General features: G+C 42.5%; 1 protein-coding gene across 1 annotated transcript; it reads right to left on the reverse strand.

Annotated features, from left to right (window-relative positions):
* Window positions 1–122722: 122722 nt before the first annotated feature.
* PRDM6 (PR/SET domain 6) lies at window positions 122723–225283 on the reverse strand. The gene is made up of 8 exons (XM_072728673.1): window positions 225211–225283; window positions 224159–224750; window positions 214819–215126; window positions 156971–157098; window positions 153339–153463; window positions 142294–142636; window positions 133677–133853; window positions 122723–126742 (listed from the first exon to the last, which is right to left on the reverse strand). The coding sequence occupies exons 2-8, from the start codon at window positions 224733–224735 to the stop codon at window positions 126628–126630; spliced, it is 1773 nt and encodes a 590-aa protein (XP_072584774.1). The 5' UTR covers window positions 224736–224750; window positions 225211–225283; the 3' UTR covers window positions 122723–126627.
* Window positions 225284–246437: the final 21154 nt, after the last annotated feature.

Below are 246437 nucleotides of genomic sequence, written 5' to 3' on the forward strand. Positions count from 1 at the left end.
TGGTATTTTAAGCTCTTCTTCGGCAAATTCTCTTCTCCGTGAATAAACTGAACAGGATTAAAGCATTAAAGACCTAGTCCCATTGCTAGGACTTCTTTCTATAATCTGAAAAGTCAACATTTGGTTGCTAACATTTCCATCTGTTTTCTTGAAAGAATCGTCAATTGTCAAGCAAGACTGGTACTGTATTACTTGAGTTCAGTTCACATTTTGAGCAAAATGTGATGCTCTGAATAAAGTCTGGCAGATCAGGAACTTGAGGCCAAAATATTGAGCCCCTACCTTTAGTCATGCTGTTGAGAATGAGTGAGCTAGTGTTGCAGACTGGTGTATTCACCTGACTGTTGCCTCAAGGAAAAAAATTTCAGTTCCTTTCTTAACTTCATTGTTGGCAGATGAGATTGATATTCTTGTCTTGGTTACTGACAGATGTTTATTTAGGTAACAAATTTGTAAAATCTTCACAAAGAAAATAAAGGTACGAAAGAGGAAATAGTTTTATGAATAGTCTTCAGAAGTAATTTAGCCCATAGACTCTTTTTGCCAATAAAAATTGTATTTGCCAGCCCACAGTTGGCCTTCCATCAATCCCTCTGCTGTCAGCCTACCTCCCTTATCTCTGTGTGCCTGTGTGTTTACCAGGAACGAATCACACTCAAAATATGTCTTCAAAGGATTCTTTTTAAAACCCACAAAAAAGAACAGAGAAGGAGAAAGAGTAGAAAGAAGAGCTCAAAAATAAATAAATCATAAATAAATAAAATAGTTCATACCCCAGTTTTGTCTTTTGGTTGACCTTTTTCCTTGCTAAAGGTTATAAGGTGTCAGCGCGTTCTGCTATCACCCTTTGCCTCTTATGTTATCATTTGAACCTCAGTGTCACTGTCCAGATCTACACGATGTCTGTGAGTCCAGCAGTGTACATATGCAGGAGTAGCAGATATCAGCCTCATCTGTTGCTGACTGAAGGCCACTTGAAATTTGCCACGTTCATGCATGTCATTGTAATGCTACCTCTGGTATATGCACATACTGAGCAAGGCCTACAGGTGTGTCTTCCTACCAAATGAGAGTATAATCTGCTCATTCTACTGAGATCAGATGAATTGAGGTATTCATCATGACTATATTTATATATTTTTATATTATGTTTATATATTTATAAACTTAAACTCCTTTGTTTAGTATAGAATTCTGTATAGTTGTATATAAATCACTCATACTGTTCTTCCTATTATATTTTTGATATTATATCCTTCATGATTATTAGTGGACTGTATAGGTGACAGTGGGCCTCTCTTCCCCTTACAAATCAACAGCAAAGAATGGACAAGACCCATTTCTGAATTTTTCTTCTCATCCCTTGTCTACATTCACTCTTCTACCTTTCCTGTGATTACTCTGCATCCTAACCATCGAAGTTAACAAAATGTTTCCAATCACAAGATTATTAATAAAAGCTCTAATAATGCTTATTATGTCAAGAGACTCATCTTAAATTGAGAGTATTTTGACACTAAGAGTATTATCAAACCTGTTGAAAACACATGCTTTTCAGCCATAAACTCCAATCAGCTTAACTACTTGTCACACCAAAACAGCAGAGGCTAACTATGGGAGAAGAATGGAAACAACACAATCTGTTTATAAGCCTGTGCTCTGAAAAGTAGGTGGTGGGGGAGAGGAGCTTGGCAAACTAAGAACCTAGGATGGCCTTAAAATCCATGGAGTCCAAAGTTTTGTATAAAACATGGCAATAGGCAGTTTGGGATACAAGTGAGAATGGTCATAAAGTGAGAAAAAGGATTTATCAGAGTATCCAGTATTCATCCAGTATTCATTCTCGATTTTAAAAAGCCCAGGAAACTAAGAAGAGAACTTCCTTACCTTGATAAAGGACATTTACAAAAATACTACAGCTAATATACTTAATGGTAAAAGATGAGGACTTTCTCTAAGATCAAGAACAAAACCACATCTATTCTCAATATCTCTTCGATATTGTATGGAAAGTTCATAACCAGTTAAATAAGGCAGAAAAGAAGATGGTAGCGGAGGTGATCCCAGCCTTCATCCCCCAACACAAAAACAAGTAGACCATGAATGAAAGTAGCCCTGGTAGGACTCAAGAGTCCAATTATGAACCTATGGCAACACTGTTGAGCTGATAAGGAGAATAATCACACACAAAGGATCTCTAGGGAACTCACCATAACTGAGGCATCTAGAGATAGCCAGGAACACAATATTTTATAATTGTAGCAATGGTGTGTAAGTAATTCTAGTATAAAGGTTAAAAGACAAAAGTATTAAACATAATTATAGGTACCATAATTAATGGATACAGCGTACAAAAAGATGTAAATTGTGACAGAAACAAAATGGGGGAGAAAAGGGATAGGGTTTTTGTATATGATCAAAGTCAAGTTATCAGTTTAAAACACTGTTTTAAGATGTTCTATGTAAGCTTTGTGGCAAAGTGAAGCAAAACCCTACAGTACTTAAAAGATAAGGAAAAAGAAATGAAAGCATATCACTACAGAAATCCATCGAATCACAAAGGAAAATGAAGAAGAAAGGAACAAGGAAACTACAAAAACAGCCAAAAGACAACTAACAAGATAGTAATTGTCAGACCTTACTTCTCAGTAATTCAAATGTAAATGAATTAAATTCTATAAAAAGACATAAAATGGCTGAATGGATTTAAAAAATTAAAAAAGACCCAACTATATGCTGCCTTCAAGAGTCTCCCTTCAGTTTTAAGGATACAACCAGGTTAAAAAAAGGATAGAAAAAGGTATTTCATGCAAGTGTCAACCTAAAGAGATCAGGGTATAGTGCTATCAGACAAAATGGACTTTAAGTCAAAAACTAATTAGAGAAAGAAGGTTATTATTAATACAAAAAGGTCAATTCAAGAGGATATACCAATAATAAGTATATATTCAGTCAATATCAGAGCACCTAAATACTCTAAACAAACATTAAAAGATCTAAAGGCATACATAGACAGCAATGCAATAATAAGGGACTGGGCAGCCCGGTGGCTCAGCGGTTTAGTGCCGCCTTCTGCCCAGGGCCTGATCCTGAAGATCCGGGATCAAGTCCCATGTCAGACTCCCTGCATGGAGTCTGCTTCTGTCTCTCTCTCTCTCTCTCTCTCTCTCTTGAATAAATAAAATCTTTTTTAAAAAATTGAAATAAGGGACCTCAATACTCTACCTTCAACCATGGGTGTACCATCTGGACAGAAGATCAGTAAGGAAACATTGTACTTGTACTCCACCAGACCAAATGGAGCAATAGACTTTATTAACTACAGTCCATCCAACAAGAGCAGAAAACACATTCTTCTAAAACACACATGAAATGTTCTCCTCCAACACATGTTCTGTCACAATTTTTTTTTTAAGATTTTATTTATTTATTCATGAGAGACACAAAGAAGTAGAGACAGGCAGAGGGAGAAGGGAGCCTGATGTGGGACTCGATCCCAGGACTCCCAAGATCACGCCCTGAGCCAAAGGCAGTCGCTCAACTGCTGAACCACCCAGGCATCCCTCAAAACAAATCTTAAGACTCAAATCATATCAAGTATCTTTTCCAACCACAACAGTATAAACTAGAAATCACTATCAGGAAGAAAGCTGGAAGATTCACAAATATGTAGATATTAAACACACTCCTGAACTACCTATGGTTCAAAGAAGTCACGAGAAAAATTGAAAATACACATATATGAGACATCAATGGAAATACAACACACCAAAAAAAAAAAAAAAAAACCACACCAAAATGTATGAAATGGAGCTAAAAGTTTTAAAAGGGCAATTTATAGCAGTAGAAGCCTATATTAAATAAAAATAAAGGTCTCAAATAAAAGCGCTAGCTTTAGAACTCAATAGAAAAAAGAAAAAAACTAGCCCAAAGTTAGAAGGCAGAAAATAACAGAGCAGAGAGTAAAAAGACACTAAAAGAAGATCAATGACATTAAGAGTTGGTTTTTTTTTTTTTTTTAAGATAAAATTGACAGACACAAACTATGAGAAATGAGAAAAAACCTGAATAAAATCAGAGGGAACATTACAACTGATCCTGTACAAATGCAGAGAATCACAACAGACTACTAAACAATTGTATGCCAACAAATGGATAACCTAGGAAAGAAGTGGATAAATTTCTAGGAAAAAAATAAAACCAAGACTGAATTATGAGCAAATGGAAAATATGAACAGACCAATTACTTAGTTGTAAAGATACTGAATCAATAATCAAAAACCTCCCGACAGACTAAAGTCTGAGACCAAATGGTTTCACTGGTGAATTCTACAGAACATTTAAAGAATTAATACCAATCTTTATTTTTAAGATTTTATTTATTCATGAGAGACACACAGAGAGGCAGAGACCTAGGCAGAGGGAGAAGCAAGCTCCCTGCAAGGAACCCGATGTGAGACTCGATCCCAGACCCCGGGATCACGCCCTGAGCCAAAGGCAGACGCTCAACTGCTGAGCCACCCAGGCGTCCTAATACCAATCTTTATTAAACTTCCAAAAAATAGAATAAAACACTTTCCAAATTTACTTTATAAAAGGCTAACGTGAACCCTGATATCAAAAACAAAGATACCAAAAGAAAATTGCAAGCCAATATCTCTGATGAACCTGCATGCAAAAATCATCAACAAAAGACTAGCAAACCAATTTCAACACCACATTAAAAGGACTATACACCACAATACAATCAAGTGGGATTTATCCCTGGGATGCTAGGATGGTTCAACAAATGTAAATAAACATGATATACCACATTAACAAATGAAGGACCAAAATTCTATGATTGTTACAAGAGATTTAAAAAATAGATCTACCCTGTGATCCTGCAATCCCACTTCTGGGTGTAGATCAAAAGAGGAAAAAAAAAACAGTATCTCATAGAGATATCTGTACTCTCATGTTCACTGCATCATTATTCACAATATCCAACATGAAACAACCTAAGTGACTGTCAACAAGTGAATGATTAAGGTAAGTGAGATGTATATGTATATGTATATGTATGTATGTGTGTGTGTGTATATATATATACACACACACACACCCTGGCATATTATTCAGCCATAAAAAGTACAAACACTATGGTATCACTTATATGTGGGATCATAAAAAACTTAACTCATAGAAACAATAGAATGATAGGAGGGGCAGAGGGTTAGGACAAAGGTGTTCAAAGGGTCAAATTTTTAATTAAAAGATGAATAATTTCTCAGGATATAATGCACAGCATGGCAACTATAGTTAATACTTTATATTGAAATTTGCTCTCAAATAGTAGATCTTTAGCATTCTTATGATACAAACACACACACGGTAACTGTGAGGTGATGGACATGGTAACTTGATTACGACAATCACAATGTATCTCTCAAACCATTGCACTGTATGCTTTATATACAGTTTTGTCAGTTCTAACTCAATGAAACTGAGAAGAAAAAGTCATTCAAATTACGGAGCTTGGAGTATCTGTTTACAGATGACCTTAATAGATCACCTAAAAAAATCCAATGGAAGCTACAAAAATACTATTAGGGCACGAGGTTGAAAAATCCAACAGGATCAGCATGTAAAATATACAAACATCAGTTGTATTTCTGTGTACTACCGACAACCCCCAAAGCATAAAAACATGCAACACTTAGGAATAAAAGGGACAAAAAATGTCAAAGACCTACACACATAAAACTCTAAAAACACTGCTGAGACCACCTAAATAAATAAACATGATATTCATAGGGCAGAAGAGTTAATATTGCTAAGGTGTCATATTCCCCCAAATTGGTCTATAGGTTTAGTGTAATTCCTATCAAAATCACATCATGTTATTTGTTGTTGACATTGAAAAACTGAATCTAAAATTTATAGAAATGCAAAGGAAGACCTTGAACTCATCTCCACCAATACACCGAATGTATATCTATTTATTATAGAGAAGTTCCTTCTGTAGAACTGAAGGCTGACTGGATAGCTTCTAAACAACAAAAGACCACACAGAACAGCAAGAGAGGTGGAGACATAGTAACGAGAACACTCACCCCTGATGCTGCCAACTGCAGTGGGGAGGAACAGTACAGAGAAACCCTGAGCAGGTTTGGCTGCTGTGGAACACAGCAAAAAAATACCCCTTGGTTTTTGTTTTGTTTTTAAGAAGATTTTATTCATGAAAGACACAGAGAGGCAGAGACATAGGCAGAGGGAGAAGCAGGTTTCCCGCAGGGAGCCTGATGTGGGACTTGATCCCAGAGTCATTGGATCATGACCTGAACCAAAGGCAGACGCTAACCACTGAGCAACCCAGGTGTCCCCAAAGCCCATTTTAAAAGGGCAACTGGAATATAAAGTAAGACCCTACCAGATGGCAGAGGAGCTGTTTGAACTCTCTCTGGATCAGAGGAGCTAGTAAGCAGCACAGTTTACTTGCCCCCTTCCACCTTGACCGTGTGGATGGGAATGGGCTCTGGGTGTCCAGGCTGGCCTGCCACCTGGGTGAGTCCCAAGCCCCTAGCTCCCACGAGCCCAAGCCAGCCCACCAAGGTGACCTCAGCATGGTGCACACTAGAACGCCCCTGGTCAGTGCTCACCACAGCTCTAGCTATCTTGCCAAGGTGACACGGGCACCATGTACTCCAGCACACTCCAGATAACTTACTAGGGTATCCCCAGTACAGAGCACTCCAGGACAGCCCACTTTGGCTGCAGCCCCCTTGCCTGGGTGCTCACTGAACTGAGCATCCTGGGACACACCAGTGTGCACCCACTTTAGCTTCAGCTGTCCCGCCAGAATGTCTTTTGTACAGAGAACCTCAGACAGGCCCTGGCCCATGCCCATCACAGCTCCAACCATCCCACCAGAACAGCCCCAGCATGGAGTGTCCCAAGATCCCCAGTCACACCAGCTGCAGCTCCAACCAGCCAGCTGAAGTCACCAGGCCTACAGTCCACACAGGACCACCAGACACAGGGTCTCTCCTTCAAGCTTAGGAAAAGGACCTGTTTTTCCTAATTCATAGAAATAAGCACACAAAGTCGAGCAAAATGAGACAAGAACGTGGGCCAAATAAGACAAAAGCTAAAAAAGAACTAAAAGGAACAGAGATAACCAATCTACCTAAGACAGTTCAAAGTAATGGTCATAAAGATGCTCACCAGTCTTCTGGAGAGAAGACTGGATAAACTGGAGAGAAGAAGAACTTCAAAGAGATTTAAAAAATATTAAAAAGAACCAATAAAAGCTGAAGAATACATTAACCAAAATGAAAAAATACACTAGAGAGACTCAGCAGTAGATGAGAGGATACAAAAGAATGTATCAACAATCTGGAAGACAGGGTAAGGGAAAGCACCTAAGTTTATAGCAAAGAGGAAAAAAAATTAACAAGGATGGGTTAAGAACCTCTCAGAAAATATCAAGTGAAGAGTCACATTATAGGAATTCCATAAGAAGAGAGAGAAAGGGGCATAAAACTTCTCTTAGGAAATAATAGCCGAAAAATGTATCTAACTTGGGAAAGAAAACAGACATCCATGTATAGGAAGCCTCAGAATACCAAATAAGATGAACCCAAGGAGGCCTACACTGATTCAGATTTAAAGTGTCTAAGATTATTTTTTATTTTTATTTATTTATTCATGAGAGACAGAGAGACGCAGAGACCTAGGCAGAGGGAAAAGCAGGTTCCCTGAGGGGAGCCCGAGGAAGACTCAATCTTAGGACTCCACAACCATGCCCTGAGCCAAAGGCAGACACTCAACCACTGAGCCACCCAGGCATCCCCAAATATCTAAGATTAAAGATAGAGAATTTGAAAAGTAACAGGAGAGAAGCAACTAGTAAAGTACAAGGTATGGGGGGCACCTGGGTGGCTCAATCAGTTAAGTGTCCAACTCTTGATTTCAGCTCAGGTCATGATCTCAGAGTCATGAGATCAAGCCTTGCATTGGGCTCTGTCTTCAGTATGGAAATTGCTTGATATTCTCTCTCTCCTTCTCCCTTTGCCCCTACCCTCTGCTCTTGCACTCTCTCACTCTCTTGCTCTCTCTCTCTCTCTCGGACATGCTCTATCTCTCTCAAAAACAAAACAAAAAAAAAGTGCCAGGGGAACCCCCCAAAACAGCTGATTTTTCAGCAGGAACTTTGCAGGTCAGAATGGAGGGGTATGATATATTAAAGGGCTGAGAGGGAAAAATTAACACCAAGGTTAATATGCCCAACAAAGTTATTCAGAATTGGAGAGAAAGTGTTAGCCAGACAAACAGAAGTAAACAGTTTTTCACAATTAAACTGGTATTAGAATAATTGTTAAAGGAACTTCTTTAACTGTAATAGAATAGGCCCTAATTAAAAAAAAAAAAAAAGAATAGGCCCTAATTATAAGAAAATTACAAAAAGAAAATATCAGTAAAAGCAAATATACAGTAAAAGTAGTGGAACAATCACTTAGCAAGTATAAAGCTTAAAGACAAAAGCAGTAAATCAATTATGTCTAAAAAATTCGTTAAGGGCACTTACAAAATACAAAGATCTAAGTAAAAACAACATATACATAAAACATGGAGAGGGGAATAAAAATGAAGTTCTTTAGAATATGTTCAAACTTAAGTGACCATCAACTTAATATAAACTGCTATGTACTTAGGATGTTATTATGAACCTTGTGGTTACCACAAGTCAAAAACCTGTCACAAATACACACAAAAATTAGAAAGCCAAGCATAACTCTAAAGAAGTTCATTAATCACAAAGAGCAAGAAAATAAACAGAGAAACAATCAGAAAACAATGAGTAAAATAGCAATACCTAACTTTAAATGTGAATGATCTAAATGCTGCAATCAAAAAACATATATGGGGGGACTAAATGGGTTTAAAAAACCCATTAATAGGCTGCCTACAAGAGACTCAGTTCAGACCTGTGGACACATACATACTGAAAATGAAGGGATGGAAAATGATATTCCATGCAAATGGAAGCAAGCAAACAAACAAAAAGCCATGGTAACAACACTTATTTTGTATAAGACATACTTTTAATAAAAGACTATGACAAAAACAAAGGAGTATATTACATAATAATGGGACTGATTAAACCAAAGGGTCTAACAATTGCAATTATCTATGGACTCCAATAAGGAAGCACCCAAATACATAAAGCAAATATGAACAGACATGAAGGGTAAAAATTGGCAGTAGTACACTCACAGTACAGGACTTGAACACCCACTTATATCAATATATTAATGGATAAGTCATCCAGAGAAAATTGGTAAACAGTATTCTTGAACAACTCATTAGACCAAATGTACTTAACAGATACATACAAAATGTTCCATCCAAAAACAACACAATGCACATTCTTTTCGAGTAAACAAAGAACATTCTCTAGGACAGATCGCATGTTAGACCACAGACAGTCTTAATAAATTTAAGAATAATGAAATCATATCATACATGTTTCCTAACCACACAACATTATGAAATTTGAAAGCAATTACAAGAAAAAAAAACCTGGAAAAATACAAACACATGGAGGCTAACCAACATGCTACTAAACCACTAATGGATCAACAAAAAATGCAAAGAGGCAATTAAAAAATGCATGGAATTAAATGAAAATGAAAGCACAAGGGTCCAAAATCTTTGGGATGCAGCAAAAGCTGTTCTAAGTGGGAAATTTATAGTGACACAGAAACAAGAAGTTCCAAGCAAATAATCTAACTTTACACCTCAAGGAACTTGAACAAACAAAATTCAAAGTTAGCAGAAAGAAGGAAATAAAGATCAAAGCACACACACACACACACACACACACACACAAAACCCAGAAACTTAAAAAACAGTAGAAAAGATCAGTGAAACCAAGAACTAGTTCCCTATAAAGATCAACATAACTGATAAATATTTGGCCAGACTCATCAAGAAAAAAAGAGATAATATAATATTAATAAGCAACAAGACCAGCAGTTAAAGACAAGAAGTAATAACCAACACCACAAAAAAGTCTCCCAAGGATTATGAGAGACTATTACAGAAAATTATATGCATACAAATTGGATAACCTAGAGAAAGTGGATAAATCCTAGAAAAAAAATATCATCTTCTAGAACTGAAACAGGAACAAATAGAAAATATGAACAGAGCAAATACAAGTAATGAATGGAGTCAGTAACCAAAAAACTCCCAAGGAACAAAAATCCAGGACCACAGGAGAGTTCTACCAAACATGTAAAGAAAAGTGAATACCCATTCTACTCAAACTATTCCAAAAAACAGAAAATGAAGGAAAGTTTCTAAATATATTCTATGACGTCAGCATGAAGATTATACCAAAAACAGACAAAAACACTACAAAAAAAGAAAACTACTGGCCAATATCCCTGATAAACACAAACATAAAAATCCTCAACAAAATACTAGTAATCTATATTCAAAAATACATTGAAAGGATCATTAACCATGATCAAGTGGGATTTATTTCTGGGATGCAAGAATATTTCAATGTTCAAAAAAGTCTATCAATGTGGTATACCACATTAACAAAATGAAGCACAAAAATAATATGATTTCATGACAAATGCAGGAAATGCATTGAATTAAATTCAAGCTTTTTTCAGAACAAAAATTCTCAACTCAGTTCAGAGTGAACATATGTCAACATAATAAAGGCCATATATGAAAAACCTAGAGCTGACATCACACTCAATGACCAAAAACGGAGAGCTTTTTCTCTAAGATGAGGAATAAGGCAAACAGGTTTACTCTCGCCACTTATATTCAACATTGTCCCAGAAATCCTAGTCACGGCAACCACACAAGAAATAAAAGGCACCCAAATTGGTAGGAAAGAAGTAAAATTGTCAGTATTTGTAGATGACATGATACTATACACAGAAAACCCTAAAGATTCCACCAAAAAACTATTATACTAGATGGACTCAATAAAGTTACAGTATACAAAATTAATGCAGATATCTGTTCTGATGATGTACCCTAATAACAAAGTAGCAGAAAGAGAAATTAAGAAAACAATCTCATTTATAACTGCAACAAAAGTAATTTTAAAAACCTAGGAATAAACTTAACCAAGTAAGTGTAAGACCTGCATGACTCAAATAGAAAGACGCACTATGCTCATGGATTGTAAAACTTAATGTTGTTAAAATATCCATACTACCCAGAACACTTTATAGATTCAATGAAGTCTTTACCTAAACACCAATAGCTTTTTCACAAAACTAGAACAAATAGTAGTAAAATATGTTTGGAATCACATGACTCTAAAGAGCCAAACCAAACTGCAGAAAGAACAACAAAACTAGAGGCATCAAAATCCTGTATTTCAAGATACACTACAAAACTACCACAATTAGAACAGTATGATACTGGCACCAAAATAGACACACAGATCAATGGAAAAGAATAGAGAACCCACAAATAAACCCACAATTTCATGTTCAATTAATCTAAAAATAAGGAGGTGGTAACATGCAATGGGAAAAAGATAGTCTTTTCAACAGTATTAGGAAATTGGACAGCTACATGCAAAAGGATGAAACTGGACCACTTTATTATACTATACACAAAAATAAACTCAAAATGGATTTAAAGACCTAAATATTGATTCCTGACACATAAAACTCCTAGAAAAAAAATCAGGCAGTAATCTGTTTGACATTTATCTTAGTGATGCTTGTCTAGGTATGTCTCCTCCTGCAAGGGAAACAAAGGCAAAAAGAAACAAGTGGGACTACATCAAAATAAAAAGCTTCTGCACAGCAAAGGAAACCATCAACAAAATGAAAAGACAACCTACAAAATGGGGGAAAGTATCTGTAAGATAAAGGGTAACATCCAAAATATATAAAGAAATTATACAGCTCAATAACAAATAATTCAATTTAAAAGAAATAGAGTACATGAATAGAAAATTTTCAAAAAAAAGTCATACATGTGGCCAAGAGACACACGCCAAAAAATGCTCTCTAGTACCTAATTACTAGAGAAATGGAACTCAAAACCACAATGAGATACCATCTTACACCTGTCAGAATGGCTAGAATGAAAAACATAAGAAATAAGTGTTGGTGAGGATGTGGAAGAAATGGAACCCTCTTTGGTTGTTAGTGGGAATGTATACCTGTGAAGGCACTGTGGAAAAAACAGTACGGAGGTTTGTCAAAAAATTAAAATTAGAAATACCATATGATCCAGTAATTCCACTACTGGATATTTACCCAATGAAAACATTAATTTGAAAAGATATATGTATTCCTAACACTTATTGCAGCATTATTTACAATAGCCAAGATAAGGAAGCAACCCAAGTGTCCACCTACATATGAATGAATAAAGATGTCAAGTATAAAACATCGTGATCTCAAGGGGGCACCTGTACTCCAATATTTACAGCAGCAATGTCCACAGTAGCCAAACTACGGAAAGACCCCAAATGTCTAGCAACAGATGAATAAAGAAGATGTGGTATGATATATGCAAGGGAATTTTATTCAGCCATCCAAAAAACGAAATCTTACCATTTGCAATGACATGGATGGAACTAGAAGATATTATGTTATTTAAAATAAGTCAGTCAGAAAGAGATAGTTGTATGATTTCACTCATATGTGTAATTTAAGAGACAAAACAGAGGAGCATAGGGGAAGGGAGGGAAGAATATTATAAGATGAAATCAGAGGGAGACAAACCATAATAGACTCTTAATCATAGGAAACAAACAGGGTCACTGGAGGGGAGGGGGCTGGAGGGCTGGGGAAACTAGGTGATGGACATTAAGGAGGGCACGTGATGTGATGAGCACTGGGTGTTAGACTGATGAATAACTGAACTCTTCCCCTGAAACTAATAATATATTGTGTGTTAATTGAATTTAACTAAAAGTATGTGATGTATATACACACTCTGGAGTATTACCCAGTCATAAAAAAGAATGAGATCTTGCCATTTGCAACAACATGGATGGACCTAGAGGGTATCATGCTAAAGGAAGTAAGTCAAACACAAAGACCCTATGATTCTGCTTATATTTCAAACCTAAAAAATAAATAAGAAACAGAAATAGACCCACAAATACAGAGAAGTGACAGTTGCCAGATGGGTGAGGCAGTGGGAGGAACAAAATGGGTGATGGGGAATGGGAGATAAAGGCTTCTGGTTATGGAATGAATAAGTCACAGGGAGGAAAGGTGCAGCACCAGGAATATAATCAAAGGTATTATAATAGCACTGTATGGTGAGAGATGGTAGCAATGCTTGTGGTGAGCATAACATAAAGTATACAGTTGTTGAATCACTATACATAATTGAATCACTATTAGATAATTTCAGGTATGTATACCTGAAATTAGTTGTGTGTCAACTACACTTTATTCTTTTGGTAAGATCTTATTTATTTATTCATAAGAGACACACAGAGAGAAGCAGAGACATAGGCAGAGGGAGAAGCAGGCTCCCTGCAGGGAGCCCGAAGAGGGACTCGATCCTGGAACCCCAGGATCATGCCCTGGACCGAAGGCAGATGCTCAGCCACTGAGCCACCCAGGTGCCCCATCAACTACACTTAAATAATAATAAAAAAGAAACCAAAATACTAAGGAACACACACAACTCAACAGCAAACAAAACACCAACCCCAAATATTTCAATTTAAAAAACAGCAAAGGACCTGCCTAGATACAGGAACATGCAACAGGTGGCCAGCAGGTACACAAAAAGGTGCTCAGCATCACTCATCATCGGGAAATGTAAATCAAAACCAGTATGAGCTATCACCTCACACCTGTCAGAAAGGCTTATAAAAAAGACAAGAGATAACAAGTGGTGGCAAGGTAATAGAGAAAAGGAGCACTTGTGGTCCGTGGGTGGGAGTGTAAACTGGTGCAGCCACTGTGGTGAACAGTATGGCGGTTCTTAAGAATGTAAAACAGAACTACCCGATGAGCCAGAAATTCCATTTCTAGGTACATGCCTGACAAAAGTGAAATTGCCATCTTGAAGAAGCATCCGCACCCCCATATTCATTGCGGCATTACAAGAGCCAACACACGGAAACCACCTAAAAGTCTGTCAATAGATGAATGGATAAAGGTATTATACACACAATGGAATATTATTTCACCATAAAAGCAATGAAGTCTGCCATTTGCAACAACATGAATGAAACCTGAGGTTATTTTGCTAAGTAAAATGAGTCAGAGAAAGACAAATATTGTAACATCTCATTTATATGTGGAATTTGAAAAAAAAATGATGTCATATAAACAGAGAAGAGATTGGTTTTTGCCAGGGGCAGTGGAATAGGGGAAAGGTGGTCAGAGTACAAACTTCCAGTTACAAGATAAATAAGTCCTGGGGATGTAATGTACAGCATAGGGACTATAGTAAATGATAATGGGTATTTGAATGTTTCTAAGAGGAGATGTGAAGTGTTCTCACAAAACACACATCGTCATAGTATGAAGTGATGGATATGTTAACTAACCCTACCACAGTAAACATTTTGCAATAAATAGACATAGATCAAATCATTATGTCACCCTAAACTTACACAACGTTGTATGTCAATCACATCTCAAGCAGAAGTGAAAAAATTTAACTCAAAATGGTTTTTAGATCTAAAGGTAAAATTTAAGACTATGAAACTTCTAAGATAAAATAGGAGAAAACTTTAGTGGTTTTCTGTTAGACAGATTTTTACATAAAAAACATCAAAACCCAATCCATAAAAGAATAATTTGATAAGAACTTCATCAAAATGAAAAAGTATTTTTCAAAGACACTCATTAGAGAATGAATAATAATAATACAAAAAAAAAAAAACAAGCCACATATGGGGGAAAATACTTGCAACTTACGTACCCAATACAGGATATTTATTTATTTATTTATTTAAAAGGTTTTATTTATTTATTTATGAGAGACAGAGAGAGAGAGAGAGATATGCAGAAACACAGGCAGAGGGAGAAGCAAGCTCCATGCAGGAGACCTGATGTAGGACTCGATCCTGGGTCTCCAGGACCAGGCCCTGGGCTAAAGGCGGTGCTAAACCACTGAGCCACCTGGGCTGCCCAAGGATCTGTATTTAGAATATATAAACAACTCTTGCAACTCGATAGTAAGAAACTCAGTTTTTAGATAGATAAAACATTTGAACAAATGCATCACTAAAAAAGATATACGGATAGCCAGTGAGTGCATAAAAAGATGCTCATTATTATTAAGTAGGAAAATGGAAATTCAAACCATAGTGAGAGGGGCATGTGGATGGCTCAGTCAGTTAAGAGTCTGACTCTTGATTTTGGCTCAGGCTGTGGTCTCAGGATCATGAGATTGAGTCGCATGTCCAGCTCCCCACTCTGCGGGGAGTCTGCATGAGATTCTTTCCCCCTCCCTCTCCCTCTGCCCCTTCTCCTGCTGTCTCTCTCTCTCAAATAAATAAATATTTTAGAAAAAAAATCACAGTGAGATACTACTACACGACAATTAGGCTAAAATTAGACTGAGTAGACTGACAATTCTTCTGGGTAAACAGGTTTCTTCTCCCAGGTGAAATAAAACATACGTCCCTACAAAGACTTGTACACAAATGTTCACAGAATCCTTTTTTGTAGCCACATGGGAAACATTTGGAATGTTCATGAATAGGATCATGGGCAAATGGGCATAGCTACACAGTGGAATACTGCTCCACAATAATGAGTTTCCTGATACATGAAACAAGAGTGAATCTCAAAATAATTATAAAAAGTGTATTCACAGAGTAAAAGTAGTCCAACAAAAAAGGAGCCCACCATTCACCCCTGGATTTATACAGAATTCTGGAAAGCAGAAATTAATCTAAGTCATAGAAAGCTGATTAGTCGTTAATTTGTATTGGGGTCCAAGGGAAAGGAAAGGGAAGAATCAAGGAGGGGTGTCTTGCTGGCTTAGTCACTAGAACATGTGACTCTTGATGTGAGAGGTTGTGAGTTCGAGCTCCACTTTGGGTATGATTACTTAAAAACAAGAACAAAATAAAATGGTACAAGGAAACTTTAGGAGTATTGGATATGATCGTTACTTCAATTGAGGTGATGGCTTCCAAATTTCATATATCAAAACTTTGCAGATTGTTTTTTTTAAAAGATTTTATTTATTCATGAAAGACACACAGAGAGAGCCAGAGACACAGGCAGAGGGAGAAGCAGGCTCCCTGCAGGGAACCTGATGCAGGACTCGATCCTGAAACCCCAGGATCACACCCTGAGCCAAAGGCAGATGTTCAACCACTGAGCCCCCCAGGCATCCCAGATTATATGCTTTAAATATGCACCATTTATTTTGTATCAGTTATGTCTTGATAAAGTTGTACTCTTTAAACTTCTGATATTAAAATAACAGCTGCCAAGGAATTCTTGATTGTTCATATAAATTTTTGAAGTATTCCTTAATATAGTGATAATATATTTGTTCGGCCATATTAGGATATTTCTTTTTCCATGGAAGTAGATTTTCTAAGTGAGGTTTAGTATTTACCATATTGAAAAACACTTATGTGAACCCTTTTTTAAAATAAATTTATTTTTTATTGGTGTTCAATTTGCCAACATATAGAATAACACCCAGTGCTCATCCCATCAAGTGCCCCCCTCAGTGCCTGTCACCCAGTCTATGTGAACCCTTTTAAAGATAAATCTTTATTTAATGTATCACAGCCCCCATTGCTTTTTGTAACACAAAATACAGGAACTGGGAAATCTTTTTCTCTATGTCACAGATGACATGGTGACAGGGGCAGCCCACATGGCAAAGTGCGAATCCGAAGTTAGATACTATGTACAGGTTTATATTTGCTTTTCTGCACAAGCAATTTCAGAGTATTTGCAAAATTACATTCCACTCAAAAAGGAAATACATAATTGAAGTGATCAAAACAGGAGAAAAATACAGACTGGCAAATACTAATCCCAGAGAAAATATTAGTGAGCAACAATTATCATAATCAAGGATTTTCTTGTAAAGTGACAGAAAATCCAGCTTGTTAGCTCCAACTGTTGTGATGGTCATGTTACAACAAATGTAAATCAAACCATCACTCTGGGGGACTTAAACTTACACAGGGATGTATATCTGTTACTTCTCAATGAAACTGTGGGGAAAAAAATCTAGTGCAATGGCCACACAATGCATACATATTAATATTTGGTGACTTTAAACTGAATTGGTAGTACAGGTATAATGCTGGTTAAAGAAACAGGATGATATTTACACTTTTTGCCTAATTTTAATATATTATTAAAACTCAAAATAGGTGTCATGTCAAAATTATGTCTTCAGATATGAGAATAAAGTTCCTTCTGGAAAACTGTATCATTAAATGACATTTTAGAACCTACCAATACCTTGAAAATCATACAATTGAAACCACTTACTTAATTACATTATTTATAAGTAACTCTAAAAGGAAATAATCAGTTATTACTAAAGATTATACAGTGGGTATAGGATTCTTATCCCAGGGGCAATGTCTCGTAACAATTTCTTGGATGTTCTTGGATATTTCAACACACGAGCACACATTTAATCTATTTAACACCATTGGAAGGAAGCTAGAAAATTGTGATGATTTGCAGTAAGTCTCAGAGATTCTTTTCCATTAATACTTAAACACCCATCTCATTTTCTTTTTTAATATGAAATATTTTATTATTTTTTAATATGAAATATTTTAAATAATGGTTACAGATACAAATTCAATAAACACTTTAAAGGCACCACCTAAATTGAACAAGTATTAATATTATTTTTTCATCTTCACTTTTTTTTGTTTTTAAAGATTTTATTTATTCATGAGAGACAGAGAGAGAGAGAGAGAGAGAGAGAGAGAGGGGGGCAGAGACATAAGCAGAGGGAGAAGCAGGCTCCATGCAGGGAGCCTTATGCAGGACTCGATTCCAGGACTCCAGGATCATGCCCTGGGCCAAAGGCAGGCGCTAAACCGCCGAGCCACCCAGGAATCCGTCATCTTCACTTTAAAAAAAAAAAATTAAATTGAAGACTCTTTGATACTGCTTTTCTTTATCCCATCACCTTCCATCCATTCCCCTCTGACCATTCTCCCGAATGTTCCCTTTGCCGTTCACATTCCTGTCTTTTAAAAAAAACTCTTCTCTCTGGCACGTGCTCTCTCTCTCAAATAAATAGAATCTTAAAAACAAAAAACAAAAAACAAAAAAAAAACCCTCATTACCTGCATGTGTTCTGTATGCAACTTGTACCATTTTGTGTGTAACAGAATGTCCATAATGGAACTGTACCTGGTTTCTTGAGCAATGTCTACTCAATAAAATATAAACATGAATCTACTTCATTTTTCTGTACTTCTTTTACTCTGCTAAATCTCTTCTGTACTTTTATCTACATCATGGACAGATGTCAGAACTTTCTAGTCATTTGAGGCTGTTAAAATTGTTTAAAATTCTAATTGCATCTTTTTAAAAAATTTATTTGACAGAGAACACAAATAGAGGGATTGGCAGGCAGAGGGAGGAGAAGCAGGCTCCCCACAGAGCAGGGAGCCAGATGCGGAACTGGATCCCAGGACCCTGGGATCATGACCTGAGCCAAAGGCAGATGCTTAACAGACTGAGCCACCCGAGTGCCCTCTAATTTCATTCTATTTAAATATTAGCTCTTATAATTGTTTGGGACTTCATTAATATATAGTCTATATACAATAAGTTTCACAAGCATTAAGGATGGTATTAAGGATTCCACTATGCAAGGAAATACACAATAAAGTGTGTATTTATATCCCCCCATGTGACCACTACTCAAACCAGGACCTAAAAAACATTCTGATTACTCCCAGAAAGTTCCCTCATGTACCTTTTAAGGCAGTATCCACTGCCTACCTCCCTCCCAACAAAATGGAAATACTATTCTGACTTCTATCATCATAGCTTAGGTTTGCCTATTCTGGTATCTCATATAAATGGAATCTGACCATGTAATATAATGTCTGGCTTCTTTCACTCACATCATGTTTTTGAAATTCATCCATGTTGTTACAGATACCAGCAGTTCATTCTTTTTCTTTTTAGTACCGTTGAATGGTATTTTGTTGTGTGAATATTCACAATTTGTCCATTCTGCTGTTGATGGGTTTGTGTTATTTCTAATTTTCGGCAATCGTGAATAAAGCTGACATGAACGACGTGTACAAGTCCCTTTGTGGACATCTGCATTCAATTTTCTTGAGTAGATGCCATCAGATAAAACTGCTGACTCATAGAATAGTATGTGTTTAACTACAAACTGCCAAACACTTTGAAGGGAGTTGTCACATTTTACACTCTCAACCAATGATATATGAGGATTCCAGTTACCATATTTATGGCAACACTTCATAGGGTCAATATTCACTCTGTTAGGTGAGTAAAAAGTATCTTCTTGTAGTCATTTCCTTTACTTTTAAGTGGAAAACCCAACACGGTTAACAGTTACTGTTCCACATGCATGCATAGAATATCTCTGGAAGGATGCCCAAGAACCTGAGCATGCTGGTTTTTCTTTAGTGAGGACTGATGAGCCTCTATTTCGCTGGGGCACTGGTGTGACTTTTCACCCTGCAACCCCTTAATTCCTTTTGAAAGTTGAATCACGTAATGTATTATATATTGAAAAAAGAATTTTTTAAATCACTACGTTATTCAGTCATGAACCTCCACCCCACTTCTATCCTAGACTAGGCTTGTGAGTGGGGGGATGCTCAGGGTATGGTCAGGTTAGTTTCTAGCAACTTCACCTCCTTCCTCTTCTAGGCTCTACCTCAAGGCAGGAGAGAGGGAGGGAAAAGGACACACTCATCTGTCTGTCTGGGAGTATATCTTCCTCTTTGGGGGGTGCTGCAGCTCCTCTAACATGGCTGGCATTTGACACACTCTTCGTGGCAGATCCAAAGGCAGATCTATTCTGGGTCACATATGTGCGGTTTCCTTATAGGCTGGAGACCAAGGAATTTGCAGACTTTCTGCTGTACCATTCTCTGATATGGAGCATCCAGGTCCAGCCTGGCTTCTTTCAGTCCTTCTCAATTCTGATCCCTGTGGGCATCAGGCTACAACCTGTGGCCTCTCATTTGTGGCCTTGCTATGGGTTCCAGCCAGTTGGCTCAGGCCAGCGCTCCCTTCTGCAGCATCCCCTGACCTATGGGAACCTCACAAATGTGGAAGTGATACAGGTTTCTTGTCTGCGTCTCCACCTGACTCTCTCTCACCACAGCCCTCCCCCTGGCAGCTCAGCAAGTCACGATTGATGAGCCTACAGGTAATTTCGCAAACATTCAGCATGAGAATGAGGTAAGTCTTTCTCCTTGCAGGCACTGTGGAAATTTATAAGTGTCCGAGAATCCTTCACACTTGGATCCCCAGCCAGAAAGGGGAGGAGTGGGGTGAGAAAAGCCAAAGAAAAGGAGAGAAAAGCCTCGGTGCTGTCCTCTAGGAAGATGGCTCAGAGTTTCAGTAATGTTTTCCTCGTGACATCACTGAAGTTCTTACATAAAATGCCCGAGTCAGCTGTTACAGGGCCAGTTCTGCTAAATCTTATTAATCCTTGTCTGTGTGTGTCTAACCGGGTGGAGAGAGCTGCTGCATGTGTGCTGGGGATGGGGTGGAGGTGAGCTACCCCGTGTGGGACGCCTTTCTGGTCCAGGTGCTCCTCAAATTTTAATATGCATACAAAACAATGGGTGATCTTGATAAAATGCAAACTCCGATTCAGGAAGTCCAAGTGGGCTTTAAAATTTTGCATTAAAAATGTTTTTAATTGTGTAGAATACACATAACATTTACCATCCTAGCCGTTTTTAAGCTTACAAGTGAATGGCATGAACTAGGTCACACTGCTGTGCAACCATAATCACCATCCATCTCCTGAACTCTTTTCATCTTGCAAAACTGAAACTCCATACTCAATAAACAATAACTTCCTATTCTCCTGGCAACTAGCGTTCTACTCTCTGTCTCTACGAATTTGAGAATTTGACTATTCTAGCTACCTCACGTAAGTGAAATTAGACATTATTTGTCCTTTTCTGACAGGCCTATTTCACTTAATATAATATCCTCAGGGTTCGTCCATGTTGTGACACATGTCAGAATTTTTTTCCAGCTGAGATTCGTATTTCATTTGGCGGACTCCGTAGAGTACACTGACCTCCCTCAAGTGGGTGGGCTTCATCCAATCCGCTGAGCGCCTGGATACAGCAAAAGGCAGAAGGGAGAGAAGTTCGCCCCTTTTCCCCTGCCTCACTTTGAGCCAGGACAGGTCAGCTCATCTTCTACCCCGACTAGGATTTACATCATGGGCTCTCCTGGGAGCTTCAGACTCAGACCAAAATCTACTATACAAGATTTTATGGGACTCCAGCTTGCAGAGAGCAGATTATGGGATTTGTTAGCCTCCATAATCTAGACTCAATTCCTCATAATAAATCTCCTTTCGTTCTTTTCTCTGAAAACTTCTATTGGTTCTTTCTCTATGGGGAATCCTGACTAATACAGTAGTTATGCTATTTTTCATTTTTTTGAGGAAATGCCATACTGTTTTCCACAGTGACTATTCCATTTAAGATCCCCAAACAGAGCCCAAGTGTTCCAATTCCTCCACATCCCTGCCACAGCCTGTTATTGTAGGTTCTGTTGTTATAGTGGCCATCCTAATTGCATGTGAGGTAGCATCTCACTGTGGTAAAATCACATCAATGATTACTGCTGTTGACCATCTTTTCAAGTGTCCATTGGCCATTCACATATTTTCTTTGGAAAAATATCTGTTCAAGTCCTTTGCCATTTTTAATCGGGTTGTTTGACTTTGTTGTGGTTCCGTTTTTTATACATCTGGGTATTAACTCTTATCAGATATGATTTGCCAGTATTCTCTCTCATTCTGGGGGTTGCCTTTTGTGTTATATTCTTTTCACAGATGTGTTTAGTTTTGATGTACTCCAATTTTATTTTTTCTTTTGTTGCCTTTGCTTTTGGTGTCATATCCTAGAAATCACTGCCAAATCTAACGTTGTGATCATTTTCCCCATGTTTTTTTTTTTTAACATTTTGTTTTCTTCATTTATTTTAGAGAGACAGCATGTGCGTGAGCTGGTGCAGGAGTGGAGGGGAAGGGAGGGGGGGGGGAGAGAGAGAGAGAGAGAGAGAGAGAGAGAGAGAGAGAGAGAGAGAGAGAATCTAGAGCAGACTCTCCACTGACTGTGGAGCCCCAGGTGGGGCTCAATCCCATGACCCTGAGATCATGATCTGAGCCAAAACCAAGAGTTGGAAGCTCAACCCACTGAGCCACCCAGGGGCCCTAGGCTATGTCTTCTTCTAAGAGTTTTATAATTTTAGTGCTTAAATTTAGGTCTTTGATTCCAATTTGACTTAACTTGTATATGCTTTAAGATATGGATCCAGTTTCATTTTACATGTGAAGACCTAGTTTTCTCAGCTGTATATGTTGAAAAGATTGTTATTTTGCCACTAAAGATCTAGATACTGTTGGTGGAAATCAACGGGCTATATGTGAGGGTTTATTTCTAAGCTCTCTATTCTATTCCATTGGTCTATAGGTCTTTCATTGTGCAAGTACTATATTGTTTTGGTTACCATGGGTTTATAATAAGGTTTGAAGGAAGTATGAGAACTCCAACTTTGTTCTTTGTTTTCAAGATTGTTTTGGCTATGCTAGGTCCCTTGATTTCTTATGAATTTTAGGATGGATTTTTCTATTTTAGAAAAAAAATGTCATTGGGATTTTGATAGTGATTGTATTGTAGAGCACTTTTAGTAGTACTGGTATCTTAGGAATACTACATTGCACACATATAAGATGTCTTTGCATTTATTGATGTCACCTCTTCTTGGAGCAACATTTTGTAGTATTGTAGTACAAGTCTTTTGCCTCCTTGGTTAAATTCATTCATAAATATTGTTCTTGTTACTGTAAATGGAACTGTTCTCTTCCTTTTGGATCATTAACTGCTAGTGTATAGTAACACAACTCATTTTTCTTGTATATTTTGTAGACTTTAATTTACTAGTTCTAATAGTTTGGGGGAATTTTTAGAGTGTTCTACATATAAAATCATGTCAAGTATGAACACCAATACTTTTACTTCTGGCAAGAACTCTTCAGGACTACTTTGAAGGGGAGTGGTGAAAGTGGGCATCCTTTCCTTGCACCTGATCTTAGAAGAGCTTTTTTTTTTTTTTTTTTAAGATTTCAATTTATTTATTCATGAAAGACACACAGAGAGAGCGAAAGAGAGGTAGAGACATAGGCAGAGGGACTGGATCCTAGGACCGTATAGATAGCTTCTAATAGTATTGACATTCTAAGAACATTAATTTTTCCAATCCATAAACATGTATACCTTTCCATTTGTCTTCTCCAATTTCTTTCATCATTTTCTTGTTTCTGATCTTAGAATGAAATCTTTCAATCATTTACCAGCTAGTTCAATGTTAGCTGTGGGCTTAGCATACATAGCCTTTGCTGTGTTATGTTCCTGTTAGCCTCATTTGACAAGATTTTTTTCATAAGTGAACATTTGATTTCATCAAATGCTTTCTTAAACCTACTGAGATATTCTCGTGATTCTTTTCGTTCATTCTATTAACGTGATGTAGCACATGGATTGATTTGTTAATGTTAACCATCCTTGCATCCCAGGGATAAATCCCATTTGATCATGGTGAATGATGCTTTTAATATGTTGCTGAATTTGGTTTGCTAGTATTTGAGAATTTTTTCATTTATATTCATCATTACTGATTCAGTCTCTTCACTGGTAACTGGTCCATTCAGATTTTCTTGTTTCATTTTTTTGTGCTCTAAATCTGTATCATTTCTTTCCTTAGTCTAATTCTGACCTTGATTTATTCTAATTTTTTTAGTACCTGAAGGTGTAGAGTTAGATTGCTTATTTGGGATCTTTCTTGTTTCATAATGTTGGTATTACTGCTACCAACTTTCCTCCTAGGACTGCTTTTGCTGCATCTTAAAAATTCTGATATATTCTATTTCCTTCTCAATGTCCTAAGAAGCTTTATTTCCCCTTACATTTCTTCTTTGATTCATTGAATGTTCAGCTAACTTTTGTTTAATTTCCATGGATTAATGAATTTTCCAGGTTTCCTTTTTGTTATTGATTTCTAGTTTCATGCCATTGTGATCAGAGAAGATATTTGGTATGATTTCAATTTTCAAACTTGTTTTGTGGCTTAACATGAGATTTATTTTAGAAAATATTCCATGTATGCTTGACAGTAATGAGTATTTCATTGTTGGATAGAATGTTCTGTATATGCCTGTTAGGTCCATTGGGTCTTTGGTGTTGTTCAAATCAACCGTTTCCTTATTGATTGAATGTTTTATCCATTTTTTGAGTGGTTATGAAAAACCCCAACTATGACTGTATTACTGTTTATTGCTCTTATTAGCTTTGTTAGTTTTTGCTTTATCTATATATGTATCTGATGTCCGGTACATAAGTATTTACAATTGTTTTATCTTGATGGATTGGCCATTTTATTATTATCGAATGATCTTCCTTGCCTCTTTTTATCATTTGTATTTTGTGTGATCTAAGTATAGCTACCTCAGCTTATTTTTATCATTTTCTTGAAATGATGTTTTCTAACCCTTCACTCTCAATCTCTGTGTGTCTTTTAGGGCTCAAGTGATCCTCTTGTAGGGGGAATATAATTGGATTTTTTTTTTAACCCAGTCAGCCATTATATGTGTTTTGACTGGAGAATTTCATCTGTTTAGGTTTGAAGTAATTATTCATAGGTAGGGACTTAGTATGACCATTTGGTCACTTGTTTTCTGGTTGTTTTCTAGATCTACTGTTTCTTGGTTCTTGTCCTACCGTCCTTTTTCATGTTTTGATGTCTTTTGGTAGGAGTATGCTTTGACTTCTTTATCATATTCTTTATGTAATATTTGTTCCCTTGTGCTTACTATGAGATTTACATAAAATCTTAAAATTATAACACTATTTTAATATGACAACCTATCTTCAATGTATCTCCTAGACTTTACACTTTTATTTCTCCTCCCTCTGCATTAGATTTTTGTAGATCAAGTTTTGGCCTTGGTATCAGAGTCTTAAATAATGGTGGAAGATATACATTACTTTGTTTACAGAAATTTTATATAATCTTAAGTGATAAGTCATACTCTATTTCTACCATAACAGATTTAATTTTCTGTTCTATTTAAAGATATTTAAACTGCCCTTTTTATTTTTAACTAAGCTATACTTGCATTCTAAGTTAGTATGCTCCATATGTTAACTATATATCCACCAAACGCTTTCAGTTAGGATTATCCATTTATTTTCTATATTTAAATTTTGATCAACTCTTATTCAATTTGACTTTTTGTATCAAGCAATAGGCTACAGTGAGAAAAAGATAAGGACATGGATCCCAACCCAAAAGGGGTTGTAATCTAAACAAACATGTACACAACTCACTACAAGGTGTACCATAGTTTTAGTGTTACAATACATTGTTAAAAACTATTATAATGGTACTCAGAGAACAGGAATATTTCAGAGCATGAAGGTCACAGAAGAGGTTGCATTTGAACAGGCCATGAAAGATTCAAACAAACCTTAAGAATTCCCTTATGTTAATTATTCCCAGTAAAATTACTGCTCTTTCCTGCAAAATACTCAGAAGTTGTTGTTATTAATGCAGTTATTCCAATTTTTATATATTTCTACATAGGGCAAAGTCATTTTTTTTGTTAAATACATGCAGTACCAAGAAAATGAAGGTAATCATAATGAAATATTAAGGAATCACATCTGTAATGTTTATTAACATTGTATAATCTTGTTTTTGACCTTCAGAAGACACATCAAATGGACAAGTCCAAACAACACATTTCATTCACTACAGAATGAACTAGATGACAGAGCATGCATAATGTTTCATATTCAATACACAAAACAAAGTATAAGTTAGCCTAGATCATACTAATAGTGAGAACTTAAAATACAGCATGTTAGTTGTGGAAAAATTCCATAGTCAGATAATATCAATGACAAAAACCAGTCATAATACTTTGAGGTTTGTATCAAATAAATTCACTGAGAGAAATATCCCAAACTTGCATTGTATAGATCAGAGGAAATCATTGATGACAGAGTTATAAGTCAAAGTTTTCAGTAACAACTCTGTCACTTAACCTTTTAGCACCTCTGGTTTCTCAGTCGTCCAAATGGTCATGACCCCAACCATACGTCCTTCGAAGGAGTTATGCTGTTACCACTAACTCTGTTAGGTAAATATACTTTATAAACTATGATTCACTTATCAAATACAGTTGTTACTGGTCAAGTGTATCTTAAGCCACTTTGAATTTTTCACGCTTATCTTAGAGAACAAAAGTTGGCAACATCACATCATGTATCCAGTTAGGACTTTCCCTGTTTTTATTTTTACTATTGCACTGATTAAATTTTGCGTAGAAAAAAAGTTGAGGGGAGAGCCTGGGTGACTCAGTTTGTTGAGCAGCTGATTTTGGCTCAGGTCATGATATCAGGGTCATGGGATCAAGCGCTGTGTCAGGCTCCTCAATTCAGTGGGTAGTTAGCTTGAGAATCTCTCTCTCACTCTCCCTCTGCTCCTCCCCTTGGCTTTCTCTATTTCAAATAAATAAGTAAAATATTAAAAAAATAAAAAAGGAAAGGAAAAAGTTGGAGTCCTCTCCATAGTCGGCTAGCTGTGGGACCTCAGATATTTTCAACTCTGCTAAGGCTCTGTTTCCTCATCTGGAAAGGAGGGATCCTAACAACATCTCCCTCCTAGAACACTGTGTGGATTAAATAAATACCACATGTGAAGTGCTTGGCACAATGCCTCGCTTGTGGTAACAGTACACTAAATGGCAGCTTGCATTATTACATTCCGGATGTTCTGGGAAAATGAGAGAGTACTCGTTGATACATTCATGGAAGTCCTAATGGAGACACCAACTTTCCAAAGATTGTGAATCTAGTCTGTACAACTCCTAAAGAGCTATAAATGGTGTTTTGAAATACACCATCCTGTTAATATCTTTTTCCCCTGGAATTATTCATTTAGAGCTTTTCCTAGCAAGTCCTGTTAAAATTTTTTAATTCTACCTACTGATTTCTTCTCCTTGAAAGAATTTTTTTTCCTTTTATAATCCATCAGTTCCTGTGCCCAAGGATGTCAATACTTGGAATGTCAATAGAAGCACCACCTTTGCTCCTACATATGGTTTGGAGTATTCAGGTCAGTCCTGACTGACAGGATAACAAAATAAAGAAAAGAAAGGCCTATTGAAGGTTAACCAAGCTAGAACTATTCCAAAAGAAATAAAGTCAGTTCAGTAAATGTCATTCCATAGGCCAAAATAAATCCCACCAGGGAAAAAAGAGTTTAAAAAAAAAACCCCAAAAACCTCAGGGTGCTTAAAGGTCTTTGAAAACATAAAAGAAGAATCCCGTAAGGAAAGGATTGATAGATTTAATTTCTTCAAGTCGAGAAACAACATAAATAAAACTAAAAGGAAAGCAACAAACTAAGGAAAATATTCACAACACAGATGAATGATTTACGTCTTTATTATAGAAGGAAATAATAAGAGTTGTGTGCAAGGATCTATGTGAAAGGATTTTATAATAGTGATAAATGAGACATTTCAGTTTATAAAATGGGGATAGTTTATGCAATGGCCAAACTATGAAGTGTCTACACTTATTACAAAATTATGTCATAAAAGAATACTTTAAAAATAGTAGCTTAAAATATATTTTTAAGTAAAACACTTAAAAACTTTAAAAACATTCAGTTATTTAAATGAAAATAGTAACAGTATGTTTAATAGGATACAAACTAAGTATGTATTTTGATAAAATATGAATGATGGTGAAAGATGTGATCATGGCTATTTCAACTTTTCCTTTGCTTTTTTGTGTTTTCTAAAATTTCAATAATCAATATATAGATTTTAACCAAAATGTCGAAAAATATACTTTAAAAACACATCAACAGATTGAGGGTAAATGGCAGCTGAGGAAATCTTGCAGCATTTAACAAAAAGTTAACATTTTTACCTTAGTGCTGCCTCATCTTTTCTGAGATAAAGCTTACCTTTATATTGTTAATTGCAACATGTGAATAAAGATGTTGCAAATGTTATATTAATAGATACCACTGAAAAAAAATAAACAGCATTGATATAAGGGGTCCAACCATAGGGTTAAATAAAATTATGCTCATTCAAAAGATAGAATAATATGCATCTATGAAATACTCATGTTTAAAAGAGTAACATTATCATCAAAGAAACATGTATAGTTGTCTGACGTGATTCAAATTATATGTTTGTTCAAAGTCAAAATGACACGTTAGATTGGATGAACTTATCAGACATACACACCATTCCATTCAAAAGCATCTGAATACACATTCTTCCCAAACACATGGGATATTCTCCAGTAGAGACCACACATTAGGCCACACACAAAAAATCTCAATAAACCTAGTAACACTGAAATCCTGTGAAGCAATATCAAGCATCTTTCCCGATCATAATGATAAGACACCAGAAATCAATTTAAAGAGCAAAACTGGAAAATTACAAGAATGTGGAGATTAAACAATATGCAACTGAACAACCAAGGTCAAAGAAGAAATCAAGAAGAAAATTAAAAAATAACTTGAGAAAGATGAAAATGGAAACACAAAAGGCTAAAACTTTTGAGATGGAACAAAAGCAGTTGTGAGAGAGAAGGTTGTAGCAGTAAATCACATCAATAAAGAAGAGAAATATCAAATAAACAAACTTTACAACTCCAGGAACTAAAAAAGAAGAATAAGTGAAGTTCAAAGTTAGTAGAACAGAAAACAAATCAAAGATCAGAGTAGAAAAATCTAAATAGACTTAAAAATATATAAAGAAGAACAGTAGAAAAGAACAATGAAACTAAGAACTGGTTCTTTGAAAAGACAAACAAAATTGACAAGCCTTTAGCTAAAACTCATCAAGAAAAAGGAGAAGTCTGACATAAATAAAATCAGAAATCAAAAGGGAGACATTTTAAGTGATACCACAGAAAGAGAAAAAAATCTTAAGAGGCTGCTATGAGCCAATATATACCAACAAATTGGACAACTTAACAGAAATTGATAAATTTCTAGAGACCTATAACCTACCAAAACTGAATCATAAAAAGCCAAACCAAAACAAAACCCCCCAAATCCTGAGCAGAACAACTACCAGTAAAGAGATTCAATCAGTAATCCAAAACCTCCCAACAAATCAAAGTCTAGGACCAGACAACTTCACTGGTGAATTCGCCCACACATTCAAAGAATATCAATACTTCTCAAACTGCTCCAAAAAAAATTAAAAGAAGGAACACCTCAAAACCTTCAGAGGCCAGTATTACCCTGATTCCAAAACCAGACAAGGAAATCACAAGAAAAGAAAATTACAAGGAATCCCTGATGAATATAGATGTAAAAACACTAAAAAATTTAGCAAACCAAATTCAGTAATACATTAAATACATAATACACCATGATCAATAGGATTTATTGCAGGGATGTAAGGATGGTTCAGCCTTTGCAAATTAATCATTGTGACACAACACATTAACAAAATAAAAGGTAAAAGTCACAGGACCATCTCAATAGAGGCAGAAAAACTATTTGACAAAATTCAACATTTTTCATGATAAAAAAAAGTCAACAAAGTGAGTATAGGGGGAATGTACCTCATATAGAGGCAAAGGCCATGTATGACAAGTCCACAGCTAACATCATATTTAAAATGATTAAAAGCTGTAACCTTATCCTTTAACATCAAAAACAAGATAAGGATGCCCCTTGCATTCACCTTTATTCAGTGTAGTATTGGAAGTCCTAGCCAGAACAAGTGGCAAGAAAAAGAAATGAAAGACATCCAAATAGAATAGGAAGAAGTAAAATTATTCCTATATGAAGATCATACTATATAGGGATATGCCTAGTAAAGATTCCACATAAAACCAATGTTAGAAATAGTCAACAAATTCAGTAAAGCTCCAGGATATAAAAATCAATACACAAAAAAATCTGTTGTGTTGTTGTACACTATTAATGAACTATCAGAGAAATCAAGAAAATAATCTCATTCATAATTATATCCAAAAGGATAAAACACTTTGGGAGTAAATTTAATCAAGAAAGTAAAAGACCGGGATCCCTGGGTGGCGCAGCAGTTTGGCGCCTGCCTTTGGCCCAGGGTGCGATCCTGGAGACCTGGGATCGAATCCCACATCGGGCTCCCGGTGCATGGAGCCTCTTCTCCCTCTGCCTATGTCTCTGCCTCTCTCTGTGTGGGTGTGTGTGACTATCATAAATAAATAAAAATTAAAAAAAAAGAAAAAGAAAGTAAAAGACTATATGCTGAAAACTAAGACATTTATTTTAAAAAAATGACAGATACAAGTAAGTGGCAAGGTATTCCAAGCTTATGGAGACACAGAATACTGTTAAAACGTCTATACTACCTAGAGCAATCTACACATTCCAAGCAATCCCTATCGATTCCAATGACACAAAAGAAAAAAAGGGGGAAGTGCCTAGCTGGCTTGATCAGTAGAGCATGTGATTCTTGATGTTAGGGTTTTGAGTTCAAGTGCCACACTGGGCGTAAAGCTTACTTAAAAAAAAAAAATTCCAATTCCATTTTTCACAGAAGCAGACTCAACAATCCTACAATTTGTATGGATCCTCAAATGACCTCTTTCTTGAGAAAGAACAGCAAAGCTGGAAGGATCATTCTCCCTGATTTCAAACTGTAAAGCAAAGCTCTGGTAGACACATAGATCAATGGAAAGGAACAGAGAGACTAGAAATAAACCCACGCATATATGGTCATTTAATTTATGACAAAGGAGTCAATAATATACAAGGAGAAAAGAATGACCTTTTCAATAAACAGTGCTGGGAAAAGTGGACAGACACAAGCGAACGAATCAAACTGGACCACTTTCATACAGCATACAGAAAAATAACTCAAAACGGATTAAAGACTTGAATGTACGCCTGAAACCATAAAACTCCTAAAAGACAACAGGATAAATTCCTTGACATTGGTCCCGGCAATGAATTTTTAAATTTGATACCAAAGTAAAGGCAACAAAAGTCAAATTAAGTAAGCAGGACTACATCCAACTAGAAAGCTTCTACACAGCAAAGGAAATCATCAACAATATGAAAAGGCAACCTACTGAAGGGAGAAGATATTTGCAAATCATGTATCTGGTAAGGGTCTAGTATCCAAAACACAGAAAGACTTAAATAACTCAACAGCCAAAAAAATAAAAATAAAAAACTTCCTAAATAGTCCAATTAAAATAATGGCTGAAAATCTGAACAGCTGTTTTTCCCAAGAAGACAGTTGGCCAACAAGTCAATGAAAAGGTCTTCAACATTACTCACCATCAGAAAAAAACAAATTAAAATCACAATTAGGCATCATCTTACACCTGTTAGAAGGTATGAAAAAGACAGGAAATAACAAGCGTTAGCAAGGATGAAGAAGAGAAACCTGTGCACCTGTGTGGGAATGTCAACTGGTGTAACCACTATGAAAAATGATACAGAGGTTCCTCAAAAAATTGATAATAGAACTACCATATAATGCAGCAATCTGACTTCCAGGTATTTATCCAAAGAAAATGAAAACATTAACTCAAAATGGTATATACACCCCCCACTTTTTTCAGTATTATTTATAATAACTAGAACATGGAACTGCCTATGTGTCCACTGACAGATGAATGGAGAAAGAAGATGTGGTTTAGATACACAACAGGATAGCAGTCAGCCATGAAAAGAATGAAATCTTGCCATTTGCAACAACATGGATGGTCCTTGAGGTCATTATGCTAAGCAAAATCAAGCAGACAAATACCATATTACCTCACTTACATGTGGAATTAAAAAAAAAGGAGATAAAAGTGAATAAAGTTAATGTTATACATCAATGATATCTCAGCAAATTTTTAAAATAAAGGATGATACTGACCATAAAACTATTTCTCTATTCTATTAAAAAAAAATTCAATGCCTTCCTTTCTGTCCCAGCTTCTCTGACCATTTTACTCAAACTGCACTATTCTATGCTCTTAATAACTTTCACTATACAACACTTTCCTTTTATTATGATTGTTTGTCTATTTCTGTAGGCATCTATTGAGAATTTGTTGAATTCATTTTAAAAAAATGTATCTACCAAAAAAAAATGTATATACCCATACACCAAAGAGTATGCTAAAAAACTAGTTGTAGCTCTTGCTAGATGGGGTGAGTATGGTGATTTTTCCCCTTCTTTATCAACCCCTAGGTTGTCCTAATTTTCTGTGATGAATATGAGTAACTTTTTTTTTTAAAGATTTTGTTTATTCATGAGAGAGACAGATGCAGAGACATAGCAGAGGGAGAAGCAGGCTCCCCACGGGGAGCCCGATGCAGGACTCGATCCCAGGACCCCTGGACCATGCCCTGAGCCGAAGGCAGATGCTCAACCACTGAGCCACCCAGACATCCCCATGGGGGAACCGTTTTAACAAGAGAAACGTGTGTGCATGTTTGTTTACAGGATGTTCAACTGGCTCTCTAGTTTTACCCCTTTTACCCCTGAATCCTTCCCAAAGTTCTTGATTTTCAAAGGTCTCCAGGAGAAACACTACCATCTTTCTCATCAATCTGTCTCAGGGTTTAAGATCCTTCAGAGTCAAAAAATCTTCCTGTAAATGACTTCGTTCTGCTTGCCCCTGGCAAGGTTTCATGGTGCCTGCTTGTCTACTGTCAGGCAGGAAGGCAGATGTTGAAGAAAAAAGGAGAGAGATTCATTTTTTAAAGTGATGGAGTGAAGACAACGAAAAGAAAGGTAAGTAGCAGAGAGAAAAAAGGAAGCAGGCAGCGTAATTACCAGCTGCATATACGAATTGATGCTTCCATGTGCTAGTGTCCAGCATCAGGGGTTCGCATAAGGGGGACCGTGACAGAGTCCCTGCCCTCGAGGGTTTGGTCATACAGAAGGGAAAAGCTCCAGGTCCCACGTTTATGCCACATCTCCTCCCCGAACCTCAGCAGGCATTTTTGACTCTAGGTATCCTGCCTCTTAGCAGCTGCGTGAAGTGGGCAGCTGCCAGAGACACACTGGGCAACAGTGTGGTAACTGCACAGAGTGACACTGGATATTGTCAAAAGCATGCGACAACTTTGAATTATCCTTCTATGGATTATCCCCTCTCAGCAGTTTTATTTTATTGGATGGTGTCTCTTTTGAGGGGGAAAAAAACCCACAGAGGGTTCAAACTAAGCATTTAGGAAAATAACTTTTCCCTGCCTTGTAGCTGTAGACACCCTGACCTTCCATTCATTTGAGCTTGCCTCATTATTTGTGGTGTCGAAAATAATCAATATACATTTACCAGAATCCCAGGAACTATGCTAGGCATTTTGGATAATTCATCATTGAACAACTCCAATCTCTTTATTGGAGATACTGGTGGGAAATTATGAAGCGCAAAATATAGCACTGCATCAAACCAAAGCTCCTTGAGCTAAAAACAGAGAGGAGCAGACAAGTTCTATCTACTGGTTGCAGACGGTGGAGAACTTTCAGTCACAGATGAAGGAAAATGGGAAAACTCAAATTATTTGTGTTTCATTTTCCTGCCTCCACCAAGTCCCCCACTTTGTTAATTGGTACAATGGCTGAGTTTTTTTTTTTTTTTACCATGTTCTGTCCTGTATTTACTATTTTTCCCCTAGTGATAATGTTGTAAAGTGTTACAGACAAGTTAATCCAATCAATTCTACAGACTCAGTTTTCTTAGTCTTAACAAAATATCCTAATGATAAATGTAAAAAAATTGCGCACTGAGAAAGTAAAAATTGTGTATTAATTAGTTCATATAAGCTAAATATTTTTTAAAAAATAATTGTATCTTGGGATTCCTGGATGGCTCAGCGGTTGAGCATCTGCCTTCAGCCCGAGGTGTGATCCCGGAATCCTAGGATTGAGTCCTGCATCGGGCTCCCTGCGGGGAGCCTGCTTCTCCCTCTGCCTTTGTCTCTGCCTCTGTGTGTCTCTCATGAAAAAATAAATAAAACTTTTTTTAAAAAAGTAATCATATCTCTATTTCAGGGAAATATAAAAATACTTATTCTGGAAAAGGCCTAACTCTGGCAACAGTTAAAAAAAAAAAAATCAGTAGTTGCCAGGGTTGGGGATGGAAAGAAGTAAACAGGCAGAACACAGAGGATTCTCAGAGCAGGAAAAAATACTTGGCATGATATTATAATGGATATAGGTTACTACATGTTTGCCCATGCCTAGAGACTATCCAACACCAAGAGTGACCCCTAAGGAAAGCGGTGGACTTGGGTGATTATGATCCGTCAGTTCATCTGGCTTGAAAAAAAAAATGCACCGCTCTAGTGGGTGATGCTGATAATGAGGGATACTATGCATGGGTGGGGATGGGAGGTATTATTATGGGGAATGTTATGGGAAATATTCCATCCCCTTCCTCCCTCTTCACTTTGTTGTAAAAGAAGGAGAGGAGGGGAGAGGAGAGGAAAGGAAGGGTGGGAGGGGAGGGGAATTCATGTTTCAAGTTTGTGCTTTAATTATAGTTCAGTTCATCTGGCCAGTTAAGTCCCCTTGGTGAGGAGCTGTCAATCACCAGTGCTAATCAGGTGCTACTACAGCCAATGAACAGCTTTCCTGGGTTGAGCAGATGTTGTGACATGATGATAATTAGCCTGATGTGGTGATCACTGTGTTGTCTAGCCAGTGACCTTGCAGCCCTGTATCTTCCTTGTTAGCAGTGCTCATCTCCTTACAGAGGCCTTGAAGACTCACAAACTAGTTCCCCAACCTTTCTTATAGCTGGAGCACGGGTCCAAGACCCAGGGGCATCTGAGAAGTTGGCTGAGGTGCTTCCCAGGAAGGTTTTCTGACTAACAAATGGTTACTTAATAATGTTATGGTTATTTTTCCCCAAATTTTTATTTAAATTCTAGTTGGTTAACATATAGTGTAATATTGTCATCAGGAATAGAATTTAGTGATCCATTGTGTGTGTGTGTGTGTGTGTGTGTGTGTGTGTGTATAATGCTATTGTTATTAATACACACACTTTTCTGCCTTGTGCTGGATGGATGTGATGTCTGGAGCAATGGCAGCCTTCTTGGGACTGGAAGATAAAAGCCAACATCCAGAACATACTATAGCAGAAAAAATGCAAAGAATCTGGCCTTCTGAGGACATCTCTGAATCCTGCACTGTCCTTTAGAGCATCTATGACAATAAACATCCTTGCTGCTAATGATCTTCCACTGATTATTGTGTTAGAAGAAGTCAAAATGATGTGACCTATTAGTGTCCTTTGGCCATCCATGCTACATGATCAGACATTTTCAACTAAGTAACTTATTTTCAAAATAGGCCCATGTCAATCAGTGACGTTTTTAGAACAGAGCCGTGGCCTGGCCTGTGGGAATTAGGAACTGTGGGTTCCACCGAAGTGGGTAAGTCCACTAGTTAAGTGATTGCTATTGAACAAGTCATAGGACACTTTCTGTGTATAATTTCCTTACCTGTAAAATGAAGCATTGACACAGAGAAAGCACTTTGGTCCTTTTCTCTGACTCTGTGTTGATAGTTTTATCAAGGGCTAGGCTCCTCCAGGAAGCAAAGAGACACTTGGAGGATTATTAGGAAGTGCTCTTGGGAGGGGGTGTGATAGACACAGGATTGGCCAGAGAGAGATCAAGAAATGCAAGGCCTGGGGATCCCTGGGTGGTTCAGCGGTTTAGCGCCTGCCTTCAGCCCAGGGCCTGATCCTGAAGTCCCAGGATCAAGTTCCACATCGGGCTCCCTGCATGGAGCCTGCTTCTCCCTCTGCCTGTGTCTCTGCCTCTCCCTCCCTCCCTTTCTGTGTCTCTCATGAATAAATAAATAAAATCTTTAAAAAAAAAAAAAAAAGCAAGGCCACCTCAATGGAAGCTTTGGCTGGGACATTGGAGTGAGATGCTGAGTCATATTACCCAACATCAGTGTGTCACTTGAAGAGACCACCCCAGAAAGAGCATGCTATTGTGGGTCAAGTGTCTCTCTCTCCACCCCATCTATAGGCTCCTGGTGGAGGATCTGGGAAGGAGCATTCCAGCAGCTGGAGAATATGCTTTCATTCCTGAAGGGGGTCTGAGGAGGACATCAAGGTATCTGACATGGATGGGACCAAAGGTGATTTGTGTTAACAACGTAAGATAGGTCATTATTCTCTGTCCATTTTAACCACTTAATTAAAAAAAAGTTCACTATGGAAAACCTCAAACCTTCCAAGTCGAGAGAACTGTTTAAGAGTTCTTATACAGAACTCTTTTCTATCCATCCCTCCAGTCTTTTAAGCAAACTCAAAATAGTGTATTAACTATGGTTAATTAGGGATCCCTGGGTGGCGCAGCGGTTTGGTGCCTGCCTTTGGCCCAGGGCGCGATCCTGGAGACCCGGGATCGAATCCCACGTCGGGCTCCCGGTGCATGGAGCCTGTTTCTCCCTCTGCCTATGTCTCTGCCTGTCTCTCTCTCTGTGTGTGTGACTATCATATAAAAACAAAACAAAACAAAAAAACAAAAGAAAAAAATAACTTATGGTTAAACTCAACATAATATGGAACATCCATATGTGTCTCTAATCTTAGAGAGTTTTTTTTAATGTATATATAAAGATTTATATGAGAAAGAGTAAGCAAGAGAGCACGAGCAGAGGGAGGAGCAGAGACCGAGGGAGAATCTGACTCCCACTGAGCAGGGAGCCTGAACTGGGGCTTGATCTCCAGACTCCAGGATCATGACCTGAGTGGAAGGCAGACACCCAACCAATCAAGCCACTCAGGCGCCCCTAATCTTACAGATTTTTACTATAATATTTTAAGTCACAGTCTCAGTAACATACAGCCTTCCTCCCTCTGCTGTAAGAGTTCATTTCAAGGGCTTCTCATGGAGCCCTGGAGAGATACCCTCACTCCCAGTGGTTTTCACTTGCCCTGCACCCCCTCATCCTGTAGTAGGAAACCAAGAAGTGTGGACCAGGGGTTTAGACTGGCTGGGAGCAGTGGGTCCCATTACCAGGCAAGCTGACTAGGGGTCCCCAGTGAGCGCTGCATTTATGCCACCAGTGTTCACATGAACAATGGCGAGCCAGGCATGCAGCATTAGTCGGTAAATGATGATTTTGTGGTTCCCAAGGTCAATAGATCCAGGTTTAAAAATAGTGCTTGTTTTAACTATGCTCTCACTTTTCAAAAATTCTTCCACATAATGGCCCTGTTCAATCATTCTCATTTCCAAACAACCATGTCCACTGACACTTCTAATAAAATGAAGGGCCTCAGTCCTACTGCCATAAAAGGGATCCTAGACCTAAAGGGATCACTAACAAAATGAAAGGTTTGATTCCTCTTATAAGTCAAGTGGAGCATGTAGAAAGTGAGACAGTGGGGGCCAGTTCAGAATGAACTGATCTCCTGCCCTACGTGTTATCTCAGGAATTCACGTGAAGGCTGCTACTTCATTTTGTGGAGTATGCATCTTTAGCTCAGTGTTGTTTACTCCCCTGTGCAAAGCTAGACAAATGTTTTTGAATTCTTAAGTGACTGTGGAGAAGCATGAAGGCCTGAGACACTGGCTTTTACCACTGCCCCACACAGCATGTTTATTCAAGACCTCAACCATCAGTCCCTGTTTACGGAGAGCACAGCGCGCTGTGAACTGAACACAGGGCATGCGCACTAGGGCAGACCAGATTAGGACAAGAGGAGCCTGTATGCAGCCACTCCTAAAAAAGCTGAAGATTCGATTGTGAGGAAGAGCTAGGCAAGCATGGTAATCTAATAAGCACAATTACTTGGAAGCACAAAAAATAAACTGGCTGTATGCTTGTAGATACAAAGTCTGGATGCATCTTTATGGCTTAAGTCCATAGGAACCAGGTGCAAATTGTTAGTCTCCAACTATCACCTTCAAGCATCACCTTCAGGTTTAGTTTTCTGTCATGCTGGTTGAAAAGTTGTTCAGATAATGCATTCAGGGTTTAAAAATCAAAGGGCAAAGAATAAATTTGCGGAGTAAAATACCAAGTATATACAGTGATCCTAGGATACTCATGAAAGACTTTTATTTGAGGCATACATTTCCAGGTCACAATGGGGAAAATAGTTTTTCGTTTTGTTTTGTTTTTTAGATAGTCTTCTTACATTCGGTATCACTGAGACTGGGTAAACACTGGTGGGATTATTTTTGCTTCCACGAAATAAAGACTTAAACATTAGACAGAAAAATCCTAAGAAAATTATTAGTGGACCAAACCCAATGATGTAAATAAGTTATATATCATGATCAAGTTGAGTTTTTTCCTTACATTGCAATGTTATTTTAACATTAGAAAATCAACTACAGAAATTCATCACAGTAACAGCTGAAAGCCATGTGATTATCTCAGTAATGAAAAAATGTTGAACAAAATTGGATATATAGTCATAATAAAAACATTTTATCCAAGAAGGAATAGAGCTATACTTACTGACCACTGATAAAGGGTTTCTACAGACAACATTACATATAATGGTGAAATGTTGAGAGCATTCCTTTTAAAGTCAGAAGACAAAGTTGCCTGCTATTATTAATTCTATTCAACCTTTCCAGTTAAGGCAAGAAATTTAAGTATACAAATTGGAAAGTAAGAAAAGTATTTTCCCACAAAAAAACGACTGTGTAAAAGAAAATCTACAGATAAAGAATTCCAAGTTTCTAAATACAAAAACCAAAGGACAAAAAAAAATCCATTGCTTTTCTCTTCTCCACCAGTGAATGCTTCTTTAGCATCATTAATATATCATCAAAAGTTAATATTCTAGGAATAAATTTAAGAAAAGAAGTATGCAATTTATATGCAGAAAATTATAAAGCTTTTTTGAAATACGTTAAAGAAAGCTTACATAAAATCATATACCATGTTCATGGATTGAAAGTTCAACATCATTAAGGTGTCCATGTTCCCCCACAGGATATTTACAGTAAGATTCCAATAAAAATCCCTTAAGTTTTTTTCATGTCACTAACAAGCTGATTTTAATATTTATGTGGAATATCAAGGGATAAAGAGGGAATTTAAGAGATATCACTATTCATGATAAAACTGTAATAGTAGATTCAGTAGTTTATCAAATTAGGGATAGAAAAACTGATCAAAGGAACAGAATAGAGAGCCCAGAATGTGCAGGTGCGTGGGCGTGCATGCGCGTGTGCCTGCGGGCGCGCACCCACACACACAGTTTTTAACATCAGTCATTGCACTGCCAGGATTTTGATAAAAGTTACTGAGACACTGGGTATCCATATGGTCAAGAATGAAACTGAGTCCATACCTTACGCCATGTATGAAAATCAATTCCAGGTGGGCTGGGGACTTAAGTGTACAAAGTCAAGTTATTAAATGGTTAGAAAATATGGGAGATCATCTTTGTAACCTAGGATTAAAAGAGGATTTCCTTAAATAAGACAAAAAAGTTAAAAAACCAACTATACAAAGACTGAGAAAGGAAACTACCTTAAACTAAGAACCTCAGTTCATCAATATTTGCCATGAAGACAGTGAAAGGACATGCCACAAATCAAGAGAAAATATTTGCAAAATACACAACCAGTAAGTGGAAATGGGCAATGGAAAACAGGCCCTTGAAAGAAGAGGAAATCCAGACGGCCAACGAAAAGATATGCAACCTCAGGAGGAACTGGAGAAATGCAAGTTAAAATCACTTTAAGGATCCATTTTTCTTAGCACCCAATTGGCAAAAACAAAAGCAGAAACCTGACAGTAGTCACTATCAGCAAGGCAGCACACACACTGCTAGAGTTAATCTGTGCAGCCAGTATGGAAAACAATTAGGCATTATCAATAAAGAGGCCCATCCCTGTGACCCAGTAATTCCACTCCCAGCTATTGATCCCTAGGCCTCAAAAATTCTAGATGACCTATCAGGACACATGTATACAAAAATTCACAACAGCACTATTGCAATAGAAGCTATGGGGAATATCTCAGATGCGCATCAGCAGCAGAATGGAAGACTGTAACAGTGAACCCCAGTGAATTAGATCTTGCCACATGCAGCAGAACAAAGGTCTCTTAGGGACATAATGTTATTTGAAAACAATCAACAAAGAATAGGTTTTATAGGATTTTATGTATATAAAGTTCCCAAATATGCACAATTCCAAAAAACCAATTTTTACAGATGGAAGCACATGGTAAACTCACTTCACAGTGAGGAGCTACTCATTGGGAATTCCAGGTAGGAGAGGATAGGGATTAGGAAGGGACACTGGATGGTGGGGAGTTCGAAGATATACACTCGCTCTTTACTTACACTCTTTATTCACTCTACATTGTTCTTTATACCTTATGGATCCTCTGATTCTTTGTACCAGCTTAATAAATGCTAAGTTTTTAAAAGGAGAAATACTGATCTGCAGCAATCTTTATATTGATTGCATCTAATTTGTGGTTTTGAAAAGAATACTTTACTATAGTAATCATCTCCTGACAATAATCCTGGAAGAGAAGTCAAGAATAAATCCTTGTTATCCCAATAAACGTGACAGGAAATCTTCAAAGAGGAACTTCAGGCAGAGGAGAGGAGAGAAAATAAAACTACTGCCAGCTTACATGAAGCCAGAAGTCTTCTCTGGAAATGGAGCTACGGAGACACATACCCCCACCCCCTTCCCCAAAACAAGAGTGGCTGAAATTCCATGATAAGGCTGTAAATTCTCTTCCCTGGCCTGGAGTTTAGTGTAAACACTCCAAGAGCCTGAGGGACCCCAGACAGAGAGAAATGGCTGGGCTCTACTAGCTGCTTCTCCTCTAGGGGAATGCTCAGTGTCAACTGTTGAACCGTCAAACCCAAACTCTACCCAGGACAGTGCGCCCCCGCCGTGGGGGGAGTGCTGGGTACAGGGGGCACGTCCTGGGGAGGCAGGTGGAGCAGCTCCAAGGCCAGGGCAAGAAGGAGGAGGGTGGGAGAGCCCCACAGGACAGGGGGCAGCGCGGCCAGTGTGGCCTCCGGATCTGGGACCCAGGGCCAGGCCACAGCAGCTGCACCGACTGCACCCGGCTCAGGCTCCTCCTCGCATCTCCTGCAACTTGCAGACTCCACTTCCTTTTAGGAGCAGGGGCTGACCTTGAGCACCTTCGGGGTCCCACATCAAACTGGCCTCTGTAAACAAAAACACAGAACAACATTCCAGAACTGCTCCCCAACTAGCATTTGGGGAATAAAAAAGAGACATATGCTGGGCCCGAAGTTGCGGGATGCTTATTTCCATGTTCATGGGGGAGCTGAAAGCCCATGGTGCAATGACCTGGGTGCCCGGCCATCCAGGACAGAGAACGAAACACACCCTCGGGGTTCAGTGAGAGCCAGCCTGAAACTTTGCAGATAGCAGCTGGCAAGGACAGCTCAGCCTGTCTACTCTGGCCCTCAAACCTGATGGGGAACCCTCGATTCTACCATTAATGACTCCTTGAGGAGTTCAACCATTTAATATTAAAAATAAAAGAGGATTCAGAAAGGTTTTCCGTGGCTTCTCACTAATGCATCTACATGCAATAAAATGAACTAATTCTAAGTGTACAGTATTGGAGAGAAATTTGTACAACTACTGTGATTAAGAGGTAGAACATTTCCAACAGCCCAGAAGCTCCCCCTGTACACCCCCTCTACCACTCTGGTGTCAGGCGAACTCTCATCCGCAGTCACTATGAATTAGTTTTGCCAATTTCAAACAAATTAAGTCAGCTCATGTATTTTTAATTCAAGGTTTCCCTCATTCTGATAAACTCCTATTTTCTGGGGGTATTTTAAAAAGATTTTATTTATTTAAGAGAGAGAGCATGAGCAGGAGGAGGGGCAAAGGGAGAGGGAGAAGCAGACTCCCTGCTGAGCAGGGAGCCCCACGTGGGGCTCGATCCCAGGACCCCAAGATCATGACCTGAGCCGAAGGCAGACACTTAACCAACTTGAGCCACCCAGGCGCCCCTGCAGTGTTCATGTTAATTTTCATTGCTCAAAAATGGCAAGACATCATCATGTTTCCCCCAGCAGGTTTCTTCAGTTTTAATATATCTCGGTGGACCGAAACGGAACACTTGTGGGCTGGTTTTAAACTTAAAATCCAGAAAAGTTAAAGGTTTCCAAATGGAAGTGAAAACCTATCAGGCTCCTGTAGGGATATTTTCGAACATATCTGCTCCATAGGAGTTAACGGGACAAGGTACCCATCTCGTGACCATGGCTGGCTCCAAGTGTCGGCTTCTGGGGGAACGTGACAAGATCCATTTACAACATCCAAATACAGAAAGAACAAAAAAATGCTGACAGGCCAGCCAATTGGGAAATGGTGAAAAATCTTAAAGCTGTCAATTGCAATCTCCTATGAAAATTTCCTCTCTGTGCCGTTGCCGGCGGGGGCCACAGGAGGTGGGGAGGTCTCTCTCTGAATTTCTAAAATGCCTTCCGAGAGGCAGGATGCTGTGGGCTAGTAACTTAGCCTGTGTCCCACGGATGGCCAGCTGTACCTAAGCCAGGTAGAGCAGGAGTCTCCGCGCCGCGGTGACACCTTCCCCAGCACAAAGCATCCGGGGACTCAGGAACCAGGTGGCCTCCCAGGACAGCTGCGACCTTCCAGGCCATTAGCTTTGCAGGCTTTGACAGTCACATGCAAGTCACATGATCCTGGGACCTGACCCCCCACGGCAGAGAAGGGGAATACAGGCTGTTTTCTTGCCTTCTATTTTTGTTACCCTCCATATCTATTCTAATGGCAATTAAACTCGGGTGCCCTTGCTTATCTCTGCTGGCTAACGCATTTAATTCCACCACTCCCCAAGGGAATAATCCCCAATCTCAAGCCTGTGCTGTATTAAAGACCCACAAATGCTTAATCAGAGCAAACGGAGGATTTGGTTTGTATAAACAGCAAAAGCTCATGTCTTTTATGTCCAGAGAGCAGAACTCAAAGAACGAAATGACGATAAATCATTTCAAGAAACAGCGTAACGTAAATGTTGTATGTTTATTTAAAACTTCATACAATCATTTGTCTAGAGCTACAGCCCAGCTTCGAAAAGGGGCTTTGCCATAATGAGGTTCGGAGGCCAGCAGCGTTCAAGAGCCAAAGACATATCGCCTCCTCCCCCAGAGCTGGCTTATGGGGAAGACGGTAAGCTCTTAAGTACAACACATGCACCCAAGAGGATAATGCACCTTTTACACAGAGCTTTTCTTTCTTTCTTTCTTTCTTTTTTTTTTAAGTAGTTCTTTGTTCAAGTATCAAGTTTCACAAAAATCTAAGATGCTTTTAAAGAGAATAAAAGGATGGGATTTCTCTTTGTCCAAGTTGAAGTGAGAAATCCAAGTTGATAGCACCCTTAATTTCACTTCCAACAAACGTAGAGGAAGGGGAAGAGGCGGAGGAAGAGGAGGAGGAGGAGGAGGAGGAGGAGGAGGAGGAGGAGGAGGATAAAAGTATGGAGGGGGTGCAGTTTGGTTGCCCAGGGAGGACATGTCCACTCTGTGGGTTACCTAGGAAGTAAATGGAGGTGCTCAGGGACTTAGAGCTAGGGCAGGCCCTGGCTTCAGGCTGCCTGGGTTTGAAATTTGATCCTGCCACTTTTCAGCTGATTAGCTGGGGCAAGAGCTCACTTTCCCTCAGTCTCCTCATCTGTAAAATGGGATGATAAGGGCACCAGCCTCACAGAAGTGTTGCCAAGATTCAACACCTATGGAATGCTGAAGGAGTGCCCAGTGCCCAGTGCCCACTGAGTTAGACCTGGCTTTTAGTGGGGGAGAGAGACCTTCCATGTGCCTCTGACCACAGCACGAAGGGAACCTCGATCATGATTTTACTAGAAGGTGGTGATGGGTAAGCAGTGATAAGAAGAGAGTCATTCTGCCCTGTGACCCTGAACACCAGGTTTCCTGGAGAGACAGAGCAAAATTGTTCTCTAATTGTTTCTAAAGTGAAGGGGACACACAATTCTGTCTCCACACTGCCCCCAAACCACTATCTTTGAAGCAAGAGCAAACCCTTATTTTCTAAGTTTGCATTGTCTTTTAAGGCACGCGTTCTGTTCTCTTTCGTGCAGTGCACCACAGAAGCAGCTGCGCCGTTGCGAGCTTAATAGGCTGTGGCTGTCATGATGGCAGCACCCGTGATCACACCTGAGGCTGGATTTCTTTTTTCTTTTTTTCTATTTTTTTGAGGCTGGATTTCTTCAAGAAACACAACACTGCCACGGTTCATGAGCTCAGAGCCTGACTGGTAGCAGCAAAATCTTCAAGTCCGCGTTCATCTGCTTACACTATCCTGTTGATAGTGTATATAGTGGATTTGCTTTCATTCCTCATGGATTTATTTGATTGTGAAGTTGGGGAGGCATTACATAGGGACCCTGATGAACTTTCAACCCTGTGATAACCCAACAGAGAAGGAAATGAGTGGTGGGGACTTAGTTAAATAAATGCTGATACAGAGTCATGTTTTTTGTGGCCACACACTTCCAATAGATACAAACAAACTCAAAGAGGGGGGTGCCTGGGTGGGTCAGTGGTTGAGCACCTGCCTTTGGCCCAGGGCATGATCCCCGGGTCCTGGGATCAAGTCCTGCATCGGGCTCCCCACAGGGAGCCTACTTCTCCCTCTGCCTGTGTCTCAGCTTCTCTCTGTGTCTCTCATGAATTAAAAACAAAAACCAAAAACCCCAAACTCAAAGGACTTGTCCTTAGAAAGACATAAGGCTTATGAGTAGTGGTAAGAAGGGATTCTTGGGAAGGAAACGGCTCTGAAGAATATATAATGCAATGTCAAAACAAAATACTCCAATTCTGCAGTTTGGAAAAATACTAATAAAAATTTCAGCATAACCCAAAGGCAAGTATGGTTTCAGGAGTCTCATGGCCACAAAACACAGCCCTTCTCAATCAGGAAGGAGAGGCTATTACAATGCTAGGCTATGGCACTTGCCTTTAAGAGACTTCACTTTCTCTAGTCTTATGTAGTGTGTACAATGGTGCATTTCTTATCTAGATAAATAGGACTTTTAAAATCAATTATTCAGTTGAGATTAGGTTGCTATTAATGATCAATGTGCTTATGTCATCCAGCACTGTCAAATCCTGTTTTGAGACATGGAAACAGTAAGATAATATGCCTGGTGCCTTAGTTTTCCCACTTCCACTTAATTTACTTCCATTGAAAGATGACACTTGCTGAGGCGCCTGGGTGGCTCTGTCGGTTAAGCAGCTAACCCTCAGTTTCAGCTGAGGTCAGGATCTTGGGGTTGCAACACTGAGCCTAGCATCAGGCTCCATGTGCATGGAGACTGCTTGGGATTCTCTCTCTTCCTCTCCCTCTGCCCTCCCCCTGCTCATCCATGCTCTCTAAAAATAAATAAAATCTTTTAAAAAATGACATTTCCTTATAAAACCCAATCACTAGCTCTATTTATGTTAGAAGCATTAAGGAAGCAAATTTGTGAAGCCCCTACCTTTCTGAGGCTTATAATCCAAATACAGAGAGCTAAGATAAACATGTGAAACATTTTAGGACAGAAGATGACAAGTATTCCAAAAAAAAAAAAAAAAAAAAAAAGATGACAAGTAATTTTCGAACACATTTTGGAATAGATTTTACGGTCTATATTGTGATTAATTCTTCCTAAAATTCACCATGAAAATATTTGCTGGATAGGCAGAGGAGAAATTCACTTCCCAGGCAGAGGGTTGGTGGGAGAGAGAAAGCAAAATTTTGCTTGAAGGATGGGAAGGAGGGTGGGGTGGGAAGAGCCTGAGGAGTATTTTAAGAACTGTACAGTCATCTACCCAACAATTATTTACTGAGATTCTACTACATTCCAGGCATTGGGCTCATTTATGAGGTGCTGGGGGTATAGGCTAAATGAATAGATTTCACTCCTTGCCCTCTCACAGATGTCAAAAACAGGCCCAAATGGAGTCGCTTATGCTAAGTCCTAGGTCACCATCAGACTTAGTTTTTTGGCTCTTCCAGAAATGTAATTTTATTTATTTATTTTTAAGATATTTATTTATTTATTCATGAGAATAAGCAATTAATCAAATTACACAGAAAGGGAGAGGCAGAGACACAGGCAGAGGGAGAAGCAGGCTCCATGCAGGGAGCCCGATGTGGGACTTGATCCCGGGTCTCCAGGATCACACCCCAGGCCGAAGGCAGCCCTAAACCGCCGAGCCCCACAGGCGTCCCCAGAAATGGAATTTTAAACCAGTCAATCTGGAATCCCTTGATCAACTCTAATCTGCCTGATAGACCCTGGCCATGCCCTCAAAGGAAGTGACCTTGCAATAACCACGATGTGCTTTTTTTTTTCTTTTTAACCTAATTTCCTTGTTCCCATTCCCTTCTGCCTATGGACGTCTTTCATTTTGTTCAGTTCCTTGGGGCTCCTTTCTATTTGCTATAGTGGATGTGGTCTGATTCTCAACAGTTTATGCTCAAATAAACTCGTACAATTTTTAACACATCTCTGTTTATCTTGTAACAGCTTACCAAGAGAAACTTTTTAATGAAAGTAATTATTTTTATTTTTGTTACGAGACTTGTTTAAATGACCATTTTAGTTGTGCCAAGTAGAAGGACACCTGCTGATTCATCTTCTTTCCTCTCCTTGCTTTCTGATCCTATCCTCACAGGGAACACAAGTCAAATGCATTCTACCCTTCTCCCTATTAAAAAATTCTTTTCATAGGGGCACCTGGGTGGCCCTCGTTGAGTGTCTACCTTTGATCCCAGGGTCAGGGGATCAAGTCCTGAATCAGGCTCCCCATAGGGAGCCTGCTTCTCCCTCTGCCTATGTCTCTGCCTCTCTCTCATGAATAAATAATCTTTAAAAAATAAAAATTAAAAACATAAAAAAATTCTTTTCATGAACAACTGGATACACTCACATAAAAGACAGAGGACACTAAATGTCTGTCTTCCTCAGGAGAAGTATTTTAATAGGAGATGGGAGTCACCATTAATGGTTTAATTCCAGATATTGGTGAAATTGCCCACAAGGCAATTCTGATGTGACAATATGATGGAGGTGGGGGCGGCGACACGGAGAGCCTTCCTCTCCCCTCACCCTGGCATTCACATCCCCAGGAAAATATAACTACAAGTACTCACTTACTCAGGACTTAACACTTCCTGGAAATTGCTTGAGCTTTTGCAATGTGCCAATGAACTTGTCATCTCAAAGGATTTCTCTTAAGTCATTAAAGTGAATACAAAAATAATGAAAACCTTTGAGTAGATTTATTCTGTTCATATCCCTTGTAGATCTTAGACTTTTCTTCCTACTCTGTGCTTCTCTGAATATTTTAGTATGTTATCCTTTTATTTTGGGTCAATGTTTCCATTAATAATGATCAATAAAAAAAAGATTTTAACTATTTTCCAAAAGGAAGGACCTGTGCTGGACTGATCCTTTGCCAGAGATTCTGAGGAGCAGGGTTGGGAAGGTAAAATCTCAAAGGCAGCAGAGCATGGCAAAGACCTACGGCCTGTGGTTACCATGCCATTGACTGTAAGTAAGTTCTACCACCTAATAAACTGCATGGCTTTGGACACGTTCTTCAGCTTCTTGTTGGCAGCTTTCTAAGATGTGGATAATCCTCTCATCTGTCTTATTAGATTGCTGTAAGAGCCTGGTGAAGACTGCATGGAAAAGGCCTAGCACTGACCAAGGCCGTACTGTAAGCTAGCTGTCATTCTAGTATCTAGCAAGTGGTCATTGCCTCCTATGCGCCAGGCCCTGTTTAAATGAATGTTGGGACACTGCAGTGAAAAAAAGTCCCTGCTCTCACACAGTTCTTTCTTCCTTTCCTTTTTTCCTTTCCTTTTCTTCCTTTCCTTTTCTTCCTTTCCTTTCTTCTTCCTTCCTTTCTTCTTCCTTCCTTTCTTCTTCCTTCCTTTCTTCTTCCTTCCTTTCTTCTTCCTTCCTTTCTTCTTCCTTCCTTTCTTCTTCCTTCCTTTCTTCTTCCTTCCTTTCTTCTTCCTTCCTTTTTTCCTTTCTTTCCTTTTTTCCTTTCTTTCTCTTTCTTTCTTTTCCTTCTTTCCTTCTTTCTTTATCTCTCTTTCTCTCCTCCAAGATTTTAAAAGCAGAGAGGGCAGAGCAGAAGGGTAGGTGGGACAGAGGAAGAGGCAGGCTCCTCGCTGAGCAGGGAGCCTGATGCTCTGGGGCTCTATCCCAGGACCCCAGTCAGGATCACGACCTGAGCCAAAGGCAGATGTTTAACACACTCAGCCACCCAGGTGCCCCCCAAAACACTGTGTTCTAATTGGAGCTCACAAGCAATCAATACTTCAGTATCTAACATACCAGCTGGTGAGAAGAGCTTAGAAGAAAACCCAAGTGGGTTAAGTAGAAAGACAGAAGTCACTGGCTGGGAAGAGGGGTCACCTGCAAAAGCAGATTAGGGCAGGGCTCTCCGTTATTTAGGTAGAGACCTGCCTGAGGGGAGAGTGTGAACCTGGTGGATACCTAGAAGGAAGCTCCTGAGAGAGAGAGAGGTTGGATCAATATCACCCCAGGAGTCCAGGAGCCCTAGAATCTGCTTCCTCTTTGCTGGGGTCAGTTTAGGTTGCTCTGTGTCCTTTGACATGTCTGTTCTCTTCACTGCTCTTCAACTTCCTTGGTTATGAAACACAGACATGGGGATCCCTGGGTGGCTCAGTGGTTTAGTGCCTGCCTTCCGCCCAGGGTGTGATCCTGGAGTCCCGAGATCGAGTCCCATATCAGGCTCCCTGCATGGAGCCTGCGTCTCCCTCTGCCTGTGTCTCTGCCCCTCTCTCTCTCTGTGTCTCTCATGAATAAATAAATAAAATCTTAAAAAAAAAAAAAAAGAAACACAGACATGTTTATGTGCTTCCCTGGAACTGGTGGGAAGGCTGGAGAAAAAGAATCTGGAATAAGCTCAGATGAATAAGTCTCTGTCCCCCGCCCCCTCCCAGAGCCGTGGCCTCCGCAAGGAAGAAGAAGCTGCCATAGGAATGGAGAGGCTCCCCCATTTATGCCAGCCCTGGAGCCAACACCCATCTACAGGAATCTGCAGCAGTGAAATGATCCTTCTGCTGCAGGTGCCTTGGGACCCAGCTCTTGAAGACAGTCAACTTCCCCAGACCCTGAAGTAGAAACTTCTAGGTCATTTTGCATCCCAGGGGGCCTGCATTTTAAGCAGGTATTCTGAATTCCAAAGTGCCTCAGAACAGTCTTGGAGGAGCTCTTCACACATGGACAGGCCATTGCTGGGAAGGATTGACTGACAGAGGTCAATCGCATCAACCCATTCCACAGATAGCCAATGTAGCTCTAATCCAAATCTGATTTGGAGTAATGGAGCCAGAAATGGCCCCAGGAAAACTCATCTGTCTAACTCACAAATATGTCACAACTACCAGGAGCATTTAGTATTAATCTAAGTAGAAATATGTTTAAGCAAGAGGAAGGAGTTTCTCTTGGCCAGAGCATTCCTCAACCCAGCCATCATTTATTGAGCTTCTCTTATGTGCCATAATTCCTGTAATAAAAACCATGTTCTCAAAAGGCACTTGAGGACCAGGAACCTTACCACCTACGAGTGGAGTCAGCAGAAAGCTCTCACGGCTTTGGGAACCCTGGGTGAGGACAGGGATCTGGGATAATCAGCAAAGATGGATGCACTGATCTTGTACACAGTGGTCCTGTCCACAGTACCATGGCCTCATCGATACCCTGCAACCCTGCAAGTTGTCCAGACACATAGTTGTCCATTGCAACCCTGCAAGTTGTCCAGACGCATAGTCTCTCCTCTTGAGGAGGAGATGAAGCAGGAGATCGGCAGAGAGGAAAAGAGCAAAGGATGTTCTGGAATACATGATGAGACCGGAGAACTCTTCCCTGCTACAACCAGCGTGGCAAGCCCCGGTTAAAAGAAACTCTGGATAGACAACAGCCCTCCTGAACTTACCCAAGACCCTCAGAAGCAGCAACCTAATCAAACATGATAGAGGAGACATGGTCACACTTTGAGCTAAGGCTACAGGCGTTCCTTAAACCCCACAGCCTGTTTTATCTTTGCCTGCAATGCTCAGTGTAGCCTCCTGCCACAGCCTTCCCACCTCCTCCCCCAGTGAGCCACCTGCTTCCCCATTTGGTCTTCATTTCTCCTAGGTTTTCATCATTCATTTATTACTCTACATCCCATTGTCACAACTGGATGTGGGAGCCCAGGAGAGGGGTCGCTGTTCCAGAGGGAGGAATCTTTGGAGTCAAGCGATGGTACTCTATTTTCAATGCTCACTTGAGCCTCTGTGGTGGGTTTTACAACTCACAGGGGTGGTGGGTGGTTAAGACGTATATCCATACCCTTCTGGCTCTACAGTACGAGCCTTTAACCACCACACTCTTTGTGAGCTCTTAACATTTTTGTCTCTCCACTGTCAATTCCTTAACCTGAAAGAATCCGTGAGAAAATGGGTCAGATAGTTGGGAATTAACGGGAAGGTTCCCAGGCCCAACCACCTGGATGTTCCCACACTTGGGATGGATATAGAGTGGTGGCAGCTGTTAGGATGAAGGGCTCAATGACATGGAGGGCAGTCCCCCCGAGGAATTCTCAATCCAGAGATTCCAGAAGCTTAGAATGAGGAAGCATCTCCTTCTGCGTGTACACACCCTTGTCACACTGTCAGGTAGCGGGTGGGACACTCATCAATTAAATCTACGGCAACTATTGTTGAAATCGACCTTCCCCCCCCTGCTCTTTAGGATCTGTTCTTACTGACAACACTTTTGATAGCCATTACCTCCACCATCAGGCTTGCCCACAACATGGGAGCTTGAGGGTTAATACAAGCCCTTGGGGACTATTTTCAGATTTGCAAGCACAGTTTTTTGGGACTACGGTATCAAGCTTGGGGGCCGTGACCGAGTTTTCTTGAATGGTTTTTACACTCTGTTTGAAAACATCTTTCCTCACAACATTCCTCACAAATAACAAGTCCTGCTGGCAGGTGTTTTCACTGCTCTAAAATTATAAAGCTAAGAGCTCATTCCTCTATCTTTAAAAATGGCCAGGCCCTATGGGCTCCCATTATTGTTTGAGCACGACTATTAATAGACTCCCTTAGCTGGTACCCTGCAATCTATAGTACATGGCATGTTTTATGGAAACACTAACACAGACTCTATTTTGGAAGTTTCTTTTTCTTTCTTCCAGACTTGACATTTCATGTTTGATCAGAAGTAATCATAATTTATTTTATTTTATTTTATTTTTTTGGGTACAAGCTACTTGTTTTAGTTTCTCCAAGTGGAGAATGTCAGAGCAGAGAAAGGTCTGTTTGTGAGTTAAAACCCTTTGAAACACAGAACACGTTTGATACTTGAAAACTGTTCCAAAAGTCTGTTTGGTTTCCCTCTTCAAAGTGATCAAATGAACCTGAAAAGTGTTTCAAATGAAAGCCCCACCGCTGTCTGTCATCTCCCAGACTTGATCAACACACCCAAGAATGAAAAGCCTCCTGGCTCGGCTCCGGAGCGTCATGGACAACCACGCAGTCTGTTCCCATTGCCAAGGAATGGATTCTGGTTCAAAAAAGTCATTTCTACACATAGCCACACAAACACAAAGGGACTACCATAAAATGCAGACTAGTTTTTACACTAGCCCCCCTGGTCATCCAATTCCCTTGCTTCTCATGTCATCCTGAGGTAACACTCCACTCCGATGACAAGCATCATGTTACACACATCACCTGGTAGCCTACTCTGCATGAGGGTTTGAACCTTGCCTTTCTCACTACACATTCTGGAGATGGGGCCTCATGAGCCCACACAGCCCTCGAGACATATTTTCAGGGGCGCCTGGGTGGCTCAGTGGTTGAGCGTCTGCTTTTGGCTCAGGTCATGATCCCAGGGTCCTGGGATCAAGTCCCGCATCGGGCTTCCACAGGGAGCCTGCTTCTCCCTCTGCCTATGTCTCTGCCTCTCTCTGTGTCTCTCATGAATACATAAACAATTAAAAAAGAAATATTTTTAAAGGCTGCTTAGTATTCTGTCATGTTTTTGACAAGTCCCCTTCTGAAGGATGAGGAGGTCATTTCCAGGCTCGTGCTATTGGAAACAGTGCCTGGGTGAGGCCGGATTCCCAGGGATGGGGAGACCCCTGAAAGCAAGGGGTAAAACACAAGCACAGCAAACCAGCAGGCCTGCTTCCAGTGGCTCCCAGGAAAGGAAGCCCCATAAAGGGAAAGAACAGAGGGAACACACTTCTGTTTGGGTATGGATAGCTATGCACTTGCCACAATAGCACGGTTTAAAAGAAATGAGCAAAATAAAGTAATCGGAGTCTTTGTAACCTCAAAACATATATGGCAATCATTCTTCAAGTCAGCGACCTCCATTCCAGGACAGATTTTTAGTGAACTTGGGGACCCAGACCTAGTCTTCATCTCTTTCTCTCATTCTGTCTTTACTTCATGCTTAATATGCAAAAACTGTCTCTACTTGTTGCCCAAGATGATTTTTATGTATCGTTAGCAGGATTTCCAATACAAAATAAATCATGGATTAGTTGAGCAATTCTAAATTCAAAATTTACCCCCCCCGCCCCCTGCAAAGTAACACAGCTTAAAATGTTGAGCCTGGACCTAAGGAAACCTCTAAATCTAAATACCAAATGATGGGAAGACACGGAGATGATCCAGCTCAAAAACCACCTTCAAGAAGCCATCAGCCACACTGGCAGGTGAAGTGTTCTACAGAACAGATAATCCAGCATTTTCCAAAGAGTTCCACCACGGAAAGGGTAGAGACTGAGGTTTGTTTGACAATAAAAGAGACTTACCAGAAATAACAACCAAATACATGAACTGGATTTGGATTCAGATGATCTGTCAACAAACTAATGCCTCCTTTGAGACAACTGGGAAAACTTCAATAGGCCCTAGACGATAGGTATTAAGAAATTATCATTGGTTTCATTAGGTAAAATAGTGGCCTAGTGAATTCATTTTTGAAAAGTCCTTAAAAAAAAAAAAAGTCCTTAAACAGAGATGCATACTAAACTATCAGGAACTCCTATGATTTCTGGGACTTTTGAATGTTTGAGAAAAAACATTTGAGAAGATAGATAAAATATGAGGAGCACAACTTGGTATTTGTTGAAGCAGTGGGGAGGACACAAGTTTGCTTCTACTCTTCTGCTCGTTTTGAGGTCCCTAAGAGCTTATGAGGGCTTCCATAACAAAGACCACAAGTAGCTCAAATAAGTCAGTGACTTAAAAGAAAATTTTTTGCTTACAGTTTTGGAGGTGGAAATCCAAGGTCAAGTCCCCATTCTGGGGCCTCTCTTCACGGCTTGTAGATGACTGCCTGCTGTCTTTCTCTTCCCATGGTCCTGTCTTCTTCTTCTTCTTCTTTTTTTTTTTAAGATTTTCATTTATTCATGAGAGACAGAGAGAAGCAGGCTCCATGCAAGGAGCCCAATGTGGGACTCAGTCCCGGGACTCTAGAGATCGCATCCTGGGCCGAAGGCAGGCGCTAAACCGCTGAGCCACCTGGGGATCCCCTGTCCTCTCCTTTCTTATAAGCGCTCCGGTCACGTAGGATCAGAGCCCTTGCTAAAGATCTGATTTACCTTTAATTACCTTTAATTACCTCCCGAAAGCCCTGTCTCTGAATACAATCACATTCTGAGATATTCGGGGTTAAGACTTCAACCTATGAGCTCGGCAAGGACACAGTTCAATCTATAATAGGTGTCTATCAGCACTTCCGCACGGAAAAATGTAGTCTAGGTAAAATAACTGTTAGCTCGCACAGGAGGCAGTCAGAAGCAGCTTTTCTGCTGATGTTCAAAACAGTGTCAGGTGAGCCTGCCCTCCTCCTTCTCCCCCAGCACCTGCAACAGAAGCCCTGGGCCACTGACCATAACCCAAATCAGCTGAGCTGTTTCTGTTCTCTGATAAACACTAGACGTCAAACTCTAAGAACCCACTCTCAGAGGATGATGTGGTTTTTTGAGGGGCAAAGAGGACTCCAAGGTCACTGGGAAGCATTTACATTCTGAGAGGGCAGGAGGCAAGCTGTTCCCAAAGAGCCTGGCGTGGGGGGCCGACTGACGTATGAAAGGGTTGGTTGTATCGGGTTGACTCCAACTCCCATTTATTTTCAATATGCCTTATTAGACCTGTTTAGGGACGCCTGGGTGACTCAGTGGTTGAGCATCTGCCTTTAACTCAGGGCATGATCCCGGGATCCTGAGATCAAGTCCCACATCAGGCTCCCAGCACGGGGCCTGCTTCTCCCTCTGCCTCTGTCTCTGCCTCTCTCTCTGTGTCTCTTATGAATAAATAAATAAAATCATAAAAAAAATAGACCTCTTCAACCCTACAGCCCCCACCTCCATTTTTCCCCACTTTTTGCCCACCCCATCCCTCTTATAAGTAAAGCCAAGGACCATCTGTAGAAATGTCAAACTACAAATGAATGTCAGGTATCAATCTTTAAGAAACAGAAAGACTATTTTCTTAGTAATCTCACAGATTACTAAGTTTTCTTTTTTTGGAAACTAACTTATTTTGCCAATGTATTATCAGGAGCCATGATCAAGTACTCCCACTTCAAAAATATATTTTGCCCACAAAATGGAAAAAAAACACAAGCAGGAGATACATGTTTAATGGTATAACTGTTAAATAACACATCCAATTGCTAGAAAATTCTACAACCATTAAGGGAGAATACCATAACTGAAAACCTTGAAATACTTCTGTACCTGAATCTTTTAAATTCTGGTGGGGAGGGGACACATAAAGTCAGAATACAGACTAATCTGGGCAAAATGTTTGTTATCACATTCACAAAACTAATGAATCAACAACAATAACAACAAAACCCCAATAATTCAAGAAAAGAAAAAATGATGGGGGGAGTGGATGCTTGGGTGCCTCGGTTGGATGAGCATCCAACTGTTGGTTTTGGCTCAGGACATGATCTGAGGGTGAAGCCAAGATGAACTCTACACTTAGGTAGAGTCAGCTTGTCCCCCTCTCTTCTCCTCTCTTCCTCCCCCTCCTCAAATAGGTTCTCATTCTCTCTTTCTCTCAAATCAATCAATCTTAAAAAGAGAGAGAACAATGGGGAGAAGAAAGCCACAGAAGATGAAATATAAACGGATAAACATATAACAATGTCAAGTGCACTCAACATTGAAGAAATGCCTATTATAATTACAGCAAGACACTAGGTCTCCCTCATCTGGTGGCAAAGATCCAAGGACTGAGCAGAGGATTTGGAGGGAGAGGAACAGTGGGTGAAAATGTAACTAGAACATTTACAGAGCACGGTTGGACAATTATCTCTCAAATTTTCAAATGCACATTCCCTTCCACTCAGGGATTCTACTGCTAGCGATTTTCAAGATTACCTTTCTGCGCACACAAGGACGTGTGAGTGTGGGCTATTACTGCAGGCTCCTTATGTGAAAAACTACCATTGGCGTCTAGTAGGATAAATTATGGCATGTGTAATTATGGCATGTCTATATGCAGCTATAAATGAAAATGAAATAGGTTTGCTGGCATGAGATAATGTCTGTGATGAAGTAAGGGGAAAAGTTTTCAGAAGATGTCTTTTTGTATAGCAAATATATATATGTATGTATATGTATATATTTATATGCATGTTTGTATGTATATGTATATGTGTTCATTTGTGCCGGCAAATGCTCAGATGTGCGGAAAGATGAGCTGGTTATAGGCACGGGCTCTCTGGGGAATGAGGTGCGGTGAGTGGGCGGAGAGTCAGGTGGTGGAGGTCACCTATGCTTTCTATGATTTTGTACCCTGAGAGCTTCAGACAAGTGTGAATTTGAGTTTATAATACAAAACCTTAAAGTGACAAGTCATCAAAATCTTGGAGGCTCACGGGAAATGTTGGAAATGCTGAGTGATACACAGGGGGTACAACTGAATTTGCAAAACTGTAAAACTTCCCACGTCAAAGAGAAGGGATCAGAATGCTCTCAGACTATCATAGTTTGTGATCTGGTGACGGCATTACACGGGAAATTTTTTGGTCTGTTACCTCAATTTTCTGCAAACTGCTGGCATGGCTTTCCCCATTTTTAAAGTGATGGAAACAAACTGAAACAAGCATATAAGTTTTCTTGATGGACTTCAACTAAAAACCAGAAGTCCACATGGGCATCTTGCAGTGCATCAGTGAGGAGCAGAGCAGAGTTTGAGGAAGCCCATGGCTAACCCAGAAGCCCGAAATGAGGGAGGTTATCCGAGATTGCCCCTTGGCCATCCAGGTCCTGGCTGAACAGAGAGCCAGCTTTATGTCTTGACAATCCTGAGAATGATGTCATTTTTCCTTGCCTCAAATCCATGCTGTCCTTCATGATTTCTCAGGGCAGACCCATAAACCATGGTGCATGCTTCTCTCCTACAGTCCCATTCTCTAGTTCTCTCTGGCCCTTGACTTGGTGCCCACTACCACCCCCCAACAACTTTTCAAATCCTTGCACGTGTTCCACTCTGACCTGAAGCTCTCCTGCATCCTCATGAACCCCATCTGCTTTCCTGCCATCATTGAACCTGGCTGTGTTGCCAGATTTCTCCATCAGGGTTCTCAAAGGGAGGCTGTTCATTCCCTTGGTTGCTCCCCATCAGGCCCAGCCCTGCCTCTCAGGATACTCTCTTCTGAGCTCCAGATCCATGTAGCACAGAGCCCATAACAGATCTCCTGCTGGGATGTCTCACTAGCACATAAATCTGATCCTCCCTCTGCTGTCTACAAGCTGGCTTCTCCTCATCTGCTGCTTTTCCTCCTGGCAAAAGGATCTATTCATACCAGAAGCCTGGGCCTCCTCATCTTCCTTCTCCCCCACTCCCATAACCCAGATATCACCAAATCTCATCTTCATATTCTAAATACCCCTGGAGTCCAGCCCCCACTTTTACCCTCCCAGAGCAAGCCCCTCTCAAACAGACAATGGCTATCGGCTCACCTGGTCTCCCTCGGCCTTCTTGCCTCTTTCCCATCTGGTCTGCACCAAGCACTCCTACACGCATAGCATGGAGATAGGATCAGATCCTCCTCGAGACCCTCAAATACAAGCCTCTGCTCACAGGGTGAAGCCCAAGCTCCTCAGTCAGCTCTGCATGGCTTTTTATGATCTGTCTACACTCCAGCCTCCTTCATCTCCCAACTGTTTAATGAGAAGATGAAAGCAGTACCTGCCCTTGGGGAATGAACAAGTCAACAAAATAACCTTGACCGCAAGTGCGATGACAGGAACGAACCGGTTCAGAGATAGAAACAAATGGGGTGGAAAGAGCTGACCTCCCTGACACGAGGTGATCAGGACGGGTCCCTGGGAAGAGGTCACAGTTAGGCTGCTTGCAGAAGGATGAGGGGGTACCGGGCACAGTGAGACCACGAGGAAGAGTGTCTTCGCACCAGCAAAGCCTGGAGGCTCGCATCAGTGATGAGGGAGGGAAAGACAAGAGCCATGTGGCCGAAGCATTCATAGGTGCAGGAGCACGAGGCGAGGCTGGGGATGCAGGCAGGGCCTCACAGCCACATCAGGCAAGGAGCTGGGATGTTAGTCTAGAGACATACCCTTCCCTGATTACATTCCAGGCTCGCTGGGTCCTTTCATTTCTTTGGATTATTTCATATCGTGCCTGGCGCAGGACGATCCAAACCCAACGTGCTCTGTGTTGGCAGAGCTGGTTTCTTCTTTTGTCATCTGGCTGAGGCCAATACACCTTCAGGTCTCAGCTAACATCCATTTCCTCCCAGTGGCCATGCCTGGCCTCTCGGCTAAGGCCGGGCCCTGTTACAAACTCTCCTGTCTCTCTGCATTTTTCACTGGCGGTGCTTATCACAACAGAGATGGATTGACTACATTTCTGTCTGTCAACTGCTCTATCCCAAGTGCTGGGCACAAGTTAGCTACTTTAAAAATATTCTTTTTTTTTTTTTTAAGGGTGTATTTACTTATTTGAGAGACAGAGAGAGTGAGCAGGAGGGAGAGGGAGAGAGCATCTGGAGCAGACTCCGCACTGAGCACAGAGTCCAATGTGGGCCTCTATCCCACAACCCTGAGATCACAACTTGAGCAGAAACCAAGAGTTGGATGCCTAACTGAGCCACCTAGGAACTCCTAAAAAATATTAAGTAAATGAATAAGTGCACACTTAATAAATTAAGTTGGAGGAGATTTAGAATCCCCTTAAGCCAAGCCAGTTGGTTTATCAACGAAGGATGGGGTCCAGAGAGGAGAAGCCCTACGTCCATAGTCACTGAGCTCACTCACTGAGCTCTGGACCCAGAGACAGGCCTCCACATTTTTTTTTTTTTTTTTTTACTGAACTGTATAGTACTCAAAAAAGGTCCTGGGGGAAGTGAATTCCTTGAGACAAAGTTTTTCTGGCTGCTAATAACTGACTCAGGAAAAGAAAAATGATGTAGACAGCATTAGTATTTCACTGATGGATTTCGTTACATAGATTAAAGTGTCAGCTTGGTAAAGTTCCAGCATGTCTGTGGTCTGACACCAGTTTTAGAAGGAAGGTAAAGACATCCAGGGCCGGCTCCCCAGTGAGCCGGGCAGCAGCATCCCATGGGTCTTTCCATCAAAACCTCGGTTCAGTTTGTCACGGTGGGTCTGGTTGGCCCCAGAGAGACCCACGGCTAGAAAACATAACAGGGGTGTGCACTTGAGGCCCGAGACCTGTTGGCACTGAAGTGTGGGAAAAGTTCTCACAAGGCCGGCCCACAGGCAGCCTGGTCCAGACCGGGGTTATTAATCTTTCATGTCCCCAAGCACTCAAGTCACTGAGTTTTGAGAAGGAAAAATAAAGTGGGATGGCAAGGAGGCAGCGTGGCAGGCTAGAAAGCAGAACAGAAGGTGACCTGAAGTCACGTAACTAAAATCAAGAAGGTTGAACTGTCTGCCAGTCTCACGACTGAGTTCCAAGGCTGTGAAGCCTGTTCAAGTCTGAGAGTCTGAGAGATCTGAACACATTTTCAGGCAGTGGGGAGAGCACCTGTGATATGGGGTCCAACTGCCTTGGTTCCAATCTTGGCTTTGCCATATGGAGCCATGTGCTCTGAATATCTTTCTGCCTCAGTTTTCCTCATCTGTAAGGTGGGTCTCCTGGGGTTGTTCTGAAGATCACAAGGGATACTCTATTAAAGGGGCTGCTAGCGTATAATACGTGCTCAGTAAACGTCAGCTATTACTATTATTCTCTTCTGATATAGGAAGAGTGCCCAGGGAAGACAGCCCAAAGAGAGTGGTCACTTATACACAGTGGATGGACGATAATTGCTCAGCTGCCACCTGTATTTGTTTTTTTTTAATTTTTAATAAATTTATTTTTTATTGGTGTTCCATTTGCCAACATACAGAATAACACCCAGTGCTCATCCCGTCAAGTGCCCACCTCAGTGCCCACCACCCAGTCACCCCCACCCCCCACCCATCTCCCCTTCTACCACCCCTAGTTCGTTTCCCAGAGTTAGGAGTCTCTCATGTTCTGTCTCCCTTTCTGATATTTCCCACTTACTTTTTCTCCCTTCCCCTTTATTCCCTTTCACTATTTTTTTATATTCCCCAAATGAATGAGACCATATAATGTTTGTCCTTCTCTGATTGACTTACTTCACTCAGCATAATACCCTCCAGTTCCATCCACGTTGAAGCAAATGTGCCACCTGTATTTGAATCACATCAAAGGAAAGGATGCTCAGGACATCAATAAATAGGCAAGTTCCCAGACCGTTCATACATCTTGACTTCATGTTTGCAAAATTCCACACAAAAGACTGTTAGTATCCATTATCTCTGGGAGGACACAATAGGACAATCAATGGTTTTTATTTTATTTCTTATTTCTAAATTTATTTGGAAACATGTATTACTGTTGAAACCCTCCCCTCCCCTTTCTTTTTTTCACATTCAGGTCACGGGCAGAGGGTGAAAATAAATCAAATCTTTGTCAATGGCTTTATCATATTTACAGTTTATCCATCGTCTGGGACCCTGACTCATTCTCTTTCCATACCTGTCCATTTGGAAGGTAGTCTTAGAACTGTTTCTGAGCTTCCAGTTGCAAAACAAAACAAAAGAAAACCTGGAGGAGTGAAATGTCAGTGAGACATTGAAACAGGAAAAGGATGCACATGATAATAACTATTTGTTGAGTGACTGAACGAGCCACATAATACTATAGGTAGACTGTCTATGACACTATGGTTTCGTAGACTAAGATCTATGCTTCTTAATGTAACTCACAATATCATTTCAGTTTTGCAGGAAAATACCCCACAAGCCTTACCAGCCTGTAGGTACAGACGGAGCTACATTGTTACATTGACAGTAATAATTCAGGCTCCACTGGTGCTTGTCCCTACCTGCTTAAGGCAGGATCCCTTGAAATTAATGAAGTCGAGGGATAAGGAGAAAGGAGAGACAGATGTTAAAAGAAAATTATGTTCTGTTGTCTTGAAAGTGTTTCTTTCCAGTTGATTTTTAACCAATCAAACTATTAAAATAACTTGCAAAATGCACTCTTTGGAAAAGGCTATCACATATTTTGCTTCTGTGAAACCAGGGGTGTGTGTGAATGTGGGTGCTTATAGGCAGGGGTAAGCTTTCCCAAACAGCCCCTGCCTTCAGCCAGTGTCTTTCGGGAGGAAATGAACGGTCTTAAACGTTTTCCATCTTCCCTGGCACGAGGTCAGTGCTGGGTACGTATCACAGATAAACCACATTTTAAATCTCAGAATAAAGCTTCCAAAGCTCTCCCACTCATTGGCCTAAGAGGGTTTCCTAGACTCTCCAAAACCAGGCAGTCCTTTCGTGGTGAAGCTGGGACTCTTTGTGCTAAGTCTGGTTGGTTCTCTTTTCTCTGTATAAAATACTTACTGATTGAACTGGAACCCAGGAGCACTTGCTAGAAGGCCCCAAATGACTTCTGTCAAAGCCCTCAATCCTCTTCCCCTCAGTAATCCAAGCAGTAGAACAGACCACTCGAATTTAAGGACTTAATGAGTAAAAGAAGAAAAATTCAAAAGCACTTCTGGCTTTCAATACCTCATTCCTTCTGAAATATTTTAAATAGTGGTTTGGGGAAAAGAAAACGTGAGGATGGGTAGATGAAGAGTTGAATTAAGTTCTTTTCCTATTCATCGGAAGCATTTTATTAGCTTGCCGCAGCTTATCCAGAAAAGCCTAGAGACCTCCAGGGCTCACTGTGGGTTCTGAGTTGACCCCCCTACCCTCGCCCCTAAGCATTCCTTTGGACCCTTCCCTGCCTGTTTGCCACCTCTTATCCCTGGGAGACACCTGTCTTAGAGCATTAATGAAATCACTAATGTCTGGACCTGACACCCTAGTACTACTGTTTCTAGAATGACATTTATATTATGCTCTGTGTCCTGTATCTTTCATGAGCGAGTTTTTATGTGTCACTAAAAAATACTGGATAACACTCTTTATTAGCCCCATGGTACGCCAGCCCATCAATACTTGTCCAGGCCTGATGAGATCATGCTATGGTTCTTAATCAGAGTGAAAGAGAGCAAGAAATACCTTTATTAAAAAATCAATTAAAAACCAGTTGCCCCAGGTACACAAAAAGCATCAGCAGGGCATGCATGACAAGAAGGGTAATAATAAAAGGAAGTAGCAGGAGGCCATACTCAGGAGAAGGCCTAGAGATTACTGGTCACGTCCGTTCACTTGGCAATAATCTTTTTGTTTGGCTTTAGGTCACACTCTTTCCTTCAAATATAAAAACGCAGCCACCTACCACTTTCAGGTGCTCCGGATGATTTTTCAGGGAGTGGGGATGGATTTCTGGAGAAACATCGATAGACCCATCTGTTCCTCAACATACCCGGCCACAGGCAGGGAGCCTGACTGATGTACCCTTGCAAGACATTGCACACCTAGGATCTCTGCTTCCAAAGCAGCTGGGCTCATGGTTTACCATGCAGATTTCAGGGTCCCGGTCCCAGAGAGTCCTGGTTAGCCATGCTGGGAAAAGCCACAAATCTGTGTTTTAATCAAGCATTTCAGGTGAGTCTTATGCAAAAATAAAGGCTGAGCGGTGCCTGGGTGGCTCAGTCAGTTATGTGTCCAACTCTCAGTTTTGGCTTCGGTCACGATCTCGGGGTCATGGGACTGGGGCCTGCCCCAGGCTCTCCCCTCAGCACAGAGTCTACCTGAGGTTTTCTCTCTCTGCCCCTCCCACCACACTCTAATAAATAAAATATTTTAAAAATTAATAAAGGCTGAGAACCAGGCTTGTAAGAAATGTGGGATCTTCGAGCAGAAAGTGCACCTTTCTGCTTTGAGTGGATGCTGGATGGTCCACTGAATACATGTGTGTAACCACCTGCCTCGGCCAAGATATGGAACACCCAAATCCCCTACAACAGACCCCTTCGAAGTTCCACTGCAGGCCGGCCTCACTTCCACCCAGGCACCCACCGAACCGATTCTAACCACTACAGGTTAGTTTTGTCTGTTCCAGGCTTTGTAGGAATCATACTCTTTTGCATCTCGCTTCTTTTGCACGATGTCATGGATAGGAGATTTTTAATGAATGTATGGCACTCAGCACAGTGCGGGGCTACATTTACGTAATGCGAGCAGTTCATCATCGTCATCACCAATATTTCAATTATTAAATTGAAATATTTAAGTTATTAAAGTATTTTGGTTTTCTTTGCTATTCAGAAATAAGGGGATACATATGGTGGCCACAGAGCCTAGGGAAATACTTCTTTTGTAGGTTGATAGTCTTCCTGTTGGAAGGTCCGACTTCCTCAGGGAAACCCCAGGATATCTGCCACACCATCAATAGCCAGGGCTCTGTGACTCTGACTACAGCAGTTTATCATGATTTCCCGGAGAACTGAGGCACAATTGTTGGGTATGAATATTCCTGCTTAAGAAATACTGGTTTACAAAGCTTGTGAGTAGTGCAGCCAGATTCTCTCAGATACGGGAAGAAACTTTTACTGAGAGTACCACTCTATTTCCCCAAAGCTGGCCATGGAATGGCCTGTGGTCTTTTTACTTGCTTCCCAGCTATAATTATGACACTTAGAATACAGTTATTTAGAAAAATAGGGAGAATACGACAAGACACAAATATTATTCTTGTGTTCGTTTTTGGCTCAATTGGAGTTCTTTATATGGGAATATAGATAGCACAGCGGCTAGTGTTAGGTTTATTTTCTTACTTATGTATTTATTTTTGTCAAGAAGGCCTTCAACCTGAAGTCCCTCCAGAGCAGATTAGAAATCCCTTCCAGGAAAATGAAATCTAGGCCTGAAAAATATTCAGTCCTAGGGCTCTCTTTAGTAAGGTATTCCCCTGGTACAAAGCCCAATATTAGACATTATGCCCTGCGTGGAAAAAATAACATTCATATGAAATAGTTTGCATTTGGAAGAAAAAAGGGATAGCAAGAAATAAAAAAAAGCAGAAGCAGTTCTTTCTGCTGGTAACAGAACAAAGGGGCTCCCAGGAAAGACATACCATTCATTTCATGGCGACCAAGGCGTCTGACAGTGTTGGGACCTAGATGGTAGAGCAAGGACTCAGAATCCCCTTGTGTGAACTCTTGGAAAAAGCACCCAAGGCCCTACCAGTCCTATTCACTCATGGTTAGTTTGGAAGAATCCCTTCACTTTGCTTTTAGGGTGTAATTTTGTGGGCATTCTTATTCATTAATTTGTTCAATAAATATTTATGCAGTGCCAATTTTGTGTGAGGTACCGGGCAAGCGACAAGCTTCTTTTGGCTATAGCTGAAAAATTTCAAAATAAATTTAAAAGTAAAATTTAAAAGTCCCTCATTTTAATGTGGAAGGGCGGACATGCTAATTCCATGAAAATTTTGTTTGTTGGCTCTATTTAAAAATTTGTAGGATTATTTTTTCTTTCACGCAAAGATGCAGGGTTGGATCTGTCTAGGTCCTATGTGGGCCCCACTACATTATGTTCTGTGTAGCTTATGTGTGTCTTGTCTCCCTTGTGAATTGACCTCTTTGAAGGTGGGGATTGAGTTTTAGTCATCTTTCTCTTTCCACGGCTTACCACAGGACTCAGGATCCAGAAACTACTCAAACAATTTTTTTTCAAATAATTTTGGATTAAGTAAATAAACAGGAGCTTTTCTAATTTGCCTCCAAAAACGTACCTACAGACATAAATACTTAATTTGAAGAGAAAGTAATTAGATGAAGAATCATTCAGAGAGTTGATTTTAAATGCTCATTCCTGGGCCATCCTCGGGGAAAGCTTCATGAGGTCTGGGATGGGTCTCAGGAAAGCAAGCATTTAATAAGCTCCTCAGGTGGTTCTTAACATCAAGCATATTTGGGAACCTCTGCCAAAGTAAAACATAGTAATACAGATGGAAGATGAGCTGAAAAGTAAGGAGTAATGTTTTAGCTGGAGGCCTTATTTATATGGACAATAAGCACTGGAACCTAAACATAACTTAAAAAAAAAAAAAAAAAAGCTGCTGGTAGTATTCATTAGTACCGAAGTTCTATTTCAGAGCCAGTCTTCCTTTCCCTGGAGGCATAATACTAAGTGATTTCAGTCTGTCCTAGTGCTAGGAGGCTTGTGGCCCTACCTTCTGAGGTTGTAGGACCTGAGGGGTCCCATAGCTAGGACATTCATCACCCCATCTCAATTCCATATGTAAATGAGGGCCACTCTGAGGCTGTCTGAGAGGTAAATTTACTACGCATTGATTCTCACAAATCCTGGGAGTCCTGCAAAATCCTCTTAAATAAGTATCAGACACAGAAACAAAACAGGGGAAATTGAATAGGAAACACCATAGCTCAGAGTGAAATGCGAATATTCATCTGTTCTGCTGAAGAACACAGGCCCAGTGTGATCCACCAGAAGCCCAGGCCCATGCTGGTAAACACATATTTTAAAGAAAAGCCTCAGACATGCCCCAATTATTGTATAGACGTCCAGGTTAAAGCAGGACAAATGGAGCGGTCGCACTAATTGGCTGCATGGACAAATTCAAATTTTGAACAAGTCAGAGAAAGGGTGAGATTGTTGCAGCAACACATTGCAATCACTTCTTATAAAAGCATTACTTAAATGGCATCGTGAAACATCATACAGCCCCTTGTAGAACCAGTCACGAAGTGCCACTTGCAAGCTAACGAATCCACAGTGATAAGCAATGATGCTTCCGGCAGTCAAGGGCAGATAACATGAGCCAGTTAGCTTTCCTCCAGTCCAGACTCAAATGTGATAGTCTTGCATGCAAATATGCCTATTTGCATTTTAGTGTCATTGAACACATTGTGTATCTACTTTATTAGGGTCTCCTCGGCTAGGTGCTCGAGATATAAAGCAAAATGAGTCTCGGTCTCAAACCATGCAGTGTTTAAAATCTGCTAGGATAGCTACCGAAAATAAATAATATCATAAGGGTAGACTGGAAAAAAAATCCTTAATCATGATATAGACCAGTGCTTCTCAAACTTTAATGTGCAAACGAATCTGGGGATCTTTTTATAGTGCAGGTTCTGATTCAGTTGGTCGAAGATGGAGCTCAGGATCCTGCGCGGTGACACAATGGTGTTGATGCGAGCATCACACTTTGAGTAACGAGACATTGGGCATCGGAGCAGAGGTATCAAGCCGGCAATCGGGGACATGCCTCTGGAGTCCAGAGAGAGGTCCAGATTCAGTTTGGGGAATCACAGATACATGGATGACGTCAGAACCCCTGAGACCAGCTGAATGAAGCCCCTAAGAGAATGAAAGTGGAAAGAGACCAAGGAGTAGGGGTCGGAGGATGCTTTTCAGCCATGCAAATTCAGCTGAATCAAAAGGTAGTGAGAAAATAGGAGCTCAAAGTCTGGTTGTAAAGGGGCTCAAACGCCACTTCAGAGAATTTGGGCTGAAGAAACCATTCTTGTTCTTGATGGTCTCGGGGGAAATCCAGCAGTTCGCGTAGCCGATGGCAAGATGACATCAGCCTCCACCGTCGCAGCACCCGGTGCTTATACAAATAGACTCAAATTAAACAAGCTGGGCTAATATGCTAGTCTGGGGCTCCAGTAATTCCACAAAACATTTAAGAAAGCAATTGTGAATGACTTTCTCAATGCTGCAAGCCAGTTATTCCCGTAACCGAGGGCAGACTATAAATATGACACATCTCTGTTTAGTAATTGCTTTTTTTTTTCTTTTTTTCTTTTTTTTTTGGATTGAGACTAGCAATTTTCTTGTCAGAGCCAGGCATGCAGTAGAAAGGGAGCGGAGACATTTGGACAGCTCAGGCAGTTTCTGCAATTTGAAAAGCCATCTACAGTTAATTTCTTTTAAATTAACATGGCAGATTCAGCATTAGCACCAAATTTGTTTTCTCTTGTGGTCTCTTCGGTCTGATACTCTTTAGAGCTAAAATCTTTATTAATCCTGTTAAGTACAGACCTGTTGTGGCTTGTTCTTGCCCTCACCCTAGACTTACTTGATTGCTAGAGTTTTTTTGGCAAAAGAGGATGGGAAAATTGGAAAAAGTGGATTTGGGTCACAGGCACACAGGTTTCCCGATCCCATCAGCCTGGTAATGAAACCAACTGTAATGCATTTTCAGAACTGCATAAAGGGGACTTCCTCTTTATCTAGAAAGCTCTATTTTATCTACGTAGAACCGTCTGAGGCAAAAGTGACCGATGTTTAATGTCTGTTAGTTCTGCTGACTACCCTGGTATTTGTTATATTTGTTTTCCCTACCTTTTAAAATATTTAACTTTCTTCACACTAATAATTTAAAGAACTCTCCTGACGACCCAGGGTTAACCAAGCCAGAGGCACAAAAGTCATTTCCCTCTATCCTGTCTTTCTTGTCTCTACTTGCCTCGAATCAGAAACCATGGCAGGAGATTAAAGAAGAAGTTGTAATGAACTTTTGCACCTTGATGTGAACTTAAAACTACTTTTGGTGAGAGTGATTTTTTTTTTAATACTGAATTTTTTTTTCTTCTGATTTACACGCAGTAAAATTCACTCTTCTGGGTGTACAGCTAAGTGGGTTCTGGGAAGCACCCACTCTGCAACCACAAGCACCGTCAAAGTATTTGGAGTCAAGTCACCTTCCCTCACCTCAGTGCCTGGCAACCTCGAATCTGTGTTTGCCCCTATGTGTTTGGTTTTTTGTTTTTTTTTTAAAGATTTTATTTATTTATTTATTTGAGAGAGAGAGAGAGAGCAAGAGAGAACACATGAGAGAGAGCGCATGAGCGGAGGGAGGGATAGAGGGAGAAACAGGCTCCTTGCTGAGCAGGGAGTCCAACACAGGGCTCGATCCCAAGACCCTGAGATCATGGCCTGAGCCAAAGGCAGAAGCTCAACCCACTGAGCAATCCAGGTGCCCCTGCCTCTGTGGTTTTGTCTTGTCCAGAATATCATTATCTTTTCAGGACTGTCACTTCCTTAGATGGGATTTTCAGATGACTTTTATTTCCTCCGCTCTGTGGGCAATTCTTCACAATCAAACACAGTATCATCTTTTATTTTCGGAGCCATTTGGAAGTAAACAGTAACCGTGACATGGTTTCCTGCCCTAAAGCTCTTCCTTCATTTTTCAGGCCCCAAACAGCTAATGCACATCTTCTGAAATTTCTTAGGGATGTACAGATGTTAATGTGCAAGAGGGTTTCACACGCAGCTGCCGGAGAGAGCTAGAAGCAGCTCGCACTTAGTCTTCAGGATCTCACATGCGCTTTCTGTCAACATCCCTGCGAAGGGGTGCAGAAGGAACCAGCACCGAATTTAATTCCACCCTCAAGGGCTCCCCTGCACTTCCTTTCCGGTGTCCATTCTGTGTCAGGGCCCACAGTGAGCCGAGTTGACACAGAGGTGACAGCGTCTCTTTTCTCCTTCTCCACTTAATTATTTTTAGCAGAGACATAAAGAGGTCTCAGAATTGCTTTCAGCGCCTTCTTTTCAAATACGGCATTCCAAGTTCAAGCTCAAACTTAAGCGTAATGAGCCTGTTATCAACACCTGCCAGAAAGGAGCATAATGAATGAATCTGTTCAAACACCCTCTTGACAAGACTGCTTATATCTTTCCTTATGAAAGCACAGTATAGATTTATTCCTGTCTACTTTTTTACGCGGATCATTTTCAGAAACTCTCGGGGTGCCTCAGCCACGGTGGGAGTTTCGGAGGCAAACAGCTTCACTCTACAGACACCGCAGAGAAAAAAATGAAATGAGAGTGGAACCCCCCCACCCCTCTGCCCTTGCTTCGAGAAGTCACGGTGGGTTCCCCCAAAGCGATCAGAGACACGTTGTGACTTGGGAACTGCATGTGCCCTATCCGTGGAAGTCAAGAAGCAAACATGATTATGTTCTTTAGTAATGTAAAGAGAAGACAATTTTATAACCCACATTAGGAAAAACCCCAGAGGCTCAGGGGCCATGTGAAGTAGCAAATAGATCGATGGACAGAAGAACACATGCGACTTCTGAAGGACCTCTCATGATTTTAGCGTGGGCTGTTTTAAGGGGCTTAGTGTACATATTTAGACATTAGTTTTAATTCGCCATAATGTTTTTATGATATCAAATGAACAGAAGCTAATTGTTTTCTTTAGTAAGGCCCAAACCTAACACAGACACATAAAAATTCATTTAAGAACATAAAGTTCCAAAAAGAGTAAAAGAGCCATATGGTCTGTCATCTTTTAATACTTATAGCTGTACATGATTTCTCAACGTGAGAACTGTTTTGTATGTATTCTTTAGATAAAGCAAAGGGCTGCTTAATATATTTGAAAAAGCAGCAGCCAAAATAATCAGCCCCTAATCTACATTCCCATTATAACACTTTGGACATTTTAAATTTACGTGTATGGTCTACTTGAATACGCAAGCAAGTATGCCTCTGCAAAGAAAAGACAAATATTTATGTACAAATAAATAGTGTTTTAGCAAACAGGCACTCAGATGTGAAGGCTGATATTTTACGACTTGACTTTTAACCTCGATAAAACATGCTCACAGGGCAACATTTTTCTTTGTGGATAAGTCATAACTTTGCCAAGCAGGGCTATTAGGGGCCCATTTACTGACATGGGATGGAACCTACAACTACTATGGAGAAACGTTACTTAAAAAGGAAGGCTGATTTTCAGGAAAATCCCCTCAGGAGACTTGAAGTTCCCCAGGTAGTGTCAGACGTGCAATGCAAAATTCCCTATTGGAAATAGGGAATACCACGCGGCAGCAGTATTTGCAAAGCGAGACATGGCAGGAGCACCTAATTTCTCCACAGAAGGTGTCTGCAGGTTTATATTGATGGAACACCCACAGCATGAAATCTCAGGCTGTTTTTAGAATTCTCATGGGCTTGCCCAAGAGCATGTTTATTTCCCTATCTATGTATGGGGAGGCATGCCCTTCGGTGTAAAGTCTAAGAGTATTTCCTGGGAGTGGACTTGCCCAGAGTCTAACGGAATCGAGTTGTGGGAAGCTCTAAATTGATTTCATCACAGAGCCACAACATCTCTAATGCCCCTGAACGGTTATCAAAGTAGCCAAGTTTCTCCACCTTCTGCCAGGTGCTGGAGGTGTGGGGGGAACTTTGCAACACACATTTATCTGCAGGCATCTCCTCCCTCCTACCTCCACTCAGACCTGGACTCAGGCCCTAGGAAGTTTACTTTCCGCCTGATGACCAAAGACTGTGTGGTAATAACTAAGGATTAATTGGACATTGCATTTACTAGGGAATAGAGCAGCTGAAACACTTTGCCTCATGTCTTTGTGTCTTGATCTCGTGGAATTTCTTTTTTGGGCAATGAAAAGGGCCCAAACACAGACAAGCCAAAGAGGAGCATCAATCCTGATGGGCTAAGGCCCATCTTGTACACTCCCTTCTGCTCACCAGGGACCAAGTGAGAATGGGGGGCAGGATCCCCCACAGCCGGCAGAGCAACAGTCTTTCTGGTTTTAATGAAGACGGAGCTAGAGGAAATGAGCTGAAGTCACAGTATGAACATTTGGATTGCACGATCTTCTAGTTGAGTGCAAGATTCAACATTTCAGGTTGCTTCCAAATGATTATCTTGCTATCTCCACCCAGCGATCCATCATCCCAAGATGGGGGCTTCTTATTACTACTCATTTAAAAATAAGGCCACCAGATTCGTGTCTTTCTTCTCAAACAAACAAAATTCCTGGAGAATTTAGCAACACCTATGACCAATGCTCCAGAAACAACAGCCAACATTTGAAGTATTCATGATATGAAAGGTATTCTCCTTAGTATTTTATATTCAATTGTTTAAGTTATTTATTCAAACCTGTGAACTATGCACGTGATGCATTTTATATGCATTATTAAATTTAATAATTATTAAATATTATTAATATTATGCATATTAAATATATATTTATATATTTGCCTTTACCTATTCATCCCCACCTAGGAGATAAACAATGGATGAGAAAAATGGATGTCCTTTAGTGGAACAGCACTGGGATTTAGAGTCTGATTAAAATTTCAGGTGCACTGGTGGTACAGCTTCCAGGTCAACCACAGAAAGGCTTAAACAAGCAGCCCTTCTTCACCTACCAGTTCTCTGGCTTTGGGCCAGTTACTTTGTCATTCTGCCTTCTCTGTCCTCTGAGCTTAAATGAGGATAAAGCCCCCCGGAGTCATGGGTGGATATAAAGAGCTGGTGTGAATAATCTGCCTAGAGTAGTGTCTAACATATAAAAGTACTCCCTGTGTGCTGATTCTCTACATTATTTTGACTTCCTAGCCAAATATCACCAGACAAGCCACTTCTCCCCACACTGAACCCAAGGAAATTCTGATGGTAACACCTGCCTAACTCACAGGCTCCAAAGAGATAATACACATGACAATGAAAATAGTTTTCGTTATAATTCTCCAGAATTACAAAGTTCTAGAGAAATGAGATACCATTTTTAGGACTTCTAAGTGTGTCTCTAACCCTGGCCAGTCCTGAGATCCACTCCTAACTGTCCATTTTTCCATGGAATTAAAAGGTATTAATTCCTTGACTTCATTCTCTGAGTAAATAGGAAGTACTTCCTCTGGGCTCACAGACAAGATGTAGAGAAAAATAGGCGGCATGTGCTCTCGAGACATTTGCAGTGTGGGAGTTGAGACAGACAAGGAAACCAGTGTTGACCACACAACATCCTAAGGGCTGGGGTGATGGGGTGGAGGGAGGCAGGTGGAAGCCGCAGACTCGGCACACAGAGGACAGAGGGGCCACAGAAGCCTCTCTGGGGTACACAGTTCAACACCACCACATCCCCAGGTAACTCATGGTGAACCGCTTCAACCTCTTTCCCAGGTAGGGGAATGAAGTAAATTCATATCCATCAGAGGCCTTATGATGGTTTGCTATACAGGGGGGACAGTGATCAAGGGCCTCTTAAAGAACTCCTGTATGTTGTAACTCTCTAGGGTTGGATGCCAAGAACTGGAGATCTCACCATAAATCTTCAGATTTGAGCTGTTTGGCAGGGTGGAATCAGTGTGTCCTGAAACAGGCTGCAGAAGATCGTGGCTATGACCATTCTTTCGTTACAGATATCTCAATAGTCAGATATCATTAGCCAAAAGAGTTTTGGAATCATAATTATTTTTTAACCCTAGATATGTCACTCCACCATTCCCAGCCTTACTCCAATGCTTCTCAAACTCTTCCTCTGAAGTGCCACCAATGGCAGCCAGGAGGAATCAAGGGCTGGAAATAACTTGGGGTCTTTGTCAAGCACTGTTTTTTTTTTTTTAAGTTTCATCTTTTATCCTAAAAATGAATGCCAATTTTGCATATTATATATATTATTTTATATCTTATACTATACAATAATATTATTTTCTGTCCAAATCTTATTTTGTTTCATTTCTTAATATCTCTGTGCTTTCCAATCATAAAAGCAATGTCATTGTAATAAATCAGGAAATTGTATCAAAATATAAATTTTTAAAAATCATGGGGAATCTGGGTGGTTCAGTTGGTTAAGTGTCTGCTTCGGTTCAGGTCATGATCTCAGGGTCCTGGGATGGAGTCCGACATTGCGCTGTTCAGCAGGGAGTCTGTTTCTCCCTCTGCCCCTGCACCTCTGTGTCTCTGTGCTTCTGCTTGGCTTGTACTTACTCTCTCTCTCTCTCAAATAAATAAAAAAATTTTTTTTAAAAATTAGGCTGACTACTAAACTACTAACCATGGTTAGTGCTTTTCCTTCTACCTATTTCCACATACACATATACAATAAGTAAATATACCATTACATGAATACATACATACAATTTGAAGTTATCCTGTATCTATATTTTCAAGGCTTTTTTCATTTAAGAGTAATTATGTGGGATCCCTGGGTGGCACAGCGGTTTAGCACCTGCCTTTGGCCCAGGGCGCGATCCTGGAGACCCGGGATCGAATCCCACGTCGGGCTCCCGGTGCATGGAGCCTGCTTCTCCCTCTGCCTCTCTCTCTCACTGTGTGCCTATCATAAAATAAGTAAAAATTTAAAAAAATAAAGTTGTTTTAAAAAAAAAGAGTAATTATGTGGTGAAAATTTTTATGTAATAGTTTGATGAGTTTAAGACTTTGAAGTAAGGATTTGGGGGGCATATGGCTGGCTCAAGTGGTAGAGCATGTGACTCTTGATCTCAGGGTTGTGAGTTTGAGCACCACATTGGGAGTAGAGCTCACTAAAAAAATTTTTTTTTTTAATAAAGATTTTTAAAAATGAAGCACAGGATTTGTAACCTGGGTTTGAATTCAAACTCTTACTTCCGTACTACCCTCAAGTATGGGAGAAATTGAGGTTAATGATATTACTTTATTCAGAGGGTGGTTGTAGGGATGAAGTAATCCAATACGAGTGAAGTGCTTAGACACCTCCTGGCACAAAGTGTGTGCTGTATAGGATCAAGTGTTATTTCTTCCCACTAATTTAAGAGGCTGCTTTTTCTTTTTTTTTTTTTTTAATTTTTTTTTTTTATTTATTTATGATAGTCACAGAGAGAGAGAGAGAGAGGCAGAGACACAGGCAGAGGGAGAAGCAGGCTCCATGCACCGGGAGCCTGATGTGGGATTCGATCCCGGGTCTCCAGGATCGCGCCCTGGGCCAAAGGCAGGCGCCAAACCACTGCGCCACCCAGGGATCCCTAGGCTGCTTTTTCATATGTTGGATTCCCTTATGTATTTTTGCCTGTCCTGGATCTTCTATTTTCTTCCACTGAGAACAACTGATTTATGTGCCAAAATGACCTTACTTTACATGCTGTCTTTACAATAAAAAGGCCAAACAGACTAGGCTAATTCCCCTTTTGTGTTTCTTTTCAGGATTTTTAAATTGTTTCTTGTCCATTTTTCCATATGAACTTTAGAATAACTTGCTTAGTTAACATGTTTTCTTATTATTTGCACTTAAATTGTATTTGCTGAATATTCGAATAAATGACCATTTAAAATCCTTCTATAATTTACTACTCTTCACCTTCATTACATATTGCTTTATTTGTATCTTTGTCTATTCTATTCTTCAGGCCTTCTCCTACCATGATATCCCTTAGGTCTGATATGTATTCAGTTATTTTTAAAGAATTTTGCCTCCAACTCGACAGAAAAAGAGATGAGAGAAACTAAAATAATATCCTAACACTTCGAAAGCATGATCTATATACCTATGTATTGAAATAGCCTTCCCAAAGCATAGTCCTTGGAATACTGGTGTTACAGAATGTTAACAGGTTTTATTACATAGAGAAATATAGTAGGCTGTGTGAAAAAAAATGTATTTCAGAAATTCTAAGTTAAACAGAATTAAATAAGTTTTTAGTCTGCAAGAATTCTCACAAACATAATAGTGCTCAAATACTTTCTGAATCTCCAAAAGAGATATATTTCACAGAAGTGCCCAAGCGTTTGACCATGTGCCCTTTTCTAGAAGGAACATACCTTAGGGATTAAGCTCCTAGACGCTCCAGTTTGGGAAATTCTACTGTGAATGGGTTGCTTCCAAAATTTTGAAGTGGGTACTAAGGGAGATTTTTTTTTCTCTTTCCACAACCACCATTCAGAGATGTGGACTATTCATCTTTAAAGCTAGGACAATTGGTCTTGAGTCTAAAGGGAACTCATCTCAGATTTGGTCTGTGGGCTGTGAGTTCCATGCTTCTATGATAGGGTGTGTTTCACCTCTTCCAATGTTTTCATATAGGTTTTAGTGGGAAATTGGGAGAGACCCAACATGCCAAATGCTACTCTAAATGTGAATCCCAGTCCAATATCCTATTGGTTACACACTGACCTGACAACACTAAGTCAGAATGGTTGACAAGCACAGAGCAAATGTTTCCTAAAATACACACTCAATTTATTTTTAAAATTCTTCATTTGGAAGAGAATTATTTTTCTTCTCCAGAGAATTGTTATTATTTAAATAGAAAAACACACTGCACAAGTATTAGGCTATGTACCAAAATAAAGGTTGTTTTTTTTTTTCTTTCTGTCTTCCTTTTTTTTTTTTTTTTTTTCTTTTTTTGGCAGGCGGGAAATCATTTTCATGCACTCTATTTGTTGGGCCTTGGGGTAAAATTATATTTCATAGTTCCCTTGTTCCCAGCCTATGGTAAAAAAGAGATTGATGTCTGAAATTTCAACTATATTTGTTTTACAAATTTGTTTGATTCTCTTGAGAATAATTATCTCATATCATTTAAAGGTTAGTAATTCTTTAGGAATGACCTCTCTGTTATAATTAGAGTAAGGGTATTTATATTTAGCTAGGAAAAGTGAAAGCCAATGGGCTTAGTTTCTGGAATTACTCTTTTATTAAACTGTTGTTCCTTGAAACAAATAGAAGTCACAGGGGCCCTGCTCAATTGAATAATCACTTTTTTCCTTCCATTTTCTGGAAACATAATGTTATAAAACATGGTAAAATAACATTTAGGAACAAACATCTCATAATAAAATATTAAATATATATAAGCTAGGGAAAGGTGTGGCTGTTTGGAGGGATTTCCAATGACTTCTTTCCCAGTTTGTTCCAGTAATTTAGTTAGTCCCAGACACCAGATTCAGGATTTCAGCAGAGCAGGAAGGAAGGAACAATAAAATGAAGAGAGTTTGGAAAGGGGTGGGGAAAAAAAGGAAAAAGAAAAAAAAATATGATTTTATAAATGGTGAATCCAAAAAAAAAGAGAATCATAATCTTTTAATAACAGCCCCCCCACCAAAAAAAAAAAAGAAAGAAAGAAAGAAAAAGAAGAAGAAAGAAAGAAAGACTTAGCTTTGTGCAGGCAACTGAGAACTTTGATGAATAAATGGGCTAGAAAGACATGGCAAGGTAATTTAGGAGAACCTTCAAGCTCTATCCTCTCACATCCAAGACAAAGGAGGATGGGAACAACCCAACTTTGAGATTTTGAGTGAAGTGGTTCTTTCACTTCTCTCAGAAGAATATTAAATTGAACGTTAGATCTTTGCACACACTGATGTTGCTCTAGCAACATAGGCCCTCTGCTGTTGGGTCATGGCTCAAGACAGTAAGAGGACTCTTGAACCTAGCCCCAAGATACACAAAATGTTTCCTATGGGTCCTTAGATTCTAATAAAAAGCTCAATATGGAATGTATTACTCATTTCTGTAGCAACTGCAAATAATCCTATGATCAGAGAAAAAACTAAAGACTTAGCAAAAACATTGGATAAATCACAACTACTTTCATCTCCTACTTTATATTATGCCAGTTAGCTACTAGCCTACTGTACTTGATTTGATACCACCGTGACCTGGAAAAATACTACATCCAGCAGTAGACATAAATGTTAGGGTGAGCTTTTAAAGCCCATGCAGTGGTCTCTATGAACTGAACAACAATTAGAGCTTTTTATAAAGCAGGAATCCCCAGGACAAATGTCCTTCTATTAAAGAACAAAAACAAAAACAAAATCCTCTTTCCAGGGACAAAAGAAATCAGTCAGAAATCTCAAATATCTCCCAGTAAAAAAAAGAAACTTGAAGCCTAGGTCAGTTGCAAAAATTGAGTATGATTTTAGGCCACAATGTGTTATGGAATATCAATCTGAAATTTTAATGTAAAAGGACACCCATCAGAAGCAAACTGCTCTCTAAGGATACTTTAATAATCTAGGGTGCACTGGGCTTCCTTAAAAAAAATCCCTACTAATTATGAGTCACTCTGAAAAAATTATAAAACAATGAGAAAATAATCTATAATAAGTGCCAGCAGACATAACTAATAGGATAATTAGAGCTCAAACATGTTAAAATAATTACAATATACTTTATAATGGTTCAAGAAATCAAAGAAGGAACAGAAACCATGATGAAATAGTAGGACACACCAAAATTAACTAAATGATTTTGAACAAAATCAAACAGAACTTTTAAAAATAAAAACACTGGCCCTTAAATTAAAAATTAAAAGCAGATTGGCCACTGCTAATGAAAACATTATAAATTAGGAGACAGAGTTGGGGGAATTACCTACAGAATAGCAGAGAAAGATTTTAAAAATGAAAGAAAGCAGACAATAAAAAGGAGAGCTTAAGAAACATGCAGAAAAGAAAGCAAAAGTTCCATCTGCATACGAGTTTGACAAAGAGAATAGAAAGAATGGGGGTGTGGAACTAAATTGTCATGAGCCCTGAATATCTTCTTTCTTTGTTTCTCTTAAGGAGGCTCTATGCCCAGTGTGGAGCCCAACACAGGGCTTGAACTCAGATCTTGAGATCAAGATTTGGATGCTTAACCCATTGAGGCACCCAGCTGCCTAAACCTTGAATACTTTCAATAGGACATTTGTTACAATTATAATTGAAAACTAGATGGTGGGTGGTTCATTTGCAGCTACTGAAGGATGTCAGGAGAATGGGTTAGAGTATTGAGAGAGCTTTAAAAAATGCTGAACACTAGATTAGCTATCAGCCTTCATTTAGAGAAATAAGGTTATAAAATAGTTTCCTCAAACTCTCTTTAGTAAGAAAAGTAAAGAACCTTTCTATAACATTCAGGGATTTTTAAAAAAGCATTTCCAAGGACTGCTGACTTACAACCTTGAGGCTATATTTGTTTTAGGGAACTACATGTGTTCCCTTGTTCCACAGGACTGTGTTTGCTCACTTTAACCTGTCACAGGAGGTTGTAACATTGTGACATTTCTCAATCTCTTAAGTTAGTAAAACAAAACAAAACAAAACAAAAAACAAACATCTCACATTTTCCCAAAGAAAATGATATTATGCAGGTATTTTTAAAGATTATTTGAAATAGCAAGAAAAGCCTCTCATTCTTCTACAGCTGATACAGATGAAAAGCTGGAAAATTTTCTGAAATTGGGGAATGACATGAATCCACATGTTAGGAAACAAATTAGTCCAGCAGGATAAAAAAAGAGTCACTGCATACCTAGGCATACCAGAGGCCAGAGTAAAACCCCAAAGAAAGCTTTAAAAATAAACCAAAGGAGAAGAGACATTACCTCCCAAGGAACAACCATTAGAATGACATTAAACTTAGTATTCACTCATTCATTCCTATTTTCGGCAAATGCCTCAGATATTTATGAAACCCCTCCATTACTCCAGACATTTTTGGAGGTGCTTGGAGTGGGTGTGTGTAAATCTTCAAACAGAGTATATTTAAAAAAAAAAAAGAAAGAAAGATAAAAGGTCAGAAGGTGAAGAAATAACAACTGAATTTAAATAATTATTTAAATAAACTGAAATAACCTTGTGATAATGAGCTCACTAATCCTAGCCTCTGGGATCTCATCATATAGAACTCAATCTGTCCATTTTTTCTTTTCACGATAATAGTCTGTAGTAGTTATATTGGTTTTCAATGGCTGCTATAACAAATTCCCATAAACTTAGTGGTTTCAAACAACACAAACTTCTTATCTTACAGTTCTGGGGATAAGAAGTCTAAGATCAGTCTCACTGGGTTAAAGTGCTGGCATCAGCTGGGTTGGCCCGTACTGTGGCTCTGGGGGTGAATGTGTCTCCTCTGTTTTCAGCATCTGGAGGCTGCCTACGTGCATGGCTCATGGCCCCTCCTCCACCTCCAAGCCAGCAGAGTAGCATCTTTTCATCTCCCCGTCTCTCTCCATCTTTTTGTTTGTTTCACCTGGACACTCAAGATCATCTCCCCGTCTCAATATCCTATTTGTATTTGCAAAATCCCTGTGCCATAGCAAACACACTCACAGGTTCCTGGAGATGAGGACATGTCCATGGACATCTTTAGGGGGACCATTCTGTCAACTAGAGTGATGGCTTCCCCTTCCCTTTGGAAGAACAGTCATCTGAAAACTCTGTATCTGGCTGAAGGTAACAAGAATATTTCAGGCAATGAACGACCGAGAGTCAAACAGGCCCTGACCCTTGTTGAGATAAGCCCTGAGGGCTTTTCTTCAGTAAGAAGAAAATTGAATACAGAAGGAAGGATTGAGGAGCAAGATGCAAAAGTTTTTACAAATGCACACATATGCATTAACTATATTAAAAGCAACGATACGATGTCTAATTCTAAACGTTTGAAAGACACAGTGGCATAAAAATGCTGGAAAGCAATCATATGGAGCATGAGGTGGGGACCCAGTATTGACATGAGTTACAGCAACCCCAGGCTCTCAAGAGGCATGGGAAGAAGGCAACAATGTTGATTAACTGCAGAGATCACATGTTACCATTTTTGAATAACCTCTAAAAGAACAGAAATATACAGAAATGTAGAGGGGGAAAAAAATTCACCCAAAAGATACCACAATCCACAGACTGGAAACAAAGCACAATATAGCCTCAAAATATATGTAACAAAAATGGACAGAACCGCAGGATTAGATTAATAAATGTACATTTCTAGTTTTTTTTTTAAAGATTTTATTTATTTATTCATGAGAGACACGGGGGGCGGGGGGCAGAGAAGCAGGCTCCATGCAGGGAGCCCAATGTGGGACTCGATCCTGGGACTCCAGGATCACACCCTGAGCTGAAGGCAGGCGCTCAACCGCTGAGCCACCCAGGCGTCCCCATTTCTAGTTTTAACATACTGCTCTTAGTATGACAAAAGAGGCAAAAAATAGTAAGAATATATGATAGATGAACAATTCAATTAACAGACTTGAGCTAATGAATTTGTAGAGACCCCTGGACCTGCCAGGGGAGTCTGTGCTCCTTTCTAGCACACCTAATATTTGCAAAAATTTGCCAAACACTAAGGCACAAGGTAAGTGTCAGAAATACCAAATAATCTATATCAGTGCTGCCCAATGGAAACATGTGAGCTGGGCAGCCCTGGTGGTGCAGGGGTATAGTGCCGCCTGCAGCCCAGGGTGTGATCCTGGTAGACCTGGGATCGAGTCCCACGTCAGGCTCCCTGCATGGAGCCTGCTTCTCCCTCTGCCTGTGTCTCTGCCTCTCTCTCTCTCTGTCTCTCATGAATAAATAAATAAAATATTTTTAAAAAAAACCACGTGAGCTGTGTATGTAATTTTACAATTTCCAGTAGCCACATTTAAAAATGTGAAAGGCAGGTGAAATTCATTTTAAAAATATACTTTATTTGACCCAATCTACCCAAATTCTATTACTTTTTCATCCTAGGTCTTAGAAATACAGTGCATTTCAATTTGGACTAGCCCTAAGGCAGGCGTTCATTAGCCACATGTTACGAGTGACTACTGTAATGGATAGAGCAGCGCCATGTCCTACAGACCACCCTCTCATAACCCAGGGTATCATAACTGGAAATTAAAACCAAAAGAGCATGTAAACAATCACAAATTCTGACGTTTGGAAATTTTAATAATACATTTAAACACATCTCAAATATAAGCATTTGGCAAATTAAAAAAAAAATCTTACTTCCAAATAATGCATGGTCAAAATCAAATGAAAAATACAAAATATTTAGAATTATACAAATTAAATAAATATCAACATAAATTTCAAAATCTGGAGGACGAAATGCACAGCTTTACCTATCCAGAGATGAACAGACGACTTAGTAGTTAGTAGTAGTTAGTAGTTAAAGAATTAGTTAGTAGTTAAAGAATAGGCTATTCATTAAGTAGTGCTGGACATTGGCTTATCACCAGGCAAAACATATATAATCAACATCTTGTCTCATGCCACACACAGAAAATGAAGTTTTGTTTGCCAGCAGAAAATACCTCCACTTGGACAATGGGGTCATGTTATCACAGGGCTTCAGTCTTGGATCAAGAATATTTAAATCAGGACAAAAGAAAATATCTCTGGCCCCAAACCTTCAATGGTTACCTCCTTATCTCTCACATTGTTGTGAGATGAAGCAGTTAGATAAAAGGGCCATAATTTATAGGCTAGTATGGATCTAGGATTTGTGAACAGACAACAGAGCGGAGGTAGTGCTCACTGTTTTAGAATTGCCTGGAACTCACTATGTGGCCTTGGGCAAGAAAAAACCCTAGTTACTTAGTCTTGTTTTTTTTCAGCTGTAAAACAGTGGTAATAATGCTTACCTCTCAAGATAGTAAATAGGATATCATATAGTCCATCAGGATCTAGAAAGTGTAGGATCATGTGCTCCGAAGCATGTTGTCCAGAGAGCATTGAGGACATCTGCCCTAGTGCCCTGCACACTCTTGCAAGCCTGCGGGGCCTGAGGAGTTCCGTGGCAACACATAATATCCCAGGAGTCCAGAGGTAAGCATGAAAGGCGAGAGCTCTGAAGTCAGGCACACTTCTCTTTGAATCAAGGGCTACCTCTTATTAGCTATTAGACCTTAGGCCAGTTACTTAACATCTCCAGTCTCAGAATTTATGACTGTAAGCAGGGCTAATGATACATACCTGTATCTCAATACAGGTTTCAGCAACAGACACCAACTAGGGGCAATGTAAGCAGAAAAGGATTGTATTAAGGGTACTTAGAAGTTGCAGATGCCCCAGGCTACAGCCACAATCCATGTCCAAAGTCATGCCTCAAACTGGTCCCATGGAGATGCCACTGCTGACACCAATGCTCCCTGGCTACCAAGCCACTTCTGTTTTTGAAACCTTGGCTATGGCTCTCTTGAACAGAACAGGGTGTAGGCAGTACCTGGTTCTTCATGCTATTAACTCCTCGATTTGGGTCCAGAACAGGTACATCTGCCTGATGGAGCCCAAATCACTTGTCTGTGTCCTAGCTGCTCGGAAAGTAAGTTTTCAGGTTCTGCAGAAGGAAGAAGTGAACCTCTGCCACCACCCAGACCCCAGGCTGGGCAACCATCCAAGAGCAAGGGAGTTCAAACACCGGTTGGCCACAGAGAAGGTCCACAGCACCTGTCTGAAGGATTTCTGCGAGAAGGTGAGCTTGGCAAGACAAAGAACGCTTGGTACATAGCCCGACTTGAGAGCTCAGCTGATAGGCTTAAAGACAGCATATAGGGGACATGATGGTATTTCTGGAAGAACAGCAGAACACACTGTGACCAGGAATTGGGGTAGACATGTTAGAAGATATCTTCTTGTGTTCCTACCCACCAAGTTAACAAACGTTCCCAGAGATTCTGAATTCTAAATTCACACAAAATGCAAAGGATCTCGAACGATGCTGAAGTCATGCTGTGTTAGGGAAGAAGATGGAAAATCCTACGTTTGGCTTCCTTTTGGAGGGGACTCACTTTATGAGGAAACAACAAGAAAAACCATGTTGTCACTGTCGGGTTAGGCAGGGGGACAAGGCCTCTCCAAGTGCAAGAAGTAGATGTTTTTATTTCTATGGGTTTTCTTTTTAAAGCAGAATTTAGACTGCTTTGGTAGAGACACTTATAGCAGGAACATAGAAGCTCCTGCAATTGCTTCTTTTGGTGAAAGAACTAAATTCATAAAATGTGACACTACTTTCCAGACACTGTTCTTCCTACCAATGAGCTCAGATGCACACACACCAGTGACTTTGCATTATAGTTCTGCACTCACCTGTAGGAAGAAGCAGCAAATGTAGATGGCGTAAGGACTCCCAGGGACTGAACATGGGGATTTTTACCATTCTTATTATTTTGCAATTCCTGTCTAGATGTGTATTTCTTCAATCCTGGCCTCATTTGTTGCAAATTCTGGGATGAAGATTTATATCAGACCCTGAGAAGGTGTGAGGGAGGGACTGTAACTTCTATTTTCCCGCCTCTTCCCACAAAAGCTGGTGCAGGGTTGCAAGACCTTGAAGGAACGTTCATCAAAGATTATTTACTCTGCGCAGTCTGTGTGCTGTGCCTGGCAGGCCACAGCCAGCACTCCGCTCCTTAGGGCAGGCCATGGGCGCCCCAGACTCACGCTGTGAGAGTGATCATCATGAAGCCGTGTTTATTAAATAGCCCTATGCATGTGGTACTGGCCTATGTAAGTAGAGCAGTCGTGGTCCACACCCTTTGGGAGCTTACAATATCAAATAGGAAATTTTTCACAGCCTGGAGGTACACCGGTGAGGTAAGGCGCTCAAAGCATCCATTCACTTCACAGAGCCCAGTTTTCTCTCAGCCAGTGGTTACTCTGTCTGGCCTCCAGGCTCTAGCTGGGCTACCAGTTAGAAGCAGCTAGACTTCAGATCATTTAAAAGATCTATTTTTGAGGAACAAGGGAGAAAAAAGTCCATTATTGGAAGAATTCACTGAAACCTCTGTGCTAAGTCAACCCTTGTACCAGAACCTCCAGAAGCCCAGAGTGACTTCTTGTTCACAAGACCCAGTGAGCCCCATGCAGGCTTCAAAGGTGAATGGCCTATTGTCACTTCTGTCCAGAAGCTTACTGGTGACCCAGTTAGGGGTGAGGCATGCCTAGTTACTGGATTATGACAGAGGCCAGCAGGTATAATACAACACATGTCCTATTACACAATTCAGGACATGCAGATAAGCACATGGAAGAGAAAACTGTTCCTCCTGACTTGTGGGGAGTCATAGAAGGCTTCAAGAAGATGGTATTTGCATGAGGTCTTAAAGTCAGATGAGGTTCTGATGTACAAGGCAGATACTGCAAACTTTTGGATGGGTTCTGGAAGACTTGAGGAAAATTATGAACTTATGGGTCAGGCTGTCCAGTAATTCTTTCCCACACAGGGCCTATTTCATCTACTTAAAAAATCCTTGGATTTTTTTTTTTTTTAAAATTTTTTTTTTAATTTTATTTATTTTATGATAGGCACACAGTGAGAGAGAGAGAAGCAGAGACATAGGCAGAGGGAGAAGCAGGCTCCATGCACCGGGAGCCCGACGTGGGATTCGATCCCGGGTCTCCAGGATCGCGCCCCGGGCCAAAGGCAGGCGCCAAACCGCTGCGCCACCCAGGGATCCCAAAATCCTTGGATTGATGTTGGAAAGTGGGATTGGGATGTGTTCCAAATGTGGCTAGGAGCCTCCCCTGTTCTACTTCTTCCTGCTGCCCTTCCTGCTAACTCCATTTCATCTGGAAGAAGCGCCACCTCAAAAGCACAAGGATGACAACAAGAAGAGTAACCACAACCCCCTCTCGCCATCCCCACCAGACTGCAGCAGTGCCATAGGAAAAAAGACTTCTGGGATTGTCCCGAAATACATCATCATCCAGCCTTCCCTGCCTTTCTAGGCCATAGTCAGATGAATAAAACAAGGCCTTCCCACACAGTGGTAAACAGGTGTGGCCATTTTCTCCCATCCTGAGAGTCAACAAATAGGCCTCTAAGGACATTGTGTCTGCCAGGTGCTTGGTAGCGGCATTGACAGGGAGAGGGGCCAGCGGCAGCTATGGAGGGCTTAAAGAGTAAAGGGCCCTCAGTGGATGATGGAATCCAGCCCCCTGCCTTTAGTCTGGAGGACACACAAGTCATGAAGCAGAAATAGTTTTTTCTTACTCAGAGAGTTTTTCTGGGAGACATGGATTAGAAATTGGTGTGTCTACCCTGACACCAGATGATTCTCTCTTGAGCCTCCCACTGCCCCAAGCTGTCCCTTTTACTCTTCCCGTTGATTTGGAATCACACACTCAAGAGGCACCCGCCTGTCCTTTCCCTCCACATTGTCATTATTATCAGAGAAAAGGGTGACCTTAACCAAGGGTCATCTTCTTGGGAGATGCTTTGCATCAAATTGCAATTTAGTTCTATCCTGCAATTTCCTCCATCCATATTGATCTCAAATGAAAGCACACAGTCATAGATACCATTCATATCAAAGTAAGCTATTATTAACTATCTTATTTTTTCTTTTTTCTGTTTTTAAAGATTTTATTACTTATTCATTCATGAGAGACACAAAGAGAGGAAGAGACATAGACAGAGGGAGATGTAGGCACCCTGCACGGAGCCCAATGTGGGACTCAAACCCAGGACCCTGGGGTCACAACCTGAGCCAAAAGCAGACGCTCAACCACTGAGCCATCCAGGTGCCCTATCTTATTTTTTCTAAAGAAAAAGGTAGGGGGCAGCCCGGTGGCTCAGCCTTCGGCCCAGGGCATGATCCTGGAGTCCCAGGATCGAGTCCCACGTCAGGCTCCCTGCATGGAGCCTGCTTCTCCCTCTGCCTGTGTCTCTGCCTCTCTCTCTGTGTGTCTCTCATGAATAAATAAATAAATAAAATCTTTAAAAAAAAAAGAAAAATGTAAATACTGTCTTGGTCCAGGATTTTACAACCTTACATCCAAAACCAGCCATGTTTGAAAGAGCATTTCAGCTACATAAAACAAGACCTTTCTCATGTCAGTAGCTAAGTTTAGAAAGGACTCATTCTTTACGTGCATGAGTTACTCAGGAGTCTCCCTGATTTTGCTGGAAGCTTTCAGTCTTCCCATGTGTACCTACCTCTTCATCAACCTGACTCTCAATTTTTTTAGTGGTGTCACCAAAACGAAGTATGTTCTGTTTCTATAATAGGGTAATAGCACATGTTTGGATTCCATCTGTGTGTGCTGTTTAGAAGAAATTAGATAATGTTACCATAAATGAAATTCTTCTGGAAGCCTGATAACTTGCATAAAGGGATTTCCTCCTGTAAAATGGAAGCAATTCTAAAGATTTCGTGACACTGAGTGAGGAGTGGTACAGAAATTACTTGGAAGTTATCCGCTTAAGAACAAGCAGCATTTGGGGATTTGTTGCTAATATTGTTATGATTTGTGTTATAATTATTCTGGCTAACCTTGTTTCATCAGTCTACATATTACACACCAGACAAAGTAACCCAGGCAGGAAATTCTCCATCAGTGAACGCACAATATGGATCAGTTACTCTAGATTTAACCTACCAGTAAGAGTCTTCTTTTGAAAAATAAGTGGGTATGTATCATTTCATTCTAAACACCAGGAAAAGAGGTCTTTTATCACAAACTTATACTCTTTAATTTTATAACCAAATAATAATATATGGCATATGAGTTGTCAAAATCATTTAATTTCCCTTCATGGTCAAGTTCATGAGTGGAAGAAAAGATTAGGCTAAGATGATTCTTTGTTAGAGAAGTAAAGTCTTTTTTTCCTTCATTGCAAACATTGCATACATACTATAGGGAAGCAGAAGGAAAAACCACCCATAATCCAAACACCCCAGGGCAACAAGTTGAAATGGTAGTAAATCTGTGTCTACTCTTTTCACTATTCACGGCTGTTGGGCTGTGAATGTTTGCATTCACACAGTATTTAAATTTTTACAATTATAATTTAACATAACATGACAACTTTCTATGCTTTTATTAATTCTTTGTACCCTTTATTTTAAATGGCTGCACAATACTGCATTAAGCAAATGATTTACTTAAAGGCATTAGATTGTTTCCCTCTTTTAAATAAAATTACATTGGGTGTCTTTGTACGTAAAGCTTTCTCCAACTTTAGGATTTTCATTGGATAAATTTCCAGATGTGAGTATAAAACCCTAATGCATTTTTTGTATTTATTTACAAGATTCTTTTGAGTCCATAATTATTTAAGTAGAATTTTGTCCCTGCCCATGGGGTGCACTCACTCATCTGCTGTAAGAGAAGAAATGACCTCACGGTTACAATGCATAGCTCATAATTTCAGAGAATTCTCCCTTCCAAATGTCCTTACTTTTAGGAAAATCACATCTTAAGGTGGTTGTATTGTTCTTTCTCAACTGCAAGATTTCAGCATTCTGTTTTGGAAATATCTAGGGTTTGAGCCACTTTAAAGGGAACTCATTAAAGATGTGAAGAGAAAAAGGAGAAAGAGACAACTTCTCCTGGAACAGTATTAAAGCATTATTTATGTGGTGGGACCAGAGCAATTTTATTTTGTTGTTGCACCATTATATTAAAGCATTCCGTGGGAGGGTGTGACACCAGGGTATGGGAATGCCCTCCTGCACACTTTTCACAGCTGCTTGGCCAGGTGAATATAACTGTGCCCGGAGTCCTGGTTGTCAGTTTGCAGCTCAGAAATCATGCTGTTGAGATTTAGTTTCTGAGCAACTGTGAGAGATTCCAGAGGGACAAATTCAAGAATGACTTAGAAATTATAGACCAGATCACACAACTGTCATAAAGCTATCATCAGTTAATAAAACAGGGTTTTCTTTTCATTAAAAAAAAGTTGGCTTTTTTTCTTCTTCAGAAAAAGTATTGATGTTGGAAGCCTTTGGAACTTTGTCTGACCCTCTGTCTGCTGACTTTTTCATTTCCTGTTTCTTTCTTTCCTTTAAAAAAAAATTTTTTTTTGTATATAGCAGAGATCTCGGAAACAAGGTCCCAATGTGTTAAAAACAAATGTACATTCCGTAAAGAGAGCCGAGGTTCAATGTCCTTGCTCCCATAGCCCTGCCATTCTAGGATCCGTGGCTTCCATTAACAAAAATATAGGATGCCCTCTGCTCCCAGAGAAACTAGGCTGTGGAGACATTTGTAGGAAGAAGTCCAAGAACAAACATGAGAGAGTTCTGAATGAAAAGCAAATCTTTAGTAAGGATGAACACCACTACGTCTGTAAAATGCTTCCTAGATGGGCTTGGTTTCAATATGAATCCTTATTTATAGCCCCATAGAGAGAAAAAGAGGACACAGATAAACCAGAAGAGAAACTCACTCAGTCACACTCTCTCTCTCTCTCTCTCTCTCTCTCTCTCTCTCTCTCTCACACACACACACACACACACATGCACACACACTCACTACTAGCCCTTAGATGCACCATGTTACCTATTAGTAAGACGGCTGTACAAGGCATTATAGGAGACACCAGGAGACTGCTTATTGATGAGCCAGGCCCCGTGCTACTCACCCTCAGGACCATCAGCAGCCTTAGGAACCCACAGACAAGCAACAAGGACACAATGGAGTTTTGCACATGATGGAGGAGCAGGAGAGGCATGGGCACTGCTATGAGATACCAGCACAAGGGACCAAATTGTGGGACCCAGCAGCTCCCTCAGGAGCACATACTGTAACCCACACCTGGAGCTTGCCCCCATCAGCCAGGAGAGGGAGGAGAGAGGCGAGGGAAGAGCATTTCAGGGCCAGGCCCAATGTGCTGGGAGACCTCAGGCCCGGTTTCCTGCAGGCAGAGAGGACCGTCTGGGTGTCTGTGACAGAAGGAATAAGACAGAAAGGTCTGAGGAGACAGAAAGGTAAGAGGAGCTGCTGAGGTGGGCAGGGATGACACCATGCCGAGGCCCCCAGGACCATGACAGACGTCTGAACTTGATCCCAAGGGCAACAGGAAGCAATTAGGCAGGGACAATACCCAAGCAGATCTGCACATGGGGGCTGAGAGTATTTTGAAATAGTTCAAGCTTTTTTTTTGCCTTCCTAGAATTTTATCTTTCTCCCTTCCCAACAGATATCTGACCAAGCTTTGCAGTACTTTAGGGCAGTATGTTACTCACAGGGCAATAAGAAGATACACCCGGCAAGAATTTCTGGCTTTTTTCCCCCCCAAAAGCCTAAGCACCTGAGGGAACGTGGAGATTTGCAAAAGAACTCGAGAGAGGTTCTAGGGACAAGGAGGATGGAGATGGAGGCTTCCCACCAGCTTAGGACAAATAGATTTCTTCAGGGTGGAGAAAAGGGAGTAGGTGGGTATACGGGGACAGGTTTAGCAGCAGCAAGAGAAACAGAAATGCGGGCGATGCTCATCCCTCGGACGTCTATCAGATGCCTCGAAAACCTTGGCTGCACAAGACCCTGGAAGCTTGACGGTTCCCAGGGGGTCAGGAAACCCTGGGGGGGAATACACAGATACAGGTGCTATCAGCCTACGTGGACGGGTCCCTGAAACTGAGAGAAAGGTGAGCATGAAAAAGAAAACGCTGTGCTACTTCCCGTACCGCTGATGGGGATCAGGCTTCACACCGGGGTGCATCCCCGACAGCTTGGGCTGGCTCCATGCAGAACACGGGCAGGAGAGAAGCCAGTAGGAGAGGGAAGCCCTGCCTGCTTGGGCCTGATGGATGCGAGGAGGAACGGGAGTGGACGGACTGGCAACATTCCCAGAGACAGGAAGAGCAAGCACTTGGTGATTGATTGATTGGCCAGATGTGGCAGTGAGTGAGATGGAAGATTCCAGGATGACTCCCAGGTTCGAGGCCTGAATGAACGGGCGGGTGGTGGTACAAAACACCATCTGTTTCCTGCAGGGACCACATGCACAGTGGGACTGAAGATGCTCTTCTGGAAACTTCCCCCAGGGCAATGGGCAGCCATCATATACAGAGGCTGTAACATTTTACCAATAGGTATGAACAAGGAGGTAGCAAATGCTTCCAAAGGCAGAAACTGTAGTTATCAGCCAAGGATAGACAATCTCAGAGGTCAACACACTGCCAGAGGTATCACCAATCAAAGTTCTTCCTGTCAACTATCTCAGAGACAGAAAATGAAATATTCATGTTGCAAGAGACCTCGGGAGTCGTACGGCTGGAAGAGCTCCCGAAGGCAGGGATCTTCTCTCGAAGGTATTTGGCAGCAGCCTCTGCTTCCACTCCCAGGCCCCAGCACCTGCTCTCTTTAAAGTCACTGCATTTGGGATTCATTCCTGATTGTAAGAAAGGTCTCTTTACCTTAGGTGGAGAACTGTCTCCCTCACCTGCTGCTTGCAGCTTGTGCTCTCAGGAGCCACACAGAATTAGTCTGGTTCCTCTCTTACATGCACTACATGTCTGAGCTGTTCTCACGTTTTCTCTAAGTCTTCTTTATTCCATGCTAACACTATCCACTCATCCCTTTGTCTACTGTTTTCAAAGGATGTAGCAATGGAAACAGCCACTAATATTTACTGCATGTTGCGAGTGTTGTAGGAAGTAAGAATGTCTTCCCCACTGTACTAGGATGTCGTGGTCGTCGGCCAGCAGGACGGACAGGGCTCTGAAGTCCTACACTGGGTGGGTGTAACACAGGCGGTGGGAGCCTGGGTCCCTGTGCATGGACGGCCAGCATGACACCAAATTCTCCTGTGTTAAGCCATTGAGAATTTGAATTTTCTCTGTTACAGCGGCCAGCATTGCCTCAAGTAATACAGAAATCGGTAGCAGAAGTCAGATGCTGCTGAAACAAAACCCCAAAATGGGGGGCATTGACTTCATGGCTGGTTCAAAAGGTCACAGGAAGGGTAGAAAAGATCGGAATGATGGTGCATGTTGGCTACTAGCTGGCTTTAGCAAAGCTTGGCAAGGAAGAGCTAAGCTCAAGAGAGAATTGGCCAGTTTGCAAGCAAGGTTGGAGGGAACAGATAGAGTCCAGGGATCAAGGATCCTACAAGGTTGGAAAGGTCAATTGCTTCTGGACCCCAAAGAGTAAGAGATGAAATTGAAGAGCACTTTGGTGATAATGACCCAGCAAGGCTTCCCAGTTGAACGAAGTGACTCAGGCCCAGAGCAAAACTCAGATTAAAGGTATTCTATAATAAAGTATAAAGGTATTCCATATTAAAGGTTTTCACTCCTGTTGTGATCTCAGTTAGCTGTCATTTAATAAGAGACAGGCATGGAAACAAGGAAATAAAGAGCTATGAAAGTTTAAGAATAATCTTTTTTTTCTAAAGATTTTATTTATTTATTCATGAGACACACACACACACACACACACACACACACACACAGAGGCAGAGACACAGGCAGAGGGAGAAGCAGGCTCCATGCAGGGAGCCGGATGTGGGACTCCACCCAGGACCCCGGGATCATGACCTGAGCCAGAGGCAGATGCTCAACCACTGAACCATCACCCGTGTGTCCCAGTTTAGGAATAATCTATAAGAAAGAATTCTGTGAGCGGTTATGCATGAGGAATTGATAGAAGCAAATAGATCGGAAGCCTCCTACATTTCTGAGATCATTCTATTGCCAAAGAAACCCTGAGCATGGACCAAGAAACAGAAGTAAAAACTCTCATGATTGTTTAAATGTTAAATATCCTTCGGGCACCAGAACTTATACCACCCGGAAGCTGAATAGCCTGCAAGGGATACTTGTCAATGGCTAGTTTAGAAGTGCTCATGGAGGATACCCGCAAGAAAAATTCTCAGAGGGTGGAGCCAGAGTGCTCAGGTGAAGAACAAGGGACAAAGAGTTTTTCATAGCGCATGAGACTGTGAGGAGTCTCTTCCAGAACTGATAGAAAAGACACATCCCAAGATCTTAGACTCTGAGCCCAACGCTGTAACTGGATGGGATTTGGTGTTGTCTCCTTTTGTAAAGAGGTGAGTGTGGAAGAAGGAAGAGAGGAAGTGGTGACCACACTGCTATGTGTTCACTAAAATTCATTCCCTTTCCTCCTGGACACAGAGTATATGTCCTTCCCAGGATCTCTTGCATTAGGTGTGGCCACAGGACTGAAACTTGACAACAGAATATTTCTGGAAATGATTTATGTCACTTCTCTGCTGAAAGGGTTAAAAGGAAAGCAGTCTCTTTCCTTATCTGCAGGTACAGCTCTAAGGTGGAAGGATCCTAGGTCCCTGAATGGCCTCATGGAGGGCAGCACCCACATTTGACCATGATGGGGGCAAGCAATAAATTTTAATTGCATTGGGTCACTGAGAAGTCAGAGTTGTTGTTTTTTTCCTGTTAGTAGGTCTCACTTTAGTAGACCTATTTTAGTAGCAATTGATCTAACCATAATAAATACAACATATTATCTCACTTCATATCCAGTTTACAGAAGAAGAAATTAGAGAAGTGAAATAACCAATTCAAGATGACTCATTTAGTAAGAGGGGCATCTAATGCTAGAACCTTGATCTGCCTGGTTTCAAAGCCCATGCTTTTAATCAGTGTGTTAGAGTGTTTTCCAGAAGAGTAGGCTTCTAGATCCTGTACCCCCTGGCTCTCCCTCCTCTGGATGTTTTTAGTTTGTCCACATTTTTGTCAGACCTCAGCACAGTAGTTAATGCCATAATTTAGGGGTGCTGTGACCTAAATTACTTGTCTTTTCTAGAAGCATCATTTATGAATGGCACTCAGGAGCTCTCCAGTTATATTAGTGTCCAAGCCTTCTCCTAGGATCATTGATTGTAATCAACCAGTACTCCTAGATCTTGTCAGCTCTGCAAGCCCCTTTCCTTGACTGGAATTTAAATAATTATTTTTCATCTAAGAGGAGATTTTATAATCAATCCTGCTTAATTTTTTCGTGGTAATTTCAGCCAAGGTATGTTCTAGCCTGTCCACATTTTTCTTGAGGCATTCAGATGACTATGCCCTCTGAGACTACCCCCACACTGAGATGGAATCAACCCCATGTGAGGAGCAGTATTCCTTTTTTTCTTTTTTTTTTAAATAATGGTCTTTGGATTCTTACTATGACCAGTTACTATGCAAAGGACCTTCTGTACTTCACTTAAATGTCTCCTCATGCCCACTCTACAGATGAGGATAGTAGTTTTGAACAGGTTAAGACTGCATAGTCAGTAAGTAGAGCCATCATTAGTCCTAATCACTGAGTGAATATCTTTTTTAAAATTTTATTTATTTATTCATGAGAGTCACACACACACACACACACACAGAGAGAGAGAGAGAGAGAGAGAGGCAGAGACACAGGCAGAGGGAGAAGCAGGCTCCATACAGGGAGCCCAACGCAGGACTTGATCCCGGGGCCCCAGGATCAGGCCCTGGGCTGAAAGTGGCACTAAACCACTGAGCCACCTGGGCTGCCTGCTGAGTGAATATCTTATGACCACTTTTTCCCCTTACACTGAAAGAGAACAAAAATTGCATGGTGTAACTTGGAAGGAATAATTTTAAGAGAGTTTAAACATAAAACTGAATTATTTTGGGGAAGGTCTCTATGAAGTAAAAGAGTCTATATAACTAACTAATGCAAGTTGAAGGAAGTTACCAACTAGATACCTTGAGCTCAAGCTAGATATCCTGTAGGTCTATGAAAGCAGAAAGTTTTTCCCTTATGAACATTGTCCAGGATGGAGAAATAAATACTCAGTGGTCAATACTGTTTGTTTGAGTAAATGAAGGTGGACCTTAGTAGGCAGATATAGAACTCTAGAGGAAACAAAAGTTTCACCCATACGAGTATGTATCAGACAGCTGTTATGAGACATTTGGGGGGCCCATAGCTTAGGGAAAGGAGAAATAATCCAAATAAACACACATGGGCATGTGCACACATACATACACACACACCAATAATACTTAGATATTGACTGTCCCTGACTAATTTCCTTGGTTATTTTATAGCTGAGCTATACCCAGGCCAGCAACATCATAAAGCTAGATATCCAGACCACAGTTCTAGAAGCCCTGCGTTTAAACCCAATACAAATATCCAGACTTAGCACAGTGTCGGGCGTTGATCCTCTTAAGTCAACATTGGCAGATGTTCCATTGGATTGGAATGGTTTACACGTAACCATACTGGAGGGGTAGGAGGGAAGACAATCCAGCCAGCCTTTCTTGAGGCTATGGAATTTGTGGGTTCTCCAAAGTTCTCCTGATACAGACATTAGGTAATGGATGCCATGTATACCAGGTGGTGAGTCCTGTTTGACTCTCCTAAGTCCTCGGGGTTTTCCTCATTTCTGCTCCCACCTAAGTCCTTCTTTGCTCTCTCCAGTTCTCCTTCCCTTCTCTCCTACTTCTATTTCCTTCGTTCTGAGTCTCTGTTTCTCCTTCCTTCCTCTCCTCTTGACTGCCTGCCTGCTTGCCTTCCTTCCTTCCTTTCATCCTTCCTTCTTCCCCCCCTCACCTTCCTTCTTTCCTTTTCTGTATCTTCTCTTTTAGTCTCCAGTCTCCTTTCTATCCTATTATTCTATATCAGTTTCTCTCCTGAAGACAGTGGAATTTAGAAGCTCCAAAGAGGAGTCAAGCACCTCCTACTCCTTGCTGTGGAGGATGAAATTAAAGCTTGCCGGATGGGGGAGTGGGGGGGAATTAGAATGCAATTTTAGGAGCAGCCATTCACAGGCTGCATCATACTCCCTGCTCACAAATCTACTAGCTGAGCTATTCACATACTGTCATTTCAGGCAAAATTGTTTATACATCACATAATGCTAGTCTATGTTGTGTCTGTTAGAGCCCTGGCGAGGAGTCTGTCCTGGATTGGACAGTTGGACCCAGGCACATGATCAACACAAAACATGAGAGATCCATATTTGGGCATGAGTATGCCTTAAACACTAATGGGGTTTGGCACAACTGTCGTTCTGGAAATCCAGCCCACAGATCAAGTCACACATCAGGGAAAATCAAAACAGAATTAAGTTGGCCACTTGTTCTTTGCCTAGAAATGAGAGGCATTTTGAGTTAAGTTTGTGCAACCTTGTTTTTTATGTTCAAGTCAATGTTTGGGCATAGCCAAATGTTATCAGTGCCCCATTTTATACAACTTTTTCCCATGCATAAATGAAGAAGGCTCGGACACAGACCCAAAGTGTGGATTCAGAGGCAGCCCATGAGCCAATGGTACTTTCTTTCCTTAAAGAGCTTTGAGATCACTGGATAAACACATATCTGCCTAAGACAGCTTGCATATGTTCCTGCCTGGTGGATGGGGGATGAACAGGGTCGGGCCCCGCGATCCTTGGAAGTAAAAGGACATAGCAGTAAATCTCAGAATAGAACACAGATTATTGGCTCCCCATTATCCTTGACCCGGCCTTCCATGGACCCTGAAATTTGGAAGCTTTTCACACTTATCCCTCATGATTCCTCTTTATAAACCCCAAATCTCAATTACAATGGTTAACTCCTTCTTCACCTAATTCTCTTGCCTTCCAGGTCCCAGTGGATGTGATCCTTTCTCTTTCACTTGGAGCATTTAGGTCCCAAGTCCTGTGTTACTTCTAAATGAAAGCAATCACTCCTGCTACTAACCTTGTAACATGTTACGTCTCCTCAAAGATGGTTGTCACTCTCTACTGTGTGTCTTGTTGTAACCTCAAAGAATTCTGGTGTCACTAGAGGGAGTGCTAGACAAAAAGAATGGCAAGTTCCAGGAGCCGCTGGTGACTTTGATCCCAGAGAGAAAAGTTTGTGTTTCTTGATACTCCCAATGCCCCCACCCAGTCCAGCATCTACTCTGCACCACTCTTTGCTAAAACACACACGTCTTCCCTCTGAGTGTTTTGGAATGGGAAGAAGGAGATACTCATCTGGAAAGGAAAAAAAAAATTACAGCAGCTCAGAAAGGAAGCCACAGAGTTTACTCCCTACTACATGCTCAGCCTCAGGGCTCACCTAACACCCAATGCAGAAAATTTAATGATCAAGATCACAAGTGAGGGAGAGAAGGACAGATTTTAAATGAGACCAACACCAAGCCTTCAGGCATTTCAGGCAACCTAGAAGATCAGGAGTGTGGCTATCCAATCATTAGTTGAAGTCTGTCTAGAGAGGTCTTGAATGAGAACCCTGGGTGGGAAGGACCCGCCTTCCTCTCCTCAGAGATGGGGAATAATGTCGGTGGGCACTTAAAGCTCAAGATCTCTGGCTTCTCAGATAATCCAAAGACCTGACGTCCACCTATACCCACTCAGATGTACAGTTAATTAAACCCGTTTTTTAAAAATTTTTATTTATTTATTCATGACAGAGAATGAGAGAGAGAGAGAGAGAGGCAGAGATGCAGGCAGAAGGAGAGAAGCAGGCTCCATGCAGAGAGCCCGATGTGGGACTCGATCCTGCGTCTCCAGGATCACACCCCAGACTGAAGGCGGCGCCAAACCGCTGGGCCACTGGGGCTGCCCTTAAACCCGTTTCTTAATCCAATGTTAAAAGTATACTTTGGAGGTGAGGCCATGGTGAAGGGAAAGAGTAATGTTTATGCTGGTCCAATTTAGAAGGAATTTAGCTGACCTTTGTCCCTGGTTCCTGGGAGGAAGCCTCTAAACCCTTGGGATTTCCTAAGGGATGAGTATCTTCGCTATTGATGGTGTGCACCCCCACCTTAATACATTGGGGTTTATGCCAATGCCATAATTCAGGTTGGGGCTGGTGATGCCAGAAAGACCAACCATGCGATTAAAGGGTGGGGCTTTGAGGCATGTGATATCATCCCCATCTATGGGGAAAAATTGAGCCTCACAAGCAGTGATTCACTTAGTCACGCCTGTGTAAATGAAAGCCCAATAAAAACTCTGGACACCAAAGCTGGGGCAAATTTCCCTGATTGTCCTACATCGATGTGTCAGAGGAGAATTTCACTGAGAACACAGAAGCTTTACATTTGGGAGCCTCCCAGACCTCACTCCATGTATCTTTTCTTTGACTGGTTCTGATTTATATCCTTTTGCTAAATAAAACTGTAATCACATGTAAAGCACTTTCCTGAGTTCTGTGAGTCATTCTAGCAAATTAATCAAACCTGGGGGGGGGAAGGGGAAACCCTTAAATTTGTAGCCAGGTGGTCAAAAGTACAGGCAGGCTGGGGACCCCAAATTTGTGGCTAGAGTCTAGAGGGAGAGAAGTCTTGTGAAGGATGGTCTCTCAACCTGAAAAGTCTGACTCTGGATAGTTAGTGTCAGGAGTCATCGCTGCAGTAGAGCAGATATGCACAGGACAAGATCATGACAGAAAGATGCGATTTGTAAATCCAGAGACCTGAGTTCTTCATAAAAGAATCAGGACCCACAGAAGAACTCCATGTATACATATACCAGGGGCAGGTCTGTGTCTCAAATAGCCCTGGAGTTAATTTAACAAGTGCAAAATCTCAGTGGAATTCGTTGAAAGAACTCAAGAAATCTCATAGCTAATCCCATGACTTTCACCAATTTTCCCACAAAATGTTGTAAAAAGTCAAAATGTCTTCCATGCCTCAGTTCAAAAGAGAGTGGATGTACAAGCATCAAACTAGCAACAGTACTAGTTAACAGTAGTTAATTCTGGGTCCCAAGATGTATATTACTTTTTGCTTGCTGGTTTGTTTACAATATGTTTTCCTTTAATAACCTACCCAATAAGGTGAGTTGGGCAGAAAGGTGGCAAGATTTTCTGGGAGGCGATGGGTGTTTTCCAAAGGATAGATAAGGCATTGAGCTTTTTTTTTTTTTTTTCCACACTGCAGCTGTGTAACTGGTGCTCTAGCGCTCTTCTGTTGGTGTCATCCTGGCCTGTGATCTTGGGCAAGTCACTTCCCCTCCATTTCACCATATGTGAAATCGGGGCTCACACAAGATGACTGCTATATTTCTTTCCACTCTAGAATTCTAAGTGCTCATCTGAAGACTGAAGTTTATGTGCCCATATCTCAAAAACATCCACAGATGTTGGAGGTGAGGGAGGGGAGTCCCTGAATGGGTGAGCCCCCACTTGGGGAATATTTGCATAAAGCTGATTTAGCGAGTGAAAAATGGGCTGTGACAGATTAATGCTGGGAGGCTTGCTCTGCTCAGTATCTGGCCCACACAGCCCGGTCTGATCAGATCTTCAAAGTCATATGGTCCCTATTTGGTTTTACAATAAATAACTCAGACTTGTGAGTTAGACACCAATTAATGAAATCATCTAGCCCAGGGGAGAGCAATCTGCCTGGGCAGTCATTTTGGAAGCACAGACCATCCACTGGGTTTGCCAAGCATGGGGCTTTTGTTCCTGTCGGTGGTAGAAATGGTAGGATTCCTCTAGATTCCAGAAGACGTCAGCTCTGAAATATACCAATGGTTGGCATGGAGGTCAGGGAGGGATTGGCTCTCCCATAGATCTGGCTGATGACAAAAGGCAATTCAACCTCCTAGTCAGAGGTGGAACTCAGGACTGAAGCATATTTGAGGTCAGTAGGTGAAGGACAGTAGACTTTCAATAAAACTACATTTACTTAATTTGTTGTTGATACACATCCTGATTGGAAGGATTCCACGTAGAACAGATTGGAAAGTACCTGAGGTGGCATCTTGAGGCATCATGTTTCTGGTTGAGAAAGAAAATGATTGACATGTTCCTATTCATTGAGAACCAAACCCACCACAGGTCCTCAATAAATATCAAGCAATCAGTCAGTTCTCCAGCCATAGAGAAGCTTCCTATTCCAAATATATAGTCATGGAAGGAAGTTTGGCCCACAACCTCACTCTCTTTTCCAAATTATGTGGCTAAACTCCAGGAAAAGTTTGGGGTGGGCTCCCCCCGCCCCCCACTTCATCCCCTGGCAACTGGCGGCACAATCCTTGGCAGCCTTGGAAACAGTGATTTCTAGATCAAGACACTAAAGCAATGAAGTTCTGTGCATTGGTCAAACTTTCACAACTTAGTGGAAAGAGAATCTTAAATTATCGCCAGGCAGCTGATTCAAAGTGGCTGTACCTGTTTTCAGAAATGCTCTACATAAAAATGATGTGATTTTGAAAATGGGAATCTACTATATACAACTCTTTAGCATCGAAAGCACTTGCTGGAAGATAGCACAAACTGCATTTATCTGAGTCAATTTTGCACCAATCAGTATGCCTCAAAAATGACATTCTGCATTTTTTTAATTTAGAGATACATATGTCATAGATTTCCACCTTTAAGTGTTGGGAAATTGCTTCCCCAACATTAAAAATCCACTCTGAAAAAAAAAAATCCACTCTGAGGGTTGACAAGCTACTAACAGTTTTTAAACACTGCTATTGTGAAAGCGATTAGCACTGAAGCTTGGTGACCTGGAGCTACCCCACTTTTCAACTTACGATGTGGAGGTTTCACCAAAAGTGAAATTCACTTCTGAGGGTTCCACTTTGTAGAATTCCCTTAAAATGATGCATGTTGTAATGGTTCCTTGGGCACATATTATCTGCAAGACTGTTTGAGCTGTAACTTTATAGACCTTTTGATGGACCATTTGTCTTTGGCTTTTGGAGAAGGGAAAATATGTGATCATGTATGTTTTCGATTTAATAGCCATGTATCAAATCTCTATACACTTCATACTGCGGTGGGATAATAATTTGATATATTAGGCAATGGTAGGTTTTTCCTTTGTGTGCGCGCGCACGTGTGTGTGTGTGTGTGTGTTTGTGTGTGTGTTTAGCGCTGTGACCCTGTGAGCATCTCACACTAGGACCATTAGCCATCTGGCCTCCACTGGAGAGTAATTTCAGAGGAGATGGGTGAACAAAGGGGCAAAGATGAGTTTTTAAATTCAAAAGCTGTTTATCCTTGAGTATGACAGAAGAAGTGATGAGAATCAAACCGAACTAATCTCTCACCCCCACCCAAAACAGTGATCCTCAGAGCTGGTGACAGAGAGAGGAGAGAGAGCACTGAGAAATTCATGAGTGGTCATAAGATAAGGGTGGATGCTTTGCCCAGGCTGGGGGCTGGGCAATTGAGTGCAGAGAGTTGGGCCTGTTTCCCATCATGAGTACTGGGAGGTGGCCAATCGCCCACCCTCCAAAATTCCTTTTGTCTCTGTGCCTCTGGAAAGCAAGCTAGATGCCGGTACAGCAGTCAATGGGAATGAGAGAGGGAAGAGAAATAAGTGTTTAGGAGGTCTGGAGGCCAGGGCAAACTAGCCAGTGCAGGAGGACGATGGCCTGGGCCTTCTAGCCCAGAGCCTGGGGAGGCATCATTCATCACATCAAATGCCATTCTCGAGAAAGGAAGACCAGCTAAGCCCCCAGGAACATGGCACATCTTAGCAGAAGCCAGACAATGTAGACACAACCCTTAAGTGACTGACTCTAACCTTAAAATTCCTGATCCAATGTGAGAATTGACTAGACTTGTGTTTTGGCTGTTAGATAAAGAGAGAAATGGAATCCAAGGAACAGAGCCATAATTCTTGCAAGTCTGTAGCCTGAGAAATACGTGAGCGCTGTATGAAACAAATTTCTCCTTACTGTCTGCACACACAACATAAACAACGTGTTGTACACAAACAAAAGAGGCAGATTTCTGAAAGTCATAAATTCAAAGTTTGCCTGGGGGTGGGAAGTCACCGGAGGGCTGGGGTTCCAGCCTCAGCCCCACCACTCCCTAGCTGTGGAATGGGGGAGCCACTTGGTCTTTCTGAGACTCTGTTTTCTCATCTGTAAAGAGGGAGTAGCAACTCTACCCCACAATGACTTGCACAGGGTCATGTGGAAGGTCAAATAAGGAAAAGCATGTGAATGTGCCTCTCAGGCTGCAAAACACTGTATAAATGTACCATATTTTGACCTTCTTTCTGAGCAACAGAAACATGGAGAAGTCAGTTCCAAAGACAACAAGAGTTCTTAGCAGCAAGTTTACAGGTCACTCAAACCGTCCGCCCTTGAGATCCAAGATGCAAAAGCTCACTTGAGATCTCAAATAATTCCCCTGAACTGCCATGTTGGCTGGTGGTCGATTTTTTCACCAGTGTGAGTTTAACCACATCTGTCCACTTGTGCAATTAGAAACGTCATACAACTGTTTCTTGCATGTGCAATATTTATCATACTATACAAGCAAATTTTATCCATACATATTACCGTACTTTGTATGTATATTATAAGTGGTTGTTGAGGATGATTACACTACATCCATTTCTTGCCTCAAATACTGACTTTGGAGTCAAATCGCCACGTACAACAGAACTTCTTGACATGTTTTAATAGTCAATTCTGGTGAAGTCGAATAAAATCTTAAATATGAAAGAAATCATGGGCTTCTCTAAAGTAGGGTCATCTTATCCATATTTACCTACCTTTGGGGAGATAAGTTGCTTCCAATTTTACCTGGAAGTGAAAATCCACACTCGATTTATAGAGCTTTAAGATTTGTACCTCCTTGGCTAACCTGTTTATTTCCCTTCCAGCTAACCCAATTCCAGGGCTAAATTTGTGTTCTGAAAAATCCACAGGAAATTGGCTTCCAGAAGCATTGGCTTCACAAGTCAAACAGAAGCTAAGGTGAGTAACCATCACATACACAACCGAGGGCTGACACAGGGCAGAGGTATTCGAGTTGCAAATCAACCCATTTTAATCCCATCCTAAATGAGGGAGATAGACATGCTATCCTCAGGGAGGGATCACGCACGCAGGACGTCAGAAGGCAGTCCCAAATGTCCTCTTTTGCTTTGGTAACAGTCTCCGCAGATCTAAGTGATTTTTTTGGTGAGAATAGTTCCATGAGTTCAATGAGATGACATTACTCTGACATTTTCAGTAGGCAAAATTGTGACCAAATCTGTTTCTGATACCTTTCAGACTGGTTCCTACCAAACACCAGGAAATTCAGGAATTGGAGAGTGACCCTAACAGGTATTCCTAGCGAGGGAGAGACTTAAGAGAATGGCCACTGCCCAGTTTTCATGCTGCTGGCATGTTGGTGCACAGAGGAACCTCCGTATTACAAGGGAGGCACGTAGGAAATTACGGTGGCTGGTAGCCTTGATTCTGTTCATTCATGACACCATCAGGCACAGCAAAATCAAGCCCAGAAGCTTCATCTCTGGAAATGCTGAGGCTATAAGCTTTGCTACCTATGGCCCCTGGGGACCTGGTTTATTGAGGATACATGCTCCAGCGCTTCCATACTGATTAAGTTTTAAAAACAATGATCTAAAACACCAGTTTCTGTATTCATTTCTATGGACCATCGGTATTTCAATAGGCAAAGAGGAGGCCAGTGGGTGCTCCTCTGACCAAAAGATTTCCACTTTTATCTGCTTTATATATTAGGATTTTGTTTAAGATTTCAGTGTTTCAACAGTTTGACTGTTTTTTTCTTAAAGTTTAAAAATTCTTGATCTACACTGCACTCCCTATTATTAATTTTTTTTTCTTCCTCACCTTGACCTAAATAATAACCCTAGGCAATGAGGTTCCCAGCTGGATGATGCATCAAGAGGATAACTTTGAATCGACCTTCAATGGAAGCCTTTGACTTAACAGAATACTGTCCGGGCCTTGAATTATGAGCGAATAAACCAGAAACACCTGTGTGAGCAGGCATTCCTTTGTGTCTGTCATTCCTCTCCTGACACGTCTCACTCTGGCCAAACACGGTAAACCAAGAACTTCTATTAGTCTTCTGCATCACTGTCATACCTTTATGCTTTGGGTTCCTTCTGAGAAGGTAAGGTCAGATACAATGCAAAGTTCACCGCCATCTGTTTTTCAAGCCAAGAACTTTCCAGCCTTCCCTTCCCTTCTTGCTGCTCAGATTGGCTGGTGGGAAACTCCCTTTGCAGCCCATTTTGGATGACCCATGAGAAAGAGGAGGTCAGTCTTCACCATTCTTCTGGCTAAGAGGATAGAGCTCAAACGTCCTTTCAAAGTTAGAGTCAAGTCTCATAGTTGTGTTTTCTCCTGGGCAGCAGAGAAAGACGAAGTCTTCTGCGAGTACGTCTATCACTCTGGTGCTTGGATACTGAAGCTCATCGCTTGCTGGTCAGTTTTTTTACACTTTTGGCCTTCAACCCCTAACACATAGCTCTTGGCACACGAGGAATCGTGCTCAACGCTGAGACTATTCTACTGAGTCTCCCCATACGAGTCCAAAAATGTAGTGTTTTGAGGGCAGAGCTTCATTTGAAAAAGATTGTTTCTCATGAAGGAAATACTCTTTGGTTTTAGTGAGGGACACTTGTAGTCGCCTTGGAGCTAAGTCACTTCTAAGATCTACCTGCTAGTCCTGTGTGAGAATGTTCTGCACCAACGATGGCACATCTGGGAAAAGAGGCATATGGAACTCCCAGAGCAGGTCAATCTGACTAGGAAAATGTGGTCAGGCATTATCACAAAGGCTCCTTTGATAAAATCAAGCACACTTGACTGGTTGATGAGCCCCACACCCCCCAGGGTCACCCTCAGCACAAACCAGCACACCGTTCCTGTTCTCGAGCATTCCTGCACTCTGAGGACAGACTCACCACACTGGAGCATACTATGTTCCAGTGAAGCATTCCTAACGGGGCCTTCCAGCTATGGCACTGCTTGGGGCCACTGGCTCTGCAAGGGCCACGGAAGACAAGGCTGTAAGTGTGCCAAACCCCACAGGAAAAAAGAAAAAGCCTCGCAAGACCTAGGCTCCCGACCTTTCCAGAGATGGAGCCCAACGAGCTGTTTCCACCAACCCAGAAAAAGCCAGAAAAAGCGTTTGGCTGGGCCTGGTGTTGAGTTTGCCCGTTGGCTTTTCAGGTTGACCCACTGACCAAATACGATACCCCAAGCACTGCTTGGGATTTTGCGAGTTTGTAATCCATATAGAAGAAACATTGTTATATAAACCTTGCCAAGACTATAGGCCTTTTAAATTCCCAACGAAGAAGCCGAAGAAATTTATGGCAGTGTTGCTAGATGGGGAGGCCAAGTAAACTCACAATGTTGATCTTAGGTCTGTTTAAATTTCTCTTGCCTTCTGGCATTTTAAGGAGCAGTGGAAAGAAATCATTTACTCATAGGTGCATTAAGCCTCTGGAAACACAGGGGGACCGGGGAAGAGTATTAGGAACATAATTGATGTGACACATGCGGTCCTGGCCCGTGGAGGGCAGGATTTCACTCCAACACTGTGGCCATTCGTGTCACGGGTGGTACAAAAACCGAACAGTCCCCTCGTGCAATAAATAATGTGAATTATACGGAGGTTCAGTTTTCCTACCAGTGAAGTCTTGGTAATTAAGCAGCCCTCCCCCGCGCCCCCATAAAAGGACACACTGCTTGGAAATGGAGTTAAGTCCTCATATAAGGAAGATCCACGCGGCCTCAAAGCAGAAGGACGTGGGTTTTGTTTTTTTATTTTATTTTATTTATTTAATTTTATTTATTTATTTATTTTTTAACACACATGCTTCCTCTGCTCCTCTGTGCTGAGTGCAGAGTCTCTCTTCTGCTTTTTGTGTTTGGCACGACTGAAGGATTAGCAACGGAGTCCCTCAATTTCAGATCCTTTTAGGACTGGAGTTGGAGAACAATGAGTTGGACCCTAAAGAGAAAAACCAGCACAATCCGGCCTCGATCTGCCCATCGCATGTCTTTGTGGGAGACTCAGAGATTCGATCGAAGTGAATACTTTTCGCCAAAGGCTCCGATTCTGCGGCCAGAAGATTCTCCTCCTGGAGGAGCGCGAAGCAAAATGCTGTGGAATCTCCACCACGCAAGACTACCGCGCTTTAATACAAGGTGAAATGCAATCTGATATGAGAGCCGGCCATGGACTAACAAATGACTCAAGTAAAAAGTCATTTTAATGTAAAGTCCTAGACATGATGTATAACCTTTCCCGGGAAGCCTGCTAATTGTCCGCCCCGAAGGTTCGCGGCTATAGGAATTTTCTGGATATGACGCTTACCCCTTATCTACCCTCCTCCCCGCCGTCTCCACTTTAGTGCTCGCTTGTGTGTAATCTGAGCATTTCAGCCAGGGAAAACTCACCCGGGTGGAAACCAGGGGGAAACATGCCTTAAAAGAATTTATAATTTCACAACAAGTCAGGCTAGAATTTATTAGAATAACATATCTTAAGAATCTTCCATATCCCAACTTCCATAATCAGTGACCCAGATCTTTAAAAGGAAAAGAAAAGAATGCCTTGGAATGTTTTTCAGGCTCAAAGAAAGCTGAACGTATGTAAAAGTGTATAGAGTTATTTATAGATGTAGGGGATAGTGGAAGAAAAGGAAGGGGGGAGACAGGAGGGAGGAAGAAAGAGACAAAGAAAGAAGAAAGAAGAAATGAAGGAGGGCAAGAAGGAAAGAAGGAAGGAAGGAAGAAGGAAGGAAGGAAGGAAGGAAGGAAGGAAGGAAGGAAACAAAACAAATGTGGTTTCTAATTGCCCTGTAGCAGGAATGACTTTCTTTTGTTTTCTTTCGCTCTTGTCTCCACCCTACTCCCATTAAGTTCTTGGGTCTGTATATCTTTAGATGCAGACAGTCAAACGCTTTTTTCCCTCAGGAAGTTACTGTCCTCACGCCTTGTGAGGTCTTGGAACAAAAAGTAGTTGAGAAAGAAAAAAACGCCTGCCTCTCTGTCCAGAAAAAAAAAAATCACATTGCATCATGAAGCTCAGACGAAGTGTGGTGACTACCACCCCCCCCCCTCCGGGGGCCAGGGGTGGAGACAGCATGGGAAGGGGGAGGTGAATCTCATTTCCTAACTCCTGTATCCCTCTCCTTGGGGGAGCGCTCTAACCCGCAGCCACTGTCTGCTTGCAGGGGAACAAAACGAACACAAATGTTGGCCTGGGTACAACCTCCCAGGTCAACATGTGTCTGTGCCTGTGAGCATTCGGGGTCTCTTTTTTGGTCTAGATTCTAGATTCTTCGCCTTCTCCCTTGTGCCCATGACCACCGGCCTCCACTCCCACGCCCAGCATGAAGGCCTTTTCTCAATAACAAACAAAAACACTCCACAAAGAGAAGTTTGACATGCAGACAGTTCAGGGCTCACCACTTGAAGGAGGGGAAATGTAGGTTTGGAAGGGCTCTGTTTATTGATCTATAAATCATGGTCACCGTGTCTGACCCAGCCGCTGGGGTGCCCGGGGTCAAGGGACCCTTTCAGAGCATAGACGCTCTGAAGCCTCTCTTTTTGCTGGGCTCTTAATCAGCCCTCCGAAGGCAGACCAAACATCAAACAACTGAGACCCCAAAGAGGGACTGCTGGTATAAATGACTCAGCCTCTGCGGGAGAGAAGGAATTTCTTAGAGATCCTGCCCCATCCTGAGTGATTTTTCTGATTATTTGCAGGCAGATAAGGGACTGACAGGGGGGAAAATCCATATAATACAAATGACTTAAAGCCACGAGCAGAGACGGTCAATATCAACCCTTCTGAGATCGTTCCTCTTTAAAATAAAGGTAGTAATAACCACCTCCTAGCATCGCTGAGAGGACTCAGGGGGCAGCAGTCCAGCACACTGTGTCATGCTCAGGCTCTTTGGGCCTCAACTTCTCTGACTGGGATGCCTGGGTGGCTCAGCGGTTGAGCATCTGCCTTTGCTCAGGTCATGATCCCGGGGCCCGGGGATCGAGCTCCACATTGGGCTCCTGCAGGGAGCCTACTTGTCCCTTTGCCTGTGTCCCTGCCTCTCTCTGTCTCTCATGAATAAATATATAAAATCTTAAAAAAAAAAGACTGATCATTAAAGCCCCTGCTTTATGCGACTGTTTTGAGAATCCAATGAGAAAAGACATGCATGTGTTTGGAAGAGCTGAGGATATGCTAAGTGCTCAAAGTTATCAATTATCATGGCACATGTCAAGCCCCTTGCCCTTGCATGACATCTAGGCTCTCAGTGAAAGCTAGTTTCCCTCCCCACAATTCTGAGTTACTTGGGCAGATATAAAATGAAGCAGCATGAAATTTAATTCTAAGAACATGACCTGGGGCACCTGGGTGGCTCAGGGGTTGAGTATCTGCCTTTGGCTCAGGTCCTGGGATTGAGTCCTTCACCGGATTCCCCGCAGCGAGCCTGCTTCTCCCTCTACCTATGGCTCTGCCTCTCTCTGTGTGTCTCTCATCAATCAATCAATCAATTAATCAACCAGTCTTTTTTAAATAGAGAGAGAGAGAGAGAGAGAGAAATGACCTGTGAGGCCAATCAGATCTGGATCCAAATCCTGCTTTTTCCACTTAACGACTACATCATCTTAGACAAAGTACTTTTTAGTGCTTTGGTTTTCTTATCTCTAAACTTGACAACAGTGCCTGCCTCACAAGGTAGCTCTGAGGACAAAATCAGAGACTCCACGAAAGGCAATGTTTTGTTTGACAGCGATGTCTAGCTTAAGAGCTGTCAGATGCCAATGGCATATGCTCAGTATTCACCGATAAATAAGCACGTACCACACTCCCACTGTGGGCAGGGTCTCTGTGCTCAGTGCCCAAGATGCAAAGGTGGATATCACACAGTCCTGCCTCAGGGAACCTCAGGTCTAGGGAGGGAGACATGTAAGGAAACATCATTCTCATTCTGTGGGGCTCTTGGTATAATGTGAAACATCTTCAGAAGGCCAGAGAAGAGTCAATAATGCATTGTTTCCTTGCCTGAAACATTCTCTTTTAACTCTTCAGACAAGTAATTCTGACTGTCCTTCAGCTTTCAGATTGGACTTCACATGGTCAGGGAAACCTCCCCAAATTCCATGCCACCACCTACCATGAAGGCATCCATTGTTTCCCACTTTCTGACACTCATCACATATATGTTGGCTTGTTTGTTACACTCCCTCCTACTGCAAACCACTAGTGTTTTCAGGGCTGAGCTAACTCATTGTCTTAGAAAACGCAGTATACATCTTTCATACAGGAGGAAGTGCTATGCCCTCCAAAGCTGCCCATGCATTTGAAAGAGCCGAGGATATATTTCGCTGATTGGCAAAGGGACTGGTGATACTGAATCAAGTATTTTAGGACACGCTGTGGGCCTCAGTGTCTGGTTTCTGGTCTGAAGGAGCAGGAGGGAATTCTGTGATCATCAACAGATGATCAACATCAACATCAACAACCCATAAGTCAAGAATTACTTCAAGATCGCAGAAATAAGCCCTCATATATATGGTCAAATGATTTTCAGCAATGGTGCCAAAGCCATTGCATGTGGAAAGGACAATCTTCAACAAATGGTGCTAAGAAAACTGGAAATCCATATGCAAAAGAGTGAACTTGGACCCTTACCTTATAGCATAATAAATATTAACTCAAAATGGATCAAAGATAAGGGCACGTGGGTGGTGCATTCAGTTAAGCGTATGACTCCTGGTTTCAGCTCAGGTCATGATCTCAGCATTGTGAGATCGAGCCCCAAGTCAGGCTCCATGCTCAGCATGGAGTTTGCTTGGGATTCTTCTTCCCTCTGCCCCTTCCACTCATGCTCTCTCTCTCTCTTTCAAAATAAAAGAATCTTAAAAAAAAATGGATCAAAAACTTAAACAGAAGAGCTAACACTACGAAACTCTTAGAACACATAGGAGAAAGTTTCATAACGTTAGATTTAGCAATGATTTCCTCAATGTGACACCAAAGACACAGGCAACAAGAGGAAAAAAATAAATTGGACTCTTAAATTTTTTTTTTTAATTTTCATATCTCAAGAAGCATTAACAGAGTGGAAAGGCAACCCAAGCAATGAGAGAAAATATGTGCAAATCATATATCATATATCTGGTAAGGGGTTAACACCCAGAATATCCCAAACTCTAATAACTTAATAATAAGAAAACTAACCCAGTTTAAAGATGGGCAAAGTATTTGAATAGACATGTCTCCAAAGAAGATATAACACATGGACAATAAGCACAGGCAATGGTGCTTGACATCACTAACCATTAGGGAGATAAATGCACATCAGAATTATAATGAGATATCACTTTACACCAGTAAGATGGCTATTATCAGAAAAGCAGAAAAGAACAAGTGTTGGAGAGGATGTGATCGTTTGTAACCCTTATGCGCTGCTGGTGGCAGCATAGAAGATGCCATCACAATGGAAAACAGCATGGCAATTCATCAAAAAATTAAAACAGAATCGCCACAGGATCTAGCATTCCACCTCTGGCTATATACCCAAAGGAATTCAAACCAGAATCTTTAAGAGATATTTGCACACCCATCAGCATCATTTACAATAGCCAAAAGGTAGAAGCAACCCAGATGTCCATCAGTGGACAAATGGTTAAAAAAAAGAAATGTAACATGTACATACAATGGAGTATGATTAGCCTCCAAAAGGAAGGACATTTTAACACGTGCTACAACATGAATGAAACGTGAAGGCATTATGCTAAGTCAAATCAGCCAGTCGCAAAAAGACAAAACACTACATGATTTCACTCATTGGTAAGAACTGAAGGTAGTCAAATTCATAGAGAGGCAAAGTAAAGCGCTGGTTGCCAGGGGCTAGGAGGAGAAAGGAGTAGGGGTTCGTGTTAATTGGGCACAGAGTGTCAGTGTGAGATGAAAAGAAGTTCTGAAGACGATGGTGGTGATGGTTGCATGACAATAGGAATGAGCTTAATGCTTCTGAATTGTACACTTGCAGTTGATTCAGGCAGCTGATATTATATATGTTTCATGACAGTTAAAAATCATGAAAATAAAATAAAAGATTTACTTTGAATGAAATGCATTTTGGAAATGAAGAGAGGCTGAGGATGCCACTCCCCATTTGAAGACGCCATATGGGTCCGGTCAGGTTACTCTGAAGAATGGCTGAGGGCAAGTAGATGGGTGAGGAGAGAGGACAAGATGAAGCCTGATGATGTGTGCGGTGAGGCTGGAGTCTGGAAAACCCAAAGACACTGGTCTGCATGAGCCTCACTTCCTGCTTTCCCAGATACTCTTGTCTCTTTCAGGGACATGAAATCCATCTGGCCTGAGACACTAGCACTTTCTGAAATGTTGCCTTGAAATTCTGGTTGATGTGCAAGAGACTCTTAGCCTCTTATCTCCTTTGCTTTTAATGGGAGGAGGCTTCGTGATTGACTAGAAGACCACTAAGCCAGGAAGACTCAAGTTCATATCCCAGGCTCCGGCCTGTGGAGTATGAGCACTTTCAAAACTTGGCTCAAAGAAGGGCAGTAAGAAAATTCTGTAGAAAGAAAGTCAGAGATTCTCTGGGTACTTGGAAATGAGCTGAGATGAGTTCTAACCCCTTACATCTTCTCCTGCCAAAAGTAGGGGAGTGCAGGAGGCCAGACTGGGGCCTTGCCTCTTGGTTGCCTGGCTCCCGTTCACAGAGATATAGCTCACGGAAGAGTAACATTCCCCACTAGGTTGGGGTCTAGGGGCACATGAAAACAGTGCCATCTGGGAAAGTCTTTTTTTTTTCTTTTTAAGATTTTGTTTATTTATTCACAAGAGACACAAAGAGAGAGGCAGAGGGAGAAGCAGGCTTCATGGGGAGCCCAATGAAGGACTCTATTCCAGGACCCCGGGATCAGGACTTGAGCCAAAGGCAGATGCTCAACCACTGAGCCACCCAGGTGCCCTGGAGAAAGTCATCTTAAAGGGAAGACGAGGTAGACTGGGATACTGGAAGCAAGCTCTTCACTATGGGAAATGGTTTTTTCAAAGAAAATGAACCAAACCTATCCATGATTCTTCTAACCTCACTTTGTGAGACCCAAGGAACCTCTACACAGAATCCAGTTTATTTTCCTCATTTGAGGGATGAGTGGCCTTCTGTTATTAGGCCCAAAGCAAATATATCTAAGTTGCCCCCAGTCAACAGCAAAGGAAGATGCCAAATATATTTGTCTCATGGACAATGTCAGCTTTCAGAGAACAAACTATTTCTAAATCTGAAAACAGAATTCATCCAGCTGTATGTTTGGGCCCGTTTCCATATGGATTCATCTAAGAATAATTTCTCTTAGAGCAGTTGTTTTCTGGCCTGTTTTATGTGGATGGTGCCCTCATACTTGGCACTCAGTGGGTCAGGTCCCTCTCTGCACCTAAAAAAGGAAGGCTCAGCCAAGAGGCACTTTAAGACTCAGAGCCAGGGAAACTTCACATAGGAGTGCCCAGAGGGGTGGGCAGTACATGATGGGGAACAAATTGGAGTGTGGTGTGAAGACGGAATTAATTTTCCAGAGTCATGTACAAAATTCACTGAGAGAGGCAGCAGGGCCACGAAACAGCAATTCGTTGCCCACGTCTAAGGAAAGGTAATGTTTCAACACCGCTGAGTCAATTCAATGTAGTCCACACAGGGAGCTTTAAACGCCCTGTGGCTGTAGGACCAGTGAGAGCTCCTAGCTCTGAGACAGATGGCCACACTACCAGTGACTTTCAAGAAATTCCACCAGGCTCTCCTCACACTTTCAAAGTTTTAGCTGATTTCTAAGTTCTCTTTGTTTGGCTCTGGGCTATTTCTATTATGAAAGCCCAAGAATAAATCTCTGTGAATGGTTCAAAGGTTAAAATATTTGCCCTTTAACAAAAAATTAAAGAAACTGGAATTGAATAATCTAGACATACATATTGCAGAGAAATGTTTCTGCAGGTTTCTGCAGTTGCTGGACTTCAATTAAGTGGCGTGTGGCACTTTAAAAATGTGACATCCAAATTCTTTGACATTCCTCCCATTGAGAAGTGGGGTCAGTGTCCCCATCCCTGAATCTGGGCAGGTCTGTAAGAGCTTCAACCAAAAGAATTCCAATGCTGGTTCTCTTGGGATGCTCACCCTGGGGGAAGCCAGAGTAACATGTCAAACTCCCCTAAGACTGCCATGCTAGAGAGGCCATGTCCAAGTGCTCTGGTCCACAGCCCCAGCTGAGCTCCCCGTGAGTCAGCCACCCCACAGAACTTGCTGGACGGCCAGCCCAGTGAAGCTTCAGCTGACCCAGCCCCACGCACGTACTGGTTGCAATTGCTTGACAGATTCCATACATGAACTGCTCAGCAGAGCCCTTCCCAAATTCCTCATCCACAAATCTATGAGCAAAATTAAAAGATCATTTTGAGTCACTGAGTTTTGGGATAAGTGACTATCCAGCAACGTAGCTGGAGTGTGCTCCTTTGGTAGTTTGGCGATTTCAGTGGAAAAGGTGAGAAAACAACTTTGTTTATATTCAGGGCACAAATCTGCAATGTAACCTAGATTATGGTTTTTGCAAAAATCCCTTTCTGTCCTCAGTAACCATCATAATCTTAAAAGTTACCCATGCACCATTAGGATTACATGTAGTCAATGTGTCAAGGCTACCTTTCAGTTAACAAAGGGACAGTCTCTCATGACATTTGCCTGTTAATATTTACAAAAGCTAAATTCGTATTTTTCATTTTTGTTATACATGCATTTTTATTGGTTAGATGGCAAATATTTAACAAAGCACTTATTATATGCCGGACACTATTGCAAGTGAATACCTTTATTCTTCAGACTGATTCCAGAAGGCAGGTATTATTACTATTCCCATTATGTAGGAGAAAAAACTGAGTCAGAGAGAGATTAAGTATCTAGCTCGTGGTCACATAATTCTTAAGTGTTGGATCTGGAATCTGACCTCAGGCAATCTGGTTTGAGACCATGGACTCTGACCTCTGCTGCTTCTCAGTTATGCCTCATTTTATTACCAATTCACACACACACACACACACACACACACACACACACGAACTCCACAGCAGTATATATGCTAAAGAGCAAAAGAAGTAATAAAAATATACAATTCAGGATAGTGTCATGAATGTAAATGATCACCAGAACTCAAGTACCAATGTAAAATATGTATCTATATGGGCTGGGGTGAGTGAATCCCAGTATATAATATCTGAAAATTAGATTTTGTATGATTATCTATCCATTTACCTAGTACATTACATGACGATATTTTGTCATATGGGGTTAGGAGGCATCTCAAGCCTTCCCCTTACTTGTAACACAGCACAACCACCTTTCTGAGAAACCAACAGAATTTTTCTAGAATAAGTACAAAATAATGTACAGTAAGAGATTAACAAACATGTTGCTGAGGCCCAGGAAAGACCAAAAGTACAGAAGCATCATTTAAAAGTGGCACCCAACAGCAAAACAAGTCACATCATCACCAGTAAGTTTGTAAAGCCAGCGATATATTCACTGACTGATCATCGTTTTTGGCAAGAAATCAGAGCAAGCCCTGGAGAAGCTCGCTTCTCGAATGGCACTGTAGGTGTCACATAATAACCATGACATAAAGCGTGGAAGGACAATTTTTATCAGAGATCATGATCAAGTACACAGAATCCAGAGCCAGAATGCCTAACTCCACCTCCCAGTCCTGCCCCTTGCTGGCAGTGGGACCTTGGGCAAGGTTCTTCTCCTCCTGTGCCTCAGTTTCTTCATGTGGAAAACACAGATAATAAAAGTACTGCCTCCAAGCTGCTAAAAGGATTAAGTAAACCAATAATGCGAAGCCCTCAGGGCAGGGGCCAGTGCACGTTACTCAGTATGAAATAAACATTTGTCAAATAAGTACACATAATGTGGGCTAAAAGATATTCCCACCTTACGGTCGGACAAAGATGCTGATGTACAACGTAATACATATACGTGCGTATATGAGGGAGAAACGTAGAAAGACTTTTGTTCTCATTCCCATTGAAAGTAAAATACCACAGACGAAGGGATTTTTTGGTTAATCATTATTTGATGAGTTAGGACATGAATAGAAAAGGCACACTCACTTGAGTATTGGCAGGGTGCTAAAAACTATGTGTGTGCCAAGAATAAAAGACTAAATTAATAGGTCAATTATTACATAAGTGTCAATCCGTACCCAGTCTTATTCCCACAGAACAGTGGGTGGCCAAAAAATCTGCCTCTCCATCTTAATTATATGTTGAGAAGGAAATTATGAAAATTGTAAATATAATGAGCTTCCAGTCACTGACTGGCTTTTTGACATTCAGTATGAAGAAGAGGCGAATACAAGTGGAGCTTGCACATGGTGGAGCTCTGTTGACTATTGCCCTGATTATCTGTGGCTACCGTTAGTCCACGTCACAAAGAATCACAAAACCTCTATGGCTTACTACAATACTTGTTTTGCTCGTGCAGCTGCAATCATCTGGGGATTAGCTTGGCAGCTCTGTTGAATCTGGCAAGCAGAAGCACACAGAATTTCTTGAGGGCCAGGTTCAGAACTGGCACACGCTCACTTCTACAGCACACTATTGACAATTAGGTAAAAGCCAACCGTTCGGGAGACGTGGGGAACTACACCCAACCTCTTTAGTGGCCTCAATTCCAAACTCACAGGAAAAAAGGGAATGAACACAAAGACAGGCAAAGTAGAAGACCATTTCGGTAACTAAAAATGCTTTCCCCCAAGATTTATTCTCCAAGAGATGCCTTTTTTTTAAACGTACTTAAAAATTGGTGGGCTGTATTTTTATGAACTGCTCATAACATGCCCTGCAATTTGAGAACACTCTAACTCTACGGTAAGGCCTAAGATATCATGATTCTTAAGGCAAAACCATAATTTCTTAATAAGACAACACTGGAATGCAAATGTCTAATAGCTAAGAGCTTTTCTGATACTCGATCATTTTTATCATTTGTTGGAGGAAAAAACCTAATGAGGTATTATTGGGCACATCTTAAAATCACAAACAGATACTACAACAGAACAGGAAGAAATACTTTCCACAGCTACATGCACAGCCAGAGTGGATTAGGACACCATTTGCTTTTAACTCTTTTGAGTTGGAATTTCAAATTTCCAACTTTGAAACGGTATATTTTCTTCACGTTAGATTTTGACACAGTTCCAAAGGTAATTTTCAGTGAAAAGAATTCTTAATTCCTGGGTCTGTGTGTTACCTGAATGTTGACGACTCTGACAAACCTGCTGTCGTTGCCAACAACTTAAAATTGGAATTAAGTGTTGTTAAGTGAAAGGAAAGACAAAGGGAAAAAGAAAACTGATGAAGGATGGAAATAGACCGATGCCTCAAGCTATCCACCATGGAGCCAGATGATGAGATTAATTTTCAGGAAGATAACATGGAGAAAGATTTATTATTCCTATATTTGACATTATCATTCCTGTACTTGACATTTTAAAAATTGTCTTAAATTTTTAAAATATCTTATTATTTCAAAATTATGACAATTCTTTTGAAATATACCTAAAATCAGTGGGTTACATGTATGCTCTTTGCCATCATATGCCCTGTAGATGATAAAAGTTTGAAAAGCAAGGAGTGGTTAGCCAAAGTCTGAAAAAGCCTGCCTATCCTGAGTCAGCAGAATACAGATTCTGTAAAACCAAAGGTTCTTCACTAATTCCAGGACAGTTATCATTAGAGAATGTTGTCATTCTGCATTGCAAAAGTGACAAGACTTACTGACCAATGAGAATAAGAGCAAATTATATTATCTTGGTGAGAGAATTCCCAAAGGTAAATCTGATTGCTCACTATTTCAAGAAGCCAGGTTAGGAATGATGTAGTGTATTAGTTTCCTACAGCTGCAGGAACAAGTCAGCACTAACTTCGTGGCTTCAAACAATAGAAATTTATCCTCTCACAGGTCTGGGGGCTCCAAGGGTCTGGGATCAAGGTGAAAGCACAGTCATGCTCCCTCTAAAGGCTCTAGGGGAGAATCTTTGACTCTCCATTTCTGGGGGTTCCAAGCTGTCCTTGGCTTATGGATGCATCTCTCCAACCTCTGCCTCTGTCTTCACATGGCCTTCTGTGGGTGCCTTCGGATTTAAGACCCACGTGGATAATTGAGGATGACCTCAAAGGTCCTTAATTACACATGTGAAGACCCTTTTCCAAAGTAAGGTCAAATTCACAGATCTGGGCAGACATTTTGAGGGGATGGTCAGGGTCTAGGAACATGTACCATTCAACTCCCTACAAATGGGAAAGAGGATGGGCAAACTCAGAAGACAGCACATATGGAAGCTTGAAATTCTCTTGTTAAGGATGTTAAAGATGAAATAGATCATTATCATGCATGCGCATAACCACTGGCTACCTGAAGGCAGAAATATTGACGGGAAGGTCTTAGAAGATCTCTCCCCACTTTATTATTTGGTGATTTGAAACTACCAACTCTGTTGTACCTGCTCTGATAGATACTAAGTGACTTTGGTTGTGACTAGGATTCCAAAAAACTAGTATTCCCTTACTATTGTATGCATGTGGTATATAATTTTTACATACAAAGATTTGGTTTTAATTTGGGAAAAGGAAAAAAAGAATAATCTGGGATAATAGGTGGGAAGAATCCCCACCTGGCTGTGAGTTGCCCTTTTAAATGTGAACAAATGACCTCTTTAACCTGTTGGTTTGGCCCAGCTTTCTTTCTAGGTCTCTACGGATCTCATGCCAAATCCTACAGAAGGAGAGAAGCTCTTGAGCAGAGTGACACACACCCAAGCCCCTTGTCGCTCCTGCTAGAAGAGTGAACCAACCAACCCTGCTTATTCTTCCTCATTACCTAGAACCTGCGTGTAGTAGAGAAGCAAGAGATACACGTCTTCATTATCAGCTAGGAGTCTTTTGCTTTCATTTCCACTCAATCTTTTGAAGATATAATTCATGACTGGAAGGCACCTTTCCAAATGCAAGATCTTAAGAGTTGGGAGTTCTTAAGTTGAGATGCGGGCTCCCCTCCCTGAAATTCGACATACAGTTTGGTGTGTTTGTGGATTTTTCTGTGAAGTAGTCACATTCTCAAAGAAATCCACTGACCCAAGAAGGTAAGAAAGATCCACAGGTCAGCTCACAGCTATGAACCATTGGTTTGTTGTTGACTATTGACAAGCTATCTAGTTTCCAGGTGCAAAACTACTCTCTGCACAGGGGATGGAAACAAGGGTAAAGATTCAATAAAAGAAAAAAAAACTTTGATTCAAATATGACACAAATGCCTGGTAGGGAATCCAAACCCTTGTCTCCATCTCGGCACATCTCACAAAGCAATTCCCTAGACTTGCCTGATCGCCTCCTCCAGAGAGAACTGACTACTCCTTCAAATCTGTCCCCGCTGGTTTCTGCATGGCCTCCTACCCTCTGCCATTCTACTTGGTTACCTATGTTTCTCTTCCTTCTAGATTTTGTTATCCCCCATGTCCCATTCGATTTTGTATATAAGCATCTTTTAAAAATATCTGTTAAGTGGCTGTGTGCACGAATGGATGAATGACAAATGTGAGTTGCATAATGACTAGAAGTCCCATTAAAGCTGCTTAGAAGTGTCCCCACCAGGAGGCTGAAAACCCACAACCCAATTCCCCCCCATCCCTGGCTGGCCCTGCACTCCCCGACCAAGAGGCACTGATCTGACCCTATAGCCTGACCAGAGAACGAAGCCACACAGGAACGTGGTCCCCACATGTATTCCCAGAGCACACCTGCCTTAAAGAACCTCCAGAAGGAGACTCAGATGTCCCCTGGCAGCAGGGTACTGCTATTTTGTTTTGTTTTGTTTTGGTACTGCTATTTTGAAAGTAGACCCTCACTTCTGATGTATTCTTTTTCTCAAGAAGTATCTGCATGTCATTCCTGAGCAACGGAATACCCATGTGGTGTGACAAAAGAAGCAGGGCATCATTCCACCACCTGGTCTCCAGGTTGGGGATGGCTGCTGAGACCTAGCCACACACAGAGAGTCAGCAACCTCACCGCAGAGCCACCTGTCATGCGTGATCATGTCCACATTTATTATATAAGAACGCTGTTGACGCCTATGGAGAGGATGCGTGCCCTAAAAAACACACATAAGACCCCAAACCGAAAAACTCCATCTTGCAGGTGCTTAGGCCAAAAACCCTTGGAGTCGTCCTTGGGGTCCCCTCGTTATCCAACATTCCATGTCCAATCCAGCCGCAAATCCTGTCGATCATCAATCACTGCGTGCCCAGAATTCAATAACCTACCGTTGCCTTTCCCGCCACTCCCCTTGTGTGCAGACACCACCATCTCCCACCTGTAGTGAGACATCCTCCTAACCAACTCCCACCTTCAGCCCATGCTCCCTTACAGGCTCTGGTTCACAGGGCAGCCAGAATGACCCCTTTCCAAGTGGACCTTGCCCTATATCTGCTCAAAGCCAGCTTCCCTACCTTGCTCAGGAGAAAGAACAGTCTTGGGTTCTCCCGAGCAGCCCTCAGGGCTCCCATGGTTCAGCTCACCCTGCCTCGCTGCCCTTTACCCCTACCATCTCCCCATCTCTTGTTCCACTCTAGCCCAGGTGCTTTCTTTGATGCTCCCTGAAGCTCACACGCTTTTTCCGAGTTACGTAGAACTTGATTTCCTAGCAGAACAAGAGGCAAATCAACCAGTGGACTGTCAGCCCGTGGCCCTGGCAACTCAGGAGGATCACAGTCCTAGGCTACCGTTAGAGCAAGAGCTCTCTGTTCTTCTCTAAGGCTGACGGAGGCCAGAGATGAAAAGCCCAGTCCAGCCTGTCACAGAACTGTGGCTGGGCCTCTCCGCGTGAGTCCCTGGCTGGTGGCTCCGACTCAGTTGGGGCCTGTGAGTGTGTGTGCACAGGAGTGAGGGAAAGGCAACCGTGAAAACACCCAAATAAACCACGGGGCTGAGTTAGGACAGCCACTGGGCTAGCTGGTTTCAGGAACTTCCTCATTCCATTTTCTAGCTTCTGCTTTCCTGAGAAGAATCCACTGACACCTCCTACCCCATCAGCTTGAGGACTGATTCTAGAATCGAAGAGCTGGCCCTTGGGAAAATGGCCATCATGGGACAGAAAGGCAGAACCCACAGGCGGATCAGGTTAGCATAGGAATGTTTTATGAATCAAATATATTTACATTCCTTGGCCGATTATCTCTCAATGTGTGCCTGCTTTTCATTTAAACACAGTATAATCCCGGTAGATTCTATCATAAGAATCCAGCTGCATGCATGATCTCATTGGTCGTTAGTAGTTTTTTTTTTTTTTTTTTTTTTAAGATGTGAATTCAATAAGATTTAAAAGCATAGAGGTGCCTGGGTGCCTCGGCTGGTTATGCATCTGCCTTTGGCTCAGGTCGTGATCCCAGGGTCCTGGGATCGAGCCCGGCGTTGGGCTCCCTGCTCAGCAGGGAGTCTGCTTCTCTCTCTCTCTCTCTCTCTCTCTCTCTCTCTCTCTCATAAATAAAATCTTGGGATCCCTGGGTGGCGCAGCGGTTTAGCGCCTGCCTTTGGCCCAGGGCGTGATCCTGGAGACCCGGGATCGAATCCCACGTCGGGCTCCCGGTGCATGGAGCCTGCTTCTCCCTCTGCCTATGTCTCTGCCTCTCTCTCTCACTGTGTGCCTATCATAAATAAATAAAATTTTTAAAAAATTAAAATAAAATAAAAATAAAATCTTAAAAAAAAGATTTAAAAGCATAATATACAAATTGTTTGCCATTCTAAGTGCAAGTTAATCAGTCATAACCGTCAGATCACTGGCCCTTACAGCAAGCATTCAACACCACAGTGGAGTTTCTCCTCATTCCCTCGACTGACTTGTTTAAACTTCCCAAACCTCAAAAAGAAGAACTGAAATGAAGTGCTAACCCTAACCATTTTATTTGGTGGGAAGTTGGAGAGAGAGACATATTTCTATTCCATTGGGGAGCATTCCCAATACATTTATTTTTTCACAAGAAATTTAAAATTAGCATATCGAGGAAGTTTACACAGTGCCCCGATAGCCCCTTAAATATCACACTTCTATCAGCATGCTACAAAGTTGGATGCCTTCCCTGCGCAGAATAAAATAAATTAACTTGGGGACACCAGGTTTCCAAAATAATTTTGCGGATGTGAGCCCAAAACTCTTAATATTAGAGTTATCACGTTGGCCTTGGTGTTTATACCAGATGAAGTGTCTTTCATGGAGTACTTAGAACGTCCCAGGGAAAGAATTTTGCCTCTGGTTTTGCTACTTCATCATCTCCAAGTTGGGAAAAACTTGAGTATGAACGCTGGATCGTTCAGAGACAGTGAGTCTACGAGTGTTGCTTTTTGGCATGAGAGAGTGCTTGAATGGGGTCAACAGTGCGAGGAGACCGACATCAAATCTACGTGGCTGCTCCCCCTCACATGTGGTGATCACTTCTGTGATATGATTTTTAAAAAAGAAAAAGAAAAACAAAACAAAACACAGAGTTCTGCTACAGAGACCTACCTCCAGTTGGTTGAAGTTTCTATCAAGACCGTTTTCAGTGAGGAGTGACACGCCAGGCTTTGGGGGAGAAAGGCAACAATAAAGACATCTTGCAAGAAAGGAAATACCAACTGGAACCCTCTGGATTTGACTGATGGGGAAAACATGTTCATCGTTTGACAAAAAAACGTGCCTGTTAGAATCTGAATTTTGGAAAAAAAGGCGTATACCCTGTGGTTTCAACACCATGATCAAGAATTGTCTTGTAATAAAGGTAGTTCATGAAGAAATTCTGTAAACTTACTTTTTAAAAAAACATTTTATTTACTTATTCATGAGAGACACACAGAGAGAGGCAGAGACACAGGCAGAGGGAGAAGCAGGCTCCCTGCTGGGAGCCTGATGCGGAACTCGATCCCAGGACCCCAGGATCATGACCTGAGCCAAAGGCAGACCCTCAACCACTGAGCCACCCGGCACCTCTGTAAACTTACATTTTGAACAAACCTCACAAAGAGTCTCTAGATGGTGCCTAAGAACGTGACCTGGTTTCTTGAGTACCTTACACTCGTAACTACGTTGTTTGTGACAAACCGAACCCGTAAGGACTCCAATCTTTCTACCTCACTGCTCTACACCAACAGACTAACCACATAAGCTCATATTCTTAATGGACACAACTACATAATTACTCCATTGATACCTGAAAAAGTAACTCACTTAGCATCTCGTCAGAACAAAGGAAGAAAACTAGATTTCACTTAGCCATGCTTGGGATGTGTTTCCGCCTGTCAATAGTGTTCTAGCCTAGCTCTTTTTTGGCCACTGCCCAACATAATCTGCCTTCCTGCCTGTTGCCATTTGTCTCCAATGTGTAGCACAGGCTTGAGAGGATTCTTTTTTGCTTTTAATGTGGAATTTTAGTCGCATGTTTAGAAAAACAAAAACAAGGCCTGCCAGCAATGGACATTTGAAATTCTGCTGCCCAGCAGCGGAGATTTGGGGATGATAAAATCAGCAACTCCAATGTATATATTTTAAGACTATCTCAGCATTGTTTCCAGAAACACTTTTTATAAACACAGGATGCTTGTGTCTTTTTATTTTACAAAAACTCTTGTTCTCAAAAAAGCAATTTGAATAAAGGTTTTTCCCTTGTAAAAAAAATGACTGTTGTCATTTTTGTGATTTTGAAGCCGATGGGTGGGGGAGTGGGAAGGTAAAGCAGCTGCTAATATATATATATATATATATAAGAACTGGATAGTGACAGTATCTTTGTGATAGAGTTACTGAGGATTAAATTAGATAATCCATGTCAAGCAGTTAGAACAGTGCCTGCCAGTGACTGCACAGTGTCATCCCTGCCAACGTCTGGAGAATAAACTCACTTTGTTTTTCTATTAAAATTTGTTCAACAGATTCTTTTTTTTAAGGGGGGGGAGGGGCAGAGGGAGAGGAAGAGAGAGAGAATCTCAAGCAGGCTCCCCACTGAGTGTGGAGCCTGACACGGAGCTCGATCTCACGACCTGAGATCATGACCTGAGTGGACGCTTAACCGACAGAGCCACCCAGGCACCCCTCAACAGATTCTTTTAAGCAAATATGGCAGCATCTCAATTTGGAGGGAAGATAATTCAATAGGTTTAAGTCTTTGCCCTGTTTTATGACATCCAAATATTTCTTGTCATTTTTCCTATTGATCTGATGAAATATCTAACCTCCATTACTTAAAAGAAGGAAGGAAACATTTTTGATGTTAAACACAACCATGAATTACAGGCTAACCATCTCCGGGAAGGCTTCCACAGGTAAAGCAATAACTTCTCAGTTTGCCTCTCTCCGGCCAGTTGTCCCTGACAGCTCATTGTTGGGTTTGTAGAATTTAATCTTGAGAAGGTCTGAAATGTGGATCTTCCCGGGACACTATGTTGTATTCTGCCTTAGTTCAGATAAGTATTAGTGATGGAGAAACCTCAAACCCTTGGGTAGATAAGCACCCAAACGTCATGTCACATCGAAAAGTGTCTCCAAACCTCTTTGCCTTGAAAAGCTCCTGACAAATGAATGACATTTCTGGAATGTGCTTTTTATCCCTTAAAGAAGCATACCTCTTAGGATCTTTCAGGATTTGATGTCAGGAATTGGTAAAGGTTATGGGAAGTAAAATTAAATTCATGTCAAGGAAGGAAAATAGAAACTAACTTTTCTGAAAACATGCGTGTTGTGTGCCTGACTTCTTTGGGCATATGTAGGCTTAATCAGAAAATGACAGATTTGCTCTTAAACGCAAGGCTGCCAGGCCTCCTCAGAGTGACCCACTGACCCTGTGCTGTTCCAGAAATGCTCTGCTTTGGGAGATGCACGTTTTCCATTTTAAACAACTCAGCTGATACTTGTGTGTGTGTGTGTGTGTTTTAAAAAAACAGTACAAACAAATACAAGTAATGATGTTACTTTTACCATGAGAAGCAATGAAATGTTAGTTTCTTACATGTACAACTCTTACAGCCAATAACTAGCAATTAGTTTTGCAATGATACACCAGAGACCCTGGGGCCTTGGAAAGTGGTGCCACTGAAGAGAAAGACTCTCCAGTTCGGGTGCATTAAGAGCTTGACAGTGAGATTCAAGAACACACTTAACCAGCAACTGCTCTCCTTAAACCAGAGGTGAATATCCATGCTGACATGCTCTCTGAAACACCTGAGTACAATCTAGGGGCCCCACCTCTGAGAGCAGTATGGCCACACTGGGGACAGAGGATACAATGCCAAGACTTGTCACCCACTGCACAGGGTCTGCATGCTTCCTTCCCTGAGCACCTCCAGCCCTACCTCTATTTGTTTCCTTTGTCACTGGAACAGAGTCATAAAAACTTAAGACTCTCACTCTGCTCCTGGTATCTTGGTATGGATGCTAAGAACCACTAGTCCAGTGGGTCAACCAAAGACAATGTGGTGGTGCATGTTAATTTGTCTTGAAATATACTACACCTTCTGGTCCCCAGCTGTGTTTACATCTCTCTAATTTTCAGATGTAGCAATCTCTAGGACTTCACTAAAAATAACAGTGGAAAGGACGAAAATCCCCACACCACTAGCCAGCCACATACGAGGAAAATAACATTTTCTCACCAAAGTCGCTTAAATAATATCACTTACAGCAAATGCCTAAAATGGGATCTTTATCACAAAGAAGAGTTCACTAAATATTTGTTGAGTAAATGAATGAAACCAGGAACCAGTTAATTGATGGAAAAGTTGATGAGTTGGCAAATGTTAATAAATATTTGTATATATGGACTAGAATGAGGTTTTTTTTTCCAAAATAGAATTCAATAAACCCTAAGCCCTGTGAGGAAAAAAGGGGTAGCATCAATCTTTTTCTGTTATGTTACACTGGAAATCTTTCTCCCCCCAAAAAAAGTTACACTTGAATGGACATTCAATAAATATTTACTAAGGGAATCAAATTTTACAAATTATACAAGATTTAGTTTTACAACTTTAATTATCCATACAGTGACTCTGTAAAAGTGTATCTCCTCCCCCCCTTTTTTTTAAAAAGCCACTTTTAAAGATTAATAACAACCAAAACAAAATGCTTATCTTAAAAAAAAATCACGCACATTTCCTGGGGAAAATATTCAGCTTTACTTCAAGTTACTGAGATTTTTCTAGAAATGTGATGTTTGCAGCCCCACCTGGCATTACCCTTTGGCTTAGACTCTTAGTGAGACAAATGAGCATGTGAGAGGATAGTACATCCTATTCTGGAAAAAAAAAAAAAAGAAAAAGAAAAAGATCCCCACAGAGAGAAGAGGGCAAAGAGGGAACACTCCAGGAGTCAAATACCACATCAGCTGATGCCTCCCCCAGTGCAGTGATTCAGAGCTTTTACTCTCTTTATCCTATAATGAGTTAGGAAGTTACTCCTACGGGAAACTAGCAAATTTTTATGACTGCACTTTCTGCCAGCCATTTGCAGAGGCCTGCGCTGAGTACCTGTCAATTTAAAATAAAAAGAGTAAAGGAATAGTTGGACGATTTTAAGGAGAAACCCCTTCTGCAGCACATATTTCAACTAAAAGGCTTTGGGACCCACACGAAGTCAGGACCTGCTTCAGGGCTCCAAGTCAATTTACAGGTGGAGGCCTGTCTTATGGACAGCCAGCCAGCCTATGTCTTATGGACAGCCAGCCAGCCTATGTCAGTCTGCTAGAAATAGGTAATGGCTCAGCAACGTGACCAGAAGGCGTGCCCTCAGTTTTCTACTTGTTAAAGAGAAAATATTTCGGACCAAGTTTGGTAGAAAATACATGCCAAAAGCTTCCCTTACTAATTAGAGGGGAAGCTGAACTTAAGCAGAGAAGAAAGCGAGAACTTTCTGGTTTAGAAAGGCTACCACCAAAAAAAAGAAAAGAAAAGAAAAGAAAGAAAAGAAGAAAAGAAAGAAAAGAAAAGAAAAAAAGAAAAGAAAGGCTACCACCATACTAAGTGGAACTTGGGGGTCAGCTGGCAAAACCATGAAGAGTGACACAGAACACTGTTATGGAAACCTCTCGGGACACCTGAGTGGCTCAGTGGTTGCGCATCTTCCTTCGGCTCAGGGCATGATCCTGGAGTCCCGGGATCAAGTCCCACATCAGGCTCCCTGCATGGAGCCTGCTTCTCCCTCTGCCTGTGTCTCTGCCTCTCTCTCTCTCTCTCATGAATAAATAAATAAAATCTTTTTTTAAAAAAAAGAAAGAAACTTCCCAAGGCAGACATCAAGGGAGGAGTGAAGTCCTCTCATTCTTGCATGTGGAGCTCCCGGGAACAGAGAGTGCACTCACATCTAATACTGAAATGTGGCCAATGGCAGAACTGATCCTTCTCACTGAAGAAAGCGTTAGGAACATACAGGTGAGTCCCTTACTATCATGTTCAAAATGTACAAGCAAATGGTTCAGCCTTAATAAATGAAACCACCTGCTTCTCTGTACGGCCAACATGCTATTTTCTTACAGGTTTCCAGTTCATAAGGCTCCATGTTCTTTCCACCCCTTCCAATGGCACACATTTTTGGCACATGTCTCCACCATTTAAGAAAAGGAACTATAAAATGGAAGACATTCCTATCTACTACATGGAATATTTTCAATCAGCAGCAGTTACAGAGGAGCACAGAATGCTTATGAGTTCTGTGACCAAGAGCCCAAAAAGAATGGAGGCAGGGAACATTCTAGGTTATGTTGGACTTTGGGGGTCAGGACTGTTCAAATTCCTCTTTGGAGCTCACAATCTTAGAGATGATTTTGAAATATAAACATATTGTGAAAAAAGATAAACAAGTCCAAAATGGAGTCACTTGCCCCCTACAAGAGGCAACCAAGACTTTAACTACAGTTTCAAACTGTCCCATGAACATAACCTTTTAAGAGTCAATCTGGAATTTCCTGACTGGTACTAGGGAGGTAACTCCTGCATGATAAAAATCCTGCCAGTCCCCTACCCCCCATAAAAAAGATGATGTCCTGGCCTAAAAGAATCCTTCCTTTTCTTTTGCTGACACCTTCCTTGCCCTACCCTCCTTCCTATGAAAACCTCCTACTTAATCCAACTCTGGGGAGCATCTCTTTGCTTGCCAGATAGGATGTGGCCCAACCCATGAATCCTTTAATAAAACCAATCAGATGTACAAATTTACTTGATTCAGTTTTTTTAACAGTATATATATATATAAATGAAAGCAAAATTATAAAGGGAAGGAAGAATTTTTCTGAGAGCCAAAGCCATGAGGACCAACTCAAGTGAACCACCAAGTACCCCTGCTTCCAGTAGCCAGTCCTGTGTCTTGTCTATGTGTTAAGGGAAGGCCATGGGAGGGCTGAAAGACTAGGAGTTCCTTTAAAGGAACTGTGTTATGCTATCAGGTGATCAAGACATCTACAAGGTAGACCGGGTCCCTGCCATGATGCTGGCAGCTAATGGAAAAGAGCACAGAAGCCACCAGTTCCTCCTGGGTCACAGATCATTTTATGGGATGCGACCAGGCACCTCTGTTGAACTGCTAGCAGGCTAGCTGACGTTCACCCACTCTCCTTGCACTCAATCAAAGAACACTGAAATTAGGGACTCCATCCTTCCTCTTTCAGTAGATTGGTGATGAAAGAAGAGCCCTGTCAAGGGCCAGAGGACAGGAAAAAGTAAGTCCAATTGATACAAGGGAGTGATTTCTTGCTCAGTCTGTTCTATTATAGCCCCCTCTGGGGCTCCTCCTCTCACACTGTTTCCTGGTCTGGGCTACTGTCACTTATTCCTACAGAAATGCTCCCCTGACACTCAGGGGAAAGCAAAGGGGTGTCCTGGGCTTCACCTACAGGAGGACAGAAGAGCAAAGGGCCAGAACCAGGGCACTGACAGTGGGGCAGGGCACCCTTTCTGCTCGCATATTCAACACCTCCAGAGACACAATGAAAAAATTCCTTGACGCCTCATACCTTCTATGTCACCTTCATATCGAAGAACTTTATTTTTTGTTTTTGTTTTTTTAAGCTAAAATGTTACTGAAAACAAAATCGTCTCAACTAGCCACTTTGGAACAATATACTGCATTATGAAGCTCTGTACATTTTCAATGTTTTTGAGATGTTGAGAGGCCAAAGTGAGGTCCCCCACTTCTCTTCCTTGAATTTTGAAACTGAACCTCGTTTCCTGCCTCTTCCAGGCTCTTCTGCATCAAGACCAGGGTGGTGGATGGAAGAAGTGACGTAGAAAGTGCATAGGAAAACACAGAAACAGACCCGCCTCAGGGTCCTCGAGGGATGTTGACCCGGCCGGAGGCTCTGGCTTCTGGTCCTGTGGTCCTGGTGGGGCAGCCGTGACAGGCCACACGCACCCAAGTGGCAGGGAGTGGGGTGGAGGTGGGGGTGGTCTGTACAATGGGTATCCTTGAATCATGCTACTAAAAAAAGGTGCAACGCGAAAGAAGTCCCTGTGAGTTCTTAGTCACAAGTGTGGGCCGTAGAACCCACAGGATTCCTCCCTTTGGTATTAAATAACAGTTTAAAAAAGCTTTTTAGAAACAAAGCAAATACGCAGTGGGACGGGAAATGGGGCACCGTCCCGGGTTCACTGTCCACCGAAACAAGTCTCATCCCTAGTCATAAATAAATAATCTCTTTCCTGGTCTGACTTCCACGCCAGGATCAATATCTCTGAACATCTTACTTATTTTATTACTGCTTTTGGTTTTCTGGGACTGATTGAAAGTTACTCAGAGGAAATCTTTGGTTTTGCTTAAGTGTCCATGACATTTAATCATGACTTTCCTTGCAGTTTAATTCCAACCAGTCAATCAGTTAATCCACTTCAATTGATTCTGGGCTCTCGGTTATTGGCTTGCACTCATTGGGCATCCGCTGGTGCCGGCTCAGCTGCGTGGCCTGCGTGAAGCTCCTCTCACACCTCTCGCACCTGGTGGAGGCAAGAGAGAAAATTGAGACCGGGGAGCAGGGCCTGCAGGGTGATGGGCTTCCTCTCATCCTGCCTAATGAGAACAGACACTCCAAAGTGGCTTCAGATTTTACCGGCTCAAGAGGTTTAATTGGTGGCTCCTTCCAAGGCCTGGATGCCTGGAATGGGACAAAGCCCGTCTGATGCGGAACAGAGGGATCTGTCAATAGGCAGGGGGAAGGTGATTTCTCCAGAGAGTCCTGTCCTGCTGCAGCTCTGATCACTGTCAGTTCAAATAGATAAAGAACAAAAAGAGATTTTTAGGAGTGAGCCATCAAAGCAGCAGCTTGTCTGCAGTTTCCTGCTCCGTAACCCCAAAGAGAAATTGATGACAAATAGAATTTCACCTGCTGCTAATTTAGAATTGAGCATTCTCCTCCCCTCAGCACAGCGGCCTAAGAGCCACCACCTCCGAATGTGGAATCTTCAGGAAGTAGTCCATCAGTCTGCGGGACTGGGGGGCGGTGTGGGTGGGTGCGGGAGGCTGCCTTTGTGCAAAAGTATGACAGCGTGACCAAAACGCAGAGCCAAAGGAGTGTTTGCAGAGTGGGGTGGCAGACAGAAAAATTCAGTCAACACATGTTTGGCTCTAGAAGTTCATCCCTTCTGGAAGGTACAGTAAAGAATGTACCTGTATGCCATAATTAAGGGTCAGTGTGTCTGATGAGGAGAAAACTGGCATCCCGCTTCAAGAACATCTTTTGTCTTTCACTTAAAAAAAAACAAAAAAAAAACACAAGGATTGTAACCTAGAGACCGTGAGCTCGACCCACTTCCCATGTAACACATTTACTAGCTCGATGGGGACTCAATCTACAAAAAAACCTAACTCATGCACACACATGCACACACCCAATGGTGGCTTCTAGTTTTTCTGGGGTGGCTATGATTCTGGTTGTCTACAATTATGCACACAGGGAAACTGTAGCAGCAAGTGGCACAGACGGTGACTTCCATGACACAATTATGCATGTCTGGGCTGTGTGCAGCACTAGCCAAGCACACACTAGGGCAGAGCGGCCACCACAGCCATCCCCTCAATGCCTTCTCCTCAATCCTTTGAAGGAAAAGATACTCAGGAGCGCTGCACAGACTTGTCTCTCTTTCAAATGATGTAACCTTTGGTCTCAGGTTCCTGTGCTACTGGGTTGTGGTAGAGCTCTCCAGACAAAGTCCTCACTGCTCCATTGTGCACCACATCATCTGGTGGACAGTCCTCTCTTCTCTCTACTTTTTTAAAGTACATCACACAAAATGCCTTGCCACAGAGATAATTACCTTAAAAAGACCAGAATGCATCCATCCACTTTGGGGGTTCTTGTGTATTTTTTTTTAATGTTGGGAGGCTGGGGACTTGACTACCACGCTTGGATTTTTCAGAGCGCCTGTGCCAGCTGAATGTGTCAGGGTGAAGAAGTTGTGTTTCTTTGATTGTCTTCCTGGGAATATTTTTAGCGGCCTGTTTTACTGTTAAAAACTGCACTGTGATCTTGACAAATGTATAATGTCAGCTTTAATGTATCAGACCTATCAGCTCAATGAAAATAACTCAGAAGTATTGATCAGCTAATGATTTTTGGTGTATTCATTAACGTCCATGGGCAGCTCATCCTCTCTCCAGAGCTCCTGAGGTGCTGATGACATGTTAGCGAACGGCTGATTGTTTATTAGAAAACTGATTAGTTACCAGATCGGTGTGTCAAAATATACTACCTTTCACTGCTGACAAACTTTCAAATTATTATATTCCTTTAAAAAAAAAAACTCTGAAGCTTTAGAATCAATTTCAAAGAGAACTGTTGGAACAATTAGGAAGGAAGCCCTTTTACCCGTGTCACATTTCCACACTTCTCAAAATCTTGGGTATTAGAATATGAAAAATTCGTAGGTAGGAAGTATCATCCTTCGCATAAGGCAAAGTATATGTCTCTATGTGATCATTAAATATCCTGACGGGACAGAGATCTTCAGATCTCTGTTTTCTCTCAAGCAGTGTGCCTAACTGGCTCACACTCCCAAAATAAGGAAATCCACCAAGTCTGGTCTGTCTGGACCCTCACCCAAATATCATCACCAGTGCCATCTGCTCCAAGGGACAATGGAAACAAATGCAGGTATGTTTATCTATGGGGGTTGCTTCCTTACCAAACAACGAGGCGAAGAGAGCTAGACAGAAAAAAATATCCTTTTAAATGAAGGAAGAGCCTCCATTTTATGCTCATTGCCTTTAATTTTGGAAAAATTTCCTTTATGAGTTATTTTTATAGCTCAATGAAACTCCTTAGAAAGACTCCAGGCAAATACCTGGGTTCTTGCAAGTCAGAGCTAGATTTCCTCTGGGTTGGCACTGAATGACCCCTGAGCTCCAACCCAGTCGAGTGACTGGGAACCTGTAACCCCGCACTTCATGCAGTGGCAAGCAGAATAAGAAGAAAAAAAGGGAAGGGAGAAGAAATGGGTAGGAAATATCAGAAAGGGAGACAGAACATGAAGACTCCTAACTCTGGGAAACGAACTAGGGGTGGTGGAAGGGGAGGAGGGCGGGGGGTGGCGGTGAATGGGTGACAGGCACTGAGGGGGGCACTTGACGGGATGAGCACTGGGTGTTATTCTGTATGTTGGCAAATTGAACACCAATAAAAAATAAATTTATTATTTAAAAAAAGAAGAAGAAAAAAAGGATGAGGGGAAGGAGCAGGAGCAAAGAAATGCTCTTGCATACAGGTCTTCCTCATCTTGGGTATGTCACAGCCTTGAAGGGTACGTCACAGGAATGCTGAGGTGTAAGTCACCCAAATACTCTGGCATAGAGAGAGCCCCCAACTTTATATGAGTAGGGGTAGCTTAATTAGATATGGTTTCCTTTTAGATTTGAAGTCATTCCTTACTTAATGTGATGTCTGGGTAAATTATAGGTACAGGGAGCCTAAAAATCACCTCCTGAAACAGAGAGGCCAAAATGATGTCAAGTTCCAATACAGAGAAAACCCGCAAGAAGCTTTTTTTTGTGCGTCTGCAGCCTGTCACCAAATACTTCTTGGATTGAACCCAGTTGCACAGGGCTTATGCATATGATGTGCTCGAGGCATATTTACTGATGTGCTGTTTTTCTTTGCTCTGTTGCCTAAATCTTGTTAAAATATTAGATGCTTTTTGGAATATCCTTTGTTTTTTTTTTTTTTTAAATAGTGAGCCAATCTGTCTTGACTTAAGGCAAAAACATACTGATGAGTATTTTCCCCTGCTTCTAACAAACATGAAGAGAAGAGCCTCTCCTATGGGAAGACCTGGTCTTCCCATGTTCCAAAGCTGGGCATCAAGCAGTTCACATGGACCCATCAGAGCAGAGCAGCCCCAGCCCCTTGAAATCTTCAGAGATTATATTGAGGAAGAGAAGCAGAAAGGAGTCCTCGCTATAAAGAGTAAGTTTTATATGCCAATTAATTGCCTTCCTTCCTTCCCTCCTTCTTTCTGTCCTCTTTTCAGTAAAGAGCTGGCAATTGCCACTAAATGAAATGATGTCTTGCTTTTGTTCCTTCCTGTCCATGACTTCCAGTCTCACGGTACAAACTGAAAGCCAAGGCCTTCCTTATGCCCCTTTGGTAGGAATTTTTCCTATGTGCTTACTTTGGAAGTTCTAACTTTACAGCTAAGTTGCCTGCCCACAGGCCCATGATCTACCTGCCTCATGGGGGTGGAGTATTCCTGTGGGACCGCAGCCAATCAGATTGTGAGGCAAAGCCTGGACTGAGACTCTGATCTCTTAATGTCGGATCTTCTCCAGCCTTCTCTGGATGGCAATAATCTTGATCTGCCTACACCTACATCCCATCTTAAGATTTTAGATGTTGGCAAGGGCCCTCCCCAATCATGGCAGGCCCCTAAGAATTCTGTGAAAGCCTGCTGGGCCCTGGGTGGGTGGGACAATTTGGGGGCTGAGCCATTTGGGGCATCTCTGTGGAAGCTGCCTGAGGCATACAGTTTAGCATTCCACATTTTTATGAGGTCTTTTCCTTTCTTTGTAACATTGTTTAAGCCAATGCCCATTAGTTGAGGTAGTAAAATTAACTGTTGCAGTGAAATCTGTTTTATTGACTAATCTGCAACAAAAGTTTTTTTGAATGTTTGTTTTATGAGCTTGTAAAAGGGTATCTTCATAATATTTACAAACGTCCGTGGGATGGAGATCTGTGAGCTATGGTGAGAAGCTTCCCAAAACTCCCTTGGTATAGTTCAATCCTGAACGATCAGATTGCATACACTGAAGGATTTAGCTTTCCATGTCCTAGAAGATGTTTAACTCTTACACTATTAAAATGGGTGTACACTCAGTTCTCCCCTGGGAATATATATTTGATAAACCAAAAGAAAAAAACAAACAAACAACCCTACCCTACCCTACATACAGCATGTAGCTATCCAAATAACAGTAGAAGTAGAACGAACCAAAGGGTGTACGCAGCCTCTAATTTAACCAACTCTTGGTTTTCCTTAATTCATTTTCTAGATGAAATTAGGTGATGGTCACAAAAACACATTTTATGAAAGGAAGAAGATGCAATTATTAAAGCCCCTCAGATATTAATCTGATGAATTAAAAGTAAGTTAAAACGGCAACTCTATTGGAAACATGACAAAAATAGGATGTTAGAGAAAAAAAATTGAGTGGAGTCAACGAGGTTACACATAAGTAACACCTTAACATTAATAGAAATCTATTTCCCATTTTGACCCTGGAACCTCTTCAATTAATTACTAAAATCTATTTACACAGCAACAAGATAAAAATCAATCTGATTCCTGGCACTGTGTCTGTCGGGCTGCCCTCTCTAATGTAAGGGGGCCAGAAGGATCGTCAATCCTCCTGCATCTTTGCTTTTGAAAAGCTCTTTTGCCCAAAGGCATGGGACTTGGGCCACTGTCTTCTTCCACTTCCAGAGCAGTGATGAAGTAGAATCTGTGAACCCCCTGAGAGTCAGGCCTGAGGGTGATGACAAAGTCTACTGTGCAGGATGCAAACACCTGTAATAGCAACTCCAGTACGTGTGCTAACCACTGGCCCTTAAGGTAAATTAGAAAAAAGTGGCCCCTTTGGTCTATCACAGATCCAGAGGGTCCAGCTTGGCTGGTGTAGCACAGGCTTTATTTTAGACCTCTTCCTGTCCATTTGGCCAGATGCTTTTTGTGCAGTGAACAAGCTGCACCCATGTACGCGGACAAAAATTAAAACTCCTCTTACTATTAACATCATAGATTAAACCATGATGAAACTAGTTAAGGATAATGAACAAAGGTAACTAATTCTTGGGGTGGTAAGTGAAGTTGACAACCTTTTATGAGTTCCTCCCTCTGATGGCAGACACCGAGGCAGGCAGGACCCAGGCCTGAGGACTGTTACCCTGAGACAAACCTAGCCTCAGGTCGAGCACGAGGGCAACAATGTACCATGCCACTAGGTCCAAGAGGAAAACCATGGGTAGTAAGACTCTACAAAGACTCACAGGCTGAGACTGAGCAAGGGGATTCATCTCCTACTACCTGAAGTCACCTCCCTTCTTGCTTGATCTTGTCATAAAGAAAATAAATAGGCTACACATCTACGTGTAGAATCAAAAATTCAAATCTTTGAATTTTCCTCCTGAACCAGGGAACACCAAATAGTAAATGAGTAAAGAGATATGCAGAGGGGTGAAGAGAAAAGAGTCCATTACACAGACAGTGGAAGTTGCTTTGAGACAACCGATCATGTCACATGTACTGGTTCATGCTCCCCAATTCTTTCCACATGTGGCTTGGACTGTCAGAAATGCCTCTTTCCTTTGTATGTCTGGAAAACTCCTAGTCATCCTTCAAAACACATCTTGAACATCACGTCTCCCAGACAGAACAGATGACTTCATTTCTGTGCTACCTTGCAGCTCTGTATGTATATGTCTTACTGTTCTTCACTTTTATACTTTACATCCTATGTTGTAACACTAGTTTATTAACTGGGCTTCCCTATAAACTATGTGGTCTTCAAAGACTGGGGGAGCAAGGTCTCATTCACCTTTGTATCTTTTGCACCTTGCTGGGTACCCAGTACAAAAGGAGTAAGTATCTGCTGAATGGATGACACACACATGAATAAATGAATGAGTGAAGGAACAGGCCACCTTGCATGAATCAGATGTCCACTGTTTTCATGACTGTATATCTAGAAAGAATCTCCCATACAGGTGCCCTTACTTTGCCAAAGTCCTTGGAGTCCAGTCCTATCTCTTTCCACATTCCCTGGACCCTCAAGAATTGGGAAGTGCCCTCTATGTGGGTGTGTTTCATTTTGTTTTGGGTCACAACATAGTAATTCTGAGAATCAGAAGGTCACACCAGAAAAGCCACAAATTGGCTGCTATCACAGATTTAAACCACTTTAACAGTAAGAAAGAGGAGGAAAGAGTCCACCAGAATCCTACAACATTCAAGTTTCCCAAGGGATGATGTCCTAAATGTGGGGGTCACCTCACTGATGGTCATGGGCTTGCTGGTGGCCAAAAGGTGGCACCTGGTAGGGGCTCCCAGCTTAAATTCTAGAAGCACGGATTCTCAGGAACTAGAAAGAATCTTAAAATGACTTACTCCTACTTGCTGACGTCACTGATGAGAAAACAGATCCAGAAAGATCATTCTGTGCCCATGGCTGCACAGCTTCAGCCAGGATCAGTATATAGGTTTCTTGACTTTGCTTCCTAAATGCCCACCACTAACCAGGTAGGTTCTCTTGTAGCCTGGATGCTGAGCTCCCAAGCAGCCTTCTCCACCCCCTGGCTGAACCGAGCAGCACTGTGCCGGCTCATCTGGTAGCTCTCAGAAAAGGCTGAGAGGAAACGAGATTCCGGGGTCAGGCTCTACTTACTTGAAGGGTTTTTCTCCAGTGTGGGTTCGGATGTGGTTGTTGAGGGTGGTGGCCCCGGCGAAGGCGCGACCACAGTAGCCACACTTGAAAGGCCGATCACTGGAGTGAGTGACCACGTGGTTCCGCAGCTCAGATGGTTGTGAAAACGACTGGGAGCAGTGACCGCACTGATAAGGTCTGAAACAAATAAAGAGACTGCCTGGTCATTCCTGGCCTGTGTCCGTCAGGGCAAATCAGCACCACGAGGCAAGGGCCAGAACTTTCTGGTGATACTTTCTCAGTTTTGCAAACAGCATCTCAGGCTCTGGCTGTTGGGTACCCGAGGACCCTGTGCTTGTTGCCACGGGAACACAATTCACAGAGCTTCCGAGGCACATTAGTTCCCAGACGAGTATTCCTTTCTGGTATTAACCCTGCCATTTCAAGAACCCTTACTTTCCTGGTTTTACCCCCACCCGAGGCAGATGTTAGCAGGCTTCTGGGAGCCCTGGCTAAGCAGAAGGTTACAAGAGGAGATACATAACTATTGCTCCTGATTCCGTGGCACTTTAAACTTTTCAAAGCGCTTCATCAATTACCCACTTTCACCTTCATGCTAATCCTCCTGGGTACGGAAAAAGCATCTGTTACTATCTCTGCCAGTTCAGAAAACTGAGGATAAATGGTCCTCATTGGTAACAAGTTGGAAACGAGTTCTTAAGGCCAAGGTCACTGTAGGGGGTGTGGACGTTACCTTGAGGCAAACTGTGCAGAGAAGTCAGCAAGCGGCATGCGGGTTTTAAGGTATGCTCACTTGCCTTGGGGTCTGCAAGCATGACCTCAACTGGGGGTCATCTGAGAGTGTGTGGACTGACACAGGTGAGTACCCAGATCTGTCTCTTTATAAAAGCAATCCTGACCTGCGCTTACTCTTCAAACACACACACAATCACACACACACACACATCTATCCACTGGGTCTTTTTCCTTAAACTTCAGCTCCCCAGTTTAATTTGGTGGCAAGCAATGATTTATAGCAGCACAGAAATGACGGGATGTCACTATGTTCACAGAAGGGATGATGGTGATGTGAGAGCAAATGGAAGGAAGTTGTGACAAATACCTGATAATTAGCAAGATTATCAGAGAACATTCTTTCCAGCTCATGAGAAGGAAATCAATTTGGGGTTTTCATAAAATAGATTAAAATTCTGTTCTTCTCCACCGAAGTTCTGCTGCTGACTTAAGCAGAATCCGGTGAGTGATAGAAAACCTGGAGTTTTCCCCCCATTAGAAGCTACTTCACATCATTTTTTGACAGCGCTCTAATTTGCTTATCAAAATTTTTGTTAAGAAAATTAATAATGTGTCACGAGGAAATGAACAGTGCTCACAAAGCCCTTGGTTTGTGGCCTGGACGTTTCTGACTGCGCTGAGAAAGCCAATGGCAGAGGGAGACTTAATTGCTCTGCCTCCCGCAAATGCATAAGCACCAAAGACCAGAAACCAAAACGAAGGGCTAGAAGACAATGGTGAGCGAGCCTGTACAACGATTCAATTAAGTGCAAAATAAAGTGTACCCTCTCATTTGTCAAGCGAAGTGCTTAATTGTGGCTACTTGCCTCACTGAACACAAATACTATTATTTTACTAGGCTTCAGCACACTGAGCTCTGATTGTAGAATTTTTTAGCTTGATTAATAGTCCAGGATTGGTCAATAACTCAATACTATACAATTTTAATTACTTACATTTAGAAATCTATTTAACTGCTCTCAAACAAGTTTCAAAAAATATATATAAGCGTCCTTGGTAAGGAGTTTATCAATCTTGATAAATTACACGTGCATGTGATTGCAATGATTAAATAATGCCTTGAAAGCCATTAAAATTGTACGTAAATGCAAATGTCCTCCTGCCAAGTCTGTTTTTTTGTAGTAACCGTTAACCTTAGTGTTCCTCAAGAACAAATCCTCTCAGGAGTGAGCTTTGTAAAATGTTATGGAAGATAATAAACAAAATAATTTATTAATATATGCTATATTCCCTGACAATTGATTTTTCTAATGGTGAAGGGACCATTAAAAGTTATTAGCCTCTGGTTATCTATTTTTAATAGCTATCACAATAAACAATAAGCCACTAAATAAAGCCAATTAATCTTTTCTTTTTTTCTAACTCTGCTGTCAAAAGTTGGGGTGATTTATTTTCTACAGTCAGAAGTCAATCCATTCTTTTGATGTTCATAGTCTCGGTGGCAAAGATTTGCACACAGAAGAGCAGAAATAGAGAGAGGCTTATCTTGAACTCTCATATCCAGGTAATTCTGAGGAAAGGCAAATAGGATCCTCACACATCCCCTTTGCTAGGTATCCAGTGACCTAAGGCACAGGTTTAAAAACTTGGTGGAATTTAGCTTGACTGAATGGAAGGGTCTAGACTAAAGGGAAGATAGCAAAGAAGAGTCTTGCTTCAGCCACTAGCATTAGGTGGCTGTGGGACTTGGACAAATCAACTTGACTTTCTGATTATTGTCTTACTTCTCTAAGAGGGATAGACTGAACTAGCTGTTCTCTGGCATCCCATCATGCTCTGTTCCTGCTTCCAGATAATCAATGCTGGAGGATCTGTCCAAGATGCAGCCCCATGAGACACAGCAACAACAATCTGACCTCCATCTTCTATTTTGTGTACCAGCCAGTTCCCTGGACACAGAGTCTTTTATGGTGTGTGTGTGTGTGTGTGTGTGTGTGTGTGTGTGTGTGTGCATGCTACTTAGAACATGAACGACTTAAACTTACTTAGTATACAGTTGAGAATCAAGGCAACAAGAAAATTTGGCACCAAAATGTAGACCCAAACCTTACTTTAACTGCTCTCAAGAAACAAACTGATATTCTTTCATTCTTAGGTACCTCGAAGGATAAGATTTTACACCACATGGTTACATTCATCTTTGCAGAAGCTGACTTTATGAAGAATTCTAAACTGAAGTGTGTACTCCAGCTGCCACTATAATAACAGTTTGTCTCTCAGCCTAGAAATTTATAGAAAGTCAGCCTTGAGAAAGTACAGAAGTTATACAGCAAGTGGTCAAGAGTCCTTCTTTCCCTGGATTTTCACTATTTCCTAAAAAATGAATAAAAGGAAATGATCCAAAAGGAATGTTAACACCGACTGCATTATTGGGTTTCACCTAAGGACAAAGGCATACATTCAAGGCAAAAGGAAATCTCCAAGCCCGAGGGTAGGGCTTAGAAAACACTTATCACCACTATGGAATCTTCCTTAGAACAAGTGGCCAAAGGAGTTAAGGGCTTTGAAGGCATGGAATTTGTTGCCATCTAGGCTTTGTATTCTGATGACTAACATTCTCATTCACTTGTCAGGGTCTGGCCAAAAGGTAAGGCTTACTTTACTAAACTTGTAGATACAGTTTCCACTCCAAAGTTCTTCCTCCCTTCCCTCCGATGTGTCCTACCAGCAGAAGCTCGGAAGAGTTGACATCAGCAGGCTCTGTGCTTAGATCCTCTCTTTCCAGATGCCCAGCTAAATTGGAACCTCCTTTCTAGAGCACTCTGATTCTCCCAAGTCACCGCATACAGACCACATTTCCATTATTTGCCAAACAAACGCAACCAGCATTCCTCACCAGGGGACATCTCCAAACCAGAGAAACTTCTTGCTCTTTTACTACTCGAGGCATCTATAGCACTGTTGTCGATGCTGGAGACGTTCTTTATCCATCCTATCCAATAAGGAAGCCAGGAGCCACACAGCTCATGTTTAGCTCTTGAAATGTGGTTATTAGGGTGGCTGAGAAAGGGATGTGCTATTTTACTTAATTTTGCTTTAAATGTACCTAGCCTCAAAAAAAAAAAATGTACCTAGCCTGTATGTGACTAGTTCCAACACAGATATGTCAAGGCTTCATGAAAAATGAGAAGGTGCCCCGTACTCAGTAAAAAAAAAACAAAAAACAAAAACAACTGAAAAACAGACAAAGGCCTAGGTCGAGTCAGTTAACATCTATTGCTGTTGGTACATTTTTAAGCAGAGAGAGAGGCGAGACAGTTTCGTACACCCCCTGGCACTCTGTAACTGGCAGTAAGTAGCGCTGCCAAAGATTACTCGCCGGCGCAATGTGCAATTCATTTACTTTGAGTCTGTAATTGGTTTGGTGTACATAGAGAAAAAGGATGAAACATTTAACAAAATTAAGTGTGCTTTGGTTTAAAATATTAATCCTTTGATTTTTCTTTCATGGCAACGAAAGCCTCCGGGACAAAAGTTGATCGGTGGGGTCCACGTTCTCTCCTTGCCCCGCGTCAAGTCTTCCCACGTGCAAACCTTCCAAGACTTCAAAGGGAGCTCTACTTAGGTCACGGCCGGGGCTGGGTGGAGTGAGAAAAGAATGCAGCTCTATGGAAGGAGGAAAGATTTCAGGAAAGTGGCAAAAGCGCAGAGCCAAAGGACCTGGAGAACATGGAGCCCTAGAAAGAAGAGAAGTTTCACACTCGCGGGTGGGGTGGGAGGGAGGTGGCAGGGGGCGTTGGGGGGTGATGGTGGATGAGGATGGTGAAACACAAGAACACTGACACATTGCAAAGAAACTATTACGGGATGGATTATCTCCAGGCTCCTCCCACCAAACGGCACCTTCCAGGGTCACCTTGTCCCCTGATGCCACCATATCCGATCACAAACAATGATACTTAAAACAACACAAACATGAGCAGCTGACCAGGTACCCAGGAGGCTAACAGGCAAACATGTGCCACGCAAAAATCAAACAGAAGAAAAGAAAAGGACACAACATAAAGATAAGCATTATAAAGACACTTTCTGCAGAAAATAAAAAGAACACATGTTCATCCAAGAAAATAATCCACCAAGAGTGAAGGCTTTGCTTACCCCTTTCTGGAGCCCCCCCAGTGGGATGGTTGAAAGTTTCTGCAGCAGAAAAACAGAAGAGAAGAGAAAAGGGATTTCTAACTCCTGGTTCAAGCAAAAGGGGTTTAAGCTGTCCTAGCCCAGGTCATAAGCTAACACAAAACCCCACATGTTTATGAGGTCCCTAAAGAAAAATCTTGGTGGATCTAGATCCTAACATCTTCTTCCCTTTGAATTTACTCAGGAAGAGAAAAAGTCAGTAGCTTGGGAAAAAGGAAGAAGAGAACTATGGGTTTGTTTAATATTAACAGAACAAAATAAGAAACAATAATTCTGGACCCTCATGGATGTGCTTTTACCTTTAGTGCTAATTTTTACCTGGCCAGGTCAACTGGAATTTCTTTCTGCATTGAGTATAAATAATGTAGTAATGAAAAATGGTAATGCTGGCAACCCTAGGTGTCCCCAGATCCTTTTCTTTTATATCAAAGCAGAGACCTTTTGATGGTCTCTCACATGGAAAAGCTCACGAATATAGTCTCTTTGATGAAGGTTCAAATGTCTTGGGTTTCATGGCCAAATACTCCATCCGTTGAGTGAAAAATCTTTTGGACCTCGGATTCAGAGGCCTGTTTCAAATTTGGATCTGTTTGAAACTCTAACCTGTTTACCTTCTGACTTTGTCTTCGGTGTCTCTCTTTTTTGCCTCTGGTTCTAGCAAGGTTTTCCTATCAAAATAAAAGTGTTTGAGTCTTGCAAATAGAGGGGAAATGGTGTCAGACTGGCGGGTTCTAAGCTTGGTATAGGGCTGAATGGGTGCAAACTGCCAAAGACGAAAAGCCAGCTGATTTATGAAGTCAATAACTAAAGAAAATATGTACATTCGGCAGTTGTAATTCTCCATGTGGATAATAAGAGGCTTCAAGTTTCCTGACCATCAGAGAGAAATTTGATGCTCCAATATAGTTCTATACATTTCTCCTATTTAGCAAGTCACTTATGTGGTTAAGTATTATGGAAAGTATCTTTTACTTTCCAAACTTGCTGGCACAAAGACAGCACTCCAGGTTCTACAAGAGAAAAGACCTATTCCAGTCCTAGAGTCTAACAGCATATTAGGTATCTAGAGAGAAACAAGTGCATCAGAGTGAGTGGGTATCTTCCACTATTTGCCCCTTGCCTCCAATAATCAATCTGGAATATGATGGGGGTATTTCAAGCATCTCCTCCTCATTACTCAGAAACATTGTACTTTATTACTTTCCCTGTAAAGAGTCTAATTTTTTTGAAGTCATAAATGGTAAACTGAACTGATGCATGAAAGCTGGTGATCACCTCTCAAGAGGTCACCAACAAAGCACAGGGAAGGGAGAAGGAACCCACCTCTTGAGTAATCTGATCCCATTCTGGCTAGCTACCTAGGTAACCAGCACCCATCACTCTACCTTATCTGGGAAGGTTGGCCACACCACACCTGAGCATCTGAGTCAAATAAACCCATCAGAGCCTAACACAGGACGGAAATCTCATACCACTGGGATTTTTGCCAATAGTTCTAAATTAGCTTGGAATCAGCATCGACCCAACAGTCTCTCATAGGAATGTATTTTGTATATGTACATTTTGTCCATTTGTCAGACATTTTTTTTGACGGTCTACATAGATGTTTTGCAAATTATGACACTATTATTTTACGGGACAGACTTTGTAGGGAATCAAACCATAACACACATATGGTTTTCTAAGTGTACCTGGGTCAGACAAAATAGTCTTAGTATCAATTTACCGTAACATATTCTCATTGCTTTATGTGATACTCAGCATGAAGTCATATCATACTCAAAGCTAAGCTTTGCGTTCCAGTATCCAGAAACTCCCAACCATCATGTCATTTTACTTCGCATGTTCAATTACTATGAAAACAGTGCACCCATGCAAATAACAGATCCATACATCTGAATGCACTCAATTTAGAAAGCAATTTGATAATACAATTTAATATATCTTTTATACTTAAACTACTAAAATTCATTGTAAACTTTGAATAGATAGATCTTGAAGCCCTATGTATACTTGCAAGAGAGAGGAATTTTCTAAGAAAACTCCTTCAGAGTGAGGAAAACATTTTAGAAACTTTTGTATCACCTCTAAACCCAAAAGTACTATGATGTTTGGAGGTATGATATTTTCACCAGACTTTACTTTTACTTTTCACTTTTCCTATGGAAAATAAAAGATTGTAAAGACCCACATGCCATAACAGCCCTAATGCAACCATTTCAACACTAATTAATTACAACAATGCTTGATGCTAAGCAAGTGGTTTCTAGAAAGGCACAAATAAAAACATATGCACATATATATGTGTACATGTACACTAAAAGGGATTCTTTTTATTATTTTTTTAAAAAAGATTTTATTTATTTATTCATGAGAGCCACACACAGAGAGAAGCAGAGACACAGGCAGAGGGAGAAGCAGGCTCCCCGCAGGGAGCCAGACCTGGGACCCGATCCCAGGTCTCTAGGATCATGCCCCGGGCTGAAGGCAGCGCTAAACTGCTGAGCCACCTGGGCTGCCCTCTTTTTATTATTTTAGATGACTTCCACCCCCTCTCCAGCACACCTCCACTCTGTATCCCTGGCTGGGTTTTCTGCATGGCTGGGAGCAGACGGCTAGGTGTACAATATAAGGCAAAGAGAGCTTGAGTGGCTTAAGTTAATCAGTAGCCAAATTAAGAAAATAATTCAGAAGACTTTTTTTTCCTAAGTGTCCTATCTTCCTTCCGAAAATCCTCTTCCACTTTTCCATTCAAAGTGCGTTTTCAAGGCTATTCTTAGATATTTTGGGTTTAATCAAATCTTCATAGGACATGAAAGAGAAAACACAATCCTTTCTTATTGAATTATTTTGATTTTTGTCTTTTGCGCTCCCAGCTATCAAGACTGTCGAATAAACCAGTTTTGATTCATAAATAATAGTTCCATTATATCTACTGTGCCACTCGTCAGAGTACCTGAAATTTTAATTCACTTGTTCAGCTAAATTTCATCCTCAGTTCATGGCCATAAAATTCTTTATTGACAAACTTTCAAACCAACTTTGACTCTGAGGTATCTAGTCAACATTTTTCTTCTGTGTGGATATTAGTTTATTGAATAAGTGGCATCTGTTTTCCTCCACATCACTAGCAGAGTAGGTATTTCCTTTTGACAGCTTTGCAGGATTTATGGCTTTGCATGCTCTGAAGAAAAATAGTACTAAGCAAAAAATTCCAATTCATTACCTCTTAGTACTTAATTAAGTTCATACCCACGGCACACTGGAGGTGAACCCTGAAATGCCCGTGACAGCAAGCAGAGCAGCCAGCTATATTATCTTAGGAAGACAGAGAGGATTCTGATTATCCTGACCTCATTTTTCCATCTATGATATTCAGAAATGTGTTGTCTACTTTGCTCTCCTTTGGACCTGGACAGAACCACCTGGAAGGCAAGAGCAGAGTCCTCCTTGCAACCACTGTCATTCCCGTTCCCATAGCCTGTCTCAACGATAAAGTGGAGCAGTGGCCCCACCATTAATCTCTGTCCTTCCAGGACGCACACACCTCCCATCATAGGGCCTCCACTCCTCCCCCACTGCCCTGAGGAGAGGTGTGGCTGGAGGAGGTACCCAGAGCCTGGTGGAAGGCAAGCAGTGGGTCTCACTAAGCAGACACGTGGGGAGCAGGGAGAGTCGGGGTTACCTGTCGGGGTTCTGGGTGCACACGTGCATCTGTAAGAGGATCCGCTGCGTGAAAGTCTTAAAGCACTGCCCGCATTTCCAGAGATGCCAGTCACTGAACTCCGAGTGGAGCTGGCTTGTGGAAGTCGGGCTCGCAAGGACTCGCTGGTTTTTCACGTTGATCTGGTTAAATCCCGATTCCATAGGCCCCGACTTATCCAGGAGAGAGAAGTTCCTGCTGCAGGGGGTCTGCGGGAAAACCACAGAGCGCTGCTGGGCTGCTGGGGACAGTTTGTTGCTCTTGCTGAAAGGCTGCAGGGCATCCTGTCTGCACATGGCTTCCATGACCGTTGACGGGACATTTACTGGGAGAACAGTAATAGTATTAGAAGATCAGTTTTGTTAGCTTTTAAAATAAACACAACAACACACACTTAAGAAATCCCATATATCAACAAGGTTTAAAAATTTTTTCTGGACTCCAAATTAACATAGTAATAGCCTATTTGACTTGAGAGGGAAAGCACGACAGCCATAAATTACTCTCACTCAACGCCTGTTTATTTAGCAAATACTATATGCTCAGGATCGTTCACACATTGTCTTTGCCTCCCAGAGTTCACTTACGAGCTGAACCCCACTTATAAGGACTCCATAACGAGGCTCCACACTATGCCCTAAGTTTAGAGGGAGCTCAGAAGGGAAAATTCGCAAAAGAACAGGAGAGAATGGGTGGCTAGCCACAGAGGCTAACCCTGAGCAATGCTGAGAAGGCAGAGATCCAAGCTCTCAGGGTTTCAGGCCCTCCACAGGACCTTGCCAGCCCAGGAAATTCCAGAAAAACTGTCTAAAAGATGAAGGGAACAATGTGAAAGACACCTAGAGATGGAAGTCTGGCACCTTCTTGGTAGGATGGTGATGGAGACAGGCTGGCCAAGCAGGGCATGGGTTCTCAACACTGTGGAAATAAGGAGTGTAAGAGGGGGCAGGCCTCAGAGGCTCCTTAAAGTCCAAATAAGTAAAGAAAGGATGTCAGACCTAGGATGTAGACACAGAGTGTCTCTGTACAGAAACAGCAAGGGGAAAAAAAGCAAGAAAATGGCAAGAGAAATGTGTGGAGGGTAGGTCTGAGTCAGGTGTGATTTACAGGTGGGGTGCAGCCCCTTTGTGAGGGGCAAAAGAGTATATGGTGCTGGCAACTTGGGTTTTGGAATCAGGAAGACCAAGGTTCAAATCCTGATTCTACCTTTCATTAGCTTGGTGATCCTAGGCAAATCATAAAAATATATATATATATAGCTCGGTGCCTCAGTTTCTCCATCTGTAAAGTGAGGACAGTGGGAGTAACGATCTCCAAAGTAACAGCAGCATGGCTAAGTGGTTGACATAGCCTCTGTCTTAATTCTACTGTTTATATGGGCTTGGGGACTGCTGGCAAGTACAGAAGTTGAAATCTACAATTTTGTCCTTGGTGAATTGTAAAACGGTCACCCTAAGAATTGAGTGAGTCAATGCATAGATAGTAAGTAGAAATGCCATGGCTACCACTCCATAAATGTTGAGTCCTAGGAGCACTGGCTTCATCTGTAAATCCCCTGTGATAACACATAAATGAGCAAATGAAAGTATCTGTCACAGGGCCTCCTATCAACAAGGCAGCCATCACTCTTATTATAGAGAAGAGTCTAGAATGAAGGCAGATATGTTAACTGCAATGGTGGGGAAAGAACTAGAAGTAAGAAACATTTCCAAGGAAGGGAACCTAATATATGTGAAATAGTTTTCGTTTTTAAAGTCATTATAGTGTTAACAATCTATCTCATGCACTCACTGGTCAACCCACAGCTGTAGAAGTGATCAGAACTTAGTATGATTTAAAACTACCATTCTTGTTTTAGTAACTACTGTGTCAATAAAATGTATTTATTGGTTATTTCAGGGGTCAGAAGGACTAACAGTCATAGAGCAGGCAAGAGAAGAAAATTAGAGACCCCCAAATTTGAAGAAGTTGATGGGAAAAAAGACTGGTGATGAGAAGTAAATGATGGCCCTTGGCCACTGGTTCAAGTTCACACAGAAGGACACAAATGACCTGGGGGCTCTCATCCTTCCCTGCCACGGACCACCGCTGAGATGCCTATGCAGCCTGCAAGCTCAACTACAAAGAGCAAATGGTATTGGACCATGACCACCAGGAGGCTCTGTGCTTGAGTGGACAGGGAGATGCCATGAGTGGTGGAGACACAGAGGGAATGGTGTGTTGCCATTAGCGACTCCAACCCAGAGAGTGTTCTGCATAACCACAGCTATTACACAAATCTACCAAAAGGAACAGCTCTGTCTACAGGGCTCTGTCAGCATGGCCCATCCTGTCTTAGGATGGGAAAAGAAAGCAAGAGTCTCGCACACCTGGGAAGAGTTGAACATACATTATACTCACAGGGAATCAGAATCTCTTGATAGGACCTGGACATCTGCACTCTTAGAAGCTCCCCCAAATGCCTCTCATGGACAATCAGGTTCCAGAATCACTGATCTAAGTCAATCCTCTCTTACTACAAATAAAAAAATCTGAAGTCCCAGAAGGTCCAATACTGGAACTTGCCCAGGGTACACATGTGGTCAAGGACACAGCTGAGCTAGAAGCTTTAGCCTTTTAACTTCCAAGGCATTTTTTTCTCTGGCCATATTCCTATCTCATCACTGCTTACCAGCTGTACTTCAAAAATAAAAGGAAAATCTTATAGCTAATACCATATCTTATGGGTATAAACATATATAGCATATATATGCGATATATACATATATATACCTATACACATTTATGTGCATATCTTTATTTTATACACAAATATTTACACGGAATTTCGACTTCTGAGGCAACAATATATAATCCATATGAAATCTGTTGGCACATTCTAGGCTTCCAAAAAAAAATCATTGCACACAGAATGCTACTCTTTTTAAATAAGAATCAAAAGATTAAGAGGAATGTTTTACCATGGTTTAGCACTTTTTTAGTGAGAAATAACAGCAGCATTGTCACGGATCAGGGCAGAATCCGTTTTGTGTAGCCTGTTTAGAACTAATCCAGAAGAAACAAAGCACAGGGAAACCCACACATTTTCAGGCAATGCTAGGCTCTTGTGGGGTGTGAAATCCCAGACCAATGGAAAGACATAGTGAAAAGATCATCGAAAGGAGATGTCATCAACATGTCTGAGAGCAGGAGCACCAGCCAGAAGCTTCACTGTGGGAAGAGGACTATAACACCTTTGGGGGAAATTAACGCAAAGGAGACTTTAAGTATAGATGATAAATTCTGACTTCTCACTTCTCCTGAAAAATAACCTAATACATTAATTTTCAAAAACTGTTTAAGGTCCCGTCACCTTTATATGAATCATGAGAATTGGTGGGCAAACGAATTTAACTTTAATGCTCAATGTCAACATGGTAATAAAGAAAAATTTATACCAGTTTGTAAAATAATCTGGGATATATGGGATCTGGGGTAGTAATAATATTAGGCAATAACAGTGCAGACAGTTGGAATAAAATTATGCCCTGTCTCATTATTTCCTTCTCTCTGGGATACCTCAGAGCAAAGGTAATATGCTTTCAACACATAAGTAGCAACAATGACACTCTACTTTTGGTATGCTCCATTACTATAAGTATGACTCAATTCAATCCCACTAAGTTAAATGAGCAGGCAATGGAGAGAGAAGAAAAAGTTAAGGATAGGAAGAAAGAAGTATCACAAAAGCGACCATAATTGATTTCTATGCTGCCCTGCAGAGCTCCTGTGCACTTCCACAGGACTCTAAAGATGTACAAAGTATAGCTTTTTAAAGCAGGACTTATTCGACCCAGAACACTGTTCTTCCTAAATAGCCTCACTGGCTATAATAATCGAAAGTATTAACAAAACACAGCAAATGATCAGAAAGGGGACAGCCCATCCAGACAACTGCAAAAGGCCCAAAGATGACTGATGTGACCTAGAAGATGAAGTGGTTTCTACATGAAGACACAGGAGCTGGTAAAACCTCTTCCATCCACCAGACAAAGATGAAGGGGTAAAGGGCAAATTCTCAAAGCCATGGACTCATCAAATCCTGGAAAATTAAAACAGTGAGAGCGGCAAATGCAAAAGCCATAAAAGAACCTTCGGTCCCATTTGTTCAGTCCACAAATACTTAGGAAGCATGTCTACTCCATGCCTGACACCACTGGTACTGTGAGTTTGGGGGTGGGTTGGGAGTGGGGAGGGTGGGAACAAGCAAACCCCAGCCCCTGTCCTCATGCCACTTACACTCTAGTGAGATAGATAGCAAACAAATGTTCTTAAGAGTAAGTATTTACTTGGCTTTTTTCATCACATCTAAAATTCCATTCTTTACAATACACAGTTGCTACAAGTGTGATACGTGCTATGAGAGAGACGAAGTGGTGCCCAGCAAGCATAGATGCGGGATGGCTACAGTTAGGGGGTGAGGGGCAGATGTCCTAAGGCAGTGATCCTGAATGTGAGTCCTGTAGGGCACACAGGTAGTCAGACAGGTGGGAAGGGGGAAAAAGGCAATACAAGAAGATGAAACGTGGGCAGCTCTGCCATAGGTTGTGTGTGGATGCCAAGTTGGGACAGAGTTTGACAGAGGATGTAGGGTCCATAACAAACTAAACGGGGCCAGATCCAATGATGCCCGGGCTCTAATTCTGTATTAACACTATGTGAGCTATACAAAATACTTTCTGGAGACTCTATACAGCCCATGGGCTATCATATTAAAGAACTGGGGATTCTTTATAAGAGTAAGACAAACCAAAAAAAGGGATTTAAGTTAGGGTGTGAGGTTATGAGATTTATGCTTTAAACACATCATCATTATATACTGCTAAATGAAAAAGTGAGGTGCAGAGCAATGTATACAGTATGCTGCTGTCTGCAGAAAGGGGAGAGGGGCAGAGTGAGAGCCAGAGAAAGAGGGGGAGAACATGCTCGAATAGAGTAGGCAAAAAAAAAAAAAAAAGTCTAGAAGGAAACCTGGGAATCTATCAACTGACTTCTCAGCAGAATTATATGACCACAGTATCTTCTAGATTTTGATCTATGGAACCAAATTACCTATTAACAAAACATGCAAATGACCTGAAACAATACAATAAGCAAATGAAGATTTCAGTTTGGCTGCTGTGATGCCACCAAGGAAAATGTGACATGCAGGAGGAGACTACGGCAGTGATCCGTGCTTAAGCTGATGCTCATGTTGACCAAGGGGTGGCAGAAGAAGTAAAGAGAAGTGTACCTAAGAATACACAATCAACAGGGCTTTGTACCTGGATAGAAAGGTGATTTAGAGAGAGGGTCAGGGTTTCTAGAAAGAACAACTGGATGAATGGGGGTGAGCTACTAAACTGGGAGAGAGGCAGAATGGTTTCAGCTGTACATGCTGAGTCGGACACTCTGGGAAGATGCCAAAGGCAGAGGTGGAGCAGACAACTGGATAGGAGAATGGGGCTCAGTAGAGAGATCTGGATTGGAAATGCAAATCTAGGTCCCCTGGGACAAGACTCTGAAATGGAGATTTGCAGTCTTGTGTGCAGGAGATTTACTGAGGAGTGCTCCTGGGATTAACATTTCGTGGAGAGTGACACAGGAGGACCATGTCCATGGAGGAGACTGGCAGCTCCAGAGCTCGGGGAGATCCTTCACTGCTGTCCTGCTCTGGGACAAGATCAGCAGTCTTTGGCAGCCCCCACACCAACCAGTCACTGGACACGGGCTTTGCAGAAGAGGAGCACAAACAAGGGCAAAGTGGCTTTCTTAGGCAGAAGGTAACTCCTGGGGACAAACTGATCTGAAAGCTGGTAACCCCTTCTTCTCCCACAAACTGGGAGAATGAGTGCATCAAGCTGACAACATGGTTGTGATCTAGGTGGCACGCCCCAGCATCCCAAAGCACCCGAAGAGATCAGATCTTTCATGATAGTGGATTTCCCTATGTTTTCTGTCATTTCTTGCTATGGGTGCATTTTCAGTGGGCAGTGCCTGCTGTTGGGAGTCCTATGCTGATACAGAGGATCCCTATGGGGTGACTTCTCTTTGCTCCTGCTAGCACTCTACAGGTTTCTGTGGTTCTGAATCAATCTTTGTTTGTTGGCTCAAGGCTTCTAAACCTGGCAGGTAGTACGAAATCAAGCTCCACAACATCCCAGAGGCCGGGGCTTATTTTTAGAGAGCGGCACTTGGTTGTGCCCAGTGGCCTGAGATAGGCAGTTCCTTGGCTTACTGACCAGGTAGTATTTTTCTAGTCCACTGTCAGTGACAGAACAGTAACTTCCGGTGCCTGGTCTTATGTGAGGAGTCCAATTCCAGCTTCCTACGGTACACACGGGGCCTGGAACCTTTACTCCCCTCAACTGCATTAGTACTTGGCCCAATCCCCCTGTCTCAGGCTCACTGCCATGGTCATGTCACCTGGCTCCTGTGTTGTGTGTGGTTTGCAGCTGCATGCTTGTGTGCCTTCTTCTAGATGTGAGGACAGGGCCTGAGTTTCTATGGCTTGTAACAGGGCTCAGCGCACAGCCGGTCCTGCTGGACCCAGCTCTACTGCAAGCCTCTCCTTCCTGGAGGTAGGGCGTGAGCCTGGGCCTAGCTCTTTTAGCTCCTCCCTGTTGGTAGGGAGCAAGGGTGAGGGGCTCTATGCAGAAGTGCCCCTTTTTGTTCTCTGCTCTGGAGGATCAAGAGGAAGAGGCAGAGGTTACGTCAGTGTGGGAACTGCCATGGGGCCACTGAGTTCCACATTCTGCCTACCTCAGCGTCACATGCCAAGACAGAGAGAGCCGCAGGAAGACTTGTTGAACATTTATTCCCCGTTTTTTTTCTTTTTAATTTCCTCTGAAAGGAATATGAACACACGATGCTCTTTACACTCCGCAGGAGCTAATCCCCCACTGGAAGCTTCGGGGAGCCTCATTCCTCCTCACGGATGCAATCTGTCGACACCGGCTTTCCTCCGGGATCTCCTGAAAGGCCCACGGTGGATGGAGCAGCTCTCTCCCTGGGGCTCTATTACATTTGTAAGCCCAGTTTCTTAAAAAAGAAAATAACAGAGGAATTGCTTCCAGAGCCCAAATGCCTGTGTGAAAGGCAGCCTTCGCCTTGAGGCTCGGCGGCTTTCAGTGGCTTGTCTGGGCCCCGGAGTGTGCCCACCACTCGAGGGGCGCCGCCGGAGGGGGGATGGTCACTCAAGCCTCGACCTACCACACACGCTCAGGAGGAAATGTGTGCTTTCGCCGTTGAAAGAACAATGGGAGAAAAATGAGATTTTAATAAATGCAAGCGCTTAATTAGTGTTATTCGCTCAATGAAATCGTATTTCCCTTGAATGTTGTCTTGGGCCACATATCCGTGTCATCAGCAAAAGGAAAACCAGGCTGAAATGTTTAATTCCTCCAAATCATAGGATGAGATTCTTGACATACATCCAGTGGGCATTTATTATTAATTGGTGCATGTGTAGCACTATGAGCGGGCTCTGTGGAAGCATTTTTGTCAAATACGTCTCTGGTATCAAGAAGCTTCTTTTTTAAGGTACCTCATTTATTTTGTAGCCAGTTCAGTGGGATAAAAATTTTCTCGGAATTGCTAATCTGGTTGAGAAGATTTAAATTACTCAGGGCTATGGAAGGGACCTGTTAAATTATCTGCCCTACCCTTTCACACATTTGTGCTTTTAAATCACACAGAGTATTTTCTCTGCACAGAATAAGGGACCCTCATTATAAAACATTTCCAGCTCTCTCAGTGAATCATGTGGAATGAGAATCCATCTTAGAGTTCAAGTCATATATCTCCCGTACGCTATCTGATGAAGCATTCTGCTGGTTCCTTGGGTGGCCAATCACATGACAGATATATGACTTTGAGACGGGAATGGAAATAAAATTCCTATAATACCCTTAGGGGGAAGGGGGGATTGTCACTGTGGAGCATTTTGGTCAGTGGCTTAATTTTTTTTTAAACTTCTCCCTCCACCCTCACTTTGAGCTTGGAACTCAATGCAAAAGAGCTGCTCCACAATACTTTACGCTGCTAACTATTTTCAAATTTTCTCCCAAGGGTTTCAGGTGCTAAATGATATAACATATGCCCTGGGAGAGTTAATGGAATACTCTAACAAGCAACCTCAAGAGTGCTTTACACAGTCAGATTCTAGGAGAGAGAGGGATTGAAAAGCAAAGCATCTGGTGCTTCCAGAAACTACCCTTTTGATGACACGTCGGCACTGAATCTAAAAACCAGATGGTACGCTCTCAGACACCTATTGTCAGGTGGCTGTGAATGGCACACAAGACCCCAAAATCCTCCAGCCCAATCCTTAAATCTGTCTCATCCATATAACAACATCATGAGGTGGAAGCAATGGTGTAAATGTATGACTTCCACCTCAGAGATCACATCAAGGGTTTGAAATGCATTCCCTAAGAAGTCATTACACGGTGGTTTCCATTTCTGACTCATAACTCAGTAAATGGCCATTCCATCCTTCCAGCTCCTCAGACCAGAGATCTAGAGTTATCCTTGATTCCTTTTTCTCTCACTCAACACCCAAGGTGTCAGCAAATGCTGTTGACTTTACTTTCGAAATGCATCCAGAATCCAACCACTTCTCACCACCTCCACCATGTCTATACTGGCTCAAACTACCATTATCTCTCCCTTGGATTCCTGCAAGATCCTGGGACTGGATTCTCTGCTCTACCCTTAGCCCCTACTGTCTGGTCTCCACTCAGTGGCCAGAGTAATCCTCTTACAAAGGCAGCCAGAACATATCACTCTTCTTCTCAAAATTCAGCTGTAGCACCCTTTGCGTGGCCCACACAGAGGAAAAGCCAGGCTCCTGACAGGGGCCTCCTGGGCCCCACGAGGTCCTTGCTCATGCCCTATCTGACATCTAACTTGTCCTTGCTTGTGCTCTACCTAACTTCTCCTCACCTCACTCACTCCAAAACACCCATGCTAAACTCCATGATACTCTTCCAACAGGCCAGGAACATCCCATCATAGGGCCGTTACACTTTTCATCACGTCACCTGGAACACCCTTCTCCCAACTAACAAATGTGGAAATGTGGCTGCTCCTTCCCCTCCTCAAATCTCATCCCAAAGGCCACGGTCCCAGTGGGGCCCACCCTGATCACTCTCAAAAACTGCAACTCCCAACTCCTGGCATGCGTCATCCCTTCTCTGCTTCCATCTCTCTACAAAACGTACCACCTAACAAACCATTTATTTACTCCTTTCTTTCTTTATTTATTAATATGTCTCCCTCCACTAGAACATAAGCTCCACAAGGGCCGAAATTCTCATCTGCTTTTTTGGCTCTGTATATGTAGCACCTACAAAGACACTGGCCCCCTGAAGGTGTTCAATAAATATGTGAGCAATGAATGAATAAATCCTTGGACTATGTGCTAGGTACATCAGAACTCTAGGCTTTGATAGGCTTATTCTCAGATATTTCTGGACACATATACCACAACAACGTCTTCAGAGTCTGTAGTGGGTTTCGTTAATGGAGGAAACAGAGGACTATACAGTATTTCAGAAATGCTGTTGGGTCGATTCTACATTCCAGAAGGTGAGGGTACATCAAAGATTCAGGAGACAGGCCTATTTCAGCAGGTCAGGGGGTCGGGTAGTAGAGTCCTTCTGTATAGGGACTTTGGTCTAGTTTTAGTAGAACAAGGGCGTGGAGCCATTGTGGGAAGACAGCATGTACTGGTGTCCTGTCCATATCTGCTTCTAACGGCAACCGCACACTCATGTCCAACACTGAGATTTTCTCCTATGAAAACAGACACTTCCTCAAACATGAGTATGACTGCAGAAAAGAACTTTCCAGTTGAAACTTGGGAAGCAAGAGGAATGTACTATACGTCCAAAGATTCATTTTTTGATTTGAGATTGGTTTGGGGTTAGGGTAAAGTAGAAAGGGAAAGTTGACAGTAACATGTTTTTTGAGGATTCTAATTTTTTGCAAGGAAAATAAAGACAATGTGGAAAAGAAATGTCTGATCAGAATTTTCCTCAGTAGTAACATGAATATTTTTTAGTGGAGTTTGGGGCGGGGGGCAGGGGAGAAAGTAAGCAGAAAAGGAAAAATAAAACTTCTTTTTCAAAATGAAATTTCTTCAACAGATTTGTTCTCTCTGGGTCTTTTCCTGTTACATAATCTCAAATTATTAGCTCATCGCAATTATCCGTTGCCAGTTGAGTGCCAAGGCAAAAATGACATCACTGAAACACAGCAGAATGCCTTAATTCTGTTCCAAATCCTGGAAACCACCTTACAATATTTTCCAAAGAACTGATAAAACATAAATAAAAGTTTTGAGCAAAAAATGACTTCAAGTTAGGATTTGCCTAGACATCAGATGATTTTTTGAGAGATAGTGATTGCCACGGTCATAAAGATAGAAGAAAGTCACATGGTTTATTTTAGACTAAGAAACTTAGACAAGTTCCTCAGTCATAGGTCTACGAGTGTTGCTGTTTCTCATCCCGATGACTACTTAGGAGGAGGCACACCCAATTAACCAGAGGGCTTTTACTCCTAATTCCATAGCACTGTTTTCTCATTATTTCATTTTTGCATATAATGTGCCTCTGGCGAGACCATACATCCCTTCAGAGCAGGAGCTGTACCTTGTGCGGCTCTAGTAACCCCATAAGGCGGCAAGCACAGAACCAGACACATAGTAGGTGCTTGATAAATACCAGCTGCCTTCACATCGCTACCACCGATCATTTAGAAGTCTGACAACGGTTTTGAAATCGTAAACAGGTGAAGAAAGGACTGGCCTGTGTAAGTCGAGATGCCCTGTGAAAAAGCAAAGCACAACAGAGGGGAAAAGAAATCGAGGGAACAGACTCGTGCACATTTGCATCACGCATCAGAGCGAATCATATTTCAGGAGTCTCAAGCAACACTCTTAAAACGTTAGCTTTCAAAGAGGTATTTTGAGAGGTGAATGCAGAGCTAAAATAAATTCTTACAGTTTTCATCCTGGGCAATGCATTGTAAGGGGATCCCAAAGAAAGACGTATAGCTGTCATTGTACCACACCAGAAGCTCGGTACCCCTGGGGATATCTATACAGGCTCGGTAGAATATATTCGACCTATTCAAAACAAAAGAAAACCCAGCTTAGTAAGAGGTACATTGTTATTGCCCCGAAAAACTTGTGCCCAGCTCCATCTACACAGTTTGTAATAAAATCTGCACCACCACCCCTTATCATTCCCAGCAACCAATTAGAGCCTGTATCCCAGAGTGATAAACACCTTCCAGTTTATGTCTACAGTGTCCCTCCACAGAACATCGTGGCTGGAGAGACAGATATGGGGCCCAGGAGATAGCAGAAAGCCAGGGCTCATTAAAAAAAAAAAAATTCCATCTTACACTAATGAGAAAATTCTGTCTCTTGGCAAATTGCAGACACCGGTGCCTCACCCTCATATATAAATTAATGTTATTGATTTCTTATTTGAAGGAAAAGCATTACACGTATTCCTGCGACTTGGCACTGGCAGTCCCCAAATTTGCAGTAAAATCAAGCTGCTTTGTGACAGAAGGATGGAGGGAAGTAAAAAAAAAAATCTCCCCCCATTGCCTGTCTTCTAAAGTTTGACACAAGAGAAGAGAAAACCCCTCTTACGGGGAACAAATGGAAATTCAATAAATACAAGGGGAGCACTTTACTCTGGCTGAAAGATTACCCTCTGAAATGATAGAGTGAACGCACCAAGAAATAAACATTTTTTATAACAGCTTTGGTACTATAAAGAAAAACCTACAGATTAAAAAAAAAAAAATGAGACCGTGACCGGCTTCCTCAATGAGGAATTGCTACAAATATTAGCCTCAAGTTCAAGATAAAAGTGTTTAGGGTTGGTGGGCCTTAAATTTAGCCTTTCTGCAAGGAATTGGCTGTAGTGGGGCAATTTGTTCCTTGTATAACACTGCAGACATAAGGTGAATCCTTCACCACATTTTTCATGGCAGTGAGATATGCACTTGTCAACATATTTTGTCACCACAAAGTGGCTCTTGGCAATAGGATCATAAAGATCAATAAAAAAGTGCAGATTCTCAATATTTTACTTGCAGCTGCAAAAATTTCATTTATCTTGTTATTTTCCTTACTTGCTGCCATTCTGTCTCACGAGGGCACTGCTAGCTAAGCAGAATGTTTTTCCCAACATTCTATGAATATCTGACAAAAACTCCAGCCAGTTGTCCAGACCTCACTACCCTCCTCCCTGCGCAACTCCAAGAGCTGTGCATTTTATTAATTCTTTCCACTGCTACATAAAAAAAAAAAAAAATCAAAATTGGAGCTGAGCTATAAATCACTGGCATCTCCTAACTTGAGAAAAATTGAGTCGACTTTGGACTTCACCCTTGTAACATTTCATCTCTCCGTTTGGCTTCCCTTAATATAAACACAGCGCCCGGCAAATGAATGTGCTAAAACCAAATGACACACTTTGCCGCTGAAAGAGCAGAACTGTTTTCGAGCAATGGGTGGTCTTCTGAGGCTCGGAGTAGGCCGAGAGGGGGAGAAAAAAAAAAAACCCGTGTAAGCGTACACCGTTCCTTACAAGAGGGCAGAGCTTCCAAAACTCGCAGAAATCTCTGCATGTTGGAGCACATCAAAGGGATTTTTCCCTTTTCAGATAATATTTCCTTTGCTGACATGTATTTAGTATTGTGGTTGGATGACTCATAAAGATAGCTTCATGGCGTCCCAACGCAGTTGAAGCAGAACACATGCCAACAAACATTATTGTCAGCCTCAAAATAAAAACAAAACGTTCAGCAAAGGGTCAATCAATCAAGGGCGCTTTGAAGAAAATACCATTTAGATATTACAAATCATAACAGAATGAATCTAAACCAGCTGACTCTTCGTGAAGAGGACATTCATGTACAATAAAAATTAAGCTGGCTCTTCAGAGTCCAACTTTTCTATTTTCTTACTCTTGGACGTGGTCACTGGTGATGGATGCCAGTTTTTTTTTTTTTTAAATTGTGTTTTTGTAGTTCATTTTAGAAAGATCCGAAGTAATCGAAAACAGATCAGCATGGAGATCTAGAAGTCTCAGCGCCATCACGAAAGGGGAGCTGTAAAATCCACTTATTATTGACAGAGAGGTGACTGCCTTACCCCTGCCCACCTCCCCCCTAGGGGCGTCTTGCTTCCCCCAATTCAGAATTTGCCTCGAGATCTCCCCGGGTGCTCATGACAGAACCAGCCAAATGATTTCTTGCTGAATGGACAAGCACGATGTTTACTAATTTTCGAGCTTCAAGTTTCATAAAAACAAAACAAAACAAAACAAAACCTTCATGGCAGAAATGCGGCTGCAATAAAGGTGGGTAAAGCCTGCACATGGCATTGTAACCAAATACCGTCATGCACTATTTCACTGAAACCATTATTTAATGAAATAGAACTGCACAAGAAACCATGGCAGTGAGTCACACGCTGCCCAAATATGTTCCTTTTGAACTGGAGACCTTCGGAGAGCCAGCCAGATTTGTGCAGCCTTTAACCTATAAGGGGGATAAAACACCCCCCCTTTTTTTTCCCTTTATAAGGCTCCGTGTTTAAAAAAGAAAAAAAAAAAAAGAAAGAAAATAAATAGCCAGGGGCAGGGCTCCAAGTTGCCGAGTACAGGGCCTTCTGCTTTGATGTGTCTGTGGTGCCTAATAAAGCGAAACAGTTGCTTCTGATTCTAAAGGGAACACGGCTGTTTATAACTGAGGTCATATATTTATATGGCACGTGTTTTCGAGGGATTTTGCAAAAAGGGCTTTTTCCCTATGTGATCTGTTTTTGGGCCCCCATCTCCCCTCCTGCCTTCTTTGGCACTAAGTGGAAATGCTGGACGAACAGGTGCGCTGAGCGGATGCGGCGGGGATCTGGGAGTCCACCTTGCTCCTCTGCACCCCCCACATGGGATTCTGGGAAATGAGGGTGGCCGTGCCTCATCTTTGCTACCTTTTGGGCTTTGAGCAAACTTCTCAACACCTAAAACTGCCTCATCACCTAAAACATATTCTGAATTGTCCAAGAGCCAAAGCCAAACCCTTTGGCACCTTTCGATGGAGCGGGAGAGGTTAATCAGGCTCAGCAGCCCGGGGCAGGGTGAGCGTGAGTCCTCCGTTTCCCACGCCTTTGTGTGCGAATGACAGTTTCCTGAGGCAGCAAGCCTGAAGATGACGGGCTGTAGGGGATCCAAGGCTGCATCTCTGCACTGTGATTTATGTGCGTGTACACATGTGCTGCGGTTGAAGGGAGGCTCACCCTCCCCCCCATCATTGGGGTTTCCAGGCTCATTCAGGCAGTTGTGAATGTTCGGGGAAGTGACCTGGGAGGAGCCTGACCATGTGCACCGAGGAAGAGGCCTTCCACTAGCATCTTGATTCCTGAATTCTCACGGCATTACTGTTGCAAGAACTAAGGAGATTCCAGAAACCTAGTGAAAACTTCCTGCCAGTTCCCACAGGGGTCTGTAGGACTCTCTGCAGGATTTTTTTCAAAACTAGCAGCAAGCCTGGATTCGTAAATGCAAGCCAAAGGGCTTCAGCTCTGTAAGTGGTAAATCAAGATATACTTTACCTGTACTGAACTACTGTTAGATTCTGTTCTCCACAGTGCCTTGCACATCGGATATACCTCATCCAGCTCGACTTACTAGGTTCCCCACCATCAATAAAGTGCTGTAGTGTCCCATCTTGGTCATATATCTAGAGAAGAGGTCAGAAGGTCAAGTAGTTAGAACGAATCATCAGCAATCATTTTCCCTGCTTCCCTCGGTGTCTTTATGTGTCGGCTGCAGAAATGTATTGCCTGTAGGTTTGTGAGCACTTACTGATGTTTGTGGAAACTCAACCGGAATAACGGGAAAATATTTTTTGGTGATGCAAGCCGATCGTGTTTTTCTTATCAAGCCAATCTTCCCTGTATTCAACATATTTCTGGTATCTCAAGGATGTGAGTGACCATGTTTCCCAAAGGATATTTAAACCTATTTTGACAGGCTACTCTTAAGTAATGAGCTGCCAGATAAACAAAGCAAGCTGAAGAGAGAGGCCACGCTGACATGGCTGGAACGTCCACACGACGGGCCCCTGAGCTCAAAACACGTAACTGTTTGAAGGCATTCAGGAGGCAGTAACCATCTGCTAGACAAGCTCAGTGACACCCAGCGGAAGGCAGGTGGAGCGGTGTGGAAATGTACAGAACTGGTGAAAAAACAAACAACCCCCCCCAAAAAACCCAAAACCCCTCCCCTGATTCAAATGAAATAAATGGACTCTCATGTCACAGAGGATGTGGGACTTCAACTGTCAGAACCTGAAACTCTAAGGAGGACCATCAAAAAAGAAAGACCCTCAAAAATAGAAAAAATTGTTTCCTATGGATTTTCTATGTCTTAACTGAGGTTGGTCTGATAATGATTGCTTAAGGTCATCTTATGCAAATTTTCTTTTCAGATCATACTCAAGGAAATGAAATGTGCTTCAAAGCAAAGAGCATGCGACAAAAAGTCTCATGCATAACGCTAGCCAGTCCAGCATACCCGGGAGTCAGCACCGACCACAGAGGTAATGGGCTCCCACTTCCAGAAACCAGGTCAGCCCTGGGCACCTTGTAGGATGTGGTATCTCGATGAGTGGGAGACCAGGGGCTTACATATGTACCACAACTCCAAAAGGGAGTCCCAGTCCTAGGGGTATCTGAGACATAAGGGGTAGAGTCATCAGAAGGACCATGGTATGGCTGGTCCCTTTCAAATAAAATCAGTGATGGGATCCTGGTGACTGCTGAGGTGTTCCCCAGAGCATCCTGACAAATCATTTTCTTACCCTCTGATCAGCCTTTCCACTGTTCTCTTCCAAACAGAAATGGAGAGTTCGTCTTACAGAGAGACTCACTGGTTACATTAGACCCTAAAATTAGTATCGTCATTCATATTAATTTAGCTCAGTATTTCTGTTCTGGGGGCCAGAGGGCTTAGTGATGACAGTTTCTTTTATTATCTCCAGTCATTTTCAAACAGCTGACTTTTTTTTTTTTTGCTTTTCTTCAACTCATTTGTCTCCACTCCCAACCTTTACACGAACCACCCCACCCCCAAATAAAAGGCAGACATCAATCTAATGACGGCAATGGTTGGAGAAGCTTTGACTGGAGGGCTTGCCAGCGTGATCACAGCTGATAATCAATGCTGCCTGAGAAGAATAAAGAGATTCCTGAATTAAATTATATTAAAGATTAATGGCTTTTCTAAATTCCTAGTTTGAGGATCGTGGCAGAGAGTGGAATCCTTTCACGGGGTGGACACATCTGCCACCTGAGCAAACTAATGAGAGATTTTGCATTTAGGTTAGGTCACACTGTGGGTATTCCATTGTACTTTTGCTTTTGTGTCCCTTCTAGGAAGCTCTAAGATTCAAAGTCTCAACCCTGAGTCGGCTGTTGACAGTCCATGCGACATTGAACAAAAGCCATCAGTTCTTCAGACACCAATGTTTATCTAAAATGGAGCCAAAAATGTTGATGACCCAGCCCTCTGCCCTATCCTTCCCCAATGAACAAACTTTCCTTGAGAGCTGCGGCTGAAAATAATTACAAAGCATTTTGAGAAGAACAATTCTCCTCTGTGCTTCTAGCCAATGTCATGAACGGCACATAAAACTCTCTAACCTTTGCGTGCAGCGGGTGCTGCCTTGAACGATGGCACATCTGAACACCAGACACTAGCCAGTCAGTCTTGAAAATGAGTACGAAGAGGTTTCTTCCTACACTCCTGTTTCAGCAAAAATCTCCTCAATCTACACAGAGTGTAACTACGGGAATCCTACCATTTTTGCCTTCTTGTTACCTGCCTTGAGGAAAAGTAGATGGCTATTCCCAAGGTTTTTTTCCAAGCATCACAAAATGTAGCATAGGACATGGGGAATGTGCCTCCCTGCCTTCAGCTAATACTGATTTTACACTATTTCACATGGAACGGTGATGGCAATTTCAGGTACCCTGTTAGATTCCATAGCTGTGCATCCAATCAAAGTAAAAGAAACTCATTTGATCCTGATGTTGTTTTCTCCCTCAGCCCCCAGTGCCTGGCTACCACCAAATCCAGTTCAATTCACCACCCCCTAAATGTTTCTCAAGTGCATCCATCTCTCCCCTTGCCTTGTCACCCTCCCAGCTGGGGCGGGATTCCTTGAGCACCTGTGGCACTGCATCTGGCTCCCCACAGACCTCCCTATACCTTCCCTGGGTCCCTCCAACCCAGTCTCTACACCACAGCCAGACTGCACTTTCAAAAAACAAATCTGATTACATCCTTTTCACTCAGGTCCCTCCTCAAAATAAATGCATCATGAACGTCATAAAATGTCAAGTCATGACAACAGATGGTTGTACATGTGGCACTTCCTCAATTGGGCTCAACATGCTAGTAAGACCAAGCACCACCTATCAAAGTTATTTAGAGAGGCCAAAAATGTAGGCCTGAGTACTTGGCTCACGACGATCCTGAACCCTTTCTGCTCTGTGCTGTTAAGAGCTAACAGTTAAACTCAGTGTTTCTTGAAAGAGGAACAATGGGCCAGGAGGTAATACTGATGCTTACTTCTGTTCATTCCTCTGGTAAAAGGAGAATAATAGTGGGAAAACCAAGATATTCAAAGGTTATCCTAAACAGGAACTAAGGATGATCTCCTCAGAAAAGTTCAAGGTACTTGTCTGGGCTCTATCCTTAACTTTCATCATCAGTCCAACCTTGTTTCCGTTTAAGAGTTCAGTGTTTATTTGTTTTTTACATTTTTAAATTTAAATTCAATTAAGAGTTCAGTGTTTTCAGTGTTTTTAAAAAGGGAATATGTGGGGGCACCTGGGTGGCTCAGTCAGTTGAGTGTCCGACTCTTGATTTCAGCTAGGGTCATGATCTCAGGGTCGTGAGATTGAGCCCTACGTCAGGCTCCACACTGGGTGTGAAGCCTGCTTAAGATTCTCTCTCTCCCTCTCCCTTGGCCCCTCCTTACTTCTCTCCCTCTCTAAAAAAAATGTAAAAAAAAAAAAAATTAAAAGGGGGATATATATATATAAAATTCCTCATGTAACTGAACACTGTGCCCATATCCATCTACTCTACTGGACAGGGGCTGACTTCCTTCCTCCAAGACAGAAGGAACGATAAGTAAGGAAGTATTTCAACAAGTTTCAGGCTACAGCAACAATTTTAATTTCAGGAAGGCATTTTTTGGCAGTCATATTAACATCTACATTTGTGTGACACTAAAATGAAATTCTAAGTTAGATACCTAGTAGGTCTAAAAAAACTTAAAGAAGTTAAGGAGCTGAATTATGGCTAACGCTGATATTCATTTTGTTTTCATTTCCTTTCAAAAAATTTAAAATAAGCAGGAAAATATCAAAACTCATACACAAAGTGCTAAGACAATCCTCTCAGGATCTTTGAAGACGTCAGCAAGGTCATTAATTTTATTCATTCAAATAATGACAATGAAGGCAAGACAGTGAAATTTATATTAAGAGGAAGATTCATTTGAGAAGAACGCTTGAATAAAGCATAGTTTTGCTTTAAACTTTGCGCTTTGTTCTGAATGAACGTGAACAACCGAAGGTTTCATATTTGCTCAGTTCTTTCTAAAGAAGCAAAGAAAGGACCTTGTGAAAATGGGGGAAATATATGTAAAGAAACACACAGGATACTTGGTGGGGAAAAAGATAAAATTTTACAGTAGACAACTCTCAAAACTATAGGAAGTATATCTAGCATATTGGTTCTAGAAAACTAGTTTAAAATAATAATTATTTTAAAAGGGATGAAAGAAAGCAAGCTAGCTCCAGCTTTGCTGAAACGGAGGGTAAGAAAGCACAGTCATATTGGGAAATACTTTGGTAACATCGAAAGAAAGCTGATGATGCATAAATCCTAGGACTCAGCAATATCACTTCTAGGAAATGATTCCACTGAAACCAAGGAGACAAATCCAAGGGCATTCACTGTAGCATTGTTTGTAAAAGTAAATAATGAGAAATGATGGAACTATCCATCATCATAAGAATAAATAAATTGTGCTTTAATTATCCAATAAAACAGTATAAAACACTTAAAGAAAATGAACATGTGGATCTGTTTGTATTCAGATCTGGTTGATAAGGATAAACATCAAGAACAGAGAGCGGACTGAGAAAAACAGGGTGCAGATTGATACCATTTGTTAACATTTCAAAATATACAAAATAACAACAGTCAACAGTATATTTTATAACAGTGTATTTTGTAATATACATGTAATTAACTATACATACAGTAAATTCTGAAAAGACATTGATAAGGTACTTGATAACATTATGAGAGCACTGGCCTTGGGGAAAAAAAGGAATGCCGGCAAAATAAAGGGAATTTATCTGAAGCTTTATCTGAAAAGCTTAATTTTTCTTTAAAAAATCCGAAGAGAATATGGCAAACACTTAAACATTCACTTTTTTGCTGGCCTATATATTGACATTTATATATTATACTTTGTGCTTTTCTGATTGTTTTTCTGAAAAAAAAAAATCAAAGAGAGAAAAACAAATGAAAACCTAGACATTTATGTCCTTGTAGTTTGGCTTTTGCATGCGTTGTTGAAATAGAGAAGCAAGATTATCTCACCCAAGGTTAAAAACTCTGTGTTATCCTTCTAGGAAAATATTTGTAATATGTATCACTACATTATCAGCCACTGATTTCTTTTATGATGTTGTTCCTGTTTTAAAACCATTGTTTTTGGTCGGCACTTTCTCTTTTCTCTTTTATCAATGGGACTGGAGAGATAAGTAAGGGGGAAAGCTAATTCTTACCGTTTTACAGGGATTTTTGCAATTTTCAATGCAATAATATTTATTGGGACACCACACACGTGGTTGAAATAATGATCACACATTCTTGCTTATTATGAGCCTTGCATGGCATTAACTGAAAACCACCATGTGTAAGCCACACATTTATCACAATCCTGGGTATCAGGAAGCACCACTGCCTCCCATGACCTTCCTTTCCTAGAACAAGAATCTACTTTAAATAAGAACAGCGTAAGTAAAAAATACACCCTGTGTTGTGTTCTAAACACTAATCCTGAGTAGCTGGTCCACAGCTTTGTCGTTTATGAATTTGCCAATTTGCATTCAGGATAATAATCACAGCAACAGCGTAAGCCAGCAACTAAGTTGGGCTTATTTTCACATAAGGTAGGAAAACCATCTTCTGAACGATAGTAATTTGTGTATATTAGCAGCTCTGAGCAATGTCTTTCTCTAAAGCAAGATTTGCAAACCAGGGGCTCTTGGGCTGAACTCAGGCAATTGATCAACTTTGTTTTTCCTCCACAATGTATTAAAAATTTGGAAATTTTCTGTCATTTATAATTGTTCTCAAAAAAAAAATCAAAACGTGAGTCCCCAATCTCTGGCAATAATCCGCTGAAGCAGAGGAAAGAAGGTCACTCCCTTTAGATCAGCCATGTGCTATTCCATTTCCCCACAGTCCCTACCCCTCCCAATTGTCTTGCACTCTCCACACTTCACTCCTTTACTTACCTGCTTGGCCTCATTAAGCATTTAAGTTGGTAATCCTAGCCTTAAAGAAATTATTGTTACCACTAAACATCAGCCTGTGATAGCTAGGAGGCGTTCAAGGAAAATCTTTTGAACTGATAACCTGGAAACACTGCAAACATTCATTCCTCCTATGCTGCCCAGAAGCTCCCATCTGGCTGAGACTCAAGCTTTCTGGACTGCAATTTTCCAAGGAGTGAGAGAGCAGAGTTCAGCTCTTTCAGTTTTACCAGTGGAGGCTTTCAGTGATCTTCTTAAGCAAAGATCCCCTTTAACTCAAAGAAGTTGTAAAAGGAATTCCACTATAAAAACAGAAAAAGAAAAGCCCACCAGAAAAAGCGCCGAATCAGCTCACCTCAGGCTTCCTCTAAGAGGTGGTTGTGGGGATATCACCAAGGGCTCACGGTGAACTAGGGGGACCCTATTTTAAAAGCCTCAGGCAGAGCACTTCCTTCAGTGGTTGGGCTTCTGGGAAGATTTTAGTCACCATTCATCTGCTACAATGCTGAGTACCCTTGGCTAAATTTAGAGCCCAGCACTAAGGAGGACACTTAAGGGGATGAGCACTGGGTGTTATACTTTATGTTGACAAACTGAATTTAAATGAAAAGCAAAAGAAAGACTTGAGATTGAAATTCGGATGCTTAACTGACTGAGCCATCCAGGTTCCCCATATTTTGGTTCTGTTTTTAAAAAAAATCTTTACAGGGGCACCTGGGTGGCTCAGTTGGTTGAGTGTCCAACTCTTGGTCTCGGCTCAGGTTCATGATCCCAGGGTCGTAAGATCAAGTCCTGAGTGGCACTCTATGCTCAAGGTGCAGTCTGCTTGAGATTCTCTCCCTCTGCTTCTCCCCCCACCCCCGTGCATGCGTGCACTCTCTCTCTCTCTGTTTCAAATAAATAAATCTTTTAATAAATAAATAAATAAATAAATAAATAAATAAATAAATAAATAATCTTTATATAATAAATAAATAAATATAGCCCCCAGGATAATCAGTTTGAAAGAGACCTCACAGACCATCTGTCCCAACCTAACCATTTCCATCACAATGAAATGGGGGCTTCAAAAGTTGGTGACTTAGACAAAATGAGACTACTAGCCAGTGGTGGGGAGAGGGCATTTCCAGGCCTCCTGCCACCCTCCATCCCCCTGCCTTCCCACTGGGAATGTGCCGAGCCTTCCCCACCTCCTCTACTGTCACAAGTCCCTGAAGAAAGCCCATGACACTACACAAAAGGAACTCACTTTACAGCTTAAACACTGATCTGTACCTTCTAGAACCTGGGTCCTTGAATTTGGGTATGGAGAAAAAGAAAAAATAAATAAAAGACCCAATGGCTTTATATGAAAAGGACTGGCCAATTGTTCCTGAGTATGGAGACATCTGCGGCCCCCTCATCTTCATTTCTACACTTGGGTCTGTCCCTGTGCCAAGGCCCCAGACAGTCGTGTACTGAAATGCCAGCTGCCCTCGGTTCTTAAGGCGCAAACATCTAACCCAGGGCCTGGCACATAGGAGGACCTCAACACACACTGAAGTGAGCTGAAATGAAGCCTCACAATAATTAAAACTCCATCCTAAGATTTCACAAACCCCCGGGCTCATGAAAGAAAATACAACATCCTCCTTGAATCTAACTTTTCTTAATTGTATGAAATGCAGAGATGCGTTTCACGCGCTGGTTCAAATGTTAATAAACACTTCCCACAGAAAGCGCCAAGAAGTGGTCTTCAGCAGTTTTCCAGTTTCGACCTGAAAGCCCAGCACTGTTTTATGTGCTTCTACAGCATCTGGAGGAGCCAAGAGCCAGGGAAGAGCAGAGGAAAAAGATGGTTTCTCCTCTCTCCTTTACCTATTCTCCAGAGCGCCTTAATACGGTCTCATCTTTCTATAAAATTCAGAAAAGCAGGGTTGCAATAATCAATTGTATTAGGAATTTGAGAATCTTCACTGAAAACATATATTATTCACCAAGATGGATAATAATATTTCACTGTGGGATTCCTGTGTGTCAGAGGGGGAGGGCACAGAATCTTTGTGGCCCGAGGAGATCTGCATGATCACTGCCACCAAAGAGTAATTCTTGACTTGTTGTGACTGAGAAAGCTTAAAAACCAGAATGTACCTGTTGCTAAATACAAGCTTTTACTTTCTTTTAAAAGACAGTAGGATTGTTCAGGAGGCTTTCTTCAATATTACCAATGAAAGCACACCACAGAAGTCACTAAAGTCAGGAGCGACTACCGAGGGCATGTGGCTGTGAGCTCCACTGTGGGTGAGCTGATAGCATGACTCCACCTTGGGTGGCCAAGTGACTCTGGATGGTTCCTGAACCTCTTGAAGAAGCTGAGGTCTTCTTTGAAAAAGTGATGCTAATGACAGTTCCTACATCAAAGGGCTAACAAAAAAATCAGATGGGCTAGTATATGGGAAGTCTTTAAATTCAAGCTGGGCACCCAGTAGAAGCCCCAAGAATATTAGCTACCCTCAGGCCATCGCTATAATTAAATAGGAAACATCAGCCCGAATGTCATCAAATCAACCAACCTGCTGGGGGACACTGACCACAGGATAATATGTGTAATCTAAGCAAACTCATGACTATGGAGGTGGTTCCCAGACCCCAAGCCCATTGAGGACAGGAATATGCTGTATTCACTTTTTAACTTTCCCCAGAGGCACCTTACACACATCTCTGTACATACCAGGAAATCAACGTCTGTCCAAAGAGAAAAAGAGAGAGAGAGAGGAAAAGGATTTGAAATGACACGAGGGAGATGTGCAAGTAAAACAGTCATTCTAGTTTGTGTTTTCATCCCCCAGATGAAGCTATTACAGGATAAAACAAAATATTCTAAATGCTGCATGGACATGAACACCATCTAGAAAACAGTATAGAAGTATCTCTTCCATTCTACATTTCCCATTTCCTAAACTTCCTCAGTCTTCCGTTTAGGGCAGTGTTATAAAAATGTCACTCAAGGGCCGCCTGGGTGGCTCAGTAGTTGAGTGTCAGCCTTTGGTTCAGGTCGTGATCCAGGTCAGGTCCTGGGATCCAGTCCCATTGGGCTCCCCGTGGGGAGCCTGCTTCTCCCTCTGCCTACGTCTCTGCCTCTCCCTGTGTGTCTCTCATGAATAAATAAAATCTTTAAAATAAATAAATAATAAAATTAAATTAAAATGTCATTCAAAAGACACAAGTACCCAGCATATTCTTAAGAACACATCTGGGGCATATTTATAACAAACTGGCAGTCATTACATGCATTTTAATGAACTGTGGCTTCACAACCCCAAAACCACCTCAGTGAATACCACCTATGACATAGCATTGCTTGACCTCTGAAGTCAGTGACATTATTTGGCCACAGGAGGCCCCGACTTACACTGCCTCATTTCTCTACGAGCCCTGAACATGTTCAAGGTAGGTGAGCTGTCTGAGCAATCAAATGTCCTGGATGAGAAGCAGGGAACATCTGTAGATGGCAGCCTGGAGCATCGGATGGGCTGGGAACACCATCCTCCCAGGCTAGAGAGGTAGACAGCAAGATCCACACCACTGTGGGCTCCTAACCTCTCCGCTCATGAACATTCAGATCAGAGCTTGAGAAGAGAGACCACAGAGCGGCATTTTTAAAATGAGGAGAGCATCCGCCTCCACCTTAACACAATGAAGGAGCAGCAGTGAATGGCTAGGTCACACATGTGCGTGTGGCATTTTAGCTTACAACATACTTTTTTGAGCTCACCGCATCCTCACGACTGACCTACAAGGTAGGCTAGAATGTTACTCCATTTTACAGATAAAAACCACAGGCTAAGAAGGGTTAAATGACTTGTCCACAGTCATACGGTTGATAGGTGAATGTGACAAGGATAAACTCCCTTCCCCCTCTCACCCCCCTGCCCTGCAATCATAGGCCACCTCATTATTGCTTTTTTCCATCATATCCCATCTGTCCAATCAGGGAGAAATGTAGAGCTTTTTCTTTAAAAGCATCTGAAATTTTCCAAGTGAGGGTCATAAAAATGTTCATAATGATTAATAATGCCACGCATGAAATAAACTCCTATTTTCAGAGCACATGCCCATTTAACGAGAATTACTTAATGTGTTGGTAAAATTTGCACAAAGCAAGCATGCAACTGAAGAAAGGTACAACCCCCCAGCTCTATGAAAAATCACTCTCCTTGCCCTGGCAATAATGACCTGAAACATCAAAAACGGTAGGGACATTAAGCCTACAGAGGAAGCAGCAGATTTTACAATGCAAGCTGCTTCATTAAAGTACACACCAGCCAGTGTGCCCATATTTACGTGTGTTCAGTTTTTCGACTTTTATCTCAGATATATACCCATGGGTTGTCTTGTTTCAATAATTTCTCCTTCCTCCATTAGAATTTACTTACTTTGTTGTTCTTTCAAACAGGAAAACCCTTTCCTTCTCCTTGGGTTTGGCATATTTGGGAATGTCTGGAATGCCAAGATTTTAAGATGCGGCTTCAAAGGTCACGTAATAAATGCCCCATAAAATAAATGAGTAATGGTTATATACACCGTTGTTGTATTTTCAGTAATGCTGATATAAAGCTATATACTGTACTATGTCAATTCACATTCATCAAGTTCCAGAAATATTAGAAAATCATTAGAGGTTTATGTTGAGCTTGCAGATAATACTAACATATAAGTCAAGACTGAAATATGGTAATCAGAAAAACAGTTGAAAAGTGTCAATAAACTGTAAAACACCCGGGGTGGTGTTGGCGAAGCCTGCATCAGAGAGCTGGCCATGTGAAGAAACAGAATCGGGTGTGTTGGTCCCACGGTGGGGCAGCTGCTGCTAAGTGTCAGTCGAGCAGAAGACAATGTGTGTGTGTATGTGTGTGTGTGTGTGTGTGTGTGTGTGTGTGTTGGGTGGGGGGTGCTGGGAGGATCCCCGCCCGGAGGCCCGAGAACTCCTGGGAGCTGGAGAGCATTTGGGGAATCCTACTTATCTCTGAGGACTGCGGTGGCGGCCGTCAATAGGAAGCCTGCCATCCATCAATCTGGAGTCTTCTTCAGACATCCTCTGTCTGTTGATCAGAGGAAGACTTTGGTGGGGAATCGGGCTCCCATTATCAGGACTTTGTCTGTGATCTGAACAAGCCACTGAACCTTTAACTTTTCACTTGGCAGAAGCATGTATGCTGGAAAAGTCCTGACAGTTCATTCATTTTGCTCCATCCCGGAGCCAGCTGATGTCTGACTGGTGAGACCCACCCTCTTTGATGTTGGACTCTTTGGAGAGTGCCCTGCTGTGAAAAAAATTTTATCCGTCCAAATTAAAGAGAAATATTTCTGCATCCAGCTGTTAGCTGTGACATATTTGCCATTTTTCAGGGCACTGGCTTGGTGCCATCCACGGGCTCTGCTGCAATGCTATCTCTCCTCCGTCACAGCAATAATATCCACAGTGCAACACTGTCTCCAGTGCCCAAACAACATCAACACTGAAAAGGAAAATACGGCTAATCCTCTGGTGCTGAGAAAAGCCTTGCAAGTATTTTCATGCGGCTATTTCTTTTCTTCCTTTCCTTTTTTTTTTCTAAAATATTAGCACTAATGTCTCTCATAAACTGTAAAATGCTTTGACACGACCTACCCATTTAAAAACTGCTTCAGTTCAGTTTAAAAAAAAGAAATCCAGTTTTAATCAAAGCAACCGACAAGAAGTCCTGACCTCCACTAAATATATTTACAAACGAAATGAATCTGGATGCCATGAAAACGTGTTTCGTATGCACAGAGCCCACATTTTAAAATGGATATTCATTCAGCAGAGAGAACTCTGTGTAAATGAAGAAAAACTCTCGTGAAAGTTTGAATAAACATTTAGATCTACGTAATCAAGAAAACCTGTATCTTCTCCCAGTTATTAAGTGCCGGTGGGGGGTTATAAAACCTGCTGCCATGAATTGTGTGTGCTATAAACAAAGGGCGACGCACGTTATGACCATGTTTTTCTCCATATACTGAAATGAATGAGTAATGACACCACAGTTTCCAGCTTCCCTCCCCTTTCCTGCTCCTCTCTCAAATTTGCATTTCTGCGGAAGTGGAAATGGATCAGCAGAACTGGATCTCAGCACCCAGCATCACAGAATAGGGCCACGGGGCTGACTCCAGAACCTGTCTGGCAAACACACTCAGCTACTTGCCATCCTTTCTCACATAAATGAAAGGGGGATTTCAAAAAAATATCAAAAACGACAATGATGTGCTGCATGTGAGAAAGCATCAGTTTTTAAAAACAAATTACAGGGCCAGCTGGGTGGCTCAATGGTTGAACGTCTGTTTTCAGCTCAGGTGGTGATCCCGGGGTCCTGGGATCTGGTCCCACATTGGGCTCCCTCTGCCTATGTCTCTGCCTCTCTGTGTCTCTCATGAATAAATAAAATCTTTTAAAAAACAAATTAAAATAAATAAAATAAAATAAAATTACAGGGAAATATGAATTAACGTGCTCCTCCACTTGGAAAATCAAAGCCTTCACTTTCCACCAAATAGGAAAGAGGACCATTATGTTATTAAAATAAGCCCACAAATAACACCAGGGTGAACTGAAGGATTTACAAACTAAAAGAGGATACTGAATAGTTCAATATTTGAGAACTGTAAAATAACACATTCAAGTTATTACACTGTGGTATACATGTGAAATCTCCACATGGTTCATGCAATATATCTTACGGAATACGACTTAACCCTTGCTGTAGGAGAGATTTCAGGTTTACAAATTCTAGTGGCTCTGACACCATATAGGCCCTGCTGAAAACTATTACTAATTTTACAGCTCAGCGTGGTAGCTACTGAAGAATATGATTTCCAAGAGGCTGCTTGGACCAGAGCCTGGTGCAAACGGCGATGTTAGCAATCATATTAAATACTTAACAAGGTACTAAGTAGGGAATGTTTGTAAAGGGAATGTCCCTGAGAGAGAGGCTACTTCCATGTATGTGTAGTCAAACACACACCAGGCCCTAGAGCTCACCTGTTTTTTTTTAGTAAGAACTTTCTGAAGACACTGAATGTTTGTCCCAATGAAGTAATGGTTTTCCGATGGTCTACGGCTTTATTTCTTTGCTGAAATGTGTCACTCCTTAAATTATTATGTTTTCCCAAGTCTACGACATTCTTTTCCTAACCACACCAATAAAGTGTGATTGTCAGACACACTTTATAAGGGGAAAATGACCATCTGTCCAGAGTGAAAACATATTTTCAGATCTTATATAATTTAGGAGAGACATTCCTTACATCAAGTTAGGGCAGTGCTTAGCAAGCGCTCAGTTTATACCATCTTGCCCTTGATCATAGAACAATGGTAGAGACAGAGTAAATCCTCCAATTCAGGCCACTTAAGACTGTAAAGTGTGGGAGTGGCCATGCGTGCATGGTGGAGACTCAGCACAGCCCCCAGATTGGGACCCTTAGACAGCTGTCTTCTAAAGATAACTGCTCACAGGGAAAAATCCTCATGAAATCTAAGTCTGTCCTAGAGCAAGAGACATGGGAGAGGGATGGATTTTGGCTTCTTAGAAGCATTTCTCTTTCCTTTTTTAAAAAAAGATTTTTAGGGCAGCCCAGATGGCTCAGCGGTTTAGCGCCGCCTTCAGCCCAGGGTGTGATCCTGGAGACCCGGGATCAAGTCTCATGTCGGGCTCCCTGTATGGAGCCTCCTTCTCCCTTTGCCTGCCCCCCCACCCCCTCGCTCTGTGTCTCATGAATAAATAAATAAAATCTTAAAAAAAAGATTTTTATTTATTCATTTGAGGGAGAGAGCAAGAAGGAGAGGTAGAAGGAGAGGGAGAAGCAGACTCCCCATTGAGCAGGGAGCCCGATATGGGGCTCAATCCCAAGACCCTAATACCATGACCTAAGCCGAAGGCAGACGCTTACTGACTGAGCCACCCAGGTTCCCCAGAACCATTTTTCTTAAAGGAAGGGCTACACAGTTGCACAGAGGACTGAATGAATCCAGTGGTTTGCTACAGGTCACTTTCCCATCAGTATCCAGAAGATGAGACACCAAGGACAGAAGGCAATGTCAGTAATGGCGATACTCAAATGTGGCCACCCAACCTCCCAGGCAGCACTGTTTTAACCAACATTTAGTAAGCAGCTACTATGTGCCAGCCACTGCATGTGATGCAAGGCATTAAAAACTTAAGACCCAGTCCCTGGCCTCAAGGAATTTACAGTTCAGGGGCACCTGGGTGGCTCAGCTGGGTGAGCATCTGCCTTCGGCTCAGATCATGATCCCAGGGGTCCTGGGATCAGGCCCCGCATCAGGCTCCCTGCTCAGCATGGAGCCTGCTTTTCCCTCTGCCTCTGTCTGCTGCTCCCCCTGCTTGTACTCCATCTCTGTCAAATAAATGAATAAAATCTTAAAAAAAAAAAAAGGAATTTATACTTCAACAAGAGACATACACACAGAAGCAAATCAGAAGACATTTATTCTAGCACTACAATCTATAGATTTTTCCACACAATCCTGGGGACATTTTATGTCCATAATGGCATTGCTGGGTTTAGGAAGGGCAATCCATTACTATTTTGCCAAAGATAAAAAAGGACATCAGGACTTAGAGAGTTAAAATGAGTTATTTTACCAAATTCTGGACTGTGAAGGCAGCATTAAACAAACATTGGATTAAAACCTACCAGACTGTAACCTTGAGGAAGGTGAACATAAAGTCTGCCATATTTGCCATTGTATCTTTACTCATTGACACAGAGCTTAGTCTTCAAGAAATGTCCCTTGGTTGGTTGTCTGACTACCTGGCTGGTTGTATGGATGGAGATGTTGACGGGAGGTATGGATGCATGAGTGGATGGGCATGTGGATGCATGTGTGGATGGATGGAGGTGTGGATGCATGTGTGGATGGAGGTGTACCTAGAGGTGTGGATGCATGCATGGATAGAGGTGTGGATGGAGGTTTAGAGGAGGTGTGGGTGCATGTGTGCATGGAGGTGTAGATGGAGGTATGGATGGAGGTGTGGATAGAGGTGTGGATGGCAGGTAAGATGAATGCGAAGACAGCCAGAAGAATATAGATGAAAGTATAGGATACCTTCTAGGTACCTAAGCATTAAGTGCTGCACCATGTCCATCTGTTCTCTGGGAAGACTCATACAGCAAAAGCAGAGCTGAACCCAACTGTGAGTATTTTAAAAGATGCAAGGTTGCCTGGCTAAAATTACCATTTTCTTTAAAAATTCCCAAGAGTCTCTGCAGAGGGGAGGCAGCTGCAGAGCAGCCAGATGGAGATTTCAGCCAATGGCAAGGCTGGAGACTACCTGAGCTTAGAGCACCCAGCTCTCTGCAAATGTTGGTTCCTGGGGCCATTCCAACCCCCAAATTCTGCCCCGCCCCTGCTGACGATGGTCACTCTCCCCAGTCTTCCCTTGGGGCAATTCTTGTTCTCCCCTCATCAGGTTCCAACCTTTCACTTCTAGGGCCAAGGTTCCCCTCATCAGGATTCTGGGAGCATGAAACTAGGTCAAGGTATTATTCTGGGAAGAATTGTTGCATTTTGAGCTTTGTCTCCAAGCAAGCTTTGAACATGGGTGTATCCTTTTAAAGGAATTTAAACATCATAGCAAAGGCTGAAATCACCCTGGGGTGGGGGGGCAGGTGGGGACAGATGACCATTCCTCACATCCCTCCTGTGGCACTGAGGATCCCTGGTGGGTCCTTGTAGAGACACAGGGCGAGGCCACTACAGGGCCTCGGCTCTGGGACAGGAGCACAGGCACCTGAAGAAGCTCAGAGGAGACTGGTGCAGGGGCAACCCAGGGCCTCCTGCACAACAGGATGCTGTGGATTCTCCCCAGGGCGTGCCAGCAGGGCCATTCAGCCTCAGGGTCATAAAGAGCCTCCAATGGAGATCTCTGAAGTCCCTTCCAAACGAGGTTATGCACACAATCCCAGAGACAGACCGGGAAGATTGAGAGACCTTCCCCGCACACTTTCAACCGGGTCCCCTGACAGGACCACACGCCTGCAGTTAGACATATATTAACATTTTTATAAATCCTGTAATTAACTTATGAATAGCACAATTCTACGTTTCTGGTATTAAAAGCATTAAGTTGTGAAAGGTAAACATTTAAAGTGTACTACTGTTTTTGTAACCCCGTCGTGGCTTTTTTTCATCTTTCGATATATTAAGGGTCTCAAGACATGGAAGTGGCCCGGCCTCTATAGAGCCCTGGTCTGGGCTTGTTAATAAAGCCCCATGCACACCGTCACTCCAGAGGGCTGGCCAGTGTGCAGCCAGGGAAGGGACGCAGACTTTTCTCACTGAGACACAGCCCTGTGTGCCTGGGGAGGCAGTCAAGTCCACAAGGCATGATTCCCCGGAAATCCAACCCAGAGATCCAGTAAACCTCAATGTCTCAGGCATGAGGTGTGCCAAACCTCTGGTGAGCAAAGGTATAACTAACATCAACACCCAAAGAAAGCAACCACCTAATTACCACCTTGTGATGACCTGCACACTTCCTCATTTTTAGACAAGACTTAGAGTCCCTTCTTTCCACAGGAAGCATGTGTAGGCCAAAATGAAAGAATGTCAAGCTCTCTCACAGTGGGATCTGTGGAGGGGTTTCAGGCGAGGCTATGAATACCCGAAAGCTTCAAGAAGATGGCGTATGTGCATCTGGATCAACTTTGGGAGGAAGTCTCAGAGCTCTCATGGCATTCTCAAAGGGGTGTGTTTACACACACACACACACACGCACAACATACTATATAACCACATACAACACATCATCCTATATAGCCACACTCACAGAATACAACCACAAACACAGCACTCATAGACATATGATATACACACACTACACGTATTATTCCCCCCGCCCCAAACACACAAAACTACTGCCAATTCCACACTTTCAGCTAGGATAGTACTGAATGGAGAAACAGAGAGGAGAACACCAGCAAATGAACTAGAATTCTTAGCATGGGTTATGTGCTTCTAAGAAAGTTCTCTTGAGACTCAGACTTCTGGGTCTCTGAAGCACCATATTTCACTTTCATTTCTTTCTTTCCAGGTCTACAGACTTCGGGCTTCCTATGTTCCTTTTTACAGTACTTTCATTTTGTATTTGACAGCAGATGTGTTTTGATGTATTGGTTTTGCTCAGATCTTGGACCATATTTTCAGGAGCACTAGAAAAGTAAACTGGAATAGAGTCCTTAGGTTGGTTTAGTTCCTAAGACAGATATTTTTAGAGGAGAGATCATGTGAGTGGACCAGATTACATCAGGCAGCTCAGTGTTTTCAAGCCTTGTGCACATTAAACACTGCCCTGTTGCTGGATTTAGTGAGTTAATAGTTATTAATACTCCAAAGCATTCCCTTCCAGCTTGGATCAAACCCTTTGATGTTGCCATTTTTTCCTACTAAAAAGAAAGTACATACTCACATTGAATCAGTCGACCCTGGAGAACCACTTGCTTTGTAAGCTGTAAAATTTTTATAAATGAAAGCAATGATTATCTTCCTTTGGCTTCTGTCTTTATATATATATATAAAGTGCTTTATATACATCAGTAGATGAGCTACAGATTAAGAATACTGGGTTCTAATTCTAACTTGGGCAGTACCAACTTTGTGTGTCAGTAAATCACTTCATCTGACTCTCCACGTCCTCCAATAAGAGGCAGGGACATTAAATTAGATGATCTTCAGGATGCTCCAGCCCAACTTCTTTGATCCTGTGAAATGACAGCTATGTAAAAATATGTCTCACATATAAATACTTGGCAGCTGGAATCCAAAAGGGTAAAAACCATAACACAACCATTTCAAGCATACACAAAAATATTTTGACACCCAATAGGGGAGACAGAACAACATAAACATAAATTACATGCTTTTCTTTTTAAATTAAATTTTAAAATTTTATTTAAATTCAAGTAATTAACATATAATGTATTATTGGTTTCAGAGGGAGAGATCAGCGATTCATCAGTCTTATATAACACCCAGTGCTCGGTACGTCACATGCCCTCCTTAAAGTCACATGCTTTTCTATTACACCTGTGCAAATTTAATTACAATTGATCCTTTCCAAGTGGTAGAAGAGAACCAAGTTAAGAATAAGCTTTTACACAGTTATATTCTTTTAAGTTCCACGTAATTGAAAGTGAATTCAATTACACAAATATGTAATTGAATACATTTAGATTTTAGTGTAAAGGAGCCATGGTAAGAGTAGAATTAGCCCATCTGGGTACAAATTTTGGATTCGGCAGTGATGAGCTGTGTCATCCTGAGCAAAACATTTATCTCACCTGTAAGATGGGGAAGATGTTTGTGCAACTTCCAAGGGTTTCCATGAGGATGAAATAAGAGAATCCATATAAATGCCTCAAACATAGTAAGCGCTCAATAAGGCACACCATTTTCATTGTTTTTTTTTTTTTTTTTTACTGGAGGGTTTGGGTTTTCCTTTCCAAAACAAATGTCCATCCACTTTAATACTTCTAAAAAACTAGGTACAGAAGAAAAATGACATACTTTTCAACCCTCAGGTGTTATGTGTTAAGTGGAATTGGGCCAGGCAGGAATCAGGAACCTCAGCCATGTGACTTTGGGCACATTACTTAATTTCTCTGTTTTCTCAGGTGTAAAAAGAGAATAACCACCCCACAGGGCGTGTAAGGATTAAGGAAAATAAGGCTATAATGGGGTTAAGATAGTGCCTCACATGCAGCTACAAAAAGAATTCCTAGAAAAATAAAAATCCATTTTTTTCTGTAGCCCAGTGACCCCACTACCTTAAATACTGAAAGTGTCAAATCATAACAAATTTTGAAAAACCTCTATACAATCGTTTGTTAATTTAAAAATAGTTACTAATTAAAAACAAATGCCAATAATGTTTATAAATATTAACTGAGGCACATTTCAACTTGAAACTAAATTTCCAAATCGTCTCAGTTTTAGCTCAGTGGCTCATACAGTATTTCCTTTTAAGTTAAAATAACAGTTTAAAGGGGGAAAATAACATTACTTCTATCTCATCAAAAAATGGATATATTTATTTTATAGAAAAATTCTGCTCTTGGGGTATAATCACTCAAAACTGGGTTATAAAACCTAGGAAGGATAATAATGAGAAACTTCAGAAAATGTATACTTTTCTATCAGCAATATTTCATTTTCTATGATCACCCTTGTAATGACTATTAAAATTAACCCTAAAATTAAAAGACTTCCTTTTTAAAAAAGGACTTCCTTTTTAAACTGAGAATCTAAAGTTCAATTTAAAAGGGGAGATGTGTCTGAAAGAAGCCAATAAACAACTTTAGAAACACTAACACCTATAATTATACTCTATTTAAGAATTAATAATTTGGTTTCGACTTTAAAAAAAAAAAGATTTTATTTATTTCTTCATAAGAGACACAAAGAGAGAGCAGCAGAGACACAGGTGGAGGGAGAAGCAGGGTCCACATGGGGAGCCTGATGAGGAACTTGATCCCGGGACCCGAGGATCACAACCTGAGTGGAAGACCAACGCTCAACCGCTGAGCCACCCAGGTGTCCTAACAATTTGGCTTCTCTTGATCAGTAAGCTCTTTAAAAACCCAAGTCCCAGCAAGAGTAAACACATATAACAATTCCACATACGAGAGGGAAGAATGACTACAAAGACTGTCTTGCTCATGAAACCCATTTCTCAGACAACTGCTTTCATTACAAAGCAAAATATAGCTTTACTAAGACATCTTTTACTAGGTAAGAATTTTTTTTCTATAAACCATCTTTGCATTTCTTTGGCAATAAATTAAATACATGCTATCTTCTCAATGGTATAATTAAAACCCAACGAATACCTTTTTTTCCCTTTAAAACTGAATAATTGTCTCCTGCTAAGAAGCTGCATAAATCTTGGCTAGTTTGTACATTTTTGCTTTCAAGGATGTAATGTAACCATCAGAGCTGTTACATCATGTAAATAAATTTCAAAGATGGTATTAATATAAAAACTATATCACATAACCCTAAAAATTTAATATAGCTGCCATGGCAATAACCAGATCATTTTTCCAAACAAATATATATTCCATCATGTCATTTTGAACTTTTTCTGACCTTTTTTTTAAAAAAAAAAAAGAAAGAAAACTACAATTGAGACCAAATGTTTTGGGAAAGAAAATACAGGCAAGCCAATTTGGCCAGCACAGATAATTTCAGATTAAAGATGTTATAGTATCTTAGAACTCAGCCCATTTTTTTCATCAATTGCAGTAATTATGATATAATTAAGATCTGAAATTATGATGTCACTTAGAAAGTCTTAGGAGCTCACAAATAGCGCTTAGAGTATTTTTTAATGGTTTCATAAAAACTGTGATGACTGATACCACAGTTCCTTTCTTTAAAAAAAAAAAAATCAGATGCAGGGCTTACCGCAGTTTGAAATAAGGGCTACGGTTATGTCAGCATCTTTTCACAAACAAATTATAAAAGCATTTATGTCAAATGGAGGCCATTCCTGCAGCATCCTCTTGGCCACGGGTCCTTCCCCCTCCTCTGTCACCCAGCCCATCCCACAAACTTCTATTTAGTTCAGCCCATGTGGATTCCAGAATCTCTGCCTTCTTTCAATTCAACTTTGGACCCAAAGTCCAAATCTGCACATTTTAAGGACTGATTGGATGAATCAACGAAATCAAAACACTAGATGTGGTGGGCTTCTTTTTTTTCCCCCTAAGATTTTATTCATTAATTTGAGAGAAAGAGAGCAAGCACAAGCAGGGGGAACTGCAGAGGGAGAGGGAGAAGCAGGCTCCCTACTGAGTGGGGAGCCTGACACAGGGCTCAATCTTAGGACCCTGGGATCATGACCTGGGCTGAAGGCAGATGCTTAACTGACACACAGATGCTTAACCACACAGGTGGCCCACATGTGGCAGATTTCTATAGAAATAAGTCCCAGGGTCAGTAGAGCCTGCCTGCACTGACTGAAGCTGGTGTCCTCAAAGATGGGTTCAGCATATGCCAGGAATGAAAAAATTCTCCAAAGAACTTTTCAAGAAGAGCAAAGGATCCTAGATCCTATGGCCCACATTGTCCACATCCTCCTCCTCTCAAGCTCAGCATACCAAGCCTCACACACACGGAATGGATGCTAATTTAACAATGCAGCTGTGAGACCAAAACTTCACTAAGTATTATCTGTAATTAGGAGCTCTGCTCCTTCTAAACTGTCCACATGAGATTAGCTCACAGACCACCCTCAAAAGGAATGGCACTCAGCATCCACCAAGACATTCCATGGCATCTTTCATTTTATTGTTAAAGATTTTATTTATTTATTTATGAGAGACACAGAGAGGCAGAGACACAGGCAGAGGGAGAAGCAGGCTCCATGTGGGGAGCCTGATGCGGGCTTGATACCACGACCCCAGGATCACTACCAGAGCCAAAGGCAGGCGCTCGACCGCTGAGCCACCCAGGCATCCCTCCATGGCATCCTTTAAAGCTCATTTCAGCCAGGCTATATCTCTAGCTTGAGACATAAGAAACTTCTTCTTCAGGATCCCTGGGTGGCTCAGTGGTTGAGCATCCGCCTTCAGCCCAGGATGTGATCCTGGGGTCGTGGTATCAAGCCCGCATCGGGCTCCCCACAGGGAGCCTGCTTCTCCCTCTGCCTATGTCTCTGCCTCTCTCTGTGTCCTTTATAAATAAATAAAATCTTTTTTTTTCTTTTTAAAGAAATTTCTTGGGACGCCTGGGTGGCTCAGTGGTTGAGCATTTGCCTTTGTCTCAGGGCGTGATCCTGGAGTCCTGGGATCGAGTCCCACATCAGACTCCCTGCATGGAGCCTGCCTCTCTGTCTCTCTCATGAATGAATGAATGAATGAATGAATGAATGAATGAATAAAATCTTAAAAAAAATAAACTTTTTCTTATTTGTCAAAGAACTGCAATTTAATGTTAGAACTTCAATTCATCTAAAAAAATGACCTTGGAGTGCACTTGAAAGGTAGTGGTCGGAGGGAGCACGGTGCTTAAGAGTCCCTGCCTCTCCTCTCCCCAAGACCAGCTGACATTCCCAATGGCTTCCCTCCATGCCTCCAAAAATAAACAACAAACACAAACAACTGCACCAAAACCAGACACCTGCTATCTAATAGGCCCCAAACTCTGAGTTCTGATTACGCTTGCTTTGCTTTAAGAAAATGTGACAGAGCAAAATCCAAATTTACCAGAGATAAAGAGGTGACTCTGCCTGACAAAATGCTTTACTTAAGTTCCTTAAACCATCTGACTTCCCAGGAGCTCTAAAGTATGACTCGAAGAAAAACAATTCAGTGTATTTACAACATTTCAAAAATACAGCTAGGTGTGAAATGAGGTCTACCTGTGTGTAGACACAGATAAGGAGATGAGACCATAGAGGCTCTGGACAATCTTTGCTGAAAGTGAATGGGCAAACCTTCATATGCATGTGATAAGATAACCACTATCAGAACCATTCCTGACATTTTGGTTTTCATATCTGCCTTTTTTCTTCTAAAGTGCGTTTCACACTTTCACTCAGCTTGGTGCCATTGCCAAAAACTACTGCTTCCCTTTGCACTTAGGATTCCAGAAGAGTATGTCATCCAGTGAACCAATATTCACTTATGCTCTCATTTAAAAGAAACAAAGCAAAACAAAACAAAAAGTTATTAGACCAGGAAAAACTCCTCAAGCCTGAAAGATTTTGATCTCTGGACATAGAATCATGACTGAAAAAAAAAAGTCTTAAATCATAGAAAATGCTTTGGGCTGTCACAGAGTTCTGGCCTCTCTTAGTATGTGCAAGGGACGAGGCTGCCCCGGGACCAGGCAGGATTTCCTACACTTGAGCATCAACACTGAAGAGCTTTCCTTTATCTTTACACAACCTGTACCGTTACATACTTCATATTCTTCTTGAAATGATTTTAAATCAGTCTGTTCACGTTGGCATCGTCAAAAGCAGTAATGTTTATAAAATTGTGGGTTTGAGGTACTAGATACATTAAAACCACTTTTCTGCAGATGACCTAAAATTATTTTGAATACAACAACATGCCCCACTTTGGGAGAGGCTGGCTTAGGACGTCCAGAGCCAGTCGTGCCCTAGGTATGTGTGACATGGGCCAGTCATTTCAAGCGCTGCAGACCTCCTGCTTTGCTCATTCATAAGTGGAACATAGGGTAACCTGAGAAGTCTTCTAAATTCTAAAATGTGACGTTCCCAGAACATCTGGTGACAGTCACCTTGCACAGTAAATCAGGATAGAACCAGATCTGACCCTCAGGTTTCTGGACTCCCAATTTGGTGCTCTTTTGTTCTCCTCCTACTGTGCACACAAATGTGCAAGTGATATGGAAATGAGCACACTGACAGCAAACGCATATCTAGCGCGTGCCCTGCTCCAGGGGTGTTTGCAAAGACACGATCATGTGTTACGTCACTTAGTCTTAAAAACTATCTCTTAAAAAAAAAACAATCTCTTAACCTATTTCACAGATAGGAAACTGAGGTAAAAGAAGTAACTTGTGCAAGATAATAGGGTTGTTTTGGAAGCGACATAGCTGGGAATCAGGGCCCCCAGGGCCTGGCCACAGAGTGTGGGCTTTTGTCACCACAGCACACTATGGATTTGGGGTGCCCCTCAGCTGCTGAGGTTCCCATGCACACTTTGGTGGCAACTCTGAAGATGTGAGTAGAGCAGTGGGAGGCAGAGAGAGAGAACACCAAAAATAATATGGAAAGTGAACAGCACCTGGAAAACAAGAAGGAAAACTAGAAAGAAAAATTCTAGTACAACATGTTTCACTCTGCATAAATTTGCATACATAACATCAGCAGAATTAAACCGTTGGACAGCACTACAAACAACCAAAACTCAAACTGAAACCATCCAAATCACATTATATCCCCAGCCTCTTCCCCAAAAAAGAAGATTAAATTTTAAAATACTGTGATCCAAGGACGCCTGTGTGGCTTATTGGTTGAGCATCTACCTTCAGCTCAGGTTGTGATCCCGGGAGTCCTGGGATCGAGTCCCATGTCGGGCTCCCCACAGGGAGCCTGCTCCCGCTGCCTATGTTTCTGCCTCTCTGTGTCTCTCGTGAATAAATAAGAATCTTTAAAAAATAAAAAACTGTGGTGCAAATGTTGCCAAATTGAGTCGAATGTACCAAAATTCTATTTGTAATCTCTTAGATTGGCTACTTAAGTAATTTCCAATTAGGTTGTTCTTTCTTTTTACACCTTCATTCTTTCTACACAAGAACAGCAAATAATAACAATCGGAAACATGTGGGCCTCTTGGACATCTACTTTGTAAAATAGTCTACTGTGCTGGGTGAACAACCTTCTATAGCTCACTGCTGTTCGCGGCCAGCGTGAACCCCATAAACACAGTAAAACGGTCAGGGCAGAAATAAAATAGGAGTGGTGTGGTTCATGTTAGGCCTATGTGGTTCACGTTACACCATGCAATGTGCCAAGGAATACATTCAAAGCTGGAGCCATACGATCATAGTCTTGAAACGCATAAGTAGAATGATTTCCAAAAGGAGATAAATGTTTGACTTCCAAGTGGGACAGGGCTTTTCAAAAAGATGGCCTTTTCTTTTAAATCCTCCTTGAAACTCTCATGAAAAATCTAGTCACTTTCACTTCACCAAGAACTCTCAAAAACCTACGCACACCCAGCAAAACGGTGAGGCTTGGCCTAACAAAGTTTTGTTTTTTTGGTAAGATCTGAGACCATCTGCAAACATAATTTTAATACTTTAATTTCCTTTACTTGGAGTGAAAAAGTATTAAAAACATTTTTTTAATATCCCAATGCAATGGGACAGTTAACAAAACAAACTAATGAAACTCTAAAATAATTGTTGAACTGCGCTGTCCAAATGGATTGGTTTGGTTATTTTAGTATTTGTGTAACGTGTGTGTGTGTGTGTGTGTGTGTGTGTGTGTGTGTGTTTGGGGGGGGTGATGAATGTGCATGAATATATTCTTAGGAATTTAGAAATTCATCCAAAATTCGGCAGTTTGAGATGACTTAATGAGTTTGATAATGGGATACAGAAACTTTAATTCTTAAATCATTTGTTTTATTTCGAAGCAGTCAGGGGTGATTAATCAGCTTTAGTAATAGCTTAGTGGCTTAGTTTAGGGGTTTGGGGTAATGTTGCGTTACCAACATCCCATCTATAGCAACCATTAGTGGACACACTGTAAAGTTTTAAAATCCACAGGTCTTTAAATATGAAGCTGAATTGCAGCCCTGGGGCATGTAGGAAGAGTGGAGCCACCCGAGGGGTGGGGGGGATGGACTCCTACATCCACTCTTGCAGCCTGTGACGTCTTTCTGTTTTGTTTTGTTTTCTTTTGGAGAACCACCTTAGCTTTTTCAGCATGTGACTTTCACAATCCTATACTGCCTTAAAGATCTTCCACTAACCCTTTCATCTGAGTTGATTTCTAAAACTTCATCTGATGGGATGAGTAATATGTTTTGAAATGCACACAAAGGTGGCTTCGCTCCTTGTTCAAATGGTAACACTTGTGTAGGACTTTGTTAGTTTCAAAATAATTGCATATAATTGACCTCACTATGGCTAGCAGCCTGTATAAACCATCTAACAATTGCTAATTCTGGGTTATCCACGTTCTTTTAGATGAACACAACCAGAGAAATTTGTTTTCAGCAAAAGTTTTTAATTAACTTAAGGAGAACACAGATCAGTATTTCTTAGAGCCTATTTTTGCTCTTTTTCTTGCATTTATTTTGCTGAGATCTGTTTGTCCTTGTTGCCCATAGAAGCTGAATGTGTCAACCACTACAGGTTAAGAGTCCCTGCACTGCAATATGATTAGCTTCTTAAAACACTGATGCCTTATATAACATCCTATTACACATCTCTGCATGCTGAGAGCAGTAACTCGAGATGAATCGGTTTATTGAAAAGTGCTCAAAGAATTAATTCCCGAGGGGGCAGAAATCTGTTTAGCAGAAATCTTAGAGTGAAAACAGTGGAGATATGAGGTTAATAATTTTTATGCCTGTTTTCAGTTATTTGGGCTTAATTTCATTTAATTAATCCATTTTATGGCAGACACATGGAAAAGTTCAGCTCCTTTCAAAAACAAATTCAAAGGTGCCTATTAAATAAATGGCTTTCTGTATGTGCTACTATAACCTAAAATATGTAAAAATTAAAATGATTTCTAAATACAAGGAGATCTAACATCTAAGTCTACCTCCCTATACCAGTTCACATTTTGTTAACAGCCTGTTAACAAACCCTATTCTTTAAAGCTTCATCTATTCCCTTGAAGTTACCATGAACAATTTTTACTGTTTCTTCTAGTTTGAAGTACAAAATAAAGACCTCTACTGAAAAATTTAACCGACTTTGAATGCATCTATGTCCTTTCTGGTGTGACATTTTAGAACTAAAGTCTCCAATAATTAAGGCCATTACAACTGTTAAGGAAAAAAGAATAAGGAACCCAAATGCAGTGGCAAAGTCATGCTAGGAAAAATCTTACGCAAACCTCGCATTTATTTCTCGGATACATTTTGAGTTTTTCCAAGGGAAAAAGAACTGCAACTTGGCTGACAATTAGAGTAAGATATTTGGTACAAAAAAAAAAAAAAAGAAAGAAAAAAGAAAAAGGAAGAAAGAAAGAAAGAAAGAAAGAAAGAAAGAAAGAAAGAAAGAAAGAAAGAAAGAAAAGGAAAAAGAAAAGGCAAAGTGACTTTCAGTTTTGGAACTATTTATATAGAAGTAGTCCCAAAATTTGTAAAGTGATCCTTAACTGGTCTGATTAAAAGATGATAATTAATAAATGACAAGAAGAACGAAAAGTTCGTTGTGGCATTTTGATAAACCACCCAAGAAGTTAAATCAATGCTTTTCTGTTTAATTTCACTATTTGTTTTTCCATTTAAGCTGCCAATTTTTTAACATGTTACAGAAGGAAGAGAAAGTTTCTCTCTCCTTTTTTTTTTTGATTGATAAACATCACAGATTTTGTTTCCAATCAATCGAACTTTTTCACAATGATTCTTGCATTTGCTGTCACGCGCGGTGAAACCATCATTCCATCAAAACTCTTTAAATAGCCCCCCTCTTTTTTAGCTACTTTGACAAGAACACTATAACAGTTCACATCACCCTTGACCTTCAGGGTGTATATCATCTTGTCAACATATAAACAAACACACTATTGGTTGTATTTTAATAGATTTTGTAAATATCAAGATCTAATTTATCAAAAGGTTCACCCTAAGTGACAGCTCCGAAGTTCTGGATTGTATTTGCAATGCTAATTCTGACTTTTAATGAAAAAAAATATTTTGGTTGTGTTTTGTTCCTTTGTCTTCTTGTTTTTTTTTTCTCCCCAAGGAAAGTGCAACAAGCTACCAGAACTATTTTTTCCCCTCCTTTTCTAGGATGGAATTTCTCAGTCTGATTTCATTTTAAAAGTAGAAGAATACTAGTGCTATCAACAAAGATTATTTCCCTCACTTACAGGCAACACACACACTTGTAGTAAGAATTTATGAGATTTCTACGACTCTCTCAGTTTGGCAAAATGCATAACCCATGATAATGAGAATACTTTGTTTTCAATGAAAAAGATTCTGACAAAGGTGATTTACACGATTTCTGCAACCATGTCCTATTTTCTTTTTACTTCCGTGTCCCACAGCCTTCCCGTACTCGGTGTTCCTGATTTTCTCTTTCCCAGAACATAAATTGTGTTATCTGTATCAGCGTGTCCTTCTTACAGGCCCCTTACTGGGGTGACAATTACAGGACTACTCTACCTGCATGGGCTAGGAGAAGCGAATGGATAAAATGCCCTGTTTGTCAGAAAACAGTCTTCTAGGTAATATTGGTTAAAGACAACATGTAAGAGTCTTCCAAACTTCAATAAATGGAAAGTTAGAAAACTTACATGCTGGGAAAAATTTAAAAAAAAAAACATGAACAAAAAGCTAACATATCTGGGAGATAATATATTTTTATATATAATTAAAACGTCTAAAATAATAATGTTAAGAAAAAGGAAGCAGGGCAGGGGTCTGTAAGAGGTATGGACCGGTACACACACACACACACACGCACACACACAGACCTGCAACCACAACTGTATCGTGTCAGAGATCATACTTGGAAACAATCTTGTGTAGACACAGTTCTCAGAATCTAAGCCAACCCCTCAGCCTCAAACACTGATGCATTTAGAAACATCCAAGGCTTCCTGAAATGTCAACACGCTTTGAGAGCGTTCCACCAAAGATATGAGGATGATATACCTGCTCTTGTGAAAAACTAAACAAGGAAACCCATTAGAAAGTACTTACAGAGCATCCAGGATCTGGAAGCTTCTCTGTGATAAGTGAGGAAGGAGAAACAAACAAGAGAAGCCACATACCTCATGGTTACTTGGACAGGGGACTTTGTTTATCCTGCTTATATGAAGCCTGAGCTGCAATAATTCTAATTTTGAAAGGCCTGAGGTGTCTCTCCACACTTATGCACTCCATGTGTGAATGGATGAGGTTCTAGGTGCTAAAGAGACCACAACGTAGGAATTTTGCTCCAGTAATGAGACAAAGGAAGTTTGGCTCTCTCTGCATCCACATATTTGATTAGGACATTAAGAAAGCAAATGAGCAGGCATGGTGAGCATACTTAATAATAATACCATTCTGAACAGTGGAAACACACTAAGAGAGGTATTTCAAGAGTGCTCCTTCACATACATACCATGTTGCTGTGGAAGGTAGTGATGTGCTGGCTGGCCTACAGGCATCATTTCACTCCGTCTACGCATACTGAATTATCCTGTTGTATGCCTCACATATTACATAAACTTTTTCAGAGAAAAACAGGTGAGGCATACCTCAGAATAAGATGTGCCCGAGATGGAAACAATAATGATGGGTGACATCTGTAGGCTGCTCGCTCTGTACTAGGTCCTGTTTTAAGTGCTTTTTGTGTTAACTCAATCCCCAAACAGCTCTACAGAAAAGATACTATAATGATGTCCATGTTGCTTCTGAGGGACCTGTGACACCGGAAGCCTGAGCAACACCCCAGGACATCCTCCTACCAGGGAACAAAGCTGAACCCTGAACCATGCCCCTGTCCATGTCATTCTGAATGCAAAACAGCTAACACTGTCCTAGGCACACAGGAAGCACTCACTATCGAGAAATCACTCTCATCGCCACTGTTCATTCAACAAATATGTATCACAACATGAGCATATGCATTTGAGGCAAACACGACCTCTGACCTCAAGTTCCTTTCATTCCTTCTCCTGAGAAACACAGATAGTGAAGTTTATGATGAAAATGCAGCACAGCATCATGACAGGTACAGCCTCTCAAGGCCTCAGTCATGGATGTGTAAAATGGGAATAATTAAACCACTCTCAAAGGGAAGGTTCAAGGATTAGGATGGATGGTGTGTGCAAAGCACAGAGAACAATGCCTGGCACATGGTAAATGCTGTTAATACAAATAAGGATAATTTTTAACATAATAAACAGAGTAGCAGGAAATATGTGCTGGTAAGAACGGAACTGTAGCTGTATCAACCTCTGAGACCATTTCTTGAGAAAATTAACAAGTGCTTATTGCCCATCATTTGGCTCAAGTGTAATTTTGATCTCTTAATGAAATAAACCCATGAAAGAAACACATGGACTTTATTGTTTGAAAAATATCCCGAAATAAATGAGAGAATTTAAATAAAGCCATTACGAAAGGAGACCCTGTGGGTCCGATTCTAAGCCAAAATCATACAAGCACCGCTGAGTGTATTTGGAAATTAGTTACTCCCCATGCTTGAGGATTTCCTGATACTTAAAACATGTGCCAGGGCTAACTGCTATGGAGAAACAACTAAAGAGAAAAGAGGAGAAGGGAGGGAGGAGGAGACAGTGAAGGGGAGGAGGAAATGCGGGCAGTTTGTTCAGAGGCTGTTTTTATACATAGAAATTGCTTGGGGCACCTGGTGGCTCAGTGGGTTAAGTGGTTAAGCATCTGCCTTGGGCTCAGGTCATGATCTCCAGATCCTGGGGTGGGTCCTGGGACCAAGCCCCACATCAGGCTTCCTGCTCAATAGGGAGTCTGCCTCTGTCTCTCTCCCTCTCTCTGCCCCTCCCCACTCTCATTCCCTCTCTAATAAATAAAATCTTTAAATTTAAAAATAAATAAATAGGAACTGCTTGGTTTGGAATCCTGGATTTTCTGATTCTCTCTGGCTTAGATCCTACATGGAACAGAACTTCATACTCCAGATTTTTTTTCTAATGCAATAGAGAAAAAGAAAAATTTACAGTGAACCTACTATGTGATAAACAACAGGCTGTGAAGTTCATATTACAGCCTCATCAAAGTTAGATAAGATTGGTGTTCCTCATCTTACACGTGAGAAAAATGAAGCTAAGGAAAGTTAAAAGAGACTTGTCTGGGTCCCACGAAGTAGTTAGGGTTTGAACGAAGAGGTATGGCTGCTAAGGCTTTATTCATTGTTATCCCACAGAGCTTCTTTCACATGAAGATTTATTCTCTATGCAGCACCAGAAGATGCATGGAAGACCAACAAAACCTTTTTAAAAATATCCTCAAATGCTGTTGTGCTTGTTTATAATGCAAGGTGTCATCAGAGAGCTGGCCTCAGCAGGGTTAGGGTATACCTACCGCTTCAATGAATACCCCAGAAGGTTCTCCCTGCATTTGAAGATGCTGTTTTATTATTAATAATCTATATACCAAGTCCTGGGTTCAATGTGATGCTAAATGGCTTCATACTCACATATTACCTGAGAAATCCCTTAGAAAATCATTTCTCTAAAAGTTCCATTTTCAAGATCAAATGCTTTGGCTTTATTTTCATTCACAGATTTTTCCAGGCACAGATTGAGAAGTTAACAAATTTTAAAAAGGGCTATGTTTCATAACTAACAACGTTTTCATTTTTTTTCAACCTCAAAAAGTCACTTCTCCATTTACTTCTCTAAGTGATGCTGCAGACACCATCTTTTTATACTGAGAAAAGAGACCAGATCTTTTCCCCTCAAATTTACAGTCCTAAGGTGTGGAAATGGGAATTTTTTCCCAACCTCTCAATTTTTTTCTTCCACCTCAACTGTGAGATTTTCTCAGTGATTCTAGGAAACAGGAGTAAGAGAAAGTAAGTGTTGAGAGTGGGGGGGGGGGGGGGTCTTTCCCTAAATTTTCAGAATCTGTCTTTTCAGCTCAAGAGGCCGCTAAGTCTTTTGTACCAAAACAATAAAAACAAAACAATAAAATCGAAAAACATTCATGGATTTTCCTCACGTCAACAGTAGAAGCCACTTTGCATCACATTATAAAACACAAAAGGCTTATTAGTGATTATGATCATGATGAGTCTTTGGAAGCTAGAATCAGGTGGAGTGGCAGGGAGAGTTCTTTCTCAGAAACCAAGGTAGGGACACGGGTAATTCTTATGATTGGCTAGGAATATGTGATTGGCTAGAAATATGCTCCTTTAAATTAATCTTATTCCTTACATTCTAGGACCATGGAAGAACATGTATCATCTGTTGTCTAGGGCATACATCCTGCTTAAACAGCCAAAACTTGGTTAAAGTGGAGTCTGAGACACTGGTGGTGGCTGACATTTTGGGAGTCTAGCTTTTCAGTAAAATGTACCACACTAAGTGGTTGAGGCTAACGTGAGACCATTTCCAGAACTAATTAGCTAAGCCTAGAAAAAATGCTCATTCCACCCAAAGAGTGCTGGTTCCCCTGGTCCCTGCCAGGGATCTCAGCTCTACATCACTACAGAGATACTACATTCGAAACTTCACCAGAAATACCATGATCCAGTAAGGTCAACAACTCCCTGCTTGCAGAATCTGAAGCAGTCACCCACCTCCTTGATGTTCCACGCCAAGCAAGAGAAACAGTAATTGCCACAGATGTGCTAGAACTCATGGAATCGTGGTCCTTCTCAAAATGAGGAAGATGAGACCTAGTTATGCATGAACAAGAGTGAGAAACCGACAGGAATTTGTGAGAATTCCTTCCCTGAGGGCTGGCTCCCCACTCCCAGGCCTTGTCTGCTGGGCCAACTGAGTCCCCACCTGCCAGCTCCCAAAGTGTAAGTAACTAGGACCTTAAAGTAATATCTACCCAGCACTAAATGTACTACTACATCTCTAACCCTTCTCACCCACACATAAGCACAGCAGATTATCAACATACAATTGTGGAGACAAGGACCCTTTAGAATCTTGACAAAGACCCAAAAAGGCACACACACACATGCTGTTCTAGATTTCTGAGAAAGATCCGAGAAAGTGCGTCCTGTAGTTTCTTTCTAGAACCCACATGTCTTGGCTCAGGGTCTTTTAGAGCCTGAAATGTCCCTTCTCCTCAGTGAGACCACTTTGGGAAAATGCCTCTTTTTTGGATGCCTGAAGCCAAAAACATTTTTTTTCCTTCTAACTTTCAATTCTCTCCCACTAGAAGTCACCAAATGAAGGCCAAGCTACAGAGGAGGAAGCATTCCATTCTGAAGACTAGGTGATTTCTCTCCTGAGCCAAATTACACTTTATCCCAACCAAGAGTATTCATCTAGTTTACATTTTGCTTGAGAGCTGTCAAGCACACAGGAGAAGGAAGATCAGAGGAGGGACCAAGTCAAGTAGGCTTTGAATTTCTGGCAAATGGCTCACTGTATATTTCATTTCAAAGGCCTAATTATGTCTGCATAAATAAACCGTGCTACGCAGCTTGATGCATGGCCATTCGTCATATTAAAACAATGGCATCCAAAGTAAATCCCCATTAACATTGTTTAGCTTTAATGCTTTGGGGTGTTTGCTGCTCAAATGATTAAAAAATGGAGTGATTTATGATACCACAATGCAAATGAGGCATCAAAACAAATAAGAGTCTGAATCACCAAAATCTAAAATGTACTACAAGCCCAGCTGGGTGAGTAGTGCAAAAGGTACCCAGAGTTAAAGAGTCTCTGGGCTCCTGTGTGTGTGTGTGTGTGTGTGTGTGTGTGTGTGTAAAGTTATGTGGACTGGGCAGGGTATAGGAAAGAATTTTTAGGAAAATGCAACATAAAGCTAAAAAACAAAAAACAAAAAATTTACAAGTCGCCTGTACTCCGTCACCAGAGAAATACTGTAATGATGAGGTTTTGCCATCAAAACTTTGGAGTATATAAAATGTGAATGGAGGAAAAGTATAGTTTTTTCACAGATCTGGATGCAAAAGTACAGCTCCCATTTTCCCTTACTTTTCTGTTTTAGAAAACTGTATGTAGACTATCCTTATTTTATATGAAGAAAAAAAAACTGAGCTTGAAGACATATCCTTTCAGAGGTCATAGATCAGTCTTCTAAAGTAAAACATGTTGTGCAGTCTGATAAATCAATAAATGACAGAGTTGTCTAACTTTCCAGACTTCCCTAGTCTTAACCATAAATTTCCTGGATGCAGCAATGTCTTGGCTTTCATTGCTGTCAAACTTGTCTCCTTTCCTCCTGGGTAGAGCCATTTTAATCCCTGATCTCTGTCCCACCTAAATCAAGGCAGTGTGATTGCCAAGAACAGCAAAGTTTCTGAATTAGACACTGTATCTGTGAAAGACCTGAGCCATTCTACTTAATGCTAGAGTCAAAGTTGGGCTATTGTCTTATAAAGCAGATGTGGATAAATACATTTACCAATGAGGTAATAGTATTTTTGCCTTAGCCCTTGAGAACCAAACTTCCTGTAAATACTTCCATAAAAAAATACTTTGAGGTCTTTTAAACAAAGCACCATATGAAGTGTGTCTAAACAGCACAAAAGTAAACTGCAATTTGGCAACATTCGTTCTACCAATGTGAATGCCTAAAGTGGACAATTTAAGATAAAATCATTTCCATTGGCGTCTGAATTATCCTGTTGGCCATCTACCCTGAAATAATTATTTAGAAAACCACCAGATTGGCTCTTCCTGTTGTGCTACATAAACAGTCACAAATGTGAAGCATTCTGGTGTGGCTGCTCAGGACTATCGCAGCACCGAACAGAGACGTACCACTCAACTTGCCCTCAACATAGAAAGAGCAGCTGCTCAGCCTGGCAGGTCAGTCTCCAAGGCTGCTCATTCCGGGGCTGGGTTGGAATCTGCCAGGGATCCTATCTTCTCTGACCCTGCCATTCCACTCTGGTGAGTTCTGTTGAAGGGGCTATTTCCACACAAAACCATGGATTTTCCCATTTTTCCAAAATATTCAAATATTCTAGCTCTGCCTTTCCCCACCAAAACTTTGGCTGGTTGTCCCTTTTTTCTCCACGTTACTCTTTTTTTAGTCACCCTGTAATAAGAGCCCACCGAGCTCCCATCTCAGACAAGAGACCTGACCAGAGGCAGCCAGAAAAATCAGACAAGAAATCAGGAGGCACATCTAAGGGTCTGTATTAAATGGAGCTAAAGTTTCAAACTTTATCAGAATGGTATCGGAGTTTGCCTGGGAAGAGAGAGAGATTACACAGTTACTAAAGCATCAGTGTAAATGCAGAAAAAGAACAAAGGGCAACAAAAATGAAAGTAATACAACCAACTATAAAATATTTGTTCTAAAAACCTGGACCCCCCAAGGATCCTAAAGGTAACTGACAAAATGTATTTATTCTGGATTCACTTTGCTTACCCATGAAGTGCAGCCACCTGTAAGAACCTGGACATTTCATGATCTCGGCCAATAATGTAGTATCTAAAATATTCAAAGTCGATGGAAAAAAAACTTCCTTAGCCAGCTACATGGTTCTGATCATCTTTGATCCCTGTAATGAGAGCTGAGGGCTTTTGAACTGACCACGGGTGGTTTCCCAGACCTCCAAAGTGTGTTTTCCTAACACTCACATAGTCAGAAGGGCCAAATATGCATCATCAGATGTGATGTGACTCAGAGAGCATAATGAAGCGGCTATATTAAAAACCACTAATATTAAAGAGGGAAGGACACACGCAAATTACACAGTGAGAAGGAGCACAGTATTGAGGAGAAATCAGCGAAATAAACACTCCCTCTGCCACTCTGATAAATGTAAACTGACTGAATCCGTTAGAAGGCAAATTAGGCAAAGTTAAAGGCTGTTAAAACGAATCAACATTTTAACTCAGAAATAGAGAAATTTAAATCAGGAATATAATCAGAGATGTGCAAGAGAAAAACCCCAAAACAACAACAAAAAAAACCCTATATGGATTCTCAGAGTGTTATCAATACAAGAGAAAACAAATTTTTAAAGATTTTATTTATTTATTTATTCATGAGAGACACACAGAGAGAGGCAGAGACACAGGAAGAAGGAGAAGCAGGCCCCCCATGGGGAGCCTAATGTGGGACTCGATCCCAGGACCCCGGGATCATGCCCTGATCCGAAGGCAGACACTCATCCTTTGAGCATCCAGGTATCCCAAGAGAAAAAATTTAAGACAAATATCCAAAGTTAGACCATACCTATATGCTGGAATACTAGACAGCCATTGAACATACAATAAAGAATGTTTAGTCACCAAAAACACGCCTGTAATATATTATGTGTGAAAGTCACAAAAATTTTCAAAGTCAGAGTTTAGACTTTGTTTTTATTAATTTTTCATTTTTGAGAGGAATAAGCAGAGGGAAAGAGAATCCCAAGCAGGCTCCACGCCCAGCATGGAGCCTGAGACGTGGCTCGATCTCACAACCCTGGGACCATGACCTGAGCCAAAACCAAGACTGAGACGCTTAACTGAGTGAGTCACTCAGGTGTCCCATGTTTTTTATTGTCATAGTAAAAGATCATAATGAAATACAGTGAAACTACTAACAGTGGTTACCTCTAAGCAGAGAGATTGTAGGTAATTTTTATCTCTTCCCACTTCCCCGCATATTTTCAGTTCTAAAATTTCTTGCCAAGTGAAGACAAGTAACTACAGTTCTGATGCAAATAGACTGATAAATTTATCATAGAGTTCTCAACAGAAATCAGTAAAAACACCCACAACAAGGCATATCACCAGAAGAAAAAGAAGCCATCATAGAAAAAAGCCACAAGGCATCTCAACTACCATCCATGCAAAAAGGGAGTCCCATTTGGGGGAAATCCAATAAAGAAAAGGTTCACATTTATAAAATAAATAAACTAGGAAACAAGGAGGGTGATTATTTATATTTCCAATTTACTTCTCTACTAAAATATTCATTCCTAAGGTGTCTTAAAGTAATGTTCCTCTGTGCAGAGGTCCTCAAAGCTGTTTGTCAGTCAGAATCACCACTAGAGCTTTTATAAAATTCAGACCATCGGACCACATTCCTGATAATCCTGTTTTCGTAGCTTCAAGGTGAGACTCAAGAATTCTCATTAAAAATAAAAAAGCTCCCGACTACTGAATTATTAGAAATGAAAAGAGACTTAAGACATATTTCAACAAAATGCAATGTGCAGATCCTGTTTTGACTGTTATTCAAACCTCCAGCTGTAAGAAAGATGTAGGGGAGGAAATAATGGAATACGGAAATTAGATGATATTAACAAATGTGTTGCACAAAGTATGAAACTTCACATTTTGGGGATTATCATTTGTAAAACATCAATGACTTAATGTTTATAAATGTCAACTCCACCTACTAAAGACAGTCCTATTATATCAAAAATGGGACCCATATTTCATAGGCATTTGTTTATCATGTATTACTTTATTCATTATTACTATAACCCCTAAAAGAGAAAAATAATTCCCAATAGAGAGAAAAGTCCAAATTATGACTCCCAAAGATGAGGTAACATTTCTAAATATGTTCGCTAAAATAATGAAAACTGTAAGCAACACAAACACTAAGCGTCTAATGATCAGGAAATAGTTAAGCAAATTCTGACTCATTCATTTGATGGACAATATGTCCAAGAGGATGATTACCAAGTATTAATCATATAGGACATGCTAATAATTTTAAGTAAAAAAAGGTTCTCAGAAGAATATACACATATGAATGGATATCTAATTTTCTAGAAAAAAATACATGTAAAATTGTATAAGAGGAGTTTGTCTCTAGGTAGTGGATTATGAGAATTTAATTTTTTTCTGTATTTTCTCAGTTTTTGATAATAGCACCAGTTAGTGTTTATTAAGACAAAAATAACAATTGAAGAAAGAAACCCAGCATTGTAACAACTTGTCAGCTAAGGCCCACAGAATGAGATCTCAGTCTGAGACTGCACATCTCACTCTACTGCTGTTTCAATGGGTCCGGATGATGGAGCAAAACATCACATCATGCTAACAACATATCCATCCTACACACAAACCTACAGACAACAAAACTCCTGGAGAAGGCATCCATCAAGGAACCAGGCCAAAACAACACTGTATGGATATAACACATCCCAGCATCAAAAAGTTTCTTAAATATGTTTAAATTATGCACCTTTGTTTCTATTTCGAACCACCCAGTTTCATCTGAAACACCTGCTCATCTCTAAACTCAGACTTTCCCAGAGCCACTTTTCTGGAACAAGGTGAACAGAGGCTAAACAAAGGTCTCTAACGAAACTAAAGATACTCAAAACTAACCAAAAACTCTTCACAAGATACTGAATGTGTATCTACATGAGAGGAGACGCAGGAAGGGAAAGACTTTCCAAAATAATTTTAACTCAACGTAAGCTTTTCAAATTAAAAAAAAATTGAAAGAGCTATTAAGATATAATCTTTTAACCTTATACAAACTCTGGGATAAAACCGATCTGGCTCAACTTGGTGGCATAACCACAGATATATTTTCATTTAAAACGTCGTTATTGAGCTTGCCCCCTTGAATTCCTTTCTGTTGCTTAATTTCCAAACAAGAGATATTACTGCTAGTCTTAAATGGATGAATCATCTGAGAAGGGTCTCTCTGACACCACTGACAATGTAGTTCTAAAAACAGCATATTATAGATTATCAGAGAAGGAAGTTTTGAAGTATCAGCTTTGGCTCTGAAGCCTGTCTTGTGAGGCCACCCAAAAAGGCAGCTTTCCCTGTACACCCTTCAGCCCGAAACTCTAATCTCCTGCCCTCAAACAGATGCATTCCTCTAATTCCAAGGGGGGGCGGGCAGGGCAGGGCCAGGCATCACCAAGGAGACTTCTGGTCACTCTAGCAGGAGTAAAGAAATTGCAGCTGAGGAAGTGGCATGGTGGCCCCGGCAGGGGGCGGGGGCGGGCGGGGGGGGGGGGGGGGGGGGGGGAGGCTATGGGCACCTGCACACCACCTGCTATCACTGGGTCCTCCCCACCTCGGCTGGCCTTTCTCCATCTTCTCAGTAGACGATTATCCCCTGCCCAGGTCCCATCCCTCTCAATGCCTAACCTGTATCACCCATTCTGTTCTCATTCCTTCAGCTGAGATCCATCTCATTTTGGTCTTCCCTCCGATGATCTCTACACACTCAGCAGTTTGCATTCCCTCCTGTTCCTCTGAGTCTGTGGAACTGGTGTTTCGATTTTGGTGTTGGTGTGCAGAAAATGATAACCATGAATGCAGCCTGCTGCACATGAGTCACTGGTCCTTTATCCAAATTTTCCTGGAAGTGTCATGTGAACACCCCCCACACACACACACACATGAGCATCTTTCTACTCTGTGCTCCTAGACAGCAGAGTTTCCCTAGATTTCTGCTGGGTTTCTTCCTCCAAATTTGCACAGCTCAGTCAGTGCTGCTGGCTAAAAGACCACCTAAGGGCAGACACAAGGAGATCCTGAATGGAAGAAGATGCATTCATTTGGCACAAAGCTGAAGACACTCATCTTTGTGCTAAAAGACAATCATACACACCTGTCAGTGACTCTACTACAATCACCATCCATAAAGGGGGAAACAAAAAGCTTCCAACCCAGAGCACTGCTCTCTACCTTTGAAAAGCTCAGACCACCCTCCTCCCATGTAGAGGACCATTCCCTGCTTCCCTGCTCTCCCTGTCCACCTAACTAGATGCCACCTGGAGTTTCGGACCAAATCTAGGACCCGAGTGCCTTCGAGGTGCTGTACACTGTCACTGATGACTCGCGGGTCAGCTCAACTGGGCTTCGTCACTGCAACCCTCTGCTGTCCTGGGGTGCCCCTGGCCTTAGTGCCAGCATCCTTGGCCTGACTGAAGGGGAGATCTCATGCATCCCAGAGACTTCTGATACCTATAGCTGTGCTCATCCAAACATGACCTGTCGAGTCAAATCCAGGTCCTGTTCATCTGCCACTGGTCTGCTTTGTGTTCCCTTGCCCAAGAGCAGGTTGTAGTTTCCTCCACACACCCCAAATCTCAACCCTGTAACGGGGTTTCAAGAAACTCACTGATGTGCCCTCCTGTGTCTGCAGCCTGACTTCCATTGCCCCACTGAAAGAGACCCAGGGACCAAGACGACCTTCTGGACAAAAATAACTTCTGGACCCCTCCTCTGGCCTTCTGCACTTGCTATTCTTCCCATTTTATACCCCCTCTTCTTCTCTGTATCACTCCTCCCTGAAAAACCTACTGGCAAAGCTGCCTCGGGAGGCACAAGAGGGCTCTGCTCTCCAACCAGACCTTCACTCACCTCCTCGGATCTCCCCCTGGATCTTCACAATCACGTGTCCACTGATACTCTCTTGGACTTGTTTCATTTTTTATTTTTTAAAGATTTTTATTTATTTATTCATGAGAGACACAGAGAGAGAAAGGCAGAGACATAGGCAGAGGGGAAAGCAGGCTCCCTATGGGGAGCCCAATGCGGGACTCCATCCTGGCATCCTGGGATCACGACCTCAGCCAAAAGCAGACACTCAATCACTAAGTCACCCAGGTTCCCCAGACTTGTTTCACTTTAATATGTCTCTCGAATATTTGAGGCCTTCCTCACAGGTTGTAAGCTCCTCCCAAACATAGACTATGTCTCTGTTCCTTTTTTTTAAGTGGTCTCCACATGGGTCCCATGTGGAGCCTAACGTGGGGCCTGAACTCACGACCCTGAGTTTCAATATCTGAGCTGAGATCAAAAGTCAGATGCTCCACAGACTGAGCCACCCAGGCGCCTTGCAACATAACACTGTCTTTCGAACACAGCGCCATCTTCTATCAACCCTGTGCAGTGCCTTGCACATAGGAAAAGCTTGTCAAATATAGGGCTAGATCAAGGGTTCTCCTCATTCCTCCAGAACCTGGACTGCCTCCGTGAACATTTCACACAACTCCACAATTTCCAGTCCAGTTCTCTACCACCATTCATGCTACACAAAGCAAATGCTGCTTGGACTTCACACGCAACCCCTGCCACATGCTCCATGGTCACTCCACACAGAACACCTTGCTCTAGCTTCAGCAAGATTTAAAATAGAATGTCCATCATTAGCGATCTGACCTCAGTGTGGTAAATCTGAGGAAAAACCCATCAGTGACTCCAGCCAAACAAGAGAGTTCATGGGACATCAATATGGAACCTACCATGTTTTCTATGGGTTATCTAGTCCTTTCTCATGTGTCCCTAAAAATATTTTCAACTTTCCAGACACAAACTTGAAGCCATCCAAAGTCAAGAGGATGAAAATTTCCATCATGCCAGGGCCACAGAACAGTGTTTTCAGAAGGAGAAGTCACTGCTGCTGCTCCTCACCCTGGGCCAGGAAAAAAACAAATGCCAAATCCAAAGGTACCTGGAATGACCCACTGCCTTCCACAGCAGTCCAGTCTTGGCAGTGACCATTTGTGCCATAAGCCCCTACTGGAGTAGGCCTGGGCATACTGACTGCCCTCTCCCGGTCCCTACTGCCCTTACCAGGAGCCATAAGATTGTCATAAGTTGTATAACTCAGGAGTTACTCTGGACCTAGGTCCAAAATTAAATGTAGTGTTGGGATGCTGGGCATCCCGGGAGGTGCCATGCAGAAAGTCATCAGAAAGCCCAAAGCCCCTTTGAGGGGCTTTGGAGCCCCCTGGCCCAGGGATGAGAACCAATTTGTGCATTAAAAGCAGGTGGAGAGGAGGCAAGCGTCTCACAACAGAACCTGGTAGCTGGAAAGCCAGTTGATTTGAGGTACAGAACACAGGAATTTGCCAGTTACAGAGAAGTGAAGTAAATTAGGGAGAACAAGGAAATTACTGGCTGGGAGACAGAGTTATTATGAAAAGCTGATTTCACTGTCCAAAAATGTTAGCCTGCATTTATTCTCAAAATTATCCAAATATTTCAGCAATCATCTATTTATATGGTTGTTTTCTGGACATTTCCTTACTGTTTCCCTCTGGTCTTTTGCTACAGCGTGGAAGTGATTTGCTTTTGAAATCATTTCCTCCCTTCTGTCACAGTCTGCAAGGCTCAATCTATCTGCCCCTCTAGATCCCCAAAGGCCTGGACTTGGGAAAGGGGTCTCAGCTGATCTGAAGCAAAATGCTCTGTAACAGAGAAAAACACTGTTTTTCACTTTGTGACCTACGTTAAGTTTGATTTGCATATTTTATCCCGTCCACTGCCACTGCGGACAGTGGTCCAAATATGCTTTAAAAGATATTTCCGTTTTCTTGTGTAACTCCAGACCTGGAATGCACGGTGCATAAAGATATGAGACAACTTTCTCAACTAGAAACCAGTTGAGATATTACCTTGGCTCTGCACAGTTTGCAAACCAACTTCTCAGTCTTGTGTACTCCAGAAAACAAAGCTCATAATAATAAGTGCATGAGTCATTCGCATGGAGGTGACTTATCTTTCAAATTGAATTAACTGTAAATGCAAGCAATTTGAAAAAAATTAAGGCCTTATGTTCAGTGTTGTCACTACATTTGTTAGGGATTTCATCACTGTGTGGAGGCGTTTAGTTCCAGCCTAACATTTGGACAGATGGAAAGCTCCCCTGGAGCACACAGGTCAAAAGAGCCAGCTCTACCTAGCCTCATAGATCCAGCTTTCCCATCTCACTAGCACCAGGTGGAACAGAGTGCTCTCTGCTCTCACAGGGCACAGCAAGAAAATCAGCAAGCCCATTATGAAATCTCTTTTAAGTCAACAAAGCGGTGGATAAATATTTGCTGTCGTTCTTAGAATTCTTATTGTTTTTATAAAGATAGTTTCTCTGTGTGTGTTTTCTCCTGCAGGTATTCTGGCAAGCACAATCTGAAACACTCGGGATAGCAAATGATTAGTAATATCTTCAAAGTAAGGAGAGAGGGAGGAAGGAAAGAAGGAAGGGATGGAGATAGAGAAGGAGGAAGGATCAACACACATGCTGAACAACTGGATTTGACCATCATCAGGGTATACAGCCAGAAGAATCACTGGCTAAACACTCTATGAATTTTCAATTGTGATTCTATGCTAAGACCAAAGAGCATATTGTTACCTATATATTAAAAGAAAATCCTAACGGCAATAAGAATGACACCAAATTAATTCACAGCTCATTTTTCTCGTGCCTTCAAAAATAATCTTCTGCATTTTCCAGATTCCTATTCTTTACCCTTTGTAATCAGAAAAATAATGACTTCACAAGTAGTATTGTGAAACTAAGTGTAAGAGGACAGTAGTGAACATGTATGTGTTCACTTTGTACCTGTGTGCATGGGCAGATACCTCCCTGTGAGTAGGAGAGATGAGGGGAGAAGGATTCCTGGATACACCCCAACTGAAGCATATAATGGCCTCATAGTTCACAGATTCCAACACGTTCAGGAGAGGCAGCATCATTATGTTATCACTGTACTAGTGCCTCACTGCCATGCCAACCAGAGAGGCAAAAGTAAAGACCGGTCCCATTGCTGGCAGAGGAGGGACATCTGTGACTATACCTACATCTCTCCAAATGTTAGGCTGGAACCGCACGGTCCTTAATCTACATCTAACTAATAGATCCAATTCACAGAGGTGGATAGAACTAGAGATATGTTAGCCTTCCTCTAGCCAAAGCGCTGCCTTCCCACACATCTCAGTTGAGCTCAAGGAGTCTTATGGACTGAAATAACCATATTAACTCCAAATCTACCTTGTACTGTGGGTTCCTGCTATCAGCAACCAGCCTCGCTCCACCACAGACTTCTCCACACAGAACCCAACATGACCTTTTATAACGTAAGTCAGTTCCTAATACTTCTGGCCCAAGATTTACTTCACCACAATAAAATGCGGTCTTTCCCATAGTCCCTCCAACTTTATCTTCCACCATACCTCTCTGAAATCCCTTAGTTTCTGGCATACTGGCCTTCCTGACAGTCTCAAGGGTCATCCCCTTTTCTGGGAGGTCTCTCCTCAATTATCATCCCAATACGACTGCCAAATTAAACAAATAAAAATACAGGACTTCCGGTCAGAGTTGAATTACAGGTAGATAATCAATTATTTTTTGGTTTAAGTATGTTCCAAATATGAGCTTACCACCTGAGGCTACAACTGTAACATTAGGTGATAAAGCAAAATTTCAACAACCTTCAAGGGGATGGTTGAAGACAAGGGAACATGGATAGGGTGGTAGAGAACTGCAATGAGCCTAAAATGAATTCTTAGAGGAGTCATGGCTCTTAAGAAAGTCAAAGGTGTGGTCTGAGTAGAGAACCAGCTCAGGCAAAAATCACAACACTGAAAACTAGCAAGACTCAGGTATACCAAATAGGAAGCCATTTGCTGAGAGGAAGGAGAGGCAGAGACAATACAGCTGGGGCTAGAAAGACTGGATCCATGGATGGGGGCTGATCTTCCCCCCAGAAGCACTTCCCACCCATTCCCCAACTCCACGAGTATTAACCATTTATCTCCCTCCTCCTTTTGAGCGTTCCCACCCCCCCTAACCCCCCCCACCCCCCGCCTTCCCAGCAGGAAGCCACCTCTGGGCACTGCAATAGCACTTTCTGCACCTGTTTCCAAGTGGAATTCCTCAAGGCCCTACCATACTATGGTCCTTAAGGGCAGAATTGGTTGCGCCCATCTCTGTGACCTGCACCACACCTCCCACCTGTAGGCTTTTCAATAAATGCACTTCTCTGAAGGCTGGCAAGTCTGAATTCTCTGGCATCATAAATATGGTGCCCATGGTCCTAGAACACAGGGTAGACTGGTCATTTCAAGGGACCAAGTAGTAGATGTCTGAGAAACCAAAGCAGTGTCTACCCAGGAGGGAAAGCTCACATCCAGGCCCAGAAGCTAGGGGCAGCTGCATGGAGAAAGAAGTCTTTGGCACACATCAGAGCCCCATAATATAATGGGGTCCAGAGGTTAAAAGAGAAGGGGGCAGGTAGTATAGCAATGGACTCGTCTACAGCAAGGACTCTACAGCCCACACCAGCACAGTGGAAATCCTACCTTTACTCCATACAATCTTAGGTAAGTTACTTAGCTTCTTTTGCCCACATCTGAAAAGTTTCTTCATCTGAAAAATGAGTGACAGGAGTCCTTATTCTAAGGATCAGTTAAGACAAACCCTGTGAAGCTTATTAGCAGAGCACCCGGCTCACCATCTCAGATTACCTGTGTTAGTTCTTATCATTGCTAGCAGATCATGTTGAACAGGTGCCTTTTGTGTATTACTCTGTTAGTTTCCAGGAATCTAAATATTTTTTTAAGAAAATTCTTTTTCTTTTTTAAAGATTTTGTTTATTTATTCATGAGAGACAGAGAGAGAGACAGACAGACAGACACAGGCAGAGAGAGAAGCAGGCTCCATGCAGGGAGCCTGACGTGGGACTCAATCCCAGGTCTCCAGGATCGGGCCCTGGGCTAAAGGCGGCACTAAACCGCTGAGCCACCTGGGCTGCCCCCATGGAATCTAAATATTTTTAAAAACCATTAGCATGACTGCAAAACGTTGGGCCCAACGGGCAAAAAGGACTATGATAGCCCTGTAAGTTAAGGATAAAGAGCCACCTACTTGGGGAGATATGGGGCAGAGGACAGAGACTGAATTCAATTTGAAACATCTCCCACTGGGGTGGCATCACATTTTCATGGCTCATGTTGTGACCCCAGGGTCCTGGGATCTAGTCCTGCATTGGGCTCCCTGTAGGGAACATGCTTCTCCCTCTACCTATGTCTCTGCCTATGTCTCTGCCTCTCTTTCTCTGTGTTTCTCATGAATAAATAAATAAAATCTTTTAGAAAAAGAAAGAAAGAAAAGAAAACATCTTCCAACAGCAATGTCCCAAAGAACACTGAAAACACGGGCCTTAGCAAAGATTGGGGTGGAAACCCAAATGTGAGATCCCCCCCCCCCCCCCCCCCCCCGAGAAAGCAATTGAAACCATAAGAACAGGTGAGCTGAGCCTGAGAAGAGAAGCCCCAGAGCCAGGCTGCAGGCCCGCAGACCATCTCGGTCAATGGGCAGAAACTGGAAACTAAGGAGAAAGACAGAAAAAGATCAGCAAGTTTGCAGATCGAGGTGGTACATGGACAATTTACAGACTGCAAGTGTTGTGCAAGGAGCATCTGGTTTCTAGACACAGTGGAGGGACTGCACAGAAGGGACTGGCAGAGAGGTAAGGAGTGTTCGGTAAGAGCTGAGGGAGCTAAGGGGTCGGCTTGCTGTCACAGAGCTCAGCCCCAGAGAGAGCTGGAGCTCAGGCCCTCTGAACATCACCAAATGCCATCCAGAAGGCCGCCTCCTTCTGAACACACCTTGATTACCCGGGGGCTAAGGACACACGGCAGTGCACACGTAGTATAAAGCTTTCTGCCTTTTTTAGACACTTCCTGACACCTGGCCAGGTAGGCTTCCAAAATATATAGAAGATGGAAAGTCATCGTAGTGCATTCTGCTGTCTGTTAGCTCTATCCATATTTAGAGCTATCTTTATCTCTGTCTATTCATCTATCTATCTGGACGGGGGCAGTAAGGTAGGAGATGGAAAATACCTGGACATTAGCCTAGGTGTAGCAGGAATGAAAGTGAGACTAGAATTAACACAGGAACAGAAGAGGCTAGACCAGGAGTAGAAACAAAGCAAGAGAGAGGCCAGGTTTGCTCCAGAGGCGCCAAAACAAGAGAAGAAGCAGGAAGAGAAGCTGATAACCACAGGAGTAAGGTAGAGAAAAGTGGGGTTTGGCATATTCCGTTTTCTTAAAGTGCAGCTGGAGGGCCACGTGAGACATTTGCTAAGAAAACAGAGTGATGGGCCCCAGTAGAGGATGACTGAGTCAGAATCTTTTAGCAGCAAGTCCCCAGATTGAATTTTGCTTGGCTCTCTGCACCTGGAAATTCTTCTGTACGCTAGAGTTTGAGAATTACTGAGCTAGAAGAAAAGTCGCTGAAAATGTAGATTATTTTTTTAGTTGGGGTAAAATACACACAATTTACCATTTTAACTATTCTTAAGTGTACAGTTTAGTAGCATAAGGTATGTTCACACGGTTGTGCAGCCAATCTCCCGAACTTTTTACCTTATAAAACCAAACCCCTATACCTATTATAGATTATTATTCTTCCTGATTTTATTTAATAGTTTTGTTAAAGCTCAGCTAACTATCCTAGATTGAGAGCTGATACACAACCCTGTGGGACACAGATCCAATGGCAGGCATCCCAGTTCACGGGCAAAGTCTGAGCTGAGTTGGTTGTCAAATATTCTGAATATCACCCCTGCTTAGAATGCCATCTACGTAGTAACTCTAGATACCAAAATAGAATTAACATGAAATAAACATATATTTTTAAAAATACTAATTTCAATCTAAATTTTATTTCTTTAGGATATGTTTTGGTTTTATTTATTTATTTTTTGTTTCGGTTTTATTTTGACTTTTTCATCTAAAGTTTTCTAATTGCAAACTGTCACATAGAATTCTTCCTTTTCAGGGCACCTGGCTGGCTCATTGCTTAAGCATCCAACTCTCGATCTCAGCTCAGGTCATATCTCAGGGTCCTGCGATCGAGCCGCATGGGCTCCATGGTCAGGTGGGACTCTGCTTTTCCCTCTCCCTCTGCCTCTCCCCCTACCTGTGCACATTCCCTCTTTCTCTCATAAATAAATAAATAAATAAATAAATAAATAAATAAATAAATAAATAAGTCTTTAAAGGAAGAAAAAAAACAAGTTTAGAATCGTTGCTTTTCATAGGGTTTACACTGACACATTCAAAATTCGTATGGTGTACCAGTACTAATGAGTCCACATGCAGTGGCACACGTGTTTTTATGGACAGTGGCAAATGTGCCACAATGTTGACTTATTGTCATTTAATATATATTGACAAGCCACAATATGCTAGGCATTGAGATGCTATTCTATTCAGAATTCAATATGCAGTGTCAATCCTACCTAATGATTTGTTCCTGGTTTGAGGTCTATGGTCCAAGGACCTTCAGGTTTTGGGGCTTCTGTGTGACTTTTTCTAGATGCTTCTCAGTCATTCCCCTTACATTTCATATTGTAAGTCAGTTCTCGTCATGAGGATGGAGACTAATCACTTAGTGAAATCATACACCTACCAACTTTTATTTATGTGTCCAATATTTACGGTTATCCTTGTTGCCCTCCATTGGAAATGTGGTTTTAAAAATTAAAGCCATCCAGGGGCAACTGGCTGGCTCAGCCGGAAGAACACGTGACTCTTGATCTCAGGGTCATAAGTTTGAGCCCCATACTAGGTGTAGAGATTACTAAAAAAATAAATAAATAAACTTTAAAAACAATAAATAAACCTTAAAAAAAGTTGAAGCCATCCAATGATTTTTTTCACACCCATGTTATATGGGGATCTCTTTAATACATAATCTTTTCTTATGCATAAGCAGCACTAAATAAGTTTACATTTAAATACTATTTAAGCCTGATTTTATAGTAAGTAATCAAATCCATTCAAACTGTGTGTCATGGTCTACTCTGCCCAATTTTTTGTTTTAACAGATAAATAATGGCATTATAACTATGTGCAGAATACGCTAGAGACTTAAAAATTACCATAAAAATCTCAGTTGAAAAAGGGAAAAAATCTCTTATTTTAAGAAGTCATAAATACTGTCTAAATTGCACAGTAGTACAGTATGACTCTCTTTTACACAAGGAGAAGTAGCAGCACGAAGAAACTTAGTAGTTTCCCTAAAGTCTAACATGAAAGTAGGCAAATTAATGAGTCTTCCTACTTAGAAAAGCATTTCAGAGCTCTGATGATGCTTTTTTGTTAACACCTTCATGTATAAAAAGGAACACAGAAATTTTTTCCTCTCTGAGGACCGCTAAAATCTCCCTATCCACCCCAGAAAGCCTCTGGTCATATTAAAGACACGTACTAAAAACATACAAAAATATCAGAAGTGTTTCTGTAATACAGCAGGGCCTGCAGACCGCTAATGAAATTTCCCACCAGGAGAAATACACAGACAGGAGGATGGAACTAGACCCCAAAATCAAAGCCTACTCATGGCTGAGCCAAATTTAACCATTTGAGGAAAATCCTATGAAAACAATGTCATTGGTTGTTGCCTTCAAAGTGTTTTGTAGTACCAAGGACACTGAGCAAATATCTTTACCAAAACTGTGATTTCAATCAGATAAATATGTATTATATTACAAGTCGTCTCTCAAAAGGCCATTACAAAAATCCTCAACAATGGGGGTGGGGGTGGGGCGGTGGCACCTGGCTGGCTCAGTTGGTGGAGCATGCAACCTTTGGTCTTGGGGTCATGGATTGGAGCCCTGTGTTGGGGGGTTGAGACTACTTAGAAAAAAAATCTTTTTTTTTTTAAAGTCATAATAGTTACCACTGATTTATACTTCTATATAGTTTGAATTTTTTTAAAATGAGCATAAACCACGTTCCATAGAAAAGCTCATTTCCATTTTTTAAAGCTTCATTATTAGATTTTTCCACTTTGTAGATTATCCAGGTCAAATTCTAAGTTGCAATTAATTGCAACAAACTGAAATTAAGTGCTTTTCTCACTAGTCTAACATTTTCCAGAACTCTCTGCCTCCAGGAATGATTTGTGCTTTTTTTAAAATTAAGATCACAAATGAATTTGAAGATAAGTTTGGAGACAAACAAAACAGATTCCAAAAGCACTGTACTCTAACCAAAAACTTATTTATGGTTTATCTACCATTTTGGAGTTTGCACGGATATGTGAGAATTTAGCACTGTTTTACTAAATTTGTGATCAACATTAATATTCCCAAGTGTACTAAGAACACTTAGGTCTCAGTGCTTTACAAGACCCTGAAAACATGACTTGATTACATTTAATTTGATTCCAATTAAAAAGCACTTAAGAAGTTTCTGCTGAATTAGATTACACTGAATGTTTCTATAGAAGACACTTCATTATCTGAGGCAGCTTTAATTTAAAGTGATCACAGAGAGTGAAAAACACTGTTCATTTTAATAAAATGGGCTTAGCCCCATATCATTATTTCACAGTTGCAAGCTGGAGATTTCGGTTTATTAAATAAATAGGCAAGGGCACTGGCAGAAACATCTATAACAGTGAGTGCCTCCCTTCACAGTTGACCCAAGACAGATCTGGTCCCGTGGCTTTTAAGTCTTAACAGAAATCAGAAATACCTGTGGAAGAGAACGTTTTAAATAAAAATGGGGTGATACTATCAAGATGCTGAAATGAAAACACTGCCTTTCTACTGAATTTTTAAGCCATGAATATTACAACTAATTAAAAATGAAAAGGAAATTCTGACTTCTCAGACAACAATACCCACACAAACCCAACGACACGTCGCCAAGCCAAGGGACTTCCTAAAACATGACGTTTTTCCCTTTTAAACAAAGGACTACCTTAATATCAAATATTAATGTATTCAAATGAGGACAAACTGAAAAACTTCTTTCTTTGTCTTCACAACAGTGTGAAATGATTTTCTAAAGTGTTATTATTTTACAAGCCCCATTTTGCTTCAGAGTTCCAAAAGGGAAAATTTATGATTAAAAACAAAATGATGATTAAAAACAAATGTCTAAAGTCAGTTATTTTGAACTAAGCATAAACCGCATGGCCAGCTTTCATTGGACCCAGCTCTGCAGACACATTTGGCATGCCCACCTCTGATATTTCAGGAATAAAGGCAACTCTGTGGTTTGTGGTTAGTGATTAAGCACCAAGTGGACTTGTTGTGTGTGTTCCCCTATAGGAAAATCTACAGCGTTTTGAGAGCCTCACGCTTGTAACAATGTCTTTATTATGCCTTCCAGAATTAATTGACCTAAAATCCAGTGACTCTACGATATATCTATTGGATAATTAGAACTCTAAGGACCAACGAATAAAACACATTATTGACTTTCAGATCTTCAATCAAACAAATATTTATAGCCGCAATTTGCAAAAATCATCTCCTTTTAAGCTGGCATCGTTTCAGAATCTGCGCTTCTGATCCCAAGCACATTAGGATCCTCAGCACCTGCCTCCAAAATTTGAACTCAACCTGTGCAAACAATGCTACAACCTTTAAAAGAACCTGCGCCTGCCTAAGTGAGTCACCTCTGAAGGCAACTGAAACTTGATCATTGTAAGGTTCTCTAGAAGTCGGCCTGACCTTGAGACCACACACAACAGGGGAGGGGCAGTGAGGACCAGTGACCTGGTTTAGTGGCCAGTAGCTATAGATATCAGAGAATGTGTTTGTTGTCAATGACAGTTGCTGAAATCTGTCTATACCACACTGGGACAATCAATTTTGTAAATGATTGCAATAATCAAGGAAATTGCCTAATTTATAAATCCTTGCATACAGCATTTTAATGGATTCCTCCATTTTAATGCTGATGCCTTCAGAGCGGAATGAATTGTTGTCCAGGCTGTCAGGACACCAAATGATAAAAACATTCCGCGTGGTGGGGAAGCCACACTGCATGGATATTCAGGCCCTCAGCCCATGATCATTCATTAGTGACCTCCACCAAAGTTTCGCATTGCTCAGCCTCTGGAAGGGCGGAGGAAGCCACTGACCTGTGTCTAGGCCTCGGGGGACATCCCGGTCACGGTTTTGGAGTTTTGAGCAGCAAAAGTCACCTTTTGGCTAGATAGTCAGGCACTGCCTGCGTCCTCTGGTTTTGAAAGCACCACACTGGGTCAGTTCTCCTCCCTGTCCTAACGCTGAGCCCTTCCTCGCCACCCAGCCTCAGAGTCAGCAGGCTCGGCCAGCAGCCCTCCATGAAGTCAGTGCATTGTGCAGCATGGCCCCTCGGAGGAGACCTGATCCTCACCCTCCCATGCCCCCTAACAGGTACACGGATGCTCTCCCACCTGGACACCCAGGCGGCACGCTTGGCTCCTTCCCTCAACCCGCCACGCGTAGATTGCTCTTCTGGGTTAAACCCTGGCCAATTGATTCCAGCCAATGGTGTACTGTCAGTACTTTACTTACTGCTCAATCTCACTAACCTGACATTTATGGTGCACTGATTGGCCTCTGTCAGTGGGGCTGGTTGTAAATTCACTTTGAAAAGCTTTGTGTTAACAGCCTTCAACCAGACTCCGAGAAGAGTACGAACAGGCAGCCTGACAATTGCTCGACCTCCTGCCCTTATTACAGTGAGTAAATCAGGGTTTGAGCCATTAGGCTGGAGCCTGGAGCCTACACAAAAAAGGATTGACATGACAAAAGGTCAACCTCTGTCACACATGTGTAACAATTTGGATAATGGAATTCTGTAACTTATCTGAGCGAGGTGGCAAATGCTTACAAGGAAAAGTATATTCTGCTCTGGCTTCTCTTGGCTTTTATGCTAAGTAGTGATGCCGGGGTCTGTATTTCTTGTGTAAATACACAAGGAATGTCTAAACTCATTAAATCTGGGAGTCTATAAGATTCTGAAAAAGAGAGAGAGAGAGAGGAGAGAGAGAGAGAGAGAGTGCACACAAGGCAGTCCCCGCCCTGGTTCCAGGCCCTGCATTCTTCAGATCGGCAGATGGAGGCTGGATCTGGAGATGGTGGGCCTGATTCCTCAGCTAACTACCAAGCACCATTTTGTATTCCATGACATTTGTGAGACCCGTAATATTACCCTACCACCATGAAGTGATTTCTGGGTAACAAAAGAGATTAATCAAATAATTCAAAGTGCCTTAAGTGACACAGTAAAATAATAAAACAAAGAGGCTCCTGTGCAAGTTCCTCAGGTCCAACATGACCATCAACACATTTTCATCGGCTCGCTGGCTACCAGTGGGGAAGACTGAGGTTCTGAGTTTAATTCCTTGATCCTCTTTTCCAGTCAGTGTGGAAGAAAGGGGGGTGGGTGGGCAGAGAGAATCACCTGATGTAAGGAAATATGCAGTTGTGACAGGAAATACTTATGAGGTTTTTTTTTTTCCACATGGACAAAATATTATCAATAAGAGAAGTGATCTGTAAACAACAGATAAAATGAACTAATGAGAGAAATCATCCCGCAGATACAGAACATATCACTCTTCATAAAGTATTTGCAACTGAAACACTGTCTCATCACATGCATATTTGGATTGAACCTCACTAGTGTGAGAATTTCCAAATGGCTACAATAGATGTCTTTTTTTTTTTTTTAAAGCACTATCACTTTTGAATTTTAGAAAACCACGAGTGGCACTGTGCAGGGTGATACATAAACCAAAGAGAACCAGGACTTGAACGGGCCTTTGCCAAGCCAACTTTAAGTACCAAGTTTTGATTGTGAACACAATGCTGGAAACCATTCCAAGAGGCGGCAGATGGTTTTACAGTTTATGTAAAACTACAAAATGCTCACACTCTATCAAATGGGCACCACTATCGCAGACATCCTCAAATCAAATGAGGCAAAGCCAGAGAGATACACCAGCTGTTCCTCTGTAAATTTAAAACATAACAGCAACATGACTATGGCTTCTTTTTAGGAAGAATTTATTTGGAGTTCATGAAATTGACATATTCAAAACCAAGCTGACAAGCAATCTAGTATATTAAATGATAAATTACTAAGAAGCACAATTTCTACTTCACTATAACTGGAACAGCCACATAATTCTAACCCCTAGTGCTTTGGTGAATCAGACCCAACAAGCCAAAATCTATTAAGCAAAGCTATGGACTATATAATTATAGTGTTATCACCAGAACAATTTTAAAATGGTTCCTGTTAAGTTTTTAAGTGGTTTTAATTTCATTTTAAATAATTAATTTTAAATTATTTTTTAACATCTAAATATTTATATACAAATGAGTACAGTACTATACATGGAATTGGGTGATTATACAAAACCTAAGTAATGCGTTTAAAATATGAAGTCATATCATTTCCTCCAAGCACCAGTTTCCTATGATGGTTTTGAAATATAAACGTTTAGCAACGTGTAATATATTTTTAATATTGGTTTCATCAATGTCTTTTGACCTAAGCTAAATGGTAATGATGAAAAATAGACCATTTGCTTAAAAGCAAATCTCTTATTAAATCTAAAATATTATGGCATAAAATCAAACCACAAAAAAAATCCTACCCCATATTATGTTATTCCCCCTTGATTTTCTGAAGAAAAATAATGAAGGTTTTCACATAGTGTAAACGAAAATGAGACACTCAAATTTACAGAGGCAAAGACAGATTCTATAAAATTAAAGCCCTTTCTAGTACCTTGACCGTAATCCTAACAAGTCACAACATACTTCAATTAGCAGAATAATTTTTCTAGGATGAAAATAAGTGCAATTTATTTTGTCATTGTCACTAAAATTTCCTGTCAAATTAGACTTTGATTTGAAAGGCCTGGGTAATTCTGGCCTATCTTAAACTGTTACTTTATTTTAAACTTCCGTATTTTCTATCCACTAGAATTTTAAGTTTACACGATGTACATTCCTCAGGTCCAGTCATATTAAATTCTGATGTTAAGCAGAAAGGGGAAACCATGTGCAACTAGATTAATTTATCTCAAGGGAAAAAGGGCACATTAATAATTGAGATAATGTTTTCATAAATGCTGAAATCAAACGTGTCTTTTCACTTCTTTATTAGAAAACACATTAGAGCAAAATTATCTCACTCTCATCAATAAGACCTAATTGCTGAGAAAGAGTATGTTTTCTTTGCGAAACATTCAGAAAGATTTTTCTCATTATGGCCAAATAAGCTAGAAATATACCATGCATCCAAGTCTTGCTGGAATAAATGTATATAAGCAAAACGAGTGATTGTTTAATCCGTCCTGTAATGTTTTTGTTTTAGACTCTGTGAATTTATTATTTTTTGTAAAACACAGTGAAATCTGATTCTAAAAGAAACTGACCCCCCCCCCCCCAAAAAAAAGACTAGTAATCGGGCTTTCAGTTTGTTCATCTCCTTAAAAGGAAAAAAAAAATCACCTGGGCTTCTTGCTTTAAAAGAGAAAAAAAGAAAAAACTCTTCGAATTGCCCATAGATACCCCAAAGAGTCAAAATATACTGCAGATAATGGAATGATATTGAACTTTCTTTAAGTTGCTATATTTTTTAAGAACCAGGATAATTAGCACAAAGAAAATATTAACTAAAAGCACACTGACAAAACAATCAAATAAGCTCTCAATGGCTGAGGTATGTTAAATATTAAAAAGTCATTTTGTACAAAGAGAGCTTTTAATGATTAAACAAAGGGAGTAACTAAGGTGAATCTGATTGTTTCTGTAATAAGCCTTCATGTGTATAATAAAGTACAGCCATACTAAAAACAATGAACTGTAAACTGAAACAAAAATCCATCATCTACTTGGAAACAGTGACGGGAAAAGATTAGCAATCCATTTATTGTACTGAAATAAAGATAAGTAACCCTGGTAAGATCCATCAGGACCTGAGTATTGAACTCTAAATATAAAGACATTTCTTCATCAGCAAGTGACTTAAAAAAATGTGAGGAAGAGAGACGATTCCAGTTGACTTTTAAAATGAAATGGTAATGATTCAACTGCTTTTAAGTTTTTAAAGATCTGCTCTATGTCGACCTGCTATTCTGGAAGATATCTAAAAGAATGTGTTTTTTTTAAATGGATAATTATTATGTGAGTCATTAAACAATTATTGCCAAAAGTTTCCTATAGATCTATCTTGTATTCCGACTATGGATTCTTTCCTAATATGATGACTACACTTTTTTTCACAATAAAATTGAGGTTTGAAAGCAAAGACTAACATTTAAGGAACAATCCAGCATTTAGACTCTCCTGTTATAAATTTAAATTCAAATCACCACATTTCATAAAAAAATAAATCATAATGCTTAAAAATTAAAAACTCAAGACTTCATAGCTTAAAAATAATCATACTAATAAAAACCTGAAACCCTATGAGAGTAAGTTTCATCTTAACAAATGGACATTGGCACTAAGGTACCTGGCCGTACTCTGTCACAGTTTATAGGATCTCCCAGTAGACTGATAGATTTTGCACCACTGCAGTTTTAATATCCCTTCAATCCCCGAAATGTTTGCTTATTCTAACTCTTCTTACAGATGATAAAAATAAATAGGTCATGTTCTGAATTCAGAAGGAGGGATCTGGAGATCCTTCAAGCATGCATACACCCAGTAAGTCTTTTTTCTAACACAGAACCAACTCAGTACCTGAAACAATAGGTAAGACGAATTTCCTCTCCTCTGATACTGAGGTATCAACAACTCTCAATCCCCGCTCTCCTTATTTCAACAGTGCTAATTTAATCAAGCTCAAGGAAAGGTACAAAAGGAAGGTTCCACAGCTTTCAGTATTAATATGTATCATTATATTCTATATGTGTAGTGATCTCCAGCCAACATCACAAGCATCCACGTCCTTTATAACAAAACTATGAACTATGGGATTTTTTTTCATGTTTATGGCTTCGTCCCCTGGCACTGTAAAAACAGATGAGCTCAAAACCTGGGGCATGAGAGGGCAATATAACAGTGTTTGGTTTTAACATTTGCCGATAGAGTGAATCTGTACCATTGAACAATCGTTTAACAATCTCCTCAGAAAAGTATTGGCAGACCTTTAACTGTATGGTATTAGAGCTCCTAATAACACTACTGGAACATGAAAAGTGCCTGGAAGTGTTTTATAAACTTTAAACCGCACTGGAGGTTACAACTAATTAGTCAGAAACAAAAACCAACTGGGAAATATTTCAAAACCAGATGCTTTGATTATTTCCCACTTGTCAGTTTTTCCGATCCAAAAAGCTCTCACTTCTAACCTGGCTCTATGTACCGAGCCATTCTCTTCTGCCCTGTTTCCCTATAAAAATTTCTGTTTAAAAAAAGGAGGGGGGGGGCACTATTTGGTGACATAAACATGCCCAACGTTTTCTTCCTCGTTCAAGAATCCTATCCTGAGAGATTAAAAATGTGTAATTGTTTTTCCAATTCAGAAGTGAAACAGAACCTGGGAACCTAGGCACAGGGCCCCAGAAGATAACCATAGACTATGCAGCCCATGGCCGCCATGAGGCCATCTTGGGCTCCTGGGCTGTAAGCTCACCATGTAGCTCCTACACCATCAAAGGAGGTTTTACAGGCACAGGCCCCAGCCCCAGCATCCCATGCCAACAGTCATGTAATGGCTGTGGAGACCAGGTTTGTTTTTCACAACACTGCGTCTCCAGAGCCTAAGATAGTGCTGTCCAGAGCGCTCAGCAAAAATGTGAGTGGATTACCAAGTCCCATGAGTTTTAGTTAGTAACTACGAGGCTGCTCACAGCCAGCATGCCCATCTTGACAGGCCACTGAACCTTGTATGAGACAAGCTGCTGTAGAAATGACCCATTAATGGAGACCTAAGGTCCTTGCCAAGTTGGCCTCTAGCACTTAAGTGACTTTCTTTTCTGGCTACTCCCACTCCATTGTACCGCCTGGCCTCAGGCAGATTTACATATGGCCCTAAGAGTAAGACTTCCACCATCTTCTATTTCATAAATCACCCCCTGGGTGAGAGGGGTGGCTAAACCTGGTGGGGGGATTACCTACGGCTAAGAATCTGCCTCTTCAGAACTGATCTCAATAACAACAAAGCTCTGGAAGAAATCTCAGATGAACATTTTTCAAATGCATTCCTTGTTTTTAAATCATAGCATGACATGGGATTGTGCCACTTAAGTATTATCATGAATTGGGTGATATCAAAGTGCTCCAAGTTTTCCTATGTTTGGATTTTCTGTCTTGCTGAAGGCTGCCTAATTGTACTTTGTCAGAAAAGAAGCAGAATTTGTGATTTCAGATTCACAATGTAATTTGCTTACTCGGGATGCTTTGAAAGTTATGAAACATGCCCCAGTCTCTTAAGCTCAACGTTTACAAAATTGTTTTTATCTGAGAAAAGGAGCCTGACTCTCTTCCTCCTGTTTATGCTATGTCCCTTCTTGCCCAGTGCCCAAAAAACATACTGTGGAAGAGCTCAGAATGGGACATTCACCTAGCTGACACCCCAATGCCAGGCCTCCTCTGCTCTATCAACCTCAGCTGGCTTTTCTTTTTCCCAAGATCCAGGGAGACAACATCAAATCCATCCCAGCTGGAACAGAGGCTTGTTAAGGGGATCCCACCTTCAGGAACCTGTAGGCCCTGTCTTCCTGGCTGGGTTGCTGAGGCGCCAGGCCAAGCTCTGCACCTAAGAACTGTACCTTGGCAGACACCCGGCATGTGCATGACCTGAGAAATCTATCCTCCCCTACCCACTGAAGAACAGGGGAGGCTCTCCCGTAAGCTGCCCCACCCCCACCACCAAGGGCCAGGCTGTTTGCCGGCCAAAGCTCTGGTTTGGCGAGGTGCTGAGCCATGAGTGACTTACCTCCCAGAGATGCTGCGTGTTCCTCACGGCGCCGGCCTGCACCTTCTCCGGGGGCAGGAGGACGCCCTGGAAGGGCCCGATCCAGGTGCCCTGCTGGATCCTCTGTGCCGCACAGATGCCGTAGGCCAGGCCGGGCACGGTGCTGGTGCACAAGCACACCTCCCGCGGCAGGTCCCGGAGCCACTCGGGCAGCTCGGGCGGGGGCGCGGCGGCCGCGGCGCTGCTGGTGCCCACAAGCCGGCGCAGCGAGTGCAGCGGCCCGTGCATGGGGCACTCGCCGTTGCGGTTGTCCGCGCACATGTCGCAACCTGCCGGAGAACGAGCGGGAGGGAGGGAAGGAAGACGGTTAACCCGCCGCTCAAGGCGGCCCATCCTCGGGCCAATCCTGAGACGACCACATCCCCTCCCCGGGTATGCCACCTGCGAGGGAGGGGACACCTTCAGGGCACCGGGGCCACTAGGAATGGGGGAGAGGTTCCTCTGCACCCCTGCCTTGGAAATCGTGGCACCCAAATCGGCCTGGTAGGGGTCGAGCCCCCGGCGCCCCAAAAACCTTGGTTGCTGGGTGTGGGTGGCATGGCTGTCTCTGTGGAACCCCCAGCTCCCTTCTGCTTCTGGGGGGCGGAGGGGGTGTCTCTCTCTCCCTCTTCCTTTCTCTCTCTAGTTCCCTCTGACTCTCTCCCCTGTCCTCTCACTCCAGGGTGTTTCCATGTGTGTTTATCACTGTCCCATGAAAAGAGCCTATCTCTTGCTCAACCTTCTGTCCCAGAGAGATTCTACTTTGGTCGCCTGGGTATATTTGGTTTTCCTCTTCCGACAATGAGAGAAGATGCTTCCAAAATCACCGGGGCAGGCGGGCGACCCATCCAGCACGAAGCACCCTCCCGACTCCTGGGGAAGCACCCGCTCCCACGGCCCGCAGCCGGCACCAAAGTGGGGAGCCGTCCTTGGCCCCTGGTGGTGCAGAACCCCAGACACTGGCCACTCCAGCCAGAGAGGAAAGGGTGGAGAAAGGGGGACCATTCTAGCGGGTTTGGGGTGCCTGTGCTGGAGTGCAAGCTCTTACCAGAAGCCAAAAAGGACTACATAGTGAATTTAAGGATCTGGGTAATGGCTGAGTGGAGAGGGTGGCTGCTGCCCAGATGATGGGTCCCCAGGCTGCACGCGATCCTCCTCGTGAATTACATGCGAGGGAAGAACTGCCGTGAACCCGGCTCTCTCCGACGTTCCCCCGGGCAGCCAGCAGCCCAGAGGAGGGGATCCTCACCCTCCCTCTGGGTCGGGTGGCTGTGGACGCCCGGTGTCCCTCGACTCAAACTGGATGGGAAAAAGCCAGGCGGCCGCAGGAAGCAGAGCCTGCGGCGACCGCGCTGTCGAATCGCAGCGCCCTCCGGGTTATTAATGGGCCTGGCGGAGCCGCGGTGTCTGCGCCCCGGCCCTGCAGACCTGCCTCAGAGAGGCAGCCTCGGCGCCCGCCAGCACAACCCAGCCTCCCTGGCCCAGCCTCCCTGGGGAGCCACGGCCCCCCCCACGCAACTGAGCCCTAGGGCACCGAGCAGGAGGTGGGATGGGTACCAACTGGTGGGTGGCGGGAGCTGGGGCATCGGTAGATGCGCCAGCGCTGGGCGTCGGGAGGCCCTTGAGGCCTCCTAGCACCTGCACCCAGCTTCAGGTCCGCCAGGTCTAGGGTTGGGGGCACAGGGCACTGTCACTCTCAGTGTGCTTCCATCCATCCTAAAACAGAGGCAAGCCTACCTAACTTTTCACAAAGTGAGTCAGGGAGGAATCTACAAGGAAGGAATCCCCAAGGGCAACCCAGCCGCCCAGAGCGAACCCTGGTTTTGCCGTTTCTTTCAAAGCAAGCCCAGGGTTGACCATGTGAACATCCTATTTCAGTGGAGAAGGCTCCAGCAGGCTGTGCCTTCCCCTCAGTCCCCTACTCCCACACTCTTCCCAAGAGGGCCCAGGAAAGGACAGGACCTTCTGACTGCAGCTTCTTGGAGATATCCCCAGGCCTCTCAAGTGACAAGAGACAACCTGTTTCTACAGGTGGGGAGGTGCCCATGCTCTGGACCTCCATCCCACAAAAGCCCCCTCTCCCAGTGATACCAACTAATGTAAATACTGTGTCAGGCTCTACTTTTGCCTTTAGGGCCTAGACAGAAAGTATTCCTACCCTTACCACATGTCAGCCCTTCCAGATACACTTCACACATCCTCTCTTGCTTCTGACTGTGAAAATAACTACTTCAAGACCAAGGGGGGAATGGAAAAAAAGACAATAAATATTCAAAGTCACCCAGTGTCTACAGTGTTCCAGACACCTACCTCAGAATAATCACCATATCATGATCCCCATTTTGTAGATGAGGTAATTTGAGGCTTCACGAGCAATGTAGCTAGACCAAGGATCAGAAACGAGAAAGTGGTAGAGAAAGATTCACGGTCAAGTTTGCCTACTTCAAAGCCTCCAAATCTAAAGATCTAGGGAGACTAATGAAAGCTGGGAAAATTTTACATCCAAACTCATAATCAGTACAATTGAAGTATTTCACTGAAAGCACTATTTGGCAGGCCACAAAAATTGCTCTAGCATCGGTGAATAACAGAAATTTCCAAATCTCTCTCCCACGCTCGTGGGTTTGGGGAGGTTAAATGTACTGCAAAGTGAACAGATTATGTCCATAACTTTGGATTTTAGCCTCAGAGATGACCTTTCAGCACATTAGCAAAAATAGCTTAAAACAAATGACAATAAGCAAAAACAATATGTCCTGTAAAAATAAAACTCAAATCACCCTAAGGAGCTGCTTAACCTACTTTCCCTTTCTGGCTGGCTCAATGAGGCATATGGTGAGAAGCAAAAGCAGTTGGTATTCACTCCCTACCAGTCCACACCAGAGATTACATCAACTTCCAACATCTCCACAACACGCACTATCACCCCAACTACATCAGTAATAAAATAAGGAGGAACTCCAGCCACCAATCCACAGACAGCAAACTCACTCCCTGTATTTGCTATGCATGATAAAACTACAGCTAGCCCTTTCTCTAAGAAGTCCTCTAAAACTCTCTTCTACCAACTAAATTTCAGTTGCCTCCAGCAGGTGTTGAAAAACTTAATAGTGGCATTTTGCCAAAGAAAAAGCTGAGTTTCTCCCAATATACAGAAGACTACCTGTGTGTAAAGTCCAGAGAGTAAGGGAGGCTAATCCACTTTAATTACATGAGTCTTAACTGATAAACCACTTTGTGCTATATCAAAATATTCTGCTGGAGAAGTTGACCAATTACATCCAAATACATGTTATATCCTGATGTTTTTTAATACACAAAACCCCTGCCATTGAAAATAACTGGCCTCTGACTCTGTGTCTCAGGGTCCCAAAGGAGCCTGAGGATGCTTAAAACAAGTTCTTACTCCGGGGTTGACAAATGTGGCACAAATAGACAAACATGCTAGCAGAGTGTTTTCCAGAAAGGAGCCATAAACGCCTACAAGAAAAGGTTGGAGGGAGAAGGCTGGCTAGATGCCCAAAGTGCACCCCCCAAACGTATTTTATATATGTGCATGTATATATACACACACACACACATAATAAATGCATACATTACATACAGCATTCCACGCCGAGCAATACATAATACAAATGTATTTGTATTCATAAAGAATAAGCAAATAAATGTTCCTAGATTATCCTAAAATCAGGGTTATTTTCTGAAAGTCCATAATTGTTATTTGGAAAGTGTTTTCTCTATCTGTGAGAAATATCAGATTCTCCAAGCAAGATACTTTGAAATGCCATTTTCGAATTAGGCAATATCAGAGATCATGGTCCCTCCTCTCATCCTGAATGGATCTGTCAGGGCTCCTGTTTCTGTGGCCCTGAATAAGGGAAGGAGGTCTCACTAGGTCACAGACTTAGCCACCTACTGACTTCGGGAGGCCAGCCCAAGTGTCACGAAGAGCGCACTTCCACTCTTTCTTTCACATCCTCGTGGATTGCTTGAGTATTTCCCCAAGTGCGAACACTACTGTGGCAATGGAAAGCGGCTCTATTTTTAAAGGTAAAGGGGGGCAAAACAGGCATGGTTTTCTTTTCTGGTGTTTCATTTCTTGTTCTAGGAAAGGTGAAATTTAAAACGTTTCGAGACCTTTTTTTTTTTTTTCTTCCCTGTTTGCAGAGGCTGACGGACTCGTGTGGGCCCGGCGGAGCCAGGACCGCGGGAGGCCCCCCCACCCCCACCCAGACCCTGGGTTCCCCGACGCCTCGGCCTCCTGCGCCCGCCCTCACCCCCCTCTGGAAAGGACACCGAGGAGCAGCCGAGAAGCCTGCCTCTCCGCCCGGGCGGCAGGGACAACTAAGCTATAAATCCTCCCCGACCGCCGGGGAGGGGGCGGCCCCCGGCCCCCGGCCCCGCAGGCCGAGCCCGGCGGGGCGGCCGCGCATCGATCCCGCGGGCGAGCGCCCCGGGAGTGCCGCCTGCTGGCCGCGCCGTGCGCGCTGCGGGCGCGGGGTCGCCGGGGTCCCGAGGCCCGGCGGGGTCCGGGGCCGGCGGAGCTCGTCGGCGCGCCCCCGCCCCCGCCCCCGCCCCCGCCCCCGGGCTGCGGCCTTGCCCTCTCCGCCAGCCCCGGGCCGGCCGCTGGACGGGGCGGGGTGGACGGCTGGGCCCGGGCCCGCTGGAGGCCCCGCAGCCCCGTCGGAACCGCGCAGGCCCCGGCCCCCGCCTGCCGGCCCCGGCCTTCCCGCGCGCCGCCCCCCACCTCGCCTGCCGCCGCCGGGCGAGGGCCTCGCCTCCCGCGGGGTCCTGGAGGCACGTCCGGGAGGCCGTGCGGGCTGAGCGCCGCCACCGCCGGGAAGGGGAGCCAGCGGTGGGCGCACGGAGCCTTCGGGAGGGCTCCCCGTAGGGCAGCAGAAAGCTCCGCGCGAGTGGCACAGGCGCTGGGCTTGCCCCGCTCCGCCTGCTGCCGGCCGGGCCCAGGGACGAGCGCGAGAGACAAAGGGGGAGGGAAAGAAAGCGGAGGGGCGGGGGGGGGGGGGCAATGTGGATTTTATTTGTCTTCCGATGACCGTATTAATAAATTAAATGGGAGCGCCAGGGTGTGCGGGCGAGAGAATATTGCGCCGAGATAAACCTGGCCAGCCCCTGCCCCTGCCCCTGCCCCTGCCCCTGCGAGGCCGCCGTATACAATGCGGAGATGATGAATAGGACGGAGAGGGGATCGAAGCGGGTCTGGGCTGGCTCCACTCTCTCCTACAAAACTATAGGGCAATTAATTGTGGCTTGTCCCCTCATCCTTCATCTCCTGGTGGCACATATCGATGGAGATTACTGCTGATGGACCATTTTATCACCTTAAATAAACAGTCGCCACCTCTTCTAACCTCAATCTAATATATGGCTCTATGTTCAGTTTCAGGGCGCTAGATAACGAATGATGTAAAATAGCTAAATCATGTATGTTACGGGATGGGGCTGGGCCTGCACACCAAAAGAGAGAAAAGAGAAAAAGAAAAATAGAACAACACAAAAGCCCACACGCTGACTCCGAGCCTCCCTCCCACCGGGGACCAGGTCTGAAATCTAAGTCGCTGGCGGCTGACAGCGGGGACGCTGGGCGGGAGTGGCCGGCGCGGTCCGTGCCTCGGTAGCAGGAAGACCCCCCTGCGGGGCTGCTGGGCTCGGGGGCTCCCGAAGACCGGACCTGCGTCTCCCAACTGGGTGCGAAGAGATTAGGGAAGGTCAGAAAATACTCGTTCTCCTTTTAGCTCCCTCTTTAACCCCTCTGGACGAACCCCCCCATTTCCTTCTCGCCCACAGCCCCTCCCCAGCCCTCGGAAAGGCTGGCGCTACCCAGCCGGAGAGCCTCGCGCCCGGCTCCTACACCGGAGCATCTGCGCGTGCTGTTCCCACCACTGTTCCCTGCGCAGCAGAGCTCCCCCGAGACGGAAAGTGGCAGAGACCTCCAGCTGGGGAAGCTGCGAAGCGTCTCGCTTCCGCGGAGACCCCGGGCGGACTTAGCTCCCAACCCCTTCCCAGATACGTAAAAGGGGCACCTTCCCTGAAAGGTCTGGAAAGGTGATCGCCCCCCATCATACCGCCAGGTATCGCGCCTACAAACACCAGGGGCGCCCTGTGGCTGCCTTTCGCTACCTTCCAAGAAGAGTGACAGGGTCTCAGGCAAGGCACCGGCTCCCAGAACCCGGGAGGAGGCCACAGCGAAGGCGCCTGACGTAATCAATGGCTTTAGGCAACCAGGGAGCAAAGGCGTGCGGGCGCTGACACAGGACAGGGAAGGAAGCCCCCCCACCCCCATCCCCCTTTTCTGTTGCAAACCGCCCACCGGTGTTAGGGAGATGAAAGCAGGAGGCACAGCAGCCTGCAGAGGGTCCGTGGAAAGTGTCCTTCCACCGTGGAATAAATTAACCCACACAGATAAGAGCACTGTATTGGAAGAGTTCCCCGGCTAGCTTTATACCGCGTCTGCTGTTTTTTAAGTCTTTGTGTCTGTGTTTTAAGGACCCTCCGCTATGCCTTCACTGTGGCCTTTGCCAAAGATGCCAATAAAGTTTCAAGGTGAAGCGAGTGTTAATGATTCACACGTGTTACTGGGTTGCGGCTTGCAGGCAAAGAGCGACTCTTCTAAAGGGAAGAGAAGTGAGGGGGTCCCTGTCTTTGCCTCCTGAGCAAAAGAGAAAATGACTCAACACCTTTTAAATAATAATAAAGGGAAGCGATGCTGAGTGGTCATTTCATAGAATGCTCTTACAAGAGCATGGATGGCAGGAACCTGAAACTAGGAAAATGTGTGTGTGTGTGGGGGGGTAGGGATAAAAATCACTGGGCACTTCCCTTCTGAGCAGCCTCTCACCTCACCCCCCCCCCGCCCCCACCTGCATACAACCTGGGAATGGGGAGCAGCTCTGGTTTTCACCACCTTGCAAACAGCAGACCAACTTCCCCCGCCATGGAGGACCAACAGTTTCCCACCCTTTGCATTTCTGTTTGGTTTTGATCCCCTCGTTAGATTAAACCCAATCACTTCTCAATCCATCTTTGCAAAACATGCACCCCAAGGTTTCAAACGAGTGTGTGCTCTTGCCCAGAGAAGTTTCTGCAAGAAAGGCAGGCCTGGCTGGCCAGCATTACATAAAGCTACCTCAGCTTTCTATTTTCTTTCTCAAATGCCCTTTAATGAGGAAGCAATGTGAAGTGTAACTCTAACAGGGCAATCTGACTTTCTTTGCCTTCTGTGTTTTCCCTTGCACTTCGCACAGGGGAAGCAGTCCAGCTGACTCAAAAAGAGATACCAGAAGATAACACAATGGGAATAATTTAAATACATCATAATTCATTTCCTCCAGTCAGAGGAAAACGTTACCTGGATGATAAACTGGCTCAATAGCCATATATTAATTAGCAATCTATCCCAGTTCTTTCTCAGATCAATCTAGGTTTTTCTCTGGTGAAAATGCACTGAGCCTCAAGATTGCATTGTGAACAATACAGGCACTCAGAGCACAGCCAGGGCTTTGGGGTGTGCTGCTGGCATCTTTGCCAACAATCATTTAATGCAGAAGAGAAAGTGCAAGTTTGATAAAGTACTCTCAGCCCACAGTGACTGTATTTCACTTAGCAGTAAGAACTGTCTTTTCCAAAGCATTTCTTGTCTTTTTAATTCACATTTTTAAAAGAACTGCTTTGAAAACAACACGTTCAAGAAATTCAGGAGGAAGAGAAGTATTTTTTTGAAGTCCATTAGGACGATATCATTTTATAAAATTTTCTAAACTCTGGAATACAAACGTCTTCCTAACAGCAGGGCAAATTTGAGTTGAAACCCTCATTTTAAACTAGTACTTTACCCTCAAACTCTGGAGAGAAAAAAGTAAATACAACTGCTTTTTATGGTTAGTAATAATTATCTCCATCAGAAAAATGATCCCCATCCCTTTTGAAAAGGCTGAACCACCGCCATCACTAGGCTCGTGGCTAGTGTTTTCTCATCAAAGTAGTGACACCAAGAGTCCTTTAACTAAAATTTGTAGTTATTTTGCTTTTACAACGAATTAAGTTCATGGAGCGGTAGACATTCTACAAGAAGGGACTTATTCAGAACAGAATGATTATACTCGTTTATCATCAACTTCCCTCATGCAGAAACTAAACGAGGGAATGAGATGAAAGGAGCTAAGTGAGCGCTGATCTTTCAAATCCTCTACTGCTTTCAACTTGACTCTCTTAACCTTTAATACTCTCTCCAGAGATCTCTGGAAGTGTATGGAGCACTGACACCAATGCCTTAGGTGTAAGAGTATCCTAACTTCTGATACGACCAAAAGGACTGGATACAGAGCAATACATATTCTTGGTCTTCAGTTAGCGTTTTGTCTCAAGACCGCAAAACGGAGCTGTACTTGCGAGAAGCCTTTGAAAATCTGAATACAGGAATCGAAGCTAGAGGAAGGAGAACCGTGCAGCTTGAATTAGGCACTTACTTAATTTTTCAATTAGGCATTTGCCATTTACTCGGGAACAAGGAGCGTACACTGCTAATACAGAACTACTGTCAGAGTCATTAAAAAAAAAAAAAAAAAAAGCAAATCAAGCGTGCCTACGGATTGCGAACAAACGTTTAAACGACCAAGGGTGCGCGGAGTACGCGGGATCCGCTGGGAATGACCCTACCCCGAAGTCGGAAACGTTTTCTCATTAAGCAGCTGGCAAGTTTTCTTCTCCTCCTTTTCTAAATAAATAGAAGACCTAAGAATAATGCCTGCCTGCAGGGAGAGACTGACCCAGTGTCATGCAAAATTCCTACTCCGGCGAGGCCCCGCCAGCCAGCAGCTCTCGGCGCGTCCCCTGCCCACCCCACGGGTGGAAAGTGAGCTGCTGTAGTTAACTCCCGAGGTGAGGGACAGGAGGAGTGCACGCTCCCCAGAAACGCTGAGGGTCCCTCCCGCGTCCCTCCGAGGCCGGGCCAAGCCCCCAGCGTGCGCTGCTGGCGCCCGCCGGGCCCCGGGCTCAATCCCGCGGGAGGGCGGAGGTCTGTCCGCCGGGTCCTCGAGCCGCTGGGGTCTAAAGGCTTGCGAAGCCGGGACGGGGGGTGGGGACGAGGTAGGGGTAACCCTGAGGTGCCACCCGGCATCCCATCCGTTCTCTCTCCTTCTCTAACGTTGGGGAAATTTTGCCACGACGGTCTGGGAGGTGCGGGGCCGCGGCCTGGGGCAGCCCACCCCCTGGGGCCCGGCCCCGCGACCCCCTTCCCGGATGGGCGCCCGCGCTCGACGGCGCCAGCGGCCCTGGAGAGCGCGCGCGGGCTGCGGCTACGTACGGTTGTTGGGGTCGCTGGTGTGCTGGTTGAGCGGGATGATCTCCATGCGCTGCTGGCCGTACAGGTAATAGTCCAGCTCCTCCGCGCTGCAGCGGAAGCGCGGGCCGCCCCGCACGTCTCCGCCGCTGCCGCCGCACTTGGCGGGCCCCGGGCCCGAGGCGGCGCCCAGGCACAGGTCCTTGGCGGGCAGCGGCTCGGCGGCGACGGCGGCGGCGGCCAGAGGCGCGAACACCGGCAGCTGCGCCACGGGCAGGGCCGACAGACCCGCCAGCGCGGCGGCGGCGGCGGCGCAGGAGGAGACAGAGGAGGCCGAGGTGGAGGAGGACGCCGGAGTGGAGGAGGCGGAGGAGAGCGAGGCGGGCCGCGGGCGCAAGGGGTCCGGAGGAGGCTCGGCGCGCTCCGGGGGCGGCGGCGGCGGCGGCTGGAGAGGCTGCGGCGCGCCCAGGGGACCCGCGGCGCCGCCGCCCTTGAGCGGGCCGCCGCTGCCGCCGTGCGGGAAGAGTTGCTGCCAGTGCTGCAGATAGGCTGGGTCCACTTTGAGGAAGGCCGAGCCGCCGGGGTCTCCGGGCTTCAGCATGTCCGACCTCTCAAGCTGGGGGCAGAGGGCAGAGAGGAGAGGGCGCCTGAGCCGGGCCCCGGGGCCGGGGGCGAGAGGGCCGGGGAGGATGGCCGCCCAGACCCTGGGGCGAGAGCTGAGCCCGGGCTCCGCCTGCGGCAGCCCGGAGCCGCCGCTCCCCCTCTCCAACTCCAAGGGCGCAAAGTTTACTCTGAAGCCGCGGCGCGGCGCGGCGCGCAGGGAGCTCCGTGCACCCCGCCTCGCCCCGCGGAAGCCGGGCGCTCGGGCGCTCGCCCGCAGGACTCGGCGGCAGGACGCAGCCCCCGCCCGCGGCCCGCGCCCGGAGCCGACCCGAGCCGGAGTGGCGCAGCCCCGGAGCCGCGCTGGCCTCCGGCGCCAGGAGGCGGGACAGTCTCGCCCCCCGCCCCCAGCCCGGGACCTCCAGCCTCCTGTCCCCGGGGCCCCAGACCCCGGCCCCAGACCAGCCGCGCCTTACCTGGAAACTCGGGGCCGCCGGCGGGTGCGTGCGTGCGCGCGTGGGTGTCGGCGAGCGTGCGGGAGAGTGTGCGTCCCGGGTGCACTACATGCCCCTGCGCCGCGGGAAAGGAAAGCCCTAGAGGTGGTGGGGCCGCCGGGACCCTCCCGGGCGGCGGGCGAGCGAGCGGAGGCCCGCGGAGGCCGGCGGAGCGCGCGGGGGAGCGCGGCCCGAGCGGGGCGCGGACCGGAGCCGCGCTGGGCTGCTGCGCTCGCCGCCGCCGGGTCCCGGTTCCTCAGCTCCGCGCTCTGGCAGCCTCCCGGCTGGACACGTGGGTTTTACGACAGCACAAAATACAAGTGTGTGTGTGTGTGTGTGTGTGTGTGTGTGTGTGTGTGTGTGTGTGTGTGTGTGACACAGAGAGACGGGAGAGACAGAGACAGAGGGAGAGGCAAGAGAGAGAGAGAGAGAGAGAGGTGGGGAGTGGGGGAGGCGGAGGCGGCCAGAATAATCGAAGGGGAGGGGAGAGGGGAAGAGGGAAGTTCTGAGTCGGTGGAGCCCCACGCCGCCCGTGCGCCTCGCCCGCACCGATGACTCCTCCACGCTCCCCCACCCACCCGCCTGCTCGGTTTTTGGCGTGACGTCTCCCGCTCGCCTGTTGTCTCTTTCTGCCCATGATAAGTCTTTCCGAGGTGCCAGCTCCCTGCCCGGATCCCGAAAGCAGCGGAAAGCGGGATGCGTGTCCGCAGGCGCCCGGGCGTCCGCAGCGGAGCGGGCGCGCCCAGCCGGCGGGTGGACCAAGTCCCAGCACCCGGCTCGCGCCTTCGCCCGGCTCACTCTTCCCGGAGTACTGCCGGGTGCCAGGGTCCACCGGCCCGCCGCGCAACTTCCCACAGAAAGCCTGGCAGGGGGAGGCGGGGGGGTGGCGGGTTGCGCGCTGCTGTGAAACCCCGGGTCTGCAGCCCAGGAGGCAGGCTGCGGTGAGCCGGGAGGCGCGAGCCCCGGGTGCCTAAGGGCGGCTGGTCCCGGCCGCAGCGGAGTCTCCCGGGGCTCAGCCCTAGAGCCCGCTCGCTCTCCAGAAGTCTCCCTGGGGGACTCGCTCCTTCTCCTTGTGGGCATCGGAGGCAAGTATCCCGAGCTCTGTTACACTGCCTTTCCAGGGCTCGGGGATCCCCCCAAGCTCCTTTGCCCGTAGCTGCTGGGGCTGCCCCCGGGGTTGGGGGAGGGCGTCCAGTGGAAGCCTCGGGCCCCAAACCCGGCGTCGGAGGTGCGGGCTGGGAGAGCGGCCCCGCCTCCACCCTGACCCCTCCAGGTGCCGGGGCCGCGGCTGCCCTTCCCCGCGCGGCCGCGCATCCACGCGCTGGGCGCCGGCCCGCAGCACCTCCGGGCGGGGGCAGGGCGCGGCCGGGCTGTGTGAAACCGACGCGCCCGGGCGCTTTCCCAGCGCGGGTGCTCTGTCCACACTCAGGGAAGAGATGACGTTTGCCTTTCCCCAAACAAGCCACCTTATTTAGCACCCGCCACTCTGAACAATTGATGGCCCTTCTTTCCTGATTTCTGCTTGTTTCTTTTTGTCTTCCCACCATTTCGCCTGAGCCTGGGAACCGCGCTGTTTAGACTTCGTCCGAGTCTCACGCAGGATGCCTCGACGCTGGTTGGAACAGAGTTGGACCGAAAATGTTTTGACTGGCGTCGTTGTGACAAGGCCATCAGTCATTCTTGGATAGATTGATAATACCCAAGTTTAAGGCAAGCGCCACGGGGGAAAACCCACGTGCGGTGGCCCCCGAGGCCAACCGAGCAGTCTGCGGGGGCTTTGAACGACTCCACCGGGAGGAGACTAGGGAGTTCCAGGCCCGTCTCAATTAATTTGCTGGAGGAACTGCCAAAGGGGAGCTGTCGGGCCTCGGGAGAAGGGGCGAGCGCTCTTTCTCACACTCTCCTGGTTCACCGCTGACTCCCCGGAGAGACGGGGAGCCCCGGGGAGGGAAGCCCGGACGCCGCGGCAGCGGCCCCGCCGCCTTCTCGTTTGGGGCCAAGCTGGCTGCGCACGAGCGTTGGGTCCCCGGGACTGGCCGGCTCAGAGGACTCCTCCCCGGACCGCCCCCCAAACACACTTGAAAATCTCGAGATTTTAAGAGGCTGCTTGCATCAACTGCTCCCGAGGCCTCCTGGCGCCCGAACCCTGGGAAGCCCGGGGTTTGCCTTCCCGGGCAGATTAGCGGAGCGGTTCGTGAGAGCCGCGGATTGGCCCGGCGCGGCGAGGCGAGGCGCTTCCACCACGTTTATTCGGCCCCGCAGCCCTGCGGAGAAAGCGTTATCGTTAACCCCATCTTACAGATGGGGACACTGAGGCTCAGAAAGTAGGTTGCCGAAGGTCACGCGCTTACTGAGTGCTGGACACCGGGACAGTGAGGCGCCGCATGTATTTTCCTGCCCGTCCTAGTCCAACCTCTGCCCTCACCCTCCAGACTGACGCCAGAAGGGTGTAGGGGCGCCTGGAGGGAGATTTGGCTCCCCTTGCTGTGGGGGCCAGGGGAAGAAGCAGAGACTGCCGCGGAGCCTCCGCGTGCTGTGCCGGAGTGTGGGTGCCTGACTCATCAGGTTCGAGCTCCTCGGTCCCCGCCGCCGCCAGGGGCCCCCGGCAGGCGCAGATCTCCCGGCGACGGGCCCCTCAGGGTCCAGAGGCCTAAGAGAACTTCCGTGAGGGAGGTGGTTAAAAGTTAGGGCGCTCAGAAGGCCCCGGAGTCCGGGAGCGCAAGGCAAGGTGTGCGGGGGAGCGTGGCGAGAGTCCGAGCATTGCCCAGTGGGCCCACGACGCGGGGCGGGGCCCTGGTGGCACCCGGAGGTGGCAGGAAGGGCCGGGATGGGGCGGAGGGCCCCGGAGACCGGCTCCCTCGCGGGCGCAGACCTCGGTAGGCGGGAATGCCCTCGGCCCTGGGGCGCTGGGTGCTGGTGGAGGCCGCCGCCCACCCACCCAGCCGGCTCACACCGCCCCCCCCCCCACATGCACACGTCTCCTCCCGGGGTTTTAGCAAGTGAGCCCACTGGCCGCCAGGACCTGCACCCTTCAAATGCGCTCCCCTCCTCTTCATTATTTAGAAGAAGGCCATGGAAACAAATCACTTGGACCACTTAGGAAACGATCAAACCTTTATAAAAATCCATGGCCCCCAAATCGATGCGTGAATATTTGCTGGGAATTTGTTCCAGAGGAATAAATAAGGAGCGTGAGTGTATTAAATGCAAACGGGGGGACACGGTGGTGTTTTTCTTCATTGATTAATGACCTCTAAAATAAAACAAGTGGGAAGAGGAGCCGGGATCAATAAATTAACTACCCAAATTCATCATTTTCTCGAGCAATTTTTTTCCCCTGAAAATTATCCTTGGAAGCCCGTTGTACCCTTAGCTGGGAGGGGAAGAAGGGAGCTGGAGGCCAGAGCCACGAGGGAGTGGCAAGAAGGGGCAGGAAAGCCAGGAGAGGATCTGGTCAGGGAGACCCTTTATCTGATTTCGTTTGACATACAATTTTAAAGTTTGCCTTTCATATTAATTATTTTTTTTTCCTGATGGAGGAGGGGAACAAATGGTCGGTTGCTTTTGACAGGACTCCAATAAAGGATTCAGCAGCTCTCCTGTCTGCCCTCGGCGCTCCGGCTTCTAGGTTTAAGGTCATGGATGGCTGAGTTAATAATTCATTAATATAGACATTTATTCAGAAGGGTTCTCTGAGACTCGCTCTGCCGCCTCCTTCCAGAGATTTATTTTCCTGGAAAATGGAGGGGAGGGGGGGCAGGTGTTGGGCTGCAGGTGAAAGGAGGGAAAAGGAGAAAAAGGGAAATGAAGAGAGAGCTGGATACAGCTGGGAGGAATGTTTGTTTAGCCAGATTCATGGGCAGGTCACTCCAGCCTGCTGACAAAAACTTGGTAGAAAATGTGGCATCCAAACACAGCCTGGGGACTCTGCCCCCCCCCCCCCCCCGCAGTCCTTTTGCCTATGTGCACACTGGTTCACTCCCCCATATTCACAAAGCCCCCATTTGTCCAGCTTTAAGATCTGGAAGAGTCATCTGAGGACTCTGGAATGCAGGCAAAGGGGGGGAAATCTCTGGAAGGAGACTATCCTACCCCCCCCCACCACAAAGTTCCCAGAGGAGCTTTGCAACTTGCCCCCATGTGGAATGGAAACAAAAGGATGCTCCTTTGCAAAGGGCACAGGCAGCTTCTGGTGGACACTCTCCCCTCTGAAAGGCACAGTGGGGCATTCAAACAAAACCGAACCACCAAGTCCAGATCTGCATGAGGTCTACACTAAAGGTGGGGGTGGGGGGAGGGAGAGCAGCAGCAAAAATGAAATAATGAATGCGGGGTTGTCAGATGCTAATAAGAGCTGTGGAGAGCAATTAAGAAAGGGTAAGGGGATATCAGTGGAATACTACTCAGCCATCAAAAAGTGAAATCTTCGGGATCCCTGGGTGGCGCAGCGGTTTGGCGCCTGCCTTTGGCCCAGGGCGCGATCCTGGAGATCCGGGATCGAATCCCACATCAGGCTCCCGGTGCATGGAGCCTGCTTCTCCCTCTGCCTGTGTCTCTGCCTCTCTCTCTCTCACTGTGTTCCTATCATAAATAAATAAATAAAAATTCAAAAAGTGAAATCTTGCTATTTGCAACAACGTGGATGGAACTAAAGGGTATTGCACTAAGCAAAATAAGTCAGAGAAAGACAATTATCATTGGATCTCACTCCTGTGGAAGTTAAGAAACAAAACAGGATCATAGGGAAGGAGAGGAAAAAAAAATGAAAAGACCAAATCAGAGAGGGCAAAAACCGTAAGAGACTCATAGGAAACAAACTGAAGGTCGCTGGTGGGGAGGGGGTAACTGGGTGATGGGCATTAACAAGGGCATGTGATGTCATGAACACTGGGTGCTATGTAAGACTGATGAATCATTGAACTCTACGCCTGAAACCAGTAATACATTATATTTTAATTAATTGAATTTAAATAAAAAAAATTTTTAAAAGGACAAGGGGAAAGAATTTACAATGGGCAGTTAGCATTTGAAGTCCCGTGGTGACTTGAAATACGGGAAGCCCCCTCTGTTGGTGACTTAGAGCCTCATCCAGTGACCTTCCTCCCACTGCCCCCCCCCACCTCTGTTTCTTCAATGTTCAAATGAAAGGATGGGACTCATGTGGCTTTCTGACCTAAGGTTTTTATAAAGGAGCTACCAAATTCCGACCTTGCTCTTTCCCACCCATTTTCTACACCACCTCCACGCGACTAAGATTTTACACTTGTGGTATGTAAAAAGTACAGAGAAATTGGAACCCAGGAAACCCACATCATTTACCTTAATCACTGCCATCTTCTCACTAACCCCTTTCTGTCTTCACTCCTTCCTCCCCACTAGGGGTGATAGAAGTAGCGTTCTGGAAAGACAGAGGCGGAGGGGTAAGATACAGGGCTGGGGGGGTGAGGGGGATGGAAGGCACTGGAAAGGTCCCTATGAAGAAGAGGAAGTCAGCTCTTTGCTCAGAGGCTGCAGTAGGAGGCTCTGTGTCCTCCTGAGGCCTTGGCAGTTCAGATCCGTGATCTCCACTTGCTCGTCTCCTGTCACGACTGGATGGGGAAAGCAAGTGCTTCACTTTGCCAGCTCAGGGACGGCCTCTGGGGCCAGGAGCCCAAGCTCAGCCTATTTCTGACCGCCCTCTTTCATCCACTGCCAACATCACCGCAGACAGCACCTGTTCACTTCACTTGAAATGCAGCCGAACCCGCCAGTGCCTTTCACCAGGGTCCCCCAACAGCTGTCACTCACACAATGCCTCTCCGCCACCCCAGGCCTGATTTGGATTTGACCTGCTGACCTCGAGGTGAAAGGCTCTCCCGTCCATTACCGATCCCTGGGGCCCATTCATTCTCCCAGGAAAGCCTTTAAATATATCCCTTCCGTTGGCAGGGAAGTCAGCTATTATGATTTGGAGAGGCCTCGTGACTTTAAAACATATCGAGGAAGTTCGGTCCCATAAAGATTTCATGAACAGCCATTGAGTGAAAACCAGCTGTTCTTTTCTCGTCCCGTCTTGACAAGGAAAAGAAAAGAGAAATAATTAGACACGGGGCACTGTCCCTTCAGAAACCCTTAGAGTTCCTACACTATCTCCCTCATATTATCTATTCCCTGCCCCCACTGCCCCCAAATTGCTTTTCCATTTTTACCAGAATCTGTAAGAGGAGACAAGACCAATTGAAGTTAGCTACAAATTAACAGCTATACCTAACATCATCCAGTGGACGCCTGCTGTGTGCAAGAGACCACTGGTAGGGATCTCTGGGACAATCTCCTTGGATGTTCTTCTAGCAAATGCTACCTGGTTCTAATGCAGTCTGCTTTTGTTCACCAGAGATTTGCCTGAATTAGTTGAAGCCTGTAGGCCTTAAGTTCTAATCAGGATGAGGCAGGCATATTGCGGTGCATCTGTTTGAAATTAGGAACATATGCTCTCCGGTTGATTCATATTCTGAATCATATTCCGAGGGTTGGTGGTTCCTAGTGTGTGGTGGGTTCCCCTGAGTTCCTGGCAACAGTCCTTCCAGTTACCCCCATTTATGAGCGGGCCCTGAAGGCTTTGTCCCAAGGCAGCCTGGGCATATAGGGCCCACACTCTCGCATGCATCTGTGGGAGCCCTGGGAAGCCTGTCTGACCCCTCATCACACACCTGAATGGCTGGATTGGTGTTCTTGCCCTCCTCCAAATTATGGCTCAAAGGATAACACTACAGTGTGTTTTTATTGTATGATTTCTGGTGAGTCTATGTTCTCCGTCTAAGAGCCTCCCAGGAAATGAATGAATGAATGAATGAATGAATGAATAGAACCTACTCTCAGTTTCCCTTTTGAAACCAGGAAATGTTGTCTTTAGCCTGAAACAAAGACCCTGTGCAGGTTGCTGGGGGAAAGCAAAAGCGGATAAATCACCATGCCCCTCCCTTCTGTGATCTGGGGAAATCTTATGGTTTCCCAGCTTTCCCAGTCCAGTTCCTAGGACCTGGAGCCAATTGATGACATAAGAGTTCAAGAGAGGAGACCATCTAGGCCAGGAGAAGATGAGGCAAAGTTTCACAAACGATGTGGGCTGTAAGGATTGTCTGCATTCAGGCAGATAGAGAGGAAGTGAGGCATTATAGGCTAGGAGGAACCAGAGAGACACAAAGAAAGGACCCAACACAAATAAACTGGGAGACTTGGGTGACTTTTCTTCGTCCGTTCACAAAAATAACAAGCAGATGGCTGGCTGCCCTCTCTCAGAGGCAGAGCACCACCTCCCTGGGGGCCCTGTAGTTATATTCCATAGATTCAGAACAATGTTTTTATGAGACTGTGCCTAACTAATACACTCAAGTTTAAGTCTGAGACTCAACTCTTACGTATGGTAAGTGGAAAACTGCTGAAAGCTCCAATATAAAGCCATCAGTACAGCAAAAAGTACCCTGGACCATGATTTGGTAAGCTCAGCAAGGCCACTTCTGACTCTGGATGGTTTAAGCTATGACTGTCCGAACTGCTTTTATCAAACTATAAAGAACTATGTTAATATATAAAAAATATATAAATATATATTAAATATGTAAATATTTAAATAGATATATAAATATTAAATTTATATATAAATATTATATTTCATCTGTGTAGATACTATTTTACTTGTGATATCATTATATATAAATATACATAAATATTTAAATTAAAGTTAAATATTAAATATTATATAATATATATTAAATATTAAATTAGTACAAAATATAAATATATTTTTCTATATTTAATATTTATATTTAATATATTTTATATTTATTTTATATATTTATGTATTTATATTTATTTTCTTTTATATTTATACATACATATATATATAAAATTTAAAAAATATTTATTTATTTGAGAGAGGTGGGAGGAGGTGCAGAAGGAGACAGAGAGAATGTCAAGCAGACTTCCTGCTGATCATGGAGCCAGACTCAGAGCTTGATCTCATGACCCCAGGGTCACAACCTGAGCCCAAACCAATTGTCAGATGGTTAACCAACCATGCCACCCAGGCACCTCTATATATAATTTAATATAAATGTAATTTTACCTATTTTATCTACTTTATATTTTTTATATCTTATCTATTATACAAAACTTATTATAAATATACTTTTATATTTAAAAAAATACGTATATATTAGGCCTGAGAGAAGTTTAAAAGATCCTTCTGAGGTAAAAATCATGTAAGAAAATGTTTTAGAATAGGCAGATAGATTTCCCAAGGATGTTCACAGATTCATAATTGTTAACCCCTCTTCAAAAGAAGAAAAAAAGGAAATTGTAGAACAATGATGAGATTCTTGAGACACAAAGAAAAATAACCATTTTTTCATGGGCAAGACTGCCAGATTCTTAAATGAAACTTCAAAAAGGCTACATATGCTCATGTAATACATCCTTAGTCCATCTTTATAATATAGTAATTGACAAGGGACACTGGGACATTGATTGGAAAATTAACATTTTAAAAATTCAGTAATTAACAACTTGACTTTTAAACATACTGTTAAGTATGATCACGTTTGGGGCATTTCCTTCTTGTCTGTCTACATTGGCAAGCATTTTTCAATTGAAACATATATTTGGGTGGACAAGTATTTTATTTGGCAGCAACCTAATAGTTTAAGTATAGATTTCAACATCAAATGTTTGCTCCATAAGCAAATGTTTTTCAAACAGAAGCATTTCTCACAATTGTTTCCTCAAACAAATGTTTATTTTGGAGCCAGCAGAGGAGGCCAAGCATTCCAGCAAATCTCTTCAATACGTTCATCACTATGATTTCATCACCTTCAAGATTTTCTATTGGTCACATTCTCTTAGAGATTTTCATGGGTTGCTCTTCAAGGCTAGCCCCCCAAATGCTTTGTAAGACAAGTGTAAGCATTTTCAAGATGATATTTTTTTCTTGGTAGAAAGGGAGTGGAGGTACATGCACACTTAGTAGTGTTTCATCTGCATAGATAGCATTTTACTTGTGATACCATTATTGGCACTATTTGTCTTCTCATTTCCAGATACAGAGTTGTGAAAGCAGATGGCATGGGTCCCTCTGCTCCCTTCTCCCTGACAAAGAGAGGATCAAGCCCACATGAGTCTCTGAGTGACTGTATTGTGTGTGTGAAGACAGAGGGCCACTGGGATTTGAGGAATCAGCAATGATGTAGTCTGGCTGCATATTACTGAAGTCTCTTTCAAGTGCAGATAGTAGGAATCAAATTCAACTACTAATAGCTTTTTTTTTTAAAGGATTTTATGGCTTGCATATGAAAAACCAGGTTATGGGGTTTCAAATAGAGATGGATTCAGGGGTTCAAACAACATCATAAAGTCTCGATATTTCCTTTGATCTCTTGGTTCTGCCTTCCTCTGTTCTGACTTTATTTTTATTTTGAGAGAGAGGAGAGAGAATGCGTGTGTGAGCAAAGGTAGGGGCAGAGAGACAGAGACAGAGAGAGAGAATCTTAGGCAGGCTCCTCACTCAGCAAAGAGCCCAACATGGGCCCGATCCCACGACCCTGAAATCATGACGTGAGCTGAAATCAAGAGCTGGATGCCTAACCCACTGAGCCATCAGATGCCTCACTGTGTTCTGACTTTAAGTTTATGCAAAATCTGCCATGTAGTTGCTCCCAGCAATTCCACACTCACCTGATTCTTCCAGATAGCAATCTGAGGGGAAAAGTTCACTCATTCCAATTGCTGCAACGAAAGTTCTGGTGTGAAGTCTTAACGAGCTCATTTGAGTCACCCAGCTATCCCTGACCTAATAACCACTGCAACCGAGGAAATGGAGTGTATTGACTGGCCAAGCCTGGGTGTTACCCTAACCAAATCCAGAGACTAAGATTAGGACAGGAATAGTTTTTCAAAGAAACATCAGGTGTTGTTAGTGGATTTAGAAATGAATGCCTAATAAGTAAAAGTAGATGGCCCTTCCCCTAGGACGGTTTTGCCTGCTAATAGCTACAAGTCCCTTATAATGGGGAATATTGCCATTGACAGGCCCAGGCAAGTGATAGCAATTCTGTATTCATTCCTTGGATAATAGGCAGCAATAGTTGGCCTTCTGTCCTGAAACCACCATAAATGTCTCCCAGGAGCAGAGCTGTAACTATCACATTTGGCTCTAAGAGTAAGTCATCCTGTGATCCACACCAGTCCTTGACCAACCTGGCTCCCATTTGCACCCCTTATTTTCCTATTCACTTTCTAGGATTGACAGAGAAGCAGCTGAGGACATATAAGCAGAAAGACGAGTGAACTTTCTAACAAAGCTTTTAAGGAGAGAACTTCAGCTACCATGCCCTTCAGACTTCTGACTTTTGTCTTGTTCCATCCTGGAACACAAACATCATGAGTGAAGGTATAGCAGTGATCTTGCACTGCTGTGGAAGAGAACTACAAGTGACACAGGGAAGGGCCCATGCCCTGTGTAGAATCACTGTGCTATAATCCTAGCCTTGGACCATCTGCCCCTAGCCTTCTTGATAAGCAAGACAAGTAAACCCTATGCTTGCAGCCAAAGGCAATCTTAACTAATACACAAATTTCCAAATCATCTGTGTAATTCACAACGTGGTTTACAGAAGAGTTTTATTAATTAGGTATACCTAATGACTCGAGTTTTAGTAATTATTCTTGCTATCCAGGTGCTGAGCTCATGGTTTTCATGTTTTACAAAGGCGTACTGTCTACACGGGCAGTATAGCTGACGGTATAGTTAGTGGCTGTGACTCTAAGAGCATTTGGCTTCAAACCTAGCTCCAGCACTTTAACTGGTAATTGTGTAACCCTTGATAAATTATTTAAACTTTTCTTTTCCTCAAGGACTTCATCTATAATTTCCTAGTGTCACGAGCATTCAATGTGCTAGTCCTGGAAAAATGCTTACAATGCAGAAAGCACTCTCTATATGTTATAGCTTCCTATGTACATTGCCTTTTAAAAATTTGCTTAAGAGGGATCCCTGGGTAGCTCAGCGGTTGAGCGCCTGCCTTTGGGCCAGGGCGTGATCCCAGAGTCCCGGAATTGAGTCCCACATTGGGCTCCCTGCATGCAGCCTGCTTGTCTCTCTCTCTGCCTATGTCTCTGCCTCTCTCTCTGTGTCTCTCAAGAGGAAATAAATTAAAATAAAATATTTTTAAAAAATTTGCTTAAGATTCTATGGCTCCTACATTTTTGGTATGCTAGAGATAACTACAGGTAACACATACGGTTCAGCAAGGAGCACATGGCACCAAGACACTGATGGTTACCTGTTCCGGGTCCTTGCCCTTTTGTTTTCCCCTTCCACTTCCAAAATGATGCCACCAACTTCCTTACTCAACTCTAGCTGAAAACTGAGGTTGCCTTTGCTTTTTTTCCTTTTATTTATGAATTGCAACATTATCCATAAACAGACTGCATTGTTAAGAGAGTCTGTGCCATCTCCAAGTTCCCCTTGACTGTAGACCTCATCTTTCTTTTCCAACTTGGTTCCAGTCACTTTCAAGAAATTTATTCCGATGTTTGGGCTGATCTCTTAAATGCCCACTTACTTGCCTTGGCTGAATATATTTTCTCATTGACTGTAAGAAAAGGCTGGTATGAAATCAATAGTTATGATTGAGAACACATATATTTCACACAAAAAGAAATGCCTCAGGAGAAATACATGCCATTTTAGAGTCTATAACAAGTAGGCTAAGTGGTAGGTCACTGTCTTGATCATTAGGACACTCATCTTGGAGTTAATTGGCTACCTTATCACCTCCTCACCCCCAACTCAAGTACATGCTGTTTGCCAGGAAAAGGACTGGGTTTTAGGACAAAGGTAAATAGTTTTAGCTAAAATTTATTGAGCATAGATTATGCACCAACTAATGGGTTGTGCTTTTCATGTATCATTTCATGTAATTTCCATTTTGATATAAGTTACTTTTTAAGGGAAACATTTATGTTATTTTATTTACAGTTTTGCTACTTAAGAGGACATCTCTAAATATTATGCTTCATCTCACCTGTTTCTGAATTTTATGAATAGAATCATACCAAATGCTTTATTTAGAATCTGGCCTCTTTTTCCTCAAAATTATAAGGTTAAGCTTTATTCACATTGTTGTATATGACCTAGCTCACTGATTTTTATGGTTACATATCATAAGAATATATATCATAATTTATCCATTTTAGGTTGATGGACATTTCAGTGGTTTTTATTATCTGGTTGTTCTGAAAGATGCTGCTGTGAACATTCCTGAACCTAAATCTGGTACATGTATGCATGAGGTTCTGAATGGTACAGACCCATAAGTGGATTGGCTGGATCATGAGGTTTGTGTATCTTAGACTTTGCTAGAAAATACCAAACTGTTTTCTAAAACAGTTACCTTACCTTTTACTCCCACAAGCAGAAGAACAGAGTTTTTGCTGGACCATACTTTGTTAACCTTGGAGTTAACAAAGTCCAACAAACAAACAAACAAACAACCTTGGAGTTGGTTTTTACATTTTTTTGGTCTATTTCAGCAAATTTTGACATTTCAGTATTAACTTGCATTTCCTTGATTACTAATGAGTTGAGCACCACTTTATAAGATTATGGACTATTTAGAGTTTCTTTTTGAGTGGTACCTATTAATGGCTTTTGCTATCTTGGGTTGTCTGATTTTTAGATCTTGATTTGCAACATTTCCCCCCCCTCCTCATACAGTCTATTTAGGAGTCTTTTGTTTATTGGATGCACTCCAGATATCTTTTCCCCTTCTGTGACTTATATTTTCACTTTCTTTATAGGGCCTTACTTTAACGTAAAATTTTAATCGTTTTTAAATGATCAATGTTTAATGCTTCATTAAGAAATCTTTCCCTATCCTGAAGTCACAAATATAGTCTACCATATATTTCTCTTGATAACCATTATTGGACTCCTATTTCCAGCCAACACGGAATAATGAGGACTGAATTCACCCTTCTGTCCAACCCAATCAAGAAACTCAACAAAATATGTAAAACGATAGTTGTCAAAACATTGACCATCAGGCAGTGAAAGACCGTAATCCCTGAGAGGTGGAGAGGAAATGAGAAAAGCTCTCCACCTGCCCAGTCCCATGGTTAAGCCCCACTTAAACTGACTGAGCCACCCAGATGCCCCTTGGTTTTTTTTTAACTTAAGTAATATAGCTCAGAAGTTGTTCCAGATCAATAAAGAGCTTTCTCAAAATTTTAAAATAACTTTATGATAGGGTACCTGGGTGGCTTAGTCGGTTGTATATGCCTTTGGTTCAGGTCATGATCCCAGGGTCCTGGGTTCAAGGCCCACATCAGGCTCCCTGCCCATTGGGGAATCTACTTCTCCCTCTCCTACTGCTTCTCCCCCTGCTTGTGCTCTCTCTCTCTCTCTGTATGTGTAAAATAAATAAATAGATAAAACCTTTAAAAAATAAAATAAATTTATGATCTAATCATTAATTTAAGCAGTTCTCTGTTATTATACATAATGGTACAATTTTGCATATATTCTTTTGCATATTCTGATGAATATTTAATAGGTGTTGTTGCAGGCTCACAAGGGCTTTTGAGAGCCATTTGTTAAAATTTCAGGAACTCTGAGCACTGGCTGATGTTAGGAGAGCAGCTTGAAATTAACTATGTAGAAGTATTTACACCATTAAAACTGGCACTGTCTACAGATTAAAGGCCCCCATTCCCTTATTTTGGAGGATAGTTGGTTGTTAAGTATGTACAGCTTCCCCTGAACACTTTCTCAATATTGGAACTGCTGATTCAGAGGGTACGTAGTGCTTGCAATCTTGATGTATATAGCCAAATTACCCTTCATGGGTTTCTCCTAGCAGTGTATGAAAGTTATTCCTGAATAACTTGGTGTTATCAGAATTATTGATCTTTACCATTTTGATCAGGGAGATTGGTTTCTCAATGAGGTTGTAATCCATATACCACTTATTATTGAAAATAAACATCTTTTTAAATGTAGTTTTAAAATTTCTTTCTACAGGAGCGCCTGGGTAACTCAGTGGATCAAGTATCGGACTCTTGATTTCAGCTCAGGTCATGGTCTCAGGGTGGTGAGATGGAGCCTTCCCGGCTCCCCTTGGCTCCCCCACCAACTGGGTTGCACCCTGGGCAGAGCCTGCTTGATCCTCCCTCTCTCCCCCTCTCCACCTCTCCCTGCCTACTCCCCACTTCCTGCTGGGGCTCACCAGTGCATACATACACACACACTCTCTGTCAAGAAAATAACATTTCTTTTTACAAAAAAAAATCTCTATTCATGTCCTTTGCCTGTTTTCCTCTCTAAAATGTGGTATTTGTTATTATGATGATTACTTGTAAAAGCTCCTAACAGGTTAAAGAGATCAGCCTCTGGGATAGGAACTGCCTGTATCTTTTCTCCAGATGAGTTTGGTATTAAAATTTGTTATGGTGGTATGTGCAGAGCAGATTATTCAAAACAACTTTTATATAACTAAATACATCAATATTTTCTCTTGATGCTAGTGATGTTAAGCATTGTTTTATGTGCTAATGGACCACTTGCATATTTTCTTTGGAGCAATGCTTTTGAAAATCCTTTCCTCATTTTAAAGTTAGGTTATCTGCATTCTTATTGTTTAGTGCACACTTCTTTTTACGTATCCTGGATACAAGTCTGTAACATGCAAATTTTTTCTCCTATTCTGGGGGGTGTCTTTTCACTTTCCTGGTGGTGTCCTTTGAAGCACAAATGTTTTAAATTTTGATGAAGTACAATTTTATTTATTTTTTTCTTTTGTCACGGGGCTTTTGGTGTCCTATTATGATCAAATAGAAGAGTAAACAAAGATTTGCTCTTCTGTTTTCTCTTAATAGTTTTATAGTTTAATTCTTACATTTAAGTCTATAATCTCTTTTGAATTAGTTTTTTAACATGACATGAAGTAGGGGTCCAACTTCGTTGTTTTGCATGTGGAAATCCATTTGGCTGGGCACGCTCTGTTGAAAAGACTATTATTTCATTATTGAATGGTCTTGGCATCCTTGTGGAGTATCAACTGACCATAAAGGTGAGGTTTACTTCTGGACTCTCAATTTTATTCCACAAATGTACATGTCTGTCCCTACACTAGCATTACACTGTCTTGATTACTACAGTTGTGTAGCAAAGTTTGAAACTGAAATGTCTGAGTCTTCCAACTTTGCCCTTCTTTTTTGAGATGTTTTTCTCTTTATTATTCTAGGGTCCTTTGGATTCTCACAGGTGTTTTCAGATTAGTCTGTCAAATTCTTCCAAAAAAGCCAGCAGGAGTTTTGATAGGGAAACCTCACTGTGCCCATCATTTCTACCACTTCCTGAGTGAAAGTTTGGCTACAGGTAAATGTAACATTGAAGTGTACGCTGTGAAATCAGTGCACTGGCCACAGCTAGTCTAACCAGGAATGAGAGCCTGACCCATCAGAGCTACCTATCCATGCCTCAGTGTCCTTGTCCATGATCTCAGCCCAAAGTCATACTGTGCTGGAAGGAGAATGCTGACCTGTCAGATCTCCTCTCTCAGGTGGTGTGAATTTGAGACAAAAATCTTTGAGTCTTGAGGAGCAGGTTCTTTGGAGGGGCACCTGGGTGGTTCAGTTGGTTCAGCACCCGACTCTTAATTTCAGCTCAGGTCATGGTCTCAGAGTCATGAGATGGAGCCCCACATAAGGCTCTGCACTTGGCACAGAGTCTGCTTGAGATTTTCTCTCTCCTTCTCCCTCTGCCCCTCCTCCTGCTTGCACTCTCTCTCTCTCTCTAAAATAAATATAGATATAGATATAGATAGACAGAGACATAGACATAGATATAGTTGTTGTTTTTTTTAAAGCAGGTTCTTTGGAGGGAGAGAGCAAGAAACGGAGTCTCCCCATAGTAGCATAGTGGAGAAGTGAGGAATAAAAAGATGCCAGCTGTTGAGGAACATAAAGGCTCATCCTCTAAAGTTGTGTTGATTCTTAAAGAATATCACAGCCTTGGTTGGGATGGACTCTTAGGGCATCCTGATTGGAGTCTCCTCCTTTTCAGCCTGAAGTACCAACACATAGGTCTTCAGTGGTGCCCAGAGGGTGTTCAGGCAGTTATGTGCTTATTTCAGCCCATTTCGTTCAGATGAAAAAAAATGCAGCCTCAACACCGGAATAGTGTGCCCTTCATTCGTAGCAGGCATATAAGGTCCTTGGGTGTAGGGGCAAGGATGTCTGATCCTAGGTAGCAGTGCCTGGCACATAATAGAACTTCAAGAGGTATTTGCTCAATGAACAAACACTGGATAAATAAACCAGGTCCCCTATAATCTCTCCCTCTCCATTAGGGTCAGGAAAATACGACCCCATCGTGCCTTCCCGCTAGGAGCTGGCTGGTGGCTGTCAAAGGTGAACCTGCAGGCAGGGCAGATGGAAGATGTGCCTTGGAGTAGTGGCCGAGCTGGACAGCCCAGTTCTTCATGATTTCTGGATGTCCTGTACAGGGGCAGCCACTGTGGGCAGAGGGGGACCAGCAAAGAGATCTGGGTGTGTTGGAGAGACCAGACAGAGCCAGGCTGAGCTGGGCGAGCTCTCCAATCTCCTTCCTTTCCTCTCTCTACTCCCCTCTACTCTTGCTCCCTCCTCTTCTTCTCCCACCCTTGTCACTCTTGAGCTATGAAAAGGGCACCTGACCTCATCAATGATAGTTACATCTATTTTCCTCTCCATCAAATACTTTACATTTCTTGTTTTTTTTTAATCCCAAAAATGCAATTTTCCTTGGACAATGCTAAATCCCTTACTGCTCAAGTCTTTGACAAGCCTTATCTCTTTCTACCCTCCTCCTTGTCAGTCCTACTCTAACTAAACTGGTGTCTTCCCTATTCCTCGGGACACACAGGCATGTTCCCACCTCAGGACCTTTGCACTTGCTGTTTCCTTTGCCTGGAATGTTTTTCCCCTTGATACCTTTATGGTTCAGTCCCTCTTCCCTTTCAGGCTTTATGGAAATGTCACCCTCTTGATTTCTCCTTCCTTGCTTATCCACCTTCCTTGATTTATTTTTCTCCACGGTGTGTATCATCATTTTATGCAGTGCATATTTTTGTTATTTGTCTTATCTGCCTCCCACAAGAGAACGTCAGCTCCTGAAACACCAGAATCTTTGCCTGTTTTGTTTCCTGCTCTTGTCCAGTGCCTAGAACAGTACCTGCTCTCAATACATTTTGAATGACTATGCCATGCGGTAAGGTACAGAGTTTCAGAGCTCCATATCCATGCCCTGCTATGCCTGAGGTGACCAACTCCGAACTTGGGGACCATTCAGCCCCATGCCAGGTGGGAACAGAAGTGTGCCATCCTGTGATGGCTGCCCAGTATCGAGGGCCACATGCAGACCTTAGAGTGGCCCCGCACCAGTGGCTGCATTTTTAAATTATTTTAAAAAATATTTTATTTATTAGAGACAGAGAGAGAGAGGCAGAGCTCCATGTGGGGAGCCCGACATGGGATTTGATCCCGGGTTTTCAGGATTACACCCTGGGCCGGAGGCAGCGCTAAACCACTGAGCCACCCAGCCTGCCCCCAGTGACTGCATTTAGAGCAATGAAACAAGATGAATACTGAATGGAGAGTTTGTCCAGTTAGGTGACGTGATCAGCTGTGTCCCAAAATCTTGGCCATACAATTCCCTACAGATTTTGTGGCACAGAAGTAAAGGGTGGCAGTGACCCAAACATCCAAATGGGTGTTTGGATCCTAGTGAAGTCTCTTCAGACATTTGTTACATGAGATCAAAGAGGGAGCCTTTCTTTCTCAATAAAGAACAAACCTTACCCCCAGCGCTCTGACGTTGCCATATAGCTTATGGTGAGCACGAGGAAAGGAGGAAGGTGGATAACTCACTTGATTTTCCATGGCATCAAAGTCTTTTTCTTCAATTCTCTGTCTGGATTGAAATGTGATATATGTCATGTACTTGTTCAGGATACCTCTCCACCATCAAAACGAAATTAATGGTGGGTAATATGATGGTGATTTGAGAAGGGGAACTAATCCTTTGTGTTTCTCGAGACTACTTAGCAAGGTTAGGAGAGTTCTGCTGTGAACAGTCCCCCTAAGGAACTAGAATTTGAAACACATGCAAATTAGGATGACCTAAGATCTGTGATTCCCAAGTGGTAAGTGCTGAAGGCTCAGACTGAGGCACACTAGCTGGCAAGATCCAAACTTTGTCCTAGAGCCGGGTCATGAATTACCCACAGGCTGTCTTCATGGAGCACCTGTGTGCTCTTTGTGGAGCATGAGCTTCATCAGGCTGTTCTCTTATTCTAAAAACCCAAGCCATTTTCCAAGGCAGCAAGGCAGGGTGCCTATCCTGCATGGAATCTGAGTAGGGGTCTACCTGGCGTGTGTCAAGGCCTCACCTCTCTATGTTTATGAGGTGCTTTGCATCTGAACACATACCTGGAATCTAGAAGATTCAGATCATGATGAACTTGCAGCTCATATTGTCTTTGTTGCAAAGTCTGCAGACGCACCACGGCTGTTAGGTGGAGGCATGAAACGCACACCAGCACAGAGAGGTGAGAGCAGCAATGCGTCATTCTGTGGGGCAGCTCCAGAGAGGAGGGACACGATGGTAAGGCGACAAGTCCATTTAGCCGATGGGGTGAAATCTGTTTCTTTCTCACCTGTGGTAGTTCCTCGTTCACCAAGCATGTGACTGAGTACCCTCCATGCCAGGCATGCTGTACACTACTGGGGGTGCCAAGATGAAGAAGTACGTGTGTGCAGCATGCGTGCAGTCTACTGAAGCTGAGGGTACGTTGCACTGAGGGATCTAGCAAGTTCCTTCCTAGGTATCGAAGTGAAGTAGGAAAACTAAGTGATAACACGAAGCACTTGGCCCATGACACAGTGAGAGCTAGATGCGGCAAGAATACACCTCATGTAAGGAAACGTAAAATTTTTAAGTTACGTGTTGGAAATGGTGTGAGATGAGACCCACAACTGAGGGTCTGACATAGACAAATCGAGAGGAAAATGCAGAAACTTTTTTTCCCCAAATTCCTTAAGTCTAAAAACTCAAATCACTCAAGTAATATGTATGTGACTTAACTCATGTCTGTGTATATTAGTTTTTTTATTTTTTAAAGATTTCATTTATTTATTCATGAGACACACACACACACACAGAGAGAGAGAGAGAGAGAGAGGCAGAGACACAGGCAGAGGGAGAAGCAGACTCCATGAAGTGAGCCTAATGTGGGACTCGATCCCCGGTCCCAGGATCACCCTGGGCTGAAGGCAGCACTAAACGGCTGAGCCAGCCGGGCTGCCCAAGATTGACTTTTTAAAATTAATTTTTTTAGAGACTGAGTTTTAAAAAAAGAAGGTGGAGAAGAATTTCTTCATTCTAAAGAACTCTCCTAATAGTGGTGATGGCAAAAAATGGCTCTAGAGAGCTGTTTTTTGTTTGTGTTAAGTAAACTCTAGGCCAAAGTGGGCCTTGAATGCACAACCCTGAGATCAAAAGTTGCATGTTTTACTGACTAAGCTGGCCAGGTGCCTCGGCTCTGGGCACTCTTAAGGATCCCAAATTTCCATCAGAAACCCTGACCCCATAACCCCTATTCATGTAAAGAAATGGACTTTTCTCCAATCTTGTAATAAGAGCCAAGCCAACATAGTTTCCAGACAAGTTCCCTGGCCCTCCTCGACCCCGTCTTTTGCCACCAAACTGTGGCACCCGAGACTCTCCCCATATATAGTTCAGTGATGTTTCACTCTAGGTCATGCCTTGGCAGGAACACAGAGGTGGTGATTTTGTGAGAAGTTGAAGGGGTGTTGCTGGGTTGAATAGTAACCCCCAGGCCACCCACCCAGTGAATGTCTGCTGGAAACTTCAGAATGTGATCACTTTTGGAAATAAGATCTTTGCAGATGCAAGTATTTGAAATGAGGTCATACAGGATTAGGGTGGCTCTGAAATCCAATGACCAATAGCCTCATAAGGAGGCCCCCGTAGAGACACAGACACCCACGGAGGATGGCCACATGAAGACAGGGGTTCTGATGGAGGCAGGCTGCCTGGAGCCCCTGAACACCAGGAGCCACCTGCAGCTGGCAGGGGCAGGGAAGGATTCTCCTCTGGAGCCTTTGAAGGGAGCACCACCCCACCAACCAATACCCTGACTTTAGACTTCGGGTCCCCGAACTGGGAGAGAATATGTTTCTATTGTTTTAAGCCACCCAGCTCATGATGCTTTGTTATGGCAGCGCTAGCAAAGTAACGGAGGGGTTCTGAACAGAACTGTGGTTCCAAGCAAAAGGTAATAAATATCAGTGCAAAGGATTGATGAATGGATTGATGGCTCTTCATCAGTAGAATGACTGTCTGTCTCCCCTGCGGTTGAGAAGCCTCTGATGGAGACCCAGGCACTCCAGATGAAGGACCCTCCACCAGCCCCTTAAAGTCAGCAGCAAAGGCTGTAAGCCAGGGGCAAGGGGGAAGAGTAGCCCTCGCCTTTTGTGAGGCTGGAACAGACTCCCTGGGGTCTCAGGAAAGAGGTCCAAGTTAAAGTCTATGAAACCACTCACAAAAACCACAGCACGAAGTGTGGAGAAGGTCGGGATTTCTACCCTGTGGGACCCTGGGCCTTGGCTTACTCTCTTTCGATCCTGCTTTCTCTTGCCTGAAAAACAGGAATAAGAAAACCCTAGACTCTTACTATCCATGTGTTTACCATAAAATGCAAAATCCAGTCTCCGAAGTACAGAACTGCTCTAATGACCACAGACGCCCTTTTGCCCCAGAGAGTTCCAGTTTTTCCTATTATCCCAGCGTGATTATCAAGATTATCAGCAGTACCCTCTCTTTCCCCTAACAAAAATATGTCCCAACTCGGTCATGAATGCTACGGGCACCCAGGTTTTGAGGAATTCTCAGGGACACGGCTGAGAAGCAGCTACAGTGTGCAGCTGCGCCTGGCCTGGATGCTGTTGAGAGCCCCACAGTCATCTCAGACGTGCACCCTGCAGAAAGGCCGAGAGCTCCCTGCACCTATTGTGTATCTTTACCATAGATGCTTACCGGTTATTTTCATTATAGTTGACTTCAATGTAGAAGGAAAATAGAGTCGGTATGTAATACTGCACAGTATTCTGTA

The sequence above is a fragment of the Vulpes vulpes genome, chromosome 12 (assembly GCF_048418805.1).
Source record: "Vulpes vulpes isolate BD-2025 chromosome 12, VulVul3, whole genome shotgun sequence".
Lineage (NCBI taxonomy): Eukaryota > Metazoa > Chordata > Mammalia > Carnivora > Canidae > Vulpes > Vulpes vulpes.

What these genes read in the sequence shown, in the direction of transcription:
- PRDM6 (XM_072728673.1), bottom strand. Translation starts at nt 224,735, where the DNA reads ATGCTGAAGCCCGGAGACCCCGGCGGCTCGGCCTTCCTCAAAGTGGAC. An exon ending in ACACGCAGCATCTCTGGGAG is followed by an intron (nt 157,099 to 214,818) that starts GTAAGTCACTCA and finishes CCTCTTCTCTAG; the next exon opens with ATATATGACCAAGATGGGAC. An exon ending in TGCACCCAGAACCCCGACAG is followed by an intron (nt 133,854 to 142,293) that starts GTAACCCCGACT and finishes TATTTGTTTCAG; the next exon opens with ACCTTATCAGTGCGGTCACT.